Genomic DNA, 288,358 nt, shown 5'->3' with positions numbered 1-288,358 from the left:
ACACACCCCCCCAACAAACATACACACGCACACCCCCAACAAACATACACACACACCCCCAACAAACATACACACACACCCCAACAAATATATACACACAAACACCCCCAACAAACATACACACACACCCCCAACAAACATACACACACACACACCCCAACAAATATATACACACAAACACCCCCAACAAACATACACACACACACCCCCAACAAACACACACACACACCCAACAAACATACACACACGCACACCCCCAACAAACACACACACACCCCACCCACAAACATACACACACCCCGAACAAACATACACACACACCCAACAAACATACACACACACAAACATACACACACACACCCTCCAACAAACATACACACACACACCCCAACAAACATACACACACACACCCGCCCCCAAACATACACACATACCCGCCCCCAAACATACACACACACCCGCCCCCCCAAACATACACACACCTGCCCCACCCAAACAAACATACACACACACCTGCCCCCAAACAAACATACACATATGCCCCAAACAAACATACACCCCCAAACAAACATACACACCCCCAAACAAACATACACACACACACCCCCCCAACAAACATACACACACACACCCCAACAAACATACACACACACACACCCCCAACAAACATACACACACAAACACCCCCAACACACACACATACACACACCCCCAACAAACATACACACACGCACACCCCCAACAAACACACACACATACACACACACAAACATACACACACACCCCCCCAAACAAACATACACACACGCACACCCCAACAAACATACACACACACCCCCAACAAACATACACACACACACACCCCAACAAATATATACACACAAACACCCCCAACAAACATACACACACACACCCCCAACAAACACACACACACACCCAACAAACATACACACACGCACACCCCCAACAAACACACACACACCCCACCCACAAACATACACACACCCCGAACAAACATACACACACACCCAACAAACATGCACACACACAAACATACACACACACACCCTCCAACAAACATACACACACACACCCCAACAAACATACACACACACACCCGCCCCAAAACATACACACATACCCGCCCCCAAACATACACACACACCCGCCCCCCCAAACATACACACACCTGCCCCACCCAAACAAACATACACACACACCTGCCCCCAAACAAACATACACATATGCCCCAAACAAACATACACCCCCAAACAAACATACACACCCCCAAACAAACATACACACACACACCCCCCCAACAAACATACACACACACCCCCCAACAAACATACACACACACACACCCCCAACAAACATACACACACAAACACCCCCAACACACACACATACACACACCCCCAACAAACATACACACACGCACACCCCCAACAAACACACACACATACACACACACAAACATACACACACACCCCCCAAACAAACATACACACACACACACACCCAACAAACATACACATACACACACCCCCCCAACAAACATACACACACCCCACCCACAAACATAAACACACACACACCCTCCAACAAACGTACACACCCTACCCACAAACATACACACACACACCCCAAACAAACATACACACACACACACACCCAACAAACATACACACACATACCCCAACAAACATACACACACACACCCAACAAACATACACACACACCCCAACAAACATACACACACACACCCAACAAACATACACACACACACCCCAAACAAACATATACACACACACACACCCAACAAACATAATTGTAAACAATTTTACAACACCAAGTTATAGTCCAGCAATTTTATTTTAAATTCACAAGCTTTCGGAGATTTTCTCCTTCGGAAAATCTCCGAAAGCTTGTGAATTTAAAATAAAATTGCTGGACTATAACTTGGTGTTGTAAAATTGTTTACAATTGTCAACCCCAGTCCATCACCGGCATCTCCACATCATGACCAACAAACATACACACACATACCCCAACAAACATACACACACACCCAACAAACATACACACACACACCCCAAACAAACATACACACACACACACACCCAACAAACATACACACACACACCCAACAAACATACACACACACACCCCAAACAAACATACACACACACACACACCCCAACAAACATACACACACACACCCAACAAACATACACACACATACCCCAACAAACATACACACACACACCCAACAAACATACACACACACACCCCAAACAAACATACACACACACACACACCCAACAAACATACACACACACACCCCAACAAACATACACACACACCCCCAACAAACATACACACACCCAACAAACACACACACACCCCCCCAACAAACATACACACACCCCACCCACAAACATAAACACACACACACCCCAAACAAACATACACACACACACACACACACACAAATAAACACACACACACCCCCAACAAACATACACACACCCAACAAACATACACACACACACACCCACAAACATAAACACACACACACCCTCCAACAAACATACACACCCCACCCACAAACATACACACACACACCCCAAACAAACATACACACACACACACACCCAACAAACATACACACCCCACCCACAAACATACACACACACACCCCAAACAAACATAAACACACACACACCCTCCAACAAACATACACACCCCACCCACAAACATACACACACATACCCCAACAAACATACACACACATACCCCAACAAACATACACACACACACCCAACAAACATACACACACACACACTTCCAACAAACAGATACACACCGCCCCCAACAAACATACACACACACCCCCAACAAACACACACACACACACACACCTTCCAACAAACGTACACACCCCACCCACAAACATACACACACACACAAACATACACACACACAACAAACACACACACCCCCCCAACAAACATACACACACCGCCCCCAACAAACACACACACCTTCCAACAAACGTACACACCCCACCCAGAAACATACACACACACCCCAAACAAACATACACACACACACACACACCCAACAAACATACACACATACCCCAAATAAACATACACACACACCTGCCCCCCCCAAACAAACATACACCCCCCAACAAACACACACACACACCCAACAAACATACACACACCCCAACAAACATACACACACCCGAAACAAACATACACCCCCTAACATACACACCCCTCCCCCAACAAACATACACACACACCCAACAAACATACACACACCCCAACAAACATACACACACCCCAAACAAACATACACACACACACACACCCAACAAACATACACACATATCCCAAATAAACATACACACACACCTGCCCCCCCCAAACAAACATACACCCCCCAACAAACACACACACACACCCAACAAACATACACACACACCCAACAAACATACACACACTCACCCTCTTCCCAACACAAACGCCCACTCTTCCCCCCCAAACATACACCCACACCCTGCCCACCAAACATACAACCCCCCGCAAACAAACATAGACATACACCCTCCCCCCAAACATACACCCACCCCCCCCAAACAAACATACACACCCCCCCCAAACAAACATACACCCACCCCTCCAAACAAACATACACCCCCCCCCCAAACAAACATACACCCACCCCTCCAAACAAACATACACCCACCCCTCCAAACATACACCCACCCTCTCGAAACAAACATACACCCACCCCCCAAACAAACATACACCCCCCCCAAACAAACATACACCCACCCCTCCCAAACAAACATACACCCAACCCCCCCAAACAAACATACACCCACCCCTCCAAACAAACATACACCCACCCCCCCAAACAAACATACACCCACCCCCCCAAACAAACATACACCCACCCCCCCAAACAAACATACACACCCCTCCAAACAAACATACACCCACCCCCCCAAACAAACATACACACCCCTCCAAACAAACATACACCCCCCCCAAACAAACATACACACACACCCCCAAGCAAACATACACACCCCCCCACCAAACAAACATACACCCACCCCTCCAAACAAACATACACCCACCCCCCCAAACAAACATACACCCACCCCCCCAAACAAACATACACCCACCCCCCAAACAAACATACACACCCCTCCAAACAAACATACACCCACCCCCCCAAACAAACATACACCCACCCCCCCAAACAAACATACACACCCCCCCAAACAAACGTACACCCACCCCTCCAAACAAACATACACATCCCCCCCCCAAACAAACATACACACACACCCCCAAACAAACATACACCCACCCCTCCAAACAAACATACACCCCCCCCCAAACAAACATACACCCACCCCTCCAAACAAACATACACCCACCCCTCCAAACAAACATACACCCACCCCTCCAAACAAACATACACCCACCCCTCCAAACAAACATACACCCACCCCTCCAAACAAACATACACCCCCCCCAAACAAACATACACCCACCCCTCCAAACAAACATACACCCTCCCCATCCAATGTGTTGTGTGGCACTACCACCGTGCTAAATGGGATAGATTCAGAACAGATCTAGCAGCTCAAAACTGGGCATCCATGACACGCTGTGGGCCATTAGCAGCAGCAGAATTGTATTCCAGCACAATCTGTAACCTCATGGCCCGGCATATTCCTCACTCTACCATTACCAACAAGCCAGGGGATCAACCCTGGTTCAATGAGGAGTGTAGAAGAGCATGCCAGGAGCAGCACCAGGCGTACCTAAAAATGAGGTGCCAACCTGGTGAAGCTACAACTCAGGACTACATGCATGCTAAACAGCGGAAGCAACATGCTATATACAGAGCTAAGCGATTCCACAACCAACGGATCAGATCAAAGCTCTGCAGTCCTGCCACATCCAGTCGTGAATGGTGGTGGACAATTAAACAACTAACGGGAGGAGGAGGCTCTGCAAACATCCCCATTCTCAATGATGGCGGAGTCCAGCACGTGAGTGCAAAAGACAAGGCTGAAGCGTTTGCAACCATCTTCAGCCAGAAGTGCCGAGTGGATGATCCATCTCAGCCTCCTCCCGATATCCCCACCATCACGGAAGCCAGTCTTCGGCCAATTCGATTCACTCCACGTGATATCAAGGAACGGCTGAGTGCACTGGATACAGCAAAGGCTATGGGCCCCGACAACATCCCAGCTGTAGTGCTGAAGACTTGTGCTCCAGAACTAGCTGCGCCTCTAGCCAAGCTGTTCCAGTACAGCTACAACACTGGCATCTACCCGACAATGTGGAAAATTGCCCAGGTATGTCCTGTCCACAAAAAGCAGGACAAATCCAATCTGGCCAATTACCGCCCCATCAGTCTACTCTCAATCATCAGCAAAGTGATGGAAGGTGTCGTTGACAGTGCTATCAAGCGGCACTTACTCACCAATAACCTGCTCACCGATGCTCAGTTTGGGTTCCGCCAGGACCACTCTGCTCCAGACCTCATTACAGCCTTGGTCCAAACATGGACAAAAGAGCTAAATTCCAGAGGTGAGGTGAGAGTGACTGCCCTTGACATCAAGGCAGCATTTGACCGAGTGTGGCACCAAGGAGTCCTAGTAAAATTGAAGTCAATGGGAATGGGGGGGAAAACTCTCCAGTGGCTGGAGTCATACCTAGCACAAAGGAAGATGGTAGTGGTTGTTGGAGGCCAATCATCTCAGCCCCAGGGCATTGCTGCAGGAGTTCCTCAGGGCAGTGTCCTAGGCCCAACCATCTTCAGCTGCTTCATCAATGACCTTCCCTCCATCATAAGGTCAGAAATGGGGATGTTCGCTGATGACTGCACAGTGTTCAGTTCCATTCGCAACCCCTCAGATAATGAAGCAGTCCGAGCCTGCATTCAGCAAGACCTGGACAACATCCAGGCTTGGGCCCATAAGTGGCAAGTAACATTCACGCCAGATAAGTGCCAGGCAATGACCATCTCCAACAAGAGAGAGTCTAACCACCTCCCCTTGACATTCAACGGCATTACCATCGCCGAATCCCCCACCATCAACATCCTGGGGGTCACCATTGACCAGAAACTTAACTGGACCAGCCATATAAATACTGTGGCTACGAGAGCAGGTCAGAGGCTGGGTATTCTGCGGCGAGTGACTCACCTCCTGACTCCCCAAAGCCTTTCCACCATCTACAAGGCACAAGTCAGGAGTGTGATGGAATACTCTCCACTTGCCTGGATGAGTGCAGCTCCAACAACACTCAAGAAGCTCGACACCATCCAAGATAAAGCAGCCCGCTTGATTGGCACCCCATCCACCACCCTAAACATTCACTCCCTTCACCACCGGCGCATTGTGGCTGCAGTGTGCACCATCCACAGGATGCACTGCAGCAACTCGCCAAGGCTTCTTCGACAGCACCTCCCAAACCCGCGACCTCTACCATCTAGAAGGACAAGAGCAGCAGGCGCATGGGAACAACACCACCTGCACGTTCCCCTGCAAGTCACACACCATCCCGACTTGGAAATATATCGCCGTTCCTTCATCGTCGCTGGGTCAAAATCCTGGAACTCCCTTCCTAACAGCACTGTGGGAGAACCGTCACCACACGGACTGCAGCGGTTCAAGAAGGCGGCTCACCACCACCTTCTCGAGGGCAATTAGGGATGGGCAATAAATGCCGGCCTCGCCAGCGACGCCCACATCCCGTGAACGAATAAAAAAACAAAAAAAAACAAACATACACCCACCCCCCCAAACAAAACATACACACACCCTCCCCCAAACATACACCCACCCCCCCAAACAAACACACACACACACACCCTCCCCCCAAACATACACCCACCCCTCAAACAAACATACACCCACTCCCACCCCAAACTAACATACACACACCCTCCCCCCAAACATACACCCACTCCCACCCCAAACTAACATACACACACCCTCCCTCCCAAACATACAGACACACACCCTCCCCCTAAGCATGCACCCATTCCCGCCCAAACAAACACACACACACCCCAATCATACACACATACCCTCCTCCCAAACATACACCCACCCCCTCCCCCCCAAACATACACCCACCCCCCACAAGCACATACACCCACCCCCCAAGCACATACACCCTCCTCTAAATACCCCCCCAAACACACTCACACCCACCCTCTCCCCTAAACACACGCCTCCTCCCCCCCGAACACACCCTCCCCCCCGCTAAACATATACATCCCCCTCCACTAAATAACCACCACTCCCCCTCCCCTAAACATACTTATCCCCCCCATCCCTCCCCTAAATACAACTCCCTCCTCTAAACACACCACCCCCTCCTCTAAACATTCCCTCCCCTGAACACACTTCCTTCTCCCCTAAACGCACCCCCATCCTCGAACACCCCCCAATGTTAAAACTCCAGTTACTGCAGTAACCAGGAGCGGAGCTGTCAGCTGCAGGGAAGAAGAGGAAGAAGAAGAAGAAAGTAACTAAAAGCTTGGTCGATGAGGTAGGTTTAAAGGAGTGCCTTAAAGTAGGATAGAGGCCGAGAGGAAGAAGGAGGGAATTCCAGAGCTTAGGGCCTAGGCAGCTGAAGGCACGGCCACCAACAGTGAAGCAATTAAAATCGGGGATACGCAAGAGGCAAGAATTGAAGGAGTGCAGAGATCTCAGAGGGTTGTAGGGCTGGAGGAAGTTACAGAGATAGAATGAGGGAGGGATTTGAAAACAAGGATGAGAATTTTAAAATCAAAGCATTCCTGGATCGGGAGCCAATTTACATCAGCGAGCACAGTGGCTAGGGAACAGAGTTTGCGGTGGGGACCATAGACAATGGCTTCGGTCGTCCCAATATTTAGTTGGAGAAAATATTTGCTCATCCAGTATTGGATGTAAGACAAGCAGCGAGACAAATGAGAGATGGTGGAGGGGTCGAGAGAGGTGGGGCTGAGGTAGAGCTGGGTGTCGTCAGCGTACATGTGGAATGTAGAAGTGACATTTAATGATATTTTTCAAGAGCGAACCAGATTGCAAACCCATTTAAGGATATAGAGCTGTGTTTGTGTAAGAGGAACGTGCACCAAAATAGTTTTGAACGGTCCTTGCCGGGTCTACACCCAGCAATATCAGCATTTAATTTCGAGGGTTAATTTTTTCCTGTGGGAGAATATAGCGAAGTGTAAAGTAAATTGTAAATATATTAAATTGGATTCAGAGACAAAGTTGCCAAAATTGGACAATGCAGCCCCGATATGGTATGTGTAAGTATAGTGGCTTTGCTGTGGTGGATAATCAATGCAAACGGTTATAATACACATGCAAAGTACCGATAGATCCTGTCTGATACAAAATACTCTACCTGGTCCACCCAGCAGGTGACTCCAGTCCCACTTCTTATTGTCCCCAGGACAACTAGAGATGTGCAATAAATGCTGCCTTTCCACTGTCTCCCCCATCCCAAGAAAAAATTATCCATAGAATCATATCGTACAGGAGAAGGCCATTTGGCCCATCATGCCTGTGCTGGCTCTTTGGAAAGAGCTATCCAATTAGTCTCACTCCCCTGCTCTTTCCCCATAACCCTGTAAATTTTTCCTTTTCAAGGATATATCCAATTCCCTTTCGAAAGTTATTATTAAATCTGCTTCCACCACCCTTCCAGATCACAACTCGCTGCGTAAAAAAAAATTCTGCTCATCTCTCTTCTGCTTCTTTGCCAATTATCTTAAATCTGTGTTCTCTGATTACTGACTCTCCTCCCAGTTTTGCCTTATTAACTCTATCAAAGTCCATCATAACTTTAAACACCTCGATTAAATCTCTCTTTAATTTTCTTTGCTCTAAGGAAAACAACTCCAGCTTCTCCAGTCTCTTCACATAACCAAAGTATCATTCTGGTAAATCTCCTCTACACCCTTTCCAAGGCCTTGCCATCTTTTCTAATGAATGGTGCCCAGAATTGGACACAATACCCCAGCTGAGGCCTAACCAGTGATTTATAAAGGTTTAGTATAACTTCCTTGCTTTTGTACTCTATTTATAAACCCAAGGATTCCAAATGCTATTTTAACAGCCTTATCAATTTGTCCTGCCACCTTCAAAGATTTGTGTGTGCGAACTCCCAGGTCTCTTTGTTCCTGCACCCTCTTTAAAATTGTACCATTTAGTTTATATTGCCTCTCCTCATTTACGAACCATATCATAATTCATTTATTGTCTCTTGTTTTTTGTGAGTTTAAAATAAATGGTTAATCGATATGCAACACAGTTGCAGTTTTAATTTTAATTTCTAAACATTTCAGTAGCTGTGACCAGCAATTAAATGATTTAACATCCGGGGCTCCAACAATCCAGTTTATTTAATTCAAATTCCAGTTTTGAGGATTTTCACGGTTGTGATAAACTACAACAGAGGATAGGTGGCAGTTGCTTCACAGTAAAAAGTCCTGATGCATACTCCAGCAAGCTAATTGCTTTGGGTTTGGAAATTTAGTTCATATTTCCATCTGCAAAACCCAACCCTACTAGCTAGGCTCAAGCGGCTGTTGAAACTAAGGTAGAAGAGTTAGATTTAGAAAAATGGCAAGTACAATTGCAAAGCCAGTTATGTGTATGGCATGTTTGATATCAGCCTTCCTGGATCCACAAGATAGACACATTTCAGAGTGGATAAAAGCTGGGGTTTTCCCTAACACTTCAACACTGGGAAGAGCAGAGTAGCTCAAGTCAGAAAGTTAGTGAATTTCTTGAGTGCATTCAAGATAGTTTTCTGGAGCAATATGTTCTACAACCAACATGAGGGCAGGCCATACTAGACTTAGTAATGAGTAATGAGCTAGACTGCAGTCCTGCCACATCCAGTCATGAATGGTGGTGGACAATTAAACAACTAATGGGAGGAGGAGGCTCTGCAAACATCCCCATCCTCAATAATGGCGGAGTCCAGCACGTGAGTGCAAAAGACAAGGCTGAAGCGTTTGCAACCATCTTCAGCCGGAAGTGCCGAGTGGATGATCCATCTCAGCCTCCTCCCGATATCCCCACCATCACAGAAGCCAGTCTTCAGCCAATTCGTTTCACTCCACGTGATATCAAGAAACAGCTGAGTGCACTGGATACAGCAAAGGCTATGGGCCCCGACAACATCCCAGCTGTAGTGCTGAAGACTTGTGCTCCAGAACTAGCTGCGCCTCTAGCCAAGCTGTTCCAGTACAGCTACAACACTGGCATCTACCCGACAATGTGGAAAATTGCCCAGGTAGGTCCTGTCCACAAAAAGCAGGACAAATCCAATCTGGCCGATTACCACCCCATCAGTCTACTCTCAATCATCAGCCAAGTGATGGAAGGTGTCGTCGACAGTGCTATCAAGCGGCACTTACTCACCAATAACCTGCTCACCGATGCTCAGTTTGGGTTCCGCCAGGACCACTTGGCTCCAGACCTCATTACAGCCTTGGTCCAAACATGGACAGAAGAGCTGAATTCCAGAGGTGAGGTGAGAGTGACTGCCCTTGACATCAAGGCAGCATTTGACCGAGTGTGGCACCAAGGAGCCCTAGTAAAATTGAAGTCAATGGGAATCAGGGGGAAAACTCTCCAGTGGCTGGAGTCATACCTAGCACAAAGGAAGATGGTAGTGGTTGTTGGAGGCCAATCATCTCAGCCCCAGGGCATTGCTGCAGGAGTTCCTCAGGGCAGTGTCCTAGGCCCAACCATCTTCAGCTGCTTCATCAATGACCTTCCCTCCATCATAAGGTCAGAAATGGGGATGTTCGCTGATGATTGCACAGTGTTCAGTTCCATTTGCAACCCCTCAAATAATGAAGCAGTCTGAGCCCGCATGCAGCAAGACCTGGACAACATCCAAGCTTGGGTTCGTAAGTGGCAAGTAACATTTGCGCCAGATAAGTGCCAGGCAATGACCATCTCCAACAAGAGAAAGTCTAACCACCTCCCCTTGACATTCAACGGCATTACCATCAACATCCTGGGGGTCACCATTGACCAGAAACTTAACTGGACCAGCCATATAAATACTGTGGCTACGAGAGCAGGTCAGAGGCTGGGTATTCTGTGGCGAGTGACTCACCTCCTGACTCCCCAAAGCCTTTCCACCATCTACAAGGCACAGGTCAGGAGTGTGATGGAATACTCTCCACTTGCTTGGACGAGTGCAGCTCCAACAACACTCAAGAAGCTCGACACCATCCAGGACAAAGCAGCCCGCTTGATTGGCACCCCACCACCCTAAACATTCACTCCCTTCACCACCGTCGCACAGTGGCTGTAGTGTGCACCATCCACAGGATGCACTGCAACAACTCGCCAAGGCTTCTTCGACAGCTCCTCCCAAACCCGTGACCCCTACCACCTAGCAGGCACATGGGAACAACACCACCTGCACGTTCCCCTCCAAGTCACACACCATCCCGACTTGGAAATATATTGCCATTCCTGCATCATCGCTGGGTCAAAATCCTGGAACTCCCTAACAGCACTGTGGGAGAACCGTCACCACACGGACTGCAGCGGTTTAAGAAGGCGGCTCACCACCACCTTCTCAAGGGCAATTAGGGATGGGCAATAAATGCCGGCCTCGCCAGCGACGCCCACATCCCATGAACGAATAAAAAAAAACTTAGTTAATAATGAACATTTATCGAACAGTGATCGTAACACGATCATATTCAATGTTAGGTTTCAAAAGGAGAAACATAACACAGTTATCGAGAATCTAGATTTTGGTAAGGCTAATTTTAACAGGATGAGGCAGGGATGACAGCAAACTGGTCAAAACTGTTATTGGGTAAAACTACAGATGAACAGTAGGAGGTGTTCAAAAATAATTTAGCTTAAGACAAAACCAGTAAATACCCCTAAGGGGCAAGAGCCAAATAAAACAGCCAGAGGTGAGAGATAACAAAAACCTAAAGGAAAGAGCATACAAAAGTGCAAAGAATAGTGTAAATCCAGGGGACAGGGAGAGATATAAAGAACAGCAAAGGAAGACACAAAAGATAGTAAGAGCTTCAAAAAGGGAATACAAAAAGAAACTTGCAAGGGATATCAAGATTAACACAAAAAGTTTTTACAATTATATTAGAAGGAAAAGCATAGTCAAGGGTAATTTGGGCCCTTTAAAAACAGATACAGTTAATATTGTAAATAAAAATAAGGAAATGGCAGATGTGTAAATAATTACTTTGTGTCAGTCTTCACAGTAGAGGAAGAGGATAATATATCTGACATTCCAGGGCAACTAATAATGAATCAAGGTCTGGAACTCCCTAAAATTAGGGATGGCAGGACTGTCGTATGAGGAGTGATTGTGTCGACTCGGCCTGTATTCGCTCGAGTTTAGAAGAATGAGAGGGGATCTTATTGAAACATATAAAATTCTAAACAATTTTACAACACCGTTATAGTCCAGCAATTTTATTTTAAATTCACAAGCTTTCGGAGGCTTCCTCCTTCCTCAGGTGAACGTTTGTTGGAAATGAAATCCTCGAAATGAAATCGCATTTATAATTCACAGAACAATGCTTGGTGATTACAGACAGTTTTTTCAACTGCCCGTTGCCAAGGCAATCAGTGTGCAGACAGACAGGTGTTACCTGCAAGGTCTCCGAATATACAAATCACCAAAAAAAAACAACAAACAAAAAAAAACAGAGATAGAGAGGTAGAAACATAGAAAAGACAGCAACTGACCCGTTATATTAAAAACAGATAACATTTGTTCGCTGGTGGGGTAACGTGTAGCGTGACATGAACCCAAGATCCCGGTTGAGGCCGTCCTCATGGGTGCGGAACTTGGCTATCAATTTCTGCTCGACGATTTTGCGTTGTCGTGTGTCTCGAAGGCCGCCTTGGAGTACGCTTACCCGAAGGTTGGTGGATGAATGTCCATGACTGCTGAAGTGTTCCCTGACTGGGAGGGAACCCTCCTGTTTGGCGATTGTTGTGCGGTGTCCGTTCATCCGTTGTCGCAGCGTCAACGGATGAACGGACACCGCGCAACAATCGCCAGACAGGAGGGTTCCCTCCCAGTCGGGGAACACTTCAGCAGTCATGGACATTCATCCACTGACCTTCGGGTAAGCGTACTCCAAGGCGGCCTTCGAGACACACGACAACGCAAAATCGTCGAGCAGAAATTGATAGCCAAGTTCCGCACCCATGAGGACGGCCTCAACCGGGATCTTGGGTTCATGTCACGCTACACGTTACCCCACCAGCGAATAAATGTTATCTGTTTTTAATATAACGGGTCAGTTGCTGTCTTTTCTATGTTTCTACCTCTCTATCTCTGTTTTTTTTTGTTTGTTGTTTTTTTTTGGTGATTTGTATATTCGGAGACCTTGCAGGTAACACCTGTCTGTCTGCACACTGATTGCCTTGGCAACGGGCAGTTGAAAAAACTGTCTGTAATCACCAAGCATTGTTCTGTGAATTATAAATGCGATTTCATTTCGAGGATTTCATTTCCAACAAACGTTCACCTGAGGAAGGAGGAAGCCTCCGAAAGCTTGTGAATTTAAAATAAAATTGCTGGACTATAACTTGGTGTTGTAAAATTGTTTACAATTGTCAACCCCAGTCTATCACCGGCATCTCCACATCATATAAAATTCTGATAGGGCTAGACAGAATGGATGCAGGGAGGATATTTACTCTGGCTGGGGGGTCCAGAACGAGGGGTCACAGTCTCAGGATACAGGGTAGGATATTTAGGACAGAGAGAAATTTCTTCACTCAGAGGGTGGTGAACCTGTGGAATTCCCTACCACAGATGGCTGTGGAGGCCAAGTCACTGAATATATTTAAGAAGGAGCTAGATAGATTTCTAGACACAAAAGGCATCAAGGGGTATGGGGAGAGAGCAGGAATATGGTATTGAGATAGAGGATCAGCCATGATCATATTGAATGGCGTAGCAGGCTTGAAGGGCCGAATGGCCTACTCCTGCTCTTATTTTCCATGTTTTTATGTTTCTATGTTTAAAATGAACATAAGCAAGAAAACAGTATTAGAAAAAAATAATGGCACTAAAGACTGACAAATCCTGAGGACTTGATGGCTTCCACCCCAGGATTTTAAAGGAAGTAGGTGAGGATGTTGCAGATGCTTTGGCCATAATCTTCCAAAGCTCTCTTGATTCTGGAGTTGTCCCTCTGGATTGGAAAATTGCAAACGTAACTCCATTATTTAAGAAAGGTGATGGAGAGAAACCAGGAAATTATAGACCAGTTAGTCTAACATCTGTTGTGGGGAAGTTATTGGAATCTCTAATTAAGGACGGAATGACTGAGCACTAAGAAATTTGAGCTCTTTAGAGAGAGCAAACATGGATTTGTAAAGAGTAGGTTATGTCTAATGAACCTAATTGAATTTTTTGAGGATGTAACTAAAGTAGTAGACAGGGGAATGTCTACGGATATAGTTTATATGGACTTCCAGAAGACATTCGATAAGGTTCCACATAAGAGACATTTAGCTAAAATTAAAGCTCATGGAATTGAAGGTAAATTATTGACTTGGTTAGGAGATTGGTTAGGCAGTAGAAGACAGAGAGTAGGGATAATGGGATTGTACTCGAATTGGAAGGAAGTGACTAGTCATGTCCCATAGGATCTGTGCTGGGGCCTCAACTATTCACTATATTTATTAATGACTTAGATAACACAATAGAAAGCCATATATCCAAGTTCGCCGACGACACAAAGATTGGTGACTTAGTAAGTAGTGTAGACGGCAGCATAAAATTACAAAGAGACATTGATAGATTAAGTGAGTGAGCAAAACTGTGTCAGATGGACTTCAATGCAGGTAAGTGTGAGGTCATCCATTTTGGACCAAAAAGGGATAGATCCGAGTATTTTTTAAATGGTGAAAAGCTAGGAACAGTGGAGGTCCAAAGAGATTTAGGGGTCCATGTATACAGATCACTAAAATGTAGTGGTCAGATACAAAAAATAACCAAAAAGGCTAATGGAACGTTAGCCTTTCTACCTAGAGGGCTAGAATATAAAGGGAAGGAAGTTTTGCTACAGTTAAACAAAGCTCTGATTTGACCACATCTGGAGTATTGTGTACAGTTCTGGGCACTGCACCTTAGAAAGGATACATTGGTCTTGGAAGGAGTGCAGTGCCGATTCACCAGAATGTTACCAGGATTCCAAGGGTTAAATTACGAGGAGCGATTACATAAACTAGGTAATTATATAACTAAGGTTAACGGGTGATTTGATTGAGGTTTTTAGGATTTTGAAAGTAATTGATAGGGTAGATAGAGAGAACTTTTTCTACTGGTGGGGGAGTCCAGGACAGGGGGATATAACCTTAAAATCAGAGCCAGGCCATTCAGGAGAGGAGTTTGGAAACATTTATTCAGGCAAAAGCAGTAGATGCTAGCTCAATTAATAATTTTAAATCTGAGATCGATAAATTTTTGCTGGCCAAGAGTATACATAAGAACATAAGAAATAGGAGCAGGAGTAGGTCACACGGCCCCTTGAGCCTGCTCCGCCATTCAATAAGATCATGGCCACTCTTCAATCTCAACTCCTCTTTCCCGCCCTATCCCCATTTCCCTTGATTCCCTTAGAGTTCAAAAATCTATCGATCTCGGCCTTGAATATACTCAACGACTGAGCATTCACAGCCGTCTGGGGTAGAGAATTTCAAAGATTCACAACCCTCAGAGTGAAGAAATTTCTCCTCATTCCAGTCCTAAATGGCCGACCCCTTATCCTGAGACTATGCCCCCTGGTTCTAGACTCTCCTGCCAGGGAAAACAGCCTCTCAGCATCTACCCTGTCAAGCCCCCTCAGAATCTTATATGTTTCAATGAGATCACCTCCCATTCTTCTAAACTCCAGAGAGTATAGACCCATTCTACTCAACCTCTCCCCATAGGACAACCTTAGGATGCACTTAGAGAAAGAGAAAACATCCAAATTTATTAAATGTTCAGAAAAGGAACAGGATTGGAAGATTTATAAAGATAGGCTGAGGAATGCCAAGAAGACAGCAAAGAGGGATCATGAAAACAATACAGTAGCTGGAAACAGTAAAGCATTCTTCAAGTAGTTAAGACATAAACAAAGGTTAAGAGAGGGGCTGGCCCACTAAAAATGACAATTGGAAAATGGTGTCCGAAGGTGAAATTACCGAAGTATTTAACCATTATTATTCAACAGCATTCACAAAAGAAATGGGTGGGAAAAATGCCAGAATTGGGGGTACAGTTTAAAGGTGAATGTAGGCTGAAACATTTTAAAATCAAGAGAGGAGATATTGGGGAGGTTGTTGAAGTTCATGGTAAACAAAGCTCCTGGCTGTGACAAACTTTCATCCTGGGGTTCTGAAGGAATTGGCTCAAACGATTGCGAACCTCTTGAGAAATTTTACAGAGTTCACCGGACTCAGGCCAAATCCCAGAAGGTTGCAAAATAGCAAATATGATTCCTATCTTCAAAAACCGGTGAGGGGGATGAACCATCAAATTATAGACCTGTAAGTCTTACTTCCATTGTTGGGAAAGTGTTTGAAAATATTATAAGGGATAATATAAGGGAGCAGCTTGAGGGGCAAGAGCTAATCCAAGGCAGTCGGCATTATTTTAGGAGTAGGAGGTCTCACTAGATTAATCTATTGGATTTCTTTGAGGAAATGACAGACCTGGTAGATTTTTTTTTTATTCGTTCACGAGATGTGGGCGTCGCTGGCGAGGCCAGCATTTATTGCCCATCCCTAATTGCCCTCGAGAAGGTGGTGGTGAGCCGCCTTCTTGAACCGCTGCGTTCCGTGTGGTGACGGTTCTCCCACAGTGCTGTTAGGAAGCGAGTTCCAGGATTTTGACCCAGCGACAATGAAGGAACGGCGATATATTTCCAAGTTGGGATGGTGTGTGACTTGGAGGGGAACGTGCAGGTGGTGTTGTTCCCATGTACCTGCTGCTCTTGTCCTTCTAGGTGGTAGAGGTCGCGGGTTTGGGAGGTGCTGTCGAAGAAGCCTTGGCGAGTTGCTGCAGTGCATCCTGTGGATGGTGCACACTGCAGCCACAGTGCGCCGGTGGTGAAGGGAGTGAATGTTTAGTGTGGTGGATGGTGTGCCAATCAAGCGGGCTGCTTTATCTTGGATGGTGTCGAGCTTCTTGAGTGTTGTTGGAGCTGCACTCATCCAGGCAAGTGGAGAGTATTCCATCACACTCCTGACTTGTGCCTTGTAGATGGTGGAAAGGCTTTGGGGAGTCAGGAGGTGAGTCACTCGCCGCAGAATACCCAGCCTCTGACCTGCTCTCGTAGCCACAGTATTTATATGGCTGGTCCAGTTAAGTTTCTGGTCAATGGTGACCCCCAGGATGTTGATTGTGGGGGATTCGGCGATGGTAATGCCGTTGAATGTCAAGGGGAGGTGGTTAGATTCTCTCTTGTTGGAGATGGTCATTGCCTGGCACTTGTCTGGCGCGAATGTTACTTGCCACTTATGAGCCCAAGCCTGGATGTTGTCCAGGTCTTGCTGCATGCGGGCTCGGACTGCTTCATTATCTGAGGGGTTGCGAATGGAACTGAACACTGTGCAGTCATCAGCGAACATCCCCATTTCTGACCTTATGATGGAGGGAAGGTCATTGATGAAGCAGCTGAAGATGGTTGGGCCTAGGACACTGCCCTGAGGAACTCCTGCAGCAATGTCCTGGGGCTGAGATGATTGGCCTCCAACAACCACTACCATCTTCCTTTGTGCTAGGTATGACTCCAGCCACTGGAGAGCTTTCCCCCTGATTCCCATTGACTTCAATTTTACTAGGGCTCCTTGGTGCCACACTCGGTCAAATGCTGCCTTGATGTCAAGGGCAGTCACTCTCACCTCACCTCTGGAATTCAGCTCTTTTGTCCATGTTTGGACCAAGGCTGTAATGAGGTCTGGAGCCGAGTGGTCCTGGCGGAACCCAAACTGAGCATCGGTGAGCAGGTTATTGGTGAGTAAGTGCCGCTTGATAGCACTGTCGACGACACCTTCCATCACTTTGCTGATGATTGAGAGTAGACTGATGGGGCGGTAATTGGCCGGATTGGATTTGTCCTGCTTTTGTGGACAGGACATACCTGGGCAATTTTCCACATTGTCGGGTAGATGCCAGATAGAGGAGAGCCAGTAGATGTTATGTACCTGGATTTCAGGAAGGCATTTGACACTGTCCCACAAAATTGGCTACTACATAAGTCCCAAACCCATGGGATAGATGGGAATGTATTAAAATGGATTGGCAACTAGTTGGTTAGTAGATAACAATGAGTGCATGGGCAGATATCTGGTTGGCAGCCAGTTACCAGCGGAGTATCATATGGTCCAGTGTTAAGACTGCTGTTGTTTATAATTTTCATAAATGATTTAGAGGAAGGAATTGTGTCCAAATTTGCAGACAACACTGAATTGGGAGTCGTAGCAAGTGACGAATATCAATGCACATAAATTCAAAAGGATCTTGACGGGCTCGATCAGTGGGCGGAGAAATGGCAAAAGGAAGGTTGATGTAGATTTTGTGCTAAATGGGAATGTACTTCAAGTATTAGAGGAGGAGAGAGATCTTGGGGTTTTAGTGGACAGGTCACTAAAACCATCAGTACAATGGAGGAAAAACTTGATAGGGCCTATTATTGGGCATAGGCAGCGTGATCCGCTATTAACCTGCGCCCAATGGCCTCTGTGCAAGCAGGACGAGAACTTTGTCCGGCCTGAGTACTCACCGTCAATCTACGTTGAAATCCAGGCCTTGCATGTCGATTCAATGCAATTTGCACTTTCCACCAGCAGGGGGGGGCCCCAATCTCTTAAAGGGAGGATGTCTCTTCAAATCTCTTAAAGGTAGCCAGTACCTGTTATTTGCTAAAAATAACAGTCTGCTGTCTGCACGGAGTCTGACCGGAGATCAGATATCACACACGTAAAACACAGATGTAGGTCCCGTCCTTATGTTTATACACCGATGAGTTATATTAAAACATTGAATAAAAGTTGTGCACTACAAAATCCCACATCCTCCAATCTGCATGCCAGACCTCACCAGTCTGCTGATCTGAGTTTGTACCAGACCTGCAAGAGTGCCTGCACCAAGGTTCTCTGCTGATGCACTAGAGGCCTTGGTGCAAGAGATGGACAGAAGGAGGGACATCCTATATCCACGGGGTGGTGGGGGGGGGGGGGCGTGGGGAGGGGGCAAGAGGCCCTCCAGACATATGCCCAAAAGGCAGTGGGAGCCACCAGCAGGGGACGAAGTCAATGCCAGGCGCACAGCATCATGAACATGGATGCAGTGCAGGAAGACGTTCAATACTTTAACACGAGTGGTCAAGGTGAGTGAGGTCAACTGTCAAGTGGCGTCTCCTACCAACTGCACCATTAGCCGCATCCATTGCTCCACGCACTGCATCCCCCATCACCCACATACCAACAAACTTTTTCCATCAGTATTCAACTCTTTCAATCGAATGCTTCCTCTCACCCTCACACATTATCACCATTGCAAACGGCCAACCCACCACTCACACGACACACACACTGGCAGCTATTCAACCATGACAGGCACATCACCCAGACACACATCCCACTTTCTTGCAGGAGAAGGTGGCGCATATCAGGAGGCAGTAAGTGGCAGTGGCATTTATCCCCTCGAGCCTGTTCTGCCATTCAATGAGATCATGGTGGACCTGTGAACTAACTCCATATACCCGCCTTAGCCCCATATCGCCTAATACCCTTGGTTCACAGAAATCTATCAATCTCAGATTTAGAATTCACAATTGAGCTAGCATCAACTGCCGTTTACAGAAGGGTGTTCCAAACTTCTCCCACCCTTTGCATGTAGAAGCGTTTCCTAACTTCACTCCTGCATGTCCTGTCTCTAAATGTTAGGCTATGTCCCTGCATCCTAGTATTCAAGTGTAGGAGACCTCCAAAAACACTTACAAATGTCTCGGCAGCCAGAAGCAATAATCCAGCCACTAACCTGTTAATCCTACATGGTCCCTTTAAGTATCTCTGATGGGGGTCCTCCAGGCACTCTAAGACACATTCAGATGGTCGGGGTTAAGACTGTGCGTTGAGTTGAGCGTTAAGTGCCAAAATGGTGTCTATCACTTTAAATCAGCATTGCACACCGATTGTATCCATTTCTCCTTACTTTACATGCTTCCGGCATTCGATATTTGCGCATGCGCTAACTCCTATACCAAGATGGCGTCCGGCACACGTCATGCTGGAAACGTGCGTGCACAGCCAAGACGCTATCTTGGATGTTCGAGAGGCTGCTTAGTGCCAAAACAATGGGCGCTACACGGCCCAATTTAGCGCCCAATGTTCCCAAGCTGTTAAAGACTAAACAGAACGTTGGGATGCATAGCAAAAGGCATAATATGTAAATTCAGAGAGGTAATTTTAAACTGTATTTAATCCTGATGAGACCACATCTGGAGTACTGCATGCAGTTTTGATCTCCCTATTTCAAAAGAAAATAGGAAATGCAGGAGGAAATTGTTACTAAAAGGGTGGTAAATATGTGGAACAGATTACCAGCACGGGTGGTGGAACTGGAAACCTTAATGAGTTTTATGAAGGAACTAGACAGGTTCTTGTCAACAAATGGGATTCAGGGTTATTAGAAAGGCATCAAGGGAATTCGGTGGATAGGTGGGCGAGATGGACTGAAGGTCTTCTCCTGCCTGAAACAGTTACTATGTTATTGTTTTATTGTGAGTGAATTTGCCCGTGTGCCATATTTGTCAGGCCTCACTAACGTCCCGCTGGGGTGATTTTCTAAGTATATTTTGCCCAGCAGGAGAAACCATGCCCAACCTCACCAAAAAATATTTGTGTGTCAATGATGAACTCCAATTGTCAAAATTAATGACAGGTTAGTTGGAAATGTTGAGAATTCTTTGATCAAAAATTAATCACTTGATGTTCTTGGGTGAGCAACAATGCTCATTTTGTCTGTGTTTTATGACTTAGTTGTGGAGAAGACTGCACTTATGTTAATAGACATAGATTTCATCGCAATAGCGAGACTACGCGTGAGGGGCTATGTGCAAAAGTACACCATTAAAAAGGATGATCTCACATGGTAAGCAACAGCAGCTGTGAATTCAGACTCAGCTACTTACTGTATAAAGTTTGCCTGCAAACTGGAGCTAAATGGCAACCCACATTTGCTTCACAATTCATGTTTAGCTTATCTCCTGCCTGTTACTTTTTCTTATGCAACTGTTATTCTGGAAGTGGCTACTGTGAGACAGTTCCCTGTTATTGCCGGTGCATTTGAACAAAATCAGAATGGTTTCTGATGGGATGTAGCCAGTCACAGCTACTGTGATGCACCAGCTGGTTCAATTTGCATTTAGCTGCTGTGAGTGGACTGCACCTTTCAGATAAACCAGAGTATAACGACAAAAATGCCCAGTCTTTGAAAACAGTAGTGGACATTCAAAAAATCAAGACAAATTCAGTGGACAAAACTAGAACTTAATATCAAAGCTCTCGGGCTGTTATATGAGGTGCAGGAGCTGTTGGAATTGACCCACATCTCCAGCCCCAGTGTTTATAAATAACAATGTTTAACACATTCTGGCTGTCAAATTCTCTGTTGAACTTAGATGCCAAGGCAGAACTACACAATTTGCAGAATGTGCTGTTGCTTTGCCGTTATTTGTGCAGGAGAGACTGACGATGGAGCCCCAGTCTTTTTGTTGGGAATTGTTGAGATATGGAATAGCACTGAAGCTGGTAATATATCCCCTGAGGGATTCAACAGTGAAGCCTCATTCTGGAAGATCAATCGCCTTCGGAGAAGTTTTGTCTTGTCCGTAAGGTCTGTCTGTACATGTCTGTGCATAGATGCATTTAAGGGGAAGCTAGATAAACACATGAGGGGAAAAGGCAATAGACGGTTATGCTGATAGGGTTAGATGAAGAGGGGTGGGAAGAGGCTCGTGTGGAGCATAAACACTGGCATGGACCTTTTGGGCCTGTTTCTGGGCCTTACATTTTATGTACTTCTATGTAAAATTCAACAAGTATTTTCATATGGCGGCCTCCCTTGTGGCTTACAGCAAAGACCAAGAAATACTGTAAGATTCTCAAAATTCACAGATCCCCCAAAACTCGGAGAAAAACCCGAAAAAACCCTGAGTGTGGGAAAACTTTGGCCATTGACTATAATCCTAAAATGGAAGGATAGGTGAGAGGTCACCAGACAAAATCAACAACACACACACCGTGGAACTTCGGAGAATTAATGCTTCAGACATGTCTCTGTTTTAATGCAAAACCGACAGCAGGTGGTCGACACTCAGCACGAATTCAAAAGGCAGTCAGCCATTGAAAGAGGCAACTGCTCCAGACATGGTGGGGCCATGTTTTTGTTTTAATGCAAAACCTATCAACACCTAGGACGTTGGATACAAAAGGAAGCCTGTATACCAGGTGATCAGCAAATCAGAATTAACAATGACCCATCGGGAGAAGCAATGGCAACATGATGAGGGACCATCAAAAAGCCATCAAAGATTCTTAAGGACTTTGTAAGAACTATTTAAACAGACATGAAGTTTTTTTTTAAAGTGTCGAAGACCAATTGTAAGCGAGACATCCACAAGTGGAAACTCAAAACTTCTCTCTCTCTCTGGCTTGCTGGCTCTGGTGGGCTGCTTGTCTTGGTTCTGCCTGTGTCTGGAAACACGGGACGCAACCAACAGAGTACCCTTCGTCATCCAGTACTTCCCCGGAGCGGAGAAACTACGCCATGTTCTCCGCAGCCTTCAACATGTCATCGATGACGAAGAACACCTCGCTAAGGCCATCCCCACGCCTCCACTACTTGCCTTCAAACAGCCACCCAACCTCAAACAGACCATCGTTCGCAGCAAATTACCCAGCTTTCAGGAGAACAGCGTCCACGACACCACACAACCCTGCCACGGTAACCTCTGCAAGACATGCCAGATCATCAACACAGATACCACCATCACACGAGAGGACACCACCCACCAGGTACATGGTTCATACTCCTGTGACTCGGCCAACGTTGTCTACCTCATACGTTGCAGGAAAGGATGCCCCGGAGCATGGTACATTGGCGAGACCATGCAGTCACTGCGACAACGGATGAACGGACACCGCGCAACAATCGCCAGACAGGAGGGTTCCCTCCCAGTCGGGGAACACTTTAGCAGTCAAGGACACCCACCGATCTTCGGGTAAGCGTTCTTCAAGGCGGCCTTCGAGACACACGACAACGCAAAATCGTCAAGCAGAAATTGATAGCCAAGTTCCGCACCCATGAGGACGGCCTCAACCGGGATCTTGGGTTGATGTCATGCTACACGTAAGCAGGGGAAAAAAAGTTATCTGTTTTTAATACAACTGGACATTCTCTCTCTCTCTCTCTGCCTTTTGGGTTTCTTTCTCTCTCTGGCTTTGTAACCTGACCCATTGTGTATTCAGAACTGTTTTCTGTGGCTAACCTGTCTGAACACCAGCGACACCTTTGATTGGTGTGAGCGTGTCCCAGCCTAATATAAGATATGCAATTTGAGAACCTTTCACTCACTCACTCACCTGACGAAGGAGATAATCTCCGAAAGCTTGTGATTTTAAAATAAAATTGTTGGACTATAACCTGGTGTTATAAGATTCCTTACATGTGTCTGGAAAGAAGAGCAGTTTCCAGCAAACAACAAGGCGAGGGGAAGGCAGTTTGACAGGAAAGGTCAGCAGCTCTAGAAGCAGGCCGACACACAAGAAGAAACCAGAGCAACAGCCCCAGTGACCATCAGACACCTCGCGGCAACAAGGGCCTTACGAAACAACCAACCGAATATTACCACCAGCCAACCAGGTAATATTGAGCCACCGCGATCAAAGAAAACCAACTCAGGAGAAAACCGAAGATCCACAAAGTTTCCACTCTACAATCTATTTCTGACTTACCTCTGGGTGAATTACTGTCAAGGTTTCGTTTGGTGAGCATTATCCCTGGTCCTTTAGAGTCCAACCTAGCTAATGCTGTGGGATTGGGAGGGGTGAGGTATCCTTCCGACTGTAATTTCCCTCATTTGTAGTGAAGTGTTCCCCATTTTATTAGAGTGTTAAGATTGTTGTATTGTATTTCCTCTCTTGAATAAAGGTCAAAGTTTCTTGCACCAAAACCAGTTGTCTGCTGCACTTTGTCACAACCCGCAAATAAGTCCAAGGTCTAGAACCCAGGGAGTGGGAGCGATTCGGACCGCTCAGAAGTCAGAGGTGAAGCTGACGCACACCACGGTTCTGACTGTTTGTATATTCAGTAGTCTGGTATGTAATGTCTCTCTGTCTGAACACTATTCAACTCCTTTGATTACCTTGATAACGGGCAGTTGGAAAGATTATCTGTAATCACCAGGCATTGTTCTCTGACTATATATGCAGTACCCTTTCATGGAATCCCGCACTCACCTGATGAAGGAGGAAGCCTCCGAAAGCTTGTGATTTTCAAATAAAACTGTTGGACTATAACTTGGTGTTGTAAGATTCCTTACATTTGTCCACCCCAGTCCATCACCGGCATCTCCACATCATCCCTACATACTAGAAAGTGAATCGCAGACCTTGCCTGCTCCAGATGGAAAGCTGATAGATATAGCATTTCGAGATTTCGGGCCGAAATCTTTTTCCAAATGCCGAATTTTAGGCAGAATTTGACCTGTGTTGCTTCTCACGTCCTCAGTGTCCCATCTGGCTCAGCTGATACTGAGAGAACTTATGAAGGTTCTTGGTTCATCCAAGATTTCAGGTGAACAAACCTTGGCAAATGTAGTTTTATTGAAAATGCTGCAAGCATACACTTGCCAAAACTTTTGGAACTGCCATTGTGGCCCATGAAAGCAGTGTCTGTGAACTGAGTAAATAATCGTGGGCTGTTAACTAGCGTAACTATGCCTCATACACTTCAGAGTCTCAGTAGTTATCATTCACAAAGCAATGTGTTTTTTAGTTCATGGCTTGTTTTAATAATATTCCAAATAAATACCAAATTTATTTGCATTTTTTGAGGTGCAGTGTTTACCCTCAATTTATCCCCATTGCCCAATGCTAAAAAATAGAACCCAAAGAACATGGGTTTAAAAATTGTCAATTAAAACAGACTTTAATGGTCCTTATTCAATGGTCATTCTATGTGTGGAACATAGAAACAATGGATTGTAGATAGTACTGCAATCAGTGATGTGGTTTAACTCCATAACCAACTGAGCTCCAGCATAATGGGAATGAAAACATAAGAAAATAGGAGAAGGAGTAGGTCATACGGCCCCTCGAGTCTGCTCCACCATTCAATAAGATCATGGCTGATCTTCTACCTCAACTCCACTTTCCCACCCTATCCCCATATTCCTTGATTTCTTTAGTGTCCAAAAATCTATCGATCTCAGTCTTGAATTCCAAAGATTCACAACCCAATGAGTGAAGAATTTCTTTCTCATTTCGGTCCTAAATGGCTGACCCCTTATCTTAAGACTATGACCTCTAGTTCTAGACTCTCCAGCCAAGGGAAACAACCTCTCAGCATCTACTACGTAAAGCTCTCTAAGAATTTTATGCGTTTCAATGAGATCACCTCTCATTCTTCTAAACTCCGGAGAATATAGGCCCATTCTACTCAATCTCTCCTCATAGGACAACCCTCTCATCCCAGGAATCAATCAAGTATATCTTTCCTTAAGTAAGGAGACCAAAACTGTACACAGTACTCCAAGTGTGGTCTCACCAGAGCCCTATATAATTGCAGCAAGACCTCCTTACTCTTATACTCCAACTCCCTTGCAATAAAGGCTAACATACCATTTGCTTTCCTAATTGCTTGCTGTACCTGCATGTTAACCTTCTGTGATTCGTGTACAAGGACACCCAAATCCCTCTGACTACCAACATTTCTTAATCTCTCACCTTTTTAAAAAATCATGCTTTTCTATTCTTCCTACCAAAGTGGATAATTTCACATTTCCCCACATTATACTCCATCTGCCAACATCTCGCCCACTCACTTAACCTTTCTATATCCCTTTGCAGCCTCTTTGTGTCCTCCTCACAGCATATTTTCCCACCTAACTTTGTATCATCAGAAAACTTGGATATATTACACTCGGTCCCCTCATCTAAGTCATTGATATATATTGTAAACAGCTGAGGCCCAAGCACTGATCCTTGCAGCACCCCACTAGTTACAACCTGCCAACCCGAAAATGACCGGTTTATTCTTACCCTCTGTTTTCTGTCCATTAACCACCCTCTGCCCATGCTAATATATTATCCCCTGTGAAGTGAATCAAGACTACCTTTATTCTAAACCTATACCTATACAGGAAATCCCTCCATGCAGAATGGGACAGAGGGAATTTGGGAAGGAAAGGATTAGAGGAGAATGAGGGGACCCTCTAATTCTTTTGTGTTTGGAGGGGTCTTGCTTTTTCTCTGCACGGTGTGTGTATGTGGTCCTTACTGTTTCGTGTATGGAGAATCTCTCTTTCAGGGATCTCATTTTTTTGTATATGAGGGTCTTGTTTTCAGGTGTCCCAGTTTTTGTGCATATAGAGGAATCTCATTTTTTGTGTATGTATGGGACTCAGGTTATTGTGTAATCATACATGACCCATTCACCGGTTTTGACATGTGTATCCCCACTATACACTGATAAAATACATTTGTTTCGTGTGCTTTCTAGTGTCATATGATTGTTATTTGGTGCACAGTAACTTTCAGGCATTCATTTATGGAACGGAAGCATAATGATAATCAAAGGCATTTGACCTGTGCATGAAGAATTTTTACAAAGTGCAACAGTTGCTTGTCGTAAAGAAAACCAAACAGGGACTTCACTCCACTTTTGAAACTACTGAAAGATAACTCTTGCAATCTGTAGGTGCTATGAGTGTCCATATAGTGCAACCTGCATTGATGGCATTCTATATTTAAGCACAAATCAGAAAGATGTGTGTATATTCGAGCTTTTACCACACAATTGATTGCTTCAGTGAGATATGGCTAAGTGGTGAATCGATGGTTAGTGCAGTAAAAACCTCATTGTGTACACAATTTCACGTTCACATTAGCATTAGATTACTTTTCCTTAATCGTGTGTAATTATAGTAAAAAAGATTATATATCAAATAAATAGAATTCATAAATAACCTATAAATCTTTAAAGGCCATTAGCTTCATTGCTCCAAGCAAAATACTTAAGAGGGCTGGGTGGGTGAGATATTTCAACAATCTGAATGTAATGGGGGTAATTTTAACCTGGGCAGGAGAGGGTCGGGGCGGCTAAATTGCTAAAAATGGGAAATCCGACACCAACCTGCGGCAAATGCGCCTACTTCCGTTTTAACCGTGGCGGGTTGGGAGGTGGCCAATTAACCCCCCCCCTGAAGAGGCGGGTCAGTGATTATATATTAATGAGGCTGCATTCCTCATATTTTGGCAGCCATTTAAATTTCACGGCTATGGGCCGGGTTTCCCAGGGCTCGGGAAACCCAGCAGCTGAAGGGAGGCGAGAACTGTCAGATCCAGCAGGTAAGTCCTTTTCCAGCATTGCTTGTGGGCTAAGAGGTACTTTCCCCGGTCCCTCAAAGAAACCTGCCTTTCCCTCGCGATCTGCCTCTCTCCCGCGATCTGCCTCTCCCCATGATCTGCCTTCCCCCCCACGATCTGCCTTCCCCCCCACGATCTGCCGCCCCCCGCAATCTGCCTCTCCCCCGCAATCTGCCTCCCCCCACGATCTGCCTTCTCCCCCTCGATCTGCCTCCCCCCCTCGATCTGCCTCCCCCCCTCGATCTGCCTCCTCCCCGCGATCTGCCTCCCCCACAAGTTCTGCCTTCCCCACGTGTTCTGCCTCCTCCCCGTGATCTGCCTTCCCCATGCGATCTGTCGACCCTCCCCGCGATCTGTCTACCCTCCCCGGAATCTGCCTCCCCCACGATATGCCGACCCCCTCCGCGATCGACTGACCCCCCCCCCCCACCCCCGCAATGACTTCCCCCTTCCTGCAATGTCTTCTTCCCCAGCGATATCTTCCCCCCGCGATGCCTCCCTCCCTCCATGCTCCGAGCCCCAACCAACTCCCGATCTTATCCGATTGCTGGGGACCGTCCCCAACGGCCTCTGGCTACTGCCTACTACAGTAGGCTTTTGCGCCCGGCAGCCGGCCAGCCTCTCAATCCGAAAGACTACCGGGCAGGAAACAGAGTAAAAAATTCTACTGAGGTCCTGCCTTTAAATTCGGCACGATCTTCCCGTAAATATCGGGGCCAATATTCTCAGAGATTGTACCATTCTATTATAGCCCAAAACAACACTACATACCACACTCACATATCCATAATATATACCATACACATAGCTCCCTGTATTCTGCTAGGAACAAAGAAATATATGACCTACCTGATCATTTTCATTCACATCCTCCACATACTACAAGAATAAACACTTGGTAGCAAAGTTGAGAAGTGCAGGAGCCATTTTCAGCACCAGCAATGTGAAGACATTGAGAAATCTAACCCATGACCCTTTGGTGCTGAATAAAAAGCACATTCCTTCTGGGTATCACCAATTCCATTCCCAAGTACCAAAGTATAGAATTATAACACACCAATAATAAATTATACTAGCAGACCCCCCTGTGGCATTGCTCACAACGAGTCCAGAGCATTGCACAGGGAGTGCAGCGGAATGGAACACAGGGAGAAGAGGAGCAATGTGGGGCTGCACAGATGGGTAGTCACATAGTGGAGTGGAAGCAGAATGGAGTGAGCGGAAGCAGGATGGGGTGAATGGGAGCAGGATGGGGTGAGTGGGAGCAGGATGGGGTGAGTGGGAGCAGGATGGGGTGAGCGGGAGCAGGATGGGGTGAGTGGAAGCAGAATGGAGTGAGCGGAAGCAGGATGGGGTGAGCGGGAGCAGGATGGGGCGAGCGGGAGCAGGATGGGGCGAGTGGGAGCAGGATGGGGTGAGTGGGAGCAGGATGGGGTGAGTGGGAGCAGGATGGGGTGAGTGGGAGCAGGATGGGGTGAGTGGGAGCAGGATGGGTGAGTGGGAGCAGGATGGGGTGAGTGGGAGCAGGATGGGGTGAGTAGGAGCAGGATGGGGTGAGTGGGAGCAGAATAGAGTGAGTGGGAGCAGGATGGAGTGAGTGGGAGCAGGATGGGGTGAGTGGGAGCAGGATGGGGTGAGTGGGAGCAGGATGGGGTGAGTGGGAGCAGGGTGGGGTGAGTGGAAGCAGGATGGGGTGAGTGGGAGCAGGATGGGGTGAGTGGAAGCAGGATGGGGTGAATGGGAGCAGGGTGGGGTGAGTGGGTGCAGAATGGAGTGAGCGGGAGCAGGATGGGATGAGTGGGAGAAGAATGGAGTGAGCGGGAGCAGGATGGGGTGAGTGGGAGCAGGGTGGGATGAATGGGAGCAGGATGGGGTGAGCGGGAGCAGGATGGGGTGAGTGGGAGCAGGATGGGGTGAGTGGGAGCAGGATGGGGTGAGTGGGAGAAGAATGGAGTGAGCGGGAGCAGGATGGGGTGAGTGGGAGCAGGGTGGGATGAATGGGAGCAGGGTGGGATGAATGGGAGCAGGATGGGGTGAGCGGGAGCAGGATGGGGTGAGTGGGAGCAGGACAGAATGAGTTGGATCAGGATGGAGTGGGAGCAGGATAGAGTAGGGTTGGTTTCCTTTTACCTGGAAACTTGAGACTGCATCTGGGGCAGGCGTAGGTATTAGTGAGGCTGGGAATAGAAGGATCCCCAGGGCTAAGGACAGAAGCAGTGATGTTCCTACAATTAAGGGAATGGAGGTTTGCACTGAGGTAAGATTAGAGACCATTGAGAGTGGTTGGATCATGTAGCATGCTTGGACTACTGTATTAGCGATTACAACAACTTACATTTATATAGAACTTTTAATGTAGAAAAACATCCTAAGGCACTTCTCAGAGGTGTAATTTTACCAAAATGGATGCCTAGCCAAAGAAGATTAGGCAGGGTGACCAAAAGCTTGGTCAAAGAGTAGGTTTTAAGGAGGGCCTTGAAGGAGTAGAGGGAGGTGGAGAGGCAGCGGGATTTAGAGAGGGAATTCCAAAGTGTGGGGCCTAGATGGCTGAAGGCACGGCCACCAATGATGGGGCAAAGGGAACAGGGATGCACAAAAGGCCAGAGTCAAGAACAAAGAGTTGGGTGTGGAGGGGGGAGGGAATTGTAGGGCTGGTGGAGGTTACAGCGATAGGGAGGGGCGAAATTATGAAGAGATTTAAACACGAGAAGGAGAATTTAAATTGGATTTGACGGGGAACCGGGACTCAATGTAGGCCAACAAGGACAAGGATACAGGCAACAGAGTTTTGGATGAGCTGAAGTTTACAGGGCATGGAGGATGGGAGGCCGGCCAGGAGAGCATTGGAATATGCAAGTCTGTTAACAAAAGCATGGATGAGGATTTCAGCAGCAGATGGGCTGGGGTGTGTGAGACAACTGGGATTGATATCCTGACAAATATTTATCAAGGCACCAGGTGAATCCTCGTCAAGGAACCATCTGGGGTTTCCCACCCAGCCTACGCTTAGGAGTGAATGATTTGGTTCACCAAACTGTCTTACATCAATCAGTTCACATTGTAGTCACGTTTACCTTTCCAACCTTGAATTAGGATACAGACAAGCTGCTCAGTGAATGAATGAACACTTTCTTGCTAAATCATCACAGAAGTCAGACAAGTCATGCATTAACAATTATTTATGAACTTCAGATCTTCAGATTCATAATTAGCACCACCTAAACCTAAATATTGAATATGCAAATAGGGTTATGGAATCATATAATCATAGAATGGGTACAGTACAGAAGGAGGCCATTCGCCCATCAAGCCCATGCTGGCTCTTTGTAAGAGCAATCCTGTTCGTCCTGTTCCCCCGTTCTTTCCCAATAGCCCGACAAAATTTTTCCCTTCCATTATTTATCTGACTCCTTTTTGAAAGCCATGATTGAATCTGCTTCCACCACCCTTTCAGTCAGCACATTTCAGATCATAACTACTCGCGGCGTAAAAAAGTTTTTCCTCATGTCGTCTTTGGTTCTTTTGCCAATCACCTTAAATCTGTGTCCTCTGGTTCTCAACCCTTTCGACAATAAGAACAGTTTCTCTTTATTTACTTTTTCTAAACCTTCATGATTTTGAACACTTCTATCAAATCTCCTCTTAACCTTCTCTGCTCTAAGGCGAACAACCCCAGCTTCTCCAGTCTATCCATGTAACTGAAGTCCCTCATCCCTGGAACCATTCTAGTAAATCTTTTCTGCACTCTCTCTAAGGCCTTCACATGCTTCCTTAAGTGCGGTGCCCAGAACTGGACACAATACTCCAGTTGTGGCCGAACCAGTGTTTTATAAAGATTCAATATAACTTCCTTGCTTTTGTACTCTATGCCTATAATTATAAAGCCCAGGATCCCATATGCTTTTTTAACCGCATTCTCAACCTGTCCTGCCCCCTTCAAAGATTTGTGCACATATACCCTCAGGTCTCTCTGTTCTTGCAACCCCTTTAGAATTGTACCATTTAGTTTATATTACCTCTCTTCATTCTTCCTGCTAAAATGTATCACTTCGCATTTCTCTGTGCCCACCCATTCCACCAGCCTGTCTATGTCCTCTTGAAGTCTATTACTATCCTCCTCACTGTTTACTACACTTCCAAGTTTTGTGTCATCTGCAAATTTTGAAATTGTGCCCTGTACACCCAAGTCCAAGTCATTAATGTAAATCAAAAAAAGCAGTGGTCCTAGTGCCAAGCCCTGGGGAACACCACTGTATACCTTCCTCCAGTCTGAAAAACAACCTGTCACCACTACTCTCTGTTTCCTGTCACTTAGCCAATTTTGTATCCATGCTGTCACTGTCCCTTTTATTCCATGGGCTTCAATTTTGCTAACAAGCCTGTTATGTGGCACTTTATCAAACGCCTTTGAAAGTCCATATACACAACATTAACCGCATTACCCTCATCAACATGTCTGTTTACCTCATCAAAAAACTCAATCAAGTTAGTTAAACATGATTTGCCTTCAGCACATCCGTGCTGGCTTTCCTTTATTAATCCACACTTGTCCAAGTGACTATTAATTTTGTCCCGGATTATTGTTTCTAAAAGCTCCCCCACCACCGAGGTTAAACTGACTGGCCTGTAGTTGCCGGGTTAACTAACAAAATGAAAATCAGAGGTTATTAAGACAGTTCAAGTTGTATCACACCAATTCAGCATGAACTATTTTGTTGATTATCAATTTTTAGTCAAGATCAGTGTCTGAGACTGACGTAAATTGATGGAATTAATTTAGGATTAGACTCTTAGGTAGCCAGTCTATTGGATAGGTTAACATCTGTACGCTTGTAGTTAGCAATGCTTCCAGAACGTATACAGCCTTGCCCTTAGGAGCTGTGTAGCTAAGCTGGTTGCCGCACCTGCCCCTGGGACGATGGGGTTGGCTTCTGGGACATCGGAATGATGAACCTCCTTCTGTAGTGGTGTTATCCATTCCTTTGCTCCTGGGTAAACCCACTTTATGAGCCGGTAACTGTAGGCTAGCTGGCTTAAATCTTAATGAGCAGGCTAGCTGGCTTAAATCTTACTTCCCTTGAATTTGGAAAAACGTACATCTAAGGAAAACATCTATGTCTGCCTATAACTGGTCGCTATAGCTGTACAGTCTTATTTCTATTACCTCTCTGTTTCTGTCAGTTTCTGTCATTTTTTACAGACACCCTTCCACTTACACTAGTTAAAGACAACTAAACATTGAGAACAAAAAAAAGGAGTCAGAAGATTTAAAAAATGGTGTCAAAAACATCCTGTTATATACCCTTGATTTTCACTGAAACTCCCTTTCATTCAATTGACCAATCTGAGTGACACAGGCATAGGTTGCCAACTCTGGTTGGAGGCATTCCTGGAGGTTTGATCATTTGACGTTTGACCATGTGACATCAGATCACGTGACATCTGCAAATGTTATTGCACTTACCTTATAGAGGTTGGGTCCCCTGTGGTTGAGAATCTTTACTCATGGTATCGCGCCAGCAGCTATTGTGCGAGAAGTTACGAGAACTAGGAGGCCTCCCATAATCAGGCGAAGAAGGGGGACTGAGGGCGGGGAAAAGGGGAAACCGAAGGTGGGGGAAGGATTTGCGGAGGGGAAACCAGAGGTGGGAGGAACTTTGATTCCACCAGTAACTAATAGTAACTCACTGAAATTGCAACAATAAATAATAGCAATACTGGTAACACTCAGATTTCCCTCATAACCAACAATACTACAATAACTCAGAGTCTTCCCAATGTTGAACTAGAGGAAATTGCTGCTCATCCACAACCAGATATCAGACAAGCAATCTGACAGCACAGGGCCAGTGAAGGAGTCAAGAGAGGTGGTGGAGAGGTAGAGCTGGGTGTCGTTAGTGTACATGTGGAACCTGACCCCATGTCTTTGGATGATGTCACCAAGGGGCATTATGTAGATGAGGAAGAGGAAGAGCCAAGGATAGATCCTTTGGGTACTCCAGAGGTAACGGTGTGGGGCAGGAAATGAAGCCATTGCTGGAGATGCTCAGGTATGATCAGGTAAGCAAGAGTGGAACCAAACGAGGGCAGTCTTAGTGAGCTGGACAATGGAGAAGATGTTATGGTCGACTGTGTCAAAGGCTGCAGATGGGATGAGGAGGGATAATGCACCATGGTCACAGTCACATAGAATGTCATTTGTGACTTTGATTAGAGCCATTTAAAAGCTGTGGCAAGGGCGGAAATCTAATTGGAAAGGTTCAAACGTGAAGTTGTGGGAAAGGTGGGCATGGATTTGGGAGACAACAACATGTTAAAGAACTTTGGAGAGGAAAGGGAGGTTGGTGATGGCGTGGTAGATTGCAAGGCCAGAGGGACTGAGGGATTTAAACCACTGATAGACACATCTGAAGAAAAGGTGAGTTTTTGCAGCAGAGCAATCAGTTCTCTCAGACAAACCTTTGGCTGCGACTTCTTTGTGTTTAGACTGAGATTTCTTTGTTCACACTCAGAATTCTTGTGTTCAGACATACTTACCTACATTTTGGACCACCTCAAACTGACAAGATCAGGATGAGGGAGGCAATGGATCTATTCCACAGTATATCTGAGGAGGAGGAACATCACCATCCGTGGCAGACACGGCGTGCAGTTCTGGGATCTGCAGGTGCACAAAACAGAGGTGTGCCACAAGGATCTGGAGAAAAGCAAAGAAGAGACCAACAGAGGGGCTGAGGTCCCAGGAGGCACTATCCATGTGAGAGGGTCTACAGGCAGAGGCTGAGTTCCTGGACCTCTCTGAACAGTAGTGCCTATGCAGGCTCAGATTGAGTTGCCAGGTGGTTGCAGACATCTGCACGTACCTTCATGCAGAGCTGCACCCGGGGCCTGGTGGCCACGCATTGCCCGTCGTAGTTAAAGTAACCATTGTCCTCAATTTCTTCGCCTCCGGATGCTTCCAGGCCGCCACCGATGACATCTCCAGGGTCTCTCAGTCGTCTGTGCATAAGTGTATACAACAGGTGACGGATGGCTTGTTTGCCAGGGCATCTCACTACGTCAACTTCCCCAGTGACGACATCAGCCAGACTGAGAGGGCAGAGGGCTTGAACTTTCTGGCTGGCTTCTCACAGGTGCAGGGTGCAATTGATTGCACACACGTAGCAATCCGAGAACCTCCACATGAGCCAGGACTGTTCATCAACCAAAAGGGACATCACTCCATCAATGCACAGCTGGTTTGTGAACACCGGAAGAGGTTTCTGCAGGTGTGTGTCAAATTCCCTGGCAGCTGCAATGATTCCTTCATTCTGCGTGAGTCCAACATCCCAGCCCTTTTCCACGCACAAGACAGACTTAAGGGCTGGCTCCTTGGAGACAAGGGATACCCCCTGCTGATGTGGCTCATGACACCTCTGAGAAACCCCACTAATGAGGCACAGCAGCGGTACAACGACAGTCACATCACCACCAGGTCTGTCACTGAACAAGCCATAGGAATGCTGAAGATGCGCTTCAGGTACCAGGATCGATCTGGGGGAGCCCTTCAGTACTCACCAGCGAGGATGTGCAGAATAATAGTGATGTGTTGCGTCCTGCACATCATCGCTCAGCAGAGAGGGTTAGAGGTGGAGGAGCTCGAATGTGCTCATGAAGCATCCGCATCAGCTGGCAACTTTGAAAAAAAGGATGAGGAGGAAGAGGAAGACGAGGAGGAGGACGACGAAGATGGGCAACCCATCGGCAGAGCAGCGGCACACGTGGCTGCTCGTGATGCCAGGGAGTCACTCATATCTAATAGATTCTCATAAGGAGATCTGCAAACTGAAGATAGTGAACTACTCAGACCACCTGGAACAACCACCTACCACTAACACCAGCCCCCTCCCTCCGCTTGCATATAACAGTCCTTCAACGATGCATACACGCAGCCAATAGGTGGCATCAGGTTTTGGTGTTCATGATGGAGCACATGCAAGGGAACTTTCACAAAAGGAACTCAAGAATGGACAAGATGTGGCAGTGGTGCTGACAATTATAGCATTTAATGGCATATAACAAAAAACAAATATAAATGAATAACATGACATTCCATCAGACACCCATGGGCATACCCTTGGTGATTAAAACACCATAGCTTTCCTCTTCCTCCTCTATGTGGTGCATCCCTTGTGGCTTCAGCGGAGGTAGTGGCAGGTTGCTCAGGTCCCTGCCCTGACTGCTGGGATGTTCTCGGCCTACAACCTCTGGGTTTTGGAGTCCCTGAAGGCCCCGCCAAAGACTGCTCCACCTGCACCTATTCAGGGGCAGACTCGGTCATCTGGAGACGAGGCAGCATTGCGGGTACTAGTTGAGGGGGTTAAAATGAGTGCGATGTGGGGGCACTTTGAGTAGAGTCCCCACTTCTATGTCCCCTTTCGCCATCATTTCTCTCCTGGGCCAGGGCCACATCAATCCGACCACTCCCCTGGACAGCAGCTTGGAGCAGATCTGTGACGCATTCTAAGGCCGCGGCTAAAGTATCTGTCTGCCTGTTTAAGGCGGCAGGCATGTTGGCATCCGCTTGGCCTGAATAGACTCCTTTGAGAGCCGTGTTTGAAGGTCAATGGAGGCTGCCACTCTCTCCATCGAAGACATTCCCGCACTTACCTGCGCCACCAATCCACTAATGCTGGAGGTGGACTCCTCCATCCTCTCCGCTATTGTGGCGAGCATGTGCAGCAAGTCTTCCAGTACTTTATAAAGGTGGAGCTGTACCTCTATCATTCTCATTCTCAATGATGGCCCCCAGGGTTCAGCATCTGTGTCTAGCTGAGCAGAGCTTGGAGAGGAGTGCGCCCTCCGACGTGGACTCTCCACAGCTGCCCTTGCCTCCAGTGTCTGCTCATGCACACTTGTGAGTGATGAATCACCAGGTGACAACCCAACTATCTGGCTAACAGGACCCACCAAAGTGCCAGTATCTGTGCTGGTGCATGGCTGGATATGATGTGACAGTGCAACCTCAGAGAAATGGAGCTCCTCTGAAGAATCGTCCTCTTCCATGGCGCCTGCCTCCTCATCAATCTTTGAAGGCCCTGGAAGAGAACATAAAGCAATATTAACAATTATTGCAGAAGTCAGTTTACAATGAGCATACTGAGGTGTGCAACAGGTCAATCATTGATAACATCAATTCATGATGTGTGTGAAGGATGTTAAAGTTCTATCACCAGTCGTTTGTGGGTTGCCGGTCTCACTATCTCCAACGGCCAGGCATTCAACCGTGCGGCTGAGATCCAACACCTCGTCTTCAGCATTTGTCAGGGACACTACTTGTGGTGGCCCCCCTCCAGTCTTACTCCTCCCCTGTGCATTTTGTGCTCTCTTCTCGGGGAGAAAGAACAGACGTGTGAGTGAGTGGAAGTGACGTGGTCACCCGATGGATGCATTACTTTGGGCGAGGCTGTCAATGGAACAGATGCATCAGAGGGTGACTATCAGACTATCAACGCATCACATTGCATCAGGATTGGGATGAGTGGGAGTGGTGGGTTCACAAGTGGGGAGGTGAGGAAGTGCACAGAAAGTGAAGGTAAGTTGATAATGAGACTTAAATGGGTGTGAGGAGTGATATGATGGAGTAGGCTTGGCAAGACAGATGGAGGGGGGGTAATGTACACCACAGGATGTAGGTGAATCAGTAACTGTACTCACTTTTCCTGACCTGGTTAGGTCATTAAAGCGCTTCCTGCACTCCACCCATGACATTGCCACCATGCTCCTGCTCCTCAGCTCATCTGCCACCTAGAGCCAGGCCTTCTTGGTTGCAGAGGCAGGGCGCTTCCTCCTATCACCCGGGAACAGTATGTCCCATCTGCTCCTCACACCAGCCAGTAGCAACTCAAAAGAAGAGTCATTAAAGCGGGGTGCTGCTTTACGCCTTTGACGCTGCATCTCTGCGCATTCCTCCTTTCTCCCTCAAAATCCATGCTTGCAATGGCCCTTTAAATACTCCAGTTCACAGCACGTCATTCGGGTACACAGTACGCCCGCTGCACAGCTTGGAGATGCGAAACATAGAAGCTACGTTAAAGGCCTTCAATTTAGTCACGATTGCTCAAGCCGACACACAGAAATGTTTTCTGGGTTTCCCACGCGACTATTCACCCCCCTGCTGAGTTCCTGCCGCCATGTTAAAATTATGCCCATGGTGTCACCACCCATGAGCTAAGTTTCAGTCAAAGTTAGGATGTGAATACAACCATCCACAGTAAGGTCATGAACGCAAGGGCCTTGTTCGTGAGGGGACAAACATTCTGTAGGGAAATGCAGAGAGAGGCGGTGATTGTTGGTCCATTGCAGAGTCCAAAGTGGCAGTGGTGGGTGGGGGTGAGCGGAATAGGAAGGAGATTGCCGAGGTTAACCCCCAGCGGCACACTGGGCAGAAAGGTCGGTGAGAGAGGAGGATGGGTAGTTTAGGTTGCTGTTTGTAAGGAGGCACCGGTGGGTCCCTCAATGGGCCTTTCAGAAAAAGGGTGGTGGCTGTGGACTTGTTTAAGGGGCATTCAAGCCTGGAACAACACCAGGAGAATAGAAAGGCAGAGGACTGGTGATGGGCTGGGGGAATGGGGGCTCAAAGGGGAGGGGAGAAATTAAAGGTGGCATGTCTGGGTGACAGGAAAGGGAGGAGATGGGGGAGAAGAGCCTGAGAGGGACCAAGAGAAAAAAATAGCTAATAGAAGTAATGGGCGAAATGCGCACGTAAATGCTTTTTATACAGTTCTGTTATTTTTCCTGTCAAAGTTACCTTAAGCAACAGTTCAAATTTACTCTAGTTTACTCTAGTTTGTTGTTTTTAAACAAAAAAATGACAACTACCTTGAAAGTATTCGTCCTTCATGTAGTTTCCTGGGGTTTAAGTACAATGTCTGGTTATCAGGCTTGTTTTCCACCTCTGGAAAGGGGGGTTCTTACAAATAGGAAGTCCTGGCACACAGTAATTGGCCAATTAAAGAACATTAAATGTGTTGTATGCTCAAAAAAGTTTGAATCATTAAAGAACAAAGATTTTTTTCATTCATTGAGATTCTCAGGTTAATATCACTTCTGCCATTTAACCATTTCCTGCACTTAAGCACTTTACAGGTCCTGTGAGAGTGGTTTAGTGTATGTATTTTCCCTTCTCCCTGTTCTGTTTTTCGAAATGCTATTCAGCTGTAATATCATCCAGTTCTGAGGTAGGTTACATACCCAAGATATTTTGTCTGTTCTCTCCACAGTTGTCTGACCTGCAGAGTATTTTCAATGCTTGCTGTTTTTGTTTACAAGTGACCCTGGTACATTGTGGGAACGGGGAAGAGAGCAGGAAAAGATTCTGAGGGAAACTTCTTGGAGGCATTTTTAACACCCCAATGCCAAATTTTAAATTCAGTGCTTTTCCCCAGAATTATTATCTTTCATAGGCTTATTTGACTAAAATTGAATTTAAAACAAAATGGATTGGGTGAGAAAATTATATGGCCTTTATTTGGTTCTAGTTTTTTTAACCCGTGTATTTGTGAGTAGTTTTTGATTGTCTGGTTTAATCTAGTTTATGATTTGTTGGTTTCATCCATGGGAAATGGGTAAATAATTTTTTTTTTCCTGACAGTCACCTTTGAGTTGTGATGCCCTACCAACATGCACTAGCTGCGAGACTTTTCATCATATAGATAAACATATATTGCTACACCCCAAAAGGGGCAGGAAGGTTCAGCATATGGCATGAAGAGGGTGCTTTGCATTCAAAGAATGAAGTGACCCTATGAGCTCTGTAATCTATTTTTCTTCATTCTCCTCCTCCAGAGTAGCCTTGCATATATCCATTATTAAAGTAATTCAGGAGGACGTTTCAACTCCTAAAGGGGTCCTGTTCACCTGAAAGCTTCCGATGATGGTGACTGCTGCCTACTTGGTCAAAAAAGCTATTTGGTTTTGCAGTATGTATTCCTAAATCTGATGGAAAATAGCTGATTGCAGCAACATTACTTTTCATAAATGGTCTTTTTACATGTTAAATTCATATTCCAAATTGGACTGCCCCAACTATAAAAATTACACTTTACTGTTAAGTACTATGAGTACAGTTTATTATCTGCATGCATTTTGAGTCTCCAAAATCCATAACGCTTAATGTGTAGTACTCCTGTATTTTGCACTTCTGCACAAACCCTCTTCCATGGAACCTGCGTCAAGTACATTGAGTTACATCGAGTCTACAGCACAGAAACAGGCCCTTTGGCCCAAATGGTCTATGCCGGTATTTATGCTCCACATGAGCCTCCTCCCACTCCTCTTCATCTAACCCTAACTGGATACCCTTCTATTCCTTTCTCCCTCGTGTGCTTTTCTAGCTTCCCCTTAAATGAATCTACGCTATTTGCCTCAACTACTCCTTGTGGTAGCGTGATCCACATTCCAACCACTTTATGGGTAAAGAAGTTTCTCCTGAATTCTCTATTGGATTCATTAATGACTATCTTATATTTATGACCTCTAGTTTTGGACTCCCCCACACGTGGAACCATTTTCTCTACATTTACCTTATCAAACCCTTTCATTATCTTAAAGACCTCTATCAGGTCACCCCCCAGCCTTCTCTTTTCTTGAGAGAAGAGCCCCATCCTGTTCAGCCTTTCCTGATAAGTAGATCCTCTCAGTTCTGGTATAATCCTTGTGAATCCTTTTTGCACCTTCTCCAATCCCTCTATATCCCTTTTATAATACGGAGACCAGAACTGTGCACAGTACTCCAAGTGTGTCTAACCAAGGTTCTATACAAGTTTAACATAACTTCTCTGCTTTTCAATTCTATCCCGCTAGAAATGAACCCCAGAGCTTGGTTTTTCCTTTTTTATGGCCTTATTAACCTGCGTTGCAGGTTTTAGTGTACACCAACAAATACATGTAAAGCAAATTAATGTAAAGCAAGCTTCTTTGGAAGCCATTTTATGTAGCAGCTCCCTCAAATCAGTAAAAAAAATCTAACAATGGACCAAGGCCATTCTTCCCATTAAACCTGCTCCTTTCCAAAGGCAATGTACGCATGAATTCTCCACCCCCCCCCCCCCACCCATCCCCTCCTCCCCAATTCATTCTTGGGGAAGGTGAAGTGACCAGAGGTCAAATTTCTTGTAAGATAAAACTCAAACTTACTTCTTTTACTCAAAGGTAATCATTTTAAAATTCTATTATAGCAATTAATATTTAAATGTATATTCTTCAACTCTGATTGATGCATGAGAATTAGCTATATATTTTTATATAGTATTGACCTTCCCGTCTCCATCTCACCCATCCCATCTTTCTATCCTGCTCACCTTTGTTCTGCTCCCATCTGACACAATGATCAGCCCCTCCCTTCTTTTTTTTATTATTCGTTCATGGGATGTGGGTGTCGCTGGCAAGGCCAGCATTTGTTGCCCATCCCTAATTGCCCTTGAGTAGGTGGTGGTGAGCCGCCTTCTTGAACCGCTGCAGTCTGTGTGGTGAAGGTTCTCCCACAATGCTGTTAGGAAGGGAGTTCCAGGATTTTGACCCAGCAACGATGAAGGAACGACGATATATTTCCAAGTCGGGATGGTGTGTGACTTGGAGGGGAACATGTAGGTGGTGTTGTTCCCATGAGTCTGCTGCCCTTGTCCTTCTAGGTGGTAGAGGTAGCGGGTTTGGGAGGTGCTGTCGAAGAAGCCTTGGCGAGTTGCTGCAGTGCACCCTGTGGATGGTACACACTGCAGCCACAGTGCGCCAGTGGTGAAGGGAGTGAATGTTTAGGGCAGTGGATGGGGTGCCAATCAAGCGGGCTGCTTTGTCCTGGATTCTTGAGTGTTGTTGGAGCTGCACTCATCCGGGCAAGTGGAGGGTATTCCATCACACTCCTGACTTGTGCCTTGTAGATGGTGGAAAGGCTTTGGGGAGTCAGGAGGTGAGTCACTCACCACAGAGTACCCAGCATCTGACCTGCTCTTGTAGCCACAGTATTTATGTGGCTGGTCCAGTTAAGTTTCTGGTCAATGGTGACCCCCAGGATGTTGATGGTGGGGGATTCAGCAATGGTAATGCCACTGAATGTCAAGGGGAGATAGTTAGATTCTCTCTTGTTGGAGATAGTCATTGCCTGCACTTGTATGGCGCAAATGTTACTTGCCACTTATCAGCCAAGCCTGGATGTTGTCCAGGTCTTGCTGCATGCGGGCACGGACTGCTTCATTATCTGAGGGGGTGCGAATGGAACTGAGCACTGTGCAATCATCAGCGAACATCCCCATTTCTGGCCTTATGGTGGAGGGAAGGTCATTGATGAAGCAGCTGAAGATGGTTGGGCCTAGGACACTGCCCTGAGGAACTCCTGCAGCAATATCCTGGGGCTGAAATGATTGGCCTCCAACAACCACTACCATCTTCCTTTGTGCTAGGTATGACTCCAGTCACTGGAGAGTTTTCCCACTGATTCCCATTGACTTCAATTTTACGAGGGCTCCGTGGTGCCACACTCGGTCAAATGCTACCTTGATGTCAAGGACAGTCACTCTCACCTCACCTCTGGAATTCAGCTCTTTTGTCCATGTTTGGACCAAGGCTGTAATGAGGTCTGGAGCCGAGTGGTCCTGGCGGAACCCAAACTGAGCATCGGTGAGCAGGTTATTGGTGAGTAAGTGCCGCTTGATAGCACTGTCGATGACACCTTCCATCACTTTGCTGATGATTGAGAGTAGACTGATGGGGCGGTAATTGGCCGGATTGGATTTGTCCTGCTTTTTGTGGACAGGACATACCTAGGCAATTTCCACATTGTCGGGTGGATGCCAGTGTTGTAGCTGTACTGGAACAGCTTGGCTAGAGGCGCGGCTAGTTCTGGAGCACAAGTCTTCAGCACTACAGCCGGAATGTTGTCGGGGCCCATAGCCTTTTGTGTATCCAGTGCACTCAGATGTTTCTTGATATCACGTGGAGTGAATTGAATTGGCTGAAGACTGACTTCTGTGATGGTGGGGATATCGGGAGGAGGCCGAGATGGATCATACACTCGGCACTTCTGGCTGAAGTTGGTTGCAAACGCTTCAGCCTTGTCTTTTGCACTCACGTGCTGGACTCTGCCATCATTGAGAATGGGGATGTTTACAGAGCCTCCTCCTCCCGTTAGTTGTTTAATTGTCCACCACCATTCATGACTGGATGCGGCAGGATTGCAGAGCTTTGATCTGATCCGTTGGTTGTGGAATTGCTTTGCTCTGTCTATAGCATGTTGCTCCCGCTGTTTAGCATGCATGTAGTCCTGAGTTGTAGCTTCACCAGGTTGGCACCTCATTTTTAGGTATGCCTGGTCTGTCCCAGTCTGCTCCACCCCCTCCATGCCCATCTCAGTCTATCCATTTCTGTCCACTCCTGTCTGGTCCTCATCCCCTTCTGCCTTTGTCCCCTTCTCTCTTCATCCATTTATCCACCAATCCCCTTCACTGTCTTCATTCCACAAGTCCTCACTCTTCTCTTTCAGTCAGATGAAACTTTGTTAAAAAGCCTAAATCCTTCACATCTTAATTTAAAAATATAAACAATTCTGCACCATAGTATCATTCCCAGATCTGACTCCACACTGTTATGATTGCTAGATGAGATTTTTCTTTAGATGTATGGATAGAATATTCTTTATAAGTTACAGTTGCTGGGATCCTGAAACATTTTAAAAGTCAAACATACTTTGGTGCCATATATATCTGTCACCTTGGAGTCAGAAAGTCAGGGATCAAGCCCATGGTGCTCTGGAATCTTTTACATCCGTTGTTCAATGTCTCATCTAAAAAAAATAGTATCTTCAATTACACAGGACTCTCAGGAGTGACCGTCTGTGTTGTGTGAAGTCCTGGAGAGGGGTTTCAATATTCTACCTTGAGAGAGGTGCGAGTGCTACTAATACAGCCAAGCTGATGAGTGTGTTAGGCAATCACAAAGAATTCCCAGCCTTTAGATAATTTACCAATAGTTTAATACACCTGTTAACTGAATATAATTTGTTAGGTATTTAAAGTACTGTAGAACATGGTTTAATAATAAATATGGCTAATACTGTACATTAAACAGGAAATTGCAAATGTACTCACAGGTGTACTGTACATTATAACATGGGCTGCATTATCCCACCCATCCAATACATTACCTGAAACACGTTCTCTCAGTCTAGGAGCATGGAAGATAATGAATTGAAATTATATCTGCTAATTTCAATAAATGTTGAACTGCAACCGAATCTTTCACTATTACAGGAACACTCCCCAGCCAATCCCACAATCCACATTCTCTATGATGCGAGATCAATTTCTATTTATATTAGATTATTAGTATTTTATTTTACATTTGGAAATTCCAATGGAAAATACCTTAATACGGGAATCAGATTGTCTGTAGCTTATGACTTAAAATGGAACCTTAGCAATCACCCATATAGAAAAAGCCAGATGTTTCATCCTGGGTTCTGACTACACCCTGAAGAACAATTAAACTCTGGCTGACCTCAACCTAAATAGTTATCTCAAACAATTTGACCCTGATTGACCTGTGGCTTTTTCAATTTAATAATTAGATTTTGTGTCCTTAAAAGGTCACCGCTCCAGTTTAGCAGAATGTATAATGCCTTACTCCTGAGCTTATAAAGCACAATCCAACTTACTGTGAGCAAAACCAAAGAGTTCCACTGGTAACAACACAAAAATCAGTACATTTAGCACACATTTCCTGCCTATCATAGTGTATATTGAAAAGAAGTATAAAGCAACAAAGGCAGTTATTTTGAATGTACAAAGTAATTGAAAATACCTTAAATGATACAAAAGTCTTGTATAATATATATACACGGTATGATACATTTCTGTAATCCTAGACTGACTGTATCAATCATTTAGGAAAGATAGACCAGGGTTCTGGCCTGCAGCTGAAAATCAAATAGACTCTGGTCTCATCAGTGTTTATTTGATAGGAAAACCCTGGCAGCGTATAATGTGTAATACCCCTGTCTTTACAGAGCAGCATATTATCTGATTTACCATGGGTAACACCACAGAAAATCTGCTAAAATATTTTTAAAAAATCTTTCACAGTGTATGCAACACTTTAAAGTGTCAAAAGTGTTGTAAAAAAGAGAAAGTCAATCACCTTATTCTTCTGATCTGGAAATTTACAAGCACCTGCTAATCTACAGACTTTGAGGGCCAACAGTAATTAACCTATAATTAATCTGTTTACAGCAGTGAAACTTTATGGGCTTAAAGCATTAAACACAGCTTCATCGTAACAGAATAAAACATTGAGTGTTGTATTGGTATACCCATAACATTGTATTGAATTGGTGTGTAACATATATCCTCTCACAATGCTTCTATGCACAAGCACGCTTTTCAAAACTTAAGTCTAGTATAAAAATTACTTTTGGTGCCACACAACTATTAGGACTGCCAACAAGGTAACTTAGTGGCATGTCCAATATTGGCTGGGAGAAGAAAACTAGATATTTAACCTGGTTGCTAGAATGGCATGACCAATTGAACTTCCATCACAGCTGCTTTACTGCCACAGACCAATTAAAAAAAAAAATCAACTTGCATTCATATAGCGTTTTTAACGCGGTAAACTTCTCAAGATGTTTCACAGCGGAGAAATGGCCATCGATGAGTAGTAGAGCCAGGAGAGGTGGCTAAAACCATGCTAGCAAAGTCAGAAGCAGCAAAGTAGGGAGATTTAGAGAGAGTTCTAAGAGTACGGCCAAGACAGCAGTAGGCTTTCCCATTGGTAGTGGAGTGGCAAGAGATGGAGGAATGGACAGGAGACCAGAAGGGCATAGTCAGGAATGTAAGGTTGGAGGAGGATGCAAGGATAGTGTGGGGCAAGATTGGGGAGGGATTTGTAAATCAGTATTTTGAATTCAATGCTTTAGGGGGAGGACAGACAGGGAGCCAGTGAAGGCTGGTGATGATGGACAAAAATCTGTTAACAAAAGCACAGCTAAGGGTTTTAGTTGGAGTTGGGGTGGCGTAATGGCAGATTTAGGTGATATTGCGTAGATGGAAGAATTTTGGTAATGGATAGATTATGGGTTTGAAGCTCAGCTCAAGGTCAGACAGGACACTGAAGTTACGCATTGTGTAAGTGAGCAGTCAGGAAGGGGAATGGAATCAGGAGCATAGATAGGGAGTTTTTGACAGCTGCCAAATAATGGCTTTGATCTTTTGAATTGGTAGAAGTCCTGGCTCATCAATAACAAGTAGTCCAAATCAGAGGCAGCTGTTGAGTCGAGTGTGGTGGAGAGATAGAGCTGGATGTTGTCAGCATATATTTGGAAAATGACTCCATGTCAATAGATAATGTCTCCAAGGGGCAACATGTAAATGAGGAAAAGGAAGGGGGAAGTAATGGAACCTGGGGGTACTCCAGAAGTAGCTGTGTGGAGACAGAAAAAGCAGCCATTGCTGGATGATGGTGTGGCTGGGTTGGGACAGGCAGGGATGAACCAAGCAAGGGCGGTCCTGAGGAGATCGGCCATGGAGGAGCATAGAGTGGTTGATTGTCTCTGTAATGTCCAATACTGAGAGGATCATAGTTGCAGTCACAGAGGGTGGTTAGGGCAGAAGCTGGACTGAAGGGATTCAAACTGGGAATTGTGGGAGCGCTGAGCGTAGAACTGGGTGAAGATGGTGTGACAAAGATGAAGCTCTTTTTCCTGTTATTTATTGGATTCTTTCTTTGTCATGACACACAAGGGCTTAATAATGTGGGCTTATGTGTGGCTACATGAGCTCAGTTAATCTACAGCTAGCAGGGAGACTGCTATATCTGTCTCCTTGGTAGCATTTTGCTATGTAAGTAGACAGTTGTGTTTCAAGGATTAATGTGGCGAGGTAGTGCAGCAGCATTGCTACTTTGACATTGAGGAGGCCAATAAAGGTTGTAAGTGCTGTAAATATATTGTTTGCACTGTACAATGTTAAGGAAATTTGCCTGTCGGGTAGAATATTCATTTGCCTAGTAAAGACAAGGTCACATTTATATGATATATCCCAGTACGCTGGAATCCAGTGATGAAGATCCTCTGTTCAAGCTGTGGATCTCACTACAGTTATATAGATATTAGGAAGGTAAAGACACATTCTAGTGCATAGGGGATATGAGGTCTATTTACAGCGGTCATGGACGCTGAATCCAAGAATATTCCGCATAAAAACACAAAAATACAACAGCCAAATTTAAGGATATGAAGAGGAAGGAGGTTAGATTTGGAACAAAATTTGGAGAGGGCAGAGGGGTTGATGGGGGGTTTTGGGGAGTGGTGACAATGTTAGTTTTGAAGGGGCCTATGCAAAGCACATGATTGTCAGCAAGCATTGTAAAGGATGGACAATGGGACTTTAGAGAGAGGACGTTTTATTTTAGTACGTATACATGTGAAAATCTAATATAAAAATTAAAAATATTTAGTATTTAGAAATAATGAATGAAAAAAAATTAAACTCAATTTTTAAAATTTGAATTTAGGAATTTTAAGTATTTTATTGGCACCACACTATAGCAAGTAACCGGGACATGATTCTGTAATATTACAGAATCTCAGTAGCCTGGTGTTTCAGATGAAATGTTTAAAAATTGTCCCACATGTGTAAATTCCCTGGTGCTGCTAGCACTCTCAGGGTGAAGAATTTGTAGAATTTCAAACTACTCCATTAAACACAGCTATATATAGGACAGAAGAGAAACAGCAGTGAATTGCAAACCTGTATATCAGCACTTAAGTGCCATCAAAACCTCGGCAGAATTACAGGCTCGTTCTTAACTGGCCGTTGCTATTGTATGTAATACAGAACAAAAACTATATTATTCTGCACAAAAAGGGAAATGTCAGTCTATTTACTGATTTGATCCAAAATGGTTTTGTCTGTCTGGATGGAGGTTTGTTTGCACATGATAAAGATTTGTATAAATGCACTGAGCAGAGCATAGCCACCAAGGTGGGTATTTGTTCAGTTACAATATTAAATACATTCAGGGACGTTGTCAAATCCAAGCAAAATGGTTTAATGGTCTTGAAAGACAAACATTCCATAATTTGTAACAATAGGAAACTGGTAGTGTTATAAATCAGCTTTCAATTTGGATAACTAGTTTCAGTATTTGTACTGTGCCATTGATGTTCTTGTAACATTGCAGCACAACCTCTACATGAGCAAAGCAGCATTAAAATACACTGCTTCACTTCACTGCCATGTTTTTAATCTATATATAGATTTGAGCAACACATCTATAAATAATTTGAATTCTAAAACCAAAGCACCCTCAATAGGCATACTTTTTTGAGAAAATAAAACTCAAATCAAAGGCTATAACGAGCAGGGACAGTTACCCTCCTCAATGAATCGGATGTGCAAAGGTCCACTTTTGTGTAAAATGTAGGGCTCATCCCCCTGCTGATAGCGCAGCTGCTGTCAGAGAAGGCAGTAACTGGTCTTAGGCTATACTCAGAGCCTATAAGGGAGACGTAATCTAATTCATAAGCTTGTTATTAGCTTGTAAGAAGGTTGGTAAATCCTCTTGCCATAAAGTCTCTGGAAACTGATCTGAAGTTATCAGTTTTGTCCTGTTTAGAGGATCCTGATGATGACTACCGATCCCTTCAGAAACATGCAAAGCTCTTACTTGCAAGTGCAAAATTACTACAAAGGGCTGCAAGTGCAGTCATGTTCAGCCTTTCCCAATTCTATTTAATCAACATCTACAGTTCTTCAGTAAATGTTATAATTTCAACTAGATACTGAGGCCATCTTAGACTATTTCTCATCAGCCTTTTCCCACGTTAAGATGCATGTCCTGTTAGGCAGGGATCAGAAGTGTTCAGCTTCTTGCCTGCATACGATGACAATAGGTAATTGTAAAATAGGCAATTGTAAAATAGGCTGTTCGTGGCTCCCATTCCCTCAGATGGGGACTTAAACATCAACTTTAACATGTTACAGAATTTTAAAGTTACTTCTACAGCATCACAGAAGACCCAGTGGCAGAGGCATAGCTAGGAATGGATATTTGGGTGGGCCCCAACTTATGGCAGACAGACAATGACCTAAATTGGTGCTTGGGTTTATACTGCTAAGACACTTTTCATTTTAGAGTGGCAGGAAAGCAGTACTGTACACAGCTAACTCCACAAATCAGTAATAGCAATACTGTCTTCTCCCACAGTACACTGTGTTATATTAGAAAGAGACTATCCCACAGAATTCTGTGCACGGCTTATTCATTCATTGCCCAAGTTATTGGTCAGGAACTTAAACTTTGCTTCCTGTTAAACTAAGCAAATTCTTTTAGTTTACACCACTGATTTTGCTCCAAAGCTGGATCCTGCAAAGTGGGTTCATGTTGTCTCAAGTGTCCTGGTTTAAAGAAGTCACGTTGATTGTTCAGGATCCTCTGTTGCCTTCTGCTGTGATGAAAATTTTTGGGTGGGATCTCGGCAGAAAGTTGTATAGTAGGCTATACTGTAGTTTTGTAGAGTATAGGCCAATGAGCAACAGAACTCTCCAAGCTTTCAGACGTTTTCCATTACCTATTCAGCATCTGCATAGACACCCAGCTCATCAGATTTGAGTCGGATGTGGCCCATTCGTGACTATGCCCCTACTCATTGGAGGCCAGGCTGCTTCTCTAGTTTGAAGATAAAATTATAGGACAAAATCGTAACAGAACACACCTGTGCAATGCACAAATTAAATGAATATTTTTTAATTCACCAAGTTAGAGTGTTGCCTTTCAGTTTCACTTCAGTGAAAAACTGAATCCTTGAGGAATGTAAGACTACAGTCTACTCTTTAGTGCTTAAAAAATGAATAAAGTCCTGCTTTACTGTCTTATTTACATTGCTTAATTCAAATTATTAGAAATTTCTATTTTTGTGCTAAAGAGAATCAGTTGACTGTACTTGAACTGCAGTCTACAGTTAAGCCTTGCATAAGTATACAAATAACCAGGAGGATGATTAATTAGTTTATTATTCCTACACAACCCTTCACTTCTAATACATGGCCAATGGCAAAGGCAAGTGGCAAACCAATAGCACATTTTCAATAAACAAATTTCTTCAGTAATCCAAACATTGGTAAGTGAACAAACACAAGTCATTCTGTTAAGTATTTTTTTTACAGAAACAAAAGCATGAGGCTTTCAACTCTATAGCATCACTAACATACCATTCCCAAGTTATCCCAAAACCTTGTAAATAACAGCAAACTAGATTATGTATTGTGCTCTCATTTCAGTTATTGCTAATGGTCAGAAACTAAAGTTACTTTGAAAATGTTAAGGTAAACAATGATTATGCAACTTTTGACAGCTCTGCAAGATACTCTGTCAGCAGATCATGTATCCAGACATCTGTATCTGGGAGGGATGTGTCCACCAAGTAAGTCACCACTTTTCGATCCCAGGGATATGTACTCCCATGAACTGCCTGTATTTGGGCCACTAGAGGCTTTCTCTCAACATGGTTACGGAAAACTATCGATGTTTCCTCTGACCACTGTTCACATTTCACGCCTGCAAAATACATGTTGTTAAAAATGACAAACATTCATTAGAATTAGTTCAAATTTAATATCAAATCCAGTTAGGTTTTATCAGGATTGGTGCAAAATATTAAAAATGTACATATTTTACAGATAAAATGCCAGACATATATTAAAACCTAGGTTTTTTCCATTGTTAACCTTATGTTCTTAGGATATTTCTCAACATCATAAACCAATTTTTTGGCATGTTCTGCAAACCCTCAGCCTTTTCCAAAGAAGCAACACAAAAAAAACTGCATACCAAGTAGTTCCTGTCTGATGAACTGTACCTTCCAATTTCTCCCCTCCTACCCTGACAGGGCCAACCTGTAGCACATACTCCAGAAAATGGTCATTCTTCATGTCAAACTCTAGATATTGAGTGTCAGGATATTCAATTCTGGAGGGCATCACAGCTGATCACAAGTCACTTCTCAGCAGTCACCATGTAGTGATTTTAAGCAGGAAACAAGGCTGATCTTCCCCTCCCTTCCTAGAGGTGCTGAGGCAAATTGCAGTACCCCAACTCTTGTCCCTGCAACTAACACAGCTCATACCAGGAATTGATCCTGGGACTTTGAGGAACATGCAAACTGATTTCATTTTCCAGTGTGATTTGCATTTTCCCAAATTCCAAGTTGCACATGTTTTGTAGGAAAACGTTTCCCGTCTTAATTGTGAATACTGGGGCACAATTCCACAAGTGTTAGCAGGCTTCCAGTACCTTGTCCATGTGCCCATTTCTCTTATCTGAACTTAGAGAATAAGTGCTGAGAGGCTATTATGGTGCATTACAGAATCCCTCGTTGTATCCACACCAAAGTCAAAACGTATAAATTTTCAAAGGGGAAATTCAAGGGTGGGGGAGATTTGAGGCCGACAGAAGAGCGATAACAGCACCCGTCAGCCCAGTATCTATGCAGCAATCTAGATAGCAACGTTTTCTAAAGGTGTAAGGATTATTCCATGTGATAGTATTTGCAAGGCTATCAATTGGAACCTGTTTGAGAGTTACCCAATTGAGGAAGCAACCATGGAATGATTTTTAACTTGCCCTGGGAATTCTTCCCTGCAACACCGTAGCAAACATCCATCCAGCTATTTGCTGTTTGATCATGTTAGACTTGGGTATTTTCACCACAGGAAACAATTAACTGCTGAGACTTATGAAATTACTTCATACAAAAGTATTAGTTGAGAAAGATCCAATCCTAAAAGCCGTTGGCCATTAAAATGCCCCTTTATAAACTCCGTCTAGAGTACGATTTTATGCCCAAGTGCAGCTGCTCAATAGATGTTTGGACCTAGAATGTGCAACACACTTCATTTTTGGGAGAAAGAATGAGGAGAGGCATTATAAACCAAATGGTACAATTCTCAAGGGGGTTTCGGAACCCTGGGGGTTCAAATACAAAAATCTTTGAAGGTGGCAGGACAAGTTGATAAAGCTGTTAAAAAGGCATGAGATCCTTGGCTTTATAAATAGAGGCATATAGTACGAAAGCAAGAAAGCTTTAATCTTTATTAATCACTGGTTAGGCCTCAGCTGGAGTATTGTGTCCAATTCTGGGCAACACCTTTTAGGAAGAATATCAAGGCCTTGGAGAGGGTGCAGAGGAGATTTATCAGAATGATACCAGGGATGAGGGACTTCAGTTATGTGGAGACGAGTGAAGCTGGGCTCGTTTTCCTTACAGCAGAGAAGGTTAAGGGGACATTTAATCGGGGTATTTAAAATTGTATGGTGTTTTGATATAGTTAATAAGGAGAAAATGTTCTCACTGGCAGGTGGGTCGGTAACCAGAGAACACAGTTTAAGATAATTGGCAAAAGAACCGGGGGCGCGGGGGAGAGGAGAGAGAATGAGGAGACTTTTTTTTTTACGCAGCAAGATATGATGATCTGGAATGCACTGTCTGAAAGGGTGTGGAAGCAGATTAAACAGTAACTTTCAAAGGGAATTGGATATATTCTCAAAGGAAAAATTAAAATTTGCAGAGCTATGGAGAAAGAGCAGGGGAGTGGGACTAATTGGATTGATCTTTCAAAGAGCCGGTACAGACACAATGGGCTAAATGGCTTCCTCCTGTGCTGTAAGATTCCATGATTGCAAGCATAAAAGTCTGGCCAATAGAAGTTCAGGTTAGCTATTGACCAGTTCTTTGTTCCCTGAATTTCACACACAATCCTTCAATATACCGCTGAAAGTTTTCAAACATAAGAATATCGCCCATATGGAGCAATTCTTCTCAATTTTAATCAAAATATGGGAAAATATAGCAAATACAATTTCAAATTTGCCACTTCCAATCTTTTCCAAATGTCCATAGTGGCACTTGTAGATTATGAAATTTATTAACATTAGTCAAAAAAAATTGAGTCAGCTGACAAAAAGAATAAAGAGACCTAGGAATGATCACAAGACATCGCTCATCTTGGTGTTCAGAGAACATCAACCATGAGAGTGAATCCTGAGGAATTTTAAAAGCCTCTAAATGAGGCTATTGCCCTAAAGTCACACCCACATATCACTTTTTTTTCTTAACATATCTATTTTCTGCTGCTTTTTTGGGTAGTAGGTGGTATGGAGACCAGTGACAACTCCTGATTCCATTACTGCAGGGTAATGGAGAGATAATCTCCATTCATTATTAGAACAGTTCACTTACATTAGACTAGTTAGATTTTGATCACAAATGGCAAATTTTATATTTAATAGGGAAGTAGTTACCAATTTTCTTTTCTGATGGACATATGTCAATGGGTTTTCTGGCTTCATATATGCATGGTATATAAAACATTCAGTATATAATGACAAGCTTAACTCAAAAATGGTTTAAAAAAAAAATCAGGAAATTGATTATTTTAAACTATTTTTAAATGCATTCAAATCAAGAAACAGAGGGTATGCACACCATGCAAATGGCTCATTGTACATTCCCAGATCTCATCCTGAAATGTGTCTCATCCAGGGAAAGGTTACCTTTTCTGAAACTGTTTTCAGTCTAAATTAGTATTAGTACTGATAATTATCAATTTAATAAATTTGAGTATTTGTTTGCAGCATTATAATATAGCTAGTGTACAACAGCTGCATATACATTTGGTTAACTCACCTGCTAACTGTGCTGTGATGGCTTGGAAAGGCAACTGACGGAATTGCTGCACCAGTGTCTGAACCTTCCTACAGCTTACTAGCTCATGCCGACCATAATCCAATTGATACACAGACACCAAACCATTTGTAAGAATTCCTTTCACCAATACACGGTACCACCTAGAATTACAGAAATTATTCAGCAAAAAACTTACAAACACAATTAAGTTACTTATGAAAACAGAAAAGGTTCCCAAAGTTTTGATGCACACCAAGTTGTACTGTAACTACTTTATGAATATTGCAATGTGGATTTAAATTTCCACGATGCAGTAGAGGTGCTACAATTGGCCTCAGTACCCCTGGGTGGAGCGAGAGCAGTAAAGAAAGGGCCAGAGCTCCTGCCCCTGAGCGCCATTCACCAATCCCTATCAATGCACATGTGGACATTGTGTGAGGGTAGGACTGGGCTTGGCTATGATGCCCTTCACAGTCAGAAAGCCTGCTGACGCTCACCTTAGTGGCTCACATGAATAATGGTCACTTAGCAAGATACCTGGGAAGTCCAGCACAATTCCCCAGAAAGGAGTCAACGCCTTCAAGGGGGGAGTGAAGAATAGATAGAGGAGAAAAGTTTGTATTAAAAAATGGCCATTTCAATAAGTTTTTGAATTTACGAGCAAATTGTATGCAACAGAATTAATGCATTGAACAATTTGAGCTAGAGTTTGTAAAATACACCTTGCACCACCTACTGGATAAAAACAGCAACCTATAGTAAATTGCTAATGTCTTTCAAGTACTGGGCATGTCACCAGAAATGAAATGGTTTAGTTACCAAACCAAATTTTCAGTAGCTTTTTTACTTTTATGTGGCCAGCCAGTTCTCAAAGATTAAAGTTTTTCCCTATAATTTTCTCCCCTCTTCACCTGAAGGTGCTGATTCATGTTGAGTAAATGTCTCATGGGAGTTGGCTGCCTGCCTGTACCTTACAAAGTCTCCATTTTTTAATGTGTGAGAAAATGCTGGAAATTGGGAAGCCCTTTCACAGCCACACCTGATACTTTCCTCATCTGACAGTCACATGTACACTTCCCAGCAGAGGTCACTTTGTAGCTGTTAGGGGTGTGAACCTGGTCTGCATTTCCCCTTTCCTAGCCTAGGAGCACAGATGTCAACTGTTGTGTCCCACCACTACCCCAGCGGAGACCAGCGAACAGATTAAGGACTGAACCTGGTAGTTTCCTGGTTTCTGTGGTCCAGTTCCGCATTGAATGTGCATTTAATAACTGAAGTGGGAAGGGGTGCTAAAAAATTAAAATTTTACTTAAATATTATGGCATCGGGGGAAGGTGATGTGACATCACACCAATATCAACACTTCTGAAGGCCTACCAGCCCTAATTGAGTCATCTATCCTTTTCTAACCCTACAATCTACTCCTTCTTGCTATCCTCTGCTCATATACTCTGCTGGTCTATCTTTCTTTCCTTCAATGTTCAGCCCAGTTATAGTTCCCTCTTCATCACTGTAAATTTGATCTTTCTCATCTCCAGACAGCCCTCTCTGATTTCAGCCTCCTCTCATCCTCCTAAATGGGAATTTTAGACAGAGGCAAGTAAAAGGAATTATTTTCTTACCCTTACATCCAGTATCTGTAGTTTTTCCTCCACTGATTTTTTTTTAAAACACCATAACTTCAGGGTTCCATGAGGGAGCCCTGTGTACATCCATTTTAATTGAGCAGATTTACAATGATGAGAGTGGCAAAAGGGTCTCCCTCACAGCGGTCTGCTCCACATCTGTGTGAACAAGGTTATACTTATGATCTGTTTAATGTTCTCAGGCAGATTTTTCCCTCCAGTTCCTGGTGAGTATTTCCAATATCTTAGCAAATACTCAGCAAGGACAAGAGAGTAAAACTCTGTCCATCTTAGTGCTGTGGAATTAGAGTGTGATGCAAGACAGCTTCCTTGCTCTTTGTCTTCCTAGTGTATTCGCCCCATTAAATGGGGTTACAGAGATTCTCAGAGGCTCTAAAATTGTTGAAAATAGGATGGTTAACTGATATAGAGGCAGAGGTAAGCACACAGCATACAATGTACTTATGCCAAAGTTCCTGCTCCACCCCCGCCCCACCCCACCCCCCAATTTAAACTTATCTTTCTTGTCAATTTTCTCCCTTTCTGAAGGTGTTCACTCCTTGCTGGGATATAACTCAACAAGCCTCCATCAGTACCTTGTCCAAGTGTATCATTATTCACATGAGCTTTGATGGTGAGTGCTGACTGGCTGTTTGGTCACAGCTAAGCCTAATCAAGTTCTTACCAGAATCCCACACATATACACATCCAGCAGCTGGGTCACTGGATAGTCATCGAGAGCTAGAATTCAGGATGATTTCCTCCTCCCTAATCCAAAGATGCAGAAGCCAATTGTAATACCCTCATCGCTGTGCCAGATGAGTTCATTTAATTAAGCACAGGCCAGAGATTGAACCTGGGATGTTGTTGGTCTGCATGGCTCTGCTACTTACTGAACCAATGGAGGAATCCCCAAAGATCAGTTTCAATTGTGGTTTACTTACATTTTGCTTCTTCAATATTCTGAGTGTGAAAACCTGGTTTCAATTGATCTGTGCCATTTAATTTGGTAAACCACTGACAGATCAATCCCAACACACATCTTCAATATGTTTGATGTTCAACAGTGTCATCATCAGTTCTTAACCCACAAAAGCTCCAACTTCAGGTTTTAAGGTCTGGATCCAAGTGAATGAACACCTCAATCTAGATCAAGAATTGGATCCTATCCAATAGATTGTCATCTTGCCTAGTGCAGCATTGAACCAGTGTTAGACAAACGCATTGGTATAGCGATGTCTATACTGTCAATATTACATGGATGATACCAAGTCCACTGTAGTCCCAGCCACACAAAGGGTGGCCGTCCGATCATCCTAACCTTTAATGAACTCACCAATTTTTCAAAAAGGTGCATATTTAGGTATGCTCCCTGGAACCTGCTGCAGAACTTGAATGACATGAATCTCTGTCAGACTATTAATACAGGAAAAGCATTTCTGAAGCATACATACATTTGGAAATAAGGTCACTGTAATAAAATTTGTTTTGTTCTAAACAAAAACAACAGTATATCTCACACTTAGAATAACACAGTATTCAGAGAAACCCAGAGCAGCACCATCAGGATGCAATGGGTCAGGCAGTGCAAGAAGCACAATTACCTGATTAAGAAAGAATTTGCATTTATAAAGCATCTCATCACATCACATCCTCCAGATGTCCGAAAGTGCTTTGTAGCTAGTGAATTACTCTTGATGTGCTGTTCATTACAGAGGAGAACACAGTGGCCAATTTATACAGCATGGTCCCGCAAACAGCAAATTAAATGAATGACTGGTTAAACTGTTTTTTTGTAGTGGTGTTGGTTGAGGGAGAAACGTTGGCCAGAACACCAGGAGAACTCCTTGTTACTCTTCAAATAGTGCCCTGGGATCTTTTACATTCACCTGAACAGGCAGATGGGGCCTCAGTTTAATGTCTCAACTGAAGCGTGGCACCTCCAACAAAGCAACACTCCGTATCACTCACGTGTTAGCCTAGATTATGCGGTCAAGTCCTGAAAGTGTGACTTCAACCCGTAGCCTTCTAACTCATAGGTAAGAGTGCTATCAACTGAGCCAAGCTAACACTTCAGCGATCCTAAAACACTTCACTGGCAGGATTTATAAGCACTGAATCTATATCTACATGAAGAATGTCTTCTTAAAAAAGACACGAGATTCTTCCTCACTTCCAGAAATTAATCTGAAGCAGAACTCATTGAGCCCAATGGAGGCACTAGTTATTAACCCTCAGAACATCTACTGCATTACTGTGGTACATACCTCATGTAGCCCGTGGAGCAAGGGTTACTTTAACCAAAATATAGTGTAATTTAGAAGTGAGCCCAAGAAGGTTAATAAAGTCCATTTTCCCATCAGCTTTTAATAGCTTCACTGAAGGACAACTAACTTGGTGAAAAATATAAACCTGATAATTGAGAATTTTTTTGTAATAAAGCACATTAATCTATAATGAGGCTACTCTTCAGTGGTGCCATTTATACTCCTTTAGTAGGCACCTTACATCACACCTCTAGCTCATTACTTTCACTTCCTTGTTAAACCAATCCCATGTTTTTTAAAGCACAAATACCAAACTATCTTGTACACAGACCAACACTGGTGCGTGCACGTAAATTCAATATATGGTGCTATTAGTATGTCCTATCAGCTGCTACACAATGCCGCCAAGATAAATCCTAGGTATATTTTACACTGCCCAAAATGGCGTTTTTTTAAAAACCCAATTCGCAATTTTGTGCAAATTATTTGAAGCTACAACAAGCAGAGTGCTAGATAGTCCAAGAGCCCTTTCAGTCTTCCCTAAAAAAAGGTGCCTTTTCTGGTAAATATAAGGAACCATTAAACTGCAACAGTAAATATTGCAACAGATCTCATTCATTAAGTAATCCAGAAAATGCTGCAGCATCCGTCTGCAACTGGAGAGAGATGCGCAACATCCGTATTTTACCTTTTAATACTGGTACTTTTCTTGGCTGGTAGTAAATACATTTAATCTAAAATACTTACTTGTTATCCAGCTGGGCAACAAATATTTTGTTCTTTTCGATTGGCACGGACTGCCACTCGGTACTGTTGTAATAGAGGACCATTTCTTCCATAAGAACCTCTAATTTGTAAAGCTCCTGCCAGGGCTGGAAAACAAAGTGCCCTGGATGACAAGCTACTGAAATGAAGACATCCATGTGCTCTCCAGGCTGTGGCAAAACAAATGGAGATGGAAGTGCATTGTGTACAATGTGTGGGGCAACCATTTTGATTGGTGCAATACCAAAGTCCTTGACTGGGCTTTTTGTGTCAAACTCTGATGCGATATTTGCATCACCTTTATTGCTTGGAAAGCTAGTAGTAGAACTCCGGTCAACACTCAGGTAAACATCCTTCCGGTGCTTCCACAGGTCTGCATTTGTTATTTTATGATTGATGCTACGTTCCGGATTGGGGAAGTTTTTTGAAGTAAACAAGTAAATATGAACTAGTCCTTTGGTCTCATCAACTTTCACAATCTAGAAAAGGTCAAAATCAAACAATTACAACTGTATGTTTAAGACCAAAATCTCAGATTTCAAATGAAAAGGCAGCCCTTCAGCATCACATTCACCCTACATTTACCTTAATGCTGCAATCGGAGCAGTTTAACACAGTGTCTCTTAGCCACAGTACTGCATCCGGTGTCCACATGCCAATATTAAATGTGAGGTCTGCCAAGCAGCACTTTATGGCCTAAGAAAGAAACAATTGACACAATCAAATTCTAAAATGTAACCTTCCACATCTACAAACATTGGATTTCTGTCCCTGATTGCTATCTAATGATCCCTCCTGAAGGGTGTTTTTGTGAAACTCAGGTGAAGGCATGATCAAACTCAGTTGTTTTGTCTCCTAAGGTGTATTGGTCTGCGAGGCTCACTGCCACATGAAGAATGTCCACTTGGGTGAGGTCCGCGAGGGTTGTCAGGGACTGTAAAACTGTAACACAGCATAAGGCACTGCCTCCAGAAGAGGGGAGACGATTGGGGAGGGGGGAAAGACAAAGTGTACCAGGGCTACATGCAGATTACATGATACCTACCTGCAGCCTCAATCCCTAACACAAACAATATATACATGTCTCATTGGAGGCACTTACTTGCCATTTGTTGTATTCTCAAGACTCCTACCATTCACTTGAACCCACTGAAATGATTTTAACATAGAAAACTTACACTAATTATTGAGAACAGCTTTGTATTCTTCCTGTAGCCTTTGGCTTTGGTTCATCTGAAGTATTGCATTTATTTTAAACATTACAATATTTACTGAATAAGAGGAGAAATGTCATTCCAAATTTATTTTAAAATCAAAGTTATCTGGGTAGGTACTTTAATCTTATTCATAACTACAATGGTAGCAAAAGTGCTTCATATAATCACCATTACCTGAGGTGGTATGGTTACAGAGTCCTGAAGAAGTGGAGATGGAATTTCTCTTAGCTCTGACACAGCAACAGATGCTACTATTCCAGTGTCCAAGAATATAATATCCACAACTCGTGTACCATGCACATTGGTAATCTTAAAACACAAGAAGGTGTTTAAATTGTTAAAAATATCAGCATCCAGAACATACCACAAGCGAAAGACTATGCATCCTGCTGTGAATTAAAAAAAATCTTTTTATTTGGTATATCCAGGTTGCCTTCAAAATTACTGGCATATATTACAAGTTATAATCTAAAAGTTGCTCTTTTGGATAGTAATAACTAATATTGCATACAATTCGGTTGGTAAGATCAATGTTTCAATACATCAAAGTTTATAAAAGCTACTCCATCAGACTGAGATATCCAATTTATCACAAAGAATACTAAATCAAAAATACTCCTGTTCCACTACTGTAAATTCACAACATTGGCATCACCTTTCAGCTTGCTGTACTGAACAGGAGTCAGCTAAATAATTACATAAATAAAAGTACTTGCTGATGAAAACGACACCATTATTTCAAATTTAATCCTTGGTCGAGATTAAGATTTCAGATTGTCAAATTTGGACAAGTGAAAGTCAGCTGAAATGAAATAATGGAAGGACTGAACCTACCTTTGAACTTTTAATAATTTTGATTAAAATTAAATTTGCACTTGTTATACAAACACAATGCATGCCAAGAAGTGGAACACCTAGGTCGTCCTCACTTATAGAAAAAATTACAAATTACAAACTGTTCCAATGGCTGTAGATAACTAAACTGCATTGCGTGGAATTAAGCCATACAGACCAGTAAGGTCCCAGGTACAATCTGGTCCGTGTTGACTCACTCTCAGTCAGGGCAGCGGTGAAGACGTTATAATTTGTCTCCCGGTCACTGCTATCCGGGGGCAGGTGGGGTGGGGGGGGGGGGGTGGGGGGGGGGTGGGGGAGTAAACAAAAAAAACAAGACCAGAGCTCTGCTCTTAGTCGGTATCCAGTGAATCCCCCTGCTGGAAACGTATCTGTGAACAGGCTCAAAATCCTCTGTGATGGTTCTCATGACAAACAGCTTAACAACATTTAACTGTCCTAGCTCATAAATGAAGGATGACACAAAGTAACGGAGACACATCAGCACTTGGAAGGTGTACCCCAGAACAAGTCATACTTTTAGGAAAGAAGGGGTAAAAATTTGAAAATGCCACTCAATAACTTTATCTCCATTTGCCAGTGGCAGAAGATGAAAACACAAATACTGAAAAGAAAAATCAGAGAACTAGATCCATTTTAATTGACACACAACTTACCTCCACTCGTGCCCATTTCCCTCGCCATCGTGCTAAGCAGCGCTTACCACAGAAAGGTAATGAGACAAAATATTCTGATGTGATTTGCTGTAATTACAAGAAGGTTCATAAAAGTAAAGTGAATTTGTGATCTTGCAAAATTATTTGAATCTTGAGCTGTTATTTCATGTTATATACAGTGCAAATTATCTAATGAAATGTATCCATTAATTCACATTATATACAGTCCCCACCTCTTACAGTTTACAGATCAAAAATTTCTGACACAAATTAAACCTTGAAATGGGCAAAAAAATTCCTCCAATAGAACCTGTGCCTTTGTATAGAAAAGGCACACTAATTTAATTTGTACTGCTCATTTGCTGTAATTTTCTTTTTTCACAATGATTGCCTACATAAGAACAGCAGAGGCAGCAGCAGCAGCAGAGGAACTTGAACTCCACTGAAGCTTGGCAGGGTTAGCAGATTACAAATACCAAAGATAAAAATTGTCTATTATAAAAGGCTGGTTGGATTAGCTGTGCTTGAACAGCTTGGTTGGGTTATTGTCATGTAATTTACCTAGAAGTACACCTTAACGAGGTGCAGGCTACTTACTGAACACCTGTTTCTGCCTGAAATAGCCGGTGCTTAACAAGCTGTAAGTGGCGACTTTGTAATCGACAATAATGGTGATAGAAATTGGTTAGCTGCCCAATTTAAACGTGGGTGCTTTAAGCGGTGGGGACTGTATTATATAATTGGCCGTCTAGCCTATGTTTGCGTAACCCAAGCTAAACAAGATATTCTGTCTGTGGAACAACCACTTCAGTAGGATACATCCGGTCTGATAGAGTAATGTACAAAAGGTATTGGCTGCTGCAGCACAGCACCACTGATATATGTGAAAATGAGGAAAGCTAAAATTTAGACAGGAAGAACAATTTCTGAGATGAATTTTCAGTATCAGTTGTTTGGGCAGGGGACATGAAAGGGGTGTTTTCCCAAACAGGAAAGAGAAAAAGCTACTCATCAACCTGGGGATAATGAGCCATCTCCCAGTGGAACAGAGAAAACTAGTAGACAGCCTGCTTGCTCCTTTAGAAAGTTGGATCTAAATGGTTTGAGGGGAGGAAAAACTATAGGAAGGTTGCAGGTTTTGATACAAGTTATGTTGTTGTAGAATGGTGGTGACAATTGGTAGCGTTCAACAGTAGAAAAATTTAATTGGAAGGAAGCAGGTATGTATTTAAAAAAAGTAGTTCCCTGATGCTTCACTAAAGCACTGCCTGTCTACTCAGTTATATCGACCAGATAGTCCCAGTTTGATCCTGGATCTCTACTGAGTTAGCTGTCAGCCAGGCAAGTAGTTAGGGTGCTACAATTAGCCTCATTCCCTATGAGTTGAGGGGGAGTGTAACACAGAAGAAAAGGTCAGTCAGGATTCCCCCTCCAATCACTGCTTAACATCCTTTTCTGTAGATTGCTTGCTTGTGGACATCAGAATGAGACTCTACTGTGACAGTCAAATAGAACACTAAAATTTGGTGTCTGAGCTCACACATCAAGAATGGCCTCTTGGTTAAGGTACCCATGAAACCCCACCCCAGCAATATTACCAAATGGAGGTGGAGGAGATAAGTGTGGGGGGACGAGGACGGGGGGGGGGGGGGGGGGGGCGTGGGGGGGGGCTGTAAACCCAGTGAAAGTGTCACTGTGGGCTAGTCGGACTTTCCTTTTAATTAATAAAGACTTAGGCAGATTCCAGATTGCAGTATACAATCTCATCTACAGTCTCAAGTTGTGCAAAAATGTATAGGTTTTTGACTTATGTGGATTTTCCCCTAATTAAATCTATATAAATCAGGTCTAGTGAGCACAATTCTTCATTCTTGTCTCTAACCTGGAGATTTTTCACGTGTGCATGTACCAGATGCAGGTGTAACTGAATCTTTAGGTTAGAAAAAGTTGATGACCCGCATGTTGAGCGTTTAGGTGGCTCAGGAATTATCAGCAACACTATGATATCCTGATTAAAGGCCTTGTTGCACACACAATGCTAAGAAGATAGTGTAAAAGGCAGCACAGGAGTGTATATGAATGGAAGAGCTTTATTGGACCATAGTCTGGTCTTTTCGACAAGTTGTTTTTCCTTTGATTAGATCATCCCACAGACTAAGTTTCTGTGTTTGCAACTTTTCTTTTAAAAAAAAGGAAATTGAAGTTTATTGTTTTTGCCTGACAACGTCACTTCTGTACTTCAAATATACTTTCCCAGTTACAGTGGATTAGGAAAAAAAAGTAAATTAAGATTTTATAAAATCATTTTCAAAATAGCTTGAAGTGTTCAGATTTCATTAAAGATTGAGGTGGACCATTTATCTGTCAGCTTGGCTCAGTTGGTAGCACTCTCACCTCAATCGAAAAGTCTTGGGCTCAAGCTCCAGTACAGACTAGAGTTCCCAACCTTCACAGAATGAAAGGGAGTTTTCCGGAATCGGCGTTACCTCTCCCGAGCATTGCCTCCAGCAGCCCAGGAGGTCCACGATTTAAATTTCCAGTCGCAGTGCGCTCTCCCCTCACTCCACTCCATGACGTCACCAGCTTCTGTTGGAGATGCCTCCGGCTTGGTAATGTCACTTGTAGAGCCGTGGCCGCGTGGAGCGTGGTTGGGAGGGCGCTCTGAAATCGATGGGGTGCTCGAGAGTGGAGTGGAAGAGAGGGAGACTGGGGAATGGGGAGTGATGGAGACTGGGGATGGGAGGTCAGGGGAGAGAAGGGGACTAGAATTCAAAGAAAGGGAGAGGATTCTCCTGATGTCCTGGTCAGCATTCCTCCCTGAACTAGCATCACCAAAAACAGATTATCTAGTCTTTCATTCATTTGCTATTTGTGGAACCTTGCTGTGCACAAATTAGCTACTGCGTTTATCTACACAACAGTGACTGCACTTCAAAAGTAAAGCACTTTGGGGCTTCCAAAGAGTGTGATGAGGTGCTACACAAATTCACATTTTTTTCTTTGTTTGGGTGAGCTATTTAGCATGTGGGTTGGTGAGTACGATCAATTAAACCCATGTTATTCTGTACTGATATTTCTGAAATGCAAATCAACTCAGCTGTTCCCAACTCCCTCCCTCAACATAGTGAAGGAAAAGGGAAAAGTTAGGGAAAGGCACATTAGAGAATCTGTTTCAATTAGTTTTAGTTTTTAAAAAAAATGGTAGAAGTCAGTTGGATTTCAAAATCTTGTTCTGTCTTGATTCTGACTGTCCATTCCCTTGCTCTGCCCTTATAATTGCAGCCACATATTCGCAGAACAAGATGGCTTGAAGTGAAAAAGATGTGCACTGGCATCAGAATCATTGGGCATGAGTAGCCTTTGTAAAAAGAAAAGTAATATTTGGATGAATTGTGTACAAATCAGAAGTATTTTTGATTAAAACGGGTTTTGTGTAACCAGAAAACGTACCGTATTGAAACAGGCTGATTGCATTGTATCTGAGTGACCTACATGGCATCTGGCCTGAGCTGTGTTAATTGATAACTTGCTTTTTCTGAGCTTTAAACTGATTTTATTTGCATCTGTCTACTGCTTCATGTAAACTTGATGAGAAAGAATGATGTGTGCCAATCCTGGACGAGAGACTGGAGTGGATGTTACACAGTAAAAGTGAAAATGCAAATTGGCCACCACGAAAACTCAAATTTAAAAATAGAGAATACACAATGAGCAAGTCCGGGATACAATTTATATCCTATGAGCAAGCTGACCTGATAATGCACAAGCAAAGATGAAGGGGCCTTATCGTGGCATGGTCTGACTGAATCAATATGTTTCATACACTGCACAAAATATAAATTGCATTATTATACTTCTTTCTTTACTCATCTATAAAATCAATTTGATTAATACTGCAATATGTGTTTCTGCTAATACAGGAATTTAAACAGAAGACAACCACCCCACCAAAAAGAAACGTGGCAGAAACACGGCTGGGACAAATCCCAATCCGAACGAGTGATGTTTGGCCTCCGCCTAGAAGTGGAAAAATACCAAGCACTCAGCACAAACCTGAACATCTAAGCCACCTCAGGAGAATGCAAACCAGCAACAGTGTCCCACCCATAGGCAGGCAAAAACAACAACGCAACTAAGATTAGTGAACAGGAAGGACTCCCCGACTTCCCCCCTCCCCCTGAAATTTCCTGACATCAGACCCCCAAAAACCAAGAACAAACTCTCACTGCTCCCAACACAGGCACAACAGTGCCAAGTCACCTTCATGTATTAATGTTTTTCTCCAATAAGCACCATGTAACCAAAATGTACAGTAGACTCATAATAAATGTGTCTGAAAACTTCTGAAAATTAAGCCATTTCAAAAAGAAATTCTATTCACCAAAAATTAACCACAAAAACAACTAATCTATTCCCTGGAACAAAAAGTCAACTATTTTTGAGCCAACATGTTAATCCCCCATCCACACCACCAGAAATATTTATAACAAAAACAGTGTAATGGCTTCTCTACCCTTCCTCCTCTCTGCATGCACACAACCTGCCTGGCCTCCATGGCACCTGCTGTCCTCTCTCCTGCTCTAATGAAATCTGCCAAAACTCTGCGAGGAGTTGTCCACAGATCTCCTGATAATCGTGATATAGTGGGGGGAATGTATAAATACGACGATCAGAGAAGCATGTAGTAAAAAAACAGGGGACATTTTAATTTTCACATAGACTGGAGAAGCAGTACAGCTCAAGTTGTAAAGGCAACAAATTTCGAGAATGTAGTTTTCTAGGAAAACATGTTTTAGAACAGACAAGGGAACAGGTCATACTAGATTAAGTGATGAGTAACGAACCAGTACTAGTTAATAATCTGACCGTAAGGGAACTTCAGCAAATAGTGACCATAATATACTTGAATTTGATGTTAGGTTTGAGAGGGAGAAGGTGGGTGATATTGAAAAAGGTGCAGAGGAGGGCCACTTGACTAATTCCCAGCTTAAAGCATCTTAGTTATCAAGATAGGCTAGAAGAACTGGGACTCTACACTTTAGAGAAGCGTAGACTAGGGGTGATCTGATTGAGGTTCATAAGATGATGAAGGGAATAGATTGTGTTCCAGTTGAAAGTTTGTTCCAATTAGATACGTTATGGAGGACCAGAGGTCACAATCTTAAGTTGTATAAGATCAGATCTAGTTTAGATATTAGGAGTTGGTTCTTTTCCCAGAGAATAGTGGACCTCTGGATCAGGCTGCCGGCTCGTGTGGTGGACGCCGATTCGCTGAATTCCTTCAAGCGAGAGCTGGACCTGTTTCTGGCTGGGGTGGAGACCACCTCATTCAAAAGGTAGGTAAAGTAATACATAGAATTATCAGGGCCAGAGTGATCTCCTGGACTAGTTTCAATCGCCAAACGGGTCGGAGAGGAATTTCCCAGATTTTTTCCACCAAAATTGGCCGGGGTTTTTGTCTGTTTTTTTGCCTCTCCCAGGAAATCATGGTGTGGGGTGGGGAGTGTATATATTGTGATACACAAGGTATCACAATTGTGTGAGACATGCCCTGGTGACACTAGACCTGGAGTACTGTGTATAGTTTTGATCTCCTTATCTAAGGAAGGATATACTTGCCTTAGAGGGGGTGCAACGAACATTCACTAGATTGATTCCTGGGATGAGAGGGTTGTCCTATGAGGAGATTGAGTACAATGGGCCTATATTTTCTGGAGTTTAGAAGAACGAGAGGTGATCTCATTCAAACGTATAAAATTCTTAGAGGGCTTGACAGGGTAGATGCTGAGAGGCTGTTTCCCCTGGCCGGAGAATCTAGAACTCGGGGTTATGGTCTCAAGATAAGGGGTCGGCCATTTAGGACCGAGACGAGGAAAAATTTCTACACTCAAATGGTTGTGAATCTTTGGAATTCTTTACCCGAGAGGGCTGTGGATGCTGAGTCGTTGAGTATATTCAAGACGGAGATTGATAGATTTTTTAGACACGAAGGGAATCAAGGGATATGAGGATAGGGCGGGAAAGTGGAGTTGAGGTTGAAGAGCGGCTATGATCTTATTGAATGGTGGAGCAGGCTCGAGGGGCCTACTCCTATTTTTTATGTTCTTATGTGGGACAGGTTGGATGGACAAGAGGATATTTTCCTGTTTGTCATTGTTCGTATATAAGGCAGAGTAACAAACCAAGGTTTAAATTTAAGGCAAACTTCGAAGGGATGAAAAATGGATTGACTACAGTAAACTGGGCTCAACTGTTAATGGGTAAACCTGCAGACAAACAGTGGAAAGTATTCAAAGAAGTATTTAGTACAAGACAAAAGCGACACTCGTGTCGTTAAGCAATTATGGTGAACAAATGAGGTAAGAGACAGTATCAAGCTAAAAGAAAAAGCTTACACAAATGCGAAGAGAAGCAGAAATCCAGCGGACTGGGAGAGCTATAAAAAGCAACAAAAGAATCCAAAGAAAGTAATGAGGTACAAAAAAGGAATATGAAAAAAAGTTGCAGCGATATCAAAGCTGACAGCAAAAGTTTTTATTAATATATTGAGAAAGAGTGGTAAAGGGGAATGTGGGCCCATAAAGGCAGATGCAGGTGAGACTATAATGGACAATATGGAAATGATAGACTTATTAAATTAGTACTTTGTATCTATTTTCACAGTAGAGGAAGATGACAAAATACCAGCAGTACAAGGGAACCTAAAAATAAGTCAAAGGGAAGAACTTAGTGGATTTAATATAAGCTTAAAAAAATGGGAATGGAGAAAATCATGGAACTTGAGATAGACAATTCTCCAGGACATGATGGTTTCCACCCCAGAGTATTAAAATAGGTGAGGAAATTGCAGATGTGTTAGTCATAATTTTCCAAAGCTCTCTAGATTCAGGAATTGTGCCTTTGGATTGCAACGTTGCAAATGTCACTCCATTATTTAAGAAGGATGGGAGGCAGAACCAGGTAACTACAGACCTGTCAGTTTAACATCTGTCATGGGGAAGTTACTAGAAGCTATCATCTGAGACAGACTGACTGAGCACTTGGACAAGTATAAGCTGATTAAAGAGAGTCAGCATGGATTTGTGAAGGTTAGGTCAAGTCTGACTAATCTATCTGAATTTTTTTAAGGAGGTTACTAACGTGGTGGATAGGGGAATGTTTATGGGTGGTGTTTATACAGACTCCCTGAGGGCATTTGATAAGGTTCCACACAAGAGATTTTTTGCAAAAATGAAAGCCCCCGGAATTGGAGGTAACCTTGCGACATGGGTTGGAGGTAGTAGACAGTCAGTAGGGAGAAGGGGACTGTTCTCTGATTGGCGGGATATGACAAGTGATGTTCCTCAGCTACTCCTGTTTCTATGTAACTGCAAGGTGGCAGCAAGTATCCGGTGCAGCATGTATCAATTTCCAGCCAAACGGTTTCAAAATGCACTGGCTGTCACTTTCCCAAACTGCTTCCAGCCCTTAACTTCGGTGATCCCTTACCTCTTTTCGCCCTTACCACCTTGCCGTGGCTCAAAAGTGCTCCCCAAACCCTCTTCCCTTGAGCTCACAGCCTCCATCAACTCTTTCTTTCATTCCTCATTCCCCCCACCCCCTCACCGAAACTGCTCACAAATACCATCTCCGGTCATTTCAGACTTCATCTCTCCCAGTTCTCTGAAACTCAAATCACACCCCTCCAAGTACTCAGATTTCTCTCCTTCCTCCTGCCCAGTGTGGTCTTAGGCTCCATCTTCCTCCACATAGTCCTCCACAGCCCCAGATACCACAGACTCCATCCTCCACACAGTGCACCCGAGCCCCATATCCTACATAACCCATACCGCATCCTCAATGACTATGCTTAGCCAACCCCCTTCCCCGCATCTCCCAGATAGTCTTTCCCTATCTAATGGCATTACTCCTGCCTGATACTGTACATGTTAATTAAAATCTTGCCAGGTACCTAGAGTTTTAAAAAGATAAAAGTTGGAAATTGAATACATCAATAAAGCAACACACAAGACGAGCGAGACTGAAACATAAAGCCACACAGGAAAAAAATGGAGACACAGCAAACAAGAGGTTTATAGAGGTGACAGAGCAAGATGGACACTACAATAAGGAATGGAAACAAAAGTAATTGAGTAGGAGGAAGAGAGAGAATTTTAAATAAACACAAAATATACACGCTGGTAGCTCATTAACAAATGTTTCAGGCCTTTCTACCAGGTCCATGATATCCAGCATTTATATCAAAGATCTGAATATTGCATTCATAGCAGCAACACAGGAATTCTTACATTCTCATAAATCAGTACATATTTCACAACTTAAGGAATTAAAAGTGAAACATACCCGGTAGCTAAAATACTGCTCAACTTTTTCCAGTAAGGCATTGAGCTGGGTCCACCCCTTTGAGGGTACTTGACAGTAGATAGTCCCATCTGAACAGACGTTCGTAACCACTACATTCAGGTACACGCCGTTTTCCTGTAGCAAAGGTACATTTTAAGTTACGTAGTAAAAATTCAGTCCACAAATTTAATTTTCAAGTTTGTTTTTGAATTCATTATATATTCATCTGCACATTTATCAAATTGTTTTGCAGTTCTAGTGGTCATAATGACATTACCTTTGTTAATTTTTGAGCTTAATGACCAATTTAAGTTTAATAGCCACACTCATCCAGTGTACAATTTACACTTTCACATTTTATAAGTTTTTCTTTAACAATCTAACACTTAATGAGAAAAGAAAGTATATAGATGTTGAGTATTCTGCCAAAACCCCCAGTACAATGGGTACAGCACCACATGGTGTTATACTGAGCCAAATGCATGTGGTGTCAGGTTCAAACCTTGATCTGTATTTAGGAATCAATCTCAAATGAATGCATAATTGGCCTCAGTTTAGAGGATGATTTGTGGTTGAACAGCAGGCACTGGAGACACCAATTGAGATTTCATAAAAGGTCTTGTGATAGGTCATGAAGTTAGGCAAATTTTAAAACCATTCCTCAGCATAAATACAATACATCTAAATATTTTGAAACAAGATTGTACACTAAAATGATCACTATGAAAGTACTGACAGACAGTAGGAGGTAAGTGACTGGAAATCCTACATGAAAGCAGCATGTAGGATGTGAGAAAGGCAAAGATTGCACACTGGGTTGAGCGCTGCATTTTGAAAAGAATTATATACATGAACATTTTAGCTTTTGGCTACACTGGTTCATATGAAGAATCCTCAACGGATCATTAACCTGCTGATAAAATGTATCCAGCCACCTTATGAGAACCTCAAAGAATTTACCTTCAAATTCAGTTCAAGTGTCTTGTCATGCAAAGCCTTCAAACATGCAGTATTGATGTTAAAATCATCATCTCCTGAAGTGTCATACAGAAGAACAAGTGGAACCTCACTCCTTTCTAAAATTTCCATCAGCAGTATCTTTCCACTGGCCAGAAATTCAAAGGATTCTAACACACATGGCTCTTTGCAGAATGGTTCAAGACCTAAAACACAAATAACTCCATCTTAAACAACCAGTGTTGCTTACATTCTCCAGGTGTGTCCACAAACGCCTCTTCACACTGGAAAGGACAGTATCTCTCACAATTATACATATTCCATAAGTATGAATAAAATGTTTTGATCCAACTATTCACTTAAGGGGCACATCCTTAGCTGTCTGTCTCCCTCCTACACCACCCCTACTCAAAAACGATGCAACGCTGTTCAATTTACCCTTCATATGTGTGTGTAGGGGACAGGAAGAAAAGAGACAGAGAGAAAGAAAGAGAAAGAATACACCTCTTCCAAGCAAATATAATAGCAGATTTAGTGCAATTTACTGCCATAATAGCCATCAGATTATCTTCAAATGCCAACATTCATTTTTAGGTAATGCTGATCTAACCAATCACAAACATGCTGCAGTTTCATACAGTAGCATTTGATTATAGGTTTAAAAATGCATTAAAAGGACTACAAATTGCCAGCACAGAATTTTGGCGAAGTTGCCATATTTTTCAGGTTTAGTAGCATCACTAGCGACGGCACAGCAGCTTACAGTTGCTAATTTAATAGCTTCCTGTGTGACCCATTGTTTATTAAAATGTTTAGAATATGAAGGTACGGATTACCTACATGTCTAAAGATGTTCAAATTGATAGATATTTTCAGATTGAGAGAAATAACTACAGCTTCTTGTGCAACTACACAACAATGCAAAAAAAAAAGTTGACACCTTCAGTTTTAACTTTATTGCGATCTGCAGAATTGTTTTCTGTATGGTCTGTAAGTGTCTGAAATGATCAAGCCTATTCTGAATTGTTCTTTTGATGGGGGTTGTACATTTTTCCACTTATTGTCTCTGCAGAAGTTGATTTATCCAACAATGCATTTGCATCTCAGTACTGCTGTGCTTGCCTTAATTTTAGTGGTTTCTGGCAAAACTGATCATTTCCTCCCAGCACAGCAACACCAGTATCAAATGTAAACTTAGCCATTGACAGCAACGGATGCCATAAGCGGCCACCTTCTCTGTCTGGGGAAGGTCTATACATGTCAAAAATTGTTTTCTGCCTGAGGGTGGATGAACACTCAGCTCACCCATACTGGTGATAGGTTCTACAACAGGTTCTGAGCGACTTCCAACAGGTCCAGATTTTTCTTGGCTATGATGGAGTGAATCACCAGTGTTACTGTTATTTGTCAGAACAGATATTGCACTTTACTCTAGAGAGGAGGGAAAACGTGGGTACCGACAAAGTGCTGGTCAATCAAAAAACAACTAATATTGTGGAGGAGCTTAAGCTGAAAAATAATTTGTCTCTTGAGAAACTTAAGCTAATATAGTTGCTCCTTGATTGATTGATGCCTGAAGATCATTGTCCATGGTCTAGTGAATCAAAGGTGGTCCTACAGCCCACATGTATTGTTGAACCTGAATCCTGCACCTTATTGAACAGGTAGATCATTTAAGTTTGTGGCTGTGAAGTGATTCTGTGGTAGTGGATTATCTCTGGAGTTATCCAGAACCAAACATTAATAGATTGGTTTTAGTTGGGAGTTCTCTTAGTTGATGGCAGGCGGGCACATCTTAAATCTGGCTGTTAGCATAGACTAATACTGATGAGCCAACTGGGGAGAGGCAATATAACTCAAAGAATTTTGTGAAAAATAAATTGTGATCTGAAACCAGAAGTCAACATTGGCAAGAATTTTGCAAAAAAGGGACTAAAAGCAATACAAATTGTCATGTAACTATGGATAAACAAATACTATTGCTGATAACAGAATGATCACATGTAGATGGCAAAATAATGGCAGTGGAGTAGCAGTAGAAGGCCAAATACCAAAGAAACACTTGCTTATGTGACTACTAAGGTTGAACTCAATGCCCAGTGGTTCTCAATTTGGATAATGGCCATTTGTATTTGTATTTGCAGATTGAACAAATCGGGAACAGTAAGTTTTTTTCTGTCCTGTTCTTTGCTGGAAAGAGGCATTTTTGTTTTTCGTAATTAGCATTCAATTTATCATCATTGATTACATCACTGATCACATCACTGATCTAGGCCAAAGAAAAACCAGTCTCCTCTCCCGCCCCCACACTCAATCATTCACATTGATTCCATTCAGAATCACTACATGCAAAAGGAAATGCCTGGAGTTTCCCTGTAACAGAGTAGACTCTGAACAATGGGTTTCATGGCTGTGCTTAATCAAGGTATCCAGACATCATAAACTTTCAAGTTTGGAGTTGTTTATGATCAACACATTATGAATGCCAAGTTAGTACCTTGCAGCTCCAATGTTATTTTATAATATATATTGATCAATATATATATTTTTAAAACATGCAGTTGTTTTACAGTTGCAAAATAGTGAATGGGTAAGAAAAGCCAATTTTAGATTTTGGCCAGAAAAGTCCACATTAGAGCAGGAGGCAAACTGTAAAGTCCCTTTCAGCAAGATACAAAACTAGTTTTACTTGCCTGCTAGTTTGCATTTTGCAGCCTGAAAGGACAAGGAGCAAAATCTTCCATCTAACTTGTACAGCTTAGTCTTGTCAACAACCTCATTAAACCCGTGATCCACGAAGAACACCTGAAAGAAAAATACTGACGTTGCCAATAAGTTTGCAGTGAATATGGTTCCACTTGTGATTTTTGAAATTCAAAAAAAACCTCAAAATTGCACAGAACAGGAATAATAAAAAAAACTGCAAATGCTGGAAACAAAATAAAAACAGCAAATGCTCAAAATAGACAGGTCAGTGTCTATTAACAGAAAAGGTGATGGTCGAATGACCTTTTATAGCAACAGTTTTCAATCAAGTAGTTTGCAGGTCATTCAATCAATCAACTCCCTCTCTGTGATTGGCATGTGTTGACTTCTCTCCTCCCACCTTTTTTCCTCCCATACTAAAATGCTTGATTCTCTTCTATTCTGGTGAAGAGTATACATTGAAATGTCTTTTCTCTTTACAGATGCTGACTGACCTGCTGTGCATTTTCAGTTTTTTTGTTTTATTTTAGGAATATAGCACTATACTGCAAAAATCTGATTCATAAACCCCTCCCTCCAGCAAATACACTGATCCCTATTTTGCAATTTACTTATTCATTATTCTTACACAATGTGCATTGTTGGGAGATTCCATCAGTTCTGTGGTAAGGCAATCAGTAATTACCAGGCTGTTACAATTGAATAAAACAGACTGGCAAGTTTCCCGGGATTTCTTAAATAACTTCCTATTAGAGTTTTCATTGTGCTATTTACTCAGTGTAAACCCTGTAACCTGTTTGCTGTGTGTATATCTCATGCATTTTCACAAAGAAGGAATTTGCATTTATATGGCGCCTTTCTCACCTCAGGACGTCCCAAAGCACTTTGCAACTAATCAAGTACTTTTAAGTGTAGTCACAGTTGAAATATAGGAAACATGGCAGCCAATTTGTACACAGCAAGGTCCCACAAATAGCAATGAGATAATGACCAGATAATCTGATTTTTAGTGATGTTGGTTGAGAGATAAATATTGTCCAAGATGCCGGGAGAACTCCTCTGCACTTTCCCAAACAGGACCATAGGTTCTTTTACATCCACTTGAAAGAGCAGACGGGTTGAACATTTCATCCAAAAAACGGTACTTCCAACAGTGCAGAACTCCCTCAATATTGCACTAAAGTATCAGCCTGCAATAACAAAACTTTGCACCTTTAAAGTAGTAAAATGTCCCCTAGGCATTTCACAGGATTGTAATCAGCCAAAAAAATGACACTGCGGCAAAGAAGGAGACATTATGACAGGTGATCAAAAGCTTGGTCAAAGAGGTAGGTTTTAAGGAGCATCTTAAAAGGAGAGGGGTTCAGGGAGGGAATTCCAGAGCTTAGGGCCTGGGTGGCTTAAGGCACAGCCGTCAATGGTGGGGTGAAGGAAGTGGGGGATCCACCAGAGGCCAGAGTTGGAGGAATGTCGAGTTCTACAAGGGTTGTAGGGCTGGAGGAGGTTACAGAGATAGAGAGGGGCAAGGCCATGGAGGGATTTGAACAGGAAGATGAGAATTTTAAAATCGGTCATTGCTGGACCGGGTGCCAATGTAGTTCAGCAAACGCAGGGGTGATGGGTGAATGGGACTTAGTGCAGGTTAGGATATAGGCAGCAGAGTTTTGGATGTCGTCAACGCAAAATCGTCGAGCAGAAATTGATAGCCAAGTTCCGCACCCATGAGGACGGCCTCAACCGGGATCTTGGGTTCATGTCACGCTACACGTAACCCCACCAGCAAGGGGAAAAAAAAGTTAACTGTTTTTAATATTCTCTCTCTCTCTCTCTGCCTTTCGGGTCTCTTTCTCTCTTTCTGTGTAATTTGACACAATGTGTATTCAGCATACTGGGACCTACTGTTTTCCGTGGCTAACCTGTCTGAACACCAACGGCACCTTTGATTGGTGTGATGGTGTCCCAGCCTAATATAAGATATGCGATTTGAGAACCTTTCACTCACTCACCTGACGAAGGAGATAATCTCCGAAAGCTTGTGATTTTAAAATAAAATTGTTGGGCTATAACCTGGTGTTGTAAGATTCCTTACATTTATCCATACACACACACCATTTTGGAATTGCAAAATAGAATATATCCCATGGCATTGCTGATGGCACATCGGAGTGGCACATGTTGCTTTGTAATAGGAGCACTGTACCATGAAACACATAGGGCTCGATTTTCGCACCCGCAATTGGGTGCGTTCGTGGCGGGGGGGCTGCGAAAATCGGGGATTCCCAGGGCGGGTCTGGAGCCCGGCTCCAACCCGCCCACTTCCGGGTTTCCCCACTGACGCGCTGACATGCGCGCGCAGCCCCCGCATGTGGGACTCCCGCCGGCTGCCACTTAAACTACTTGCACAGGTACTTCAGATTGTTTACAGACCTGATTGACCTGTTATTTCAGCAGGGATCGGATTTTGCAACTGACCGACACTGTTTCCCGTACTGGGGGAAAACACTCCCAGTTCAAATGGACGTGTTGCAGCCATCAGCCTGTGGCAGCTGCAAAGGTCCATTTGACAGGTGGGGTGGGGGGGGGGGGGGATCCTCACTCATTGCAGGAGGCCACTCTGTCACTTTGGACAAAGTTTGGCCTCCACCACCCTCCTCCTAACAATAAAATTCACCAACTTGCATACTTACCCCGGTGTCCAGACACATTTACCTACCTTGCGGACCCCCTCAGATGTACATCTTCCGGATAGGGGCTGCTGTAGCTGCAGTCATGACCTCCTCGGAGGGCGAACAGCATCACCAGCCTCGCCGGCCACCTCTGACACGTGGAGCTCCACAACACAGTGCTGTGACACATCCACCTGCACAGCAGGAGGGAGGGCAACCGCAGAGAGAGATGTGTCGCAGAGGGCACTACCCTCGCCACAGGGTCCACAGACCGAGGCTCAGCTTCCTGGACCTCTCTGAGCAGCAGTGCACACGCAGGCTCAGAGTCACTCGACATGTAGTCGTGGACATCTGCAGCCTCCTTCATGCCGAGCTGCTCCCGGCTGGCCCGAGCACCATCTTCTTACCTGTCGCTGTCAAAGTCACCACTGCCCTCAACAACTTCTCCTCCGCATCCTTTCAGGGTGCCACCGGGGACATCGCCGACGTCTCTCAGTCGTCTGCACAAAAGAGCCCTGCAAATACACCTACACCCACTCTGCAGTGACACAATGGGTGGCACCAGTTGTGGGTCTTCATTGTGATCCTCAGGAAAGGGCATTATTGCACAAACCAGACAAGATTCGCAAAGACATGGCAGTAGTGGTGCCAATATAATATGTAATGTGAGTTGATCAGAAATTAAATAGAAGTAAAAACCATGACAAACCCTCAAACACCCTTGTGCATCCCCTTCATGCTCACGACACGTTTGCCTTACGCTTCCTACTGCACATATGTGATGCATGCCCTGTGGCTGCAGCACAGGTAGTAGCAGGTTGAGTGAGGCTGACCGTGAAAAAGATGCATGAGAGGGTGAGTATGAGATAGAGCCATGAGATTGTATGAGGATTGGGTTGAGTGGTTGTGGTGGGATGAGTACTGGCGAGGTGAGTACGTGCAGGTAAGATGAGGATGAAGTTTGAGTGGGCGTGAGGGGTGATGTGACAGAGTAGTGTTGGCTGTGCAGAAGGAGATGTGGGGTGGGGGCGGTAATGTGGCAGACGGAGTGTAGGGGAATGAGTAAGTGTACTCACTTTGGCTGACCTACTTAGGTTATTGCAGCGCCTCCTGCACTGTATGCAGGTGGGCGATATGTTGGAGGTGCAGGTGACCTCCTCTGCCACCTCGAGCCAGGTCTTCTTGGTGGCAGAGGCAGGCCGCTTCCTCCCACCCGCCGGGGGGAAGATCTCTGTCCTCCCCCTCACCCCATCCAATAAGAGCTGGAGTGAGGCATCATTAAACCTGGGATAGCCTTCCCCCTGGGCTGCTCCATGCTGTAATTTTTCCTATTTCCTGCAGCATCAGTCAGTGGAGGACTGCCCCTTTAAATAGGGCTCCGCCAGCTGACAGACCTTACTGCGCATGCGCAGTCCGCCCGCCGCGCAGCGGGGAACCCGGAAGAACAGGTAAGTGGATCCAATTAGCCTGCGATTGCGTGCGGAGCAGACTGATTTCACCGGGCGCGTTACCCACGCGCCCAATCGACCCCCCGCCGCAAACCTGCCGCCATGGTAATATCGGGCCCATAATGTCTTCTAGAACGGAGTTGTTGTGGTAACAAAAATGAGAAAAAATTGCATCTTTTCCTCTACCTGTCTCTATTTATCCCTCAGTCTTCATCTTTTTCTATCTGTCTGTATGTCTGTCACACAGTTTCATTGTTTATGTTTGGTTTTATTTTCTTATCCTCGAGCAGGGTCTCCTGCTCCGGTGACAACAGGAGTTCCATCTTTGAGCGGCTATATTAGAAACGGAGGAGATTTCAACTTCAAATTGGCTTTAGCACCCCTCTCGAGCTGTTTGACTGCAGGAAACCATGGTACCAGCTGGGGATGCATTTAAAAATTCTCCTGAGCCTACTTTCCCCTTTAAGTAACAATTTTTTAAAACTCTAACCTCCCTCATTGGAAAGTACAGAAGATGTTGAGATTTAAATAAACTATTACTATCAGAAAAACCCTAACTTTTCAGAGATTATTTTTGACCTAAACATAATTGCCAGTACCTTGACTTTTGCTGCTTCCACTGCAACAATCTGCGCTCTTAACCAAGAGTCCTCTTCAGCACTGATGGCTACAAGCTGTCCAATACTTTGGGAACTTAATGGCATCAGCTCACCGGTGTAAGTGTAATACTCTTTCATGGCATCTTCCATTTGTTCAAGAGCACCAGAATATTCTGGCCCGATGTATCTGAAGGGGAAAGTTTAAAGTTATTATGTATTTCAGCCTTAAAATGTTTTAGCTTTTTCCTTCTAAACAGTTTTCTTTTGAAAAATACTTCCAAGAAGGCTTTGAAAATCTTCTTGATACAGACTGTGCATTTGCAAAGTGGATATCCGATATACTCAAAACTTTCAATGCTGTTTGATCAATGAAAAAGACAAATAATCCGATTCATAAAATATTTCCGAACAAATACATGACAATAGCGAATACAGTTGATCGTTCGAGTCTCAAAGTTCCATGGCTTTTAACACAATTAATTTACATGGGTTTGATGATTCCTGTGGTCAGATTAGGCAGATCATTGCTGGGGATTTAAAAGCTTTGCACACCGAATGTCAACATTGGGCGCCTCCAAGTCAGTACAACTCACTATTCAAAAAATAAAACCCCCTTCTTACTACGGCAGTCTGCTTTAACCATACTACACTGATGAACATTTAATATATTCCTTCGTTGTCTATCTGAAAATGGCAGTAATTCTGTGCCATAGATCCACATCCACCAGAAAACGTTTTGCTCATTTGAGACTTTCATCTCAGTTGGGACTGGATTCAAACCCAGGTCCCAGAGGAAGGACAGTGCGTTAACCTACTGCAATACTCAGTTCCAGGGCAAATGTGTAAGCTTACGCTTGCTTTGAGCAATTTTGATGCATATTCATCTTAGAATTAAAAGAATTACGTTCCTAACACCTAGTTATGTTTGACTACTGTAATCTGGTCCTTAGCAGATGATAAAATATGCATTAGATTACAAAATCATCTTGGGAATTTGCTAGGACAGAAACAAAAGAAATGAGAATTTGTATATCAAGACCACTAAGAACATGGTAGGTGTGATGGGGTGCTAAAAAATAATTCACTTATTCTCCCCTAAACTCCTAAATTTGACAGGATATGCTCCTGTCTGTTCAATATTGTATAAGGACAAGATCTCCAAACAAAAAGGTTGCAATACCCACAATCTGTATTTCTAATTTAGCTCCAATATGCTCCCATGTCACAAATGTCAATTTTTTAAAAAAACATTTGTAATTTGAAATAAATGGGAGACAACAACTTGCATTTATATAGCACGTTTAGTGCAGAAAAACATCTTAAGGTGCTTCACAGAGGCATAAGAAGACAAAAGTGAAAGCCAAGCCAAAGAAACAGATATTAGGAGGGGTGGCCAAAAGCTTGGTCAAAGAAGTGCGTTTTAAGGAGGGTCTTAAACGTTGGTGAGGGAGGTGAAGAGGCCGAGGGGTTTAATAGTGGGAATTTCAGAGCTTGGGTGACAGACTGAAGGCATGGCTGCCAATGGTGCGGCGAAGGGAGGGAGGGGTGCGCAAATGTCTGGAGTCAGAGGGAAGGAGTGTTTGAAAGGGAGCTGGAGAAGGTTACATCGATGGGGAGGGATGAAGTCATAAAGCGATTTTAACACAAGGATGAGAATTTTAAATTGGAGGTGTTGGGGGACCAGAAAGCAGTGTAGGCCAGCAAGGACAGGGGTGACAGGTGACTAGGACTTGGTGCAGGATAGGATAGGGGCAACAGAGTTTTGGATGAACTGAGGTTTATGGAGGGTGGGAGGTCGGCCAGGAGAACACTGGAATAGTTGAGTCTGGAGCTAACAAAGGCATGAATGAGTGTGGCGGCTGATGTTAGAGGTGAAAATAGGCAGACTTTGTGATGGATAGGAAATATGGCGGGAAGCACAGCTCAGGGTCGAATAGGACGCCGAGACTGCAAACAGTCTGGGTCAGCCTGAGACAGTCCAGGGAGGCAGATGGAATTTATGGCGAGGGTATGGAGTTTGTGACAGGGGTCGAAGACAATGATATCCATTTTTCCAATGTTAAACTGGAGGAAATTGCCGCTCACCTACGACTGGATATCGGACAAGCGGTCTGACAACACAGAAGCAGTGGAGGGTCAAGAGAGGTGGTGGAGAGGTAGAGCTGAGTGTTGTCAGTGTCCACAGAGAAGCTGAACCCATGTCTGCAGATGATGTTTCCAATGGGCAAAATGTAGATGAAGAAACAGACATCAAGGATAGATCCTTGGGGGACTCCGGAAGTAAATATGCGGGGATGGGAAGCGAAGCCATTGATGGAGGTGCTTTGTCTACAATCAGATAGTTAAGAGTGAAACCAAGCAAGGGCAATGCCACTGAGCTGGACAATGGAGGAAAGGCAAGGGTGCATGATGGTGTGGTCGACCATGTCAAAGATTGCAGAGAGGACGAGAAGGTATAATGCACCATAATCACGATCACAGAAGATGTAATTTGTAACTTCAGTTAGGGCCATTTCAGTGCTGTGGTATGGACAGAAACCTGACTGAAGAGCTTCAAACATGGAGTTACGGAAAAAGTGGCTACAGTGTGAGAGGTAACAACATATAGGGGCAGTAGTTAGCAAGGACAGAGGGGTTGAGGGTTGGATTTTTGAGAGGGTGAGGACAGCGGTTTTGAGAGGGAGGCCAACAGTACCTGAGGAGAAGGAACCATTTACAATGTCTGCTTGCACAGGGCCAGGAAAGACAGTTTAGTGGGAATGGGGTTGAAGGACCAGGTGGTGAACAAAATGAGTTCAGAGGGGGCACGAAGGGACATAGGAGAAAAACTACAGTAAGCAAGGATGGGCAAGGGGAACTGGGGCTGTGGAGGACAGAAGAGGCAGCTGAGCAGATAGTCTTAATCTTAGTGACAAAGAAACCCATGAGCTCCTTGCACCTTGTTGGAGATGACGGTGGAAGGGGCAGCAGACGTGTTTAAGGAGATGGTTGGTTGTGACTAAAAGAAGCCGGGGTTTTATCATTTCATTCTAGGATGATCCAGGAGTAGTGTGTGGGTTTGGCAGAGAGTGAGGTCCTATCGCTTGTTGTGCTCCAGCCACCTCTGATGATGAATGGCTAAACCAGTTGTGTGTCAGATACAAGTCTGCGCCTCTTGGACTTGAGGGAGTAAAGATGGGGGCCATACCAGGAGGATCGATCGGAATGGGAGAAAGTAATGGTGTTACTGGGAACAAGGGCATCAAAGGTGGACGTAAGGAAGCGGCTGAGCAGATCGACAGCTGCAGAAGTACGGTGGAAAATGGAGGGCCAAAGTTTAGACAGTTGGGATTTAGAAAGTGCAGTTGTAAGTGACTCGGGAGAGTTTTTTTTTCCAGGGACAGACACAGCAGGAAATGGTTTGGAAGTGGGGGGGGGGAGGGGGATGTGGATGGTGATGGATACCCAGGAAATGACCAGGGTTGGAGACAGTTAGGGTTTGGCTGGGAACAAAGGCACAGTTGTGGGAATGATTGAGCAGATCAATAGCTGCAGAAGTATTGTGGTGAATGGAGGGCCAAAGGCTAAAGAGTTCAGAGTTTGCAAGTGCAACTGGGGAGAATTTTTTCCAAGGAAGTGATCAGAGATGGACTTATCTGTGATCAAGACCATGGAATAGAGGTGCCACGGAAGATGGCAAGGTGGAGGCAGGGTGGCCATGAATATGGGTAGGAGAGTTTAGCGAGGACATGAGGTCAGTGAATTCAGAAGAGGGGGGCAAGAGGAGCTGAGATGAAGTTTGAAAGCATCGAGGATGAGCGGTCGTTCAGTGCAGAGGGCAAAGGACAAAGGACAAAAGGAGGTACGATACCTCTGAGAAAAACAGGATGAAGTTTTAAAGGGGCAGGAGACAACAACAACTTGCATTTATATAGCATCTTTAATGTAGTAAGACCTCCCAAAGCATTTCACAGGAGCATAAGATGACAAAAATTGACACCCAGCCAAAGAAGACGACATTAGGATAGATGACCAAACACTTGGTCAACGAAGTAGGTTTTAAGCAGTGTCTTAAACAAGGAGACAGGGGTAAAGAGGTGGAGAGGTTTAGGGAAGAAATTCCAGAGCTTAGGGCCTCGGCAACTGAGGATTGTAGGGCTGAAGGAGATTACAGAGTTAGGGAGGGGCGAGGCCATGGAAGGATTTGAAAAGGAGATGGTTCAGGTACAGTATAGGTACATTCCCACAAGGGGGAAAAGGTAGGGCAACTAAAGCCAGAGCTCCCTGGATGACAAAAGAGATAGAGAGTAAGATGAAACAGAAAAAAGGGGTGTATGACAGATGTCAGGTTGACAACACAAGTGAGAACCAGGCTGAATATAGAAAGTTCAGAGGCGAAGTGAAAAAGGAAATAAGAGGGGCAAAGAGAGAATATGAGAATAGACTGGCAGCCATCATGAAAGGGAATTCAAAAGTCTTCTAAAGGCATGTAAACAGTAAATGGGTAGTAAGGAGAGGTGGGGCCAATTAGGGGCCAAAAAAGATCTACTCATGGAGGCAGAGTGGATGGCCGAGGTACTAAATGCGTACTTTGCATCTGTCTTTACCAAGGAAGAAGATGCTGCCAGAGTCTCAGTAAAGGAAGATGTACTTGAGATACTGGATGGGCTAAAAATTGACAAAGAGGAGGAACTAGAAAGGCTAGCTGTACTTAAAAGTAGATAACTCACCGGTCCGGATGGGATGCATCCTAGGTTGCTGAGGGAAGGGTGGAAATTGCAGAGGTACTGGCCATAATCTTCCAAACATCCTTAGATATGGGGGTGGTGCCAGAGGACTGGAGAATTGCAAATGTTACACCCTTGTTCAAAAAAGGGTGTAAGGATAAACCCAGCAACTACAGGCCAGTTAGTTTAAGCTCGGTAGTTGAGGGCAATGCAGTTGATGTGGTGTGTATGGACTTTCAAAAGGCGTTTGATAAAGTGCCGCATAATAGACTTGTCATCAAGATTGAAGGCCATGAAATAAAAGGGGCTGGAGCAGCAAGGATACAGAATTGGCTAAGTAACAGGAAACAGAGCGTAGTGGTCAACGGCTGTTTTTCGGACTGAAGGGAGGTGTACAATGGTGTTCCCCAGGGGTTGGTACTAGGACCACTGCTTTTCTTGATATATATTAATGACTTGGGCTTGGGTGTACAAGGCACAATTGCCAAATTTGCAGATGACACAAAGCTTGGAAGTGTATTAGTGAGGAGGATAGTGATAGACATCAAGAGGATATAGACAGGCTGGTGGCATGGGCGGACAAGTGGCAGATGAAATTTAACGCAGAAAAATGCGAAGTGATACATTTCGGTAGGAAGAATGAGGAAAGGCAATGTGAACTAAAGGGCAATTCTAAACAGGGAACAGGAACAGAGAGATATGGGGGTATACGTACACAAATCATTGAAGGTGGCCCGAAGTTGCCCCGAGGACAACGGCTTCGGTCTTCCCAATATTTAGTTGGAGAAAATTTTTGCTCATCCGGTACTGGATGTCGGACAAGCAATGTGACAAATCAGAGACAGTGGAGTGTTCGAGGGAGGTGGCAGTGAGGTAGAGTTGGGTGTCGTCAGCGTTCATGTGGAACAGGTGTTGTGTTTTTGGATGGTGTCGGATGACTGGGCGACAGAATAATAAATGAGACAACTCAAGAATTAAACATAATGCTTAACCACAACCAGCATCCATTGGAATGGAAAGTATTTAATATATCTTGGAGGTGCATATGACTCTAATACGATGTAGAAGCTGATATGATACTAAAAGTTAAGTTCCCAGGTTTCATTTCTGGTCTATTTGCTGCTCTCAATTCCAGTAATAGTAATAGCGCTGCAGTTGGCCTTGATGCTGCTGAGTTAGGGAGCGCAAAATTGGCCAGGATTCCTGCTCGTGATCAATATCCAGCATCTCCTGCTAGAAGTGCAAGTGTACGGACAGGATTCAATTCGGTTGTGATGCCCCTCGTGATTAAATAGTGTACGGGCACTCACTATCTAGGTTGACATATTAATAATTGCCACCAGAATGTCCGCAGTCCCCATGGAACCATGCTCCAGCAAGGAGTCAACTTGCTGACTTCATGAGACAGAGAAGGAGGGAGATTAGAAGAGGAAAACTATTAAGACTAGACCCAAATAGTTACAGTGGGAGGTTAAAAATAGTATGAAGGGAAAAATAGTTTGAAGAGTTAGGGGCGGGCAATACTGGGAGAATAAAGACAAAATTCAAGTAAGCATAGCTAAAAAGATCACAAAGTAAATGTTGAAAAATAAAATACAAGGGACATTAGAGAAAATAATGTTTTGGGCATCTTGACAGCAAATCCTTGAACAATTGGGGCCCCTTAAATATGAGAAAGGAGGTTGTGAATGGCTGTCTTTTTTGTTCAAATTTCTAAAATTGCAAACCAGATGCTAAAAGTCTGATTTTAAAATAGAAGTCATTTTTACATTGTAAATATATTTTCATTTATAAGATATTAAGGGGAACAGATAGGGTGGATAGAGAGAAAATATTTCCGCTGGTTGGGGATTCCAGGAGTAGGGGGCACAGTCTAAAAATTAGAGCAAGATCTTTCAGAAGTGAGATTAGAAAACATGTCTACACACAAAGGGTGGTAGAAGTTTGGAACTCTCTTCCGCAAATGGCAATTGATACTAGCTCAATTGCTCAATTTAAATCTGCAATAGATAGCTTTTTGGCAACCAAAGGTATTAAGGGATATGGGCCAAAGGCAGGTATATGGAGTTAGATCACAGATCAGCCATGATCTTATCAAATGGCAGAGCAGGCACGAGGGGCTGAATGGCCTACTCATGTTCCTATGTTCCTATTTGAAAAATTTGGGGGGGGGTGGTGGGAGGGTGTTGGAAAGTGGCAGGGCCGGGAGGGGGGGTGGGGGGGGGGAAAGACGGAGAGAAAGCGGCGGGGGGGAAAGACGGAGAGAAAGCGGCGGGGGGGGGAAAGACGGAGAGAAAGCGGCGGGGGGGGGAAAGACGGAGAGAAAGCGGCGGGGGGGGGGAAAGACGGAGAGAAAGCGGCGGGGGGGGGAAAGACGGAGAGAAAGCGGCGGGGGGGGGGAAAGACGGAGAGAAAGCGGCGGGGGGGGGAAAGACGGAGAGAAAGCGGCGGGGGGGGGAAGACGGAGAGAAAGCGGCGGGGGGGGGAAAGACGGAGAGAAAGCGGCGGGGGGGGGAAAGACGGAGAGAAAGCGGCGGGGGGGGGAAAGACGGAGAGAAAGCGGCGGGGGGGGGAAAGACGGAGAGAAAGCGGCGGGGGGGAAAGACGGAGAGAAAGCGGCGGGGGGGAAAGACGGAGAGAAAGCGGCGGGGGGGGGAAAGACGGAGAGAAAGCGGCGGGGGGGGGAAAGACGGAGAGAAAGCGGCGGGGGGGGGAAAGACGGAGAGAAAGCGGCGGGGGGGGGAAAGACCGAGAGAAAGAGGTCGGGGGGGAAAGACGGAGAGAAAGCGGCGGGGGGGAAAGACGGAGAGAAAGCGGCGGGGGGGGGGGGGAAAGACCGAGAGAAAGAGGTCGGGGGGGAAAGACGGAGAGAAAGCGGCGGGGGGGGGAAAGACGGAGAGAAAGCGGCGGGGGGGGGAAAGACGGAGAGAAAGCGGCGGGGGGGGGAAAGACGGAGAGAAAGCGGCGGGGGGGGGAAAGACGGAGAGAAAGCGGCGGGGGGGGGAAAGACGGAGAGAAAGCGGCGGGGGGGGGAAAGACGGAGAGAAAGCGGCGGGGGGGGGAAAGACGGAGAGAAAGCGGCGGGGGGGGGAAAGACGGAGAGAAAGCGGCGGGGGGGGGGAAAGACCGAGAGAAAGAGGTCGGGGGGGAAAGACGGAGAGAAAGCGGCGGGGGGGGGAAGACGGAGAGAAAGCGGCGGGGGGGAAAGACGGAGAGAAAGCGGCGGGGGGGAAAGACGGAGAGAAAGCGGCGGGGGGGAAAGACGGAGAGAAAGCGGCGGGGGGGGGAAAGACGGAGAGAAAGCGGCGGGGGGAAAGACGGAGAGAAAGCGGCGGGGGGAAAGACGGAGAGAAAGCGGCGGGGGGAAAGACGGAGAGAAAGCGGCGGGGGGGGGGAAAGACGGAGAGAAAGCGGCGGGGGGGAAAGACGGAGAGAAAGCGGCGGGGGGGAAAGACGGAGAGAAAGCGGCGGGGGGGAAAGACGGAGAGAAAGCGGCGGGGGGGAAAGACGGAGAGAAAGCGGCGGGGGGGAAAGACGGAGAGAAAGCGGCGGGGGGGAAAGACGGAGAGAAAGCGGCGGGGGGGAAAGACGGAGAGAAAGCGGCGGGGGGGAAAGACGGAGAGAAAGCGGCGGGGGGGAAAGACGGAGAGAAAGCGGCGGGGGGGAAAGACGGAGAGAAAGCGGCGGGGGGGAAAGACGGAGAGAAAGCGGCGGGGGGGAAAGACGGAGAGAAAGCGGCGGGGGGGAAAGACGGAGAGAAAGCGGCGGGGGGGAAAGACGGAGAGAAAGCGGCGGGGGGGAAAGACGGAGAGAAAGCGGCGGGGGGGAAAGACGGAGAGAAAGCGGCGGGGGGGAAAGACGGAGAGAAAGCGGCGGGGGGGAAAGACGGAGAGAAAGCGGCGGGGGGGAAAGACGGAGAGAAAGCGGCGGGGGGGAAAGACGGAGAGAAAGCGGCGGGGGGGAAAGACGGAGAGAAAGCGGCGGGGGGGGAAAGACGGAGAGAAAGCGGCGGGGGGGGGAAAGACGGAGAGAAAGCGGCGGGGGTGGGGAAAGACGGAGAGAAAGCGGCGGGGGTGGGGAAAGACGGAGAGAAAGCGGCGGGGGGGGGGAAAGACGGAGAGAAAGCGGCGGGGGGGGGAAAGACGGAGAGAAAGCGGCGGGGGGGAAAGACGGAGAGAAAGCGGCGGGGGGGAAAGACGGAGAGAAAGCGGCGGGGGGGGGAAAGACGGAGAGAAAGCGGCGGGGGTGGGGAAAGACGGAGAGAAAGCGGCGGGGGTGGGGAAAGACGGAGAGAAAGCGGCGGGGGGGGGAAAGACGGAGAGAAAGCGGCGGGGGGGGGAAAGACGGAGAGAAAGCGGCGGGGGGGAAAGACGGAGAGAAAGCGGCGGGGGGGAAAGACGGAGAGAAAGCGGCGGGGGGGGGAAAGACGGAGAGAAAGCGGCGGGGGGGGGAAAGACGGAGAGAAAGCGGCGGGGGGGGGAAAGACGGAGAGAAAGCGGCGGGGGGGGGAAAGACCGAGAGAAAGAGGTCGGGGGGGAAAGACGGAGAGAAAGCGGCGGGGGGGAAAGACGGAGAGAAAGCGGCGGGGGGGGGGGGGAAAGACCGAGAGAAAGAGGTCGGGGGGGAAAGACGGAGAGAAAGCGGCGGGGGGGGGGAAAGACGGAGAGAAAGCGGCGGGGGGGGGAAAGACGGAGAGAAAGCGGCGGGGGGGGGAAAGACGGAGAGAAAGCGGCGGGGGGGGGAAAGACGGAGAGAAAGCGGCGGGGGGGGGAAAGACGGAGAGAAAGCGGCGGGGGGGGGAAAGACGGAGAGAAAGCGGCGGGGGGGGGGAAAGACCGAGAGAAAGAGGTCGGGGGGGAAAGACGGAGAGAAAGCGGCGGGGGGGGGAAGACGGAGAGAAAGCGGCGGGGGGGAAAGACGGAGAGAAAGCGGCGGGGGGGAAAGACGGAGAGAAAGCGGCGGGGGGGAAAGACGGAGAGAAAGCGGCGGGGGGGGGAAAGACGGAGAGAAAGCGGCGGGGGGAAAGACGGAGAGAAAGCGGCGGGGGGAAAGACGGAGAGAAAGCGGCGGGGGGAAAGACGGAGAGAAAGCGGCGGGGGGGGGGAAAGACGGAGAGAAAGCGGCGGGGGGGAAAGACGGAGAGAAAGCGGCGGGGGGGAAAGACGGAGAGAAAGCGGCGGGGGGGAAAGACGGAGAGAAAGCGGCGGGGGGGAAAGACGGAGAGAAAGCGGCGGGGGGGAAAGACGGAGAGAAAGCGGCGGGGGGGAAAGACGGAGAGAAAGCGGCGGGGGGGAAAGACGGAGAGAAAGCGGCGGGGGGGAAAGACGGAGAGAAAGCGGCGGGGGGGAAAGACGGAGAGAAAGCGGCGGGGGGGAAAGACGGAGAGAAAGCGGCGGGGGGGAAAGACGGAGAGAAAGCGGCGGGGGGGAAAGACGGAGAGAAAGCGGCGGGGGGGAAAGACGGAGAGAAAGCGGCGGGGGGGAAAGACGGAGAGAAAGCGGCGGGGGGGAAAGACGGAGAGAAAGCGGCGGGGGGGAAAGACGGAGAGAAAGCGGCGGGGGGGAAAGACGGAGAGAAAGCGGCGGGGGGGAAAGACGGAGAGAAAGCGGCGGGGGGGAAAGACGGAGAGAAAGCGGCGGGGGGGAAAGACGGAGAGAAAGCGGCGGGGGGGAAAGACGGAGAGAAAGCGGCGGGGGGGGAAAGACGGAGAGAAAGCGGCGGGGGGGGGAAAGACGGAGAGAAAGCGGCGGGGGTGGGGAAAGACGGAGAGAAAGCGGCGGGGGTGGGGAAAGACGGAGAGAAAGCGGCGGGGGGGGGAAAGACGGAGAGAAAGCGGCGGGGGGGAAAGACGGAGAGAAAGCGGCGGGGGGGGAAAGACGGAGAGAAAGCGGCGGGGGGGGGAAAGTCGGAGAGAAAGCGGCGGGGGGGGGAAAGTCGGAGAGAAAGCGGCGGGGGGGGGAAAGACGGAGAGAATGCGGCGGGGGGGGAAAGACGGAGAGAAAGCGGCGGGGGGGAAAGACGGAGAGAAAGCGGCGGGGGGGGAAAGACGGAGAGAAAGCGGCGGGGGGGAAAGACGGAGAGAAAGCGGCGGGGGGGAAAGACGGAGAGAAAGCGGCGGGGGGGAAAGACGGAGAGAAAGCGGCGGGGGGGAAAGACGGAGAGAAAGCGGCGGGGGGGAAAGACGGAGAGAAAGCGGCGGGGGGGAAAGACGGAGAGAAAGCGGCGGGGGGGGAAAGACGGAGAGAAAGCGGCGGGGGGGAAAGACGGAGAGAAAGCGGCGGGGGGGAAAGACGGAGAGAAAGCGGCGGGGGGGGGAAAGACGGAGAGAAAGCGGCGGGGGGGGGAAAGACGGAGAGAAAGCGGCGGGGGGGGGAAAGACGGAGAGAAAGCGGCGGGGGGGGGGGAAAGACGGAGAGAAAGCGGCGGGGGGGGGGAAAGACGGAGAGAAAGCGGCGGGGGGTGGGGGTCGGGGAGGAAGATGATTTATGCAGAGTGGTATTTTGCTTGAAAGCAGGGTACATCATTGAATATTACAGAGGCCCTAAAGAAGCAATGTCTTCATATTTGGCCATTTAATATGTAGCACAGCTTGCCACTTAGCACTGTAAATGTTGACTGAAAAGGAAAATAAACAGATTCTCAATTCAGCAGCTTGGCAAATAAAGGATTGCCACGAGGCTATTGAAATGATTTTAAATCATGAAACAGCATTGATGTTGACTTATGGGCCATTCTTCCTCCAGTGCTAAAGCTGGTGATGTCATCGGCCACACAAAGGTGAAACATGGTGGCATTGGAAACGTAGTGACGCACCCATGTTTGCCAAACTGCTTTGGGAGAGCAGGATCGGGGGGGGGGGGGGGGGGGGGGGGGAGCAGGCGAGGAAAGTGAATAACCTCACATTTGCCCACATTATACTCCTTCTGCCACCGTATCTCCTACTCACTTAACCTGTCCATATCCCTTTGCAGCCTCCTCACAGCTTACTTTCCCACTTATCTTTGTATCGTCAGCAAACTTAGATACATTACATTCGGTCCCTTCATCTAAGTCATTAATATAGATTGCAAATAGCTGAGGCCCACACACTGATCTTTGCGGCACCCCACTAGTTACAGCCTGCCAACCTGAAAATGACCCATTTCAGGCCCTACTCTCTGTTTTGTCTGTTAACCAATCCTCTATCCATGCTAATATATTACCCCCAGCCCCATGAGCCCTTATCTTGTGTAGAGCAGGGACGAGGGGGTGAGAGAGGGGACGAGAGAGCACGTGCGAAATAGCAAAAGTTTAATTTCCCATGGTGGACTTATAGATTGAGTGCGCACGAGAAGGTAGGTACAGAGAAAAAGATTGATTGATGGGAATTGCCGTTTTCACCCTACAATAGCCAGAGTGTACCGGAATGGGGAGAAAATTTACAAATAACTGAGTGACAGAAAAAAAATCAACACTATATACATTTGACACCATTGAATAGAAATTATGAGCCAACAACTTGCATTTATATAGTGCCTTAAAGACCTTCAGACAGGTGTGTGGAGAAAGAACATCATGGCAGGACTTCAGAGATTAAGAAGGGTGGTGAAAACTTGGTTGAAGGTTTTGAGCAGATGTTTTTTTAAAAAAAAGGGTAAGAGGCTGGGAGGTTTGGGAAGGAATTAGAGATAGTGGGTCTGAAATGGGTGAAGGCTATGGCGTGGGATGAGGTTTTTTTGTGTTGCTGAGGGGGACTGATGTTTGTGGCAAGCCAGAGGTGATGTTTATGACAAAAGCAAAATATCACGGATGCTGGAAATCTGAAATAAGAACAGAAAATGCTGGAAATACTCAGCAGGTCAGGCAGCATCTGTGGAGAGAGAAACAAAGTTAACGTTTCAGGTCGATGACCTTTCGTCGGAATTGGAAGAAGTAAAGATTTAACACTTTTTAAAGCAAGTACAAAGCCAGGGAAGAGGAAAGGAAGTCAAAAGGGAAGGTCTGTGATGGGAGTGATTAAATAACAAGGGATGATGGTGCAAGACAAGGAGGGTGGTAATGGGACAAGTAAAGAAACAAAAGATGGGTCTGGAGGAGCTGTAAATGGCAACAGCAGAAGCATTACCAGCACCTGCTGTCTGAAAAAAGTGGGAGCAATGGTTATGATCTGAAGTTATTGAAATCAATGTTGAGTCCGGAAGGTTATAAACTGCCTAATCAAAAGATGAGGTGCTGTTCCTCGAGCTTCCACTGAACTTCATTGGAACAGTGCAGGACAGAGAATTAAAATGGTAACTGACCGGAAGCCCAGGGTCACGCTTGCAGACTGAATGGAGGTATTCAGCAAAGCGATCACCCAATCTGGGTTTGGTCTCCCCAATGTAGAGGAGACCGTATTGTGAGCAGCAAATACAGTAAATTGAAAGAAGCACAAGTAAATCACTGTTTCACCTGGAAGGAGTGTTTAGGGCCCTGGATGATGGGAAAGGAGGAGGTGAAAGGGCAGGTGTAGCACCTCCTGCGCTTGCACAGGAAATGGGAGCGGGTGTTGGGGGTGATGGAAGAGTGGACCAGGGTGTTGTGGAGGGAACGGTGCCTTTGGAAAGCTGAAAGGGGAAGGGAGAGGAAGATGTGTTTGGTGGTGGCATCGTGCTGGAGGCGGCGGAAATGGCAGAAGATGATCTGTTGAATGTGGAGGCTGGTGGGGTAGAAGATGAGGGCAAGGAGGAACCCTGTTGTGGTTCTGGCAGGCGTGGGGTGGGTGGGTGGGGGGGAAAGGGGTGAGGGCAGAAGAGCGGGAAATGGGACGGACACGGTCGAGGGCCCTGTCAACCACAGTGCTTTCTGTGGTATATATTAATGATTTAGACCTAAACATAGGGGGCTTGATCAAGAAGTTTGCAGCTGATACAAAAATTGGTCGTGTGGTTGATAATGAGGAGAAAAGCTGTGGACTGCAGGAAGATATCAATGGACTGGTCAGGTGGGCAGAAAAGTGGCAAATGGAATTTAATCCAGAAAATTGTGAGGTAATGCATTAGGGGAGGGCAAACAAGACAAGGGAATACACAATAAATGGGAGGATACTGAGAGGTGTAGAGGAACAGAGGGATCTTGGAGTGAATATCCACGGGTCCCTGAAGGTAGATAAGGTGATTAAGGTGGCATACGGGATACTTTCCTTTTTGAGCCAAGGCATAGAATATAAGAGCAGGGAGGTTATACTAGAACTGTGTAAAACACTAGTTAGGCCACAGCTTGAGTACTGCGTACAGTTCTGGTCACCACATTACAGGAAAGATGTAATTGCACTCAAGTGGGTACAAAGGAGATTTACAAGGATGTTGCCAGGACTGGAGAATTTTAGCTATGAGGAAAGACTGGATAGGCTGGGGTTGTTTTCTTTGGAACACAGGAAGCTGAGAGGGGATTTAATTGAGGTATATAAAATTATGAGGGGCCTAGATAGAGTGGATAGGGAGGACCTGTTTCCCTCAGCAGAGAGGTCAATAACCAGGGGGCACAGATTTAAAGTAATTAGTAGAAGGAAAGTGGGGAGCTGAGGAGAAGTTTTTTCAGCCAGAGGTGGTGAGGGTCTGGAACTCACTGCCTGGAAGGGTGGTAGAAGCAGAAACCCTCATCGCATTTAGAACGTATTTGGATGTACACTTCAAGAGCCATAACCTACAATGCTACGGACCAAGTACTGGAAAGTGGGATTAAGCTGGATAGCTCTTTTTCGGCTGGCACAGACACGATGAGCTGAATGTCCTCCTTTTGTGCTTTAAATTTCTATGATTCTATGGGGGAATCCTGATTCCCATATGGCCAGTCCATCCCTGGACTGCGAGCACAATCAGCTAGCCAGGCCTGGGCCGTGGCAAAGGACACCTGTTCACATCCTGATAGTGGAGACTTGACAAATGGGGAAAACGTTCTTCAGCAGTGCTACATAAACAGCTTCAGCAAGAACTACAAATCCACATGGGAAGTAAGGGGGGGGGGGGCGGCAAAGGGAGAAGCGGGGGGGGTGGGGGAGTGGTGGCGAAGCGAGGAGCGGGGGTGGGGGGGGGGGGGGGGGGGGGAGTGGTGGCGAAGGGAGAAGTGGGGGGGAGCGGTGGCGAAGGGGGGAGCGGTAGTGAAGGGGGGAACGGTAGCGAAGGGGGGAACGGTAGCGAAGGGGGGAACGGTAGCGAAGGGGGGAACGGTAGCGAAGGGGGGAACGGTAGCGAAGGGGGGAACGGTAGCGAAGGGGGGAACGGTAGCGAAGGGGGGGAACGGTAGCGAAGGGGGGAACGGGGGGAGTGGTAGTGAAGGGAGAAGTGAGGTGTGAAGGGAGAAAGGGGCAAGAACGGATGCGTGAGATAGCAAAAGATTTTTTTCTTTCCCACCCACCTCCCTAACACAAAATAACAGAAAAACGTGGAAGGTTTGAAGAGAAAGAGAATAAAATATTTGCATTTTAAGGAAATACTACAAAGGCAAAATGTGAAATGAAGCAAAAAATATTTTATAATGTAAATTGTGGGGGTTCAGGGAGAAAAGGAAAATGTTACCTGCATATCCATTCTTATCTATCCAGTCGTAGCCAGAGAATCACCTGCAATGGCTTCTCTTCCTGCAACGGCACGGTTACCATTGGAGTCCCCCAAAGACCTATCCTTGGCCCCCTCCTATTTCTCACCTACATGCTGCTCCTTGCTGACATCATCTGAAAACACATCAGATTCCACATGTACGCTGACGACATCCAGCTCTATCTCCACCAACTCCCTCGAACACTCCACTGACTCTAATTTGTCACACTGCTTGTCCAACATCCAGGAATGGATGAGCAAAGATTTCCTCCAACTAAATATTGGGAAGACTGAAGTACATTGTCTTCAGTCCCCGCCACAAGCTCCGTTCCCCAGCCACTGACTCCATCCCTCTCCCTGGCCACTGTCTGAGGCTGAACCAGACCATTCGCAACATTGGCATTTAATCTGACTCTGAGATGAGCTTCCGACCACATATCTGCTCCATCACCAAGACCGTCCACTTCTACCTCCACAACATCGCCCGTCTCTACCCCTGCCTCAGTTCATCTGCTGCTGAAACCCTCATCCATGCCTTTGTTACCTCTAGACTCGACTATTCCAATGCTCTCCTGGCCGGCCTCCCAAAATCCACCCTCCATAAACTTGAGCTCATCCAAAACTCTGCTGCTCGTATCCTAACTCACACCAAGTCCCATTCACCCATCACCCCTGCGCTCTCTGACCTACATTGGCTCCCGGTCCGGGAACGCCTCGATTTTAAAATTCACATCCTTGTTTTCAAATCCCTCCACGGCCTCCCCCCTCCCTATCTCTGTAACCTCCTCCAGCCCTACAACCTTCCAAGATCTCTGCACTCCTCCTATTCTTACCTCTTACGCATCCCTTATTTTAAATTGCTCCACCATTGGCAGCCATGCCTTCAGCTGCTTCGGCCCTAAGCTCTGGAATTCCCTCCCTAGACCTCTCCACCTCTCCTCCTTTAAAACCCTCCTTAAAACCTGCCTCTTTGATCACGTTTTCTATGTGGCTCAGTGTGAAATTTTGTTTGATAACACTCCTGTGAAGTACATGGGAACCGTTTACAATGTTAAAGGTGCTATATAATTGCAAGTTGTTGTTAAGAAGTTTTTGTAAAGTACCAGATTAATAACATTACAAGCTAGAGGTTAGAAATTACACTAAGCAACATTAGTGTTTGTGTAACATTCCTCCATCTACTTTAATGGCAGCATCAGTTTATTTTCAATGGGTTAACGCCTCCATTAAATAGCTGAGGAATGTCACAAGAGTGTGTTATGCATTCATCCAGTAATGTCAGCAACAGTAATCACTTGCCTTATATCTGTGATGTCTGTGCCTTTCAGCATCAGTAAGGTATGTAAATATTTTAACTTTGTCAGTCACGTGATACATCGCTTTAGAAGATTTACCGTATTACAGCAATGAGTGAGCTGTTATATTTAGGCCACAACAGGACTGTGGTAAATATCAAAACTACACTCAGGCCCCAGACATCCAAAGAGCAAAGTCACAGGAGGTCGACAACTGTGAATAAAAGATTCAAATACATTTCTTCTGAAGTGGAAAAAAAATTGCCTTGGCCAGTTGTGCTTTTTATTCTAAATTGAAACAATAGAAGTGACTTTATAGCCAATCCAATAAATCGTGATATTGACAAACATTAAACTTACAACCAAAGCTTACAACCATGCTGCATGTGCATTGGTTTGATTGAGATGTTGCAGATCCTTTACTGTGCTCTCCTTCCTGCACTAACCTGTAGAAATGGCAGATTTTGAGGAAGGCTCACCTGATAACAGCTTCAACAGTGGTGTAAAGTTCAACCACCAATACAGATGGGAATTGCTCTGCTGGAATGCTAAGTGGGGGAGGAGCAGGCTGCATTGAGCAACTTTCTGTAAATTCGTCAGCAATCAGAGTCACCTCATTTTCAGTTAATGCCAGTTGGTCAGGATCAATACAGGTTCTATGTGAACGAAGTCCTACATCAGTGAACTCCTCCTTGATGATCTCTTTCAGTTCTGGTTTCACTAGAGCAGTGGGAGTCACCAACACTGGGGAAAGGATCTCTTTAGGTTTATCATTTTGCTCATCAGTGGTTTTCATCATTTTTGCATAAAGAATTGCCTTTTTGCGATCACCAGATACTGCATAATCCACAGTGCTAATGTCAGATAAGCAGTCAAGATCATCCAAAATACTCTGAGGAAACTGCATCTTGTATGTCTCTTCAAACAACTTTGGAAGTGCGTTGGCCCAAAGTCCACTACTGTACCTCTGTAATAACTCAGTGACTTTTTCTTTCACCTCTATATCCTTTGCAACTAGGCTTTTCGCTGCAACTGGTTTCCCTCCTTGAGCTACAGTTTTACTAGAAACTAGTAACTCCTGTTTCTTGTCAGCTGACTTCTGATTAAAACTTCCCTTCCTTTGCTGTTGGCCACTCTTTGGAGGATAAAGCAGCAATTCTGCCAAACCGCTACACGATGGCTTTTCAACCTAAACAAAAGAGTTAGATCGACATGAGTTCAGTTCAGTGCAAGGCTGTCCATCTAGAGGCATTTATTTTATCAAAGCAAAAAAAATGTTAAAAAAGTGAACAGCAACAACTGATGCACTATCCTCTTCGCCAAAAAGGAAAAATTACACATGTTCAAACCAGACAACTCAGATTTAAAAAAATAATTCTGGAACTAAACAGATCTGTCGGCATCCAAAAAGACAGGTTAACATTTTGGGTGTTGACCCTACGCCCGAACTCTCAGGTAGTGTTAACAAGTACGCTTCGAATGTGCACTAATGGACTTAACTGAAGGGACTAAATGAACATGTCAACTCTCTCTTCTCCCAAAGTGCCAATACTAAGAGCATTAGTACTCGATAAAACTTACCTTGAGAGGAGCCCCAATGGCTTGGTAGGTAAGTGCATCATGTGCTATGGTGATGAGCTAGATCATGGTCACAATCCTCTACTTATGAGCATTAAGTTGTTGTAGGGTTACAAAGGGAAAAACCACCATGGCACGAACATTAGGCGTATACACCTATACAGTTCAAAACATCATCTTAGCATGCGTCCAAAACATTGCATCTCTTAAAAGGTATTGCCACATCTGTAGTTTGCTATGCTTAATCGCTCAAATATAAAGGCATTAGGAAAACATATCAATTAGCAACCAGCTCAAAACCAACCAAGTTGTTCACTTTTTTTAAAAAAGGATATGAATTGCAAACAGTCCACCACAAAGGAAACAACAAATTTTGTCCAGATGTTTGTGGCCATGTTGCTTTTGGACCACAACACTCTGAAACCCTAAATTAAAATTTAAAATACATTAGACATTTAAAAGAACTCAACACTAAACTTACCCATTACAGATTAAAATTCCCGGGTACAACTTTCCCACATACATACACGCCTGTCCTATCTCTAGGGTCTGCAGCTAGGAATCTTCACATAATACTTCCCAGGCTATTATGCATATGCACAAACTCAGTGCCTCTTTTAGGATGCCCCACTCAAGCCCCAGCTTTTCTTGCTTCTGCTTGGCCTAACCAGAGTCCGACTCCTAGCATCACCTCCCTGTGATCAATGCCACTGAAGAACCAATTGTTTGAAATAAAAATTTGTGGGCTGCCCTGATGGCTTTGTGATATGAGCCATAAAGACTAACCAGGGAACTAGATTCCAGGTTTGATACAATGGTCTGTGCCAAGTAAACCAATCTTATCCAAGATAGTGGTGGGAGCAGTACATTTGGGCTTAACGCTCCCAGGCTGTAGAGAATGAAAAAGTAATCAGCCAATGTTATCCGTTCTAGAATCACTATCCTGTGAAACCTTGCTGGAAAGTACGTTTGTGTAGATGCCTGTTGAGGACCAGATCAGGCTTGGCTGTGACATCCAATTCCCAACAGTCCACTGGCGCTCATTATCTAGGCTTACGTGAAAAATTGGCACTTAGGTGAAGCGTTGGAGAGCAGTGGGAAATTTCTGACCATTTTAAACTGAAGCTGTCCTCCCTGACTATGAAACCAATTAATTGCTTTGATGACTGGAACAACTTATTTGAAAAGTGGATTGACAGACAGTAACACAGGTGACTATTCTTTGAAGAATACTGAACAGAATATTGGTAACAGGCAAAAATCTCAGATTTGATGCTCATTTCCTGGGCATTAACACATGGCTTGCTGTGATGAGTCGTTGCTAAAGACAATCTTCAATCTGATTACTTTTTCATTAAAGGAAAAGATGCTTTTAAAACCTACAAACTTTCTTGGTGTCTTCAGTTCCCTGCTTTGCCATGCCTGTACACACAGAGGGTTAATAAGAGCCCTGTGAGGAATCAACTTCCACAAAACTTCCATTAGAGACAATTATTCAAAAGCTATTGAAAAGAACAAAGATTTCAGACTTCCTTTTTCTGGTTTTGTAAAAGTTTATATGTGGTCTAAATCTGTTTATTGCACTTTAAATAAATTTGTCCAAATAGTTTTAGCCTGAACTCATTGTCCTAACAATGCTATTTTATGGCTTTGGAAGTGACAAGAATACATGGTGTGCATCACAGTTATTCACCAGTGAGCAATAACACTGATTAGGGGTTAATTGTTAAACCCAGGCATGCTGTCCCATACACAGTGGTGAATAGGAGCAAATTTTGGCTCACACGACTTGGTTTGCTTATAGAAATTGGTTTGATAGTAGTTTGCACGCCACATATTTAGTTAGGAGCGATGGGGGAGGGAAAGCAATTTGCTTAAAAAGCAATTTTAAATGCTTTGCTGAACTTAATCAATTGTAAAAATATGACTGACCTTTTCCACATTCGTCACTAGGTACAATAGGCAACAGTGCACATCACTTGATATGCTTATACTGAATATACCTTTCAATTTCAGACTAATTTACAATAATCTGGCTAGGTTCCCAAATTCCCTCCCTGGCTAAAGGCTTTGCTCCCCATTATATGCTCTGTCTGCTCCTCACAACCCCATTCTCCATCTCCCCCAATACCGATTGAGAGTCTGCTCCTACACACTAGAGGCAGAACTTACCAGTACTGCTCAGTGTGAGAAACTCGTAGGGAGAATGTAGTAGTTTCATTTTTGCCGAGGAATATGTGCAAGCTCTGCCTCATTAACATAAAACTGACTCTCTGAACTTGGAGAGATAGCAGGAAAGAGAATGGGATTATAAGAGTGGCTAACATAGGACAAAAAATAAACCCCCGAGAAATAATGAGAGCAAAGGATATAAAGTAGGAAAGAAAAATAATACCCAAATAACAGAGGGATAAAGAATAAGCAAATGCATCGAGACACATCCAAGCAGACAGAGTATGGCATCAAGGAGCCCAGGCAAAATTGTAGTCAGTGGGGGTTAAGGTAATAACACTCCAGTGGCTGGTGCAATACCTGACACAAAGGAAGGTGGCCTTGGCTGTTGGAGGACAATCATCACAGCCCCAAGGCGATGCTGCAGAAGTCCCTCAGGGAACTGTCCTCGGCCCAACCATCATCAGCTTCATTAGGTCAGGAGTGGGGCTGTTTACAGACTATCCCAGTGTTCAGCTCTATTAACAACTCCTCCAACAATGAAGCTGCCCATGTCAGCCTACAGCAGCGCCTGGACAACATCCAGGCTTGATCTGACTCGTGGCAGGTAACATTTGCACCATATAAGTGCCAGGCAATGATAATCTCTCACAAGGAAAGATCTCCACCTCCCCTTGATGTACAATGGCACCATCAGACTTCCCCACCATCAACATCCTGGGGATCACAAGTGACCAGTAGCATAATGGACCAATCATATCAACAAAAGCAGGAGAGGGTGGGTACTCTGCAACAACTGGCTCATATCTTGATCCCTCAAAATCTCGCCACTATCTAAAAGGTTCAAGTCAGGAGTGTCATGGAATATTCACCAATCGCCTGGATGGGTGTATCCGCACCAACATTTAAGAAGCTTGATACCATGCAGGACAGAGCAGTTTGTTTGATTGGCATCCTGCCACTGGGCTCGATATCCACTCCTACCACCGCACACTGTGGCTACAGAACTATCTACACAATGCATCTTAGCAATTCACTGAGCATACTTTGGCAGCAACTCCCAGCCACGTGATCTGTTCCATCAAGCACAAGAGCATCAAGATCATGGGAACCCTATCACCTACAAGTCACATTCCATTCTAACTTGCACATACGTCACTGGAATTCCCTACCTATCACCATCATGGGAGTTCCATCATGCAAAGACTGCAGCTCACCATCACCGTCTCAGGGAAACTAGGGATGAGCAACAAATGCAGCCATCCCAGCTGTGCCCACATACCAAGAAGCAAAAGAAAAGGAAAAAACTGAAAGAACAACAAGAAAAAAACAAGAGGGATATGGGGTTTCTCATGCCAGAAGGTGACACCCATTAATCCCAGTGACACCCCCAAGACCACATGGAGAATATTCTATAAACTTCAAATGATTCCCATCACCCTATTATATAGATCAAAATATTCTCTGTCAACAGAACCCAAGTTCATAACTTAAATGCAAACTAAGTGTAAACATTTTACACACTCACTATTATGTCTTACTAAAACCAAGTGGAGAAGAAAAACTATGAGGCAGCCTTGGGAACGTTTCATTTTCCTCTCCTCTCCCCCACCTCTCATCACGTTTATTAAAATCCTAATAACATTGGGCCGCCTTATCAGATGTGTACTCACACTCTTAAACATTTAAGTTATACCAGTCCTTCATTGGCTGAGCTTTAGCCTTGAGATCGCCGCTGCCTGCAGCCTTCCTCAGTCCCTATAAATAACAACTTGTGAGCAGTAACTGCTTCCCTGATGTTGATGATGTGGACTTAATTATTTGTGTTGTCCAGCAGTGGTAGGCTCAAGATCTTCCCTCCCCTTGAGCACTGACATGCAGTAAGCTCCAGCCTTTCTGTTCTGCCTGTACATCCCTTTTCATTTTCCCAGGCCTTTCTGCAGAGCAGCTGTATGGTTTGATCCCCTTGCCACCCTGCCTATAAAAATGAAGTAAGTAATGTTTAAAAAAACTAGTAAACCAAATCTAAACTTCAAAAACCACAAACATACTCGAATTCTCTGGACATAGGTGTAGGGAGACAGGAGAGGATATATGCGTCAAGCCAAGTCGAGCTGAGAGATGCTGAGTTGGATAATGCAGAGAGGTTGAGTGGGCTGGAAGCTCACCACTCAAGAGGGAGATAGAGCTTATTATGATGCAACAAAGGGCTAGATTATTCCAGCCATTCACGGTCAAAGGGCAGAAAACCTAGCCCAAGACATGTAAGTAAATCCAGCAGAGTCCAGACTGATGCTGGTGCCCAGTTGACAACTGACATGCAAGGAAGGCAAGACCTATAAGTCCTGGCTGCTACAAATGGTACTCCCAATTTCAATGTATGTTTAGTGGCTTTTGGTGATTAGTCCAATGTTTGTTTCTCTTTTTACTCATGAAGTATTCATCCCTGCACCCGTCAGCTCCAATCTCAACTTCAGACCCACCACCAGCCTGTGACCCAGCACATGGTCTTGGACTTTTGTCAACAGTTACACACATCTGTACACATTAAATCAAATGATTTGAATCTCCCATCCTCCAGGCAGCCATGGTGACTGATGAGGCATTAATGCAACAGTCTCACTTTCTCGAACACTGCATTTTCTGCTATCCAGATAGCATGTGTTTAGCTCAAAGTCAACCAAAAGGAGGAAGTGCCTCAGGGGTCTGACCACAGCTCTGAACAGAGATCAGCTGAATGGTGAGACAGGTAAGAATTTATGTTCTAATAAATTGATGTGCGATTCAGGGAACAGGAAAACTTTATTGTGTGTGTGTTTTGTTTTGTGCTGTGTATGTATACACAGGCGTACTTACAAGGTGGTACGTCACTGTACTTTACCCATGGTATGCATTCTGGAACAAAGCATAAATAATGCAATAACTGCTCCAAATCTCTTCTCTGTCTAGCATCCCTGGCCAGTATACAAGTCTGATCATCAATCCTTCTCTTGCCTCTACCTCCAAATCCCTGAACAGCACACCGCCACCCCCCCCGACCCCGACCCCCTCCAATCAGTCATGGTCTTTTGCAATCACTCTCCATTTCATCAATACCATTATAGTCCATGCTCCTCTGAGCTCAAAAAGCACTTGTGGTAAAAATGAAGCATTTTTACCTTATGATTTAGCTTGGTTGGCTTCTTCAATTTGGCCATGATACATAAGCAGTTAAAAACCAGGTTCACTCAAAGAAATCATGTTCTAGCTTAGCTTGATACAATTCTTATAAATTCTAGTCAGTTTGCCAATCCCTGTTTCCTAAGGGTGAAGTGGGAAAGCATTCAACTTGTTTATCTTATTAGTTTTCAATTCTTGAAATGTTAATTTATCTTTTCTCTTCACAGATGCTGACTGACCTGTTGTATTTCCAGCATTTTCCATATTTACTTCAGATTTCTAGCATCTGCAGTTTTTCTTCATTCTTAATCTAACACTTTCTTTGTCAGGAGCTTAAAATTGACCTCCCTTACTCTTTCCTTCCTCCTACAATCTGCAGGCTTTAAAAAGTTTTTCACCTAACACTACTACTAGATTTCTCCAAACTCCCACCTGTTTGTAATTCTCCTGCCCTCTTCTGAAGACATTGATTCCTTGTTGGGTATAGTTCTATGGACTCTGGTAGCTCTCTGGTACTTTGCCCAAGGGGCCATCATTCACATGCTAGTCTCAACAGTGTCACAGCAGGATAGCTAAAATTACAGCTGAGCCTGATCCAGTCCTCATCTGACATCCACACACAAGCACTTCCAGCACTTGTTCCTCAATAGCTTTTATGAGAGGGAACACTGGCTGATATCAACCCTCCCCCTGCCCCCAAACTAGGCACACTACAGTTAACTGTAGCATCATGGTTGAGATCAGTCAATGCAACAGAAACCAGGGAATTAAATTAGAACCATCCTGGTCTGTATGGCTCAGCTGCGCACTGGATAAATTTGCTAAATCATTGGGGTTTTCTATTCTTATCAACCTTGGCATTGCACCAAGAGCCTTACCCTTCATTTTCTCAAAAAGAAAATTCTCTGTACAAATTGTTTTATATGCTAGTTATTTACAGCACCTGGACTTCAAAACACACTAGCTGCAATACGTAAATACTTGAAGGTGGCAATAAGAAGCACAAATATTAAGCTTCTGGACAACTGGAAATATTTAAAATGGAAATGGCTCCCCTGAAGCAGAGACAATTAGGACATTAAGATGTAGAGAAATAAAAGCAATGACAAGAACTAACCAAAAATAAATGAAGGAACAGAAGAAAACTACAAGGAAATAGCAAATGAGAGCCTGGATAATTCATGACATATATAAGCACAAAGAACTACCAGTCAGATGGATTAATAGCGCTGTTTAAACTCAGATGCAGTAGCTGAACACACTTCAGCCATTTAGGGTGTAGGCAGCTTAAAATATCAAGAACAGTGATACAATGCAACTATGAGCAAATATCCATTTCATATAAAAAACAAAATGATCTGATTTGGTTAAAAATTGTGTAGTCAACTCTTTGTTGCATTTCATCCAGTTTTTAAAAAAAATGATTCTTCCATCTCTTTCCACATTAAAATACAGTTTTATGATTTGCAACATGATCTCTTTTATGGAAAATTGCCTGTAAAGTCTTCATTACAGGTGAGCATCAATTATAGACAAACTCCCATAGCATCTGTAAAGATATGTCTAAAATACAAGAGCATAGAATCTATTAATACTGCAATGCCCCCACCCATTAAAATTTAATTCAGTCAACTCACCACATTTTGGAAAAATACAGCCATCTTTTACAGATTTCATGCACTTTTAGCAATATTCTTCATTCTCAGCAGTACGATGCAGGTTTTGTTCTAACCTAGTGCCTTAGACTCTCCTGTCAATCATTGTGACGTTGCTTTTGCACACAGCACACTTAAGGGCAGAAGAAAAATTGCATTGCTTGCCATAAAGCTGCTTATATCAGATAGGAAATACTTGCTCTGCAGACCCCACTCTAAGCCTTTCCTTTATGAGACACACACGTACAAAATCATTGGTGCACTGTCACTCTTAAAAGCAATAGTAAAAGATTTCTAATAAAACAGTGCAATGACACGGCATGAGGAATTAGTACTAGTGCTGAAGTCTGACCTTGGTGGGGGGTGGGGGGGGGGGAGGAGGACAAAGCTGTACAGCATTTGGAAAAGTGAGTGATTTTGAGATAGTTTAGGAAAGCTTTACACTTTTTCAGTAGTATAGATGTCTGATGGATGCAAGACAGTGCAGTTCCAACATGGTAAGGACAAGAGATTGAGTAGACTAGGCCTGTATTCTCTAGAGTTTAGAAGAATGAGGTGATCTCATTGAAATATACAAAATTCTTACAGGGCTCGACAGGGTAGATGCAAGGAGGATGTTTCCCCTGGTTGGGGAGTCCAGAACCAGGGATCACAGGACTGAGATGAGGAGAAATTTCTTCACTCAGAGGGTGGTGAATCTTTGGAATTCTCTACACCAGAGGGCTGTGGAGGCTCAGTCATTGAGTACATTCAAAACAGAGATCAATAGATTTCTAGATATTAAAGGCATCAAGGGATATGGGATAGTGCAGGAAAATGGCGTCGAGGTAGGAGAACAGCCATGATCTTGTTGAATGGCGGAGCAGGCTCGAGGGCTGGATGGCCTACTCCTGCTCCTATTCTGGAGAAATGCAAACATTCTACAGAATTATTTGCTCTGATGTTAATATACCAAAAGCTAATTTGAATAGTTTGGTTAAATATTTACAAAGATTTCTGATTTTAAATGTATCTATCTCTCACTGTGTACTGCATCTGATTTAGGTGGAAACCCTGCTCATTATATAACAAATAGAAAGAGTGGAGTAGGGTGAAAACTACAAGAAAGATAAATGGACTTGGGATGAGCATTTTCAAATATCGGTAATGTAAATAAGTTATCCATTGTGGATGAAAGTTACAAGATTACTATGTCAGAAAAGGTGGAGTTAAAGGATTATGTTGAAGGGGGCCACACTGCAGTTTCTAATCATGTGCACACAAGCAAAGGATTTTCAAAAGATGACCATATCTGTGGCAAAGGGCCAGATTGTAATATCATTACTAAAGGTTGAGGCTCTTCACGTTTGAAATTACTGAACTGTGCCAAATGGTACCAAGCAAGCTAAACATCTCTGGTGACCATAATTCTTCAGCCTGTGACTATGAATGTCATGGCTGTTCTTACGATGGCCCATTCTAATGGCCAATGGTGATTTAGTGGGCCTTAGCCAGAGCACAGTGCTCACCTGTAATGAAGGCTTCATAGATTCATATTTCCAGTGGAGTTAATGAGGCATAGTTGCAGAGAGTGCAACAATTTTATACTATTGCGTTTCCCAAAGTCTTGAGTCTAACCAACTGCAGATATATGAAAATATGCACATTTACAGTTGTGATTCCTTAATTCTCAAACAATCTTTTCTGGTTGCAATATTCAAATGAAATGCTGACTACAATTCTTTTTGTTAGGAGACGTGTGCCAAGTCTTGAAAAAGTGGCTCATCATCCCGTTGGACACCCCACAGAAGCCAGCAGAAAATAGGTACAACCAGGCCCACAAGACACTTTCCATCATTGACATTTTTTTTTAAGTATCCTCAAGCAGCAACTTTAGTGCCTTAACAACCAGGGGATTTACAATTAAAGTTGGAGAAATTGTGACAAAATGACTGGTCTGCCGAATGCCAAATAAACTCACCATCAAGAAGGGGCTTTACCTCAAACTGAATGAGAAACGCACCTGTGCGATGGCAGAAGATGGCGATGTAACTTTGCTACAGGATGCCAGGAACAATCTGATTTTCATCCATTTCAGTTGGGGCAATCTCCAGTATCAAGTTGAAAAACTTCATCGGACGGTTTTGCTGATAACAAGCACACATAGGATCCATTCATACCAACTCGCCAAGGCTTCTTCAACAGCACCTCCCAAACCCACGACCTCTACCACCTAGAAGTGCAAGGGCAGCAGGCACATGGGAACAACACCCTCTGCTCGTTCCCCTCCAAGTCACACACCATCCCAACTTCGAAATATATCATCGTTCCTTCATCATTGCTGAATCAAAATCCTGGAACTCCCTTCCTAACAGCACTGTGGGAGAACCTTCACCACACGGACTGCAGCGGTTCAAGAAGGCGGCTCACCACCACCTTCTCAAGGGCAATTAGGGATGGGCAATGAATGCTGGCCTTGCCAGCGACGCCCACATCCCATGAACAAATAAAAAAAAACCTTATACAGATAGGAAACCTTACACAGACTTGTACATTCTGATGGTTATAGACAATAAAGTATTTGCAACAGGAAATATAGCCTTTCTTCTTTTGCTACCAGTAACAGTTCCCTGACCTACACTTATTGTTGCCATATATCTAGTCAAAAATAGGTCAGTTTGGCTCAATTGCACCCTAGTAAGACGACTGTGGGTTCAAGTCTCACTTCAGACTTGAGCACATAACCTAGGCTCACATTACGGTGCTGTACTGAACTGAGGGAGTGCTGTAACATCAGAGGTGCCTTCTTTTGGATGAGACGTTAAACCGCCTGTCTGCTCAGAGGAAGGATAAATATCCCATGACACTGTTTGAAGAGGAGCTGAGACTTTTCCCCTGTGTCCCAGCTAACATTCATCCTCCAAATATAACCACCAAAAACAGGATATCTAGCCATTCATTCATTTGTTGTTTGTCAGACCTTGTGCATAAATTAGCTGGCATATTTGCTTATGTAACAACTGTGACTGCACTTCAAATGTAAACACAATTAAATTATTAAGCACTAAAAATTCCTACTTTTCGGTGTTAATTTAAATTATTAGCTAATTGAAAATATTTTGGTACAAAAAACAACTTCGAATTTTCAAGAGTAGAGCAATCCATTGGTTGGTTGTAAAGCGCTTTGGGACACCCTGAAGATGTGATCAAGCGCGATATAAATGCAAGTCTTTTTTTTGTTTTATACGTGCATCAGAAGGGACAAATGCAAATATAGTGACTTAAATCAATTTGCTTGCTTTACATGAGTGCTAGTAAGACCTGTCTGTGTACACTTCAGCCCTGGGAGTTTATTTTCCTGTTTGTTATTTTGTCCTTGTAAATTGACGGTTTACAGGTTCATAGATTTAAAAAACATTTCTTTAACTTTACATACAGATAAAAGACTAGAATCATTTTGCATCCTCTTCTATCTTAAATGTCATGTGGCCGAAAGCCATTTTTGCTTTCTTGATTAAAAGGAATCATTTCTAGACCACTTACCAAGTTCAATGGGTGATGGGCATTGTGTTAACCCCTCAAGACATAGGGGCTTTGAACCATGTCCTTAGGTACCGTTACTGCATGAATTGAAACCCATTGGAAGGATTTTTTAAAAACTGAAGTTATATCATTGAATATTTTTGCTAAGGGATCTCTCATGGCATTCATGGAGAAAATATTGTTTTGGAGTACTTGTTTTCCAGATTTGGTAGTCCTTTTAATTAAATTAAACCTTTCTCTGTTGAAACCTTACCACGGGGTGCCTTTGATCTGTAAAGGTGTAAGCATGGCAATAAAAAGCCAAGTAAGTTAAATAAAATCTTTCTGGGCTGAGAAGATAATTAGATGCAAAATCTTTAAAAAGGAATTAAATACAAAGAAATTTCCCTCAGTGGCCAGGCTCCTTGAAAGATTTGTTGAACACAAACAAGTTGGTACTCAGCATTATTTCTGACCTACTGGTGTACTTTTCAAGACCGAGCATGTTAACGGGACAAAAAGGGTCACTGCTTTGTGAGGTCATCCATGACAACACCATGCTTTGTACTCGCATACCAATCACAGTGCTGGAAATGTCATTCTTCAAAAGCAACTGAAAGGACCAATGAGCAGTAGGTATCATGGACCAATGACAGATGAGATTTTTTAGTTAGATTGTTCCCATGGACCAATCACAGTGCCTGTAAAAATGCCATTGTTAAAATCCAACACTCAAGATTATGTATGGATTTTAATACTCCCTCCCCAGTAACAATTGCTATAGAATCAAAGAAAGGTTACAGCATGGAAGGAAGTCATTTGACCCATCGAGTCTGCGCTGGCTCTATGCACGAGCAATCCAGCTAGTCTGACCCCGCGTCCTACCCCCGTAGCCCTGCAAATTTTTAAAGTACTGATCCAGTTCCCTTTTGAAGGCCATGATTCCCTTTTGAAGCGCCTCCACCACCCCCTCGGGCAGTGCATTCCAGATCCTAACCACTCGCTTTGTAAACAAGTTTTTCCTCATATCACCTTAGGTTCTTTTGCTAATCACCTTAAATCTATGCCCTCTGGTTCTTGACCCTTCCGGCAATGGGAACAGTTTCTCTCTATTTACTCTGTCTAGACCCTTCATGATTTGAATACCTCAATCAAATCTCCTCTCAACTGTCTCTGTTCCAAGGAGAACAACCCCAGCTTCTCCAGTCTATCCACATAACTGAAGTCCCTCATCCCTGGAACCATTCTAGTAAATTTCTTCTGCACCTTCTCAAAGACCTTCACATCTTTCCTTAAGTGTGGTGCCCAGAACTGGACACAATACTCCAGTTGTGGCTGAACCAGTGTTTTATAAAGGTTCATCATGACTTCCTTACTTTTGTACTCGATACCTCTATTTATAAAGTCCAGGATCCAGTTAAGTTTCAGCTTTGCAACCATACTCCCCCCAGAACCCAAAGATTTTGGTTTCCCAGAAGATTTTTAACCTCTTTCTCAACCTGACCCGCTACCGTCAACGATTGTGCACATATACCCCCAGATCTCCCTGTTCCTGTACCCCTTTTAGAATTGTGCCCTCTAGTTTATATATACTGCCTCTCTTCTTTCTTCCTACCGAAATGTATTACTTTGCATTTTTCTGCGTTAAATTTCATCTGCCACGTGTCCGCCCATGCCACCAGCCTGTCTATATCCTCTTGAAGTCTATCACTATCCTCCTCACTGTTCACTACACTTCCAAATTTTGTGTCATCTGCAAATTTTGAAATTGTGCCATGTACACCCAAGTCCAAGTCATTAATATATATCAAGAAAAGCAGTGGTCCCAACATCAACACCTGGAGAACACCACGGTACAGCTCCCTCCAGTCCGAAAAAACAACCGTTCACCACCACTCTGTTTGCTGTCACTTAACCAATTCTGTATCCATGTTGCTACTGCCCCCTTTATTCCATGGGCTGCAATCTTGATGACAAGCCTACCATGCGGCACTTTTTCAAACGCCTTTTGAAAGTCCATATACACCACATCAACTGTACTGCCCTCATCTACCCTCTCGGTTACCTCATCAGAAAACTCTACCAAGTTAGTTAAACATGACTTGCCTTTAACAAATCCGTGTTGGTTTTCCCTAATCAATCCACACTCATCCAAGTGACTGTTAATTCTGTCCCGGATTATCGTTCCTAAAAACTTCCCCACCACAGAGGTTAAACTGACTGGCGAATAGTTGCTGGATTTATCCTCATACCCTTTTTTGAACAAGGGTGCAACATTTGCAATTCTCGGATCCTCTGGCACCACTAAGGATGTTTGGAAGATTATGGCCAGTACCTCAGCAATTTCCACCCTTACTTCCCTCAGCAAACTCGGATGCATCACATCCGGACCAGGTGGCTTATCTATTTTAAGTACAGCTAGCCTTTCGAGTACCCCTTTATCAATTTTTAGCCTATCCAGTATCTCAACTATATCTTCCTTTACTGAGACTCTGGCAGCATCTTCTTCCTTGATAAAGATAGATGCAAAGTATTCATTTAGTGCCTCGGCCATCCCCTCTGCCTCCGTGAGTAATCTCCTTTGTGATCCCTAATCGGCCCCACCCCTCCTCTTCCTACCCGTTTACTGTTCACAAACCTATAGAAGACTTTTGGATTCCTTTTTATGTTGGCCCCCAGTCTATTCTCATACTCTCTCTTTGCACCTTTTTCACTTCCCCTCTGAAGTTTCTTTATTCTGCCTAGTTCTCACTTGTGTTATCAACCGGACATGTCATACGCCGCTTGTTTTCATTTCATCTTACTCTATCTCTTTTGTCATCCAGTGAGCTCTGGCTTTAGCTGCCCTACCTTTCTCCCTCATAGGAATGTACCTAGACTGTACCTGAACCATCTCCTCCTTAAAGGCCGCCCACTGTTCAATTACAGTTTTGCCTGCCAATCTTTGATTCGAATTTACCCAGGCCAGATCTGTTCCCATCCCATTGAAATTGGCCCTCCACGAATTGAGCATTTTTACTTTAGAGTGGTCCATGTCCTTTTCCATAGCTATTCTAAACCTTGTGATACTATGATCGCTGCTTCCGAAAAGCTTCTCCACTGGCACTTGCTCCACTTGGCCCGCCTCATTCCCTATAACCAAGTCCAGCAAGCCTCCTTCCTCGTTGGGCCAGAAACGTACTGGTCAAGAAAGTTCTCCTGAACACATTTCAAAAATTCCACCCCCTCTTTGCCCCTTATATTATTATCCCAGTCTATATTAGGATAGTTGAAGTTCCCCGTTATCACTATATAGCTTTCGCACCTCTGTAATTTCCCTGCAAATTTGTTCATCTATATCCTGGTGGCCTTTAGAATACACCCAGTAGTGTAATGGCACCTCTATTGTTTCTTAATTCCAACCAAATAGATTCCATCCTTGATCCCTCCAGGACTTCCTTTCTTTCCAGCAGTGCAATATTCTCCTTCATCAATACTGCCACCAACCCTCCCCTCCTTTCTTTCCTTCCCTATCTTTCTTGAACACCTTGTATCCAGGAGTATTTAGCACCCAATCCTGCCCTTTTTTGAGCCAGGTCTCCGTTATTGCCATGACTTTGTAGTCCCATGTGGCTACTTGCGCCTGCAGCTCACCAACCTTGTTTACCACGCTTCGTGCATTTACACACATGCACTGCAAACCAGTCTTAGACTTCATTGTACACTCTCTTAGTCTGATCCCACCTAACTGCTATCTTTCTCTCCCAATCCTTTGTGCCCCTTGATTCTCCTTTCCAATGCTACATCCTGGTGCCCAGCCCCCTGCCAAATTCGTTTAACCCCCCCACAGCACTAGTGAACCTCCCCACAAAGACATTGGCCCCAGCTGCGTTGAGGTGCAACCCGTCCAGCCTGTACAGGTCCCCCCTCCCCCAGAACTGGTCCCAATGCCCCAGGAATCTAAAGTCCTCCCTCCTGCAACATCTCTCCAGCCAAACATTCATCTGCTCTATACTCCTGTTTCTATACTCACATGGCACCGGGAGTAATCCAGAGATTACTCCCGGTGGCTTTGCATCTTAATCTCTCTCCTAACTCCTTAAAATCTGCCTGCAGGACCTCATTCCTCTTTCTACCTATGTCATTGGTACTGATATGGTTCACGACCTCTGACTATTCACCCTCCCCCTCCAGAATGTTCTGCAGCTGCTCAGTGACATCCTTGATCCTGGCACCAGGGAGGCAACATACCATCCTGGAATCATGTCTGCGGCTGCAAAAACACCTGTCTGCTCCCCTAATTATAGAATCCCCTATCACTATTGCTCTCCTGACCTTTCTCCTCCCCCCGTGTACAGCTGAGCCACCTATGGTGCTATGGTCTTGGCTCTGGCTGCACTCCACAGAGGAACTCTATCCCTCACCAGCACTTGTTAGAGAGCGAGATGCACTCAAGGGACTTCTGTACTACCTGCCTGGTCCTCCTTGTCTGTCTGGCAGTCACCCAGTCCCTCTCTGCCTGCACTCTCTTTAGCTGTAAAAGGAGGAAGAGGGTAGATTGGGGAGGGGTTGGAGGAGGGAGAAAAAGGGAGAGTGGGAAATAGATAAACGTATCTAAACTTGAAAAATGCATTCAAAATTCTCTTTTGGAATGACTTGTCAGGTATTATAATGCCCACTCACTGTGCATACATGGGTCCAGTGTTCCAACTGCTTTAAAGCATCTTGCTGAAGATCCTCATTGAACATCTTTCTGTATAACTGTGGCAACTTTGAGAGCCAAATTCCATTGGTGTATTTGCCCGTGATCTCCTTCAGTCGGGACTGTACCAACTCACTATTGTAGCTGGATTGAGGTGTTGATGAATTGGATTTTCCTGTATCCACGGCATCACTCCAAACAACTACAAATTTGAAAAAGAAGTGCATCAGGACGTGATATAAGCTGTCTTTATTAAACTAAAATCATGGGAATAAGATTAAATTAAAAAATAGGGGCTGTTGTATTAACACCCACCCTGGGCATGAGTGGTATAGAACCATTGTACCACTGGGGCTCATGCAGTTCAACTGGTCAGCAGTAATACAGGCCAGCCACATACATGTTCACCAACCTGTACTATGCTAGTGGCCTTCATACCGGGGACAACGAACATCAACTCCTCAAGCTATTGTAGCTGAGATTTCTGCCACAAGCCGCATCAGTGGGAGAATATATTAAACAGACACGTGGCAGACTAGGTATAGAGTAAAAGAAAATTCAATATTAAAAAAACACAATACAATACACTGATCTCACATCCAAATAAAAGACTCAAAGTATGTAGCATCTGTTCAGTGGACTTTTCAATATCCAAATTTATTTCCATCCAGAAGGTGGCAAAGTTTTGCTTGGAAGTTAATTACTAATTACACGATTATGATCACCCTCTACATTAATGGCAAGTTCTGCCTCTCTAATCAATCAAAAAACTAGTCTGCAATGAAATGAGAGATAATGGTTAAACATTAACTTGTATCTATATAGAGATATAGGTAGAGGCATAATCAGAAAAAATGGACACTGAGCCTGAGAAAGTGACCAAAAGCTTGATCAAAGAAATAAGTTTTAAGACAGTCTTATAAGGTGAGGGAAGTGGAGGTGGTGGGGGGGGGGGGGGGGGATTTTGGGAGGAAATTCCAGAGTGTGGGGCCGAGGCAGCTGAAGGCACGGCTGCCGATAGCGTATTGAAGGGAGGGAAGGATGCACAAGAGGCCAGAGGCTGATCAACAGTGAGTTCTGGAGGGGGCTGCAGGGCTGAAGGACGGTACAGAGATAGAGAGGGCCAACGCTACAGAGCATTTAAAACAAAAGGATAGGAATTTTAAATTGGAGGCCTTGGGGACCGGGAGCCAATGTAGATCAGCAAGGACAGGGATGATGGGTGAATGGGACCTGGTCAGAGACAGGATACGGACAGCAGAATTTTTGATGAGCTGAAGTTTAGACAGCGTGGAAGATGAGAGGCCAGCCAGGAGAGCATTGGAATGTGAGTCTGGAGGTGACAAAGATATTCTTAGCAAAGGGTTAATCAAATGGGACTGCTATTGATTTATCTTTATATTAATTTAACTGCGTCCAGTAACTTTTCAATTGGAACTGATTTCACTAGCAGTTTGCTTATTCCTTTGATATGTTAGGTCCTGTAACAAGACCTTCGGAAGCTTGTAGATGTAAGTTGGTATGTAGATGGAACAGCATCTTGCAGATTGTTCATGTTCTAACTTTTCTTTTTATTCGTTCATGAAATGTGGACGTCGCTGGCGAGGCCAGCATTTAATGCCCATCCCTAATTGCCCTTGAGAAGGTGGTGGTGAGCCGCCTTCTTCAACCGCTGCAGTCCATGTGGTGAAGGTTCTCCCGCACTGCTGTTAGGAAGGGAGTTCCAGGATTTTGACCCAGCGACAATGAAGGAACGGCGATATATTTCCAAGTCAGGATGGTGTGTGACTTGGAGGGGAACGCGCAGGTGGTGTTGTTCCCATGTACCTGCTGCTCTTGTCCTTCTAGGTGGTAGAGGTCGCGGGTTTAGGAAGTGCTGTCGAAGAAGCCTTGGCAAGTTGCTGCAGTGCATCCTGTGGATGGTACACAATGCAGCCACTGTGCGCCAGTGGTGAAGGGAGTGAATGGTTCGGGTGGTGGATGAGGTGCCAATCAAGCGGGCTGCTTTGTCCTGGATGGTGTCGAGCTTCTGGAGTGTTGTTGGAGCTGCACTCATCCAGGCAAGTGGAGAGTATTCCATCACACTCCTGACTTATGCCTTGTAGATGGTGGAAAGGCTTTGGGGAGTCAGGAGGTGAGTCACTCACCACAGAATACCCAGCATCTGACCTGCTCTTGCAGCTACAGTATTTATATGGCTGGTCCAGTTAAGTTTCTGGTCAATGGTGACCCCCAGGATGTTGATGGTGGGGGAATTCGGCGATGGTAATGCCGTTGAATGTCATGGGGAGGTGGTTAAGACTCTCTCTTGTTGGAGATGGTTATTGCCTGGCACTTGTGTGGCGCGAATGTTACTTGCCACTTATGAGCCCAAGCCTGGATGTTGTCCAGGTCTTGCTGCATGCGGGCTCGGACTGCTTCATTATTTGAGGGGTTGCAAATGGAACTGAACACCGTGCAATCAGCGAACATCCCCATTTCTGGCCTTATGATGGAGGGAAGGTCATTGATGAAGCAGCTGAAGATGGTTGGGCCTAGGACACTGCCCTGAGGAACTCCTGCAGCAATGTCCTGGGGCTGAGATGATTGGCTTCCAACAACCACTACCATCTTCCTTTGTGCTAGGTATGACTCCAGCCACTGGAGAGTTTTCCCCCTGATTCCCTTGACTTCAATTTTACTAGGGCTCCTTGGTGCCACACTCGGTCAAATGCTGCCTTGATGTCAAGGGCAGTCACTCTCACCTCACCTCTGGAATTCAGCTCTTTTGTCCATGTTTGGAACAAGGCTGTAATGAGGTCTGGAGCAGAGTGGACCTGGCGGAACACAAACTGAGCATCGGTGAGCAGGTTATTGGTGAGTAAGTGCCGCTTGATAGCACTGTCAACGACACCTTCCATCACTTTGCTGATGATTGAGAGTAGACTGATGGGGCGGTAATTGGCCGGATTGGATTTGTCCTGCTTTTTGTGGACAGGACATACCTGGGCAATTTTCCACATTGTCGGGTAGATGCCAGTGTTGTAGCTGTACTGGAACAGCTTGGCTAGAGGCGCAGCTAGTTCTGGAGCACAAGTCTTCAGCACTACAGCCGGGATGTTGTCGGGGCCCATAGCCTTTGCTGTATCCAGTGCATTCAGATGTTTCTTGATATCACGTGGAGTGAATCGGATTGGCCGAAGACTGGCTGCTGTGATGGTGGGGATATCGGGAGGAGGCAGAGATGGATCGTCTACTCAGCACTTCTGGCTGAAGATGGTTGCAAACGCTTCAGCCTTGTCTTTTGCACTCACATGCTGAACTCTGCCATCATTGAGGATGGGGATGTTTGCAGAGCCTCCGCCTCCCATTAGTTGTTTAATTGTCCACCACCATTCACGACTGGATGTGGCAGGACTGCAGAGCTTTGATTTGATCCGTTGGTTGTGGAATCGCTTAGCTCTGCCTATAGCATGTTGCTTCCGCTGTTTAGCATGCATGTAGTCCTGAGTTGTAGCTTCACCAGGTAAGCACCTAATTTTTAGGTACGCCTGGTGCTGCTCCTGGCATGCTCTTCTACACTCCTCATTGAACCAGGGTTGATCCCCTGGCTTGTTGGTAATGGTAGAGTGAGGAATATGCCAGGCCATGAGGTTACAGATTGTGCTGGAATACAATTCTGCTGCTGCTGATGGCCCACAGCACCTCATGGATGCCCAGTTTTGAGCTGCTGGATCTGTTCTGAATCTATCCCATTTAGCACGGTGGTAGTGCCACACAACACGTTGGATGGTGTCCTCAGTGCGAAGACAGGACTTTGTCTCCACGAGGACTGTGCAGTGGTCACTCCTACCAATACTGTCATAGACAGATGCATTTGCGACAGGTAGACTGGTGAGGACGAGGTCAAGTCGGTTTTTCCCTCATGTTGGTTCACTCACCACCTGCCACAGGCCAAGTCTGGCAGCTATGTCCTTCAGGACTCGGCCAGCTCGGTCAGTAGTGGTGCTACCGAGCCACTCTTGGTGATGGACATTGAAGTCCCCCACCCAGAGTACATTTTGTGCCCTTGCTACCCTCAGTGCTTCCTCCAAGTGGTGTTCAACATGGAGGAGGACTGATTCATCAGCTGAGGGAGGGCGATAGGTGGTAATCAGCAGGAGGATTCCTTGCCCATGTTTGACCTGATGCCATGAGATTTCATGGGGTCCAGAGTCAATGTTGAGGACTCCCAGGGCCACTCCCTCCTGACTGTATACCACTGTACCGCCACCTCTGGTGGGTCTGTCCTGCCGGTGGGACAGGACATACCCAGGGATGGTGATGGAAGAGTCTAGGACGTTGGCTGAAAGGTATGATCCTGTGAGTAAGGCTATGTCAGGCTGTTGCTCGGCTCGTCTGTGGGACAGCTCTCCCAATTTTGGCACAAGTCCCCAGATGTTAGTGAGGAGGACTCTGCAGGGTCGACAGGGCTTGGTTTGCCTTTGTCGTGTCCGGTGCCTGGTGGTCCGATACCGGGTGGTCCGTCTGGTTTTATTCTTATTGTGACTTTTTTCAGCGAGATTTTACAACTGAGTGGCTTGCTAGGGCATTTCAGAGGGCAATTAAGAATCAACCACATTGCTGTGGGTCTGGAGTCACAAATAGGCCAGACCGGGTAAGGACGGGAGGTTTCCTTCCCTAAAGGACATTAGTGAACCAGAACTTCACAGGACACAGGAGAGATCGGACAATTTTATTATCGTTAACTGAATGTAAAGTGGCACTGTGAATATTGACATGGAATGGAAACTCCTGGGGTGGGGGTGTGGGGGGGGAGCAGGCGCACTCGGTGGGGGGGGGAGCAGGCGCACTCGGTGGGGGGGGGAGCAGGCGCACTCGGTGGGGGGGGGAGCAGGCGCACTCGGTGGGGGGGGGAGCAGGCGCACTCGGTGGGGGGGGGAGCAGGCGCACTCGGTGGGGGGTGGGGGGCAGTCGCACTCGGGGGGAGGGGGGCAGTGGCACTCGGGGGGAGGGGGGCAGTCGCACTCGGGGGGAGGGGGGCAGTCGCACTCGGGGGGAGGGGGGCAGTCGCACTCGGGGGGAGGGGGGCAGTCGCACTCGGGGGGAGGGGGGCAGTCGCACTCGGGGGGAGGGGGGCAGTCGCACTCGGGGGGAGGGGGGCAGTCGCACTCACAGTCGCACTCGGTGGGGGGTGGGGGCAGTCGCACTCGGTGGGGGGTGGGGGGCAGTCGCACTCGGTGGGGGGGTGGGGGGCAGTCGCACTCGGGGGGGGGTGGGGGCAGTCGCACTCGGGGGGGGGTGGGGGGCAGTCGCACTCGGGGGGGGGTGGGGGGGCAGTCGCACTCGGGGGGGGGGTGGGGGGGCAGTCGCACTCGGTGGGGGGGTGGGGGGCAGTCGCACTCGGTGGGGGGTGGGGGGGCAGTCGCACTCGGTGGGGGGTGGGGGGCAGTCGCACTCGGTGGGGGGGTGGGGGGGCAGTCGCACTCGGTGGGGGTGGGGGGCAGTCGCACTCGGTGGGGGGGTGGGGGGCAGTCGCACTCGGGGGGGGGTGGGGGGGCAGTCGCACTCGGGGGGGGGTGGGGGCAGTCGCACTCGGGGGGGGTGGGGGGCAGTCGCACTCGGTGGGGGGTGGGGGGGCAGTCGCACTCGGTGGGGGTGGGGGGCAGTCGCACTCGGTGGGGGGTGGGGGCAGTCGCACTCGGTGGGGGGGGGGGCAGTGCACTCGGTGGGGGGAGGGGGGCAGTGGCACTCGGTGGGGGGAGGGGGCAGTGGCACTCGGTGGGGGAGGGGGGCAGTGGCACTCGGGGGGGGGAGGGGGGGCAGTGGCACCGGGGGGAGGGGGGCAGTGCACTCGGGGGGAGGGGGCAGTGGCACTCGGGGGGAGGGGGGGCAGTGGCACTCGGGGGGAGGGGGGCAGTGGCACTCGGGGGGAGGGGGGCAGTGGCACTCGGGGGGAGGGGAGGCAGTGGCACTCGGGGGGAGGGGGCAGTGGCACTCGGGGGGAGGGGGGCAGTGGCACTCGGGGGAGGGGGGCAGTGGCACTCGGGGGGAGGGGGCAGTGGCACTCGGGGGGAGGGGGGCAGTGGCACTCGGGGGGAGGGGGGCAGTGGCACTCGGAGGGGGAGGGGGGGCAGTGGCACTCGGGGGGAGGGGGCAGTGGCACTCGGGGGGAGGGGGCAGTGGCACTCGGGGTGGGGAGGCCGGGAGGGGCAGTGGCACTCGGGGGGGGAGGGGGGGCAGTGGCACTCGGGGGGAGGGGGGCAGTGGCACTCGGGGGGAGGGGGGCAGTGGCACTCGGGGGGGAGGGGGGGCAGTGGCACTCGGGGGGAGGGGGGCAGTGGCACTCGGGGGAGGGGGGCGCAGTGGCACTCGGGGGGAGGGGGGCAGTGGCACTCGGGGGAGGGGGGCAGTGGCACTCGGGGGGAGGGGGGCAGTGGCACTCGGGGGGAGGGGGGCAGTGGCACTCGGGGGGAGGGGGGCAGTGGCACTCGGGGGAGGGGGCAGTGGCACTCGGGGGGAGGGGGGCAGTGGCACTCGGGGGAGGGGGCAGTGGCACTCGGGGGGAGGGGGGCAGTGGCACTCGGGGGGAGGGGGGCAGTGGCACTCGGGGGGAGGGGGGCAGTGGCACTCGGGGGGGAGGGGGTGGCAGTGGCACTCGGGGGGAGGGGGCAGTGGCACTCGGGGGGAGGGGGGCAGTGGCACTCGGGGGAGGGGGGCAGTGGCACTCGGGGGTGAGGGGGGGGCAGTGGGCACTCGGGGAGGGGGGCAGTGGCACTCGGGGGGAGGGGGCAGTGGCACTCGGGGGGAGGGGGGCAGTGGCACTCGGGGGGAGGGGGGCAGTGGCACTCGGGGGGAGGGGGGCAGTGGCACTCGGGGGGAGGGGGGCAGTGGCACTCGGGGGGAGGGGGCAGTGGCACTCGGGGGGGAGGGGGGCAGTGGCACTCGGGGGAGGGGGGCAGTGGCACTCGGGGGGAGGGGGGCAGTGGCACTCGGGGGAGGGGGGCAGTGGCACTCGGGGGGAGGGGGGCAGTGGGGCACTCGGGGGGAGGGGGGCAGTGGCACTCGGGGGAGGGGGGCAGTGGCACTCGGGGGGAGGGGGGCAGTGGCACTCGGGGGGAGGGGGGCAGTGCACTCGGGGGAGGGGGCAGTGGCACTCGGGGGGAGGGGGGCAGTGGCACTCGGGGGGAGGGGGGCAGTGGCACTCGGGGGGAGGGGGGCAGTGGCACTCGGGGGGAGGGGGGCAGTGGCACTCGGGGGGAGGGGGGCAGTGGCACTCGGGGGAGGGGGCAGTGGCACTCGGGGGAGGGGGCAGTGGCACTCGAGTGCGGGGGGAGGGGGGCAGTGGCGCTCGGGGGGAGGGGGGCAGTGGCGCTCGGGGGGAGGGGGGGCAGTGGCGCTCGGGGGAGGGGGGCAGTGGCGCTCGGGGGGAGGGGGCAGTGGCGCTCGGGGGGAGGGGGCAGTGGCGCTCGGGGGAGGGGGGCAGTGGCGCTCGGGGGGAGGGGGGCAGTGGCGCTCGGGGGAGGGGGGCAGTGGCGCTCGGGGGGGAGGGGGGCAGTGGCGCTCGGGGGGAGGGGGGGCAGTGGCGCTCGGGGGGAGGGGGGCAGTGGCGCTCGGGGGAGGGGGGCAGTGGCGCTCGGGGGGAGGGGGGCAGTGGCGCTCGGGGGGAGGGGGGCAGTGGCGCTCGGGGGGAGGGGGGCAGTGGCGCTCGGGGGGAGGGGGGCAGTGGCGCTCGGGGGAGGGGGGGCAGTGGCGCTCGGGGGGGAGGCGGGGCAGTGGCGCTCGGGGGGAGGGGGGCAGTGGCGCTCGGGGGGAGGGGGGCAGTGGCGCTCGGGGGGAGGGGGGCAGTGGCGCTCGGGGGGAGGGGGCAGTGGCGCTCGGGGGGGAGGGGGGGCAGTGGCGCTCGGGGGGAGCGGGGGGCAGTGGCGCTCGGGGGGAGGGGGGCAGTGGCGCTCGGGGGGAGGGGGGCAGTGCGCTCGGGGGAGGGGGCAGGGCGCCGGGGAGGGGGCAGTGGCGCTCGGGGGGGAGGGGGGCAGTGGCGCTCGGGGGGAGGGGGCAGTGGCGCTCGGGGGGAGGGGGGCAGTGGCGCTCGGGGGGAGGGGGGCAGTGGCGCTCGGGGGGGAGGGGAGGCAGTGGCGCTCGGGGGGGGGCATGGCCCGGGGGAGGGGGCAGTGGCGCCGGGGGGAGGGGGGCAGTGCGCTCGGGGGGAGGGGGGCAGTGGCGCTCGGGGGGAGGGGGGCAGTGGCGCTCGGGGGGAGGGGGGCAGTGGCGCTCGGGGGGGAGGGGGCAGTGGCGCTCGGGGGAGGGGGGGCAGTGGCGCTCGGGGGAGGGGGCAGTGGCGCTCGGGGGGAGGGGGGCAGTGGCGCTCGGGGGGAGGGGGGGCAGTGGCGCTGGGGGGAGGGGGGCAGTGGCGCTCGGGGGGAGGGGGGCAGTGGCGCTCGGGGGGAGGGGGCAGTGGCGCTCGGGGGGAGGGGGGCAGTGGCGCTCGGGGGGAGGGGGGCAGTGGCGCTCGGGGGGAGGGGGGCAGTGGCGCTCGGGGGGAGGGGGGCAGTGGCGCTCGGGGGGAGGGGGGCAGTGGCGCTCGGGGGGAGGGGGGCAGTGGCGCTCGGGGGGGAGGGGGGCAGTGGCGCTCGGGGGAGGGGGGCAGTGGCGCTCGGGGGGAGGGGGGCAGTGGCGCTCGGGGGAGGGGGGCAGTGGCGCTCGGGGGGAGGGGGGGCAGTGGCGCTCGGGGGGAGGGGGGCAGTGGCGCTCGGGGGGAGGGGGGCAGTGGCGCTCGGGGGGAGGGGGGGCAGTGGCGCTCGGGGGGAGGGGGGCAGTGGCGCTCGGGGGAGGGGGGCAGTGGCGCTCGGGGGGAGGGGGGCAGTGGCGCTCGGGGGGAGGGGGGCAGTGGCGCTCGGGGGGAGGGGGGCAGTGGCGCTCGGGGGGAGGGGGGCAGTGGCGCTCGGGGGGGAGGGGGGCAGTGGCGCTCGGGGGAGGGGGGCAGTGGCGCTCGGGGGGGAGGGGCTGGGCAGTGGCGCTCGGGGGGAGGGGGGCAGTGGCGCTCGGGGGAGGGGGGCAGTGGCGCTCGGGGGGAGGGGGGCAGTGGCAGCTCGGGGGAGGGGGCAGTGCGCTCGGGGGAGGGGGGCAGTGGCGCTCGGGGGGAGGGGGCAGTGGCGCTCGGGGGGAGGGGGCAGTGGCGCTCGGGGGGAGGGGGGCAGTGGCGCTCGGGGGGAGGGGGGCAGTGGCGCTCGGGGGGAGGGGGGCAGTGGCGCTCGGGGGGAGGGGGCAGTGGCGCTCGGGGGGAGGGGGGCAGTGGCGCTCGGGGGAGGGGGGCAGTGGCGCTCGGGGGGAGGGGGGGCAGTGGCGGCTCGGGGGAGGGGGGCAGTGGCGCTCGGGGGGGAGGGGGGGCAGTGGCGCTCGGGGGGAGGGGGGCAGTGGCGCTCGGGGGAGGGGGGCAGTGGCGCTCGGGGGAGGGGGCAGTGGCGCTCGGGGGGAGGGGGGGCAGTGGCGCTCGGGGGGGGGAGGGGGGCAGTGGCGCTCGGGGGGAGGGGGGCAGTGGCGCTCGGGGGGAGGGGGGCAGTGGGGCGCTCGGGGGGAGGGGGGCAGTGGCGCTCGGGGGGAGGGGGGGCAGTGGCGCTCGGGGGGAGGGGGGGCAGTGGCGCTCGGGGGAGGGGGGCAGTGGCGCTCGGGGGGAGGGGGGCAGTGGCGCTCGGGGGGAGGGGGGCAGTGGCGCTCGGGGGAGGGGGGCAGTGCGCTCGGGGGGAGGGGGGCAGTGGCGCTCGGGGGGAGGGGGCAGTGGCGCTCGGGGGGAGGGGGGCAGTGGCGCTCGGGGGAGGGGGCAGTGGCGCTCGGGGGAGGGGGCAGTGGGCGCTCGGGGGGAGGGGGGCAGTGGCGCTCGGGGGAGGGGGCAGTGGCGCGCGGGGAGGGGGCAGGCGCTCGGGGGGAGGGGGGCAGTGGCGCTCGGGGGGAGGGGGGTGGCAGTGGCGCTCGGGGGGAGGGGGGCAGTGGGCCTCGGGGGAGGGGGGCAGTGGCAGCTCGGGGGGAGGGGGGCAGTGCAGCTCGGGGGAGGGGGGCAGTGGCAGCTCGGGGGAGGGGGGCAGTGGCGCTCGGGGGGAGGGGGGCAGTGCACTCGGGGGGAGGGGGGCAGTGGCACTCGGGGGAGGGGGGCAGTGGCGCTCGGGGGGAGGGGGGCAGTGGCACTCGGGGGGAGGGGGCAGTGGCACTCGGGGGGAGGGGGGCAGTGGCACTCGGGGGGAGGGGGGGCAGTGGCACTCGGGGGGAGGGGGGCAGTGGCACTCGGGGGAGGGGGGCAGTGGCACTCGGGGGAGGGGGCAGTGGCACTCGGGGGAGGGGGGCAGTGGCACTCGGGGGGAGGGGGGGGCAGTGGCACTCGGGGGGAGGGGGGCAGTGGCACTCGGGGGGAGGGGGGCAGTGGCACTCGGGGGGGAGGGGGCAGTGGCACTCGGGGGGAGGGGGGCAGTGGCACTCGGGGGGAGGGGGGCAGTGGCACTCGGGGGGAGGGGGGCAGTGGCACTCGGGGGGAGGGGGCAGTGGCACTCGGGGGAGGGGGGCAGTGGCACTCGGGGGGAGGGGGGCAGTGGCACTCGGGGGAGGGGGGCGGGCAGTGGCAGCTCGGGGGGAGGGGGGCAGTGGCACTCGGGGGGAGGGGGCAGTGGCACTCGGGGGAGGGGGCAGTGGCACTCGGGGGGAGGGGGGCAGTGGCACTCGGGGGAGGGGGCAGTGGCACTCGGGGGGAGGGGGGCAGTGGCACTCGGGGGGAGGGGGGCAGTGGGGGGCACTCGGGGGGAGGGGGGCAGTGGCACTCGGGGGGAGGGGGGCAGTGGCACTCGGGGGGAGGGGGGCAGTGGCACTCGGGGGAGGGGGGCAGTGGCACTCGGGGGGAGGGGGGCAGTGGCACTCGGGGGGAGGGGGGCAGTGGCACTCGGGGGGAGGGGGGCAGTGGCACTCGGGGGGAGGGGGGGCAGTGGCACTCGGGGGGAGGGGGGCAGTGGCACTCGGGGGGAGGGGGGCAGTGGCACTCGGGGGGAGGGGGGCAGTGGCACTCGGGGGGAGGGGGCAGTGCACTCGGGGGAGGGGGGCAGTGGCACTCGGGGGGAGGGGGGGCAGTGGCACTCGGGGGGAGGGGGGGCAGTGGCACTCGGGGGGAGCGGGGGGCAGTGGCACTCGGGGGGAGGGGGGCAGTGGCACTCGGGGGGAGGGGGGGGCAGTGGCACTCGGGGGGAGGGGGCAGTGGCACTCGGGGGAGGGGGGCAGTGGCACTCGGGGGGAGGGGGGCAGTGGCACTCGGGGGGAGGGGGGCAGTGGCACTCGGGGGGAAGGGGGGCAGTCGCACTCGGGGGGAGGGGGCAGTCGCACTCGGGGGGAGGGGGGCAGTCGGCACTCGGGGGGAGGGGGGTCAGTCGCACTCGGGGGGAGGGGGGCAGTGCACTCGGGGGGAGGGGGCAGTGGCACTCGGGGGGAGTGGGGGCAGTGGCACTCGGGGGGAGGGGGGCAGTGGGCACTCGGGGGAGGGGCAGCACTCGGGGGGGGGGCAGTCGCACTCGGGGGAGGGGGGCAGGCGCACTCGGGGGAGGGGGGCAGTCGCACTCGGGGGGAGGGGGGCAGTCGCACTCGGGGGAGGGGGCAGTCGCACTCGGGGGGAGGGGGGCAGTCGCACTCGGGGGAGGGGGGCAGTCGCACTCGGGGGGAGGGGGGCAGTCGCACTCGGGGGGAGGGGGCAGTCGCACTCGGGGGGAGGGGGGCAGTCGCACTCGGGGGGAGGGGGGCAGTCGCACTCGGGGGAGGGGGGCAGTCGCACTCGGGGGGAGGGGGGCAGTCGCACTCGGGGGAGGGGGCAGTCGCACTCGGGGGAGGGGGGCAGTCGCACTCGGGGGGAGGGGGGCAGTCGCACTCGGGGGGGAGGGGGGCAGTCGCACTCGGGGGAGGGGGGCAGTCGCACTCGGGGGGAGGGGGCAGTCGCACTCGGGGGAGGGGGGCAGTCGCACTCGGGGGGAGGGGGGCAGTCGCACTCGGGGGGAGGGGGGCAGTCGCACTCGGGGGGAGGGGGGCAGTCGCACTCGGGGGAGGGGGGCAGTCGCACTCGGGGGGAGGGGGGCAGTCGCACTCGGGGGGAGGGGGGCAGTCGCACTCGGGGGAGGGGGCAGTCGCACTCGGGGGGAGGGGGGCAGTCGCACTCGGGGGAGGGGGGCAGTCGCACTCGGGGGGAGGGGGCAGTCGCACTCGGGGGGAGGGGGGCAGTCGCACTCGGGGGGAGGGGGCAGTCGCACTCGGGGGGAGGGGGGCAGTCGCACTCGGGGGGAGGGGGGCAGTCGCACTCGGGGGGAGGGGGGCAGTCGCACTCGGGGGGAGGGGGGCAGTCGCACTCGGGGGGAGGGGGGCAGTCGCACTCGGGGGGAGGGGGGCAGTCGCACTCGGGGGGAGGGGGGCAGTCGCACTCGGGGGGAGGGGGGCAGTCGCACTCGGGGGGAGGGGGGCAGTCGCACTCGGGGGGAGGGGGGCAGTCGCACTCGGGGGAGGGGGGCAGTCGCACTCGGGGGGAGGGGGGCAGTCGCACTCGGGGGAGGGGGGCAGTCGCACTCGGGGGAGGGGGGCAGTCGCACTCGGGGGGAGGGGGGCAGTCGCACTCGGGGGGAGGGGGGCAGTCGCACTCGGGGGGAGGGGGGCAGTCGCACTCGGGGGGAGGGGGGCAGTCGCACTCGGGGGGAGGGGGGCAGTCGCACTCGGGGGGAGGGGGGCAGTCGCACTCGGGGGGAGGGGGGCAGTCGCACTCGGGGGGAGGGGGGCAGTCGCACTCGGGGGGAGGGGGGGCAGTCGCACTCGGGGGAGGGGGGCAGTCGCACTCGGGGGGAGGGGGGCAGTCGCACTCGGGGGGAGGGGGCAGTCGCACTCGGGGGAGGGGGGCAGTCGCACTCGGGGGGAGGGGGGCAGTCGCACTCGGGGGAGGGGGGCAGTCGCACTCGGGGGGAGGGGGGCAGTCGCACTCGGGGGGAGGGGGGCAGTCGCACTCGGGGGGAGGGGGGCAGTCGCACTCGGGGGGAGGGGGGCAGTCGCACTCGGGGGAGGGGGGGCAGTCGCACTCGGGGGGAGGGGGGCAGTCGCACTCGGGGGGAGGGGGGCAGTCGCACTCGGGGGGAGGGGGGCAGTCGCACTCGGGGGAGGGGGGCAGTCGCACTCGCGGGGGAGGGGGGCAGTCGCACTCGGGGGGAGGGGGGCAGTCGCACTCGGGGGGAGGGGGGCAGTCGCACTCGGGGGGAGGGGGGCAGTCGCACTCGGGGGGAGGGGGGCAGTCGCACTCGGGGGGAGGGGGGCAGTCGCACTCGGGGGGAGGGGGGCAGTCGCACTCGGGGGGAGGGGGGCAGTCGCACTCGGGGGGAGGGGGGCAGTCGCACTCGGGGGGAGGGGGGCAGTCGCACTCGGGGGGAGGGGGGCAGTCGCACTCGGGGGGAGGGGGGCAGTCGCACTCGGGGGAGGGGGGCAGTCGCACTCGGGGGGAGGGGGGCAGTCGCACTCGGGGGGAGGGGGGCAGTCGCACTCGGGGGGAGGGGGGCAGTCGCACTCGGGGGGAGGGGGGCAGTCGCACTCGGGGGAGGGGGGCAGTCGCACTCGGGGGGAGGGGGGCAGTCGCACTCGGGGGGAGGGGGGCAGTCGCACTCGGGGGAGGGGGGCAGTCGCACTCGGGGGGAGGGGGGCAGTCGCACTCGGGGGGAGGGGGGCAGTCGCACTCGGGGGAGGGGGGCAGTCGCACTCGGGGGGAGGGGGGCAGTCGCACTCGGGGGGAGGGGGGCAGTCGCACTCGGGGGAGGGGGCAGTCCGGGGGGGGCAGTCGCACTCGGGGGGAGGGGGGGCAGTCGCACTCGGGGGGAGGGGGGCAGTCGCACTCGGGGGGAGGGGGGCAGTCGCACTCGGGGGGAGGGGGGCAGTCGCACTCGGGGGGAGGGGGGCAGTCGCACTCGGGGGGAGGGGGGCAGTCGCACTCGGGGGAGGGGGGCAGTCGCACTCGGGGGGAGGGGGGCAGTCGCACTCGGGGGAGGGGGGCAGTCGCACTCGGGGGAGGGGGGCAGTCGCACTCGGGGGGAGGGGGGCAGTCGCACTCGGGGGGAGGGGGGCAGTCGCACTCGGGGGGAGGGGGCAGTCGCACTCGGGGGGAGGGGGCAGTCGCACTCGGGGGGAGGGGGGCAGTCGCACTCGGGGGGAGGGGGGCAGTCGCACTCGGGGGAGGGGGGCAGTCGCACTCGGGGGGAGGGGGGCAGTCGCACTCGGGGGGAGGGGGGCAGTCGCACTCGGGGGGAGGGGGGCAGTCGCACTCGGGGGGTGGGGGGGCAGTCGCACTCGGGGGGAGGGGGGCAGTCGCACTCGGGGGGAGGGGGGCAGTCGCACTCGGGGGGAGGGGGGCAGTCGCACTCGGGGGAGGGGGCAGTCGCACTCGGGGGGAGGGGGGCAGTCGCACTCGGGGGTGGGGGGCAGTCGGCACTCGGGGGGAGGGGGGCAGTCGCACTCGGGGGAGGGGGGCAGTCGCACTCGGGGGGAGGGGGGCAGTCGCACTCGGGGGAGGGGGGCAGTCGCACTCGGGGGGAGGGGGGGCAGTCGCACTCGGGGGGAGGGGGGCAGTCGCACTCGGGGGGAGGGGGGCAGTCGCACTCGGGGGGAGGGGGGGCAGTCGCACTCGGGGGGAGGGGGGGCAGTCGCACTCGGGGGGTGGGGGCAGTCGCCATGGTCGGGGGGAGGGGGCAGGACGCACTGTCGGGGGGGGGGGGGGGTCAGGACCATGGTCGGGGGGGGGGGGGTCAGGACCATGGTCGGGGGGGGGGGGGTCAGGACCATGGTCGGGGGGGGGGGTCAGGACCATGGTCGGGGGGGGGGGTCAGGACCATGGTCGGGGGGGGGGGGGGGGTCAGGACCATGGTCGGGGGGGGGGGGGTCAGGACCATGGTCGGGGGGGGGGGGGGTCAGGACCATGGTCGGGGGGGGGGGGTCAGGACCATGGTCGGGGGGGGGGGGTCAGGACCATGGTCGGGGGGGGGGGGGGGGTCAGGACCATGGTCGGGGGGGGGGGGGGGGGTCAGGACCATGGTCGGGGGGGGGGGGGGTCAGGACCATGGTCGGGGGGGGGGGGTCAGGACCATGGTCGGGGGGGGGGGTCAGGACCATGGTCGGGGGGGGGGGGGTCAGGACCATGGTCGGGGGGGGGGGGGGGGGGAACAGCGGGGGAAGCAGGAGTAAGCAGAGCACTGGTGGGGAAAGCAGAGAACCCGTTTGGGGTGGAGGGGGTGGGCAGCAGCCCAGAGGGAGTTGAGTATGGGGGTAATGGGGAAGCAGTAGCTCAAGAGAGCAGAGCTCGGAGAAAGCAGGGTGGGTGAGAGGGAGAATGTGATCCAGGTCTGTGGAGGGGAGGTGAAGAGAGAAAACAAGGGAGAACTTGCTCTCCATGGCGAGATGGATCACGTTCTCCTCTCCCCCCTCCATTGGACCTGGAGTACGCTCGAGGATGAACGAGAGCGTGTTGGTTTCTTGGAAAGCCCAGCACATGCGTGGCAAGTGATGTCAATGGATGGCCCAAAATCAGGAAGTTAGGACACATTGTCATGATTCACTTTGTAAGAAGAGCGGCACAATCTTATGCTGCACAAGTCAGTTGGTTGTCCTTTGCGTCCCTCAAAAGGTGCTGAATGCTCAGAGAAAGAAGCATCTGAGCAGTCTGGTGCCTCCAGAAGGACCCTTCCTCTACCTGATCCATCCATTCTGTCGTGGCATCTTGTTTACTCCAGCAACAGCTCAGGTACACCCATTCAGGGAGGCAGTATTACAAAGAACGTACCGCACAGAAACAGGCCGTTCGGCCCAACAGGTGGTGTTAATACTCCACGTGAGCCTCCTCCCACCCTTCATCATCTAACCCTATCAACATATCCTTCTATTCCTTTCTTCCTCATGTGATCTTCTAAGAAATTCATTTTATCTCTAAGACATACCAGAAGGAAAGGGGTCCTGCAGCTTCACAAGAAATGGGGCACTCTGGTGTAAAAGTATATGGGAAAGAGAGCTCCATCAAGCAGTTCTGCTCATAACATCAGCAATTACAATGCTAGTGAAGATGTGGAGATGCCGGTGATGGACTGGGGTTGACAATTGTAAACAATTTTACAACACCAAGTTATAGTCCAGCAATTTTATTTTAAATTCACAAGCTTTCGGAGATTTTCTCCTTCCTCAGGCAAATGTTTCAAGATCTCCTTGAAGCCTACGCATTTATACATATTGAACAATAATAAATGGTGTTTACAGACTGCCCCTGCAACTGCCCGTTGCCAAGGCAATCACCGTGTTCAGACAGAGAGGTGTTACCTGCAGAACCTCCGAATACACATTCAATAAAAAAACAAACAGGGAAAAAAAAACAGAGAAAAAAAAACACAGAGAGAGGCAGAAACATCCGGAAGGCAGAGAGAGCCAGCAAATGACCCATTATATTAAAAACAGATAACATTTGTTCGCTGGTGGGGTAACGTGTAGCGTGACATGAACCCAAGATCCCGGTTGAGGCCGTCCTCATGGGTGCGGAACTTGGCTATCAATTTCTGCTCGACGATTTTGCGTTGTCGTGTGTCTCGAAGGCCGCCTTGGAGTACGCTTACCCGAAGGTCGGTGGATGAATGTCCATGACTGCTGAAGTGTTCCCCGACTGGGAGGGAACCCTCCTGTTTGGCGATTGTTGCGCGGTGTCCGTTCATCCGTTGTCGCAGCGTCTGCATGGTCTCGCCAATGTACCATGCTCTGGGGCATCCTTTCCTGCAACGTATGAGGTAGACAACGTTGGCTGAGTCACAGGAGTATGAACCATGCACCTGGTGGGTGGTGTCATCTCGTGTGATGGTGGTATCTGTGTCGATGATCTGGCATGTCTTGCAGAGGTTACCGTGGCAGGGTTGTGTGGCGTCGTGGACGCTGTTCTCTTGAAAGCTAGGTAGTTTGCTGCGAACGATGGTCTGTTTGAGGTTGGGTGGCTGTTTAAAGGCGAGTAGTGGAGGTGTGGGGATGGCCATAGCGAGGTGTTTGTCCTCATTGATGACATGTTGAAGGCTGCGGAGAACATGGCGTAGTTTCTCCGCTCCGGGGAAGTACTGGACGACAAAGGGTACTCTGTTGGTTGCGTCCCGTGTTAGTCTCCTGAGGAGGTCTATGCGATTTTTTGCTGTGGCCCGTCGGAACTGTCGATCGATGAGTCGAGCGTCATATCCCGTTCTTACTAGGGCGTCTTTCAGCGTCTGTAGGTGTCCATCGCGTTCCTCCTCGTCTGAGCAGACCCTGTGTATTCGCAGGGCCTGTCCATAGGGGATGGCCTCTTTGACGTGGTTAGGGTGGAAGCTGGAAAAGTGGAGCATCGTGAGGTTGTCCGTGGGCTTGCGGTAGAGTGAGGTGCTGAGGTGCCCGTCTTTGATGGAGATTCGTGTGTCCAAGAAAGAAACTGATTCTGAGGAGTAGTCCATGGTGAGCTTGATGGTGGGATGGAACTTGTTGATGTTATCGTGTAGTCTCTTTAGTGATTCCTTGCCGTGGGTCCATAGAAAGAAAATGTCGTCGATGTATCTGGTGTATAGTGTTGGTTGGAGGTCTTGTGCAGTGAAGAAGTCCTGCTCGAACTTGTGCATGAAAATGTTGGCGTATTGGGGTGCGAATTTGGTCCCCATGGCTGTTCCGTGTGTTTGGGTAAAGAACTGGTTATCGAAGGTGAAGACATTGTGATCCAGGATGAAGCGGATGAGTTGTAGGATGGCTTCCGGAGATTGGCTGTTGTTGGTGTTGAGTATTGATGCTGTCGCAGCGATGCCGTCATCGTGGGGGATACTGGTGTATAGTGCCGAGACGTCCATCGTGGTGAGAAGTGTTCCTGGTTCAACTGGTCCGTGGGTACTGAGTTTTTGTAGGAAGTCTGTAGTGTCACGACAGAAGCTGGGGGTTCCCTGTACGATGGGTTTCAGGATGCCCTCGATGTATCCAGAGAGGTTCTCACACAGGGTTCCGTTGCCTGATACGATGGGACGTCCGGGTGTGTTGGCTTTGTGTATCTTAGGCGTAGCATCCTACGCATTCTCATCCCACGTAATCCCCGCGTGGGAGACTTCTACTGCCTCCCAAAGATACACAAAGCCAACACACCCGGACGTCCCATCGTATCAGGCAACGGAACCCTGTGTGAGAACCTCTCTGGATACATCGAGGGCATCCTGAAACCCATCGTACAGGGAACCCCCAGCTTCTGTCGTGACACTACAGACTTCCTACAAAAACTCAGTACCCACGGACCAGTTGAACCAGGAACACTTCTCACCACGATGGACGTCTCGGCACTATACACCAGCATCCCCCACGATGACGGCATCGCTGCGACAGCATCAATACTCAACACCAACAACAGCCAATCTCCGGAAGCCATCCTACAACTCATCCGCTTCATCCTGGATCACAATGTCTTCACCTTCGATAACCAGTTCTTTACCCAAACACACGGAACAGCCATGGGGACCAAATTCGCACCCCAATACGCCAACATTTTCATGCACAAGTTCGAGCAGGACTTCTTCACTGCACAAGACCTCCAACCAACACTATACACCAGATACATCGACGACATTTTCTTTCTATGGACCCACGGCAAGGAATCACTAAAGAGACTACACGATAACATCAACAAGTTCCATCCCACCATCAAGCTCACCATGGACTACTCCTCAGAATCAGTTTCTTTCTTGGACACACGAATCTCCATCAAAGACGGGCACCTCAGCACCTCACTCTACCGCAAGCCCACGGACAACCTCACGATGCTCCACTTTTCCAGCTTCCACCCTAACCACGTCAAAGAGGCCATCCCCTATGGACAGGCCCTGCGAATACACAGGGTCTGCTCAGACGAGGAGGAACGCGATGGACACCTACAGACGCTGAAAGACGCCCTAGTAAGAACGGGATATGACGCTCGACTCATCGATCGACAGTTCCGACGGGCCACAGCAAAAAATCGCATAGACCTCCTCAGGAGACTAACACGGGACGCAACCAACAGAGTACCCTTTGTCGTCCAGTACTTCCCCGGAGCGGAGAAACTACGCCATGTTCTCCGCAGCCTTCAACATGTCATCAATGAGGACAAACACCTCGCTATGGCCATCCCCACACCTCCACTACTCGCCTTTAAACAGCCACCCAACCTCAAACAGACCATCGTTCGCAGCAAACTACCTAGCTTTCAAGAGAACAGCGTCCACGACGCCACACAACCCTGCCACGGTAACCTCTGCAAGACATGCCAGATCATCGACACAGATACCACCATCACACGAGATGACACCACCCACCAGGTGCATGGTTCATACTCCTGTGACTCAGCCAACGTTGTCTACCTCATACGTTGCAGGAAAGGATGCCCCAGAGCATGGTACATTGGCGAGACCATGCAGACGCTGCGACAACGGATGAACGGACACCGCGCAACAATCGCCAAACAGGAGGGTTCCCTCCCAGTCGGGGAACACTTCAGCAGTCATGGACATTCATCCACCGACCTTCGGGTAAGCGTACTCCAAGGCGGCCTTCGAGACACACGACAACGCAAAATCGTCGAGCAGAAATTGATAGCCAAGTTCCGCACCCATGAGGACGGCCTCAACCGGGATCTTGGGTTCATGTCACGCTACACGTTACCCCACCAGCGAACAAATGTTATCTGTTTTTAATATAATGGGTCATTTGCTGGCTCTCTCTGCCTTCCGGATGTTTCTGCCTCTCTCTGTGTTTTTTTTTCTCTGTTTTTTTTTTCCCTGTTTGTTTTTTTATTGAATGTGTATTCGGAGGTTCTGCAGGTAACACCTCTCTGTCTGAACACGGTGATTGCCTTGGCAACGGGCAGTTGCAGGGGCAGTCTGTAAACACCATTTATTATTGTTCAATATGTATAAATGCGTAGGCTTCAAGGAGATCTTGAAACATTTGCCTGAGGAAGGAGAAAATCTCCGAAAGCTTGTGAATTTAAAATAAAATTGCTGGACTATAACTTGGTGTTGTAAAATTGTTTACAAATGCTAGTGAAGGTTTTAGAAGGCAAAAAAGCATAGATTCTAGCTACTCCCCCCATCACATTTACTTCTTCACTGAGAGAAGGCAGATGCACCCAGCAAAATCATTCAAAAATTATTTCTATGCACTGAAAATATGGAGAAAGGTTTGAAGAAGCTTTGAAAGACTTGTAATTTTGACATTTAATAAATACTGTCATGAACATAATCCTTGCATTTATATGGTGCCTTATTACATGGAAACATCTCTAAAGCTTTTGATGTGCAGCAACTTAAAGTTTCAGGTTTCTTCAAAGGGTTAGGATATAAGATCATTGTGTTAGGAATGCAGTAGTAAAAGGATACAGTGCAATAGTATGTTGAAGAATTGTATTTTGGACAACATAACAAATGTGCACTTGAAAAGGATGCCCTTACATGCATAGAACATAACTTCCACTGAATGTGTAAATTGTGCAAGTTATTTTATATGTAATCAAAATCCCCTCCGGTGCTGCACAGTGAGTTGGAGAATTTACTGTTTTATTAAAGGGGTAATTTACTGTGACTGAATGAGTCATATTCCATTTTTAATACATGGTATTCTGGGGTTTTCAAGGCACTTTACCATTCTCCTCCCCTCTTTTTGAATCCTCCTCCCTCTGTCCCTTACTCCACCCTGCCCTCTCAATTGATGTCCCTCTCCTTTTCCCCTTCCTCTACTGTCTTCTATCTCCCTTCCTCCTCCGCTTCCCCTTTGCCACCTCTACCACCCATTCACCACATTGGTTCTATCACCCACCTCACCCTCTAACCTTGCTTCATCTGAAAAATTGTAATTGGTCTAGACTACCCATGTACAATGGCACAGGTATTTTATATGTGGGGTGTGGGGTGGGGCTGTGTGGGGGTGGGAGAGCACGTGAGAGACACACAAGTGTCAGTAATTAGAATGTTTTCGAACTATCAACAAAACATAATTTGAGACTTTGCTTTTAAAATTCATGCTTTAAAAAAACTCAAATTAGGACGAAGACAGATCATATGTCTCATCTTGAAATATTTTCTCCATTTAAAAAAAACACACAACCATTACCTGAATAAATCATTTGAAATTTGTCCCCTGGCTTTACTTCAAATAATTTTGAAAGACAGAGAGAAGTATTCTATCATTTGGCTAGCTTGGAAAATTGTGCACACTGCACATGCTCAGACCGCAGGAATTGCCTTCAACGAACAGTTACTGCTTTGGGCAAAAATATCAAGTTGAGGCCCAGGCTTTTGAGAGGGACTGAGGCCTCTGAGTAAAAATTTTAATGAAGTCATTAAAAGACACAAAAAAAAATTCAATACATAAACTCAAACACACTATTGTGAAATATGTAATTTTTTGACTTTTACATGAACCTTATTTTGTTACTGAGAAAGGATTACAGTTGAAATGTATTTTTAAAAAGTATCGTGATTCAATTGGTGTGTCAATAAATCATGATAGCAGATTCGTTACACGGTATTCCCATTGTAAAATGTTTGCATAATGTTTCCATGCAGAATTCCATTATAAATGTCTTGAAGGAAGCTTCCATTGTAAATGTTGACATACAAAGTGTTACAGTAAATATTTGTGGACATGAAGTGCACCATGCACAAGATTAAGAAAAAAAACTATCGACATACCATTTTGTTCACTTGGAATGTTTTTGGCCAAATGCACCTGAAGCTCTTTTTGAAATCTTGGAGGAAATGTCAGGGTCGGCCTTTTCTCAGATCTATAAAACCAAAAATTGCAAAATTATATTAAGATTGGAAATCTTAATTAATAATCTTTTTTCAAAATGAAAAGGCAGGTCTTTTTTAATGAAAGGCAAAGGATAAAGAATAAAAGGGCAACTCGGAGATGCTTGAATCTTTAGGTAGCTTTGGGGAGGGTGAGTATCCAGGCTTTAACTGTTAAAGCCTCTAATAGTCCTACAACATGAGAATATATGGATCCACAGGGATGTTGATACTTTCTCAGCAGTTTCATGCTGTTTATGCAGTCTAGCAAGTTAAGGAACTAATCACTGTAGACCAATAATCATAGATTAGTTTTTTTTTTAAATGAGCCTCTCAACCCAGCCAATCCAGGTGTGATGAAACTTTGGACATAATGGCTGAACAAATTAAAAGACATTTTCTTAATGCAAAATGCCACTAATTGTAGAACCAGTCCTATCTCGGAGGGAACACGTATTGCAATTTTTGGCTCTGGCTCAGTCTAAGCCCATGTCTTCCAAAGCTATGCAAATAAGGGCAAGCAAGCACCAAGGCAGCAACTGTACAATTGTCGGCCTGAAAATCCTGAATGGTTGATAGAAGCTGATGTGAGTATGTCTGAAGGCTATTGGATGCTTTTCCATGCAACTTTATTGGATGGAATTTGTAGTCTTTACTAGGAATTAGAAACCATGTTCACAAAGCAAATCATGATGGGTGACGTTACGTGCCTCCCAATATTTGCACAGGAGCAATACTGAGGAATCTGGTCCATCATCATAACCCAATACCTATCTTTGCATTTCCTTCACAAAGTAACCTGGGTAATCCAGTTGAGAGAGCACCATTGTAGATACTATTGTATCAGACACCAGCTGGGACAGCTACTTGTACTGTCAAAACATCGCAAGTCACTTGCACAGCAGAACTCACTGAGCACTTCTCTGTCTAAGGATAGTGTGCAGAAGCCAGAGGTCACTGGCACCTTAAGCCGGAGGTCACTGGCATCTTAAACCAGAGGCCCAAACAGGGAGCGACAGGTAGAGGTTAGTTGACTTGCATTTGAACGAAGAAAATTGAAACACCAGATGCAGGAACCTCATCAGAATGTTATGGTCACCATGCATTCTATGGTGGACGAGAGATCCATCCAAGGGATGAACACCACCATCTTCCAGAGAACTCGAGTTCAAATCCCACCATGGCAGTTTGAGAATTTGAATTCAGTTTTAAAAATCTGGAAATAAAAAGCTGGTATCAGTAAAAGTGGCTATGAAGCTGTTAGATCGTCCTAAAAACCTATCTGGTTCACTAATGTCCTTGAGGGAAGGAAACCTGCTGTCCTTATCGGACTGGCCAATATGTGACTCCAGTCCCAAATGAATGTGGTTGACTCTTAATTGCCCTCTGAATTGGCCTAGCAAGCCACTCACTTGTATCAAACCACTATCAGGGCAACTAGGGATAGACAATAAATGCCAGCAACACCAACTTCCTGAGAATTAATTAATAATCTTCCATTCCCATATGTACTGGGCCAATGGCTGACTGCAATGTCGTCCAGTGTGGGGGAAATCAGCTGCATTGGAAAGCTACTCAGTGCTACAGGAGTTTGGAAATCAACAGCAGCCTGTGCCAGGTATCACACAACTTTTGCAGCATTTCTTGGTGCCCCACTAGAAGTAGAGAACTGTCTGAGGTATTCCTCATTCTGATATTCCATCAGGAAACACCATTGATCCACCACCCCCTTTGAACACTCAAAGTGCACAGTTGAATGAGTTGTCTTCTACTCGTGGTACAGTATCCACAAGGGAAGCACAGGGGGCACCAATACAGGCATTCCCACACAGCAAGAACAACATGGATTTTGTAGAGGAAAACCATGTAGTACACACAAAAGGCACATCCACAATACATTTGAAAAAAGTGAACAGTTTTTAATTCACTACCTTTGCTTTCTATCCCACTGTTGCATTCTTCTGACCATCCTCAGGACAAGTAATATTTTATTATGAAGATGACAATCCCTACTGCAATGGATAATTTACTTTATCCAGTAATCTTTACATATAAGTCTAGGTAATACCTCCTGCAGACACGAGATTGATAAAATTGGTCAGACTAGTACATGAAGTTCTTAAGCAAGGTATTCAAGAGGAATGGTCGCTAAATCAGGTTGCCACTAACTTCCTGTGCTGATACCGCCAGATGGAGATCTTCATTCAAGGCCATGGTGGAGGTGCATTCTTAATTGATTTTTAAGTGAAGCTGTTATTTTACAGCAAAGGTATGCAACCTGCAGACCACAATCACCCTGCACACTTTAGCACTCTCAAACATTGAAAAGCTCTCATAATCGGTTAAGACAACAAATGGCTGCTTCTCAACGGTTTTCTCAATAACAGTGCATGTAATTTTATATAGAAAGTTGTAGTCATGTCCTGCTGGGTTCTGTAGATTGAGTAATAGGTCATGAACCACTGTTTCAAGTCCTGCCCAAGTACCCTGACAACCAGGTTCACAGTCTAACATTAGGTTCAAGTAGTTGAGAATAGAAGAGCAACATGTTGATCCCAGGAACTGTAAATTGGCAAATTGGATCTTTTACGCACCAGAGAGCACCAGCATATTGAAATGGAAGCCTTTGTAGTTAGTGTAGGCCTCAGAATCACCTGTCAACACCCAAATCTCCATCCCAAATCTGTGCGCGCAGTTGGAACTGCCAAAACCCTTGAGAACGGTATAACTGGGATAGGCTTAACTCTCTAACTGTTGATTCTCACCTCTGTGGAAATGGGTAAGCCAGCTACCCTGGCAAACACTATGCTCAATCACATCTTGAATTCAGGTGGTCAATGTATTCAAAATAATTCTCGAGAAAAGTTCTTCAAGTGATAGATGATCCAATGGCAAAAAGCAAATTCAGAGCAACTATGAACTTCACAGCCACAAGGCAGTACAGTTCTAATCACAAAGGAGCTCAAATCCTCCATTACCATTTGACATATCAGTAATCGCCGCCGAGAGAGCCTCAACCTCCTGTGACACTGAGCCTCCATTGGATAATACAGCCCTGTAGATCCTCTCACTCTAGGGTATAGTCTCCTGACAGTCCTGTGTGGCCTCACCCCATGTGTCTTGACCTGACAAGATGATGACAGCTACAACAGGGTGCTGGGTTTCACAAAGTTCACCCATTATCACTAGCTGTGACCTGGATTTGCAGGTTGGCTGGTCCACAGTTTCCTTGTATATGTGGAAACTAACAATTTGCTTTAATTGAATTCAGACACATCCCTAGTGAATGAACTTATAATTGGTGTTTTGCCAAAAGTTTCACCAACCCATTTTTGGCATGAGAAACAGCTACTGCAAACTGGTTTCCTTGATATTGAATAAATGTTTTTTTTCATTCGTTCATGGGATGTGGGCGTCGCCGGCAAGGCCAGCATTTATTGCCCATCCCCAATTGCCCTTGAGAAGGTGGTGGTGAGCCGCCTTCTTGAACCGCTGCAGTCCGTGTGGTGAAGGTTCTCCCACAGTGCTGTTAGGAAGGGAGTTCCAGGATTTTGACCCAGCAGACACCATGTAGCAGGCAGAAATACACTAACACCACAGTCAATGTGCATTGAATTACATTGGAGAAAATACAACAGATTGAATTTATATAGCATGTTTGATGTAAAGAAATGCCCTCTGGTGCTTCAGAAATAGTTATAAGGAAATGGACACCAAGCCAGGAAAGAAGAGATTAGAAGGAATGACTAGGTTGAAGAGTTGTGTTTTGAAGAGTTTCTTTTTTTTTAAAAAAAAGGTTGAGAAAGAGATGGAGACCTTCAGGGAAGGAGTTCCAGAGAGTAGGACCAAATTGGCTGAAGGCTATGCTACCATTGTTGGGGTGAGGGGAGGGGAATGCTAAGAAAGCCAGTGTAAATAAAAGAGGCGATTGCAGAGAGTGGGTAAGGAGAGGACATGGAGGGATTTATACATAAGGAGTTTCAATGAAATGCATTGGGGGACAGGGAGCTAAGGTGAACAAGGAAGAGGTGATGGCAAGCAGGATATCGTATGGGACAGGACAAATGCAGAGGTTTGGACAAATTGAAGTTTACGGAAGGTGGAAGATGGGAGACCACACAGAGTGTTAGAGAAGTCATGCAGTGAAAATGGCACGTATAAGGGTTTCAGCAGCAGAGAGTTTGAGGTAGAAACAGAGGTGGGCAAGGTTAAGATGGGTCGGTGCAATAGCAGAATGGCTTTGTTACTGGACTAGCATTCTGGAGATCATGAATTCATAATTCCACTATGGTAAAGTTGTGAAATTGAAAATCAATAAATCTAGTAATTGTGGGATAATAGCAGAAAAAATAATCATGAAAGGAGCAGTTTTGTTGCAAAATAACAAACTGTTCACTAATGTCTCTTAATGCCCACTGAAGTGGCCAGGCAAGCCACAACATCCTCAGGGAAAGTAGTAATTAAATAAATGTAGCCTTGCCAACAACAAATAAAAAGGTAGAAGTAAGCAATCTTGATGAATAGGATGTGAGGTTTAAATTTCAACTCAGGGTCGAACTGGGTGCCTAAGTTGCCAACAGTGTGATTCAGCCTGAGCATGAGGCTCAGGAGGGGAATGGAGTCATTCATAAGGAAGCAGAGTTTTTAGTGGGGCCCAAAGATGATAGCTTCAATTTTCCTGACGTTGAGTTGGAAGAAGTTATGATTCATCCAAGATTTGACATCAGACAAACATTCTGACAGCACTGACAGTCGAAGGATTGGAGAGGTAATGTCAGAATTAGGGTGGCAAACCCTCCAGGAATCTCCTGGACACTACTGCATGCAACCTGAGAGAAAAATTACTGGGGCATTAAAAATAAATTGTGTTTTTTTTCTCATTTTCTTTGAACACTTTCATTTATTAGTTATAGAAATATTGGAGATGGGGAAAAAAGGTTGTTTGACTGGGTGTGACGGTTGAAGGCAAGAGGTAATGTGATGAAACCTCCAGGAATATGTCCAACCAGAGTTGGCAACCCTAACTGACATTTAAATATAAGCATGTTTTTTCTGACCATAGTGTTCAGAAGAAGAAGTGTAGCTTTCAGAAGAAGTGTATCTTCCATTTTCAGGACAACAACAACTATGAAGATCTATCAATACTATTAACTTACAGGTCCTGACAGAACAATGCAATTTGAGGAACTTGGTATTAATTAAAAAAAATTGCATCAGTAACTAGTTAACACCTGACCTGAAAAAAACCAATTCGTTAGCATTTATTAACTTTTGCCACCTGACCAATTGATTTCTTGCTCGCTCAGGAATTAACCAATTTTAGTTTGGTAGCCTATTGGTATCCATATAGGTGATGGGTACCAATTCATGGTTCTGAAGATGAAAGAGTCACGCATTCCAAAACTGTGAACAGTGTGTTGGAGATTACAGGAAGAGAAAACCTGCCTATATTGAAATTGTCATTGCCGTACCAAGAATCATTTTGCTGGAATCAACAGTGATGCCATAAGGATGCCTTAAGAAGTCGAAGGCTCAAATGGCTGGCCCAATCATGTTGAGCAGAGATACTGAAAGAGAACGGTTGCATTCTTAACCCAAAGGAAAAATGGGAAAGTGAATTTAAGTGGATTTGATGGATCAGTTTACAAAAATCAAAAGTCAGACTACAATTGGCTAATCTCTCTTATCTGAAATAAATTATATTACAGACTTCAGGGGATGCTCTTTCATATATAAGGTGACAGAAAGAGCTTCCTTTCTGACATAGCTATTGGCAGAGCTGGTCATTAGGAGAAAACAAAACTCCATCAAAATCTCAATTAAGACTGCGAGTTGTCAAAGAACCAACCTACACTATGGTCACAATTTCAGTAGCATAAAGATGTCAGCTTTTTCAAAGTTATGCCAGTGATCAGGTTTGAACAAAAGTCTCCAAGTCTCTGCAAATGGAGTCCAAAGTTAGACTAACCACACGGGGGGAAAAAAAATCACAGCAAACTTGTCAAAAACAAATGAGAAAATGATGATCACTTGATACCAACCCAAAGAGACACGTGTAAAGATTAGGATGAGAGATGGTACACAAAACTGACATGAACCATATGTTATTGACAGGAAGATGGATATTGCCCATCTGGGAACTCCTGTGGAGACTGACTCAATTTTTCACATTTGAGCATTTGTTTAAGTTAACATTTAATCATATGTGACTATGTTCATCTTTTCAAAAATACTGACATACAAAAACAAAATCTGACAGCATTAATGTAATTTGATTTGAAATAGATTGGCAGACTAAAGGAAATGTGTTTAGCTAATTCAGCAGTTTTGGAGATCAACAGATCTTTATCCTACAAATGGTGACATAGTAACAAATGCATTGTTACAATTGTCAGTGGTTGCACCCCAATTATGCCACCTTAATCAGTTAATACTGAAAACTTTTTAAATATGGGTGGTGCTATACTTTATGCACACTGGGCAAAAAGTGAGTCATGCATACTTTGCATCTTGTTAAACTGCTGTTGGATCATTTGTGCAGTTACAGCTGAACATTTGCTAAAGAAGGATTTATCAGACTATTCTAAAGGATTTAGTGAGATCATACTGATTAAATGCAAGGTCACTGCTCATTGTCATACATTGACCTCTCCATTACACAACAAACAAGCCTGTTGTTCCTACCAAATTCAATGGTACCCTCATAAAAGACAGTTACTTAACACGTCAATAAAGCACGCTGACTAAGCAGATGAGTGCAACAAATTTGTTTTGATACCACAGATTTTGCATACCAGTTTTCAGTGCCAATGATCCTAATTTCAATCATCAGTGAATCCATCAATATTTCCTGCCTCTCCAACAAAAACAAAATTGCATACAACAGGAACTCCTTTAGGATAAACAAATGTAATAAATTACAACGGCATCTAAGCTGAGGAAATTTTGGGGTGATTTCCTGTTCCTGCACCTGTGGCTATTGAAATGCCTGGGTACAACAAATATAAGAAAATCGGCAGGGAGCAGCGTACACCCTAATAGAGCAGTCTCAATTTTCCATTCACTTAAGGTAGAAAATTTGGTGGGATCCCTTACAAGCATGCTCCTCCCCGCCGATTTTCCTGTATTTGCTATTAGCCCCCAATACAGGAACAGGAAAATCCGCCCCAGATTTTCCCTACAACTAGAAGATTCTACTTAGAACAAATAGTAGCCCATCTTGAGTATAGGCTGCATGGCACCAAAGCAAAATATTTCATGGACTACTATCCCTCTGGACGCTTGAAATTTAAAAACCATCAGGACCGTAGAAACCATCCATCATTTACAGTCTACTAGGGATATGCTTTCAAAAATACATGCAGACCTGCTAAGTATCACTCATAAGGAGATGGATTACAAACATACAAAAAATGTCAGACAGGAAAAGCCCAAATGCTCCCTCTAACCTGCCCCATAGTCGTGATGCCCATGCATCACGATACAGACACCCCCTACTCATCTAGAGCTACGTAAACTCCTGGAAGAGACAAAAAACAGATGAAAACCCAGAGCAATTTGGGAAAAATATCTGGAAAATTCCAAACTGAACCCTTTTGGCGATCAAAGCTAGTCTAGGGTATCACATTGACCTGATTTATATTACAGGGTACCTACCTCTTGTACGAGGTGATCTCTGCCCCAACGAGAAACAGGTCCAACTCTCTCTCGGAGGGGTACAGCGAATCAGCGTTCACAATACGAGCCGGCATCCTGTTCCACAGGTCTACTATTCTGTAAAAGAACTGCCTAACATCCAACCTAGCTCCGACCTTACGTAACTTGTAAGCGTGACCCCTGGGGTCCTCCCTAACCTTTCCAGTAAACACAATCTGGTCCCTTCAATATCTTATATACATCCATCAAATTGCCCAAATCTACACTCTTTGAAAGTATACAGACCCAACTCTTTAAGCATATTTGGGTAGCTAATTTGTTTTAAACTGGGTACCAATCTTGCCCTCCTCTGTACCTTTTCCAAAGCCTCAATATCCCCCATCACGTGAAGGGACCAAAACTGAACACAGTGTCCTAAGTGAGGCCTAACCAAGGTCTTGTACAAGGTCAAAATGATATGATTTGTTTTGTAGTGAATTGTCCTGTGAATACAACCTAGTACCCAGTTGGCTTTAGCTATAGCTTCATGGCATTGATCATGAACCTTTAGAGTGTGACGCACTATAACATCCAGATCTCTTTCCCCACTGGCTTCAATTCTGTTCCCTCTAGCATGTATGCATATTTAGAATTAGACTGGCCCACATGCATAACACTGCATTTTTCTAAATTAAACATTAGTTGCTAAACATCAACACATTGATATTTGCTTGCAGTAATTGAGCATCTTCTACAGTCCGAACACGCACATAGCTTCGTATCGTCCACAAACTTGAGGATCATTTGCTCAACACCTACAACTAGGTCATGAATGAAGAATGTAAAAAGTAGATGTTCTAACACCTATCCCTGTGAGGCACCACTGGTAACTGGTCTCCAAGCAGATCTAAATGCATTGACAACTTTCTGCCTGCGGGCATTCAGCCAATTCTTAATCCACCACAGCAGATTACCACTAATTCCACAAGATTCTATCTTGTAGAGTATCTTGTGAGGTACCTTATAAAAGGTGATAAAGTCCAGGTGGGCAATATCTATCAGATTGCCCTTATCCACTAACTTGGTAACTTCTTCAAAAAATGCAATCAATAAATTAATAAGATAAAACCTTCTTTTCCAGAAGCCTTGTTGAGTGTCCTTGGTGATGCCATCTCTATCTAAATGGTCATATATGGCATCTCTTATGATACCTTTGAACATCATACTTATTACGGACGTCAAATAAATGGACCTATAGTTACCTGCCTCTGCCAAAGCACCCTTTTTAAAAATTGGAATTATATTAGCATCCTTCCAGTCTAAGGGAACAGTTTAGACTAACAACCTATTAAAGATATGGGCAAGGGGCTCGCATAGCATCTTGACCGGCATTTTAAGATTCCTTATTCTGCCTAAGATATTATCCTCATCTATTTTAGGAACATAGGAATTGCTAGACGAAAAAAGACCAAGATCCATCTAGTTCGCCTTCTATCATTCTGGTAGTTGCATGATACAATGATAATGGAGTTGTTGACTAATCATAACAATCAACCTCTATCAATTAGTCTACAACAGACCCAGACATGATGCGAGGAAAACCCCAGTGGTGATGGCATAGGTCCAAAGTCACCTGTTCCTCCCAAGCACGCTACACTTACCACGTCATGTCTCAAATTACTCATATACTGTATCCCAAAATGTTATTTTCAGAAAGAAATCTAATTTGCATTTGAATGAATCAATACTAGCTGCTTCCACCATCTCCCTAAGGAGCCTGTTGTATAGATTGACCACTCGCTCACTGAAATATTGTTTCCGCAGATTAGTTTTGAATTTGCCCTTGTTCAAACGCAGGCCGTGTCCTCTGGTTCTACTGTTCTGAACAGGGTAAAAGAGCTAGTCATGGTCTACATTATCGAGTCCATTTAGAATCCTAAAAACAGCAATCAGCTCTCAACCTTCTCTTTTTCCAGTGAGAACATGCTCAATTTACATAATCGCTCCTCATAATCCAATCCCTCCATTCCCTCAATAATTCTGGTTAGTCTCTTTTGTATTGTTTTAATAGCTGCACTATCCTTTTTGTACTGTGGCAATTTTATTATAACAGCACAACTTATTGCTGTTGGTTGAGCATCATCTGCAAGAGTAAAGACTGATGCAAAGTACTCATTTAATATCTCTGCCATACGTTGAGAGTCCCTTCTAATCTGTCCTATGATTCCGAACATAGCTTAAAAGGCTTTCCCCATTACTACCACAATTGTCCACTATCCTCTTTTCCATTAACCTTTTCATAGAATCTACAGCCCAGGAGGCCATTGTGCCCATCGTGCTTGCTGTTTGAAAGAGCTATCCCATTCGTCTCACACACCTGCTCTTCCCCATGGCCCTGCAAATTATTTCTTTTCATGTATATTTCCAATTCCATTTTGAATGTTGCTTTTGAATACACTTCAAGCAGTGCACTCCAAATCAGGGCTTCAGTTTAATGTCTCATCCGAAAGATAGCACCTCTGATCATGCAGCACTCCCTCAGTACTGTACTGATGTGCCAGGCTAGATTTTGTGCTCAAGTACCCAGAATGGAGCTTGAACCAATGACCTTCTGACTCAGAGGCAAGAGTGCTGAAACTGAGCCAAGGCTGACACTTTTAGCTGATCTAATAGCAGCTTTTCATTCTTTTAATTGTGCACGGTACTTGTCTTTGTTTTCCTGGGAATTATCCACTTACGAAAACATTTTTGTTTACATCTTATTTGTCTTTGTACATGACCTGTCAGTCACCTTGGCTTTTCTTGTTACTGCCCTTCTTTTGACTTTAGGGACATACATGACTTCTACATGTTTTAATACGTTCTTAGAGACATGCCATTTATATTCAGTATCAGTCACGTCCCCACCCAGTAGGCTTGACCAATTGACCTGTTTCAAGTCTTTTGCCATTTTATTGAAGTTAGCTATTTTTAAAAAAAAGAATTAACTGTAGATTCTCAATACTTTTGGTTCTGCTAGCCCATTAAAACCTCATTATATTCTGGTCACTATGCCCAGGTGTTCTTCCCAATGCGGTTTGATACCAAGTTTGGCTAGCTACTAAACACTAGATCTAGTATATGATTACTCCTGGTTTCCTCATTGACATGCTGAGTTAGGAAACAATCTTGTATTATTTTAACAAATCTTTCAGTTGCACTGCCCACCGCATCAGAAGGTATACTATTATGCCACTGAATTCCAAGAAAATTAAAGTCTCCCATCAAACGGAGATCACAGGATGAGTGGGACCAGTGGGGGACAGTCGCTCTGGCTCTCTTCGAAGATCTTGTCCACGCCCAGGTGGCCCTGGAGAGGGTCTGCCAGTACGCTCGAGGCTTTCTGCGACCGGTGGGCACTGCAAGATGTTTACCATATGATTGATTTTGACAATAATATCCTGATTCAGTTTTATTTTAAACTTCTTTCAGTTTAATTGGACCTCATGGGGGGGGGGGGCGGGGGGGAAGAAAGAGAGATTAAGAGGTGTTGGAGGTACAGAGTGGGAGACAAATAAAAGATGGCCCACATAATTCTGAAAATTGTAAAAAAAAAATCATCAGCTGCTTCATCACAAATCCAGTTCACCAGATATGCCACTAGAGGCCAGGATCTCATACCCACTCAGTTTAGTGGTACCCTCCTAGGGGGGGGGGGGGGGGGGGCATTTGTGGTAATGTTTTCTGTCTGGAAACACTGGGACAACACTGTGCCACCCCTATTGGGCCAATTAAAATAGGCATGATTCAGAAGCTCTAATTTGTTTCCATAGTAAGTCATCATGTTCAGGTGCCTAGCCTGGAGGTCTATAGCAAGTACCAATAATCAGCCCATGCCCTTGACTCTAATCCACTTGAACCCAAATAACTTCGTTTGTATCTGAAGCAAAATCACATTTTTGTAGAGCAGTTAGATAGATTCTCATTGATAAATATGGCAACCCCTCCTTCCTTTTGACCTACTCCATCCTTTCTGAATCCATTGTGGACTAAAAATATGATTTATTTTGATATGGGACAGCTCTGAGCAGCCATAGAAGCAAAGGTTGGGAGCAAGTGGGAGGGGATTGGTTTGAAGTAGATGCATGCTCATAGCTAGCAACAGGGAGGGGGATAAAAAAAGAGATCAAGAGGTGTTGTTGGAGGTAGGGTGAGAGACAGGTACAAGGTCCATATAATGCTCAAAATTGTAAAAAAAAATCATCACCTGCTTCATCTCATATCCAGTTCACCAGATATGGCACTAGAGGCCTGAATCTCATACCCACTCGGACTGTAGAAATGCAAGGAAATATTGCTCTAACTTCATGGTGATTATTAAGAGAATCACTTCATTTCCAATGAAATTGAGCACTTGTTAAATCAACCAGTTTGTTCTGAAGCCAAACTAGCCACCAGATAGCAGATCACTAACAGAGGTTGCATTCACTGTGGTTTTCACAGACTCCCACTGTATTGTGTGGTCAGAGGCATAGACTGTGAAGATTTATTTTCCTACAATAATGAAATAACTGCACTTCCTATGTCAGGAAAGTTACTCACATAATTGGTGGAATGTTGTGCAAACCATTTTATTTCTAAATTTTATAACAGCACGAACAGGATCTGGTTTGGGTGTAATGGTCCTTGTGGAGTCAAAGCTTGCCAACACTCACCGTCAAGGGTTACACTGAAATACTGGCTACTTGGGTGAAATACTGGAGGGTGCCTGCTGCGCATGTACCCATACACCAGCAAAGGGTCAACACCTTCAGCACAGGAGGGAAGGAGAAAATTGACAAATTAAAAACAATTAGCTGTAAATATTCAAGACACCTCGAAAGACATTCCATGCAGTTCGAGTATTAGTGCAAAAAGAGCCTATATACAAAGAGGAATGAAAGCCCAAAGGCTGAGTGATTCCATAATACATAAGCCCCAAAAGGTGCTTAAAAACTGGAGTGTTGATTTCAGTCACCATAACATTTATTACAAATATATGGTTCATAAAGATTGTTATTTCACGAGGCCAAATTAATATTCAAGTCCAGTCTTCAATTCAAAGGCTGGCAGCCTCAGTGGTGCATATCCTTCAATCCTGAGCCAGTTGTATAATCTGGTTGACCATCATCAATGTTACTGTAACATGGGATATTTTCCTCTTGCTTTCTTTCTCACCCCCCTTTCATGTCTCCTTTGTCACCTCAATTTCACATTAACTGACCCCGTGATTCTCAAATTACATATCCAAAGTATCTGGTCTTTCTTTGGGCTACTGATCTCAGCACGTCTATTTATCCTACTAAGTTGAGCAGTTCGTTGTTTGTCATGTGCTGTACTTGGCTTATGCTTAGCATCCTTCAACATCCACATTTCAGATGGTTCCAGTTTCTACATGGTGGCTCCAGGTTTTGTATCAAGGCTGATACTCCAGTGTAGTACTGAGAGAGTTGGAGGTGTCATCTTTCAGATGAGACATTAAACTAAAGCCCGGTGTGCCTCTCAGGTGGACGTAAAAGATCCCATGGCACCATTTTGAAGAGCTGGGGAGTTCTCCCCAGAATCCTGGTCAATATTTATCTCCCAACCAACACCTAAAAACAGATTATCTGGTCATTATCACATTGCTATTTGTGGGACCTTGCTGAAGGCAAATTGGCTGCCACTTTTCTTACATTACAACAGCGACTACACTTCAAAAGTACTTCACTGGCTATAAAACACTGAGACGTCCCGTGGTTGTGAAATACGCTAAGTGCAAGTCTTGGTTTCTTCTGACCTGAAACGTTAACTCTTTCTTTCTCCACAGATGTTGCCTGACTTGCTGAGTATTTCCAGCATTTTCTGTTTTTATTAACAGTACAGCAGCCCTGCATGCAACCTGGAAACTTACAAAACGTTAGCATAACTATACTTCAACTTTGTCTTAATGTTATTGAAATATGGGAAATAGCTTCTGGTATAGAACATACTTGCTACACTGTAATACGGAACAGAAATTTTAGACTTTTAAAAAAAAATTATTCATTCCATCAACTAAACTGCAAAACCTTTCCAATTTATTCCACTGCTCTTCTTATGGAAGAAACTAATGGAGCACAGTTCCAAAGGTGCAATCAGTCTCTCTACATCTTCCCCAAGTCACCAATCTTACAAGCCTAAAAAGCATGCATCAGCAATCTACTCAACCAGGAAAAAGGGGTAAGGGTTACAAAACTTAAACCATTTCCATCCTCCCATGTAGTTTCCAGCAAGGGTCAGTGGATTGCAAATCAAGAGCAGAAACAGGAAGTGATTCCCTTCCCTAAACTTCCTCTGGGATGCTGAAACCAATTATAACACCTCCCTACTGCTGCCATAGGTGAGAACAGCTAACTCAGCAAAGAATAAAGATTAAATGTAGAACATCCCTGATGTGGTTAATTTACCCAGTAAGCAAATCAAGGAAACTAGCCAACAACACTTTTCAATAGTTCCCTTCGGTCGAAGTTCCAAAAAACATGAGCTGGCTTAATACTAGAGTTGGTTTTATTTGCAAAGGTGTTGATCAGTTGTGATCTTACTTGATTTCTGCAACCTCAAGGGGCATCTAGTTCCTATCATTTCTGCTTTCACAAGAAATAACATACCAAACTAAATGTTTAGCTATTCGATCTGATGCATTAGGTTCCCTGGAGATCTTTCAATCTAATGCACTGCACATCAAAATATTAAATTACCTATTGACTGCAACAGATAGAGGTTTACGAATTGAAGCATCCTTAGGTACAGCAACAACTGGTGTATGTACTTTAGAGTCTGAAAACACCTCTCTTCCCAAGCCAGTCTTTGCTCCTTGCACACTTCCTCTTCCTCTTGCAGAGTTAGTTGTCCTCCGGCCCCCTTTTCCTGGCTGGCTAGTATACTCTGGTTGCCTCAAAGTTGCTTTAGGTTTTCCTAGAGGAAGGAGAGGGGTAAATTATAAAATGGAAAGATAATTGTGGGTTTTCATCAGCCAGACAGAAGCATATTATACAAACCATTAGGATAAGCTTGGATCACCAATAGGGAGAATGACGTGATAAACTCAGTGTGCCGACGTAAATGAGGTCATAATGCCAATGTAAAGGATTCAACTTTCCTATGCTCCATAAATGCCAACTTCCAAACAGGACACTACTTCTTTCCTTTCCTCCCATTACCCCTCCCAGAGAGAAATTGATACCTTATTTACAACGCATGAATTATAGTGATCACTTCAGTGAATATCCATCCATAGAGTTTTACGAAAAGGGCCAACCGGAAGGATGCGGTTTGTGAAGGATGCTTGCAATCAACAGATGAAGATGTTGCAAGTCTGGTAATCCATTCTAATTTGCATATTCCATCTATCACTACAATTACAACTCAGTAATGCTCCAGGAATAGGTAATTTTTCAAAATAGATTAATTAGCAATTCTACCAAAAAGCAAATTTTATTTTTATATTATTAAAATTCCTAAAATACTAAAACTATAATAAAAATTACAATATGGAAAAGCATACCTTTAAAAGTAAACATTATCTCAGAGATTCATCAGGATGGGTAAAAAGGCTCCACTGAAACTAGAGATTAAATCCCAAACTAAATGGGAAGGACAAATAAAGTCAAATGAATGCAGCCACACTAAACTAAGATGAAAGGTAAATAAATCTAACCCCCACAAAAGAGTCCGTCAATCGACAGAATGAATACCTGCCACCAAACCAGGAATAACCCAAGAGAATCAAATCTGCAGGGAGAATAAAAAGAAATTAAAGGAAAGAATAATAGGACTACATAGCAACTGGAATAATGGAGGAAGAAAATCGCAACATGGGTTGAAGCACAGAATCCTATCTAACCCCCATCTTGAGGGAGCCTTCTGTAAACCACCTACACTTTGTGTGCAGTAGTTCTGAAATGGAAACCAAATATGTAGCAATTTCACCCAAAACAGCCAGAGGACAAAGTTCGACCTGACGAAGCTGTTTCAAAGCCGAATGATATAGGCAGATCAGGATAGCAGCAACAATCACTATAAGAAGATCAGAATCAGCAAAAAGCCATAAACAAAATGAGGTTAATTAGATGCCCGAGAGATGAATACAGTGGGATTTTGCCAGGAGAGATTAAATGACAAAACGGATGATGGTGCAAGGGGGATGGTAATGGGACACAAGAGAAACAGAAGATGGGTCCAGAGGAGGTATAAATGGTAGCAGCAGAACTATTACCAGCACCTGCTGTCTGAGAAAATAGGAGCAGTGGTTATGATCTGAAGTTGTTGAACTCAATGTTGAGAGTGGAAGGTTGTAAAGTGCATAATCGAAATATAACGTGCTGATTCTCAAGCTTGCGTTGAGCTTTACTGCAACAGTGTAGGAGTCCGAGCACAGAGAGGTCAGTCCCATCCCTTTTATCATTTAGTCACTCCTGCCCCCTACCCTATCACAAATCATCCCTTTTGTTCTTTCTTCCCCTCCACACCGCCTTTTTCCCTGGCTCTGTACTTGCTTATAAACTGTTAAATCTCTAACTTCTTCCAGTTCTGATGAAAGGTCATTATCCTACAGCATTAACTCTGTTCCTCTGTCCATAGATGCTGCCTGACCTGCTGAGTGTTTCCAGCATTTTCTGTTTTTATTTCATGGGGAGAACTCTCCTGCTGCTCTTTGAATAGTTCCAAATGATCTTTTACATCAATCAATGGGACCACAATGCTGGAGACATGAAGAACTTTGCCACATACCCTTCAACATACATCTAGTGATGCAAACGCACCAGCATGTGATAAGCAGGGTGAAATACCTTTATTTGCCTCTCCTACAGGCAAATGAAGTAGAATTTTGGGGGAGATCTTCACAAGAGAGAGTCTAACCACCTCCCCTTGACATTACCATCACCAAATTCCCCACCCCATCAACATCCTGGGGGTCACCATTGACCAGAAACTTAACTGGACCAGCCACATAAGTACTGTGGCTACAAGAGCAGATGAGAGGCTAGGTATTCTGCAGTGAGTGACTCACACCCTGACTCCCCAAAGCCTTTCCACCATCTACAAGGCACAAGTCAGGAGTGTGATGAAATGCTCTCCACTTGCCTGGATGAGTGCAGCTCCAACAACACTCAAGAAGCTCGACACCATCCAAGACAAGGCAGCCCACTTGATTGGCACCCCATCCACCACCCTTCAACACCAGCGCACCATGGCTGCAGTGTGTACCATCCACAGGATGCACTGCAGCAACTCGCCAAGGCTTCTTCGACAGCACCTCCCAAACCCGCGACCTCTACCACCTAGAAAGAGGAGGGCAGCAGACTCATAGGAACAACACCACCTGATCATTCCCCTCCAAGTCACACACCATCCTGACTTGGAAATATATCGCCATTCCTTCATCGTCGCTGGGTCAAAATCCTGGAACTCCCTACCTAACAGCACTGTGGGAGAACCTTCACCACACGGACTGCAGCGGTTCACCACCACCTTCTCAAGGGCAATTAGGGATGGGCAATAAATGCTGGCCTCGCCAGCGATGCCCACATCCCATGAATGAATTTTTAAAAAAATAGCCTCCCACTCCTCATTCACAATATCATGACTCAACTCAGCAAAGGTGACCCTGCCTGCCCTCTAACACTCAGAGAGGACACCACATTCCCATTGTGTCAGCTGAGTCACTGATCAGACCAGATCAGGCAAGCAGCACTGGATTGGAGGAATGCTAACGTTGTACTGTTGTTTAAAAAGGGAGAAAGCGATAGACCGAGTAATTATAGGCCAGTCAGTCTAAGCTCGGTGGTGGCCAAATTATTGGAATCGATTCTGAGGGACAGCGTAAATCGTCACTTAGAAAGGCATGGGTTAATCAAGGACAGTCAGCATGGATGTTAAGGGAAGGTCATGTCTGACTAACTTGATCGAATTTTTTGAAGCGGTAACAAGGAGGGTTGATGAAGGTAACGCATTTGATGTAGTGTACATGGATTCTAGCAAGGCTTTTGACAAGGTCCCACATGGTCAAAAAAGTAAAAGCCCAAGTAATCCAAGGGAAAGTGGCTAGTTGGATCCAAAATTGGCTCAGTGGCAGGAAAAGGATAATAGTTGATGGGTGTTTTTGCGACTGAAAGGCTGTTTCCAGTGGGGTCCCAGAAGGTTCAGTACTAGGTCCCTTGCTTTTTGTGCTTTATATTTATGATTTGGACTTGAAGATGGGGGGAGTTGATCAAGAAGTTTGCAGATGATACAAAAATTGGCCGTATGATTGATAGTGAGGAGGAAAGCTGTAGACTGTAGGAAGATATCAATGGACTGGTCAGGTGGACAGAAAAGTGCCAAATGGAATTGAATCCAGAGAAGTGTGAGGTAATGCATTGGGGAAGGCAAACAAGGCAAGGGAGTACACAATAAACGGTAGGATACTGAGAGGTGTAGAGGAACAAAGGGACCTTGGAGTGCATGTCCATAGATCCCTGAAGGTAGCAGGACAGGTAGACAAAGTGGTTAAAAAGGCATACGGGATTACTTTCCTTTATTAGCCGAGGCACAGAATATAAGAGCAGGGAGGTTATGCTAGAACTGTATAAAACATTGGTTAGGCCACAGCTTGAGTACTGCTGGTCACCACATTACAGGAAAGATGTGACTGCACTAGAGAGGGTACAAGGAGATTTACGAGGATGTTGCCAGGGCTGGAGAATTTTAGCTATGAGAAACGATTGGATAGGCTGGGGTTGTTTTCTATGGAACAAAGGAGGCAGAGAGGAGATTTAATTGAGGTATATAAAATTATGACGGGACTAGATAGAATGGATAGGGAGGACCTATTTCCCTTGGCAGAGGGGTCAGTGACCAGGGGCATAGATTTAATCTAATTGGTAGAAAGATTAGACGGGAGCTGAGGGTGGTGGCGGTCTGGAACTCACTGCCTGAAAGGGTGGTAGAGGCAGAAACCCTCAACTCATTTATAAAGTACTTGGATGTGTTCTTGAAGTGCCGTAACCTACAAGGCTACGGACCAAGAGCTGGAAAGCGGGATTAAGCTGGATAGCTCTTTTTCGGCCGGCACGGACATGATGGGCCAAATGGCCTCCTTCTGTGCTGTAACTTTCTATGATTCTTTGGCCTATGAATTTGCACTGCTGTCGTCACGAGTGTGTAAACACCTCTGCGCAGAGCTCTGCCACTACTGGCAAATGTTAAGTATTTTGAGAGCATGGACAGCAGCACCCATCATCTCAAAATATGTTTGAAAACTCTGTTTCAACTTGGGCACCAGCCCAAGGGGTGTGAGACAGCCGCCCCAAATAGATCTTATAATGCTGTGTTTCAGAGACAGATGGTGACTGGAGTCGAGAAACTAATTTGCAGTGACACAGAAGTGACTAGATAACTGTACCTCACAACAAAGATTTTATGTTCCTGGCTGAGTAATTCCTCTTAATAACTTGACAATTCCAAATACAAACAACCAAAGATTCAATTGCAAATGCCAATAATTAAATTGCTCGAAACTCTAACCTCTCAACTTATCACTGTGCTGCAAAGCAGATCACATTGAGTTCTGAAACAGAACTGTGCTAAGATCCTAAAAGTGAAGGAGGTGAGCTGCATGTGTATTGCTAGCAGAGGGAATAAACTAATATAAGAATAAAACTGGACGGACCACCCGGCATCGGACCACTAGGCACCGGACACGACAATGGCAAACCAAGCCCAATCGACCGTGCAAAGTCCTCCTCACTAACATCTGAGGACTTGTGCCAAAATTGGGAGAGCTGTCCCACAGACTAGTCAAGCAACAGCCTGACATAGCCAAACTCATAGAATCATACCTTTCAGCCAACGTCCCAGACTCTTCCATCACCATCCCGTGGTATGTCCTGTCCCACCGGCAGGACAGACCCACCAGAGGTGGCGGGTATAGTGGTATACAGTCAGGAGGGAGTGGCCCTGGGAGTCCTCAACATTGACTCTAAACCCCATGAAATCTCATGGCATCAGGTCAAACATGGGCAAGGAAACCTCCTGCTGATTACCACCTACCACCCTCCCTCAGCTGATGAATCAGTCCTCCTCCATGTTGAGCATCACTTGGAGGAAGCACAGAGGGTAGCAAGGGCACAAAATGTACTCTGGGTGGGGGAGTTCAATGTCCATCACCAAGAGTGGCTCGATAGCACCACTGCTGACCGAGTCCTGAAAGACATAGCTGTCAGACTGGGCCTGCGGCAGGTGGTGAGCGAACCAACACGAGGGAAAAACTTACTTGACCTTGTCCTCACCAATCTACCTGTCGCAAATGCATCTGTCCATGACAGTATTGGTAGGAGTGACCACCGCACAGTCCTCGTGGAGATGAAGTCCCGTCTTCACACTGAGGACACCATCCAAAGTGTTGTGTGGCACTACCACCGTGCTAAATGGGATAGATTCAGAACAGATCTCGCAGCTCAAAACTGGGCATCCATGAGGCACTGTGGGCCATCAGCAGCAGCAGAATTGTATTCCAGCACAATCTGTAACCTCATGGCCTGGCATATTCCTCACTCTACCATTACCAACAAACCAGGGGATCAACTCTGGTTCAATGAGGAGTGTAGAAGAGCATGCCAGGAGCAGCACCAGGCGAACCTAAAATTGAGGTGCCAACCTGGTGAAGCTACAACTCAGGACTACGTGCATGCTAAACAGCAGAAGCAACATGCTATAGACAGAGCTAAGCGATTCCACAACCAACGGATCAAATCAAAGCTCTGCAGTCCTGCCACATCCAGTCGTGAATGGTGGTGGACAATTAAACAACTAACGGGAGGAGGAGGCTCTGCAAACATCCCTATTCTCAATAATGGCGGAGTCCAGCACGTGACTGGCAAAAGACAAGGCTGAAGCGGATGATCCATCTCGGTCTCCTCCCGATATCCCCACCATCACAGAAGCCAGTCTTCGGCCAATCCGATTCACTCCACGTGATATCAAGAAATGGCTGAGTGCACTGGATACAGCAAAGGCTATGGCACCCGACAACATCCCAGCTGTAGTACTGAAGACTTGTGCTCCAGAACTAGCTGCGCCTCTAGCCAAGCTGTTCCAGTACAGCTACAACACTGGCATCTACCCGACAATGTGGAAAATTGCCCAGGTATGTCCTGTCCACAAAAAGCAGGACAAATCCAATCCGGCCAATTACCGCCCCATCAGTCTACTCTCAATCATCAGCAAAGTGATGGAAGATGTCGTCGACTGTGCTATCAAGTGGCACTTACTCACCAATAACCTGCTCACCGATGCTCAGTTTGGGTTCCGCCAGGACCACTCGGCTCCAGACCTCATTACAGCCTTGGTCCAAACATGGACAAAAGAGCTGAATTCCAGAAGTGAGGTGAGAGTGACTGTCCTTGACATTAAGGCAGCATTTGACTGAGTGTGGCACCAAGGAGCCCTCGTAAAATTGAAGTCAATGGGAATCAGGGGGAAAACTCTCCAGTGGCTGGAGTCATACCTGGCACAAAGGAAGATGATAGTGGTTGTTGAAGGCCAATCATCTCAGCCCCAAGGCATTGCTGCAGGAGTTCCTCAGGGCAGTGTCCTAGGCCCAACCATCTTCAGTTGCTTCATCAATGACCTTCCCTCCATCATAAGGTCAGAAATGGCGATGTTTGCTGATGATTGCACAGTGTTCAGTTCCATTCGCAACCCCTCAAATAATGAAGCAGTCCGAGCCCGCATGCAGCAAGACCTGGACAACATCCAGGCTTGGGCTCATAAGTGGCAAGTAACATTTGCGCCAGATAAGTGCCAGGCAATGACCATCTCCAACAAGAGAGTCTAACCACCTCCCCTTGAAATTCAACGGCATTACCATCACCGAATCCCCCACCATCAACATCCTGGGGGTCACCATTGACCAGAAACTTAACTGGACCAGCCACATAAATACTGTGGCTACGAGAACAGGTCAGAGGCTGGGTATTCTGCGGCAAGTGACTCACCTCCTGACTCCCCAAAGCCTTTCCACCATCTACAAGGCACAAGTCAGGAGTGTGATGGAATACTCTCCACTTGCTTGGATGAGTGCAGCTCCAACAACACTCAAGAAGCTCGACACCATCCAGGATAAAGCAGCCCGCTTGATTGGCACCCCATTCACCACCCTAAACATTCAATCCCTTCACCACCGGCACACAGTGGCTGCAGTGTGTACCATCCACAGGATGCACTGCAGCAACTCGCCAAGGCTTCTTCGACAGCACCTCCCAAACCCACGACCTTTACCACCTAGGAGGACAAGAGCAGCAGGTACATGGGAACAACACCACCTGCACATTCCCCTCCAAGTCACACACCATCTCGACTTGGAAATATATCGCCGTTCCTTCATCGTCGCTGGGTCAAAATCCTGGAACTCCCTTCCTAACAGCACTGTGGGAGAACCGTCACCGCACAGACTGCAGCGGTTCACCACCATCTTCTCAAGGGCAATTAGGGATGGGCAATAAATGCCGGCCTTGCCAGCGACGCCCACATCCCATGAACCAATAAAAAAAAACTGTGGACAGTCCAGAATCTGGTAAAGACCCTGGCACCTCCCCTGGGTTTCCCAATATTGTGGTGATACATATTGCATCTCAATTTATTGTGCTGCATCATGTATGCATCAGATACAGTTTGTGTAATTTTGGAGTAGAGATCATCTTGAATTTATGGTTTGGAGCACCATGAAATTCCTGCTCATTAGGGGAAAAATTTTGAAATTCACCTGTTTTGGTGACGGCAAAATATAAAGTAGCTATAATAACTATGAAGCACTTTGGGATGTCCTGAGGACGTGAACGACGCTATATAATGCAAGTTCATTTCTTATACGCCATGGTGAGATCCAAGAAGAAAGTAGTTCCACCCATAAGCACATTGACCAAATTCCTTTGGATTGGAACATCAGACCATTATGGCAATTCAAAACAAAGGCAGCCATGCAACACTGAAGATGAATTTTAAAACACGGCCTCAACACAAAATCACAAATGAATCTTCTGAACCCAAAACAGTTGTATATTTGGATTAAAATTTTTAAAGCCAAATGTTCCCGTGAAAAAAAATTTCAATACATATTGGATGATTTGCCTGAAACCAGTGGGTTTTTAAAACCAGAATGGCAGCATTAGATTCGAATCATATTATCACCCAGAAGTTGGCGTAAAAATCATAAGACAGACTTGGTGTCTTCAAATGTGTTACGTACCTTCAGAAACTCAGCTTCAACAAAGCTTGTAAATCATTTTTTCAGAAGGCTTCACTTACTAAAAAGTTCACAATGGCTGAGGTTGACTTACCAACTTGCGTGGCTGGTGGAACACGTTTTAGTCGTAATTGGGAATTTACCAACGTTTGCCCACCATGCCTCTTCTTAGGACTTCTCTGACGGGCTACCAGTTTAGCAATGTGTGCAATCTCATTGTTTATAGTAGCAAAACAAACTGCCTATGGATCAAAAACAAAATATAAAGTTTCAGCACTGAAGCTTCTTCCTATAAAAACCTTTTAATGATCTGTTTGATTGCGTTTTCAGAAGCAAAATCTAAAATCTACTTATACTTCCTATAAACATATTATCCATCCTACATCTGCGCGCACATCCTGTTGCCACACTTTTGTGTCAGCTTCCTTCATCATATATTGCTACATGCAAATTTATAATGTAAACTGGTAATGTTCCCAATGTGGTGCCTCAGTTTTGCATCTTTCAGCTCCTCAGCCTGTAATGTAGAGAAACTCTGTCCTCCAACCAACTCTACTTCTCTATTTTTCTGTTGAAGACGCTATATAAATACCAGTTGTTGCTGTTGTATAGCTCAACAGGCAATGGTGGCCACCAGTCCCTCGCTAAAGTGACCATTCTTCATGAGTGATCTCAGAGTTTCAGACTATTCAATTGTAGGTGCTTCACAACTGAGCCCATTTTTGCCCTTATCTCATATCCATACAAAAATTTTCCAGCAGGTGTTAGTGGACAGTAATAAGAAACTCAAGCTTTGAGTGATTTTTTGTTTCTTTCCCCAGCCTGGGGATACTAAAGCCAACAGCTCCACCTCCATCCCAGCTGAGATCATCGAATTCAGCACTCATCAGTGATGAACTTCAGACATTCCTGGTCTGTATCGCTTAGCACCAATATATTTACCTAGTTATTTTTGGGATTTTTTTTTTGAGTTATTGCCCCTCTCCCCTTCACTTTTTCAACTCTCCTCTTCTGAAAGAGAAAACTTCTTGCTGGGGTATAATTCCATAGTGCTGGGTGCTCTCTGGTACTTCACCCAAGTACCATTATTCAAGTGACATAGCAAATGTGGGCAGGCCATTGTGCCGAAGGGAACTCACAGCCAAGTCTATTCTGGTCCGCACTGATGTCTACAGGTGCTCTTTCAGCAAAGTATTGGACAGAGATCAGGTGTAAGGACTCCTATCCAGTTTTCCTCTCCCTAACTTAAGGTCATTGATGTCAATGTAAATTACTAACTATACAACCCAGCACAGACTAAGAGACAGAATCTGGTACCTTCCTGCTTTATGTAGCTTAGCTATCTTATTCAGCTGAACCACTGGGAAATGTTTCCTTCCAATTTTTAAGGCATTTAAGATGATTTTAATCTCCAAGGAAAACTTCAAAATACAGTATGTTTGCTTTAAAGAAGTAACTAGCTAACTTACAACTTAACATTAGTTGTAGGTTCAATTTGGACCTAATCTCTCACCCATCCCACACTTCTCAGATGGACTAAAAAGGACAAATTAAGCACATTAAGGATCAAAATCTACTTAAATTATTTAACAAAATAGGTGTCAATGATTGGTTTTGATTGTTTTATGAGCTTCTTTTAGGATGCAGTACATTGTTTTTTTCCTGCAAATTCTTTTAACTCAAGGATTTTGCTTAGTTCTTGAAACAGCACGAGTTGAAGGGTAATTGAAACCCATCTCCAAGAAAAACACACAGTATCAACCAAACAGAAGGTTAAACGGTTAATTTTTTTAAAAAAAACATAAACCCATGAATTAACTCCCCCAATGGTCTACTGGGTAAATGCACTGTACATTGTGGTACTGCATCATAATTATAAGGAAAGCCATAAGTTCAGTGCCTCGTCTGTGCTTAATTAGCCGCTCTCACCAATATGGTACTAAGGACATAGCAAATGGCTTCCATAATCCTGGGCTAGATGGGGGTGGGGAGAAATCAGCTAAAGTTCCTGCCGTTGACTGACCACAACTATAAATTACACACATATGGACATCAGATGAAGATGGGTTTACATAATAGCATAATAAATAGGAGCAGGAGTAGGCCATATGGCCCCTCGAGCCTGCTCCGCCATTCAATCAAATCTTGGCTGATCTTCAACCTCAACTCCACTTTCCTGCCCAACCCCCATAATCCCTTGATTCCCCTAGAGTCCAAAAATCTATCTATCTCAGCCTTGAATATACTCAATGACTCAGCATCCACTTCTCTCTGGGGTAGACAATTCCAAAGATTCACAACCCTCTGAGTGAAGAAATTCCTCCTCATCTCTGTCTGAAATGGCTGACCCCTTATCCTGCAACTATGCCCTCTGGTTCTAGACTCTCCAGCCAGGGGAAACAACCGCTCAGCCTCTATCTTGTCAAGCCCCCTCAGAATCTTTTATGTTCAATGAGATCACCTCTCATTCGACTGAACTCCAGAGAGGATAGGCCCATTCTACTCAACCTCTCCTCATAGGACAACTCTCTCATCCCAGGAATTAATCTGGTGAACCTTTGTTGCACCGCCTCTAAGACAAGTATATCCTTCCTTGGATAAAGAGATCAAAACTGTATGCAGTGCTCCAGGTGAGGTCTGACCAAAGCCCTGTACAACAGTAAAACTACCATACTCTTGTACGCCAACATGCCATTTGCCTTCCTAATTGCTTGCTGTACCTGAAATGGTAACTTTTTGTGGTTTCTTGTACGACGACACCAAGTCTCTCTGGACACCAACATTTAATAGATGCTCACCATTTAAAAAATATTATTTTTTTCTATTCTTCCTACCAAAGTGAATGATCTCACATTTCTCCACATTATACTCCATCTGCCACCTTCTTGCCCACTCACTTAACCTTTCTATATCCCTTTGCAGATTCTGTGTCCTCCTCACAGCTTACTTTCCCACCTACCTTTGTATCGTCAACAAACTTGGATACATTACATTTTGTCCCTTCATCCTAGTCATCAATATAGATTGTAAATAGCTGAGGTCCAAGCAACAATCCTTGCGGTACCCCACTGGTTACAATCTGCCAACCTGAAAATGACCCGTTTATCCCTACTCCCGGTTTTCTGTCCATTAACCAATCCTCTATCCATGCTAATATATTACCCCCAATCCCATGAGCCCTTATCTTGCGTAACAACCTTTTATGTGGCAACTTATCGAATGCCTTGAGAAAATCCTAATTACATCCTCAAAAAACTCGAATAAATTTGTCAAATACGATTTCCCTTTCATAAAACCATGTTGATTCCGCCTAATCATATTATGATGTTCTAAGTGCCCTGTTACCACTTCCTCAATAATGGATAGCAGTATTTTTCCCAACGACTGATGTCAAACTAACTGGCCTATAGTTCCCTGTTTTCTCTCTCTCCCTCCTTTCTTGAATAGTGGAGTTACATTTGCTACCTTCCAATCCGCTGGGACCATTCTAGAATCTAGGGAATTTTGGAAGATCATAACCAATGCATCCACAATCTCTGCAGCCACCTCTTTCAGAACCCTCGAATGTAGGCTATCGGATCCAGGGGATTTATCGGCTTTCAGTCCCATTAGTTTCTTAAGTACTTTTTCTCGACTGATAATAATTACTTCAAGTTCCTCACTCTCATTTACTCCTTAGTTCCCCACTATTTCTGGTATGCTTTTTGTGTCTTCTACTGTGAAGACAGATGCAAAGTATTTGTTTAACGCATCTGCCATTTCCTGATTCTCCATTATAATTTCTCCTGTCTCAGCCTTTAGGGGACCAAAGTTTACCTTTGCTACTCTCTTCATTTTTACATACTTGTAGAAGCTCTGACAATCCATTTTTATATTTCTTGCTAGTTTACTTTCATATTCTACTTTCTCCCTTTTTAGCAATTTTTTGGTCGACCTTTGCTGGTTTCTAAAACTCTTCCAATCCTCAGGCTTACTACTCTTCTTGGCAACATTATAGACCTCTTCTTTTAATCTAATACTATCCTCAACTTCTTTAGTTAGCCACGGGTGGATCACTTTTCCCGTGGAGTTTTTATTTCTCAATGGAATGTATATTTGTTGAGCATATTGAAATATTTCTTTAAATATTTGCCATCGCTTTACAGCCATCTTACCCTGTAATCTAATTTTCCAATCTACCTCAGCCAACTCGCCCCTCATACCTATGTAATTGGCTTTATTTAAGTTTAAGACTCTAGTTTCAAACTTAAGTACATCACTCTCAAACTCAATGTGAAATTCTATCATATTATGATCACTCTTCCCCAGAGGATCCTTTACTGTGAGATTACTAATTAACCCTGTCTCATTACACAACACAAGATCTAAAATAGTCTGTTCCCTGGTTGGTTCCATGACGTATTGCTCTAGGAAACCGCCTCGAATGCATTCCATGAACTTGTCCTTCAAACTACCTTTGCCAATCCATATGAAGAAAAAAGTCCATGATTACTGCATTACCTTTGTTACAAGCTCCTATTATTTCATGATTGATACTCTAACAGTATAGCTATTTGGGGGCCTATGAACTACTCCCATCAGTGTTTTCGGCCCCTTGTTATTTCTTATTTCCACCCATACTAATTCTACTTCCTGATCTTTCTCACTACTGTCCTTATGTCATCCTTTATTATTAGGGCTACACCCCCTCCTTTTCCATTTTGCCTGTCTTTTCTATATATCATGTACCCTGGAATATTTAGTTCCCAATCTTGGTCACTTTGCAACCATGTCTCCATAATGGCTATTAGATCAAACCCACTTATCTCTATTTGTGCAACTAATTCATCTGTCTTGTTACGAATGATCTGTGCATTCAGATAAAGAACCATTAATTTTGACTTTTTAACCATTTTTTACTGCTTTGACCTTATTTGTTGATGCACTATTATCCATAAACTTTCTGACCCTTCCTGCCACACTCTGCTTATCTTTACCCAAATCACTACATTGCTCTGTGGCCTCGACTTTTCTCTTCAGATTTCTAAATTTCCCCTCACCTGACCCCCACCCCACAACACCTTTTTAGTTTAAAGTCCTATCAACAGCCCTAGTTATTCGATTCGCCAGGATGCTGGTCCCAGCCCGGTTTAAGTGGAGCCCGTTTCAACGGAACAGCTCTCTTTCCCCGTTACTGGTGCCAGTGCCCTGTGAATCAAAACCCCTGTCTCCCACACCACTCCTCGAGCCACACATTTAACTCTGAGCTGTTTGTCCCTATGCCAATTTGCACTCAGGTAGTAATCGAGAGATTATTACCATTGAGGTTCTGCTTATTAATTTGGACCCTAGCTCCTCAAACTGTCTCAGCAGAACCCCATTCTTAGTTCTACCTATGTCGTTGGTTCCTACATGGACCACAACAACTGGATTCTCCCCCTATGCTACAAGTTCTTTTCCACCGCGAGGAGATATTCTTAACCCTGGCACCGGGCAGGCAACACAGCCTTCGGGACTCTCGGTCATGGCTGCGAAGAACACGGGTCACTTTTGACTGTCTCCACAGTCATGTTGCTGGCTAGCATTCATTGTCCAATGCTGTACATACAAAATGGCTATTTGGGCAACATATTCGGTGGCTGCAAAATTGCAAAATAACATCATACAAGAGGACTAATGGCACCTGTGGAACAGTGCCTCAGCACCAATAAAAAAATCTGCAAGGCAGGAGGGGAGTTTTTCTTTGATTTGCGGGGGTGGGAAAAAAAAGAAATTGCACCCAAAAGGAATGATGGATCTTCTATAAACATCTTACCTCTCCATTTTTATTAACTCCAAACTTCACAACTGAAGGAATGCTTTTCAAGTAGTTCTCAAGAGTTGGAAATCCAAGCTGCTTATGAGGAATCACTTCACCTGTGAGTTGTTTATACTCTCCCTGCAGCCTTGTGAAAGCCACACCATCTTTGCTTGACTGCAGGACTGCTCGCAGCATCTTAGCCACCAGGTCCTTCTCCGCTTCTGACATCTTTGACCTTTTAAGCCATAAAAGTTACAATTGAAAATATATTTTAAACAGTGTACAAAATATTCCTTTAAAACATAAAACCAACACTAATTATTTTAACATTTCTATGTACACATCTGCCTCATACATACCATTTTAAAACAATGGAAACATATAGGTTATTAGAAGATAAGCCACCATATCTTTTCCTTTTAGTAAAAAAAAACTGTTTGACAATGACGTTTAAACTTGCATCCTCCTGCCCTGTGGCACTACACAAGCTACAAGAAGGGTCTCAAAACAAAGCAGGTATAGCAACAGGAGTAGGCCATTCAGTCCCTCAAGCCTATTCTGTCATTCAATTAGATCATGGCTCATCTGTATTTCAACTCCATTTACCTGCGCCTTTGTTCCCTATCCATTGATACCTATACCTAATAAAAATCTATCAATCTCAGTCTGAGTCTTGAAAATTTCAATTGATCTAGCATCCACGGTCTTTTCAAGGAGAGAGTTCCACTACCCTTTGTGTGAAAAACTGCTTCTTGATTTCACTCCTAAATGGCCTAGCTCTAATTTTAAGATTGTGCCCTTTTGTTCTGGGTTCCCTCCATCAGAGAAAATAGTTTCTCTGTATTTACCCTATTGAATCCCTTTAAGGCCTGGTATCATTCTAGTGAAGCTGTGCTGTACCCCTTCCAAGGCTAATATATCATTCCTGAGTTGCAATGCCCAAAACTGACGGTAGCACTCTTGATGGGATCTGACCAAGGCGCTGTACAACTGAAGCATAACTTCCTCCCATTTGCATTCCAGCCCTTTGAGATAAAGGCCAAAATTCCATTAGTCTTTTTGATTACTTTTTGTACCTGTCCAATAGCTTTTACTGATTTGTGCACATGGACACCCAAATCCCTTCACGCCTCCACAATTCCTAGACTCTGACTATTTAGAAAATATTCTGACTCGTCATTCTTGGGTCCAAAGCAGATGACCTCACACTTCCCCACCTTGAATTCCATCTGCCAGAGTTTTGCCCACTCACCCAATCAGTCTATGCCGCTTAGCAATATTCTGCTCCCATCTACACAATTTATTGTGCCTCTTAACTTGATGTCATTTGCAAACTTGGATACACAACTCTATTCCTTCATCAAAGTCATTGATCTATATGGTGAAAAGTTGAGGCCCCAGTATAGATCCCTGTTTTTGTTCATTCTGTACTTCAAATTGTTGACATGTTTCAGGACTTACTGACCATTTTTCCATAGAAAGAATTGGAAAAAAAGTTAAATATAAGGGCTGATTTAAAGAAAAGTTAAAAAAGGCACAGAGATGAAAGGTGGTTAAAATGCTAATAAGCTAAGCTTTAATCCTGTTTCCCCAAAAACAATAAACAATAAGCAACAGGTTAACCCCTCTTGACAATTCATAAACGCCTCAAACACATTGTTTGGGAGGTTACTGGTCCCATGCATTCGGCAAGAGGTGTTTCATGTAGACTTCTTCGGGGTTATTTTTTTCAAAAATTCACTCCTGGGATGTGGGCATCACTGCTCAAGCCAGCATTTGTTGCCCATCACTAATTGCCCTCGAAGAGGTGGTGTTGGGCCTTCTTCTTGAACCGATGCAGTCCGTGTGGTGAAGGTGTTCCCACAATGACGTTAGGTAGGGAGTTCAAGGAATTTGACCCAACGATAAAGAAAGAACGGCATTAAAAGTCCAAGTCAGGATGGTGTGTGACTTGGAGGTGACAGTGTTCCAATGCACCTGCTGCCCTTGTCCTTCGGACGCGGATTTGGGAGGTGCTGCTGAAGAAGTCTTGGCGAGTTGCTGCAGTGCATCCTGTAGATAGTATACACTGCAGCCGCGGGTACGCCGATGGTGGAGGGAGTGGATGTTTAAGCCAGTGGATGGGGTGCCGATCAAGCGGACTGCTTTATCCTGGATAATGTCCTAATAGTTGTGAACACAGAGATAAAAATACAGAGACATATGCAGTCAAGTTTTAAAACAGAAAGCTGCAAGGGCAAGCTTTTGCCAGACTCAAAGAGAATGCAGAAGAATAATTAGAAGTTACTTTGTTTAAATCAAGCAACACTGATGTAGAGAGTGTAGCATGTTCATTATTTTGTATTACTGCAAGAAGACAAGCTGTATTGATTGAATTAAGCGAGTCTGATCATAACTGCTGCTGTGTGTTCACCTGCTGTGAAATTATTTAGCTTAACGATTTGCATTTGGCCTCATCTTACCAAGTGCTTTTTTGGTCTGCCTTCAAAAAGATTGAAGCAGCACATGCTAAAGACTTGAAAATCTGGTTCAGATCACAAGGGAATACTACTTCTACACACCTGGATTACTTTACCATATGGTTAGATAATGGGCAGTACAGGTACACCTCTAAACACCACTCTCAGACCAGTTACGGGAGTGACTAGCAGTGCTGTACCTGTAAGAATATCCAAGTTCTTAACTGTTCCCTGGCTGAGTTATTAGCACATTCATTAAGTAAATTATCAGATCATCCCTCATGCAACTCTTTCAAGGCTGTGTTAAGCCAGTATGAAGTGACTGACTCATTTAAAACTTACAAAAGCTGAACTCAGCACAAGCTAAGAGATTGAACCTTAGTCTTTTCTCTGGGTAACATTCACTCTCACGCCACGTGGCAACTTTGTTCCTTTGGACACGCAGCTGGCAACAATTACAAATATAGAGTAACTCAGGTAGAAAATCCCCCTTCAACTCCATTGAGCAGGCAAGCCGCTATGCTGCGAACGTAGCTCATTTATGTATCATGGAAGAACATCCCTATTAACTCATGGATGTACCATGTTAATCTAAACCAAAGAACCCCACACCAATACTATAAACAGTGACTGTATCCACTGCCTTTTCTTCCTCCCTTCTTCTCACTCTCAAAATCTTTCAAAAGTGATTGATGCAAAGTTATATCAAGCCTCACAACTGATGGAAAAGAACACAGGCCAAACAAAAACTGAAAAGGAGAAGTCTATGCACACCTCCAGATGAGACATTTTCTCACCCGCTCCAATACCTTGGCAAAGGTTTAACCAAGAATGCTCGACTCATAAACCAACTGTTCAAAGCAACATTCATGTGCTTTGTCTTTCCCACCAAGCCAAACCTCCCCCAAGGCCTAATCCAGAACACCTATCTTTCTAATTTCTGTACCACCTCCTCCCATGCCCTCTCTAAGCTCACCTTATCCATGAGACCAACTCCTGCTCCCTTGACCCCATTTCCATAAAACAACTGATCATCCAACTTCTCTTCCTGATACCCAGACCAGCTGATGTTGTAAATGATTTCCTATCCTCAGTCCCCTTTCCCTTTCAATACCACCACCCTCCTAAACACCCTAAACACCTTTGTCCTTGCAAACTATTGCTCCATCTCCAAAAACCCTTTCCTCTCCCAAGTCCTTAAATGTATTGTTGCCGCCTCCCAAATCTGTGCCCATCTCTCCTGCAAATCCCTGTTTGAATCTCTCCATGCCCCTCCCACACTGCTCAAACAGCCCCAATTGAAGTCACGAATGGCATTCTCGATAACAGTGACCATGATGTATTATCCCGGTATGATCTCCCTGCAGCCTTTGACATGGTCCACTACACCATCCTCCTGCAATGCCTCTCCCCCACTGTCCAGCTCAGTTCCACCTTTAACTATCCAATCATAGATAGAGCATCTTAAGCAATGGATTCTCTTCCCACCCCTTCATTGTTACTTCCAGAGTCCCCCAAGGATCTATCCTTGGTCCCCTCCTCTTCCTCATCTACATGTTACCACTTGGTGACAGCTTCCACATCCAGTTCTACCTCTCGACTCCTCCACTGCCTCTGTTATCATACCGAGTTTCCAGCCCCATATCCACTCCATCACAGACTGCCTACTTCCACCTCCGTAACATTGCTGATCTCCACTCCTACCTCAGTATATCTATCACTGAAACCATTATCCACACCTTTGTCACCTCCAGACTTGACTGGCTGGCATCCATACCATCCTCTCCCCTACATAAACTTCAGCTCATCCAAAACTCTGCTGTCTGTATTCTATCCCAGACCAAGTCCTGCTCACCCAGCACCTGTCCTTGCTGACCTACATTAGTTCTCGGTCCCCCAATGCCTCAAAGTTCTTATCCTCCTGTTTAGATCTTTTCATCGGCTAACCTCATCTAGCCCCAACACCACCCCCTCCCCAAACTCTCAGTACTTCTGACTCTTGTGCACCATCACCCTTTCACCCTACCAATGGCAGCCATGCCTTCAGCTAACCAGTCCCCATCTCCTGGAATTCCCTCCCTAAATGCCTCTATATCTTCACTTCATTCTCCTTCTTCAAGACCGTCCTTAAAACCCACCACTTTGACTAAACTTTTTATCACCATGTCTCTTTGGCCCAGCATCGATTTATTTGATTATGGCTTTGTGAAGCACTTTAAGATGCTTTTCTACGTTAAAGGCAGTTTATAAATGCTAGTTGTTGATATTGAGTCTATGACCTGATTTTGGGGCAACCAGCTAGATGAAAAATTAAGAGGACAACATACATCAGTAACTACAGTCATCTGAGGGAGGAGATTATTATGTCACTGTGTTCTTCATACATATATAACATAATGGCTCTACCAGAATCTGGAAAAACTGTATGGTGAAATCTAATGTGCAACAACAGGATCTAGCTAACTGTAATATAATAATATTTGGAGAAGGAAAATTTCCAAAAACAAAAAAATTTGCAACAGTAAAATTTTTCCCATGTACTGTCTAATTTAGGGTCAAGAAGTAGGTTTTGTGAGAGAGGTGCAAAGGCGGAGAGGTTTAGGGAGGGAATTCCAAAGCTTAGGTCATAGACGGCTAAAGGCATAGTCGCCAATGGTGGGCTGAAAGGATGAGGGGCGCACAAGGGGCCAGAGTTGGAGAAATGCAGAGTTCTCTGAGAGTTACAGGGTTGGAGGAAGTTAGAGAGATAGGGAGGAACAAGGCCACAAAGCGATTTGAACACGAGGATGAGGACTAGGACCTAAATGTAGGTCAGCGAGTACAGGGTGTGTGCGACTTGGTGTGGGTTAAGAAACAGGCAGCAGAGTTTTGGATGAGTTGGAATTTGTGGAGGGCGGAGAATGGGAGACAGCCAGGAGAGCGTTGGAATAGTTGAATCTGGAGGTGAAAGGGCATGGATGACGGTTTCAGCGGTAGATGGGTTGAGGCAGGGGCGGAGACCAGCCATATTAATCCAGACCTCTGGATTACTAGTAACATAACCGTACCCCATTAATGAAGGAGTGAAGATGGGAGTCATGCCAGGGAGAATGACCAGGGCTGGGGAAGAGTAAGAATTTTGCCAGAGACAAAGGTATCAAAGGCAGGGTTGAGGGAATGATTGACCAGATCGACAGCTGCAGATGTATTGAGGTGAATGGAGGGACAAAGGCTAGACAGTTAAGAGTTTTAAGGTGCAACTGGGGAGCAATTTTTCCAGGGGTAGATGTAGAAAGAAATGGGGTAGAAGGATCCAAGTGGCGAGGTACACAAGGAAGTGATCAGAAACGGCCTTGTCTGTGAGCGAGATGACGGGAGTAGAGGGTCCATGTCAATGTGGAAAATTGCCCAGGTATATCCTGTCCACAAAAAGCAGGACAAGTCCAATCCGGCCAATTACTGCTCCATCAGTCTACTCTCATTCACCTGACGAAGGAGAAAGCCTCCGAAAGCTTGTGATTTTCAAATAAAATTGTTGGACTATAACCTGGTGTTGTAAGATTCTTTACAATTATCAGCAAAGTGATGGAAGGTGTCATCGACAGTGTTATCAAGCAGCACTTACTCACCAATAACCTGCTCACCGATGCTCAGTTTGGGTTCCGCCGGGACCACTCGGCTCCAGACCTCATTACAGCCTAGGTCCAAACATCGACAAAAGAGCTGAATTCCAGAGGTGAGGTGAGAGTGACTGCCCTTGACATCAAGGCAGCATTTGACCGAATGTGGCACCAAGGAGCCCTTGTAAAATTGAAGTCAATGGGAATCAGGGGGAAAACTCTCCAGTGGCTGGAGTCATACCTAGCACAAAGAAAGATGGTAGTGGTTGTTGGAGGCCAATCATCTCAGCCCCAGGGCATTGCTGCAGGAGTTCCTCAGGGCAGTGTCCGAGGCCCAACCATCTTCATCTGCTTCATCAATGACCTTCCCTCCATCATAAGGTCAGAAATGGGGATGTTCGCTGATGATTGCACAGTGTTCAGTTCCATTCGCAACCCCTCAGATAATGAAGCAGTCCATGCCCACATGCAGCAAGACCTGGACAACATCCAGGCTTAGGCTCATAAGTGGCAAGTAACATTCGCGCCACACAAGTGCCAGGCAATGACCATCTCCAACAAGAGAGTCTAACCACCTCCCCTTGACATTCAACGGCATTACCATCGCCGAATCCCCCACCATCAACATCCTGGGGGTCACCATTGACCAGAAACTTAACTGGACCAGCCACATAAATACTGTGGCCACAAGAGCAGGTCAGCGGCTGGTTATTCTGTGGCGAGTGACTCACCTCCTGACTCCCCAAAGCCTTTCCACCATCGACAAGGCACAAGTCAGGAGTGTGATGGAATACTCTCCACTTGCCTGGATAAGTGCAGCTCCAGCAGCACTCAAGAAGCTCGACACCATCCAGGACAAAGCAGCCCGCTTGAATGGCACCCCATCCACCACCCTAAACATTCACTCCCTTCACCACCGGTGCACTGTGGCGGCAGTGTGTATTATCTACAGGATGCACTGCAGCAACTCACCAAGGCTTCAGCAGTAGCACCTCCCAAACCCGCGACCTCTACCACCTAGAAGGACAAGGGCAGCAGGCACATGGGAACACCACCACCTGCATGTGCCCCTCCAAGTCACACACCATCCTGACTTGGAAATATATCGCCATTCCTTCATCGTCACTGGGTCAAAATCCTGGAACGCCCTACCTAACAGCACTGTGGGAGAACTTTCATCACACGGACTGCAGCGGTTCAAGAAGGCGGCTCACCACCACTTTCTCAAGGGCAATTAGGGGATGGGCAATAAATGCTGGCCTTGCCAGCCATGCCCACATCTCAAATAAATAAAAAATAAAGGTGGCAAGGTCGAGGGAGTGGCTGTGAATATGGGTAGGAGGGCTTACATGGAGGGTCAGGTTAAGGGAAGCTAGGAATGCAGTGAAATCAGGACAGACGGCAAGGTAAGCTGAGGTGGAGATTCAAATCATTGAGCATGAGTCGTCGCTCAGTGCAAAGGCTGAGGAAGGAAAGGAGTGAGAATCTCTGAGAAACTCAGGGTTTGAGGTTTCAAAAGGAGAGGTGAGAGGGGTGGAACAAGGTGAGGTGCTCAAAGGTGGAGAAAGTGCCAGAGGATTAGGTGTGATTTGGTGATAAGGCCCACACTACCATCACATCTGTTTGGGTGGCGCAGGCAATGGAACCTATAGCCAGGTGGGGAGGATTCAGTAAGGGACAAGGCGTTATCACCCGTGAGCCAAGGGGGCAGGGGTGGGTGGGGTGAGCAGTACGGGAAGGAGGTTCATGAGATTAGCCCCAGCAGGCGTGCTGGGGGGTGGTAAGGGCGATGAGAGATGAAGATGGAGCAAATGGGATTGCTGCTCTTAAGGAGGGAACAATAGGTGCCTCAATGGGCCCTTCTGAGAATTCCAACAGAGGCACAGTGGGTAGCTGTGGGTTTATCCGAAGGGGAATTCAAGCCTGCGACAGCGGCAGGAGAATAGGAAGGCAAAGGAACAGTGAATGGTTGAGGGAGGCAATAGAGGGGCAAAGTTCCCAAGAGAGGAGAAATGGAAGGTGGCATGACTGGGCAGCAAGAAGGGAAGGAGAGAGGAGAAAAACGGTCAACAGGGGTCAAGAGAAGAGAAAAAAAAGGGAGATGGAAGTAGTGGGCACGGGTCCGGAGCGGCAGCCAAAATGTGCACGCGAATGGACACAGGAAATTCAAGTTACGTAGGCAAGGCAAAGATAGGTTGTAAACAAAGGATAGGGACGAGACGATATGATACGAGAGTGTCCAAAGTTAAAGTCAGAGATCCTGTGGTGGGATGTTGAAGCCATAGAAGGGTGGAGTCAGCTTGAAGCATAGACGAACCAATGTCTAGGTTCAGAGACAGTTGTGGACAGCGAGTCATTGCTAGAGGATTTGAGTACAGGAGCAGGGATGTCTTACAGCAGCTATACAGGGCCTCGGTGAGACCATATCTGGAGTATTGTGTGCAGTTTTGGTCTCCTTATCTAAGGAAGGATGTCCTTGCCATGGAGGGAGTGCAACGAAGGTTTACCAGACTGACTCCTGGGATGGTAGGACTGATGTATGAGGAGAGATTGGGTCGACTAGGCCTATATTCACTAGAGTTTAGAAGAATGAGAGGTGATCTCATCGAAACATATAAAATTCTAACAGGACTAGACAGACTAGATGCAGGGAGAATGTTCCCGATGGCAGGGGAGTCCAGAACCAGGGGTCACAGTCTCAGGATACAGGGTATGCCATTTAGTACTGAGATGAGGAGAAATTTCTTCACTCAGAGGGTGGTGAACCTTTGGAATTCTCTACCACAGAAGGCAGTGGAGGCCAAATCATTACATGTATTCAAGAAGGAGATAGATATATTTCTTAATGCTAAAGGGATCAAGGGATACAGGGAAAAAGCGGGAACAGGGTACTGAGTTAGACGATCAGCCATGATCATTTTGAATGGCGGAGCAGGCCCGAAGGGCCGAATGGCCTACTCTTGCTCCTATTTTCTATGTTTCTATCCACTATTAGAGACACAATGAGGAGAGATTGGGGAGAAAAGGGTGGCAATGGATGGCCATGGATAGGGTTGCAAACGAGAGGACCTCAATTAAGGAGCTCCAGCATAGGAGCTATCTGAACACTGAAAGGTCCCACAAACAGCAATGAGACAGATGACCAGATAATTTGTTTTAGTGGTGTGGGTTGAGGGATAAATATTGGCCAGAACACAGGAAGAACTACCTTTCTTGTCTTGAAATAGCACGGCATAAGTATACTTGAGCAGGCATACGGGGCCTCGGTTTAATATCTCATTAGAAAGATAAAGGCACTATAACTGGCGTGTCCATTGCTAAGAATTTCCGGCAACAAAATGTACAGAAATTGACACCGTAGCTTCAATCTGAACAAATGCTGAGCTAAATACAGTGCGGTCCAATGTGCAATTTACTCAACTAAAATAATGAAAAATAAGCTACTGCATCCAACCATGAAGAAAACAAACAAAGCTCTTAGAGATACTATTCCACGTACACTGCATCTCAACACAAAAATTCTTCCATGTATATTCCTTCCGTGAATGTAAATTCAGACCCAAGACACCAAACTGAAAAAAAAAATTTTTCTATTGAGAGCAAATAAAGCAGCTACTCTAATTCAATCATCACATAAAATATAATCCTATTTACAGTTTGATTTAACTTCACAAAGGAATTAGCAAGACTGAATCTGGTATGAAATTTTAAATACATGATTCGTATTCAGACAACACAATCTGTGCAAAGAACTGGCAGACAATTGTCAGTGATGGGAGTTTTACTTTCATCTGCTTATTAAAATGCCCAAATCTGCACCAATGCAGACCAAGACAACAAACTGCATTTGGGGAATCTCAACAGTTCAAAAGATGCTTTACCCTATTTTCAAAACTAGTGTCTAACTGTCCTGTGAATTAAAATTGGATTATGTAGAATGCAATATTCTAACTCATAACAAATACCAATGGTAGATGAAAATACTTAGGAGCTTTATTCTTTGAATGATATGTATCCTCTGCACACAGGAGAAGCAAACATTAACTTGCTAGGTTCGAAGAAAATCACATGCTGACCATGCAGAACTGCTTCCATGATGTTCATCACTGTCTCCAAGACAGCCCCAGGACCTGTACTATTGCATCCGTTTGTTTTGACATGAAATGAAAATGAAACTAACCATTTAAAACAAATGCTGCCCCCCACCCAAAAAAATGATACCCCTGCAAGTCCTAATGGGCGGACTGTGGTGCAGAGATTGAGCATCATTCAAAGAATGAAGATAACCCTGAAAGGCAGATAATGTTTCTTCTTCATTCAACATATTGTAGGAGTATACCAAAGTTGCACAAATTTAGAGCAGATACTACCTTAGGAGCTATAGAAACAGCTGTCAGTACTGATTTGCTAAGATGCTATCATATGCGGAGATTAAATCTGCACAATAACGTCTAGTAAATACGTGAGGATTGCTCCTTGTGACAATCTTGCATATGCCATCAATAGGAACGCATTTGAAAGATGCTCAGAAGCAGCTGTGGAATGGACCTTAACGTGCACACCAGGCAGCTTCTCTACATGATAGCAACAGTGTCGGATGCACTCAACTATCCATTTCAGAGATAAATTTGTCCCCTGAAATTTAATATGGAAAACTTCCAGTGCTGTTATCTTAAGGGGATATGGAAATATGCATTCTTTAAGCAACTAACCAATCACCTAAGCGCACTGCTTACTTAATTTGTGACAGTGAGACCACATCTCAACATTCAGGGTTTTCACAATATTGTCCATTGTCTCATAACAGTACAGTTCTGGTCACCCTATTATAGAAAGGATATTATTAAACTAGAAAGAGTGCAGAAAAGATTTACTAGGATGCTACCGGGACTTGATGGTTTGACTTATAGGGAGAGGTTGGACAGACTGAGACTTTTTTCCCTGGAGAGTAGGAGGTTTAGGGGTGATCTTATAGAAGTCTATAAAATAATGAGGGGCATAGATAAGGTAGATAGTCAAAATCTTTTCCCAAAGGTAGGGGAGTCTATAACGAGGGGGCATAGATTTAAGGTGAGAGGGGAGAGATACAAAAGGGTCCAGAGGGGCAATTTTTTCACTCAAAGGGTGGTGAGTGTCTGGAACGAGCTGCCAGAGGCAGTAGTAGAGGCGGGTACAATTTTGTCTTTTAAAAAGCATTTGGACAGTTACATGGGTAAGATGGGTATAGAGGGATATGGGCCAGGTGCAGGCAATTGGGACTAGCTTAGTGGCATAAACTGGGCGACATGGACATGTTGGGCCGAAGGGCCTGTTTCCATGTTGTAAACTTCTATGATTCTATTCTAACACCTTAGTTCAGTTTTGGTCACCAAGACATAAAAGAAACATTAAACCATGTAAGTGATGCAGAGAAAAGCTATGCAGTTCTTTAGCCTTGAAAGCTGGTGGCAGAGGATCTTCCATAAGTATAAAAGTTAAAGTTAATTTGAAGCACTGTTTCAAGATATAGCAGGATACTAGATCAAGGAGACATATGCTAAAACTGGTGATAAACTTCAGGATAGATGTCAGGAAGAACTTAAAGTGAAGTGATCAACTTGGGATAATCTTCCACTTAGACTCATTCACGAGACAGTTACATGACATAATGCAAAGATGAAGATGAGGCATAATGCAGATGAGATGCAAACATTTCCTTATTTTGAACAGGCGCTAAAGATGGGCCATACCTATCTTATGATCAGACCTGAAGTATAGCCACTGATTTATACACTATTGCAACACAGAGCCTTACATGTGTTTATGGTCAAGGTCCATTGGGATACAGCCATAAGAAATCTCATGAAAACCACTTGCTGTGCTCTGAGGTCCAGAGGAATGGTCCCACTCAGGGCTCAAGGATCTTGGAATCCAGCACAATAAGTTTTAGGATGACTTGTGCATTTGGAGCTTTGGTCTAATAATGTCAGCTCTGGTAATTACCATCTTCCTCTATCCCTTTGGGGAAGCTCTGGTCCCAACTGCCTTTCAGTAGATAGACCTTCTCTGATAACTAGGGATAACCTATTAATCAGAGACAAAGTCACAAAATACAACTTTCAAATAGATGGACATGTAATCTTGTGCATGCACTGCTGTTTATCAGTTGTTATGGTGCTGTAAAATCTGCCAAACATAAAGAGTTAAGATTCCATTGTGTCAGTCGTCTAGAAAATTACAGAATAATTTCCTTAAGAATGTTTGTATCATATTGAGGTCATCAATCTCAAGGGACTAATGAATCAAATTACACCACCAAGAGGAAATAAACCAAACTAATTTGGTGGACAGTTCCACTAACAAGAGTGCTACAGGATTCTTTTAAGCCTGAGCAACGTATCAAAAGAAGCCTGGCTTGAATATTAGCAAAGAAATCATCCATCCCATTCAAGATTGGATGAAATGAACTGCTATTTAAAATCTGACTTTCTACAACAACTTTAACATAGTGAAATTCCCCATGGATTTTTCAAAAAGGGGCCAGACATCAAGCAGGAGTTTGAGGGACAGGTTAAGGGAGTAACTAAAGATGCATTGTAAGAGGTAGGTTTTGAGGAGGCTTTCAAAGGAGGGAAACTCCAGAGTATTGAGGCATGAAGACTGAAAGCTCTACTATTAATAGAGGAGCGGAGAGTCGGAGCTGAGAATCAGGGCTGAAGAAATCTGCAGAAGGTGGGGCAAGGCCACAAAGAAATTTATACACAGACACAGAATTTTGAAATTAATGCATTGGGGAGGGTGGGAGGGAGGTCAGGAGCCTGTGAAGGTCAATGAATACAGAGCCTATAGGTGAGCAGGAGTTAGCACAGGACAGATAGGATGCAAGCGGTAGAATTCTAGGTAAGTTCGAGTTTGTGTAGTGTTGGAGCTTGGAGGCCTGCAAGGAGAATGTTAGAGAAGCCGAACCTGGAGTTGAAGGAGTGGATGAGGGCTTTGATGATGGTGGGGTATGAAAGGAATGAGGCAGGCAATACTGTACACGGAGTAAGTGGTCTAACAGGATGGGAGGTTTGAATCTCAGCTCAAGATCAAACAGAAGACTGAGGCTACACACAATCAAGTTTAACTTCAGCGAGCAGCCAGGAAGCAAGACGGAATCAAGAATTAAGGTACAACGTTTGTGGTCAGGAACAAAAAGGACTGCTTTATGTCCCGGTTTAATATCTCATCCAAAAGACAGCACCTGTGTCAATGCACTGAACTGTCGACCTAGATTGTGTGCTCAAGTCCTGGAGCGGGGCTTGGACCCATGACCTCTGATTTTGAGGCGTGCATGTTACACTGAACCAAGGCTGAAAGATGAGTGGTGCAGAGGTCAATCTTCTAAAACAAGATACTAGAGCCTATTTAAACACAATGGGAAAAGCACCTTCACTCTCTTGGCACTCAATGGGCTCAGTTTCTGAAATAAAATTAGAGCTACAATCAAATTGCTTCTAGGTTGCTGAAACTCAGAGGGAACTGGAAGAAACAGATTTCCTCCAATGCTTGACACCAGCTCCAGACAAGATATGACAACTTAGTTTCAAATTTATTCACAGGAAATGCTGTCTTTCAGTTTCAAGTTCCCATCGACATCAGACATCTGGGCATGGCATTACACCAAGGACTGCACACAGTCAACATGCAGCAGCAAGTACCACAGCACGGCATAGCCCACAATGCTCAAACTGTAGACTTTCACTTTCATTTCTCAGTCAAATACATTTAACTCACCAAAGACCGCCTATCCTATTTGCAGGCCCCTCCCTGTCCTTTAGGGGAAGGTTTGTTTGCTCCTGCTTCATGGTCTCTTAGAATACCAGGATCAGAAAGGGAGAAACTGGGGAAAGATAAATCTCCCCAAAAAAAGGAAGCTCTCTATCATTAAGCACTATCAGGCCTTTCTCTCCTCTGCCAAAACCGTTCACTACTCCAGGATCATCCTGAAATGCAAAGATAACCCCGGCTTCCTTTCCCCACTCTCCTTAAACCCCTCTCCTCTGTCCCCTCTATCCTCACTTCCAACAAGTGCGAGGTGCTAATGGGCTTCTTTGTCACTAAGATTGAGACCATCCATTCAGTTGCTGCCGATGCTCACCTCCCCCACCAAGCCAAACTTTAGCACAGGCTCCCCCCTGACCTATCCCTGAACCTTTCTCCAGTTTCTTTCCTATCTCTCTTCATGCTCTCTCCACGCTCATCTTGTCTTTGAGACCTACCTCCTGCTCTCCCGACCCGACCCCACTGAAGTGTTGACCACCCGACTTCCCTTCCTGTCCCCCATGCTAACTGACATTGTAAATGGTTCCTGCTCCTCAGGTACTGACCACCTCCCTTTCAAAACCACCCTCATCACCACCCCTCCCCACTCAAAAAACAAAGCCTCGTCCCTTGCGTCCTTACAAACTATTCCATCCCCCACCCCAGCCACTGTCCCGGGTTGAACCAAACTCTTTCCAACTTCTGCGTCCTTCTGACCCAATATCCTCCATCACAAAGATCGCCTACCTTCACCTACATAACATTGCCCACATCGACCCATCTGCTGCAGAAACACTCAACCATGCCTTTGTTACTCCGGACTCGACTATTCCAATGCTCTCCTGGTTGGCCTCCCATCCGTCACTCTAAACTTCAGCTCATTCAAAACTCTGCTGTGCATATCCTAACCCGCATCAAGCCCTCCTCACCCATTACCCCTTGTTTGCTGACTTACATTGGATCTCGGACCCTCAACGCCTCAAATTTAAAATTTTTATCCACGTATTTAAATCCCTTCATGGCTTCACCCCTCCTTATCTCAGTACCCTCCTCCAGTCCTACAACACTCAGAACTCTACATTCATCCAACTCTGACCTCTTGTGCATCCCCCACTCCCTTTGCCCCACCATCGGCAACCATGCATTTACACTGTTTAGGCCCTAAATATTGGAATTCCCTCCTTAAATCTCTCCACCTCGCTCTCCTCTTTTAAGACCCTCCTTAAAAAATAACACTTCGACCAAGCTTTTAGGCATCTCTCTTAATATCTCCTACTTCAGCTGCGTGTCAATTTTTGTCTGATTACGCTTCTGTGAAGTCCCTTAGGTGTATTTTCCTCATTAAATGCAAGTTCTTGTATTATACTAGAGACGGATTGCTATCATCTGTTTTCCTTCCACCCCATCCCCCCACTGACACTGCTATAAATGCCCCACAGGACTCAGACACAATCAGCACCACTGTACCAGACAGAGAGACTGTGTGTTTCTATGGGCACAGTGAGCTGTGTCTAAAATACCTTGAAATTTGAGTGTGTCTATAGGGGAGTTCAGTGCTCTTTTGAGCGTGCAGAGGCATTGAAATCATTGTTTCCACATAGTGTTGCCTCTCTCGGTCTCAGACCTTGATTACATTTCCCAATCCAGAGCTGTAGCAATCGCTGTCTCCAAGCCACATTAATGGCATTGCGACATTCAGGCCAGTTATACTACTTGTAGAAAGCAGTCAGTGCATTGTGGCACACAATTTATAAAACCAAACAGCTTTCAGTTACACTACAGGTGTAGTCGGTACATGCAGCACCGTTGAAAAAAAATCTGCTACATTTTTACTGTTTTATTCTGCTGCGGCCAAGGCCGAGGTGGTTACAATACTTTTGTTGAGTTCAATTTCAAGCAAATTCTAGATAATCGCAAAACAAAAGCATAGCCAGAATACAATGAAGAATCACCACCCCCCCATGTCGTCATCTTCAATATCCAGACACCCCAATAATCTTTCTGTGCCTCTCCATATGAATAATGAAGTCAACAAGCAGCCAAAGATATTCTAAGGATGCATTTACAATATGATGATAGCACTTGTGTGAAGCAGTTTCATATTGTACCGGATCAGAAGCAAAGGCCCGCTCCTTGGTTACACCGGTCAGCGCCCCGCTCCTGAGTTACACCACCCCCAGCTCTCTATCTCTCTCTGACCTTTCCCTCAGACACACCTTTCCCCAGCACTCCCTCCTTCGGTCCCGACACATTCCTAACTAACCGGTTCCGCTCCGCCTGTTCTCTCAGTCCCGGCATCTCTGCCCGCGACCCCTTTCTGTTCGCCGGGGCGGCAGTACTCACGCCCCAGGCCCCGTCACCCCCGGTTCTCACAGCTCCCCCGATGATGTCCAGCCGTATCCTTTGGCCCCGGTTCTCCCTGATCTGCCGGTACTGCCCAGGCCCCGGTACTCCCTGATCTGCCGGTACGACCCAGGCCCCGGTACTCCCTGATCTGCCGGTACTCCTCAGGCCTCGGTACTCCCTGATCTCCCGGTACTCCCCCAGGCCCCGGTACTCACTGCCAAACGCGGTCCTGCGCTCACGCCACCGCTCGCTCTCTGACGGTTGGATTCTATCTGTTTGGAACACCGGCTCGCGCATGCGCATCTGGCGGCGTGTCGGCAATAAATCCGCGCATGCGCACTGTTTGCCAGACAAGCACCTGCGATTGTTTGTATGTGTGTGCGCGTGCGCGCGCGCCTATTACACATTCAACACCAACTTGGATCGCCAACTATCCAGGATTGTCCTGGTGTCTCCAGGAATTAAAGATTAATATCTTGGACACTACTGCGTGCAACCCAGGAGAAAACTGAACACGTTCGTTTATTAGTTATAAAAGTATTGGAGATGGGGGAAAAAAGGCTTTTTTATTTAATCAAGAATCATCCAATCGGGTGATAAAGAGTCTTGTTTGCTGTCCAGTTGGCGTGGGAAGATGGAAATGTCGGGCAGTTGGAGGTCAAGTGATGAGACGTCCAGGAATACATCCAACCAGAGTTGGCAACTCCAGCTCTAACCATAGGTTAGCCAGGCAGACCCAACTGGTCAAATCCACAAACTTCTCTGTTTTAAAATATGCCTAAAACAAGGGCTCAGCAGCTTTGAGCATATGCAGCTGAGCCACACAGATCAAGAATGTTACAGGTTCCATCCCTGGTTCAAGCTGGTGATAAGTGTACTGAGTCAGGCTGGGAAAATTTGCAAATATTCTCGATCGTTATTTGGTAACCTTAGGTAGAAAATGCATATATGTGAATGTCGGGTGAGGACAGGATTGGGCTGGCTGTGACATCTATCAATTGATTTGTTGGTCAGCATTTACTATGTAGACTAACACGTGAATAACAGCTCCTTAGGTAAGGTACAGAGTGCCCGGCACCAGTGGCACTGTACCCCAGCACAAAGTTAACACCTTCAGGAGAGGTGAGAAACGTTCTTTCCTAACATTTCAATATTGTGGACCTCCATTTTTCCTTTCTCTTACAAGCTGCAGGTTTTTGCAACCCTGTGTTCAGCATCACAAGATCGCTCCTAATTGACTTATCTCATCTTCCCTCCTAACTTTTCAATTTAGGTAATAACCCTTCACCTAGGTTTCTCACATTACAAGAAAACTCTCTTAGCAGTCAGCCTGTGTCAATGCTGTAGATACAAAATACATTTTGTGAGCTCAACTGTTCTGGCAGTGAGCAGCTGACTCATACAGATTAGGAAGGTCACAAGTTTGAGCCTACTGTTAGCTGAGTTAGCTCATTTTCAGCTGGGATGCTGGTGGAATGCTACATTTGGTCTTAGTTGGGAAAGGGAAATGTGGTCAGGGTTCTTTCTCAATGACGCTTCCTGGAAGTGCTGATGTGTGACAGATGAGGACAGACTAGGGCTCAGTTGTGTAAGATTTTTTTTTGTTTTATATTCGTTCACGGGATGTGGGCGTCGCTGGCAAGGCTGGCATTTATTGCCCATCCCTAATTGCCCTCGAGAAGGTGGTGGTGAGCCGCCTTCTTGAACCGCTGCAGTCCGTGTGGTGACGGTTCTCCCACAGTGCTGTTAGGAAGGGAGTTCCAGGATTTTGACCCAGCGACAATGAAGGAACGGCGATATATTTCCAAGTCGGGATGGTGTGTGACTTGGAGGGGAATGTGCAGGTGGTGTTGTTCCCATGTACCTGCTGCTCTTGTCCTCCTAGGTGGTAAAGGTCGTGGGTTTGGGAGGTGCTGTCGAAGAAGCCTTGGCGAGTTGCTGCAGTGCATCCTGTGGATGGTGCATCCTGTGGATGGTGCACACTGCAGCCACAGTGCGCCGGTGGTGAAGGGAGTGAATGTTTAGGGTGGTGGATGGGGTGCCAATCAAGCGGGCTGCTTTATCTTGGATGGTGTCGAGCTTCTTGAGTGTTGTTGGAGCTGCACTCATCCAGGCAAGTGGAGAGTATTCCATCACACTCCTGACTTGTGCCTTGTAGATGGTGGAAAGGCTTTGGGGAGTCAGGAGGTGAGTCACTCGCCGCAGAATACCCAGCCTCTGACCTGCTCTCGTAGCCACAGTATTTATATGGCTGGTCCAGTTAAGTTTCTGGTCAATGGTGACCCCCAGGATGTTGATGGTGGGGGATTCGGCGATGGTAATGCCGTTGAATGTCAAGGGGAGGTGGTTAGACTCTCTCTTGTTGGAGATGGTCATTGCCTGGCATTTATCTGGCGCGAATGTTACTTGCCACTTATGAGCCCAAGCCTGGATGTTGTCCAGGTCTTGCTGCATGCAGGCTCGGACTGCTTCATTATCTGAGGGGTTGCGAATGGAACTGAACACTGTGCAGTCATCAGCGAACATCCCCATTTCTGACCTTATGATGGAGGGAAGGTCATTGATGAAGCAGCTGAAGATGGTTGGGCCTAAGATATAGCCTAGAATGCCTTAAAGATGCTTATTTAGATATTACACATTATTAGCGAAGACTAGGTATCCCAACATGCTTTTTAAACAGGCGAAGAAGTTCAGCTTGTTTTGTAGCTGCTTTTATAAATCATTAATCACTTCAGAATGATAGCAAACGAAACCCAGCTGGTTGTTCAAGGATAACTATTGTAGAAACACATTAATTAATCAACCAGCCGAGGCATACCACCTCCTAGATTAAGTTAGTAGCAGCTATCAATCCCCCGCAATAGGCTATTGACCAAAAGATGATGATTAGACTGAAATTAATTCGGGTAACAAGACGACGTTAGGATTCTGGAAGATAAGACAAAATATAAAGACAGGACAAAAAGTCCCAAATATTGAGGAAGAGAAGAAAGAATTTCAAGTCAACACTCCTTCCAGCAGGATCGGGTAATATTTTTGTTGTATTAATCGCTTTAACTTGTTGAAGTTCTCGGCTGCTCTTGTATGTAAGAATTATGCTTTGCTGGGGAGTCAGCTTGTTAACTCTACTGCTATGTGTTCTTGTAAATCTGCTACTGACAAAATATATTCGCTACACCGATTGGTTTGGTCTCCTTCTGAATCCCTTAAAAATTTGCGAGCCTGGCCAGGAGACTACTATATAATGGGTTAAGGATTGAAGAATTCACACGGAAGTAAGGGGGTCCCAGGGTGATCTGTAGATACCACGGATCAAACAGGGATAGGAGAACTGTGATACAACCACAAGGGTGAGGATTCTGATCCTCCGATTAAGTTGACAATGGAGGTGACGAAAGCCTTCAAAAAGAAGCTATCGGGGATAGGAGGAAAAGAGGAAATCCAGAAATGTGTGGAGAAGTTGCCAAAGTGGTAGGAGAAATGTGCGGAAGCATGCACGAGCGTAGTGCCATTACTCATTTGTAATAGAGTGAGGCCAGATTTAAAAGAAAAAAGTAGATATTAAGATGTAAATAATTTTGCAACACCAAGTTATAGTCCAACAATTTTATTTGAAATTCGCAAGCTTTCGGAGGCTTCCTCCTTCCTCAGGTGAATGTTGTGGAAAGCTTGCGAATTTCAAATAAAATTGCTGGACTATAACTTGGTGTTGCAAAATTGTTTACAATTGTCAACCCCAGTCCATCACCGGCATCTCCACATCATGGCTATTAAGATGAGCAGTATGGTTGCTTGCCACTACAACCAGTTGTACTAAGTCGAGGGAGAGTATTGAGAGACTAGAAAAAGAGAAAAAAGCACAGTGGAATGAATCCAATTTAAAGTTAAAATTTTAATTTGTTTGTTTAGAAAGATTGAGTTTCTGTCGGAAGTTACATTCTTTCCTTTGTTCAACAGTAAGATATTGTGCAGGAGGAAGAGAGGTTAATATCAGTCCTTTCACAAACGACACAGGCTGTGAAAGAGTTGCGTAAAAAAAATCTGGGTTGGACACTTCAGGTGTAACAAAAGGGTTAGGAAAAAGAGAAAGAAATTAAAATCCCAAATCCCACAGCAAAAATTAAAACTTGTGAGGAAGAAAAGGCAAAAGCAGAATACCGCATGTGCTGCCTGATCTCGTGTTTCCAGCATTTCCTCTCTTTATTTTAAAAGGAAAAGGCTGCTGGAAATTCAGTTTGTGTGAAAGTATGTGTGGAAGTTTGCTAATGGCTTAACATTATGAATGTTTAACAAGCTATAGCATTTCTTTTGTTTGGAAGTCTTTTAAAAAAAAAAATGTGTCGTGTGATATGTTTTTGATGTTAGTTCCACCCTCTTAGAGATAAAAGCAGTTTAACTCTGCAGACTTGTCTTTGATGTTGGAAGTATTTTATACATTTTAATCAATGTCTTTTCTATAAGCATATGCTGTCTTAAATTTGTTAACTGTTTTCTTTGTGTATGTATATACATGTATTATTTTGAGAGATTGAGTCCTTCTGATTTTGCTTTTGAACTGATTTGGAGTAATTGATGGTGAATGTTTGATTAACTTATCAAATTATGAAACTGGCTTTCTGTGGATGGCCACTACAGACGGTTAGTTACTTATTGGGCATAAGACGTGTGATTATCATGTAAAATTTGGCACTTTTGAGTTCATAACCCATTCAGGGCATCAATATTTTTAAGGCACATGAAAGTGTGAGCATGGTTGTTGAGTGTGTTCATTCCAATTTAAGATTGTACCTCCAGAATATGGGAGATTTGATGCTTTAAAGTTAAGTTAAAGGTGCTAGTGTGAATTTATTTCAATTGAAATTTACATTATGTCACTGTTAAAAGCACAAGGAGTTTTTTTAATGAAAAATGATAAATTGCAGCTTTAAAGAATTACAAGTTATAGTTAAAGGATGGTGTCTGGTTGTAAATCAATTTGAACTTCTTCAAAGCACTTTTTTAATTGGATTACAGCCAAAAACCGCTATTGCTTTATACAGTTTAAATTAAAGATATGTGGTCTTGTTTTAAATCAATTTAGACATTTACAAAGCACAGTTTTCGTAATTTGGTTACTGCAAATCTGAGACCTGGTATCGTGATTGACTCCTCACCCACCCCTATGGTTTCACAAGCAAGAAGTAATTAACCTTTTACGTTTGAAATAAAAAGAGAAAATGCTGGAAATACCCAGCAAGTCAGGCAGTATCTGTGGAGAGAGAACAGAGTTAACGTTTCAGGTCGATGACCTTTTGTCAGAACATCATCAGGTTATCGTCCTGAAACGTTAACTGTTCTCTCTCCACAAATACTGCCTGACTTGCTGAGTATTTCCAGCATTTTCTGTTTATTTCAGATTTCCAGTGTCTGCAGTATTTTGCTTTTGAACCTTCTGCATTGCTGAAGTTAAAGAAACTAGTACATCAGGTAATTAAGAAGGTTCGGCTGACAGCTTTTGAGCTTCAGCATGTCAATCTGTTGAGTCACAGCTTTCTGAATGGACAGAGCAGTCAAGCTGCTCCATTGTCCCTTAATAAAAACAATGACATTCATGATGGTCCTCTGATTTTTTTTTCCAGTTCCTACAGCTCTGTGTCGCGACCTCATTCGGATAGTCCATGATATTATTATACAATGGCAAGTCAGGCGCTGGTAAATATCCCTTAGTGATTGACAGCATTTAAAGGTACTCTTGACTAAATTCGTCAGGGGTTCCTAGAGCTGTTGATGGTATTGTAGTTCTGTTTTCAACAACTTACATTTATATAGCGTCTTTAACATAGTAAAACATCCCAAGGTGCTGCACAGGAGTATTATCAAACAAAATTTGACACTGAGCCACATAAGGAGATATTAGGACCAAAAGCTTGGTCAAAAAGGTAGGTCTTAAAGGAGGAGAGAGATAGGTAGTGAGGTTTCGGGAGGGAATTCCAGAGCTTAGGACCTAGGCAGCTGAAGGCACGGCCACCAATGGTGGAGCAATTTAAAATTGGGAATAAAAACAGAAAATGCTGGAAACATTCAGCAAGTCTGGCAGCATCTGTGGAGAAAGAAACAGTGTTAATGTTTCAGGTCGATGACCTTTCGTCAGAACTTGATGAAGTTGAACATTTAACACTCTTTAAGCAAGTACAGAGCCAGGCAAAGGTGGGGGTGGGGGGTAGTAAAGAACAAAAGGGACAGCCTGTGATAGGGTGGAGGGCAGGGGTGATTAAATGACAAAAGGGATGATGCTGCAAGCCCAGAAGGGTGGTAATGGGACAAGTAAAGAAACAAAAGATGGGTCTGGAGGAGCTGTAAATGGCAACAGCAGAACCATAACAAGCACTTGCTGTCCAAAAAAATGGGAGCAGTGGTTTTGATCTGAAGTTATTGAAATCAACGTTGAGTACACACTTTACAACCTTCTGGAATCAAAAGATGAGGTGCTGTTCCTCGACCTTCCGTTGAGTTTCATTGGAACAGTGTAAGAGGCCGAGGATAGAGTGGGGTGGGATGGAGAATTAAAATGGCAAGCAACTAGAAGGTCAGGGTCACGCTTGCGGACTGAGCGGGGGTGTTCAGCAAAGCGACCACCCAATTTGCGTTTGGTCTCCCTGATGTAGACTGCATTGTGAACAGTGAACACAGTATACTGAATTGAAAGAAGTACAGGTAAATTGCTGTTTCACCTGGAAGGAGTATTTAGGGCGCTGGACGGTGAGAAAAGAGGTGGTGAAAGGGCAGGAGTTGCATCTCCTGTGCTCGCATAGGAAGGAGAGCTGCTGTTAGGGGTGATGGAAGAGTGGACCAGGGTGTTGCGGAGAGAATGATCCCTTCGGAATGCTGCAAGGGGAGGGAAGGGAAAGATGTGTTTGGTGGTGGCATCGTGCTGGAGATGGCGGAGGATGATCTGTTGAATGTGGAGGCTGGTGGGGTGGAAGATGAGGACAAGGGGGACCCTATCGTGGTTCTGGGAGGGAGGTGAAGGTGTGAGGGCAGAAGTGCGGGAAATGACACGGACACCGTCGAGAGCCCTGTCAACTATGGTGGAGGGGAATCCTCGGTTGAGGAAAAAGACATTTGGAAGCAGTGATGTGGAAGGTGGCATTGTCAGGACCAAAATGATGGGGACGGAGAGACTGGGAGAAGGGGATGCGCACGAGGCCAGAATTGGAGGAGCACAGATGTTTGGGGGGGGGTGGGGGGCGCGGTTGTAGGGCTGGAGGAGGTAACAGAGATAGGGAGGGGTGAGGCCAAGGAATAATTTGAAAACTAGAATGAAAATTTTAAAATCGAGGCGTTCCCGGACTGGGAGCCAACGTAGGTCAGCGAACATGGGTGATGGGTGGATGGGACTTGGTGTGAGTTAGAATACGGACAGCTGAGTTTATGGAGGATGGAAGATGGGAGGCCAGCCCGGAGAGCATTGGAATAGTCAAGTCTAAAGGTAACAAAGGCGTGGATGAGGATTTCAGCAGCAGATGAGCTGCAGCAGGAGCGGAGACGGGCATTGTTACGGAGGTGGATGTAGGTGGTCTTGGTGATGGAGTGGATATGTGGTCAGAAGCTCATCTCAGGGTCAAATCGGACGCCAAGGTTGCGGACAGTCTGGTTCAGCCTCAGACAGTGGCCAGGGAGAGGGATGGAGTCAGTGTCTAGGGAACGGAGTTTGTTGGGGGGGACCGAAGACGATGGCTTCGGTCTTCCCAATATTTAGTTGGAGGAAATTTCGGACAAGCAGTGTGACAAATCAGAGACAGTGGAGAGGTCGAGAGAGGTGGTGGTGAGGAAGAGCAGGGTGTCGTCCGCGTACATGTGGAACCTGAAGTTTTGTTTTCGGATTATGTCGCTGAGGGGCAGCCTGTAGATGAGAAATAGGAGGGGGCAAAGGACAGATCATTGGGGGACTCCAGAGGTAACGGTGCGGGAACGGGAAGAGAAGCCATTGCAGGTGGCTATGACTGAATAGATTGGAATGGAATCAGGCAAGTGCAGTCCCACCTAGCTGGATGACGGCGAGGCATTTGAGGAGGATGATGGTGTGATCAATTGTGTCAAAGGCTGCAGACAGGTCAAGAAGGATGAGGAGGGATAGTGCACCATGGTCATAGGTGTGATATTTCTAAACCTACTAGAGGGTGTAGGCTGGGGCCAGAAGTGGCAGGCAACCATACATATTGAGAATGAGGTGGTTAGGAACACCACTTATAGTGTAATGAGTGGAGACCTGTTGGTTCTTGTCATCTCTGGTCAAGACCTGTAGGCAGATCTGAATGTGGCATTCTTTAAAGAAAGGCTGTGAAAAGGAAACATTACTCCTGCCACCTTGGATGGCAACATCTTGGCAAGGTGGGGATTCTGAATGAGGATTCGCTTCAGGAACAGTGGTGTGTAAGAAATGAACTTTCCATTTTTCTGCGCAGACATGTGAGTATGATGGATGTTTCCCTGCATGTATGCCTGAGTGCAAACAGTGTGGACTTGATGTAAAAACTGACACTAATGCATTTAATACTTAAAAATGGAAGACACCGGAAAAAATGCAAACCTACATTTTATGTAGGACCTGTGAATGAACTTGGTGACGCGAACACATGAAGCTTTTTATAACTATTTACGATTAGAAATTTTTCCTTCTGAATTATGTAATTGAATGTATGTAGCGTTTTATCATGCAGTGTTTAGAGAAATGGTACACACTTTTACTAAGTACAATTCAGGAAGATATTTAGGTGAACTCGCGTAGAGACAACGTGAGAACGTGATAAAACAAAACACAAACAATTAGAGGGATTACTTACAGGAATGAATAGGCAGACGGGGCATGTTATATCAGAACAAGGAAAGTCCCTGGTTTTAATAAAAGGACTGGCAAAAGGATTTGGACAGGTTAGGGATAATGGCAATTATTAAGAACAATTGATCTCAAAGGTGATTATGTGTGGAGGGTTTTTACTTAAACCAGATTCAAAAAGGGGTTAGAACGCCTAAAAGATGCTTATTTAGACATTACACATTGTTAGACATGGCTAAGTATCCCAGCATGCTTTTTAAACAGGCCAAGATTTGCTTGTAGCTGCTTTTAAAAATCATTAACCATTTCAGAATGATAGCAGACAAAACCCAGCTGGTTGCTCAAGGATAAGCATTGTAGAAACACCATTCATTAATCAACCAGCCGAGGCCTCCTCCTGGATTAAGTTAGTAACAGCTAGCAATCCCCAACAGGCTATTGACCAAGATATGATGACTAGATTGAAAGAATGCGGACAACAAGATGAGGTTAGGATTCTAGGAGATAAGACAAAATATAAAGACAGGACAAAAAGGCCCAAATGTTGAGGTAGAGAAGAAAGAATTTGAGGTCATCACTCCTCCCAGCAGGATAGCGTAATATAGTTTCTGTTGTATTAATCGCTTTTAACTTGTGGAAGTACTAGGCTGTTCTTGTATATAAGAATTATGCTTTGCTAGTGAGTGAGCTTGTTAACTCTGCTGCTATGTGTTCTTTTAAATCTGCTACTAATAAAATATACTCGCTACACGCCAAATTGGTTTGGTCTCCTTCTGAATCCCTTACAGTTGTGATGCCTCTAAGGTTGAATAATCTGCTCACACTCATTGTATTTAGGGTCAAACATGAAGAGTGGTCACTTTAGGTTGCCCAGTGGTCATAGAACTGAAAAAATAAGTACATTTTGTGTCTCAATGTGAGAAGTGTGTACACAAAACAAGGGAAGGAATGTGAAAACCCAATAATTTGTTTTTTTAAAAAACAAACCATTTGGTCCCCAGGATTTTCTTTGTAATTGTAACACCCTCCTTAGAACCTGTACAGCCTCACTCACCTTCATTAGATCACATGCACTCATCCATACCCTCCTTAGACCCGGTAAACACTCACATACCCTCCTTGGACCCCATAGATAGTCGAGCACCATCCTTAGATCTTGTATACGCTCAGTCACCCTTCTTAGGCACGGTACACCTTCCCACACACTTAGTACAACCTCGTTAAATCCTGTAACCCGTTCACCCTCACACACACTGCTCAGACCCCATACACCCTCGCTAACCTCCTTAGACCATATACACCTTCGTTCACACGCATTTGAAGCCCTGAATCTTTGGAAACACTTAAACTCCGTACAGCCTTGAGCGCCTACCTTAGACTCCGTACACCCTCACAAACGTACAACCTGCTTAGACCATTTACACCCTCGTGCACCCTCCTTGGATCCCGCACCCTCTCAGGGGCCCTGTTTAAATCCAATGCACCCCCGCTCTCCTCTCCTTTTTTTACCCCCCCCCCCCCCCAACCCCGACACACTCTCCTTCGAACCTGTGCAGCCTCACTCACCTTTGTTAAATCACATGCACCTTTCCACACCCTCCTTAGACACCCGTTAACACTCACGTACCCTCCTGGGTCCCCGTAGATAGTCGAGTACCCTCCTCAGACCTGGTATACACTCAGTCACCCACCTTAGGCAAGGTTCACCCTCCTTAGTACACCCTCGCTCAGCCTCGTTAACCCTGTAACCTGTTCACCCTCGAACACGCTGCCTAGACCCCTGTTCACCCTCGGTCGCCCTTCTTAAACCCCATACACTCTTACACACTCTCCTTAAATGCTGTGCATCCTCGGGCACCCACCTTCAATCCTGTACATCCTCGCGTACCCTCCTTTTTGGCCCTGCACACCCTCTGGAGCCCTCCTAAAACCCTATACGTTCTCCTTAGTCACTGTATTCCCTTGCGGAACCTTCTTAGAACCCATTCATCTTTGCATACCCTCCTTAGAATCCATGGGCACCCTGCTTAAAAGCTGTATGCCCTCAGAAACCCTCATTAGACCCCGTACACTCTCGCACATCCTCCTTTGACTCTGTACACCTTTGCAAAGCCTCCCTGGATCCCATCCACCCTGTTGCACCCTGCTTAGACCCTGAACAACTTTTGCGCACCCTTCTTAGACTCTGAACGCCCTCCATAGACTCTTTATAATATCGTGCGCCCTCCTTTGACCCCATACACCTTTTGTGTGCCCTCCTTAAACCCAGTACACCATAAGAAAAACTCCTTAGACCCCATATACCCTCTCTCACTCTCCTTAGACCCCATACATCGTTACACTCTCACCTTAGAGCCAGCACACCCTCCTTAGACAATATATACCTTCCTTAGACCATCCTACACCCACCTTGGAGCCAGTTCACCCTTATGACCCATTGTGCACCCTTCTTAGACCCCGTATACCATATGGCACCCTCCATAGACGCTGTACACTGTTGCGCACCCATCTTAGACTCTGTACTCCCTATTGCACCCACCTTCGATCTCCTGCACCTTCACGCACCCTTAGACTGTACACACCATTCGCACACCCATCTTAGACCTCGTACAGCCTCGTGCACATTCTTTAAATCCCGTACACACTCGCACACCCTCCTTAAACCTTGTACACCGTTGTGCACCCTTAGACCTCATACACTCTTGCACACACTCCATACACCCTCCTTATACCCTGTACACATCCAAGGCCCACAAGAGTAATTGAACACTTATCTTTCGAGGGCCTCTTCTATCATCCAGTTTCTACCTAAAATGGCAAACGGGGACCTATTTACATCATAAGACCCCAATTTCCATATTAAGAGGCCGAGCGCCTGAATCAGGTAGGTGCTTTGGACACCTGGGAGTAGGCCCCTTTTAAGGAGCCTCAAACAGGTGTTAGGCCCCTTATTTGCACATGCAAAGGAGCTAACACCTGTTTCAGATGTGGGCCTTTGACACATAAATGGGAGCCTCTGTGTTGAATGTTGTTAATAGTGAGAATGCTGATTTTAATCAGGTAGAGCAGCTGTACAATGTTGGTACTGTTTGTTTCGTGATAAATCTGTTCCATATTTTGTGATGGATCTATTCTATGTAACAGATCCATTTTATACTTTGTGATTGATCTACATCATGTTTTCATTATTGATCTGCTTCTTGTGTTATGATAGATGCATGCTGTGTTTTATGGTAAATGTAGTCAGCCAGTTGATTGAGACACAGTATTCAGAGAGGATAACATAGCTGGGAGCATATATAACCTCAGAAGTTTACAGCACAGAAGGATGCCATTCGGCCCATTGAGTCTATGATGGCTCTTTGCAAGAGCAATCCAAAACTAATCCCACTGCCCTGCTCTTTTCCCTGTATCTTCCTCAGGCTTCAAGTATTTTCCCTTAAATGATACAATAGTCTCAGCCTCAGCTACTCCCTCTGGCAAAGCAGTCCATCTCCAATAACCCTCTGTCATAGAATCATAAAATGATACAGCACAGAAGGAGGCCATTCAGCCCATCGTGTCTGTGCTGGCTCTTTGAAAGCTGTCCAATTAGTCCCACTCCCCTGCTCTTTCCCCATAGCCCTGCAAATTTTTCCCCTTCAAGTATTTATCCAATTCTCTCTTGAAAGTTATTGTTGAATCTGCTTCCACCACCCTTTCAGGCAGTGCATTCCAGATCATAACAACTTGATGTGTAAATTTTTTTTCCTCATGTCACCTCTGGTTCTTTTGCCAATTACCTTAAATCTGTGTACTTGGAGTACTGTGAACAGTTCTGGTCTCCATATTGTAAAAAGGATATAGAGGTCTGGAGAAGGTGCAAAAAAATTTACTAATGATACCAGAACTGAGACGTTACACCTATCAGGAAAGATTGAAGAGGCTGGGGCTCTTTTCTCTAGAAAAGAAGATTGAGGGATGACCTGATAAAGATCTTTTAGATTATGAAAGGGTTTGATAGGGTAGACGTAGAGAAGATGTTTCCACTTGCGGGGGGAGACTGGAATTAGGGGCCATAAATACACTAGTTGCTAATAAATAGTCACTAATAAATCCAAAAGGAATTCAGGAGAAGCTTCTTTACCCAGAGAATGGTTAGAATGTGGAACTCACTACCACCGGGAGTAGCTGAGATGACTAGCATATATGCATTTAAGGAGACGTTAGATAAACATATGAGGGAAAAGGGAATAGAAGGATATGTGGATGGGGTTAGATGAAGAATGGTGGGAGGAGGCTCATGTGGTGGACCTGTTGGGCCGAATGGCCTGTTTCTGTGCTGCACATTCTATGTGTCCTCTGGTTACCGATTCTTCTGCCACTGGAAACAGTTTCTCCTTATTTATTCTATCAAAACCCTTCATGATTTTGAACACCTCTATCAAATCTTCCCTTAACCTTCTCCGTTCTAAGAAGAACAACCCCAGTTTATCTGGTCTCTCCAAGTAACTGAAGTCTTTCATCCCTGGTACCATTCTAGTAAATCTCTTCTGCACCCCGTCAAAGGCCTTGACATCCTTCCTAAAGTGTGGTGCCCAGAATTGATCACAATACTCCAGCTGGGGCCTAACCAGTGTTTTATAAAAGTTTAGGATAACTTCCTTGCTTTTGTACTCTATGCCTCTAATTATAAATTGTAAACAATTTTACAACACCAAGTTATAGTCCAACAAATTTATTTTAAATTCCACAAGCTTTCGGAGGCTTCCTCCTTCCTCAGGTGAACGGTATGGAAATGACATTTTCGAATCCTTCGCATTTGAAAATCACAGAACAATGCCTGGTGATTACTGCCCGTTGCCAAGGCAATCACAGTGAGCAGACAGAAAGGTGTCACCTGAAAGGCCACCGAATATACAAACCCCCCAAAAAAAAGAGAGAGAGAGAGAGAAGGAAGACAGTCAATGACCCGTTTTATTAAAAACAGATAACATTTGTTCGCTGGTGGGGTTACGTGTAGTGTGACATGAACCCAAGATCCTGGTTGAGGCCGTCCTCATGGGTGGGGAACTTGGCTATCAATTTCTGCTCAACGATTTTGTGTTGTCGTGTGTCTCGAAGGCCGCCTTGGAGTATGCTTACCCGAAGGTCGGTGGCTGAATGTCCATGACTGCTGAAGTGTTCCCTGACAGGGAGAGAACCCTCCTGTTTGGCCATTGTTGCGCGGTGTCCGTTCATCCGTTGTCGCAGCGTCTGCATGGTCTCGCCAATGTACCATGCTCTGGGGCATCCTTTCCTGCAACGTATGAGGTAGACAACGTTGGCCGAGTCACAGGAGTATGAACCGTGCTCCTGGTGGGTGGTGTCCTCTCGTGTGATGGTGGTATCTGTGTCGATGATCTGGCATGTCTTGCAGAGGTTACCGTGGCAGGGTTGTGTGGTGTCGTGGACGCTGTTCTCCTGAAAGCTGGGTAATTTGCTGCGAACGATGGTTTGTTTGAGGTTGGGTGGCTGTTTAAAGGCGAGTCGTGGAGGTGTGGGGATGGCCATAGCGAGGTGTTCGTCATCATTGATGACATGTTGAAGGCTGCGGAGAACATGGCGTAGTTTCTCCGCTCCGGGGAAGTACTGGACGACAAAGGGTACTCTGGTTGCGTCCCGTGTTAGTCTTCTGAGGAGGTCTATGCGATTTTTCGCTGTGGCCCGTCGGAACTGTCGATCGATGAGTCGAGCGTCATATCCCGTTCTTACTAGGGCGTCTTTCAGCGTCTGTAGGTGTCCATCGCGTTCCTCCTCGTCTGAGCAGACCCTGTGTATTCGCAGGGCCTGTCCATAGGGGATGGCCTCTTTGACGTGGTTAGGGTGGAAGCTGGAAAAGTGGAGCATCGTGAGGTTGTCCGTGGGCTTGCGGTAGAGTGAGGTGCTGAGGTGCCCGTCTTTGATGGAGATTCGTGTGTCCAAGAAAGAAACTGATTCTGAGGAGTAGTCCATGGTGAGCTTGATGGTGGGATGGAACTTGTTGATGTTATCGTGTAGTCTCTTTAGTGATTCCTCACCGTGGGTCCATAGAAAGAAAATGTTGTCGATGTATCTGGTGTATAGTGTTGGTTGGAGGTCCTGTGCAGTGAAGAAGTCCTGCTCGAACTTGTGCATGAAAATGTTGGCGTATTGGGGTGCGAATTTGGTCCCCTTGGCTGTTCCGTGTGTTTGGGTAAAGAACTGGTTATCGAAGGTGAAGACATTGTGATCCAGGATGAAGCGGATGAGTTGTCGGATGGCGTCTGGAGATTGGCTGTTGTTGGTGTTGAGTATTATAAAGCCCAGGATTCCATATGCCTTTTTAACAGGGGTGTACATACACAAATCTTTGAAGGTGGCAGGACTTTTAAACTTGTCCTGCCACCTTCAAAGATTTGTGTATGTACATCCCCAGGTCTCTCTGTTCCTGCACCCCCTATAAAATTGTACCATTCAGTTTACATTGCCTCTCCTCATTCTTCCTACCAAAATGAATCACTTCACACTTCTCTGCGTTAAATTTCATTTGCTATGTGTCTGCCTATTTTACCAGTGTGTCTATGTCCTCCTGAAGTCTGTTACTATCCTCTTCACTGTCTACTACATTTCCGAGTTTTGTGTCATCTGCAAACTTTGAAATTATGCTGTGTATACCCAAGTCCAAGTCATTAATATTTATCAAAAAGAGCAGTGGTCCCAACACTGACCCCTGGGGGACACCACTGCACATTTCACTCCAGTCTGAAAAACAACTGTTCACCACTACTCTCTGCTTTCTGTCCCTTGGTCAATTTTGTATCCACGCAGTCACTGCCCCTTTAATCCCATGGGCTTCAATGTACAGAAATTTCACCTGACCTCTCTCCTCACTTCTTCTGATCATTTTTAATTGATAATCCCTTTTCATTGAATCCCCAGAGAAAATAATCTTTCCATATCAAAACACATCATAATTTTAAAAACCTTTATTAAATCTCCCAGCATTCTCTATTCCAGGGGAAATAGTCCGAGTCTCAAGTTTCTCCTCATAACTATAGTTTCTTATTCATGGTATCATCTTGAGCAGCAAAAACAATAGATTTGAGTTATATAAAAGGGGGGAAAAACTTCAAATACTGGAAATCAAATAAAAAAACAGAAAATGCTGGAAATACACAGGATTAGGTCTTATACTAGAAACATTAACTTGTCTGTTCCCTTTGCAGATGTTGACTCACCTGCCGTATATTTCAGCATTTCTGGACAGATTTGAGCACACCTTGTAGGTGAATTTCAGTCCTGTGCCACTAGCTGGACTTCAAAGCACTATTTTCAAATTTCCTCCAAGCCTAAAACTGTTAGCCCTAACACTTAGGGGGAAATCTTTTTCCCCACCAGCCCAGCAAAAACTGGACGGGAGGGCAGTTAAAATCACCCAGCTGACTTATTCACCCTGAAGCCGCCAAAAACCGACCAATTGCAATTTTAACCTGTTCAACTGGCAAGGGCACACGCACAAAGCCGGTGGGATTTGGATTGAGAACCCACCCGAATTGTCCGGAAATCTCCCGGAATTGACTCTTTATCTCCCAGACACTGCTGTAGGCAACCCGGGAGAAAATTACCTTGTATTCATGGTTTACCTACGCGCCTCTGTAGCTTATATTTTGCCTTTTCTCCAAATACAAAATAAATAATTTACTACCAGTGTTCGTGGGGCCTGATTAGCAAGGGTCCGTTTGGTTGCAAATGATAATTCCATTTTAGCACTGCTGTGTGGCAGCAGCGACGAACCCCATAGTGGTTATAAAAACAATGGGCCGGATTTTGCAGTCAGCAGCGAACGGACGGCACCATGCGTTTTAGATTTGCACTTGCCCATAGACTTTGAGCTTTTGCACGGCAACTTCCTGGAAATTCGAGATCCATTCAGCACAGCGCCCTCTACAGGACATCTGGGACCTGTGCCACCAGGACAAGCAGCTATGTATCTCCTTAACCAATCAGATTGAAGCATTGTTAATATCCTTGCAGAGTCAAACCAGGAAGTGCAAGTTAGAATAGTGAATTCAATGTCAAATCAGGTACAGAAACCAAAATAAAAAGAGAGTAAGAAAGATTGAATTAAGAGACAGAGATAAAAGAGACAAAGAAATTTTTTTTTAAAAGTATGAATAATTTTTAAATGTCCAACAATAATTAAAATCTGAAGGATGAGACTTCACGCTTGTTAAAGTTAATTTTCAGTGCCAGAGAGGTTGTTTGGCAGTAAATGAGACTTACCACGCCGTTAAAAGGGTACTTAGACTTGAAATGACATGACATAACTTTTCTTGTCAACTTTAGTCTGTATCTATCTGGTAAGTACAGGAACTTCACTCCCTTTACAGGGAGCCAGACGACGAGGTGCCATTTTTGCGCAGCTTATGGAGGGAGGACGCATCTCAGCCCGCAACTTCTGGATTTCCGCATTTAACTGCACATGTGAGCTTTGTTAACCTCACCGTTATTTTTAAAGCAAAATCCGGCCCATTGAGCCTGTGGGTGGCAACAAGATGGGCCGCTGTGTGATTATGGTTTGTTTGGTAGCCGATCATGATACCTGCTGGCCACGAGAGAAAAGGCACCACACTGTGCAGCAACGCTAGCGGCACGAACAAGCTGAAATCCTGACTGGCCAATATCTTGGACACACCAGGGAGAATCCAAACCACCACCAGGAAAGAGTGAATGCTGGAAATCTGAAAGAAAACACAAATTCCAAAATGCACAATTAGCTCAGTATCTGAAAGAGAAAAAGCAGGTTAAAGTTTGCAAAAGCAAAATGCTGTGGATGCTGGAAATCTGAAATAAAAACAGAAAATGACGGAAACACTCAGCAGGTCAGGCAGCATCTGTGGAGAGAGAAACAGAGTTACCATTTAAGGTCGATAACCTTTCATCAGAACTGGTTAAAGTTTGCAGTGGGTCTTTTCTTCGGATCTGCAGAGCATTTCAGGGCAAATGTCACATGATCAAATATCAAGTGATCAAACCTCCAGGAGTACATCCAACATATTCGTGTTAAGTGAAGGCTACAATTTTATCTAAGTGACCTGAGCGGGAAGCAGCAGTGAGTTTCCTGACAGACCAACCCAGTGGCCAAGAGGATCGGGACCAGAAGAGGCCCAAAAGGTACGGTAGATGATTCGTGCTTTGATTTCCCTTCATCCCAGTGCGGTGGGGGTGTTATCGAGCGGGTAGTGCGGCCACTACACCAACTTGACGTCCGTTTTGAGTGGTAGTTGAAAATTCCCCTCTTCCAACTTTGATTGGTGTGAGCTGGATTTAATATATAAAATATGCATTGTCCTTCAAAGGACAAATAATTTGGCGAGCTTGGGTTCACCGCCTACTGCGGCTTCTGCCCATACATCCGGGGGGAAAAATTCGATAGAGGCTGTTTTTGGACGCGGGTAGCACGATGCGCTAGTACCCTGCGTCCAATGGCCCCTGCACACGCAGGACGCAAATTTGGACCACTGGAGCACTTGCCTGCAATTAGCGTTCCTTTCCAGGCCTTACATGTGGAATCAATACAATTTGCACTTTCCACCACCAGGGGGAGCTCAATCTCTCAAAGGGAGGGTGTTTCTTAGAAATCTCTTATGGTAGCTGGCACCTGTTGTTATTTGCTGAAAATAACAGTCTACTGTCTGCACGGAGTCTGAATGGAGATCAGACATCGCACACGTAAAACACAGATGCAGGTCTCATCCCTATGTTTACACACTGATGAGTTATGTTAAAACATTAAATAAAGGTTGCGCAATACTAAATCCCACATCCTGTAATCTGCACACCAGACCTCACCAATCTGCCGATCTGAGTTGGTACCAGGCCTGCGAGAGTGCATGCACCAAGGTTCTCTGCTGATGCACTGGAGACCTTGGGTGCAAGAGGTGGACAGAAGGAGGGACATCCTATATCCGCGGGGGGCGGGGGGTGCAAGAGGCCTTCTAGACATATACTCAAAAGGCAGCGGGGGACAAAGTCAATGCCAGGCACACAGCATCATGAACATGGGTGCAGTGCAGGAAGAAGTTCAATGCTTTGACATAAGTGGGCAAGGTGAGTGAGGTCAACGGTCAAGTGGCGTCTCCTACCAACAGCACCACGCACTACACCCCCCATCCCCCACATAACAATAAACTCTTTCCATCAGTACTCAACTCTTCCAACTAGATGCTTCCTCTCACCCTTACACATTACCACGGTTTCAAGCCGCCCACCACAATTCACAGGCTACACACACTGGCAGCTAGTCAACCATGACAAGCACATCACTCAGACACACGTCCCGCTTTCTTGCAGGAGAAGGTGGCGTGTATCAAGAGGCAGAAAATGGCAGTGGCATTTAGCCCTTCGAGCCTGTAGCACCATTCAATGAGATCATGGTGGACCTGTGAACTAACTCCATGTACCCGCCTTAGCGCCATATCCCTTAATACCCTTGGTTCGCAGAAATCTATCAATCTCAGATTTAACATTCACTATTGAGCTAGCATCAACTGCCGTCTGCAGAAGAGCATTCCAAATGTCTCCCACCCTTTGCATGTAGAAGCATTTCCTAGCTTCACTCCTGCACGTCCTGGCTCTAAATGTTAGGCTATGTCCCTGCGTCCTAGTATTGAAGTCTAGGAGACCTCCAAAAACAGTCACAAATGTCTCGGCAGCCAGAAGCAATAATTCAGCCCTAACCTGTAAATACTGCATGGTCCCTTTAAATAGCACTGATGGGGGATCCTCCAGGCACTCTAAGACACGTTCAGATGTTCGGGGTTAAGACTGTGCATTGAGTTGAGCGTTCAGTCCCAAAACTGTCTTTCACTTTAAATCAGCGTTGCACACTGATTGAAGCCATTTTCTCCCTACTTTACATGATTCCAGCGTTCGTTATCTGCGCCTGCGCTAACTCCTATACCAAGATGGCATCTGGCGCACATCATGCAGGAAATGTGCATGCGCATCCAAGACGCCATCTTGGATGTCAGAGAGGCCATGTAGAGCTGAACCAATGGGCACTACATGCCCAATTTAGCGCCCCCTATCTGTGGTCCTCTACATTGAATTTGGAAAGAGAAAACAACTTCATTTTAATTCTAGCTGTTTTGAAAACTATCTGAAATGAAGAGAAAAATTTCTCTATTTGTCAAAAGATGAAAACTCTGCTTTTGTCCCAGTTGAAAATTAGTGCAGGGGAACCAAAAAGGAGATCCTAGCATGATGCAGTTGAGGAAGACTAAAGATCAACTATAGTTAATCACACAAACAGCTGGCAATTACACTCCACTCAGTTAACTCTCAAACATTCTGCAAACTTTTTGTAGTCGAGGTACATTACATGCAGGTAAGCAATGTATAAAGCCATACAACTGTGCTGCTGCCTGAACTGCACAGCACAAAATATTCACTCATTCAATGCATATTTATCATCTTCTTACAAAAAAAGGCTGTCTTCAATAGAGTCCAGAGTGCAGGTGGGTAGAAAGCAGATCAAACCAATCACCCTCTTAGAAGACACTATCCGAGAAGTTATTGGCTGGGAATCTTTACACGGCATTTGTGACACACAAGTTGGAGGTCATTAATATGTTCCAGGATTGTGTAAATACAGTCGAATACCTTCGCTAAGTAAATGTGCTTCAGCAGATGTAAAGCAGTGACTGCATTGTACTTTGAAATGTGCCCAGCTACATGGGGCATATATCCGTCTTGGGAGGTAGTACAAAACGAGCGATAGGGAATCAGTTGCCCATTTTACACTCCATCCATGTTCTTTTGTATTGACATCACTGAAAAAGAAAATCGGGAGATGTGTACAACGGGCAGCCGATTTGCTATTACCCATTTTGCGGTACTGCCCAGGATGAATTTCACCCCCAATGTATTTCATTTGTGCATTGACTAGTTTCTTCTTGTTATAGATATTCCTGAATCAGCAACAAGCCTCATCATTGTATTCAAATACAAAGACAGTATGGTGAATTTATGTTTCTGTTGTGTGTCTGCAATGGATGCTATGAGGTGAGGTGAGAGATCATCAACCTGGCACAAAGGAAGGTGGTTGTAGTTCTTGGAGGGCAATCATCTCAGCCAAAGGATGTAGCTGCAGGAGTTGCTCAGGACAGCATCCTCAGCCCAGTTATTTTCAGCTGCTTCATCAACGACTTTCCCTCCATTATGTCAGAAGTGGGGCTGTTCGCTAATGATTGCACAGTATTCAGCTCCATTCGCAATTCTTCAGATAATAAAGCAGTCCGTGCCCAAATGAAGCAAGACCCAGATAACATTGAGCCGTGGCTCAACGGTAGCATTCCTGCCTGAGTCAGAAAGTTGTGGGTTCAAGCCCCACTCTGGAGGTGACAAAGGCTTGGTTAACGTTTCAGCGGCAGATAGGCTGATACCAGGGCAGAGATGGACGATGTTACGGAGGTGGAAGTAGATGGTCCACTCTTGAGCACGTTATCAAGGTTCACACCTCAGCGTAGTATTGAGGGAGTTCTGCATTGTCGGAGGTGCCATCTTTTGGATGAGATGTTAAACCGAGGCCCAGTCTGCCATCACAGGTGGATATAAAAGATCCTATGGCAATATTCAAAGATGAGCTGGTGAGTTCTCCCAGTGTCCTTGCCGACATTTATCCTTCAACCAACATTACTAAAAAAAAAGGTTATCTGGTGATTATTTCTCTGCTGTTGTGGGACCTTAGTCAGTAATTGTTGATGAATGCACCTGAATTCTTGTTGGATATCTTATTTTTATGCTGGCAGACATTGTTTTTTGCTTTTGTTGTGGATGATTTTCTGGACTGATTCTATCCCCCTCCCCAGCCATTGTCTCAAGCTGATCCAGACTGTTTGCAATTTTGGCATCCTATTCAAGCCCGAGCTGGGCTTCTGACCCCATATACTCTCCATCACAAAGACCATCTACTTCCACCTCCGTAACATCGCCCATCTCTGCCCTGGTCTCAACCTGCCTGCCGCTGAAACCATCAACCAAGCCTTTGTCACCTCCAGACTCAACTGCTCCAAAGCTCTCCTGGACCACTTCCCATCCTCCACGCTCTATAAACTCCAGCTCATTAAAAGCTCTGTTGGCTTTATCCTATCCCACACTAAGTTCTGCTCACTCATCACCCATGTCCATGCTGACGTACATTGGCTCCCAGTCCCACAGTGCCTTAAATTTAAAATTCTCATCCTTGTGTTTAAATCCCTTCATGGCCTTGCCCCAACCTATGATTGCAACCTCCTCCAGCCTTACAATTCCCTTCCCCCTTACTCTTCATTCCTCTGACTCTGTCAACTTGTGCATCCCCCTCCCTTTGCCCCACCAGTGCCAGTCATGCCTTCAGCCACTAAGCCTGATGGTCTGGAATTCCCACCCTATACCCCTCTGCTCCACTTTCTTGTCTTTCTTTTAAGGCCCTCCTTAAAACCTACCTCTTTGACCAAGCTTCTAGTCACTGCTCCTAATATTTCCTTTGTCTTGGCATTCATTTTTGTCAGATTACGTCTCTTGGGACGTTTTTTGATGTTAAAGATACTATATAAATGCAAGTTGTCATTGTTGTTAAGAATTTCAGGTAGAATTTTTTTTCTCAACACTTTGGTAAAACATGTCAAAGGTACTAATTCTGCCAGTAACCAGGTAGTTCTGATGATATGTTACATCTGAAACATTTCAGATGCCAATATATCTGCTATGTATTTTCAGTTTTTTCAGCATTGGCAGTTTTCCTTTTACTTCCAGCTCCTGTGTACTTTGTGCAATAGGGGGTGCTATATGTTTCTTTATATTTATGACCAATTACAATACCGCAGAACCATTACCTCTGATCGATGTGAATGATACAAAAGTAACCTGCTCCTTTGCATTTTAAGTTTTGCATTATATTACTAAGATTTATTAAGAGAAAGAAAAGCCAAATAATGAAGGTTCTTTCTTGATTGGACTGCACTATTAGCTTTAGTCGACGTAGCATTGATCATCAAATTAGGCAGTGAAGTACAAGGCATATGTAAAGTGGGTGATTCACCAAACTGGTGATTATTTTGACACGTTGAATCAGATTATGGTAGTATTCCTAAACAGGCACAAAATCTAAAATATATTAATTACATAAGAGAGTCATATTTGCTGCAAGTAGTATATCATGTTAGAGGTCCAAAGTACAATGCCAAGGAGTGGCAGAATGCAGGCTTTGGCCTGCTGAATTCCATATTTCTCCAATCAAGGAGGCGGCACTAAAAGGAGTCTACGCGTTTCGCCACAGGAGGAAGGAAAATCAAGGGAACAGTCACTCCAAGCCACTCGAGTGCCTCCCGGTGGTCAAATTTGAAATGGTAATGGTAGAGTCCTGGAAGTAGATCTACAAGCAATCTTTGTGATTGGTAATCTTAATTACTTTAAGTTCCCCCCCCCCTCTCATTAGACCCTTGGTTCCCCATTATTTCTGGTATGTTTTTTGTGTCTTCTACTGAAAAGGCAGATACAAAATATTTGTTTAATGTCTCTGTCATTTCCTTATTCTCCATTATAATTTTTCCTGTCTCTGCCCCTAAGGGACCCACGTTTACTTTCGCTAATCTCTTCCTTTTTACATACTTGTAGAAGCTCTTACAACTGTTTTTATATTCCTTGCTAGTTTACTCTCATATTCAATTTTTTGGTCATTCTTTGCTGATTTCTAAAACCCTCCCAGTCCTCAGGCTTACTATTCTTTTTGGCATCATTGCAAGCCTCATCTTTTAATCTAATACTATCCTTAACTTCTCTAGTTAGCCACCAATGGATCATTTTTCCCATGGAGTTTTTATTCCTCAAGAGAATGTATATTCATTGAGAATTATGAATTATTTCTTTAAATGTTCACCATTGCTTATCTACTGTTACATCTTTTTAATCTAATTTCCCAATCTACCTTAACCAACTCATCCATCCTACCAACGTAATTGGCTTTGTTTAAATTTAAGACCCTAGTTTTGGACTTAACTCAGTCACTCTCAAACTCAATATGAAATTTTATCATTATGATCACTCCACCCCAGAGAATCCTTAACTATAAGATTTCTAATTAACCCTGTCTCATTACACAATACAAGATCTAAAATAACCTGTTCCCTAGTTGGTTCCTCGACATATTGTTGTAGAAAACTGTCTCGAATGCAATCCATGAACTCGTCCTCCAAACTACTTTTGCCAATTTGGTTTGCCGAGTCGATATGAAGATTAAAGTCCCCCATGATTATTGCATTACCCTTGTTACATGCTCCTCTAATTTCCTGATTTATACTCTGTCCAACACTATAACTACTGTTAGAGGGCCTATAAACTACTCCCACCAGGTTTTCTGCCCCTTGTTATTTCTTAGCTCCACCCATACTAATTCTACATCCTGATTTTCTGAGCTAAGATCCTTTCTCACTACTGCCTTTATCTTATCCTTTATTATCACTGCTCCCCCCCACCCCAACACACATTTTTAAGGTAATTTGCCATGTTATTACCATGAAATGGCAGGACGTACCTCTACAATTGTGACTTCCAAGAGGGTAAGTTCCTGATCTTGTGTGTGCCATCAGAACATTGGCACAAAGTGGAGGCCAAGATTTTACTGCGGGAAAGGAAGGAAGATCAGAAGAAAAGTAAGGGATGAGAAAAGGTCATTCAGCACATTGAAGCTCACCCCACAGTCAGTAACTCTCCCATCATGGCATCTAATTGTACTTTAAATAACTCCAGTGTTTCGCCACCATTAACTTTTGTTAGATTATTCCATACGTTTATCATTCTTTGAGTAAAAAAATGTTTCCTGATATCTGTTCTAAGTTAACTTTCACTGATTTTCATTTATATATCTATATTTCCTACTCCTACTTTCTTGGCATACTTCAAAGTAATATATTTGGATTATAATATCGACATAATTTAATATTTTGTATACTTTTTTGAAGTGATCCAAAACTACCTTCTTTCTAGACTGTAAAGCTAAAATTCTCGAATCTTTCCTCATAGCTTGTTTCTTTTACTGTTGTGCCTTTTTGCTCCAACAATTTCAAATTACAAGAAGGCTCACCACTACCTCCACAAGGGCAACGAGGGATGGGCAATAAATGCTGACCTTGCTCATGATGCCCATATCCCAAGAATGAATTTTTAAAAATGCTGTGCTAAAGGCAAGATTAAATTAACTTCAATTATGCAATATAATTATAATGTGGACCAAGACGTTAATAAACTTGTGGAATGGACCGTAAATGGCAAACTAATTTCAATGTAGGCAAGTGTGAGGTGTGCATTTTGGTAGGAGGAATAAAGAGGCCACATATGCCTTGGAAATTAAGAACCTGAATGGGGTAGAGGAGCAAAGGAATCTAGGGGTACAGATTCACAGATCATTAAAAGTAGCAACACAGGTTAACAAGGCAATAAAAAATGAAAATGAAGCATTGGTGTTCATTTCTAGAGGAATAGAATTGAAAAGCAGAGAGGTTATGTTAAACTTGTATAGAATCTTGGTTAGACTACACCTAGGACACTGTGTAAAGTTCTGGTCTCGATATTACAAAAAGGATATAGGGACACTGGAGAAGATGCGAAAAAGATTTACGAGAATGATCCCAGAACTGAGAAGTTATAACTATCAGGAAAGACTGAATAGGCTGGGGCTCTTTTCTCCAGAAAAGAAAAGGCTGAGGGGTGACCTAATAGAGGTCTTTAAAATTATGAAGTGGTTTGATAGGGTAGATGTCGTGAAGATGACTCCAAAACTAGAGATCATAGATATAAGATAGCCACTATTGAATCCAGTAAGGAATGCAGGAGAAATTTCTTTATCCAGATAGTGGATAGAATATGGAACTTACTACCATATGGAGTAGTTGAGGCAAATAGCATAGATGCCTTTAAGGGAAAGCTAGATACGTACATGAGGGAGAAAGGAATAGAAGGGATTGTTTATATGGTTAGATGAAGTAGGATGGGAGGAGGTTAGTATGGCGCATAAACACTGGCAAAGACCAGTTGGGCCAGATGGACTGTGTCTGTGCTGTAGATTCTATGTAATAATAATTATACTAAAAATAAAACAGTGCTGTAATAATTAACAAGTAATCTGCTTAAGGCATATCTGAAAGTGACCCTTTGTCTCAATTTTGCTTGTCAAAATCCACTTCAGCATCTGGGTCGGTTCAACACTTTAGGCCCTCCATCGCTACTGCTATGATTTTGGGTTTTTACATTGGATGTTTTCCTTGGGTTCACCATTATTGATCACTGCTGTAAGCAAACCTCGCATCCCCTACATACCAGAGTAAGCCTTTACCCGCTCAATAACTAGGTAAATGTAGTGAAACCTAGAGGTTGAACAAAGAATCTTGTCATTGTATTCTGGCTTACTGGAAAATATCATGTGCTGCCACAGGGTCTCCTTGTCTTCACTAGATACAGACTATCACTCTATCAAACCATGGCTCAGGTTTAAACCAACAGACAACTTTATTTCACATTAGAGGAATAAACAGTACTTGGTACGAACAGTATATATTTACAGTAATTACAAACTTTAATATTCTTCTCAAAATGCTAAAATAACAAAGACATCTTGTGCTGACCTTCAAAATAAAATTGTTCCTTGAAGCATTTCTTAGGGCGTGAAATGCTACCATGGAACCTTTGATTAGCTCTGTATCCCTGAGGGCTTTGGACTAACTGGTGAGCTGGGCAAAGGCTGTCACAGCCACAGTTCCTGGCTACAAGGCTGTCCTTTAAATGAGCTACAAAGAATCATAGACCTGCCCCTCTCTCAAATCTAACTCAAATCATCAACTCACACATAACTGTCAATCAGAGCTATTGCTTAAAAAAATTACAGATGTTACATAAGATGTTTATCTCAACTACTTTGATTTGTGAGTGCAGAAAATTAACACTTTGTACAGTCGCCTACCAGGGAAACTACTGGACAAAATAACATAAGAAATTGGAGCAGGAGTAGGCCAATCGGCCCCTCGAGCCTGCTCCGCCATTCAATAAGATCATGGCTGATCTGATCCCAACCACAAATCTAAAGAACACAAGTCGGAGCAGGACCCGGCCACATAGCCCCTGGGCCCTCTCCGCCACCCACAGGGCATTGACCGATCCGAACTCAGCTTCATGTCCAATTTCCTGCCCGCTCCCCATAACCCCTAATTCCCTTTACTTCTAGGAAACTGTCTATTTCTGTTTTAAATTTATCTAATGATGTAGCTTCCACAGCTTCCTGGGGCAGCAAATTCCACAGACCGACCACCCTCTGAGTGAAGAAGTTTCTCCTCATCTCAGTTTTGAAAGAGCAGCCCCTTATTCTAAGATTATGCCCCCTAGTTCTAGTTTCACCCATCTTTGGGAACATCCTTACTGCATCCACCCGATCAAGACCCTTCACAATCTTATATGTTTCAATAAGATCGCCTCTCATTCTTCTGAACTCCAATGAGTAGAGTCCCAATCTACTCAACCTCTCCTCATATGTCCGCCCCCTCATCCCCGGGATTAACCGAGTGAACCTTCTTTGTACTGCCTCGAGAGCAAGTATGTCTTTTCTTAAGTATGGAGACCAAAACTGTATGCAGTATTCCAGGTGCGGTCTCACCAATACCTTATATAACTGCAGCAATACCTCCTTGTTTTTATATTCTATCCCCCTAGCAATAAAAGCCAACATTCCGTTGGCTTTCTTGATCACCTGCTGCACCTGCATACCAACTTTTTGATTTTCTTGCACTAGGACCCCCAGATCCCTTTGACACTAATGGCTTTGCAGTCAATAAATATGAGCATACTGAATTCCCTTTTGTTCACCAAGAAGGACTACAAGGCTGTCCCTTAAATGAGCTACAAAGAATCATAGACCTGCCCCTCTCTCAAACCTATTGAAATCAATGGGAATCAGGGGAAAAACTCTCCAGTGGCTAGAGTCATACCTGGCACAAAGGAAGATGGTAGTGGTTGTTGGAGGCCAATCATCTCAGCCCCAGGGCATTGCTGCAGGAGTTCCTCAGGGCAGTGTCCTAGGCCCAACCATCTTCAGCTGCTTCATCAATGACCTTCCCTCCATCATAAGGTCAGAAATGGCGATGTTTGCTGATGATTGCACAGTGTTCAGTTCCATTCGCAACCCCTCAAATAATGAAGCAGTCCAAGCCCGCCTGCAGCAAGACCTGGACAACATCCAGGCTTGGGCTGATAAGTGGCAAGTAACATTCGTGCCAGGCAATGACCATCTCCAACAAGAGAGTCTAACCACCTCCCCTTGACATTCAACGGCATTACCATCACCGAATCCCCCACCATCAACATCCTGGGGGTCACCATTGACCAGAAACTTAACTGGACCAGCCATATAAATACTGTGGCTACAAGAGCAGGTTAGAGGCTGGGTATTTGCGGCGAGTGACTCATCTCCTGACTCCCCAAAGCCTTTCCATCATCTACAAGGCACAAGTCAGGAGTGTGATGGAATACTCTCCACTTGCCTGGATGAGTGCAGCTCCAACAACACTCAAGAAGCTCGACGCCATCCAGGACAAAGCAGCTGCTTGATTGGCACTCCTTCCACGACCCTAAACATTCACTCCCTTCACCACTGGTGCACTGTAGCTGCAGTGTGTACCATCCACAGGATGCACTGCAGCAACTCGCCAAGGCTTCTTCAATAGCACTTCCCAAACCCGCGACCTCTACCACCTAGAAGGACAAGAGCAGCAGGCACATGGAAACAACACCACCTGCACCTTCCCCTCCAAGTCACATACCATCCCGACTTGGAAATATATCGCCGTTCCTTCATCGTCGCTGGGTCAAAATCCTGGAACTCCCTTCTTAACAGCACTGTGGGAGAACCTTCACCACACGGACTGCAGCGGTTCAAAAAGGCGGCTCACCACCACCTTCTCAAGGGCAATTAGGGATGGGCAATAAATGCCGGCCTCGCCAGCGATGCCCACATCCCATGAACGAATAAAAAAAAAACATGTGCATATTAATGCTTTTAAGCTTACCGCGCCACAGCTTGAGAAAGCAGCTAGCAGCAGTCAAGTTTGATCCGGTGAATGCTTGCTGTGTCCTGCAAGAGAATCCAAAAATATATCAGACATCAAAACTACTCAGAAATGTTGAAATGTGTGCAGAACTTAACATTTTATCCTGTCAATCTGATAAGTTTGGTATGTGGTATATGTGCCAATCATCCTCAATTCAATGAACTTTGAGGCAAATAATAACAATGTTCTCATATCACAAGACATACTCACGACCAGGACCTTCTGTTATCCAATAAGCACCTTTAGAATTGCACTGATTGTTATAGAACAACTATTTATGAGGTAAGTTTACTTGTCAGTAGTTGTTCTAAATTAAGAAGTTATGGTTATAAATAAAATAAATGATAATAATAAAAGTAATGAATGACAATCTTAATTAGACACTTTGTTATTGGTCAATACATTAGGAACTGTTATGACCTTCAACTGTGGAAAGCAGAATTCTATTAACTTTGTCAGTCAGTATAATTATATTTGCAGCAGATATTGTAGCGCAAATGCAATTACGTAGGGACCAAACAAGGTGCTGTATTCCCTCTTGGCACTATCAACAGCTTTCTTTTACAATACACTGATAATATCTGGTATGCTATCTGTACTACAAGGCCTTTATTTCTGTATTTCTAAGTTAACTGGAGTGTATATAAACTTGCATTTTGACCTGGACAAAAATATCCAATTTTAATTAATATTTTTGTAATAAACAAGATACAATAGGAGTTGGTACGTGGCCTGACCCAGCTTGCATATCCATTTATAAAGGTATGTATGCAAAATACATCCTTATCATGCAGTACAGTTAACAACTTAGAAGGTAGCCAAGTATTACAAGGGAAAGCTATTTACAGTACTTGAGAGGAAGCGGGAAAAGTTCAGCTGCAAAGAAGAAAAAGAAGAAAACTTGTGTTTATAAAGCAGCTTTCATGATCTAAGGGCAATTCAAAGCACTTCCTGACAATGAAGAGTACTCACTGTTGTAAGGCAGGGAAACTATAGGGAAGACTAAACTGTTATCAAGGTTTCAAGAGTTAAGAGGACCAAAATCAAAAACTGAGTATCCCAACACTCTTTCAGTAGAGTAGGAAAGGAGCTTCCTATTACTCTGAATGTAGTATTGAATACTTTTCCTATTTGTCTGAATGATTTTTCCCTTTACCCCATTTATGACAACATCTGAGATGTTTAGTATGAAGGTAAAATGAGAGCAGACGCAGATCTAACTTGATGCAAGAGATGCCACAGAATACACATAAAAAAATTCTCTTTCCCCAGTTGATTATACCATCTACTGCCGAGAAAGCGGGAAGGTGGATTCCCTGCTTCCAGACCTCTGTTGTTGTTGTTGTCGAGCTAACCAGAAGGCATATATGAGATGTTCCTGGCCTCCACTTGGCATTTCCTCTCAATGGTGTAGATGAGATAGGGAATTTAGTAGTGGGGGGGGGGGCAGGAAATAGCTTGCAAAATTCCATGTCCTGCCACTCTGACATCAGATGCTGATGATCCAATGCACTGCACCAGCAAATCCCTCATGTCTGCTCGTTTTACAATTTTAAGGTAAACACTGGTCACACATCTTGAGAGTACAAGTAGAACACTGCATAACCACAAATGTGATTTTACTTTCTTTTAGACACTCATAACATTCTCCCCTCCTCCCAATGAAGGCACAACATCTTGCTAGGATACAGTGTTCAGACACGGCGGCCTTCGAGACACACGACAACGCAAAATCGTCGAGCAGAAATTGATAGCCAAGTTCCGCACCCATGAGGACGGCCTCAACCGGGATCTTGGGTTCATGTCACGCTACACGTTACCCCACCAGCGAACAAATGTTATCTGTTTTTAATATAATGGGTCATTTGCTGGCTTTCTCTGCCTTCCGGATGTTTCTGCCTCTCTCTGTTTTTTTTCTCTTTTTTTTCCCTGTTTGTTTTTTTGTTGAATGTGTATTCGGGGGTTCTGCAGGTGACACCTCTCTGTCTGAACACGGTGATTGCCTTGGCAACGGGCAGTTGCAGGGGCAGTCTGTAAACACCATGTATTGTTCTATATGTATAAATGCGTAGGCTTCAAGGAGCTCCTGAACATTTACCTGAGGAAGGAGGAAGTCTCCGAAAGCTTGTGAATTTAAAATAAAATTGCTGGACTATAACTTGGTGTTGTAAAATTGTTTACAATTGTCAACCCCAGTCCATCACCGGCATCTCCACATCATTATTCACAGGGCCTTCCATGAGGTGTTTGAAGCAGCCATCTGAATCAGACGGGAACCTCATCAATCTATGCAAATCGGGATACTTACAAAGGTACCATGATGCAATTTTAATGGCCTACTGGGCAGAGCATGAGTCGTGGATACTCCACTCAGTAAAATCCGGCAGTACAGCAGAAGAGGCCTGAAAAGGTAAGCTCCTCTGGGCTCCACAAGAATAATGTGGGCTGCTGCCACGGCAGGCTCCCCACCCACATTCCACTACTCAGCTGCCCAATAGTTAAAATCTACCCCATGGTTTCAACAGGCTATTTGACTATGAGAAGTCTCACTGCTGAGCTCTATCCTGTTTGCAGTCCAGCATCCACACACCTGCATTCTCCAGCAGAGGGTCACTGAATAATTAGGAGAGCTAACCCTGGTTGATTTTTCTCCCCCACCATAGCCGAGAATGTTGAGAATAATTGTAGAATCCCTGCCTGCCCCGCCCCTCCTCACAAGTTGGGATCTGCTAACTAAACGCAGATCCAGGGATTGAATCTTGGACCTTCCGCATCTGCGTAGCTCAGGTAAATTACCTTCAATATTTGAGCTGATTACATTTACAAACTAAGCGATTGGGGGAGGCATACTCAGTTCCAGTGTTAAAAAACAGCTGTCTATTCACATTTTTGCATTTAATTTTTTTGTTCAGGCTAATATGTTTCATTCATTGATATTAGAGTGAGTTTTATTTTATTATATGCATTAGTTCTAAAGCATGCAGTTCAATCTGTTAAAATCTGATTCCATTTGTTAATGTTTTAGGCAATTTTATGCTGTAATTAATTTGCAGGAACTAATTTGAGCATTTCTGGCACTGCTTTATGTTGGCATATTATAGTTGCAAAATTGTACTGGGAGGAAATGGACTCAGGATAGCGAAGTAGGCCTTTCCCTTCCTAGCCAAAACTTAAATCAGATCAAAAAAGCCTTAAAGCCATTGAAGGTAAAGTATATTTCTTTCGTGGTACTTCAGGTGTCACATTCTGTCCCCACAGTACGTGGCGGGTGCGAACGTGCTGGACGCTAAATCCATAGGATTCATTAGTGCCTAAGATTTAAGAGGTAAGGATCTTGGATCCCTAATCTAGTTAAAACGTGATGGGGACCGTATTGCATGATCCTAAATCGATTCAAAATCGGATAATGATTTATTTAAATGAACACCAACAGACCTAGAGTACACTCAGGATGCGTGATGCGTTGTATGTTTTGTACAAATTTGAGTTAAGATTTAAATGGTGATGTAAATGCACTTGGAAGACACAGTAGGCAGCTCTATAAAATCCATGAATTCATAATTAATATGTGAAATTTAACATTACTTTGAATATCATATCTAGTGATAAATGCCAACCTTCAATTTTTAACCTCATTACAGTCCCCACCATTTACATCATCCATGCTTATCCCGGGCAGCCACCTATCTGGCAAATGACACCAACCATTTGCCATTACCATTGAATTCAATTATAATTCACGCGACGGCTATTTCGGGCATTTCAATAAGCTGTTCGTACCTTGTTAAGTATGATTAAGTGCTGTTAACTATTTACCTGAGGTTCTGAGAGCAGTCCACCCCTTTTATCTGTTTTTCAATACCCGAGGAACAGCTGATTGAAGCTGCCTGAGTCTCCATCAGCTGTTCGCTAAAAACAGATGATCTGCTGGTAGCCACTTAAATAGATCATTAGCCGATTTTGGATCGATTTAGGATCATACAATACATTCCTCATCGCTTTTTAGAAATTGATTAGCGATCCTAGATCCTTAGCTCTTAAAATTTTAAGCACTAGTGAGTCCTATGGATTTAGCGTCCGCCGCGGGCAAATCCATGTTCGCACGAACGCGCCCGCTATGTGCGGTGGGGACTGTAAATCAAATACCTATCTCTACAATATCTGATGTACAGATCTATAATATATTAAAAATATTATCTCTGCACATATTTGCTGTCAACTTTTTCCATTATAAATCCCTATGTCCACATTCATAATGGCGATTTGCTATGCAAATTTGTCACTGTAATTACACTCTCTTGGCAGTGGAGATACTGCAGTGTCACTGTTGGCAGGATGATGTAATTACAGTGTGACAAATTACATAGGCACTCTTCATTATAAAAATGAACATAGGAATTTATAATGGAAATATATAAAAAATAAGAATAGAATGTATGATTTTAAAATGGGTTCTGAATTACATGTGCATGCTCTGGTCCAATTTCCTCTGCCCTCTAAGCGCCTTAACTCTACATATGTAATGTTACAGAAAATCAATTAATAATATTGTTACTGGTGTCGAATATACACTCCAGTCTCAATGGTGCCCACCAGTTGTGGAAGGCCTCAACCATACTATTGAACACCGCGTGCTCATTCTACAGGGCACCAGGTCCTGGACAAGACCGCGGGAAGAGAGGCAGGCAGCCAAAGTGACCACTCCCATGAGCCGCATCCAACCAGGACCTGTGGGTGGCCAACTTGGCCAGGTCCAGGAGCAGATCCACGAAGAGGACATCTTGCCAGCCCTCCTCCTCACCCTCACAGGTGTGTGTGAATAGCATTGGCTTTTGGTGTCAACAAAAAAGATGTGAGGTGATGAGCTGGCTTCAAATTTCAACTTGTCTTTTTTTTAAATTTAAAGTAACATTATGTGAAGACATACTTTTTCTACCTGTCACCCCCTCTCCCTTTGACCCCAGTCATTCTCTCTTTTTCACTTAACGTAAAACAAAAGCTAAAACAGATGTCCAACGGAACACTGTAATTTTTCCTCTTTTTAAGAAAGCTCTTAATTTTACCTCAGGAAAGCTTTTAAAATTTGTCCTTAGCTTTTCTTCAAATAACTTTGATAGGCTTTTGACAAGAAACTGCTAGAAGCTGAAGAAATAATATTTCTTAGTATAACTAACTGAATCATACTAATGCATCCTGAGAAATTAGCTACAATGCATGTGCTCAGATTGTACACTCCAAATTCAGCTCACAGTATTACAGCCCTGGGAAAAGGAATTAAGTCCAGGTCCAGGCTTTTGGAAGAAGCTATGCCTTCAAGTAAATACTTTAATCAAGGTATTAAAAGACACAAAAGACAATTTAATCATGTTATTGTGAAATATGTATTTTAAAAATGTTTTATTTTGGTCAAATTCTTATTTTGAACATTAGAAATTTCAATTATTGAGGGAAGAAAAAATGAATCAAAATAATTCAGAAAGAATTTTGAAAAAATGAAGGGAACCAAGGAGCCAGATTATGCAATCAGGGTGACGTGTACACATGGGCATTTTTCATCCTAAATATGGACATAGGAATTTATAATAGAAAAGTTGACACAAAAAGTGTGACAAAAATGTGACAAACATAAGATAGTGATATAAATGTGTGAGTGTGTTCGTGATTTGCAAATATTATGCACCACAGTCCAGGCATCACACGATTATTGGACCCCAGACTACCCCTGAGCAATGCCATGAAAGATCTGCTCTTTTTAATATTCTTGGGAAGTGTTACCAGCTTATACGACAAAAAAGACTCTTGCTACCTTGTTTTCCTTATTGACAGCTGTGTTAATAATAATTAAGATTAAAAACAATCAACAGATGTGGTCTGCACCGTGGGAGGTCACTTATTGTGATCTGCAATGCAATACAGGACACGAGAGCAGGTCTACTCTCCCTGGGAGAACATTTGTTCTATTTATAGGAGCGAAATCAGGAAGTATTTTTCCACACAAAGGGTAGTGGAAGCCAGGAACTCTCTTCCTTAAAAGGCTACAAATGCGGACTCAATTGAAATTTTCAGAATGAGATTGATAGATTTTTGTTGAGTAAAGGTATCAAAGGCGGGTAAATGGAGTTGAGGTACAGATCAGCCATGATCTAATTGACTAGTGGAACAAGCTCAAGGGGCGTATGGTCTACTCCTGTTCCTACATTCCGATGTACAGTGCATCGTTGAATTAAAAATATATTTAGCTGTACAGCATTTTAACATGGGTTACAGCTGGAGTTAATAAAAGATGAAAATATTTAATTAATGCTATGTTACCAGGTTAATGACAGTACATATGTTATTTAAAGGCAGACCATCTTCATATGCTTGCAAGCACATGAGGCAGTGACATTAATTGTGTCGAACCAGTCATCATATCACTTATGCATCATGATGGTGTGACCAAAGGGATGTTTGGTTCTTTTCCTCAAGAAAAAACATGATGCCTTAGTAAAGATATTTGTCCCTGCAACAGCTGCAAGCTCAGCTGGGACCCAGATCCACTGCACCTAGCCACACAAGGGAATTCCACTGGGCCTTGTAAGGGGTTGTGACACAAAGAGGATAGGGACTCTGGAAGGCCGGAAGTCTTGTGCTCTGGCCTTCAGTCAGGTCTCTGGAAGGCCGGAGGTCTTGTGCTCTGGCCTTCAGTCAGGACTCAGAACATGGTCAGTGCAGGTACTAGTGAGCCAGGTATATTGGCCAATGGCAGGGGGTGGAGGGGAGGGGGGAAGGGGGAAGGGACTGAGGTGGAATTGGGATGCACAAGGGCTAGAATCAAGGCCTGGAACCCCATAAAGGACCACTAAAGTGGGGGGAGGCATAAGATCCCACTTCTGTTAGTTTCTGGGGAGGGCCTGGTACCTACACTTGCATTGTATCATGTGGACTTATCTTTTGGGGAGCACCGACACCGGGATGCACCATCCCCCCCAACCTGCCTTTTTCTGGGCCATTGCATCCTGTTCCTTCAATGACCAAGTTAGTAAAGGCAGTACCTGGTTTATTTGTAAGCCATACATACTAGAAGGCAGCAGCATGCATTTCCAATGTGTGTTGAGTTAGCTAATCTCAGCTTTGTGCTTCAATTGTAATAACACGCTGAGCTAGAGAGGGGTAAAGTCTGCCACGGTATGCATTCCTGGATCTTACGTAGTGTCTCCTGGAAAATGTGCGTGTGTGTACGTTGTGTGCCAGATTGGGCTTGGCTGTGAAGGCCTGATGATGAAATAACTTGGAGAAACTCACTGTCAAGGTTCATGCATGAAGCATAGTCAGTTGAGTGAAGTACCAGAGGGCTGTTGGAAGCCGTAGATATGCACTCTAGAAAGAGTCGGTGCCTTTGGGAAACTAGGGGAGAAAATCAGGGCGGGGGGGAATGGAGGAAGTAAAAAGAAATTGGGACCGATTTTCTTTGAGTGGATTTTGGGCTTCCTGCCTGATGTCACCGGTGAGAGGCTCAACTCATTTTCATGTTAGGCGTTATTAACGTGCCATCGGTGAACTGGCTAATGAGGCGCCCGCCTATTTTCGGTAGGGGCCTGTTTTGCATAATAACTTTGGGTGAATGTAATAGATGAGAATGGAAGGGTTAATCGGGGCAGCAGTAGAGATCCTGTCACTAATTTGATAGTGATGGAATCTGCTAACTAAGCTTTGTCTTTTTAGATAATAAGGTTACAGAGCACATTGCAGCTGTGGGAAATTTTACTTTTCACCCAAGAAACATGATAATGTAGTTTTAAGCCATAATATTTTGAAATAGCTAATCAATGTCTGAATTTTCTCAATGTTTTGAGCAGATGGCCCATCATGGAAAGTGAATAAGGGAGTGAGATCTGTGGGAATAGACAAGATAGGAGGCAAATGCCTTTGTGGTAAGTGCTGAGGTTTGGAAGATTAGAAGGGTCTGAAGACATGGGAATCGATTGCAGACTCGCGTGAACAAATAGTTAGACACCAGTGTTAATTCAGCAAAAGGATACCATCTACTCAGACAAGTATAATAAAGTTAAGGTAAAGGCTGGGAAACGAAGGGGTGTTGTAGCCGGAGCTGTCACAAAGCAGTGGTATAAAAGGAGAAGGTCTGTAATAGGCGGTGAGCTACGTTGAATCCTCCACAGAAGAAGGAACCTTGGTTGGCGTAGCTCACAGGGCAGAGATAATCACTGTGTCCTGACTGGGAAGATTGCCCTGCATTTTAACATAACTTGGTGCAGCTTACAGCCCATCCCCCACCACCGCTGTTACTTGCTGAGCTTATCACTGTCGTACTGGTTTTTCAGCTTTATTTTGCTACTGTGCGAGTCCTGGCCAGAAATTCACTCTCCTGGGCCAAAGTCCATTTCTCTGCCTAATGTTCCCGACCCTCCCACTTTTGGCAGGAGTCTCCCAAAATCAGCAATTCTTCTCCTAAGTGCTGCCTCTAACCGCCCGGAACATCAGCGCTTTAAATTTCTCACTGCAGTGCGGCCTGCTGCTCACAGAAACCTCTGATTCGGTGACATCACCCGACCACTGCCGCAGAGAGCCACGACTGGCTAGTGTGCCGAGAATGGTAAGGAGGGAGCTGGGGAGTTTGGAATCAGCTTGAGAATTGGGGGGGGGGGGGGAGGGTGACTAGGGAATGGGGGCTTAGGGAGAGTTGTGGAGACTGAGAAATGGGGGCTCGGAGGAGAGATGGAAACCGGGCAATGGGGGCTCGGGGAGAGATGGAGACTGGGGAATGGAGGCTCGGGGAAAGAGAGAGACTGAGGATGGGAGGTCGGGGGAGAGAACGGGACTGAAAAATGGGGGAGAGAAGGCGATTGGGGCTTAAGCAGTATGTGATGGGCATGGGGACCAGCATTTCCTGCAGACTCAGGTGCAGGTGCAGCAGCAGCAATATGGTGAGTGGAAATGACACTTAGAGAGAAGCAGCCAGTAAAGGGGTGAGTGAAACCTGGAGAACTAGAGAATGGAAACCAAGGATTCTCACTGGAAGAACCAAGGGGGAAGGGAGGAAGAAGCTTCTTGGACTGAGGGTGACATGTCTGTGGTCACATATGGCTATTGAGGCAGAGACTAAAACAATTTAAAAGAGAAGTGGATAAATATTTGAAAAAGTGGAATATAAAGTGTTCTGAAGGGGAATGACGTTACAGGAAAGTGCACCAAACTGGGGGCCAAATGGCCTCCTCCTTTGCAGTAATCAAATTCTATGAAAACTCTCCTTCACTGGAGACTGAGCCCAGAGAGTGGTTTAGAAATGTTGGTGCTGAGCTGAGTTTAGGTCAATGTGCCCTGTGAGAAGTGGCCCAAACTCTGAGCCCGCTGTCCTTTGTGCAATCTCTTGGTTTGGTTCAGGTTGGCCTGTACCGGTCGGTTTTGACATGTGAAGCCAAAGTACAGATCAGCTCTGACTGAGGTTCCCATTTCAGATTGTCACCTTCACATGAAACTAAAGTCCAAACCAGAGACAAGGAATTAGGGAGAGAGATGGGGCCTATTAAAAGTGGCATCAGCTTGTGCAATGCAGGGGGATTTCTGGATATGGTTTCAGGGTGAATATCGGTGGGTTATAGGATTACTACAGGTTACAGGTAGGATATTGGGACATTACACCTATTATTACCAGTTACATATAGACTGTCAATGAGTTATTGTATTACTGTTGATTATGAGGGAAATCTGAGTGTTACCAATATTACTATTAGTTATCAGTGCAATTTCAGTGAGTTACTATTAGTTACTGGTGGAATGAAAATTCCTCCCACCTCTGGTTTCTCCTCTGCAAGTAACTTTCCCACCTTTGATTTCCCCTCTTCACCTGCTCACAGGTGGTCTGCTGGTTTTTGGAACTTGTCGCACAACAGCTGCTGGTGCAAAATCATGAGCAACAATACTGAACTACAGGGGACCCAACCTTTATAAGGTAAATGCAATAACATTTGTAGAAGTCATGTGATCAGATGTCACATGATCAAGCATCATGTGGTAAGAACATCATGTGATCAAACCTTCAGGAATGCCTCGAACCAGAGTTCGCAATCCTATCTCCATCACTGCAGGATCTAAAAGTGACCTCCGACTTCGACACCATTTTCTGCCCCATGATTGATTCTCCACACCTCCTGGCTCTTCATTTCCACAGAAATACCTCCAGCTGTGCATCCTCCGATACTCTACCCTTCAAATAGCTTCTGGACTCAATCATCCTCCACACCTATCTCCGAACCTGGATATCAGTTCCCAAGCTGACTCCACCTCCACTCCTACGTCAACTTTATCCCACCATGGGATCACTGACTTTAACTTTGGACTCCCTCCTGTTGTCTCCTCTCTATTCTCCGTTTATTACCAGGACATGTCTATCTGAATCCTGCTGTGTAACCACGCCTACATAACTTGAGTTTCCCTGTGTCCATTCGCATGAACGTTTTGTCTGCCACTGTGTATCCGAGCCCATCACTTCTATTCCACTTTTTTTTCTTCTTTTCTCTTTACCCCTCCTAGGTTCCCCTCTCTTGTCCTCATGCCTCCCTACATTTCTCCCCTCTCGGGTTCTCTGCCCCCTCAAATTCCTACCCCAACTCTTCACTACTCCTCAACTTTCCTACTCTCTTGCTGCCATCAAGGATTGATTCCCTCTTGGATAAGCTTACAGCGCCTTGGGACATTTTACCATGTTAAAGGTGCTATATAAGTGCAAGTTGTTGTTACAGTGGCAGGCATTCTCGCTGCTATGGTAATGGTGCTGCTCTACTGGCATATTCGAAGCTTGTCACAAATAAAGATTAAATTGATTTTTATATACACACACATGTAGTTGTGTCTGATTCAACAGCCCTGAACCCAAATTATGTTTAGAGACATGGGGCCTGATTTTAGCAGGCCTGCGGGTTTCCGGCGTGTTGGGTTTCGGGTGTGTGGCCTCCGCGCCCGGTGAAATTAGTGGGTTTCCCACGCGATCGTAGCAGGCAATCCACTAATTGGAGCCACTTACCTGCTCCTCCGGGGTCCGCGCTGCTGGTCTGCGCGTCGGGCGGGCTGCACATGCGCAGTACGATCTGTCAGCTGGAGGCTCTCTAGTTAAAGGGGCAGTCCTCCACTGACAGATGCTGCAACCAATGGAACAAATTACAACATGGAGCAGCCCAGGGGGAAGGCTGCTCCCAGTTTAATGATGCCTCATCCCAGGTACCATCAGATGGGGTGAGGAGGAGGAGGAGGAGGTCAGAGATCTTCCACCCGGCGGGCGGGAGGAAGCGGCCTGCCTCTGCCACCAAGAAGGCCTGGCTCGAGGTGGCAGAGGGGGTCACCTGCGCCACCAACATATCGCCCACCTGAATACAGTGCAGGAGGCGCTCCAATGACCGCAGTAGGTCAGCCACAGTGAGAACACGTAGTTTTTCCCCTACACTCCGTCTGCAACAACACTGCCCCCACCCCACATCTCCTTCGGCACCGCCAACACCACTCTGTCACATCACCCCTCATACCCATTCAAACCCCATCCTCATCTTACCTGCACCTACTCACCTCGCGAGTACTCACCCCGCCACTAACACGCAACCCAATCCTCATATAATCTCATGGCTCTATCCCATACGCACCCTCTTGTGCATCTCCCTCACGGCCAGCCTCACTCAACCTGCCACCACCTGTGCTGCAGCCACAGGGCATGCATCACATATGTGCAGTAGGCAGCGTAAGGCAAACGTGTCGTGAGCATGAAGGGGATGCACAAGGGTGTTTGAGGGTTTGTCATGGGTGTTACCTATATTGAATTTCAGAACAACTCACATCACACATTATATTGGCACCACCACTGCCATGTCTCCGCGAATCCTGTCTGTTTTGTGCAATAATGCCCGCTCCTGGGTATCACTATGAGGACCCACCACTGATGCCACCCATCGTGTTACTGCAGAGTAGGTGTAGGTGTATTTGCAGGGCTCTTCCGCGCAGACGACTGAGAGACATCGGCGGTGTACCCGGCTGCACCCTGGAAGGATGCGGAGGAGAAGTTGTGGAGGGCAGTGGTGACTTTGGCAGCGACAGGTAAGCAGATGGTGCTGGGGCCAGCCAGGAGCAGCTCGGCATGAAAGAGGCTGCAGATGTCCACGGCTACATGTCGAGTGAATCTGCAGCTCCGTGTGCATTGCTGCTCAGAGAGGTCCGGGGAGCTGCGCCTCGGTCTGTGGACCCTGTGGCGAGGGTAGTGCCCTCTGCGACGCGTCTCTCTCTGCGGTAGCCCTCCCTCCTGCTATACAGGTGGATGTGTCACAGCACTCTGTTGTGGAGCTCCATGTGTCAGAGGTGGACGGCGTGGATGGCGAGGCTGGCGATGTTGTGCGCCCTCCGAGGAGGTCATAACTGCAGCTACGGCGGCCCCCATCCGCAATATGTACATCTGAGGGGGTCCGCAAGGTAGGCACATGTCTCCGGACCCCGGGGTGAGTGTGCAGATTGGTGACTTTGACCGTCAGGTGGGGGGGTGGTGGAGGCCACACTTTGTCCCAAGTGACAGAGCGGCCTCCTGCAATGGGTGAGGGTCTCCCCCCTGTCAAATGGACCTTTGCAGCTGCCACAGGCTGACTGCTGCAACACGTCCAGTTCAACTAGGACTGTTTCCCCCAGTGTGAGAAACAGTCCCATGTTTCTCCAAAATCACACACAGTCCCTTAATCAGGTCAGTTAATGACCTGAACAAGCAAAATAAATGCACTCAAGTGGCATCCCGCTGGCTTTAATTGCCTGCGGAATTCCCACCAGCGGGGGCTGCGCTCGCACCCCCGCACGTCATCGGGGAACCCGGAAGTGGTCGGGATCGTGGCGCGATCCGGTCACGTGCCTGGATATCGGGATTTTCAGGGCCCCCCCTGCTGGAAACCCGACGGTAAAATCGAGCCCATGGTACCTGATTCACTAACATCTGGGCCCCCCATATGAAGGACCCCACCAAAATGGCGGCAACCTGGACATCGGTGGGAACGGGGTGGTGGGTGATGCGCCATGATTTCCACTGCACCGCTGCCCCATTGCTGTCCGAAAATGGGGATGAAAATTAGCCCCATTGTGTCCCATTGTACCATGAATATTATTTAAACATTTGATATATTGCCATAAAAATATTTTCTTTATTCCCTGAATACTTATTGGAAAATAAATACAATGAGATGGTATGCAGGCTAAATAGATTCTGGGATTGTCTGTTAACTAGGGTGATACTAGTGTAACTGACATCATAATAGAAAACTATATTCAGTTAGCCAAATGGCAGTCTCCAGCTGTACCATTAGCACACAAGGGACAACCTTGACAGTGATTGTTTATTTTCTACTAAAATAATAAGGTAATCAATGACAAGTATCTTTCAACCAAGACAGATTTATTAGTGTGATGTCTTTTTCCCCCCTCAAGTTTTATCTCCTTAGCTCCGCGGTTGTCCCTGAGGTGGTGCATTATTCTGGATGCACAAATATCACCAGGCGTTGTCTAAGTGGCCATTCTTCAAGCCTAGGCAGCGAAAGTTGGTCGGCCATTTGCGTCAGCGCTATTACAGCTGATCATGTTTTCACTCCACGTTCACAGATGCAGGGGTCTTTGAGTAGCAATTATGAGTGGACATTTTAAAACAAACTGTAAATGCTGGAAATCTGAAACAAAAACAGAGAATGCTGGAAATAAGGCAGTATGAACCTATAAAAAGACAGATTAACATTTCACAAAAATCCATAAAATCCTGACAAATTTTTCCCCACACTAGATCAAGGCTGCTAAGGCCATTGGCAGCGCTATTACTGCTACCTTTACTGACATCCGCTAACTCAGCGTAGACAAGGGATTGAACCTGGGACCTTCCTGGCCTATATGGTTATTTCTTAAATGTGAAAAGTTGAAATTGCATAATTTGGAGACTTTGAAACTTGAATCTGTTTTATGTAATCGTAGGAATAAAGAAAATCTTTATCTTGTGGACAAAAACTAGTTCTATTTTTCCCTATTTTTTCTATCTAATTAACCAGCCTGAGAGTCATTTGCCATCAACTGATCCTTCGCATCACTTCTTCATCCACTCACCGCCCTCAACCCTGCATCTTGTGGTTGTTTACATCTACGCTTCATGTTAAAGGTGTTACAAACATCCCAAATACAACAAAATAAAAACCACAAAGTAGGCCCAGCTTGGGTTTGTAATGTTGCCACTCACTTAATCCATTCAAGTTAGCCTCCTCCATCCATGTTTTCTTATTTTATGGAGGAAGGGGATAAGTTGGACTTATCCAGCTTGTGGACTTGTCCACTGGTACTGTCAACACTATTCTTTGTTGACTCATGAGGAGTGTCACTCAAGCAGCAAGCAAATAGACACCTAATGCATTCCTCCAAATGTTGAACAAATCTACTTTAGGCTGAAAGTGTAGCTAATCCTGGAAGTTAGATAGCAGCCCAAGACATCAGCTTTACTGTAGAATCTTGATAAAATATTGCACACACCACAACATAAAGTCTACTGCATAGGCTAGTAAAATGTCAGTACATTTTACAGAGGTTAAGAACCTAACCGAAAATCTCAGTAAAATATTGTCCCAATAAAATAATTGCAGTATCGTGCCTTGATAGGGTGGAAGGAGTTTTGCCAGTGATTTATTTTGGTAAAATTACTGTTTTTATCTTCCCTTTTCCACTATTTTTCTCCCCACCCTCCCTCCTCTCTGAAGGCATTTATTCTTAGCCGGGATAAGGTTCCACATGCGTTAGTTGTCGTTTGTTACCTTGCCCAAGGGGCGATTCTTTATTTACGAACCTAGCTATTGAGAATGAGTGGGCTATTTTGTACAGCTTTATTTGAAATAGGGTTAGGCTTTCTCAACCCCTCTGGTGCCACAAACTTGGGTCTACCATACAAAAACCGCCCCGATTTGGCACTTAATTTGCAATCTCACAAGGACGGTTGGTATGAGACATGGAAAAATTATTACTGGTGCAGTAGGGGGTGCTCTTCTCAAGTTTGGGGTTCATGAACATCATTGGGACTGAGTGGAGGGAGGGTTGCTCTGAATCTGGCAGATGTTGTACCAAGGAGTTCCTTACGTCACAAAAAATGTTGCACTCCCAGTAATACCCTCCTGCCACACATCATTGTGCACTCCCTATATTCTTGAGTCCAATTAATCCTTCCTCCCCTTTCCCTCAGTTTCACCATCTGTGCCCTTTGGAACTCCCTCCGTTGATCCCTCCTCCTTGCCATCTCCCCCTGCTTTCAAAAAACCCCCTCAAAACTCTCCTTGTCAACTGTGCCCTCCTCCAACCTTTCAGTTTTCCTTTCCTTCCTTCTGCTTAGTGTCCATTTATTTCCTACATCCTATAAAGCACTCTGTGACATCAGTCAGTAGGTGGGAAACATAGTAAACTCAAAGCTGCTGCTCTACTTTAACCCTCTCTCCATATCCTGTTTCTTGGCTCGATATTTGGGAATTCTTCCCGGTACCACTAGGACTTAGGATGTAGGGTGCAGCACAGTGCAATGGCTTTAACCACTATTTAAATCGTGTCACTGATATCCTGGATGCCTACCTGTTCTGTGGCCAGAATGTGACCACACTTCATATATTTTTTGTACATTCAAAACAGAGTTGGATAGATTTCTAGATATTAAAGAGTTCAAAGGATATGGGGATGGTGCAGGAAAATGGCGTTGAGGTAGAAGATCAGCCATGATCTTGTTGAATGGCGGAGTAGGCTCGAGGGGCCGGATGGCCTACTCCTGCTCCAATTTCTTATGTTCTTATGTTTTTCAGTGCCTGATGTTGCAGCCCCTTTCTCATTATTTGAAGGGGCTGCTCCTCAATTTCTGGATGTATTTCTCACCCACAATGTTAATCTTTGGTCAAGTGGGCCTGTTCCTGGGGATGGCAAGAGCTGTTATATAGAGGTCTAGGATGTGTAGGCTTGCTGGGAATGATCCCTCCATCTTCTTGCCCATGATTAGAGCTCTGGTACATGCCTGAGTGGCCATCGAATACAAGCATGGGGTATCTGCTGGTTCACCAGAAGCCTTTTGCAACCAGTGGGTACTGCAAGAGACCAATAGTATCCTAGATCCATCCTGCAAAATATGGGTGTAACCCAGAAATGAATCAATTTAGGTGGGTCAAAAGTACTTTGTTACTGGCACCTCCGAAAAGGACAGTGTGTGAAGATTGATGGTAACATCCAGAGTGAACCTATATCACTCTTATTGGCTTATCAATGATGAGACTGGAATTACTTTTTAACAATGTGCATGCATTCTTAGTTGATTGGGCCACTTGTTTGGTTTCAGTGGTGCCCTTCTCCAGGGGGCATTGGGCTAGCCCAGTGTCACTCCATTGGCCCAAGCAAAATAGAGCCACCCTCATTACCCCATCCAAAACAGCTGGCTATCTGAAGTGGCTGCTCCTCAACTTTTGGCTACACTTCAGCCCTACACTCCTGATTTTTGATCAACCGGAGCGTAGAGGGGTAGGTAAGTTGGAGGACCTTCTGGTGGGTCTGCTCCTGGGCCTGGCTAAAACAGCATTTTGTAAGTCCAGGATGGGTGGGGCCCATGGGGGTGGTCACCCTGGCTCACTGCCGCTCTTCTGTGGTATTCTCCATGCCTGGGTGGCCCTGGAGAGGGAGCACCGTGGTGTCCACCGGTACGCTTGCTGCCTTCCCTGACTGGTGGGCACTGCAGGGTATAGAGTTCTTATAGACGCTGATAACAACATTCTGATTTAGTTGGGAAAGTTCCCTTTGCTTTTGTTGGGACTTTGTTGCTTATGTTGAGCTTCTTTTAAAAGAAAAATACTGCAGATGCTGGAAATCTGAAATAAAAACAGAAAATGCTGGAAAAGCTCAGCTAGACGGGCAGCAGCTGTGGAGAAAGAGACGAAAGGTCTTCGACCTGAAACGCAAACTCTGTTTCTTTCTCCACAGATGCTGCCTGACTTGCTGAGCTTTCTCAACATTTTCTGTTTGTATTTGAGCTTCTTTTCGTTTGATTGGACCATATGTTCTTTTCCTGTATTAGTGGTGCCCTAAAAGGGGCACCTGTTGTGCTGATTCTTGTTCGGTGACCCTTGGGCAACCCAGTGTCCTTCAAACCCTTTATTGGTCCATCACAATATGCCCATCCAAAACAGCGCCTACACCTTGATGTCCGGACCGAGCGCCGCGAGCAACCTCCCTTGTCAATCATCCCGTGAGGCGGGGCAGGGGGCGGGGCTTGACGGAGTGAAGTGAAAAGTCACAAACAAATATGGCGGCGGTAAGTCGGGAGTCGCAGTGACCGCGGGCCAGAGTCACCGAGACCGGGAGGCCACGGGCAGGAGAGGTGGGTGGAGAGAGAGAGAGAAAAAAAAAGAAAGCCGCCGGACACGTGTCGCGCTGTTGTGGGACGGGTTGAGTCAGACTCCGACTCTTCCACTTGTGGCGCTTTCTCTTCATGTCGTGTCGGTGAGAGGAGGAGGAGGAAGCAGCAGGTGAGGGAGGCGCATTTACCAGCGGCTGCCCGGCCCCGCACAACTTGTGAGGATCGCGCGGGCCGCTACCGTTGATCCTTTTTTTTAAATTTTGGAGCCTGTTGGGTTGTGAGGAGGAACCAACCCCTCCCCCCGGGGCGGGGGACGTGAGTGGTCAGCTCGGGGCGAGCGGCTCTCGGGCCGTGGGTGGGTGGGTGCGAGCTCCGGCCGTAGCCTACCCGCTGGGCAACCGTGTTCAGCTCCACGCCGCCGCCACTAGTTTCAGTTCTTTAGTTTCTCCTCTTTGCTGGTAGGTTTCCGGTGGTTGAGATCAGAGACGCTGCAGGTGAACCAACCTGTTGGTCGCCTCTCGGCTCCGAGCCAGAGTTCATTTATTCATATCGTTGTCTCAAGTCGAGGTTCTAAAAACAAATATTTTAAACTAGGTCGTTTCCCGGAATAGTTAAGAGGGTTTGATTCCACTTGATAGTCAAAACGGTGCTTTTTTAAAAATTCGCTTCTACCTGTGATAGGGTGGCACTGTTCAGATTATATGAAGTCAAAATGGGAAAACTGTTTGTGTTTGGGGAAAACAAAACTGGTAATTTGACTCTAGATGTGTAGTTGCTCCCAAGAGGAATATGAAAAATACTCCGAATTATAGCCACTGTAGTACATATTTGGGTGTCATTAAATTAGTGAAAATGTGAATTTGTTTTCACTTTTGAAACTGACAAGTAAGTGTTTCAAACATAGTACTGTTTTTATTGCTTGTGTACAGCTGCAAGACCACATTGCTAAACACGAATGAGATAAAGTCCTCTTTAAGGTAGCCTTTTTCCAATTTTCTCCTCTTTGCTGACCTTGAAGGCACTGAAACTTAAGTTTGCATGATACCATATACCCCATCATAGAAAATTTCATGGTACCTTTGCTCAAGTGGCTATTCATGTGAGTATGGGCAAGCTATTTGCCATTGAGGTAGATAGGATTCTGTTTTGAGCTATATATGTATATATGTTCTGAAGCGCAGTTGTGCTTTCTGCTTGTAAGAAGGGGGATCCTACTTGAACGGAAAACTACCGGGACATCTTATTGGTAGCTCATAAGGGAGTACACAATGATTATGCCACAAGCCTCCAAAGTACCCAGAGTACAGGATAGATTTTGTTTAATGCATAGGGCAGGTTGTGGCTTTTTTTATTCATTCTTGGGATGCGGGTGTTGCTGGAAAGGCCAGCGTTTATTGCCCATCCCTAATTGCCCTTGAGAAGCTGGTGGTGAGCCACCTTCTTGAATTGCTGCAGTCCCTGTGGTGAAGATTCTCCTACAGTGCTATTAAGTATATTAAGTATTATACAGGGAATTACAGACCAGTTAGCCTAACATCAGTAGTGGGGAAAATGCTAGAGTCTATTATAAAAGATTTGATAACACAACACTTGGAGGGTATTAATGGGATTGGACAAAGTGAGCATGGGTTTATGAAAGGGAAATCATGCTTAACAAATCTACTGGAGTTTTCTGAGGATGTAACTAATAGAATAGATAGGGGAGAACCGGTGGATGTGGTGTATTTGGATTTTCAGAAGGCTTTTGATAAGGTCCCAAACAAGAGGTTAGTGTGCAAAATTAAAGCACATGGGATTGGGGGGAATATACTGGCATGGATTGAGAATTGGTTGACAGACAGGAAACAGAGAGTAGGAATAAACGGGTCTTTTTCCGGGTGACAGGCAGTGACTAGTGGGGTACCGCAGGGATCAGCGCTTGGGCCTCAGCTATTCACAATATATATCAATGATTTGGATGAGGGAACTAAGTGTAACATTTCCAAGTTTGCAGACGACACAAAGCTGGGGTGAAATGTGAGCTGTGAGGAGGATGCAAAGAGGCTCCAATGTGAATTAGACAAGTTGGGTGAGTGGGCAAGAACATGGCAGATGCAGTATAACGTGTTTAAATGTGAGATTGTCCACTTTGGTTGTAAAAACAGAAAGGCAGATTATTATCTGAATGGTGATAGATTGGGAAAAGGGGAGGTGCAACGAGACCTGGGTGTCCTTGTACACCAGTCACTGAAAGCGAGCGTTCAGGTGCAGCAAGCAGTTAGGAAGGCGAATGGTATGTTGGCCTTCATTGCAAGAGGATTTGAGTACAGGAGCAGGGATGTCTTGCAGCAGCTATACAGGGCCTTGGTGAGACCACATCTGGAGTATTGTGTGCAGTTTTGTTCTCCTTTATCTGAGGAAGGATGTCCTTGCCATGGAGGGAGTGCAACGAAGGTTTACCAGACTGATTCCTGGGATGGCAGTACTGACGTATGAGGGGAGATTGGGTCGACCAGGCCTATATTCGCTAGAGTTTAAAAGAATGAGAGGTGATCTTATCAAAACATATAAAATTCTAACAGGACTAGACAAATTAGATGCAGGGAGGATGTTCCCGGTGGCTGGGGAGTCCAGAACCAGGGGTCACAGTCTCAGTATGCCATTTAGAACCGAGATGAGGAGAAATTTCTTCACTGAGGATGGTGAACCTGTGGAATTCTGTACCACAGAAGGCAGTGGAGGCCAAGTCATTAGATGTATTCAAGAAGGAGATAGATATATTTCTTAATGCTAAAGGGATCAAGGGATATGGGGGAAAAGCGAGAACAGGGTACTGAATTAGACGATCAGCCGTGATCATTTTGAATGGTGGAGCAGGGCCTAATGGCCTACTCTTGCTCCTATTTTCTATGTTTTCTAAGTAGGGAGTTTCAGGATTTTGACCCAGCGACAATGAAGGAACGACGATATATTTCCAAGTCGGGATGGTGTGTGACTTGGAGGGGAACATGCAGGTGGTGGTGTTCCCATGTGCCTGCTGCCCTTGTCCTTCCTGGTGGTATAGGTCGCGGGTTTGGCAGATGCTGTTGAAGAAGCCTTGGCGAGTTGTTGCAGTGCATCTTGTAAATGGTACACACTGTAGCCATGGTGCGCTGGTGGTGGAGGGAGTGAATGTTTGTTTAAGGTGGTGGATGGGGTGCCAATCAAGTGTGCTGCTTTGTCCTAGATGGTGTCAAGCTTCTTGTGTTGTTGGAGCTGCACTCATCCAGGCAAGTGGAGAGTATTCCATCACACTCCTGACTTGTGCCTTGTAGATGGTGGAAGGGCTTTGGGGAGTCAGGAGGTGAGTCACTTGCTGCAGAATACCCAGCCTCTGACCTGCTCTTATAGCCACAGTATTTATGTGGCTGGTCCAATTTAGCTTCTGATCAATGGTGACCCCCAGGATGTTGATGATGGGGGATTCCGCGATGGTAATGCTGATGTCTGTCAAAGGGAGGTGGTAAGACTCTCTTCCAGGCCTGGATGTTGCCTAGGTCTTGCTTCATGCACTCACGGACTGCTTCATTATCTGAGGGATTGCAAATGGAACTGAACACTGCAATCATCAGTGAACATCCCCACTTCTGACTTTGTGGAGGGAAGATCATTGATGAAGCAGCTGAAGATGGTTGAGCCTCGGACACTGCCCTGAGGAACTCCTGCAGCAATGTCCTGGGGCTGAGATGATTGGCCTCCAACAACCGCTACCATCTTCCTTTGTGCTAACTATGACTCCAGCCACTGGAGAGTTTTCCCCCTGATTCCCATTGACTTGAATTTTATTAGGGCTCCTTGATGCCACACTCAGTCAAATGCTGCCTTGATGTTGCCTTTATGTGAGATCACAGAAGATTGCAGAGCTTGGGAAACACACTTGTTTTAATTGCATTTTCATTATGCTTTTGACAGCCTTCAGTGAAAAACCAGGATGCATACTCTAACTCCAAGTTCCATGTAAAAGTAGATGGAACACTTGCTAAATCTCACCCTTGAAAGAATGAGCAAGATTTCTTCACTCTTACCTGGGCTCTTTGACGTTTGCACCAATAAAGTGTTGGTTCTGCAGCTGTCTATTTGTTCACCCATTCCTTAACCTTCACCTTGGTTGCCCTTGTCCCCAGCAAAACATTTACTCTCCCTCCCATCCTGGTTGTTTCCCCTGGTATGGTTGCCATCTTTGCACCCTCAAGTCCAAAGGGTACAGCTTTGAGCATATCTGGTGCATAACTTGTTTAGCCAACGATTATCATACCTGGCTGTACCACATCAAGCACTATTGGGCCTCACTGTCCTGCCAAAACTACCACCTACTTGAGGATCATCCCTGGAGAGCAAAGATAACCCCTCAGTTCTTTTCTCCACTACCACTCATATCCTTAAACCCCTCCCTTGTCTTGCCATCCTCATCAACAACAACAACTAGTGCAAGGAGCTCATGGGCTTCTTTGTCATTAAGATTGAGAGCAACCATTCAGCTGTCCCTGCTGCTTCCTTCCCTGCCCGCTCCCCCCCCCCTTCTTTCCCACCAAGCCAAAGCCCCCTGCTGCCCTAGTCATGAACCTGTGTCTCTCTCTACTTCCCCTCCATCTCCCCATGTGTCCTTTTGAGCTAATCTCGTCCATGAAAACTACCTCCTGCATCCTTTATCCAATTCCACCTTATCGTTCTGGCTTCCATGCTAGGTGATATATTTCGGTAAGAAGAATGAGGAGAGGCAATATAAACTGAAGGGCACAATTCTAAAAGGGGTACAGGAACAGAGTGATCAGGGGGTATATGTACATGAAGGTGGCAGGACAGGTTGAGAAAGCGGTTAAAAAAGCATATGGGATCCTGGGCTTTATAGATTACAAAAGCAGGGAAGTCATGGTGAACCTTTATAAAACACTGGTTCGGCCACAACTGGAGTATTGTCCAGTTCTGGGCACCGCACTTAAGGAAAGATGTGAATGCCTTAGAGAGGGTTCAGAAGAGACTTACTAGAATGATTCCAGGGATGAAGGACTTTATTTATGTGGCTAGACTGGAGAAGCTGGGGTTGTTCTCCTTGGAGCAGAGAAGGTTGAGAGGAGAATTGATAGAGGTATTCAAAATCATGAAGGGTCCAGACAGCGCAGATAGAGAGAAACTGTTCCCATTGGCGGAAGGGTCAAGAACCAGAGGACATAGATTTAAGGTGATTGGCAAAAGAACCAAAGGTCACATGCTGTGTAAACACGTTTTTCCTCGAGTGGAATGTGCTGCCAGGTGGGGTGGTAGAGGTAGATTAAATCATGGCCTTCAAAAGGAAACTGGATAAGTACTTGAAAGGAAAAAATTGCAGGGGATAGGGTGGGGGAGTGGGACTAGCTGGATTGCTCTTGCATAGAGCTGGCATGGACTTGATGGGCCGAATGGCCTCCCGTCTGTAGCCTTTCTACGATTCTATGGTTCGTTCGCTCTCGGGTACAGTGCCCCTGCCTTTCAAAACCACCATCAGCATCTCCTCAAAAGAAAACCCATCCTTGAGCCCTCCTCTGTTCTTGCAAATTGCTACCCCAGCTCCAATCTCTCTTTCCTTTCAAATCCTTCAATGTGTTGACCCTTTACAAATCGTTGTACATCTTATAAGGGCTGTGAACCCCCCCCCCCCCTCCAAATCAGGTTTCTGCCCATGACACAGCAACAAAATGGACTTAACCAAAGTCACAAATGACATCCTCTGTGACTGACTGTGGTGCACCATCCCTCCTTGTCCTTCTAGACCTCTCTGCAGCCATTGACATGATAACTGCACCATTTTCCTCCAACACCTCTATTGTCCATTTCAGTGGGACTGCCTTTGCTTGGTTCCACTCTTGCCTATTTGTGGCCAGAACATCTACAGCAAAGGCTTCTCTTCCATCCCTGCACCATTTCTTTGGGAGCTCCCCAAAGACCTCTCCTCTTCCTCATCAACATGCTGTCCCTTGGTGTTGATATCCGCTGAACTATCAACCTGCAGTTTCTTCCGTCTAAACGTTGAGAAAACTGAACCCATTGTCTTGTGCCCCTGGCACAAACACTATACCCTTGACCTTGACTTACTTGATTCTGAGCTATCCTCCTCAACCCCGCGCCCACCCCCACCCCCCCCCAGCACTATTGGCTGCTGTGCCTTCAAGCGCCTGAGCCCTATGCTTTGGAATTTGTGTAGCTGATGAGCAAACTTAAACTTGAGCTAATAGCTTCTATAAGATGTCACATGGATGCTGACTGAGAGCAATGGAATATTATGACCATATTAATGTTCTGTAGCAGAAGCTGAGTTTTTGATCTGAAAACTGAACCAGGCAGATCCACAGTACTCCAGGGCACTATTGATTGACCAGCCAGCCTAGCTGATTAATGGGACTTGTCATTGAATCTTTTTTTTCCACCCTGCAAAAAGTAACATTGTAAGCACTAAGCTGTCCCTGGCTGGACAACCAACTTAAAGATCACCAGTGCTCTGATAGTTGAGTGTGTGGTTTTAGCTTAAACCCCACCAAAATCCGTGCACAAATCATGAGAGTTCCTAAGTATTGGCTCTTTCCGATCTGTACCCAAGTTCTGTAGTCTTAAGCAAGTGTGGTGTGTGCTCCATATAGGGCAACGGAAATCGTACTGTGTAGTTTGGAGACTCGTATGTAAGGTGATGGAGTTCCGCATGTTTTCGACACCCTGTTGACCAAATAAGGCCACCAAGGGTATTATGGCCAAGTGTGATTGTGTCCTCACCTGATGACTGTGAGATCAGCTAACTGAATACAGTTGGGGATGGAAGCTGTGTTGTTTTGGTTGGCATTTGTTAGTACCACAATGGATGATTTCTTTTATCCAATGGGGGAGCTTTTTTTTTATTCGTTCACTGGATGTGGGCGTCGCTGGCGAGGCCAACATTTATTGCCCATCCCTAATTGCCCTCGAAGGTGGTGGTGAGCCGCCTTCTTGAACCGCTGCAGTCCGTGTGGTGACGGTTCTCCCACAGTGCTGTTAGGAAGGGAGTTCCAGGATTTTGACCCAGCGACAATGAAGGAACGGCGATATATTTCCAAGTCGGGATGGTGAGAGACTTGGAGGGGGACGTGCAGGTGGTGGTGTTCCCATGTGCCTGCTGCTCTTGTCCTTCTAGGTGGTAGAGGACGCGGGTTTGGGAGGTGCTGTCGAAGAAGCCTTGGCGAGTTGCTGCAGTGCATCCGGTGGATGGTGCACACTGCAGCCACAGTGCGCCGGTGGTGAAGGGAGTGAATGTTTAGTGTGGTGGATGGGGTGCCAATCAAGCGGGCTGCTTTATCTTGGATGGTGTCGAGCTTCTTGAGTGTTGTTGGAGCTGCACTCATCCAAGCAAGTGGAGAGTATTCCATCACACTCCTGACTTGTGCCTTGTAGATGGTGGAAAGGCTTTGGGGAGTCAGGAGGTGAGTCACTCGCCACAGAATACCCAGCCTCTGACCTGCTCTCGTAGCCACAGTATTTATATGGCTGGTCCAGTTAAGTTTCTGGTCAATGGTGACCCCCAGGATGTTGATGGTGTGGGATTCGGTGATGGTAATGCTGTTGAATGTCAGGGGGAGGTGGTTAGACTCTCTCTTGTTGGAGATGGTCATTGCCTGGCACTTATCTGGCGCGAATGTTACTTGCCACTTATGAGCCCAAGCCTGGATGTTGTCCAGGTCTTGCTGCATGCGGGCTCGGACTGCTTCATTATTTGAGGGGTTGCGAATGGAACTGAACACTGTGCAGTCATCAGCGAACATCCCCATTTCTGACCTTATGATGGAGGGAAGGTCATTGATGAAGCAGCTGAAGATGGTTGGGCCTCGGACACTGCCCTGAGGAACTCCTGCAGCAATGTCCTGGGGCTGAGATGATTGGCCTCCAACAACCACTACCATCTTCCTTTGTGCTAGGTATGACTCCAGCCACTGGAGAGTTTTCCCCCTGATTCCCATTGACTTCAATTTTACGAGGGCTCCTTGGTGCCACACTCGGTCAAATGCTGCCTTGATGTCAAGGGCAGTCACTCTCACCTCACCTCTGGAATTCAGCTCTTTTGTCCATGTTTGGATCAAGGCTGTAATGAGGTCTGGAGCCGAGTGGTCCTGGCGGAACCCAAACTGAGCATCGGTGAGCAGGTTATTGGTGAGTAAGTGCCGCTTGATAGCACTGTCGATGACACCTTCCATCACTTTGCTGATGATTGAGAGTAGACTGATGGGGCGGTAATTGGCCGGATTGGATTTGTCCTGCTTTTTGTGGACAAGACATACCTGGGCAATTTTCCACATTGTCGGGTAGATGCCAGTGTTGTAGCTGTACTGGAACAGCTTGGCTAGAGGCGCAGCTAGTTCTGGAGCACAAGTCTTCAGCACTACAGCTGGGATGTTGTCAGGGCCCATAGCCTTTGCACCTTTCAGCATGTTGAGCAGTTTTTTAAAAATACAATTGGTGGGCACAGTTAAGATTGGATTTATAACTATGCTCCAAGTCACCAATTAACCTTTGTCAGTAGTTTGTTTACAATCTTCCTTTTGGGTAGAAGTGGGCTTCCATTTTCCTGTAGAAACTCTTCACCCTTTAGAACATCATGGTTAGCAGAATTACAATTTGAATGTAATATTTACCATCTTTTTAAAAGTTCTGTGTCATCCATAGAGCATGAAGAACACTGGCATGAATTTCAAGCAGAGCATGTTAATAGGCTATGGTTTACATCTAAAAAAGGAACCAATCAAGAAACACTTGACCACTATTTCTCAATTCCTGTTCTCAATTTTAAAAATCGCATCTTTGGGGGGGAAATATAAGTCCTTTTTGAGTAGTCATCTTGGCTCCCCACCAACTACCCCATCTACCCTTAAAATTAAATATATATAATGAAACCATTTAAAAGAAATAAAATTGGGGTTGGGGGAATCACCAAGTGTACTTAAACTGACTCATTGCATATTGCCGCCCGGGCTTGTCACTCCTGCAGGACTTGGTCTTACCTTCTGCTGCATTCTGGGAGCTTGGATTCTTAAGCTGGAATTTGCTTGAGCCTCCGCAAGTGCAAATTTGGGTGTGCCTCCGACCATGAGGAGTTCTAACTTCTGTTGCTAAATATTTGGTTTCAACCTACTGGACTGTCCAGTTTATTAAATTATGCAGTACTCATTAGTGCTAACTCTCTGGATTAGAGTGAAACAGTTCAGTTTGACCGACTACAGATATTCATTTATAAAATAAATTAAACTGCAGCTAAGACCGCAGTCCGAGTTTGGAGCAACATTCCAGAGCTGGACTGTCCTGTGTTTTCTGCCACTCTAAAATCCTACCCAGAACTTCCAGGCCCCAGGCAACCAGATCTTTCTCGTCTTCAGTTTTCTTACGCTGCCTGCTCTCCGCCCCCCCCCCCCCCCACCCAAAGTTATCCCAGGAAATAATTATCTCATAATATATTTTGTAACTGTGTTGGGGTTGTTGTGTTTTCAACAAATACAAGTTATTGAGCAATATTTTTTTAAGTGTTATTACTATTGATGCACATTTGAAACCTTACAACAATGGTTACTGATGCCCCGTGTCTCCTCATCATCTGAGTTCTCCCAGGCCCAAAAACCTCATACCAATGCAGTTACCCTTTTTCCCCCCCCTTCCCCCAATCCCATAACTTTGCTGCTTTCCTTCCTGCCCCCCCTCCCCCAATCAGACCTCAGTGTTTCCACTCAACAAATTCTCTTGTCTCCCTTACAATTCTTCCAGTGCTGCCAGGTATCAGACCCTTTCCTGGCATCAAAATTTAAGCTGCATCTCACTTTTTTGAAAAAGAGTGGGCTGTTGAAGGAACCCACAATGTAAGGATTTAAGAAAAATAATCTAACCATGAAATATAGGGGTAGGAATCTGATTCATATTGGCATTCCCTTGGAATTAAGCTCTTTGTACTTTTGCAACTTGCCGTTTGCTGTAAAAGTTGTGCGCTTTGAGTGTTGCATAAATTTAGAGTATAGGGAAACCGAGCATTGAAAAAATCACATCTCCGTGCCTAGCCTCAGAAATGGTGGCTTGGATCAGTAAAGAGGGAAAAAATTTGAAGTCTCCTCTTGGGCGTAAATAAAGGCTATTGTAGGATAAGGCTGCCATAATGTTAGTTGAAATAAATTGTATAGCAATCTGTCCAGTTTCCAATTTAAGGTCTAGATCTAATTATAGGCAGAGTTTGGGATTGTTTTGTGGATGATAATTACAGTTAGGCTACTCCATCATGGGTTTTTTAATGCTCATTTAAAAAAAAAATTGCCTGCATTTGAATGTAAGGTGTTCAATGGAAATGGAGAAAAGGTGGCTTCATACTGTCAAATAAGAACAAAACCTGCAGGGGTGTACTTAGTGTACCACACCACAGCTGAGGGAAACTTGAGCTTCTTATTGTTAGATTATAATGGATGCCATATGGAATGGAGTTGTAGGACTGTAAACCTGATCAAAGGGTTCCCAGTGATGAAACTCCATGAATCTGAGTTCTTTGTGCGCATCTGCTGCTTGCTATTGAATTACAGACTTAAACTTCCAATTACTTTTTAATAAGAGTCCAATCTTTTATGTGTGAGGTGGACTGGATGCAATTTCCCAGGTTTAGGCCAGTGTTGTCCAATTGAAATTTGACTAGCCACAGGCATGGCTACGGTGATAGCATTTTAGCCATATGCACTTGGGTACAAAACACCTTACTTCACGTGTATATTTACTTGACAAACATTTATCACCATCCAGTGTGAAATCTTGCAGTTTTTCTCTTTTACCAATGTTTGGAATTCTGGCATTAATTTGAGAGAGCACTACTTAGTGCATTTTCTAGGTTTCGTCCAGAAGTTACGAGTGGTACTTTTCATTTATTAGAATGTTTGGTGAGACTGTTGACTCACACCATGAGATGCTCAAGCCTTGGTCCAGCTCTCCATCCAGGTTGGATGCTGCTTGCCCTTCGCCATGGCGTGCCCTGTTGGAGCTGCTCATTGTTGTCTTGCCATTTTACCAACAAACGCACAAACAGTTAAAGTACACATGCGTACGCTGTGCGAAATAAGTATTGAGATCACGCGCCCAATGATGGTGTCTATTACTCATTTTTCTATTTTATTAATCAAGAATGCAATTGGCCACATTTCTATTCCCAATTAGCCACATGTAGCTAATGTATTGGACAACACTGCTTTAGGTGGTATGAAGTAAACAAGGTAGAATGGTTGAATGTGAGATTCTGACTTGATGCAGTATCTTCTGGAAAAAATCTGTTGTTAGCACATTGAGTTAATGCTGGGGTGTGAAATTATTGTACTGTGTCCCTTCAGAACTCAAAAATGGTATGAAATGAAAATGGATTTTGTTCCTCCAACTTCAGTTGTTTCATGGCGAGAACCCTCTGAGTTAACACTAAGGTGACCTGGTGGTTATAGGGTTTGTCACTAATCATGGCAGCAATTTGAAGTGAGGAATTAATAGTATTGAACATAGTTATTGGTGCTGGTATGATAAATATTCCTAGTGACAACACAGATGTCTGCTTGAACTGTGAAAAGCTGCCAGCATTACAATTATAGATTTTGTCCTTTTCCAACTTGGAGATAGCATTTTGGGTTATATTGGAAAATGAAGTACGAGTGATTTTCAGTCTGCCCTTGGTGTTAGTCAAGCACTTTGAAGATGAATGAATCATACAGAAGCATGGGAGTGGGAGCACAACGTTGAAGTATATTGACGTGTAATTTTTCTCTTCCTCCTTGATCTTTCACACATTATGTAATTTGGGCCATTTTAGTGTTTTTTTTAAAAAATAGTAATCCATCCAAACAATGAGAACTTGCATTTATAAAGTGCTTGACCATAGGAAAAATTCTCAACGTGCTTCAGGTGTAATCCAAAAAAATGGATAGAAGGCAGGGCTGTAGGAGGTTACAGATATAGGGAGGGGTGAGGCCATAAAGGGATTTGGGTATGAGGATGAGAATGTTAACTTAGAGTTGTCGGAGGACTGGGTGCCAATGTAGGTTAGCAAGGACAGGTGTAATAGGTGAGCAGGACTCGGTGTAGTGTAGGATATGGGCAGCAGAGTGTTGGACGAGGAGAAGTTTACTGAAGTGGGAGATGGGAGGTAGCCAGGACAGCATTGGAGTAGTCAAGTCTGGAGGTGACAAAAGCATAGTTCAAGGTGTCAGCAGCAGAGGTGGACGATGTTACGGAGTGGGAGTAGATGGTCTTCATGATGGAGAGGATATGTGGTTGGAAGCTGAGCTCCAGATCAAATAGAATGCAGAGGTTATGAGCCGTCTGCTTCAGCCTGAGTTAGTGGCCAGAGAAGGGATGCAATTGGTAGCAAAGTTAGAGTTTGTGGCTGGGACTGAAGACAACGGCTTTGGTCTTTCCAATGTTTCGCTGCAGGAAATTGCAGTTCACCCAAGACTGGATATCAGATAAGCAGTCTGACAACGCAGAGGCAGTGGTGGGATCAAGAGAGGTAAAGCTGGATGTTGTCAACATACAAACGGAAACTGACCTGATGTCTTTGGATGATGTCACCAAGGGGCAGCATGTCGAAGAAGAGAAGGGTAGTCCTGTGGGGGATTCTGGATGTAATGATGTGGCAGATGGGAAGAGAAGTTATTGCTGGAGATGATCTGGCTGCAATTGGATAGGTAAGAGTGGAACCAAGTTAAGGCAGTTCCATTTAGCTGGAGAGCGGAGGAGAAGTTTTGGAGGAGGATTGTGTAGTCAACTGTGTCAAAGTTTGCAGCTTCTGGCATGCTCCTTTTCACTCCATTGAACCAGGGATAGGGTCTCCACTTGATACTGATGGAGGAGTGAGGGATGTTTGAGCTTTGAAGTTAAAATTATGTGGTAGTAAACAATTCTGCTGATGATCCACAATGCCCAATGGATGTCCACTTTTAGGATGCTACATCTGTCTTTGGCCTAACTCACTTAGAGTGGAGGACGTCCTCACTGTGAAGATGAGACTTTGTGCTCGTTGCTCGTACCAATGCTGTTGTGAACAGAGCAATCTGACAGGTGAGGATGAGGTGAAGTACTTCCTCATGTTGCTTCCTTCACCTTATGATTAAGGCAGTTATGGCCCTTAAAGACTTGGACAGCTCAATCAATGGTGGAATGACTGAGCCTCTCTTGGTAGTAGGCATTGAAGTCTCCATCCATATTACATTCCTGTGTCCTTGCTTTCCCCATATGTTTCCTCCAAGTGGTATTCAACATGGAGGAGTGGCGATTCACCAATTGAAATGGGTGCAGTAGGTGGTAATTGCCTGGTATTTTATTGGCCTTTTTTTGACTGAAAGTCATTAGAATTCGTGTGGTTCAGAGTAAATGTTGAGGACTTCCAGAGCCAACCCCACCCAACTGTATACCACTATGCACCCACCTCTGGTGGGTCTTTATTGCTGGTGGGACAAGAGATACCCAGGAATGGTGCTGCAAGAGTCTGGGGTGTTGGCTGATATGACTATCTGGCTGTTGCGTGACTAGCCTGGGAGAGGTTTCCCAACTTGGGCACGAGTTCCCAGAAATTGTTGAGGGGGAATTTGAAGTGTTGACTGGGCTGAGATTGCTTAAGTCTTGTCCTGATCTGATGCCTGGGTTGTTGATAGGTTTATTCAATGTTTCTTTTATTCTGTTCTTTACTACTGAGTCGTGTGAGGGGCCATTTAAGAGTCAACCACATGACGTGGGACTAGATTCACATACAGGCCAGACTAGATTCATATACAGGCCAGACTGGATAAGGGTGGCAAGTTCCCTTCCCTCAAGGACATTAATGGACCATTTGGATTTTTACAAAAATCTGCCAGCTTTTTCATTCAGCTAGCACATAAATTACCAAGTTTATTGAATTCACTTTGACAACTTGCCATGGTGGGACATGAACTCGTGATCTTTGGGTTACTAGTCCAGTTTCTTAACAACTAGTAACCAATATGGAAACTGCCTCTTGGCCACAAAGGAGATGAAGGCCTTTGGGAGACGGCCCAAACCAAAATGATCTCATTAGGATTATTCATATTCTATCCATCACCACGCGTTACCCTTGGTGAAGAGAACAGGCAACCTGCTCTTGGGCCTCTAACAGGCAGCTCAAACAGGCAAAAGGCTTGCCATGCTAACCGTGCTCCAATTTTCTCAGCTTTATTGAATGGTCTTCATTCAATGTCCCACATCCTTCCCTTCCCTCCTAACCACCCACCCATCCATGATATTGTTGAGATTGGTAACTGAGTTATTGGGAGTCATGAGTTCTATGTGCATGTTGGTCCTTGTAGTGCTCCATCGTGGAGTACTACAATCAAGGTACCTGATTACCACTGCATTCTTGTATTCACTAGGTAACAAACTAAGTAATGCATATCAGAAGGTTCCAGTTTCCATACCTGGACTGCTGAGCTAGCTGTTGTCTAGTGGGGCTGGGTTGCTACAATTGACCTTGGTATTCCTAGGTGCGAGAGGGGAAAAAGTTCAGGTCGGGTTCCTACTCCAGTGACATGCTGGAAAGATGTGTGCAACCATGAGGACAGGATTGGGCTCGGGTATATCTTCAGAATCGAATAGCATGCTTACTCTTTCCACACACTGTCATGAATGGCCATTTGGGAGAAGTACAGGAGTGGATATACCTCCAAAAGACACAGTGTCGACAGGATGGAAAGGAAAGAAAAAGGGAGAAAATTACAAGAGACGTTCCCATCTCTTGATATTGTTCAGAACTCAAAATTTTAGGTCTGAGCGCACAACCATTCTTGCCTGTCTTGACTTGTGTCTCTGAAGCGAGTGGAGTGCTAGCATGTGATGGTGAGCTTCTCATCTTTCACAGTGTAAGTCTGCTCCTGATGATTTGAAGTTGTTTCATTCAAATTGCTGGATAATTCAGATTCAAATTGCACTTGGTGGGGGGGAGTCTCCAGTTCTGCTTTATTCTAATTCCTTAATTTGAATTACTGGATAATTTTATCACCTAAAAAGTGACTTTGAATTATCAAGTGTATATTTGCCGTGAAGAAGGGGTTACGTTTGTGGGGTGTGTCTTTGCAAATACAGTGTCATTGCATTTTTAAGATTATAAGGCCTGGCAAAGATCTGGGATTGGCTTCAATTTAAAAAAAATAAACTTTTTAAACAATGCTTTTTAGTTTTTCAGTTGACTGTTGGCATTCCTAAAAGCTATTCTGTCAGTAATGTTGTAATGGTGTTTCACACTGCTGGTTTGCAATCGTTTTTTGCATATGTCTAGCATATTTTTCCTGCTTAAAAAAAAATTGGCGCATGATGGACACAGGGCATGCAACTGGCTTTCAGGGTCATTTTCCAAGAATGGCATGTTGTATGCAAAACAGTGTGACCTGTTCATATTGCTTGCTTCATCTAAATAATTCATTTGGGAGGATTCCATTTTGCTCATTTCCATGTACACTGTAATGTCACATGGATTTACCATTGTAAGAATTCTGTTCACTCTTTGAGCATTCCATGCACTGTTTGCTAAAGCACTCTGTCATGACACGTAGTTGCGTTGCATCATGGCTAAGTCGTGTCAACATGTTGAAGCAGTGATCCTTTTTTTGAACTTGTGCCAAAAAGTATAGATGTGCTAGGTGGTTGTTCTCCATAAACTACTCCAAAGCTTCCAACACGCCACAAGAGATGGGCACGCTGAGCAAGGTAGCTTCCAAAATGCATGCTGCATTGCATGCATATTGCAGTTGACAATTGAGAAAATAGTTTGAGACTATCTTCAAGCTATATGCTAAAACATTCAGATTTTGATAACTTAAAAAAAAATGCTTAACTACAAGAACCATCAAAACAAGTAATACCGACTTAATTCTACAATAAATTTCACTTCTTTGAGTGGGCCAAAGTAACCCTGTTCATATCCTGGTTGTATGTCTAATCTATAATGCAAATTCAAATAATAGAAGAAATTATAAAAATTTCATCTGTCACAACTCTTAGTAGACAAATGGGCATGCATTGGAACCTGTATTACCTGTGCTTCAACTATCCAGCTCCCCAATAATCAGGCAGAATTTTTGCCACATGAAGCTTTGTGCAAAATGTCACCTAACTGCTCAACCTGTCAATAGCAAATTTGTCCTGTCTGAAATTAAATTGATCGCTCGCCCTTTTCGTAATTCTATTTTTATTCATATACCTGGGATACCACTGTACCATGCGTGGTTAAAAACAAATTTTGTAGTCTTTGCAACTGTGGTAAATAAGGCGCGCGCACGCAGACACACACCTTTGCAGAATAATGAGCTCCCAGAACCTTGTTTAAGGGACCTTCCAACCATATTCAGGGCTGAATGGAACCTACATGTAAATGTGCAGTACTTCAAACAGGGAGACCTCATCTTTTTGGTGGGGGGTTGGGGGGGGGGGGGTGGAATCCTGAATCAGCTGCAAGGTAAATATCATCTCTGCCTATCATCACTCGATAAATGATCTGGATTCACATCTGGCCTTGATTAGTGTTGCCACCTGGGGTTCACTGACTTGCTGTGTGCACGCCATCTCGTGTAACAGTGTGTTGGATTCAGATTGATATTGATCCTCTTGATGGACTTAATTTCCTCAAAATCATAGTTCAATGCTGCAAGATTTTTGCCAACTTGAATATTGACAATTTGAGGTGTTGAGGGTGGGGGGCTTGGTGGGAGGCAAGTGGTTGGCTGACAATACATGAATTGTTACAGTTTTTAATGTAATAATTTACTCTTGAATATTGTGTAGAAACAAAAACACTTCTAAGTCTGATCAGTGGAGTAGAAGTGATTTCTGTTTGTTCACTTTAAGTTGCTAAGTGATTAAATGGACCACAGTTCACAATTTATAATTGCCTCTTTTTGTCTTAACTGTATAGATATCTTTATCTGTGTAAAATGTGCTGGAAAATGATACTGCATTTATTAAACCTTAATCAATATCTGTTGCATAGCTAGTGCCTTGTGCTTAGTTGTAGCTCCAGGACTGGCAGAACTCTTTCTATTGATGTTATGTGGCTACTAAACATATCACAAAGGATTAAGGTACTCTTGCTTTTGAATAAACTGTCGCAAATGTATAGTTGTACCAAAAAAATATTTTGGTTATCTCACGTATCAGATTTCTTGAAAAATAATTTGAGTAGCTACTTAGTTAAGTGGGAAATGAATTGAGCATTTTCAGCATCAGTGTGGTTAATGTCTTTGTTTAACAGCAATTTTATTTTAAATTCACAAGCTTTCGGAGGCTTCCTCCTTCGTCTGTCGTTCCCAGGCTTTTCCCTGCTGCCCTTCTTAAACAAAGGCACAACATTTGCTACCCTCCAATCTTCAGGCACCTCACCTGTAGCTGTCGATGATTGAAATATCTCTGCTAGGGGACCCGCAATTTCCTCCCTAACCTCCCATAACGTCCTGGGATACATTTCATCAGGTCCCGGAGATTTATCTACCTTGATGCGCATTAAGACTTCCAGCACCTCCCTCTCTGTAATATGTACACTCCTCAAGACATCACTATTTATTTCCCCAAGTTCCATGCCTTTCTCAACCGTAAATAACGATGCGAAATAGTCATTTAGGATCTCACCCATCTCTAGTGGTTCCGCACATAGATGACCTTGTTGATCCTTAAGTGGCCCTACGTTGATTTTGCGTTGTCGTGTGTCTCGAAGGGCGCCTTGGAGAACGCTTACCCGAAGATCGGTGGCTGAATGTCCTTGACTGCTGAAGTGTTCCCCGGCTGGGAGGGAACCCTCCTGTCTGGCGATTGTGCACGGTGTCCGTTCATCCGTTGTCGCAGTGTCTGCATGGTCTCGCCCATGTACCATGCTCCGGGGCATCCTTTCCTGCAACGTATGAGGTAGACAACGTTGGCCGAGTCACAGGAGTATGAACCATGTACCTGGTGGGTGGTGTCCTCTCGTGTGATGGTGGTATCTGTGTCGATGATCTGGCATGTCTTGCAGAGGTTGCCATGGCAGGGTTGTGTGGTGTCGTGGACGCTGTTCTCCTGAAAGCTGGGTAATTTGCTGCGAACGATGGTCTGTTTGAGGTTGGGTGGCTGTTTGAAGGCGAGTAGTGGAGGTGTGGGGATGTTCGTCGTCATCGATGACATGTTGAAGGCTGCGGAGAACATGGCGTAGTTTCTCCGCTCCGGGGAAGTACTGGACGACGAAGGGTACTCTGTTGGTTGCGTCCTGTGTTAGTCTTCTGAGGAGGTCTATGTGGTTTTTCGCTGTGGCCCATCGGACCATGCAGACACTGCGACAACGGATGAACGGACACCGCGCAACAATTGCCAGACAGGAGGGTTCCCTCCCAGTCGGGGAACACTTCAGCAGTCAAGGACATTCAGCCACCGATCTTCGGTTAAGCGTTCTCCAAGGCGGCCTTCGAGACACACGACAACGCAAAATCGTCGAGCAGAAATTGATAGCCAAGTTCTGCACCCATGAGGACGGCCTCAACCGGGGTCTTGGGTTCATGTCACGCTACACGTAACCCCACCAGCGAATAAAAGTTATCTGTTTAATACAACGGGTCATCCTCTGTCTTTCTCTTCCTTTCGGATGTTTTTCTCTCTCTCTCTCTCTCTCTCTCTCTCTCTCTCTCTCTCTCTGTCTTGTGTTCTGGCCGTTTGTATATTCGGTGGTCCTGTCGGTAACACCTCTCTGTCTGAACACTTTGATTGCCTTGACAACGGGCAGTTGGAAAGATTATCTGTAATCACCAGGTATTGTTCTCTGACTATAAATGCGAAACGTTCAAGGAATCCCACACTCACCTGACGAAGGAGATAATCTCTGAAAGCTTGTGATGTTCAAATAAAATTGTTGGACTATAACCTGGTGCTGTAAGATTCTTCACATTTGTCAACCCCAGTCCATCACCGGCATCTCCACATCACCACAACCAATAGGTTGTGACTAGCACCATTTAACAGAGGTTTATTTTCCATAAACGTAGATGCCTCCAAATATACTTCAACTGTATTTAGGAAGTTTTTTGTTTTCCAGTGTTTTACTGATATGCAGCAATTAAGGCATTGTCTTTTTTTTTGCTCCTTGTGTTTTCTTTCACCTCCTGCACTTGTGACTCTTCGCTGGGGTATAGGTCCATTGGTGCCGGTGGCCCTTTTGTGCCTCCCCAAGTGGTCATTTTCCTGTGACTTTGACTGAGTTTGAGCACCTCTCTGACTGGAGAAGATACTACAGCTTAGCTTGACCCTGACCTACGTTTAAAACTTGCATTGCAGTTCTAATGCTGATGGCTCCATTGACCTGAGATGTCATGTATATCTCCTTGCTCCAATCAGTAATGTATGAAGGGTATTGGAAGATGTTGGTTGGTTACATATCTTTGTGTCTGTTTGTGATGGTAATTACTTTTGATGGTTTCAAAGCTGCTGTAGAATTTGAATTAAAATGTTTTAGGTCACTGTCGATGCAATTATCAGATGTTGCTAATTTGCTCTTTAAAACAAGTTAGCTGTAATATTGATTTATAATGTCTGTACTGTTTGCTCAACATGTTCATGTTAATGGCCTCAGTATTTACTGAAAAGCTGCCACGTCAACCTTTTTTAAAAAGTCAGCCTTTAGCTGTCCAAATTGCCTTCCCATTTGTAGCTAAAAATAGGTTTAGTGTAAACGTTGTCATATAAAACAATGGTTAAGTATTGCTATTTTATGTAATGTTTCTACTTTAATTGCTGAAGAACAATTTAAAAATATTAAAGCAAATTCTTGGGAATTTTCTCCTCCCCCCCCCCCCCCCCCCCCCCCCCCAAAACCGTATGTGATTAATTGTATTTCTGATTATTACTTTATTTTTATTTACTGGACAGTCATTAGGCATTGATCTCAATACTCTTATTTGCAGGGCGTATGCATATGTGCTTTAGCTTTTTTGTGGATTTATTGGTTAAATGGTAAGACGAAAAGCAGAGTGTGCGAGTGTTTTTTAATCATTGAGTGCTTTACTTCCTTACTGAATGTTTGTTAAATAAATATACACGTGATTCACCTATATTGTGTGAGTGTATATAAGGCGTTTTCTACTATAATAAATCTATGTGGCTAAAACGGAGTCACTGTAGCCACACCTGTGGCTAGTCAACAATTCTTATTGGACAACATTAGTCTAAGGTGCTGCAGCCACTGCTGCTGAGATTGAAATCAGCTAACTCAACACAGACTGGGTATCAAACCTGGAATTTTGTCACATGTATGGCTTAGTACTACACTACATGGTGGATTTACCCACTAAAACATCATAGAATTGCTTGCAGGTTTCTGTCCGAAGCAAGTAAAACTTCGGGTCAAATTGTCCAAGTGCCTAAGGAAGAGTGAGAAAACTGGCATAATTGTATTGCCCTGCTATAAAATGTACTTCTCAAGAGGTGGGGGGGGGGCAGTGGGGAGAGGGGGCTAAGAGATGAGAGAAACTGCATACAGTAAAATATTTAATCTTGTACAATATTCTAAACATAAGCAGTTTGAATTGTACTGAAGATCTAAATTGGAAGTTCCAGTTTATTCAAGATGACGCTCTTCTGGCTGGCCTCCCATCTTCTGCCCTTCAGAAACAAGCTCATCCAGAACTCTGGACCTTGTGCATCCCCCACTTACTCTGCCCCACCATTGGTGGCTGTGCCCTCAGCCGTTTAGGCCCTAAGCTCTGGAAATCCCTGCCCAAACCGCTTTACCTCTCCTCCTTTAAGACTCTGCTTAAAATTTACCTCTTTGACCAAGCATTTGGTCACCTGTCCTTATGCCTCCTTTTTTGGCTCGGTGTCACTTTTTGACTGCTTAGGCTCCTGTGTGCCGTGGGACTTTTTGCTACGTTAAAGGCTCTTTATAAATGCAAGTTAATGGGAGATGATTTTTGGTAATATTTCAGATGCCAGATTCCCTGAAGGCTAAACTAATAGGTAAACTAAAGAGTACTTTTGTAATAAGTTGTAATGCATCTTATAAACAGGGAGTTTCACCCCTTATAATCTCTGCTTTTTCTGCAACCACTTTCTTGACAGTTGAACAAGAGTTCCATTATGATCTGCAAGCTGAAGTTTATTGGTTTATTAATGGTGTCCCCTGGCGACCTATACTGGGGCCACAGCTTTTCATTATTCTTTCATCAATTTATAAATATAAAGTGCCATATATCTAAGTTTGTTGACAGCACTAAGTTAGGTAGCAAAGTAAATAGTGTAGATGGGAGCTGAAAGTTGCAATGGGACATTGATAGATTAAGTGAGTGGGCAAAACTGCGGCAGATGGAGTTCAGTGTGGGAAAGTGTGAGGTCATCTACTTTGGACCTAAGAAAGATAGATCAGAGTATCTTCTAAATGGCGAGAAGCTAGGAACTGTGGAGGAGCAGAGAGATTGGGGGGGTCCAAGTACAGAAATCACTATAAAAACTAGTGGACAAGAACAAAAAATAATTAAAAAGGCTAATGAAATGTTGGCCTTTATCTCAGAGGGCTGGAATACAAAAGGAGTGGAAGTTATGTTACAGCTGTACAGAGCTCTGGTTAGACCCCATCTGAAGTACTGGGCACCGTACCTAAGGAAGGATGTATTTGCCTTGGAGGTGGTGCAGTGCAGATTCACCAGAATGATACTGGGGCTAAAAGGTTTAAATTGAGGACAGATTGCATAAACTGGGCTTGTATTCCCTTGAATAAAGAAGATTAAGGGGTGATCCAGTTGAGGTGTTTAAGATGAGGTGTTTAATTGGACTTAGTTTTAGGGAGTGAAGCTGGGCAGGTGGCAGGAGTATCAGTGGGAGAGCATTTTGGTGGTAGTGATCATAATTCAGTTAGATTTAGCGTAGTTGTGGAAAAGAAAGAAGATAGCCCAGGAGTAAAAGTTCTCAAACGGGGAAAGGCCAATTTTACTAAGCTGAGATGTGATTGATTTCGCAAAAGTGGATTGGAAACAGCTACTTGAAGGTAAATCAGTGTCAGCCGTGGGAGGCATTCAAGGAGGAGATAGTGAGGGGTTCAGAGGAAATATGTTCCCACAAAGAAAAAGGGTGGGACTTACAAATCTAAAGCCCCCTGGATGTCAAGGAGCATACAGGATAGGATAAGGCAAAAAAAAGGAATGCTTAGGTCAGATACCGAGAGCTCAAGACTGCAGAAAGCCTCGGAGTATAGAAAGTGCAGGGGTGAAATTAAAAAGGAAATTAGGAAAGCAGAGAGAGGTCATGAAAAGATATTGGCAAGGAAAATCTAAACATGTTTTATAAATACATAAAGAGCAAGAGGATAACTAAGGAAGGAGTAGGGCCCATTAGAGACCAAAAAGGTAACCTGTGTGGAGGCAGAAGATGTGGGTATGGTTCTTGATGAATATTTTGCGTCTGCCTTCACAAAAAAGGGGAACGATGCAGAGATTGTAGTTAAGGAGGAGCAGTGTGAAATATTGGATAAACATAGTGAGAGAGGAAATATTAAGGGGTTTAGCATCTTTGAAAGTACATAAATTGCCAGCCTGGATGAAATGTGTCCCAGGCTGTTGAGAAGTAAGGGAGGAAAGAGCGGAGGCTCTGACCATCATTTTTCAATCCTTTCTGACTACAGGTGTGATGCCGGAGGATTGCTAATGTACTATTGTTTAAAAGAGAAAGGGATAGACTGAGTAATTACAGGCCAGTCAGCCTAACCTCGGTGGTGTGCAAATTATTGGAAACAATTCTGAGGGACAGTATAAATCGGCATTTAGAAAGGCACTGATCAAGGATAGTCAGCATGGATTTGTTAAGGGAAGGTCGTGTCTGACTAACTTGATTGACTTTTTTGAGGAGGTAACAAGGAGGGTTGATGAGGGTAGTGCATTTAATGTAGTCTGTATGAATTTTGACAAGGTCCCACATGGCAGACTGGTCAGGAAAGTAAAAGCCCATGGGATCCAAGGGAGAGTGACAAGTTGGATACAAAATTGGCTCAGTGGCAGGAAGCAAAGGGTAATTGTCGACAGGTGTTTTTGTGACTGGAAGGCTGTTTCCAGTGGGGTTCTGCAGCACTCAGTACCTTGCTTTTTGTGGTATATATCAATGATTTAGACTTAAATGAGGGGGCATGATTAATAAGTTTGCAGATGATACAAAAATTGGCTGTGTGGTTGATGGTGAGGAAGAAAGCTGAAGACTGCAGGAAGATATCAATGGACTGATCAGGTGGGCAGAAAAGTGGCAAATGGAGTTCAATCTGGAGAAGTGAGGTAATTCATTTGGGGAGAGCAAACAAGGCAAGGGAATGCACAGTAAATGGGAGGATGCTGAGAGGTGTGGAGGAACAGAAAGACCTTGGAGTGCATGTCCACAGATCCCTGAAGGTAGCAGGACAGGTAGATAAGGTGGCTAAGAAAGCATACGGGATACTTTCCTTTATTAGCCGAGGCATAGAATATAAGAGCAGGGACGTTATGCTAGAACTGTATAAAACTAGTTAGGCCACAGCTACAGTACTGTATACAGTTCTGGTTGCCACATTATATGAAAGATGTGATTGCACTAGAGAGGGTACAGAGGAGATTTATGAGGATGTTGACAGGATTGAAGAATTTTAGCTATGAGCAAAGATTGGATAGGCTGGGGTTGTTTTCTTTGGAAGAGGAGGCTGAGGGGAGATTTAATTGAGGGGTCTGGATAGAGTGGATAGGAAGGACCTATTTCCCATAGAGAGGTCAATAACCAGGGGGCATAGATTTCAAGTAATTGGTAGAAGGATTAAAGAGGAGCTGAGGAGAATTTTTTTTATCGAGGGTGGTGGGGGTCTGGAACTCTGCCTGAAAGGGTGGTAGAGGCAGAAACCCTCATTGCATTTATAAAATACTTGGATGTGCACGTGAAGTGCCGTAACCTACAAGGCTATGGACCAAGAGCTGAAAAGTGGGATTAGGCTGAATAGCTGTTTCGGCCGGCACAGACATGATGGGCTGAATGGCTTCCTTCTGTGCCGTAAAAGAAGTTGATAGAGTAGAGAGAGAAACTATTTCCTCTGGTGGGAGTCCAGAACAAGGGGGCATAACTTTAAAATTAGAGCTAGGCCGTTCAGGCATGATGTCAGAAAGCACTTTGTCCTGCAAAGGGTAATGCAAATCTGGAACACTCTTTCCCCCAAAATGCTGCTGAGGCAAGGTCAATTGAAAATTTTAAAACTGAGATTGATAGATTTTTGTTGGGTAAGGGTATTAATGGTCACTGAACCAAGGCTGGTGAATGGAGTTAAGGTACAGATTAGCCATTAATTGATTGGCAGAACAAGCTCGAGGGGCTGAATGACCTACTCCTGTTCCTATGTGATCTTTTGCAGAGTTGTGCCTTGAGGCTTAACACTTAGACTAATTTTAATCTGCTAATTGTGTTAAATGAATTCTTGTGCTTTGCTGCCACAATCTTTTTGAAATGGTGGATATTTAACTTCTAGCAAACTTTACACGCTAAAACTAAGTTAAATGTAAATATGAAGTACAAAACTTTAGCAAATACAAGTACAATCTCTTTAAAAAAAAAACTGTACATCCATTGAGAAAAGCTCAATTAACCCTTCATAAGAACTTCTGAAGTAATGATTTTAGTTTTGAATAACACTGTCCTGGTTGGCATGATGAATCGAATTGATGCAGCCTTCTTGTGAAGCTTTCAGTACCAGCGTATTGATCCAAAAAAATTGAGTGCTTCATTGTTCACCAGCATTGAACTGCTGAACTGAAACCAGCTTCCCCTTCTAACCTGTTAATTATTTTGAACTTGAAACTTTCCAAGAACTTTATCATTTAATTTTTAAAAATATATCCAAATAAATAAGTTTATGCAAGACTGAATTGTAACAGAATGCATATCCATATAGCCTGAACATTCATTTTTGTGCACAAAGATTTATTCAATTGACATTCAAAAAAAAATGTTTGTGGCTGAGGAGTAACCAGGCATTCACAATTAAAACGCAGTTTGCTCGTTTGGAGTGCAGGAAACCTTTATTGTCAAGTCAGTTATTAGCATTTTAAATCAGTGAATCAATCTGATTTAGAATGAAGACACTCGGTCCTTTTTAAAAAAAAAAATAAAACAAATGAAAAGTCAAAGTTTGTCACAGCCTGCATTGAGAGCTAACAATGCGTTGGTATTTTTTTTTAACAACGTCATTCTGTAGAGGCTTCCCCTTTGCTCCAGATTTTGTTAAGTCTAAGTTTGAAAGTCTCTTTCCCCCCTCCCCCCACCGCCCGTTGCATCTCAGTGGAATGGCTTGGTATATTTTTCAACAATAAAGCAGTATATAAATACTGATTGTTGTAGTTGTATAAAACTTTAGACTATAATGAAAATGGTATGAATAAATCACTAGTTCTAAGTGAATATATTCTTGACACTGCAGGAACAGATAAAGGAGCTTCACATGATGGTGTTTGCTTTTGTACAACTCTCTGTAACCACTAAGTGAACCTGTGGATGTGTACTACCTTGTACCTCACACTTGAAATAGAATTTTTATCTTTCAGAAAATTTCCATGAAACAAACCCTCTGACAAAAAATGTACTGATGTACTCATTTACCACAAATATAGATCAAAATATTTCAATTTTGCACAAACAGAAGAAGAGGCGGTCCTCCTTTTTGTTACATGTAAGTGGTCAAATTGTGCTGAAGTAGTTGCTTAGTGGTGACTTGTAAGGAAATATGTATAACTGATGTTTGTTTTAATCAGTAATCATTTGTAATTACTTGTGTAGACTAGAATGCCTTTTTCAAAACGTCAAAATAGATGAAACCTTTGAGCAGGATGATATTTGTCCTATGCTGCATTTTGTAATGTGCAGCACTTCGGAGATTTTTGTAATTGTTCCAAAAATCTCCAGGAAATGTTATTTTATTACAGTATTTGAAAAAGCTGCTTGGATACTATGTGCAGTTTAAGTTTAGTGGGAGTGGGATGAGCAGGCTCAGTGATGCCAAGTACAAAAGCAAGATTTCTCAAGTATGCAAAATGACTGCCTGTTATTTAGGTTGGGAACTAAGACTTGATTTTTCACTTCACACTGAAACCGATCAGAGATTAGGTCACCAGTAGAGATTTATATTGGTTAATGTTAAAATGGAAGCCTTTGCCTCAAATACTGCAAGCTGGTGCATGAAATAAAGTTCTGAACTTGTTCTATTGAACTTGACTAGACCACGGAAACCTGTGTAGAATTGTGGAATTATACAGCATAAAAGGAGGCCATTTGGCCTATTGTAACTATGCCAGCTGTGAGATGCAAAATGACCAATGTTGTCCTAGTTCACAACCATTACTTAACCAGTACTACTTTCAATCTCTTTAGCAAACAATAACTTGTTGTTCACCAACGTTGGAGATTCAGTAGTGATTAATGCTTTATAGTACAAATCATTATTTTCTAGCTTTCTCACTTCCTACTTCCCTTTTAATATAAAAAGTGCAAGAAAGCAACCTAAAACATGCCTCTAATGTAAAATGTTCCTTCTACTCCTGGTAATTAAAAGCTGTTTTGTGATTAAAAATTAATTATCCGGTAATTGAGTAGGCAGCATAAAGAACACAGAAAAGTTGGCATTTCATGCTTAAAAATTGAATTATCAGATTAATATGAATTAAATGATTTGAATTAAAAGGAGTAGAATGTATTACATTACATTGGTCTAATTTCACTGGTTAAGTAACCAACTCAGCTGCCATTTTCTAAAAAGGCATGATTTTCCACTAGTGTACCATAGACAAAGTATCTTGTTGAAATGCCATTTGTACAGACCTTCATAATTAAATGTTCACTTATCTGAAATTAAGAGAATTTGTGATCTGCACTTCTATTTCAGTGGCTACCATATCAATTAAAGCTTGGTGCATTTAGTAGAACTAGAAAATACAAAGCTAAATTATCAGTTGATAACTGGATTTGTGAAAGAGAGCAGATTGCAAGCTACAGAAATTGTGGTTAAATCGACACTATATGTAATCTATTAGATTTATATTGGTTCCAGCAGTACATGGGGCAGAGGTTTTGTTGAACTCCAGCAGAAGGAGATAACACGTGTAGGGGAGGTGGGGTAGGGATGGAAATAATGGAAAATGTTAGTTCTTTACAGCCAGGAAATGATGTAGGTGGTGAAGTCTGTGTGGTTACTAACAACATTAAAAAAAATCTTAACATTGCTTGGAGAAATTCATCTGTTAATGTAGTTAAGTAAGTTCCAAGGATCATTATTTGGCTCTGACAATCCAGTATATCAAAACTAGCATGATGTTTTTAAAAAGTATTGGGGAAGTGATGGTCTTTTACTGCAATCTTTTGTACAATCTTGAAAATGAAGAAGTTTGAGATTTCATTAAATACTCTGCCTGACATATCTTGCCTATTTTCTTCCTGTGTTAGATTGCAAATTGCACAAAAAGATATTATAAATATTCTGTGCAGTAGAAAATGTGCTGAAAACTCGACCAGAAACAGCACAGTTTTCAACATGTATAATGGCAGAATCTTGTTTGAAGAAATACAGTGGGAACACAAACATTTTGTGAGCCTTCCGGTGGAATCTGGCATTTCCTCAAGTCTAAATTTGAAATAAAAACAGAAAATGCTGGAAATACTGAGCAGATCAGGCAGCATCTGTGGAGAGAGAAACAGAGTTAACGTTTCAGGTCAATGGTCTTTTGTCAGAACTGGAAGAAGTAAAGATTTAACAGTTTTTAAGCAAGTACAGAGCTGGAGGAAGGGGAAGAATGGGAGGGGAGGAAACAACAAAGGGGAAGGTCTGTGATAGGGTGGAGGGCAGGAGTGATTAAATGACAAAAGGGATGATGCTGCAAGGTATTGGGACAAGTAAAGAAACAAAAGATGGGTCCAGAGGAGCTGTAAATGACAACAGCAGAACCATTACCAGCACCTCCTGTCAGAAAAAATAGGTGCAGTGGTTATGATCTGAAGTTGTTGAAATCAGAGTGAGTACAGAAGGTTGTGAAGTGCCCAGTCGAAAGATGAGGTGCCGTTCCTCGAGCTTCCGTTGAGCTTCATTGGAACAGTGTAGGAGGCTGAGGACAGAGACATCAGAATGGGAGTGGGATGGAGAATTAAAATGGCAAGCGACCGGAAGCTCAGGGTCATGCTTGCGGACAGAGCGGTGGTGTTCAGCAAAGCAGTCACCCAATCTGCATTTGGTCTCCCCAATGTAGAGGAGACTGCATCGTGATCAGTGCATGCGAAATACTTAATTGAAAGAAGTACGCGTAAATTGCTGTTTCACCTTGGAGTGTATGGGGCTCTGGATAGCAAGAAGGGAGGATGTGAAAGGGCAGTTGTTTCATCTCCTGTATGTGCATGGAAAGGTGCAATGGGAAGGAAATGGAGGTGATGGAAGAGTAGACCAGTGTGTCACAGAGGGAACGGTCTCTTCGGAATGCTGGGAGGGCAGGGGAAGATGTGTTGGTGGTGACATCGCGCTGGAGATGGCGGAGGATGATCCATTGAATGTGGAGGCTGGTGGAGTGGCAGGAAAGGACAAGGGGGACCCTTATGCCCTCACCCCTTCTCCTCCCAAAACCATAAGTGCAGGAAATGGGATGGACATGGTCGAGGGCGCTATCAACCACTGTGGAGGGGAAACTTCGTTTGAGGAAAAAGAAAGACAATATCGGAAGCACTAGTGTGAAAATTGGCATCGTCTGAACAGGTGCGACAGAGGCTGGGAAACTGGGAGAATGGAATAGAGTTACATCGAAACTACAACACAGAAACAGGCCATTCAGCCCAACTGGTCTATGCCAGCGTTTATACTCCTCACGAGCCTCCTCTCTCCCTACCTCGTCTAACCCTATCAGGATACCCTTTTATTCCTTTCTCCCTCGTGCTTATCTAGCTTCCCCTTGAATGCATCTATGCTGTTTGCCCCAACTACTCCTTGTGGTAGCATGTTCTACATTCTTACCACTCTTTGGGTAAAGAAGTTTCTCCTGAATTCCCTATTGGATTTATTAGTGCCTATTTCATATTTATCAACGCTAGTTTTGGAATCCCCCACAAGTGGAAACATTTTCTCCACGTCTACCCTATCAAACTCTATTGTTATCTTAAAGACCTCTATCAGGTCACCTCTCGGCCTTCTCTTGTCTAGAGAAAAGAGCCCTAACCTGTTCAGCCTTTCCTGATAAGGATATCCTCTTAGTTCTATCATCCTTGTGCATCTTTGCATCCTTTCCATGCTTCTGTATCATTTTTATAATATGGAGACCAGAACTTTGCACAATACTCCGTGGTCTAACCAAGGTTCTACAGAAGTTTAACGTAACTTCGCTTTTTAATTCTACCCCTCTAGAAATGAACCTTAGTGCTGGATTTGCCTTTTTTTTTAATGGCCTTATTAACCTGCGCTGCTACTTTGTGATTTGTGTATCTGTACCCCTAGATCCCTTTGCTCTATCCCGTTTAGACTCTTACTTTCCAAACAGTATGTGGCCTCCTTATTCTTCCTCACGCTTGTTTATATTGAAATTCATTTGCCAGTTACGAGCTCATTCTGCAAGTTTATTAATGCCCTCTTGCATTTTGACGCATTCTTCCTTTCTATTAACTACACCCCCGAACTTGGTGTTGTCCACAAATTTTGAAATTGTGCTTCAAATTCCTGAATCCAAATCGTTAATGTAAATCATGAACCACAGTGATCCCAGCACCGATCCCTGTGGAACACCACTTCCCACCTTTTGCCAGTCTGAGTAGCTGCCCTTAACCCCTACTCTCTTTTCTGTTTTGTAGCCAGCTTGCTATCCATTCTGTTACTTGTCCCCTGATTCCATGTGCTCTGACCGTAGTCATGCATCTACAGTGCAGTACCTTATCAAAGGCCTTTTGAAAATCCAAGTACATTACATCTACTACATTACCCTTGTCTACTCATTGAATTCTATGAAGAAGTAACAAAAAGGTTGATCAAGCATGACTTTCCTTTCTGAAATCCGTGCTGACTATTACATTTTCATTCTCTAGATGTCTTTCTATTACATCTTTAAGTAAAGATTCCATTATCTTTCCTACCACTGTCGTTAAGCTGCTGGTCCATAGTTCCCTGGACTTGTTCTATCTCTCCTTTTTAAATATAGGAATAACATTAACTGTCTGCCAGTCCTCTAGCACTATTCCGTTTTCTAATGAATTTTTGTATATATGTAATAGAGCCTCTGCTATTGCCTCTCTAACTTCTTTCAATATTCGTGGATGCAATCCATCCAGACCAGGGGGCTTATCCTCCCTAAGTTTGATTAGTTTCTCAATTATCTCCCCCATTTCTATCTTAAATGTTTTAATATCTTTTTCGATCTCTTCCTCTAACATCCTGCCCACCTTGTTGGTCTCTCTGGCAAATGCGGAGGCAAAGTAACAATTCAATATTTCTGCCATTTCGCTGTAGTTACCTGTGAGTTTATCTTGTGCATCCCTTAATGTCCCGATCCCTGTTTTGATTTTTCTTTTGTTACTTTTGTCAGTAGAATACTATTTACTTACAGGAAGTGGGGCGAGAGGAAGTGTAATCAAGGTAGCTGTGGGTGTAGGTGGACTTATAGTAGATATTGGTTGACAGCCTATCTCCAGAAATGGAGATAGAAAGGAAGGAAAGAGTTGGAGATGGACCATGTGAAGGCGAGGGAGGGGTGCAAATTGGAAGCAAAGTTGATGAAATTTTCCAGTTCGGGGTGAGAGCAGGAAGTAGCACTGATCGTTATCAATGTCCTGTAAAAAGAGGTCAGGGAGGGGACCGGACTCTGGCTGGAACAAAGAATGATCCACGTACCCCATGAAAAGGCAGGCATAGCTAGGTCCCATAATGGATTCCCATAGTGACACACTTTATTTGGAGGAAGTGAGTGGAGTTGAAGGAGAAGTTGTTCAGTGCAGGAACAAGTTCAGCCAGGCGGTGGAGGTGGATGGGGACCGGTTGGGCCTCCATTCAAGGAAGAAGTGGAAAACACTCGAGCTGTCCTGGTGGAGGAATGGAGGAGTAGGGGGACTGGATGTCATAGGAAACATAAGAAATAGGAGTAGGTCATGCGGATCGTCGAGCCTGCTCCGCCATTCGATAGATCATGGCTGATCCTTGACCTCAACTCCACTTGCTCGCCAGGTCCCCATATCCCTTGATTCCCCTAGAGTCTAAAAATCTATCGATCTCAACCTTGAACATATTCAATGACTTAGCATCTACAGCCTCTTGGTGTAGAGAATTCCAAAGATTCACAACCCTCTGAGTGAAGAAATTCCTCCTCATCTCAGTCAGGAGGTTTGCTAGTCCTATTGGTGAGGGTTTAAACTAACTTGGCAGGGGGATGGGAACCTGAGAGGAGATTCAGAAGGGAGAGTAACAAAGCTGGAAGTGGAAGGCAGAAAAGTAGTAAGTGAAATTAGAAAGCAGTGGAAACAAAGGCCAGCAGCAAATAAGGTCAAAATAGGAAAAAATATTAAAAAGGCAAAATTAAAGGCACTTTACCTGAATGCACGCAGCATTTACAACAAGGTAGATGAATTGATGGCACAAATAGAAGTAAATGGGTATGATCGAATTGCCATTATGGAGATATGGCTGCAGGGTGATCAATGATGGGACCTGAATATTCAAAGATATTCGACGTTTAGGAAGGACAGGCAAAAAGCAAAAGGAGATGGGGTAGCTCTGTTAATCAAGGATGAGATCAGTACAATAGTGAGAAAGGACCTTGGCTCAGAAGATCCAGATGTCGAGTCAGTTTGGGTGGAGTTAAGAAACAGCAAGGGGAAGAAAACATTGATGGGAGTTGTTTACAGGCCACCAAACATTAGTGGTAATGTAGGGCATGGTATAAAGCAGGAAATTTGGAGTGCATGTAACAAGGGTAATACAGTAATCATGGGGGACTTTAATCTACATATAGATTGGGCAAACCAAATTTTTTTTAAAAATTCGTTCACGGGATGTGGGCGTCACTGGCGAGGCCAGCATTTATTGCCCATCCCTAATTGCCCTCGAGAAGATGGTGGTGAGCCGCCTTGAACCGCTGCAGTCCGTGTGGTGATGGTTCTCCTACTAGCACTAATACTGTGGAGGACAAATTCCTGGAATGTATATGAGATGGTTTTCTGGATCAGTATGTTGAGGAACCAACTAGTGAATAGGCTATTTTCAATCTAGTATTGTGCAATGAGAAAAGGTTAATTAATAATCTCGTTGTAAAGGAGCCCTTACGGAAGACTGACCATAATATGATAGAATTCTTCATTAAGTTTGAAAGTGATGTAGTTCAATCTGAAACTAGGGTCCTAAATCTAAACCAAGGAAACTACGAAGGTATGAGGCGCAAGTTGGCTGTGGTTGATTGGGGAACTACATTAAAAGGTATGACGGTAGACAGGCAATGGCTAGCATTTAAGGAATTAATACATAATTTGCAACAAATATATATTCCTTTTAAGGCACAAAAACCCAACAGGGAAAGTGGTCCCACCGTGGCTAACGAGAAATTAAAGATCGTACTAAATCAAAGGAAGCGGCATATCAAGTTGCCAGAAAAAGCAGTAAACCTGAGGATTGGGAGCATTTTAGAATTCAGCAAAGGAGGACCAAGAAATTGATAAAGAAAGGGAAAATAGAATATGAGAGTAAAACTAGCGAGGAACATAAAAGCGGACTGTAAAAGCTTCTATAGGTATGTAAAAAGAAAAAGACTGGCAAAGGCAAATGTGGGTCCCTTACAGACAGAGATGGGAGAATTTATAGAGGGGAATAAGGAAATGGCTGAGAAATTAAACAAATACTTTGTGTCTTTGTGAAGAAGACACAAAAAACCTCCCAGAAGTACTAGAGAACCAAGGGCCTGGTGAGAATGAGGAACTGAAACAAATTAGTATTAGTTTAAAAAGAAGTACTAGAGAAATTAATGGGACTGAAAGTTGATAAATCCCAAGGTCCTGATCATCTACATTCCAGGGTTTTGAAAGAGGTGGCTATGGAGATAGTGGATGCATTGGTTGTCGTCTTCCAGAATTTTATAGATTCTGGCATGGTTCCTGCAGATTGGAGGGTAGCAAATGTAACCCCACTATTTTAAGAAAGGAGGGAGAGAGAAAACCGGAAACTACAAACTTGTTAGCCTGACATCCATAGTAGAGACAATGCTCGAATCTATTATAAAGGATGTGATAACAGGACACTTAGAAAATAATAATAGGATTTGGCAGAGTCAACATGGATTTATGAAAGGGAAATCATGTTTGACAAACCTAATTGGAGTTCTTTTGAGGATGTAACTAGTGGAATAGATAAGGGGGAACCAGTGGATGTGTATTTGGATTTTCAGAAGGCTTTCGATAAGGTCCCACACAGGAGGTTGGTGAACAAAGTTAGAGCGTGTGGAATAGGGGGTGATATACTGGCATGGATTGAGAATTGGTTAGCAGACAGAAAGCAGAGAGTAGGAATAAACGTGTCTTTTTCAGGTTGGCAGACTGTGACTAGTGGGGTACCGCGGGGATCGGTGCTTGGGCCCCAGCTATTCACAATCTATATCAATGATTTGATGAGGGGACCAAATGTAATATTTCCAAGTTTGCTGATGACACAAAACTAGGTGGGAATGTGAGTTGTGAGGAGGATGCAAAGAGGCTTCAAGGGGATATAGACAGGCTAAGTGAGTGGGCAAGAACATGGCAGATGGAATATAATGTGGAAAAATGTGAAGTTATCTACTTTGGTAGGAAAAACAGAAATGTAGAGTTTTTTAAATGAAGAGATTGGGAAATGTTGATGTTCAAAGGGTCCTGCGTGTCCTTGTACATGAGTCACTGAAAGCTAACATGCAGGTGCAGCAAGCAATTAAGAAGGCAAATGGTATGTTGGCCTTCATTACAAGAGGATTTGAGTACAGGAGTAAAGATGTCTCACTGCAATTATATAGGGCCTTGGTGTGACCGCACCTGGAGTATTGTGTACAATTTTGGTCGTCTTACCCAAGAAAGGATATACTTGCCATAGAGGGAGTGCAACGAAGGTTCACCAGACTGATTCCTGGGATGGCGGGATTGTCGTATGAGGAGAGATTGAGTAGACTAGGCCTGTACTCTCTAGAGTTTAGAAGAATGAAAGGTGATCTCATTGAAACATACAAAATTCTTACAGGGCTCGACAGGGTAGATGCAGGGTAGATCCTGGCTGGGGAGTCTAGAACCAGGGGTCACAGTCTCAGAATAAAGGGTAGGCCATTTAGGACTGAGATGTGGAGAAATTTCTTCACTCAGAGGGTGGTGAATCTTTGGAATTCTCTACCCCAGAGGGCTGTGGAGGCTTAGTCATTGAGAACATTCAAAACAGAGATCAATAGATTTCTAGATATTAAAGGCATCAAGGGATATGGGGATAGTGCAGGAAAATGGCGTTGAGGTAGAAGAACAGCCATGATCTTGTTAAATGGCGGAGCAGGCTTGAGGGGCCGGATGGCATACAGCTGCTCCTATTTCTTACATTCTTATATCCTAAATGGCCGACCCCTTGTCCTGAGACTATGCCCCCTAGTTCTGGACTCTCCAGCCAGGGGAAACAGCCTCTCAGCATTTACCCTGTCAAGTCCCCTCAGAATCCTGAATGTTTCAATAAGATCACCCCTCATTTTTCTAAACTCCAGAGAGTATAGGCCTATTCTCCTCAACCTCTCCTCATAGGACAACCCTCTCATCACAGGAATCAATCGAGTGAACCTGCCCATGGTGAAAAGGGGATGGGTGGGGCCAGGAAACTGTTAGTGGTGGAGGGCTTTAAATTTGAAATTTGCTGCAGAAGTTTTTAGTGGCTTTTTTGCACATCAGGATGGTTGGGCTCATTAGATATTCATGTGGTTCGTATTTGAGTGCCACATTTCCTGCAAGTGATATAGAATGATGGCTTGTGGAACACTGAGCTTGAACACCGACAGCAAATAAAATATTTTGTTAAAAGTCTACTCCCTCCAAATATATTTTCTTGTATGTGTTATGAAACAACACTTCTCTAATTCTATTTCAATCTGTGCTGATGGGAAGTGCTGAATCCAGCTATCAAGCATGTTATCTTGTTCCTTGATTTGCAGATTGCTGTACAAGCTTGCAACTGATTCAGGGAGTTGAACTTTTACATAGCAGTGAAGAATGCTTTTGGGAGTTGATGCTCCATTTGTCAGATGTCTCCATCTGTGCAGCAACCAAGGCAGCTGTTTATTGCTATTTGATAAGATTAAAAAGAATTGTAGCTACATATGTAATACTGGGCATGGTAGTGGTTTGTGATGAAACCTCCTGGTAGGCATGGCCCTCTCGTGAAGACCATACAGCCCATGATCAGAATTATTAATACTAGCATTTGCTTGCTCCTACTTAAAACTGTAAACATGAATGTGTGCATCAGAGTAAGGTCAACATCTGAAAGTGGATGTACTCCTTGTAACTGAGGCTCCTCTTTAGATTTCATGATTTCAAAACATTTTTGCTCTTGTGGTTAAATTACAACCACTTGCATAGGTATAGTACCCTTACTGTAATAAAATATCCAAAAGTGACTCACTGAGGCAAGACCCAATACTGACCTGTGATGGGAGAGGGGTGGGGAGAATGGCTGCACGCCTGGTTGCAGAGGTAAATTTTGAGTAGATCTTTAAAGAAATGGTGAAAAGTAACTAAGTACAGTAGGTTAGGCAATATGTTCGAGTGTGAAGTCAAGATGGCTGAAGCTTCACTGAGTGGACTGGGGTGGAGGAAGGATGTACAGGATGCCAAAGTTGGAAGACCAAAGGCCACATCTTGACATGTAGAGCTGGAGAAGGTTGCAGCGGTAGGTTTTTGCGAGGTCATGGAGACACTGTAAAGGAGGACAAGGATTTTGATTGAGTGGATTGGGGAGCCAGTGGAGGCTGGCAAGGATTGGGGTTTTGGGGAGCAGGACGTGGTGAAGAAGAGTATGTAGATGATAGAGTTTTGATTAGTTATACTGTAGTTTAATAGTGTGTAACTCTGGAGGTGATAAAGGTGTGGCTGAGGATTTTGGCGATGGTGGAGCTGGATGATGCTGTGGAGGTGTAACTGAGTGTTTGTAAATGAGGTTTTGACTCCCCAATCCATTGTGTCGCTGTACAAACCAGCTGCCAGCCAGCTATAGGCCACTCACTGGAAGCTAGCTGACCAGTTGCAATAGAAAACAGCTAGCAGCATAAGTTCGGGCTGAGGTGTGGCTCAGCGTATGGGAACAGGAGCAATGTAATTCTTTGGAGAGCTATCAGGAGAGGAATTAGCAGCAGCAGAATCCAGTGTGGGCCAGGAGCAAAAAAGAAATGCATCCTCCGAATGATCGTGCAGCTGTAGAGCCTGCATCAGTGGGAGATGTGAAAACTGGGAGCACCACAAGTCGATTTTTACTGTAAAGTTCGTAGTTAATATGGAAGACTCGTGACTGGGTAGAATTTGCTAGTGGGTTTTAAATTTAATATGGAAAATGCTGTTTACAGTGCTCGCTCAGTCCACAAGCAGTTTTTCCAGAAGTTATCAGGATTTTGATTCTATTGTACTTGCATATCAGTTGCTTCCAGGGCAAAATCTTGCATAACAATCTGTAAGTGATTTACATGTGCATTCCATCTTCGACTTCAAACTGGCAGAATACTCGTTTCATAATAGGCACCCTCTGCCTTTAGGTGTCTTTCTTGTTTGTGATGTACTTGCTTGTAGTTAGCATAACCGTTCTTTTTTAAAAGGACCATTGCTAATTAGGAAATCAAGTAACTACCACCCCTTTTCCTATTTCTAACACTTCACTACCATCAATGATATGTTTTTTTTTGTGAGGGGAAAAATTAAAAAAAACATGGCAGGTTCTAAGACCGGTGTGTGGTGTGTGTTAGTTAAAATCAATTTGTTCAATATTGTTTGTCTGACAGGCTACAGAGAGAGATTATTTTTTCACTCTTGTCCCGTCCTCCTCTTCCCCTTGACCGCAGTACAGTCCAAAGCTGCAAGGCCATAGGCCTGGATGCCATAGTCCACCCTAACGGGACTGAAGAGATGTTGGTCAGCCTTCTGAAAATTATGTAAATAATAGACCTAAAAGATTTTGCACTTTAAGCAGATCTGCAACTTTAAGCAACCCAAAATGCTGCTGCTGTATCGTAACACTTGGCATCTGGAATGGTAGCACGTAGTGCTAGTGACACATGTTTCGCCTCTGGTTGTACAACTCTTAAACAGATGACACTGCCCCCAGCAAGTGAAAGTTTGATAGAATTCACCATCATTTGCTAAACCAGGAATTCTGGAGGATGCTACAAATCTGTTCCTGTTACTCCAGTGTAGTTTCCCCTAGTCTTGGCAGGCTTTGAGCAATTAATGTCAATGCTCAAAGTAAAAAAAAAATGAAATGTCAATGCTGACAGTTTTGATCTTGTGAAAGATGACCCCAGCTGTGTACTGCTGCTGCTCTACCTATAAGCCATTTTTGAACATTCATTGAATAGGATTTAGTAGTTCTGCAAAGTGTGGATTGCATGAATTTTGTACCTTTTTGAGTGGACATATTGGTTTTCAGATTCCTTTAATTTGAAATATTGAGTATCAGTTTGTGCTTCTGGAAAGTTAATTTAATTGTAATTTTAATTATGAGATATTGAAATAATACATAATGGTGGGTGATGAGAAAACTTTATATTAAAATGAGTGCAATTACAATTGATGCACCTTTTATCAAGCAAATTAACTATGGACCATGATTGTGTATGTGTAACTTTACTTGCAGTGCTGCTATGTAGATGTAATGTACACTGTGTAAAACTTCATGTTGCATAAACAAATCATTTTATTTGAAATAGGTGAAGGTACATGTAGCCCTTGTTTTGTAAGTGTACAATTTTCTGGTGATCTTCTGTTCCTGTTGTATTGGGGTGCAGTATGATACTGTCTCTGTGCAAAATAACCACAATCTTTCTGTCCTTTTTTTCCTTTTCTGTCCTCTTTCAACCCCCAAACCTGGCCAACAGGTAGTTGGCCTGTTTTGTGGTTTCTGTTCATGCTATCTGAGTCAAAGTAATACAGGTGGAGTTAATTTTCTTTCTTCCCTCTTCTCCCCTCTTTTTCTCTTGGGGAAGTGGTTTGCATCTGCATAATGTCTTTCTCCAATGGCATAAATGATTTCTGGATATTACATTACATATTGGTTTTTGTCTCGTGAATTGTGAATGCAAATTTGTGTTCTAGAACTAAGTGATATATGCATTAGTACACAAATAAGATGGGCTATCCTAATTTTAGTAACTGTTGCTGTAGAATCAGGTCACTACTCTGATCCGTTTTAAAAAATGTTCCAAACACGTAGACAAGATTTTTTTTTTAAAGCAATATTTTTGTGGTGTCTAGTTCATCAAAAGCTTTTTTTCTTGACCAGCAACATGAACGTTGATGTTTTTTAACTAGTGGGCTCTCTCTCTAAGTTGAACTATGCATATTGTTGGCTTATAAAACCAGGTAATAGTCTAGCAGCATTAATTTACTGTGACCTCATCTTCACTTTCCCACTGAGCCAGGTGGTTATTGAGACTGTGTGCTTGCAGTTGTTGCAGTAAACAGGAAAGAGCAGAGCAACCTGAGTGATTAAGTTCTACGTAATAGACTGTGCAACTAAATTAAATGAAGTTCTGTATTAAATGCAGGATAGAGACTGCATAAAGAAGTGAAGTGTTTGACACCGGGCCTTAAAATATTCAATGAATCAGTTAAATGTTTTTTCACTTTAATCTCGGAAAGTACTAAAACAAGTGTTTCAATTTCAAACCTGTCATCCTGTTTTCACTGACCTCTCCATTCTGGTAACTCATTCAGAATCCCCACCCTACTCTGCAACCTTCTACAGCCCAGCTTGTGCACTCCACCCTTCTGGTGCTGGCCTACTGTGTGCCCTGTTTCTTTCCAGTGCAGTATTGGTTGCAATGCCTTCAGTCATGGTGCTGCGCTCTGATATTTTTCATGTAATCACGCCTGCTCGATGTGAGTTTGTCTGTCCTCTCTTTTTCTCTTTCCCCCCCCAACCCCCAATGAAGCGTTTGGGATGCTTTGCCTTGCTAAAGGCACTACATGTGTATGGGTTCACCTACATGATGGCTTTAGTAATGTTAAATATTATGCTCTGAGGTTATGGTGCTTGCTGTGCTCGTGTTGCCAAAGGCAAGAGTTTAGAGCAACTGGTGAAAATGAGTTCATGATCAGTTTGGTAATGGGATAGGTAAGCTTCATGTGCATGGGAAAGTTGAGTTGCCTGAGGCTTATAGGGTGGAACAAGATTTTAGTTCAACTGTCTGCAGACTTTTTCCCACAGTATGCTGTAACTTGAATTATCCGTGTGGTCTCGGAGTGGAGGTAGCTTGTCCTTTCGTCACTTCGTCATTATATGCAGTTTGCAGAAATGTTACATTATACACTTGTATTCCTATATAAAACTTCTAGTGATTCTTCAGTGAAGAAGTGTTAAATCTGTACAAGCCATTGATTAGGCCACAATTGGTGTCTTGTATACAGTACTGGGCACCCCATTATATTAAGGATAATGATTTATGAGAATTATATCAGGAATGACTGGTTATGAGTCACTTTCTTTTTTCTGTGCAACAGCAAAAGTTAAAGGGGATCTCACTCAGGTTTTCCAAATTGAAGTGTTTTGAGAGGGTAAATACTGAAAACTTGTTTCTGCTGGTTGGTGAATTGGTAACAAGGTGGTATAGCCTCTGCATTATTAGCACTATACAAGAATGAAGGGGGAAGTTCAAGATTTTTTTGCAGTCGGTTTTTAGAGCAGGTGATGCTTTGCTACAAGTAGCTATTGAGGGAGATGCTACAACATTTAAAAAGGAATTGCTAGGTATTTGAAAGCAAGAATATAAAGGGTTTCAGAGAATAGGGATGAAAGTAGGTAGCTGCAGTTGAAGAGCTAGCAGAGTTGAGATGGATCAAAAGGTCTCTTTCCATGCTGTAATTTCTGTGATAAGCCAAATTGATATGTTGCATTTTGAAAATCGTCAGAAATAACTTGGGGTGAAAAAAGTAGTAAGTCAAAAAACCTTGGAATCTTTGCACGGTGACTTCTTAGGCTATGTGTTGTTGAAAGGCTATCCATTTTTGATTTGGTTTTACTGTAATTCAGTGCAATAGAAAATGGACCTGTCATACAATAGAATCATAGAATGGTTGCAGCACAGAAGGAGGCAATTCGGCCCATCGAGCCTGTGCCGGCTCGTTGTAAGAGCAATCCATTCCCATTCCCCTGCTTTTTCCCTGTAGCTATGCAAATTTTTTCCCTTCAAGTATTTATCCAATTCCTTTTTGAAAGCCACGATTGAATCCCTTTCAGGCAGCGCGTTCCAGATCATAATTCTCGCTGCATTTTAAAAAAAATTCCCCATGTCGCCTTTGGTTCTTTTGCCAATCACCTTAAATCTGTGTCCTCTGATTCTCAACCCTTCTGCCAATGGGAACAGTTTCTCATTATTTACTTTATCTAAACCCTTCATGATTTTGAACAATTCCATCAAATTTCTTAACCTTTTCTGCTCGAAGGAGAACAACCCCAGCTTCTCCAGTCTAATCATGTAACTGAAATCCCTCATCCCTGGAACCATACTAGTGAATCTTTTCTGCACCCTCTCTAAGGCCTTCACATCCTTCTCAAAGTACGTTGCCCAGAATTGGATACAGTACTCCAGTTGTGGCCGAACCAGTGTTTTATAAAGGTTCAGCATAACTTCCTTGCTTTTGTACTCTATGCCGTTATTTATAAAGCCCAGGATCCCATATGCTTTTTTAACTGCTTTCTCAATCTGTCCTACCTCTTTTTCAAAGATTTATGGTCTCTCTGTTCCTGCACCCTCTTTAGAATTGTACCATTTAGTTTATATTGCCTCTCCTCATTCTTCCTGCCAAAATGTATCACTTCGCACTTCTTTGCGTTAAATTTCATCTGCCATGTGTTCGCTCATTCCACCAGCCTGTTTATGTCCACTTGAAGTCTATTACTGAACAGTTGTTTACTATACTTACAAGTTTTATGTCACCTGCACATTTTGAAATTGTGCCCTGTACATCCAAATCATGAATATTTAAAAAAGCAGTGGTCCTAGTGCTGACTTCTGGGGAACACCACTGTATACCTCCTGCCAGTACGAAAAACAACTGGTCACCTCTACTGTTTCCTTTCACTTAGCCCCTTTTATTCCATGAGCTTCAATTTTGCTGACAAGCCTGTTATGTGGCACTTTATCAAATGCCTTTTGAAAGATAATGTACACAATATCAACCGCTTTACCCTCATCAACCCTCTGTTACCTCATCAAAAAACTCAATCAAGTTAGTTAAACACAATTTGCCTTTATTAAATCCATGCTGGCTTTCCTTTATTAATCCACATTTGTCCAAGTGACTTAATTTTGTCCTGGATTATTGTTTCTAGAAGCTTCCCCACCACTGAGGTTAATTTGACCGGCTTGTAGTTGCTGGGTTTATCCTTGCACACTTTTTTGAACCAGGGTGTAACATTTGCAATTATCCTGTCCTCTGGCACCACTCCCATATCTAGGAAGGATTGGCAGATTATGGCCAGCACCTCTGCAATTTCCACCCTTCCTTCCCACAGCAACTTAGGATGCATCCCATCTGGACCGGGTGACATCTATTTGAAGTACAGCCAGCCTTTCTGGTATCTCCTCTTTATCAATTTTTAGACGATCCAGTATCTCAACCACCTCCCCATTTACTGTGACTTTGGCAGCATCATCTTCCTCGGTAAAGACAGATGCAAAGTGCTCATTTAGTACCTCAGCCATGCCCTCTGCCACCATGCGTAGATCTCCTTTTTGGTCCTTAATCGGCCTCATCCCTTCTCACTACTGGTTTACTATTTATATGCCTATAGAAATTTTTGTTTCCCTTTTATGTTAGCCACCAGTCTATTCTCATACACTTTTTTGCCCCACTTATTTCCTTTTTCACTTCTGTACTTTCTATATTCAGCCTGGTTCTCATTTGTATTATCAACCTGACATCTGTCTTATGCCCCCTTCTTCTGCTTCATCTTACTCTCTATCTCTTTCATCATCTAGGGAGCTCTGGCTTTGGCTGCTCTACATTTCCACCCCCCCCCCCCCCCCCCCCACAGTGGGAATGTACCTAGACTGTACCCGAACCATCTCTTCTTTAAAGGCCGCCCATTGTTCGATTACAGCTTTGCCTGCCAATCTTTGATTCCAATTTACCTGGGCCAGATCTGTTCTTAACCCACTGAAATTGGCACTCTTCCACTTCAGTATTTTTACTCTAGATTGTTCCTTGTCCTTTTCCATAACTAATCCAAACCTTATGATCAAAAGCAAAATACTGCGGATGCTGGAAATCAAATAAAAACAGAAAATGTTGGAGAAGCTCAGCAAGTCAGGCAGCATCTGTGGAGCAAAACAGTTAACGTTTCAGGCTGCAGACCTTTCATCAGAACTGGAAGATGTTGCAAGAGTTAAAGTTTTTAAGCAGGTACAGAGCCAGGGATGGGTTGGGGGGAGGGAGGGGGTGGAGGAGGAAAGAACAAAGTGGAAGGTCTGTGATAGGGCAGAGGGCAAGAGAGATTAAACGACAAAAGGGATGATGGTGCAAGGCAAGGAAGGTGGTAATGGGACAGGTTAAGAAACAAAAGCTTGGTCAGGAGTAGCTATAAATGGCAGCAGCAGAACCATTACCAGCACTTGCTGTCCAAAAAATTGGGAGCAGTGTTCATGTTCTGAAGTTATTGAAATCACTGAGTCCAGAAGGTTGCAAAGTGCTTAATCGAAAGATGAGCTGCTGTTCCTAGAGCTTACATTCAGCTTCATTGGAACAGTGTAAAAGACTAAGGTCAGAGTGGGAGTGGAATGGGGAATTAAAATGGTAAGCGACCAGCAGTCGGGGTCATACTTGCGGACTGAACGGAGGTGTTGAGCAAAGTGATCACCCAGTCTGCGTTTGGTCGTCTCATTTTTAGAGGAGACCGCATTGTGTGCAGGTAATACAATATACTAAATTGAAAGAAGTACAAGTAAACTGCTGTTTCACCTGGAGGGAGCGGTCCCTTCGAAATGCTGAAAGGGGAGGGGAAGATGTGTTTGGTGAGTGGGATTGTGCTGGAGGTGGTGGAGATGGTGGAGGATGGTACATTGAATGTGGAGGCTGGTGGGGTGGAAGGTGAGGACAAGGGGGACCTTATCATGGTTCTGGAAGGGAAGGGGTGAGGGCAGAAGTGTGGGAAATGGGACAGACACGGTCGAGGACCCTGTCAACGACATTGGAGGGGAATTCTCAGTTGAGGAAAAAGGAAGACATATCGGAAGCACTGGTGTGGAAGGTGGCACAGAACAGATGCGACAGAGATGGAGAAAGGGATAGTCTTTACAGGAAGCGGGGTGGGAGGAAGTGTAATCAAGGTAGTTGAGGGAGTCAGTGGGTTTATACTAGATATTGGTTGATAGTCTATCCCCAGAAATGGAGATAGAGAAGTCGAGGAAGGGAAGAGTTGGAGATGGACCATGTGAAGGCGAGGGAAGGGTGGAAATTGAAAGCGAAGTTCATGAAATTTTCCAGTTCGGGGCCAGACCAGGAAGCTGCACCAATACAGTCATCACTGTACCGGAAAAAGAGGTGAGGGAGGGGACCCGAGTAGGACTGGAACAAGGAATGTTCCACGTATCTCACAAAAAGGCAGGCATGGCTGGGACCCATATGAGTTCCCATAGCAACACCTTTTATTTGGAGGAAGCGAGTGGAGTCAGAGGAGAATTTGGTCTCTCCGAACAAGTTCAGCCAGGTGAATCTTGGGAAGGAGGTAGAAGTGGGCTGTGTGGGGTTGGGGGATTATGAGGTTGGAGGTCGGGGGGGTGGTGGGGGGGGAAGATCTCCAGAGGAAATGAGGTCAGTGATGGTCTGGGAAACTATGGCTTGATGTTCAGCGGTGGGGTCATGGTCCGGGGGAGATAGGAGGAGGTATCGGAGAGTTGGTGTTCAGCCTCCAGAAGGTGAACCTTACGATGCTATGATCACTCCCCCACTGACACTTGCACCACTTGACCCACCTCATTCCCCAGAACTCGATCCAGCAATGCCTCCTTCCTTTGGGCTAGAAACACACTGATCAAGAAAGTTCTCCTGAACACAGTTCAGAAATTCCTCCCCCCTTTGCCCTTTACACTATTACTATCCAAATCTATATTAGGAAAGTTGAAGTTCCCTATTATTACTACTCTATCGTTCTTGCACCTCTCTGTAAATTTGCTTCTCTGTATCCTTCCCACTAATTGGTGGCCTCTAGAATACACCCAGTAGTGTAATGGCACCTCTATTGTTTCTTAACTCAAATCAAATAGATTCTGTCCTTGACCCTTCAAGGACATCCCCTCTTTCCAGCACTGCAATATTCTCAATCCATTCTGCACCCCCCCCCTCCTTTTTTCCTTCTCTATCTTTCCTGATCACCTTGTATCCAGGAATATTTCGTACCCAATTCTGCCCTTTTTTGAGCCAGGTCTCCATTATCGCCACCATCATATTCCCATGTGGCTATTTGCGCCTGCAGCTCACCAACCTTATTACCTTGCTTTGTGTGTTTACGCACATGCACTCTAAACCTATCTCAGTCCTTGTATTCTCTCTCTGATCCCACCTAATACTGTACTATTTCTTACTCTAGTGCTATCTGCCTTTCTCAAACCTTTGTGCACCTTATTTCTCCTTTTGTAATGCAGCTGTCAAGTTTTATTCTGTTCCAAAATATCTATTTGGCTCATCAAACTGATGCAGGTCACCTACAGTTTGCATGATTGTGGACTGTACCCAGTTGATCTGTGGCGAGGGTGGGGTGGATAACTACAGGTAAACCTTCCATGAAATAAGATCCTGAAATTTCAGCGTATTAATCTAATATGGTATACACTATTCAAATCTTGGTTGTAATTCATATGTTCCTGTTCCATAATTTCTGTTCTTGAGGAATAGTTACAGAAAATTAATTTTCTGTAATTAATGCTGAACACCACAAAGTAAAAGGTAGCATATTAATGCAACTCCAAGTTAACAAAGGTTCTGATGTATCTCTGCTCTGAATTGAAGTAATAAGATAGTGATTAGTGCAAGTGATTTGCAGTTAGTCAGTTACATCCTCACTGATACTTTAAAACATGATGATCATCAAACTTAAAGTGCTGGTATTGTTGCCATCTTGACCTGCTTGGCTTGCTGGCACTTGAATTCAGGCACCAATTGTAAACGTGTGTAGGTGTGCTCAATGCTTATAGTGTGAGCAACTGGATATTTCCTTCACACTCAGGTTGCACTGATAGGGGCGGAACCCAGACAATTCAAAACACATGGGTGCTTAGAATTGAAGTGCCAGTGAGGGAATAAAAAGCAAGTTAAAATGTTGGTTGAAGACATCGTTTTGTCCACCTGCGATTGGCAGCTTTTTTGTTCGGCCACTTGATCAGTTTGTACTATAAGTTTATTGTTTGTGGGTGAAAAGCCTTGTAATCATTGCAGGGCATGTTATGAATTTACAGTGTTATTTGAATATGCTAAATATGGAAGTGTGAGAGTCTCTGGGATGATTGTCCATGAATTTTGCCATATCATTAGGTACTTGTTTACAGTGATGTGGTTGAGGCTGGAATATCAGTGAACGATCAGACTCGCATTGCATTATTTAGTGTTTGTTGCTCCAGTGAGCCATGTTGTTGCATTGCCTGGAATATGTTATGAGGTTGGCCCATGTGAGCCTAATTGACTCTTGCAGCTGGAAAACAGTTGGCCTAAAACTGCCTGCTGTACTGCACTTACTGAAGAACCAAATTATTACAGCACGATTGCACTCTCCAAACAACTTCAGACTAAAAGAAAACTTCATGACATCCCAGATAAAAACTCTTGCTATATTTGCTTTGTTTTTTGTGATTTCACAGACAAGAAATAGTTGAAATAATCCATGGAAGTTTTGTTGCATTATGCCATATTATAATTGAACTTTTTACTTTTGAAAAATGACACTGTTTTCTTTTACCATTCTCAACACTTGTAATGCCTGCAGCTGCACTGGAACCAAATCACAAAGAAATTGTGTACTAATAACCACCTTTAAAAAAAAATGCAACTTCTTACCAGTTTGATTCATTTTTAACGTATAATGTGACAACATACTTAAAAAATCTAGTGGATATGATGTATATCTACTTCTGCTGATCATAACTTGGAGTTAAGTCCACTTGTGGCACATGACTCATATTCCATGGATTTTCATAATGTTCTATTTAACTGCTTGTACCAAGTAATTTTAACTGCCTGTTACAAAATCTTAGGCCTTCAATAGAACACATTTTTTCCTAGGCACATGGTTATGGAGTTTCTTGCATTGATGTATATACACATGTACCTATCTGTGTATGCAGGGGAGGTTTGCATTACAGATAAATTTCATCAGTGGTATTGTAACCAGAACCAAATACATCGAACTTCAAATTGCAATATCTGTGTATTTTTTACATGAAAACATAAGAAATAGGAGCAGGAGTAGGCCATTCGGCCCCTCGAGCCTGCTCCGCCATTCAATAAGATCATGGCTGATCTGTAATTTTGATGGATTAATTTGAATAGATGCTCATTGGAGAGGCGTGGAATGCAAACACCTGAAGCATTGAAAAAGCTAAACTCCTTGGTCTCCATACTCAATAGTATTGTGGAGTGGTCTGTTTAAAAACTGAGATGCAGAATGCATGCTGCTTAATTTTTTGTAAGTTTTTTTGAGTAACGGATGTTAACTGCTGTGGAATGGTACTAGCTACAAGTTTTGATACCCAGTGTTGTTATTGATAGCCAGATGCAGATCCAAGCTCTTCTTGCCCTTCGCAACAGTATGCATCCATCTTTATCTCTTTGAAGTCGCATTGAACCAGATTAAAATTGTTTACCACACCAGCCACGTTAATGGCTTCTCTAAAACCACTTTTAATGCCATCTACTCTGGAAGCATGAATCTCACATAGCTGGCAGCAGCTTCAATGTAATCTTGTTAAATTCATCAAGACCAGTGATTAACAACCCAGCTTTTATATATAAAAAAAATTGAGTGCTGTCTTAGCCACTGGCCTAAACAAATCGATCATCTGTACTTTGGGTGTTGTTGCAGGCTGCACAATCCTTCCATGAAAGGAGCTGAGGAGATGGCACTACTGTAATATAAAAGGCCTGAAGCCAGCACATCTCCAGCAATGGCTTCTCTTCCTGCTCTAGTCTCTCTTCTGGAAGCCCCACAAGGTTCTGTCCCTGTTTCACTTTTCATCAACAACAAGCAGCCCCTTGGGGTCAACTTTCACATGCATGCTAATGATGTCCAGCTCTTCCCCTCTATGATCTCTCTCAACCCTTAAACCACCCCTATGCTGTCAGATGACCTGTTTGACATTATCATGGATGAGTAAAGAACTTTGAGAAGACTAAAGCCATTATTTTTAGCCCTCACCCTAAGCACTGTGTATCTGCCATGGCCATTTGCTCAGACTGCACCAGACCATGTGAAATCTTGAGTTCTGTTGTCCCGCAGGTCAGCTTTAAACCCCACATCCTATATATCACCCACCCTGCTTCCTTGACTTGATAGTAATGGCTGACCTTGAGCCGAGTTCTTGGGTCAACCTGTTTCTGAACCCCACGTTGGTATTGAAGATGTCTCCTGTTCCATTTTAGTTTTTGGGCCTTGAGCCTACCACCTTGGATACCATGACCCCTTGACATCATGACTCCTGCCTCCCATTCCCTCCCCATCACTTTCACCGCTCTCCGCACCCTCCCCCGCCCCCGACTTGTATATCAATAGTGTTAACCCCAAGTACTTTGGCATGCTAATTTTCATCTATGTGCTTATAGTTTCTTAAATTTAGCTTTCACTTCACTGCAGGTTGTATTACAAAATGCAACTCATACATGGTTGGCGAGTGCAATGCAGTGCATCTTCCAACTCCCCACGAGCAAAACCACTGGAAATCTGCTTGTAATATGAAGTCTTGTGTCTAGTGTGTACTTCCTGTTGCACTTTTGCTGTAGCTCAAAATAGAACAGCAAATCAGAATTGAAGGGGTAGGGAATGTACAAATGAAAAGTGAGAAAAGCAGCTTGAAACTGCAACTGAGAAACATGTTTTTTTTTTAAAAAAGCTATCGGTCCAGAATAATCTCTTTTGAATATTCAAAATTTCTGATCAGAAAAATGGTGGATGTGATTCTTTTCTCCCACCACCCCCCCCCCCCCCAAAAAAAAATACCAAGCATTTTCAGTGATTCAAATGGTTAACTTTTTTTCTCCTAAGGTATAAAACAAAAAAAATAGAAAATAACATCATACAGTAACAGGATTTAAATTTACTTACTGAACTGTCTTTTGATAACTTTGCATTTTACTTGAAGGCCTCCGCCTCTCCCAAAAGCCTGTGGTTGGACTTGATATTTTGGTCCAAAACCGTGGCCCGAGTAGCTGAAAGCAGATCCTGAATTCTGAGCGTGTGCACAGTTTCCCAGGGTGCATTACTAGCATTTAGTCAGCCCAACTGCTTGAATGTTTGCTTTCAGTTTTTAGCAGTGTCTGCTTTGGTTGTTTATCAAAATACATCTTGAGCTAGAGGGCAAATTTCAAAAGCTTTATTTAGCAAAATTAATTGAGATTTTTTTTTAATGGAAGGTGTGTCTGTAAAAAGACCCATTTAAAATACGAGATTGTACTGATTACAAACCTGTTGCAGCTTTTGTTTTCTGTTCAAATTCTAAGTCATCTATTTTTCTCAGTGGAAAAGTCCAATTGTCTGCTTATAATTGTGTTTTTGAACATTTGACAATAAACTTGTGGGATTGAGTAGGTTTTCAACTAAACTTGTTTTTTAAAAAAAATAGCTTTTATTTAATTCAAAGTGGATCAAGCTGAAATGGTCTCATTTCTAAACTAATGAGTAATGAATTTGGAAAGCTCCTTGGGCAATCTAAAAGGCTGTAACTGGGAACATAGGAACTGGAATAGGCAATTGAGCCCGTCAAGCCTGTTCCGCCATTCAACGAGATGATGGCTGACCTGTGACCTAACTCCATACACCTGCCATTGCCCCATATCTCAATACCTTTGGTTAACAAAAATCTATCTCTCAGATTTAAAATTAACAATTGAGCTGGCATCAACTGCCGTTCACAGAAGAGAGTTCCAAACTTCTACCACCCTTTGCGTGTAGAAGAGTTTCCTGACTTCACTCCTGAAAGTCCTGGCTCCAATTTTTAGGTCCTAGACTCCATAGCCAGTGGAAATAGGGTAGATAGAGAGAAACTTTCAGTTCCCCATAATATCTTGAAACTTCAATCAAATCACCCCTTAATCTTCTAAATTCCAGGGAATACAATCCTAGTTTGTGTAATCTTGCCTCGTAATTTAACTCTTGGAGTCCAGGTAACATTCTAGTACATCCACGCTGCACTCCCTCCAAGGCCAATATATCCTTCCTACGGTGCAATGCCCAGAGCTGAAGACAGTACTCCAGGTGTGGTCTAACTAGGGCTTTGTATACTTTGTATAGCTGTAGCATAGCTTTTACCCTCTTGTATCCTAGTCCTGTAGATATAAAGGCCCACATTCCGTTCGCCTTTTTGATTATTTTCTGTACCTGTCCGTGACATTTTAAAGATCTATATACATGGACCCTGAAGTCTCTTTGGATGTCCACTGTTTTGAGCTTTTCACCATTTCGAAAGTACTCTAATCTGTTTTTTAGGTCCAAAGTGGATGACTTCGCACTTGCCTACATTGAAATCCATTTGCCACAGTTTTGCCCATTCCCGTAATCTATTAATATCTCTCTGTAATTGTATGCTTCCATCTACACTGCTTACAATGCTGCCTATCTTTGTCATCGGCAAACTTGGATATGTGGCTCTCTATCCCGTCATCTAAGTCATTAACAAATACACTGAATAGTCTATCGTGTGTGTTTTGTTGATAGTTTGAAAATGGAAACATTCTAATTATTGACTGGTTCTGGGTGACTATTTCGAATCACTTTCATTTGGAGAGAACTTGTAGAAACTTCCAAACCAGACACGTATCTTCCCACTCCTCTCACTGCTGGCATAACCCAGGAATTCACCAAAGCCCACGTTTAAACCCTTAGTTCTGCCTAAGACCATTCCTTCCTCCATTTCACCCCGGCCTAGAATCTAGGTTGAACTGGTAGGTTGTACGTGTCATTTTCCTTTGCTTTTAAAATAGTAATGAATAAAACCAAATACATAGATATGAAGGAAATTATGTTTTAAAAAGAAAGCCACTCATTTACAGATTTCACAGAATAATGGACAGCCATTGAATTCGATCCCCAAACCTAGTATACTATGTAATAAAAATGAAATTTTAACTTGGTTATTTTAAATCTCTGATCCCTACAAGGCTTAATATCCCTATTATCACAAAACAAAAATTGTGTATGTGTGTTTGTATGCATGTGTGTGGAGTGTATCTTGCTGTCCATCGCAGCTCTCAAAAATAAACCAAACATTGAAAAAGGTGAGGTGTGGCTTTGCTTGTACATTACACACAAGAATGAACAACCTGGACTGTGTTCCAAGGCAGTTACTCAGTTTGGGGTTGAGATGACATTGATAAACTGCTCAAGGGTTACTCTCATGACAACCTCTTTTTAGCCTTCTAAAGCATACTCCAGATTGTAATTTAGCAGATTAGTATCTTTAGGAAACTTTCTTTTTCATTTTCTCTCCTTACAACCCTTGGATGAGAGGGTTGTTCTATTAGGAGAGATTGAGGAGAATGGACCTATATTCTCTGGAGTTTAGAAGACTGAAAGGTGATCTCATTGAAACATAAAATTCTTTGATGGCTTGACAGGGTAGATGCTGAGAAGCTGTTTACCCTGGCTGGAGAGTTTAGAACTTGGGGGCATACACTCAAGATAAGGGGTTGACCATTTAGGACTGAGATAAAGAGAAATTTCTTTGAATCTTTGTAATGGTGGGAAAGTGGAGTTGAGGTAGAAGATCAGCCATGATCTTTTGAATGGCGGAGCAGACTCCAGGGGCCGTATGGCCTTCTCCTGCTCCTATTTCTTATGTTCATATGTTTTCCCGGAGACACTGATTCGTACTGAGCTACAATTTGAAGAGTGCTGTTAGCTTTCTGAGATTTTGTCAAAATGGCCTTTCCTCATGTGTGACCCCAAAGAGGGGGTGGGGTGGTGGGGGCACATCAGATGTCAATATAGTTGTACTTAAAGCAGAAGTTGCTAACTGGGAACAGGAATTGGCATGAATTGACTTCTTTTTCCCCCAAGGAGCCAGGAGATGGTGAATTCCATGATTGTGCCTGCTTAGTTTGGCTAACTCATGAGACATTTTTGATTTGTGTGGGTTATGGCCCATTTATATTGTGTGTTTGCCACTGAGGTTGCACTGGAAGTTTGCAGCAAGTGAGGAATGTAAAAAAGGGCATGACTTGAGTGCCTTTCCATTGGGCCTCTGGTTTGTAGGTTTGCAGTGAAGCATTTTTGCCACTGTTGGAGATGGTCTCTGCTTTTAATCTGTTTGGTGCAAACAGTGAATGTTCAATGCGTGTTTGTTTGTTAATCAATACAACTGCTGTAGAAATTGCCGTACGAAACTTCTTTGTTAACAATGGAACTGGGAGCTTGTTGAAGAACCACTTCAGGAAATTATTTTTCAGTGTAGATGGGCCATGAGTATTGCATTTACTCAGCCACTGGGGGGAAAATCATTTCAATCTGAATGTACTGAATTTCATGAAATCCTTTTTTGTTTGTTTCCGTTGCTCTCTTTCCTTCTACCCCCCCCCCCCCCTAACACACACACCTCCTGAACAAATGTATTTCCATTCGGTCCTCAATTAGCTCAGTTGGGAGTCAAGGTTATAGATCGTTCCACTATTTGGTGAAGGGGAGTGAACACAAATGAAATTGAGCTCTGGTCACTGTTAGTTCCAGTCCTGCAGCATTGTAGTTGTTGGATTACATCCGTTGGTTAGGGTTAGGTGCGGCAGGTGGTGAGTGAAACAGCACGAGGGAATAACCTACTTGACCTTTTCCTCATCAATCTACCTGTCGCAGATGCATCTGTCCACTTAGATTGGTAGGAGTGACCACCGCACAGTCCTTGTGGAGACTAAGTCCCGTCTCCGCACTGAGGACACCATCCAATGTGTTGTGTGGCATTACCACCGTGCTAAATAGGATAGATTCAGAACAGATCTAGCAGATCAAAACTGGGCATCCATGAGACGCTGTGGGCCGTCAGCAGCAGCAGAATTGTATTCCAGCACAATCTGTAACCTCATGGCCTGGCATATTCCTCACTCTACCATTACCAACAAGCCAGGGGATTAACCCTGGTTCAATGGAGAGTGTAGAAGAGCATGCCAGGAGCAGCACCAGGCGTACCTAAAAATGAGGTGCCAACCTGGTGAAGCTACAACTCAGGACAACATGCATGCTAAACAGTGGAAGCAACATGCTATAGACAGAGCTAAGCGATTCCACAACCAACAGATCAGATCAAAGCTCTGCAGTCCAGCCACATCCAGTCGTGAATGGTGGTGGACAATTAAACAACTAACGGGAGTTGGAGGCCCTGTAAACATCCCCATCCTCAATGATGGCAGAGTACAGCACGTGAGTGCAAAAGACAAGGCTGAAGCGTTTGCAACCATCTTCAGCCAGCAGTGCCGAGTGGATGATCCATCTCGCCCTCCTCCCGATATCCCCACCATCACGGAAGCCAGTCTTCAGCCAATTCGATTCACTCCATATGATATCAAGAAACGGCTGAGTGCACTGGATACAGCAAAGGCTATGGGCCCCGACAACATCCTGGCTGTAGTGCTGAAGACTTGTGCTTCAGAACTTTCACCACACGGACTGCAGCGGTTTAGGAAGGCGGCTCGCCACCACCTTCTCGAGGGCAATTAGGGATGGGCAATAAATGCTGGCCTCGCCAGCGACGCCCACATCCCATGAACGAATGAAAAAAGAAATGCACATATTCGCATTCATGTCACTGACTGGATGGAGCTGTGGGTTAAACACTCTTCTTTCTGAATCCAGTTTAAGGTGGAAGGATGCATTCTTTCCTTCCACACAAAATAAAATGGATTTGGACTGTTTCAGCGCCGTTCCAAGTATGGACTCACCATGCTGAGTTGCCAGATTCATTCAAGATGGTACGAGGGTGGCTAACATATGAAGTAGATGTCATGCCAGTGCATTTTGCATTTGATTCTGGTGCCATTTAGATTTGATTTCGATGGAAGGATTAAGCGTGTTATCGAAGTGTGGGGGGGTGGGGAGCTGCTAAACCCAATGCTATATTTGAGTGGTCCTGATTATTAATGCCGTCAGTGAGAAGGTAAGCAAGATCAGTGGTGAGGAATTGAATGCTTTAAGTGCAAAATGCAGCAATAATTTGCATTTATGTAGCCAGACCCTTTGACTGTCAAATATTGCTTCTATAATGTTTGAATCTGTGGTAATGTTAATTTAATGCTTCGATGTGAAGCGAGACCACTGACGTGTACCGTTTCAGAATGTTGGTTTTAAATGTAATGTTAACAAATTAATGGAACATCGATGAGCCCACTCAAGCAATTATTTCCCTATATGTTGAAACTGTACAAAGTTCTTAAGTCTGACTTGGATCAGAATGATTGCATTGGAAAATATTGCTGCATAAATACATAACCACATCAGTTCCTGTTTCCCATCAATGTGTACTAGATTTTTAAAAAATCAAAATAAGTGGCTTTTTTTAAAATACAGAAGATTCTGGAAAAATATTTGGATATGTTAGTAGGAACCCAGCTGATATGCTAATACTTGATTGGATGTATCTTCATTGCTCATTTAAATCAATAAAGCCTTCTTAAATCCTGGCAGTACTATAGTAATAGCACTTTATTAAAAAAATTGCTGAAAAGTCTGTGATGAAGCAGCCAAAACAAAAAAAAACCACTGGCGCTGTTTTGCTGATGACTCATTCGTAAAATAAACCAAAAAGGATGATATTTACAGTGTAGTTTTTCAAGTCAAAAAATAAAATATATGTGCAATAATTTAAGTGCACATTACACTGATTTACTAGGTTTAGTTATTTGGAAGCCACAGCGAGCTGGCTGCAAATTTATTTATTTTTTATTCGTTCATGGGATGTGGGCGTCGCTGGCAAGGCCGGCATTTATTGCCCATCCCTAATTGCCCTTGAGAAGGTGGTGGTGAGCCGCCGCCTTGAATTGCTGCAGTCCGTGTGGTGAAGGTTATCCCACAGTGCTGTTGGGTAGGGAGTTCCAGGATTTTGACCCAGCGACGATGAAGGAACGGTGATATATTTCCAAGTTGGGATGGTGTGAGACTTGGGGGGAATGTGCAGGTGGTGTTGTTCCCATGTACCTGCTGCTCTTGTCCTTCTCGGTGGTAGAGGTCGCGGGTTCGGGAGGTGCTGTCAAACAAACCTTGGCGAGTTGCTGCAGTGCATCCTGTGGATGGTACACACTGCAGCCACAGTGCACCGGTGGTGAAGGGAGTGAATGTTTAGGGTGGTGGATGGGGGGCCGATCAAGCGGGCTGCTTTATCCTGGATGATGTCGAGCTTCTTGAGTGTTGTTGGAGCTGCACTCATCCAGGCAAGTGGAGAGTATTCCATCACACTTCTGACTTGTGCCTAGATTGTGGAAAGGCTTTGGGGAGTTAGGAGGTGAGTCACTCGCCGCAGAACAGCCAGCCTCTGACCTGCTCTTGTAGCCACAGTATTTATGTGGCTGGTCCAGTTAAGTTTCTGGTCAATGGTGACCCCCAGGATGTTGATGGTGGGGGATTCGGTGATGGTAATTCAGTTGAATGTCAAGGGGAGGTGGTTTGACACTCTTGTTGGAGATGGTCATTGCCTGGCACTTGTCTGGCGCAAATGTTACTTGCCACTTATGAGCCCAAGCATGGATGTTGTCCAGGTCTTGCTGCATGCAGGCTCAGACTGCTTCACTATCTGAGGGGTTGCAAATGGAACTGAACACTGTGCAATCATCTGCGAACATCGCCATTTCTGACCTTATGATGGAGGGAAGGTCATTGATGAAGCAGCTGAAGATGGTTGGGCCTCGGACACTGCCCTGAGGAACTCCTGCAGCAATGTCCTGGGGCTGAGATGATTGGCCTCCAACAACCACTACCGTCTTCCTTTGTGCTAGGTATGACTCCAGCCACTGGAGAGTTTTCCCCCTGATTCCCATTGACTTCAATTTTACTAGGGCTCCTTGGTGCCACACTCTGTCAAATGCTGCCTTGATGTCAAGGGCAGTCACTCTCACTTCACTTCACCTCTGGAATTCAGCTCTTTTGTCCATGTTTGGACCAAGGCTGTGATGAGCATCGGTGAGCAGGTTATTGGTGAGTAAGTGCCGCTTGATAGCACTGTCGACGACGCCTTCCATCACTTTGCTGATGATTGAGAGTAGACTGATGGGGCGGTAATTGGCCGGATTGGATTTGTCCTGTTTTTTTGTGAACAGGACATACCTGGGCAATTTTCCACATCGGGTGGATGCCAGTGTTGTAGCTGTACTGGAACAGATTGGCTAGAGTTCACTTGAATGGCATGGGGTGTTTTCTGCTGTCTTTTAATCAAAATCTAGGAAATTGAATTGTTGGATTCTGAAAATTAGCTCAGCTTTGACAGTGGAAAATGACTGCGTGCATTTAGTAGTATTGGAAACAATTGTGGGAACTATAGTTGTTAAATGAAATCTGAGGTTTTGTTTGTGCCAAGTGTTGGGCTTCATGTTTGCTCGAACAACACCAGCACTAATAATTTATTTCTGGATTTGTGCTGAATACGTGTAAACAGGATAAAATAACAACTGGATACATTTTGGTTACTAGGTTAGTTGACAAATCAACGTTACCTACTTTTTGTAATAAGGTATGTGATTTCATTCAAGGAAGACTTCTCATTCTGGGAAGTGCTGATAGGCTAACGCAAGGTTTTGTAAGAATCACTTGTGTATTGCTAATTTTTTTTGATATTGGTGCATCATGTGATCCAATTCAAAATGTTGGAGACTTGAACATAACAAGTATCAAATGTGCCAACTGCCCCTAAGAAGCAGTGCTGAGAGTTCACTACCAGTTTTAAACTGGTAGTGAACTCAACTGGTCAGTACCCACGGACCAGTTGAACCAGGAACACTTCTCACCACGATGGACGTCTCGGCACTCTACACCAGTATCCCCCACGATGACGGCATCGCTGCGACAGCATCAATACTCAACACCAACAACAGCCAATCTCCAGACGCCATCCTACAACTCATCCGCTTCATCCTGGATCACAATGCCTTCACCTTCGATAACCAGTTCTTTACCCAAACACACGGAACAGCCATGGGGACCAAATTCGCACCCCAATACGCCAACATTTTCATGCACAAGTTCGAGCAGGACTTCTTCACTGCACAAGACCTCCAACCAACACTATACACCAGATACATCGACGACATTTTCTTTCTATGGACCCACGGCGAGGAATCACTAAAGAGACTACACGATAACATCAACAAGTTCCGTCCCACCATCAAGCTCACCATGGACTACTCCTCAGAATCGGTTTCTTTCTTGGACACACGAATCTCCATCAAAGACTCTACCGCAAGCCCACGGACAACCTCACGATGCTCCACTTTTCCAGCTTCCACCCGAACCACGTCAAAGAGGCCATCCCCTACGGACAGGCCCTGCGAATACACAGGGTCTGCTCAGACGAGGAGGAACGCGATGGACACCTACAGACGCTGAAAGACGCCCTAGTAAGAACGGGATATGACGCTCGACTCATCGATCGACAGTTCCGACGGGCCACAGCGAAAAATCGCATAGACCTCCTCAGAAGACTAACACGGGATGCAACCAACAGAGTACCCTTCGTCGTCCAGTACTTCCCCGGAGCGGAGAAACTACGCCGTGTTCTCCGCAGCCTTCAACATGTCATCAATGACGACGAACACCTCGCTATGGCCATCCCCACACCTCCACTACTCGCCTTTAAACAGCCACCCAACCTCAAACAGACAATCGTTCGCAGCAAATTACCCAGCTTTCAGGAGAACAGCGTCCACGACACCACACAACCCTGCCACGGTAACCTCTGCAAGACATGCCAGATCATCGACACAGATACCACCATCACACGAGAGGACACCCACTCACCAGGTGCATGGTTCATACTCCTGTGACTCTGCCAACGTTGTCTACCTCATACGTTGCAGGAAAGGATGCCCCAGAGCATGGTACATTGGCGAGACCATGCAGACGCTGCGACAACGGATGAACGGACACCGCGCAACAATCGCCAGACAGGAGGGTTCCCTCCCAGTCGGGGAACACTTCAGCAGTCAAGGACATTCAGCCACTGACCTTCGGGTAAGCGTACTCCAAGGCGGCCTTCGAGACACACGACAACGCAAAATCGTCGAACAGAAATTGATAGCCAAGTTCCGCACCCATGAGGACGGCCTCATCCGGGATCTTGGGTTCATGTCACGCTGCACGTAACCCCACCAGCGAACATATGTTATCTGTTTTTAATATAACGGGTCATTTGCTGTCTTTTCTATGTCTCTGCCTCTCTTTTGGTGGTTTGTATATTCGGTGGCCTTTTAGGTAACACCTCTCTGTCTGCACACTGTGATTGCCGTGGCAACTAGCAGTTGGAAAGACTATCTGTCATCACCAGGCATTGTTCTGTGATTTATAAATGCGAAGGGTTCAAGGATTTCATTTCCACAACATTCACCTGAGGAAGGTGGAAGCCTCCGAAAACTTGTGAATTTCAAATAAAATTGTTGGACTATAACTTGGTGTTGTAAAATTGTTTACAAGTTTTAAACTGGTTAGCTGTTTCTAAATTAGGTTTTATTAACTTAACTATGTGGAGCCTCTGTCCTTGGACCAACTGAAATTATAGAAATATCAGACTGCAAGGGGGTTTATTTGTAATATGGAGTCAGTCTAATAATAACTGAAGCCCTAAGCTGCTTGGATAGCTCAGCTGGTTACGACAATGAGCAGTTGAGCCATAAAGCCAAGAAAGTGTAAATTCTTAGTCTTGGGTGAGTTAGCTGGTCATGCCAGAGCAGTGATTGGGGTGTGAAATTGGCCTGGACAACTTTTGAATCATGGAAGAAAAAAATCTGGGTTCCTGCTCATGATTGCTATTCGGTTTTTGCATATATTGCATGTATTAATAGAAATGCTAACTTCAGTAAGAATTTACTCATAAAATAGCAAAAACATCAAATTTCTGAGTGCCAGACATAATGTAGAAGGCAATAAGTCGCCACATTGCAAAATCCCTAGTGAGGATGTGAATCTACAATCTTAAGTACTAAATCTGCCATTGACTACACTACCATTGATCTTGTTTAGGGCCAGTTACTCTGTGCATTTAAATCCCCTCCTCCTCAGTTTTAGTTGTGCCTTTGTCAGTTAAGGGCCCCACGATGTCTGTTGCAAATGATTTTCAGTCCAATTCTCAGCCTTGTAAAACTCCCAACAAACTCTTCGTATGTAAAAGTAAAACAGAAGCAAATACAAAAACTCCTCTGTGGTTTTGCTGTTACCTACTCTTAAGGAAGCTGACCTAGTTTGGATGAAGATTTCTTTGTCATTGTAATAAAAATGGCAGTGATCACCAAGATAAAGCACTAGGCCAACAAATGTCATTGCGAGTTTGTGGTGTGTTGGCTTCCAGTTAAGCAGGAAGTGGCAAATACTCAGCATACATAAAACACTTCCTGTGATTTTAACACTCTTAAAGTTTCTGTCATCAATTAATGTGACTGCCTATTTTTTTTCTCACCCTTGCCATTAAAATAATTGGTGCAGCATAGAAAGTAAATGTAGTTGTTTGTATTCCTAAGCAACCTGATGTAGGGCATAGGTGATCGAGGTGCAGTATTATAATGCAACTTGTCCAATATGAATGAGGTGAGCAATCCTAAGTTGACTATTTAAATGATTTTTTAATATTACCCAAAAGATTCATTTGACTTTCCTGAGGATATGCTCAGTAATTGTAGTTGTTGCTGGGTTTTGTTAAGCTCTATGAATGTGTTCAGGAAGGTTGGATTCAAGTACAACTTTTTGTCAATATTGAAAAGTAATCCACTTTTTAAAATATTTCCTTGGAAAAAAAAATGTATTTTTAAAAGTTGTTTTTCTGTTACTCTTCTCCAATCTGCATTTTCAAATGTTCACCCGCAGACCCCAGTGTTGTAGTGTAGATATCTGAAGTACAGAGGATGAAGGTTACTGTAATGGATACTCATTCATAATCTAATTTTTTGGGTGTGTTCTTAGTTGTCCTTGTGCTTGTTTATGAAATATCCTGAGAGAACAGGGAGAACAGTCTATACATCCAACCATATGTTAGTTGAATGAATTTCTCTCTCAGAATTAAATTATAAGGATTATGCTTCCAGTATGACTGGGAGAGGAAAAGGGGAACTCGTGCCACAATGAAGGTAATTGTACTTAATTTTCAAGAACTTACATTTTTCATCAATACAACTGATGAACTAGAATTTTTGACATTATTTAAGCACGTTAGGCAGACAGGAATTTTTGAACATTATCTGGTGTGGGGGGAGGGGAGGGAATGAGAGGAAGAAAGGAAGAAGAGAGAAGGAGAATAATCCCACTGTATCAGCCTATGCCCAGTGACATCTTTTTGCTAATTAACACGTTTCTTCAAAAAATTATGGATGCTAAAGTAGCTTTTAACATTGCTGCAAAGCATTTCCAGTTTGCAGTGACACTGAAGTTGCAGTATAACTCTGGACATATGGGGTTTAATGGCCTAGGGTTGTCAACTCTGGTTTGATGCTTTCCTGGAGATTTCGTCATGTGATGTTTGATCACATGGCATTTGGCCACTGTTTGCAAACGTTCTTGCATTTACCTTAGTTGAGTGTCCTAGTTATCACCAAGTCCCGAATAATTTTTTTTTTAGTGAGATGAATTATAAAATTTATAAATCAAAGCAAGAACACAAGAATAGAAAGATTTAAGAATAAGTAATGTTTAAATAAAAACTACTTCTATAATGTTTCTACAGCATTGCCTGCAATGAGAAACATTGTCAATAGAAGTAACTTCTAACTTAAGTTTTTGGACCATTTTGCATTTTTACACATTAAACTAATTTATAGATCTAACCACCACCACAGTAACTTGTCCCTTGAACACACTGCGCTCCGCACTCCCCGGTGGCTCCCTCCACCTCCAACGTATCATCAAAAGAGTGGCGAGCTGCGCTTCTTGCACGAGGTGGCCAGCAGGGCCCGGTCAATGCGGATTGGCTGCAAGCCACGACAGCCAGCGTACTGTGCATGTGCAAACTACCCACCTTGTCACCAGCAGCAGTGGCTGGGAGACCTTCAGTTTTCTCCCATTCCCCCACCCCCCAATCAAAGCAGCCTATCTGTTTTCCTCCCCAGTGCTGATGCTAGTGCTGGCCGTCTTCTCTGGCATGGTGAATGAGATATTATTTTGTCCGTTGCTAAGCTCAGCCCTGGTTTGGAGTGCATTGACTTTTTCCCTGGCAGATGCAGTGCATCACTTTTTTTGTAAACAATTTTACAACACCAAGTTATAGTCCAACAAATTTATTTTAAATTCCACAAGCTTTCGGAGGCTTCCTCCTTCCTCAGGTGAATGGTGTGGAAATTTCCACACCATTCACCTGAGGAAGGAGGAAGTCTCCGAAAGCTTGTGGAATTTAAAATAAATTTGTTGGACTATAACTTGGTGTTGTAAAATTGTTTACAATTGTCAACCCCAGTCCATCACCGGCATCTCCACATCATCACTTTTTTTTGGCCTGCATATTGTCTGTTGCCTGTTCAGAGTTGATTCATGGTTAAATTCTCCATTTATGATGTGACTGGAAGAGAATTTCCTGACTAATTGGGTGCATTCCACACAAAGTACTTTGGTATTACAAGAAGTGACTGAGATATGCTGATGATTTTGCAGATTGGATACTTCTATAACATTCCACATTATGAGGTATATGGGCTGAATTTGGTTTACTTCTAATCAATTTTCAGTTTTACATGTGAGGACTACTAACTTGAGATAAATTTAAGACATCTGTTGAAATATGTTGGATAGCACACTGATTATTACCGTGCAGTAATGTATTGAGCTATTGGGAAGGTATCACTATTGAACACTATCTCTGTTCTGCCGCAAACTCTGTTGCCTAGCCACCGATTCCACCCCCTCCCTGACTACTGTCTGTGGCTGAACCAGACTGTTAGCAACCTCTGTGTTCTATTTGACCCTGAGCTGAGCTTCCGACTCCCATCACTAAGACAGTCTACTTCCTCCTTCACAACGTCACCCATTTCCGCCCTGCTCAGGTCATCTGCTGCTGAAACCCTCATCCATGCTTCTGTTACTTCAAGACTGGACTTTTCCAATGCTCTCCTGGCCAGCCGGCTGTCTTCCACACTCTATAAGCTTGAGCTCATCCAAAACTCTGCTGTCCATATTCTAAGTCGCACCCATCACCCCTGTGCTCGCTGACCTAGATTGGCTCCCGGTCCAGCTGCTCTATTTTAAAATTCTCAACCTCATGTTCAACTCCCTCTATGGCCTCATCCCTTCCTATCTCTGTAACCTCCTACAGCCCTCTGAAACCTCTGTGTTCCTCCAGCTCTGGCCTTTTGTGCATCCCCCACTATCTAGGCCTTAAGCTCTGGAATTTCCTCCCTAAACCCCTCCACCTACCTCATCCTTTAAGACACCCCTTAAAACCTACCTCATTGACCAAGCTTTTGCTCACCTATCCTAATGTCTCCTTCTTTGGCTTGGTTTCAGTCTTTGTCTGATTACACTCCTGTGACGTGCCTTGGGACGTTTTACTACATTGAAGGTGCAATACAAATGCAAGCTGTTGTTGAAATGTCTGCATCTTTCATACAATGCTGCGTTTAAGCCAGTCCCATTTGACATTTTTGCATGACTTTGTTCCTTGAGCTACATTGGTGCATGATGTACCAATGTGGCATCCCTGCCCCCTTGGGTATAAAGAGAACTAAGCACACAAGAGTGGTACATTATCTACTCCATAGTGCATCTTTTTGCATCATGATTTTGAAACCACTGTTTCTTTGAAAAACTGTTCCAAGATATTTACTGCAGTTGATGTTTTGAGTTGGAGTTTGTAGTTAGCAGTTTGAGCCCACTTCTGCTTTTCGAATTTTTGTAACACCAAATATTTTGACTGCTCTTCCCCTCACCCAATTTGACCAGCAACTAAATTTCAGAAGACTGCTCCCTTTTGCAAGATTTCTTGATTGGCCTTGATGATAATTAGCTTTCCACTGAGACACTTCACCCAACTTCTCTCTTTCCCCCCCTCCTCCCCCCCCCCCCCTCCCCCAACACCCTGCCCTTACCTCCTTACAGATCTTGGTTAAGGTGGCTTCAGATCTGCTGGTCATCCACTTCATTTCCTTGCTCACATAGCAAATATCTGGGCATGTTGTGAGTTTTTCAGTTTACTGATAAATAACATTGCAAATCATGTTTTTTTTTTCCTCCGAGATGTGTTGAAGTTACTGTATTTGAGCCATATTGACCAAGGCGGCCTCAGCTCTATTCCTAGTCTCTGCTGAGATACCTTATCTCAACCAAAACAATGGCCTGGGTGGTGCAAGGCTGCTGGTTAGGGAAGGGACCATAGGCTGTGGTTACCATTTCTAATTGCTGCCCTTGCTGGAAGTGTACCAGTATATATGTCTGGTGTGGATGGTTCAACTGGGATGTCCTCCCCAGTTTGATAGCTTGCTGACACTTAGTTAAGGCACATACTTTAATAATAGCCTCTTGGAAGGAGACTGCTACTTAAGGACTATATTACAGTAAAATTAGATGCCTTCATTCCAGTAAGATTAGATGCTTTCAGGACAGCAGAGAAAATTTTTAAAGTAACTTTTGGTCGTAATTAATAACAAGTGATTTGATCAGAGCTGAAAACGAACTATGTACTGAGAAGAATTAAGATTTAAAAAGAAAGTGACCATGTTACTCTGAAACGGCAATCCAGATAAGTGCTCTGTATAATGCATTTTTGTAGTTGTATTCTGTCTGAATATTCAGCATTGAAAACGTATATATCTATATTTTGTGCAGTCCAGTCATTTACTGTGAAGAATTGCTGAGTTACTGTTTTTCTCTTCCTTTCTCTTAAGGAACACCCAGCCATGATTGAAGATAAAGGCCCAAGAGTGAGTGACTACTTTGTAGTGGCAGGGCTGACTGACACATCTACACCGTTGGAGCAAGAAATCACAGTTTTAGAGACTAAGTCAACAGGACTGAAAGCACCCATAACAGATCTTGCTGTCATAATCAAATCAGCAGGAGAAAATGTTCCTGAAGGTTATACTTGCATTGAGAGCACACCTACAGGACTTCAGGCAAACTTGAATTATGGGAGCTTGAAAAGTCAGGAGATGTATCTTTGCTACAAAAGAGGGCGGGACAAGCCACCTCTCATGGATATCGGGTAAGTTATTTTTGAAAATATTCTCAGCCTGAGGTGAGGTTTGCTATCAAGTTTGATACAGGGGCAGCCAGAAGATTTTTGAAGCTAGTATATTTAATTTAGACTGCAACCGTGTTATAGACCGAGAAGTGGACATTACTGCAGTAATGGATCTTTCTAGGCAAGTAAAATTTTCACTTTACTGTAGAAGTTCTGGAGACACAGATCCTGGGTTTAGGAGTGCAGATTAATGCAATGTTAGTGCTCTAACTTGCAGTGCCATGGTGCGGTGACGGGTAAGTTGATATGCTTGATTTTCTTTTTGTTAAGGTCTTGATCTCAACTGTGCCGCTTTAAGTGTAGAGTGGAGGACCAACACTTTCAAGAGGGAGGTGTGAAAATTAATCTGGGTTGTGCTCTCTCCACATTACAGACAATTGCTTCCCAATGTTAATATTGAGAGTGCCATGCACCCCAATCCGAATAGCTAAATGTGTTCCACATGACACATTGCTGCTTTTCAGAAGCTGAAAAACAACTGGTGGAATCCTTTTTATGTTTGCATTTTTAAAATACGTTTGGTTTCACCTTACTTGCATGGGAGCCATGATATTTCCTGGATTATTTTCCCTTCTGTTTGCATTTATTCCTGTAACCTCAGACATTTATTAATCTTTCTGACTAACTGCCACTTCACCAATGGAAAATGCAAATAATTGTATTGCTGTTAATGGTGCTCAAATCAAACTTGATTAGCTCCAGTTGTATTTTTGATTCAAACCTAGAATTGCAAATCTTGTAGATTGACTTGTATCCTTGCGTCTGTTTGCATAGT

At 45.2% G+C, this 288,358-nt stretch overlaps 2 protein-coding genes across 5 annotated transcripts in view; one reads left to right on the top strand and one right to left on the bottom strand.

The window, feature by feature from the left end:
* Positions 1 to 49,740: 49,740 nt before the first annotated feature.
* On the bottom strand, positions 49,741 to 177,791 carry LOC137321109 (tudor domain-containing protein 7-like). Of its 2 annotated transcripts, none has more exons than XM_067983318.1 (17): positions 177,717 to 177,791; positions 161,331 to 161,550; positions 155,631 to 155,778; positions 147,012 to 147,228; positions 132,541 to 132,632; positions 110,818 to 111,038; positions 94,570 to 95,279; positions 77,534 to 77,720; positions 72,808 to 72,919; positions 70,118 to 70,320; positions 69,158 to 69,292; positions 60,815 to 60,901; positions 59,478 to 59,612; positions 58,672 to 58,782; positions 58,069 to 58,565; positions 53,430 to 53,590; positions 49,741 to 50,302 (listed from the first exon to the last, which is right to left on the bottom strand). In XM_067983318.1, exons 2-17 carry the CDS (start codon positions 161,541 to 161,543, stop codon positions 50,082 to 50,084), a joined length of 3,450 nt encoding a protein of 1,149 aa, XP_067839419.1. In that variant the 5' UTR covers positions 161,544 to 161,550; positions 177,717 to 177,791; the 3' UTR covers positions 49,741 to 50,081. The 2 variants fall into 2 exon arrangements, 1 of the variants encoding a protein (XP_067839419.1); XR_010962712.1 differs by lacking the exon at positions 49,741 to 50,302 and adding an exon at positions 55,052 to 55,213 and having other exon boundaries at positions 53,508 to 53,590.
* A 45,923-nt stretch (positions 177,792 to 223,714) lies between these two features.
* Positions 223,715 to 288,358, top strand: part of dennd4c (DENN/MADD domain containing 4C) — a 201,815-nt gene continuing 137,171 nt past the window's right edge. For 2 of the 3 annotated variants that reach the window (XM_067983317.1, XM_067983315.1), the window contains exons 1-2: positions 223,716 to 223,804; positions 287,228 to 287,544. In XM_067983317.1, the coding sequence (XP_067839418.1) occupies positions 287,240 to 287,544 (305 nt within the window). In that variant the 5' untranslated portion in view covers positions 223,716 to 223,804; positions 287,228 to 287,239. Of the gene's footprint in view, positions 223,953 to 287,227; positions 287,545 to 288,358 lie in introns of all 3 variants that reach the window. The other variant, XM_067983316.1, reaches the window with a different exon arrangement.

Source organism: Heptranchias perlo, chromosome 4 (assembly GCF_035084215.1).
Source record: "Heptranchias perlo isolate sHepPer1 chromosome 4, sHepPer1.hap1, whole genome shotgun sequence".
NCBI lineage: Eukaryota > Metazoa > Chordata > Chondrichthyes > Hexanchiformes > Hexanchidae > Heptranchias > Heptranchias perlo.
This window is presented reverse-complemented; position numbering and strand designations above follow the sequence as displayed.

Excerpts from the sequence above, each read along its gene's own strand:
- LOC137321109 (XM_067983318.1), bottom strand. The coding sequence starts at position 161,543 with ATGTCAGAAGCGGAGAAGGACCTGGTGGCTAAGATGCTGCGAGCAGTC. Across the intron at positions 70,321-72,807 it reads TGCAAAATGCAAACTAGCAG|GTCTTGAACCATTCTGCAAA; the intron begins GCAAGTAAAACT and ends TTTGTGTTTTAG. Across the intron at positions 60,902-69,157 it reads AGCAGTATTTTAGCTACCGG|CAAATCACATCAGAATATTT; the intron begins GTATGTTTCACT and ends TTGTAATTACAG.